Raw genomic sequence first — 288,358 nt, forward strand, 5'->3', positions numbered from 1 at the left:
GTGAAAAGGAGCTATTGGATTACTCAGTTATTGGTTAAAGGGAGAGGAATGCAATGCTACAGAGGACCTCTGAGAAATGGTTGGCTTAGATGTGTTTTTAGCATTTTATCGTTGCTAGGATGTGAATCCTGAATGGCTGCTCTCTTCAGTGCTTAATGGCATAAAAATATAATGATCACCTGTGAATCACATGAATGAAAGGTAAAGCTTTTTGATAGCTGCTGTGTGTAAGCATTGCTCTAAAAGCATTAAGAGATGTATCTGTTGCTAATGTAGATAGAGAGTGCATTTAACACTGCCAAAACAGGCAGGGATACCAGTTCTCCCATTTATTTTCTTGTGAATTCCTCAGCACCTCTATGTTACAATCATTGGGAGATGATTTAATGTTTTTTATTATGTAGGCATTATATAAGTAACACTTTCCCAAATAAATGGCTATTTTAATGGATATTTGGATATCACAAATGTATTAACGATGAAAAAAGAGAGATACTATTGTACTTTTGCTTAGATATTGCTAAACCTTTGATGACATACATACTTCCTGGGTTACCTACTCCTTGCCTATGCATATGGCAAGTGTGATCTTTTGGAAAGATTTGGAAGTTGCATCCAATAATCCATTACAGTCTCTGCACCTCACACTGTGATAGGAAAAAAGTCAATAATGTAATGATGAGACCTATTTAACCTTTGACAATATTTCTTCATTGGAGCAGTATCCTCCAAACCCGGTTAGGACTGTTACAGAAGGGAGTTTTCCAAGGCCTTCTGGGACTTCTTGTCTTGAGAATACTTTGATGTCTGACACCAGAATTACTGTTTAATTAGCTGTAGAAAGTGTGTACCTTTGGCCATGCATGAGTATTTTTTGGCAAAAAAAATAGGAGGCATTTTGCCATTGCCATAAAGCATTGTTTTGTCTTGATGGCACAATGCAGCCTGCATGTGGATGCAGGAGCTGTGCAGCTGCATGTCAGCCCTCGTCCCATGAGATGTGACTTGGATAAGAGATGATGGAGAGTGTTGCTTTCTTAACACTCTTGCTAAATCTGCTGCTGTTCCACTAAGTGGTATCTAATTCCACATTATCAGCCTCTTTGATTTTTTTAATTTCCCAGATGCAGATATCAGAGTGCACCTGGGGTTGCTGATTCTTTTTTTGTACTTAGCCTAAGCAGCCCTCCTCCTCATGTGAATTGTTTAAACAGCCTCTGCCAAGACATCTTTTATCACGGAGGTGGACCGGGCTTCTTCAATATGTCTCGAACCTAAGGATATACTGTCAATCCTTGTTTCTTAATAAAAATGTTTAATTATTTGGAAAAAAAAATCTACTTATATTTGGAATTAAACACAAATGTCCAACACTATTTCTCTGAGCCCATATAGTATTTTATCTGATCTTCACAGCTGTCTTGCTTTGAATAAATATTGGTGGTTTTTTTTTTTTTTCTTTTTTTTTCTGGTCATACTGCAGCAGTTGCCACATGTTAGTTTTAAATGTAGGATATAGTCTGTACAGCTCAACAGTGAATACTACTGTATGTTTTTTCCTGCATATTTTGTCCCTTGGAATGTGAAATCATCATGCGATGTACACTGATGACAGCAATGTTATCTCCAGATTCTCTGGGCAGCCTCCATGTTGTTAGGCAAGTACCTATTTTATGATACTTCCATCAGTTCTCCTCTCTGCTGTTCATAGTTTCCAGCAGCTCTACTGTTCTCTCTTATGAAGAGATATTGTTCTCCCTGTCCCTGCTCGTGCACTATTTTTGTATTATGAGAATGCTCCTGTTGCTATTTCAGTTCTGTTCAGCTCATCTTCTGTGTATCGAGGCCACCTGATACAGGACTTCTGCTTTGGGACTGGTAAGTAACATTGCCTGCGCTTGAAAACGAGTGCCAGTGTCTCTTCCCAGAAGTGGACTCCTTTTATATGTGTGACTATTCTCTTTTGTTAGTTCTCTTTTGAAGTCCACATATCTGCAGCATTCAGCAAACGTATCAACTGCTGTCATGAAAGTTTCATTCTTTACCTTTATTCATAGCAGTTGATTATAACAAGTGATCCTGTCTGAAACTGTTTCTTGAAGGAAGTCACAAGGAATAATAGACTACTCCAGCTTTTGAGACATGCTTTCCTATGACTATAAAATTAGGCACAATAACTAGGAAGGAACCAACAGTTACACCTTAAAACCAGTTTGATAACAGTTTTTTTCTTAATTAAATTGGAAGATCTCAGTCAGCAGCTTGCCACTGTCAGTTGTTCTACTTGAGCTGGTTTCCCTGACCCAATAATGAGAATCTGTCCCCTAAAAAGTTTGTCTAAGTTATTACCTTTTTCTAATTAGTCGAATAACATGTAACATAACATAACATAAAGGCAGGAAATTGTGACATTTATTGTACAAAACTGTATTCTCTGAAAGAAATATCTTAAAATCCAGGAGGGAAGATAACTTGTTCTGACACCAGCACACATGAGAACAGCACACTCTACAGCCCTGATGGTATGTAATCATATTATCTTACTTAAATCTGGATCATTAACATTCTTCACATTTTTATCAGCCTCAGAAGATAACCAGCTTATGTTGGTATAGAATGTTGTATCTGGAGGAAAATTGCTGTCCTGTGAAATGACAAAATTGATTAATATCCAATATTGTAGCTTCTGAAACCAAATACACTACCTAGCTACCTATTTTACCCATACCAAAAAAAGGTAGTGATACTTATTGAAAAGTAATCATGTAACTGAAAAATAAGTTTACGGAAAACTGACTTTTAATCTAAAATTTATTTTTAAGAAAGAAATTGTCAGTCTCACTCTCCAGCTTTTTTAGGAAAAATGGAAAAGGAAAGATTAAAATATCTGTATTTTTTAAAGGTTTTGGTGAATGGTATATATCAAAGCATTTATTTGAAAAAACATTTTTAACAATTACATTTTTCACAAAAAATTATTTTTCTAGGTTCATTTCCTGCTTCTGAATTAAAAAATAAAACCAGATCCATAATGAGATTTTTCAGAAATTACATTTCCCAGAATGACATTTTTGAATGGACCTAACATTCAAAATTTAAAAAAAAAGTTGTCTTTTGCAAGAAACACCAGTCCAGCCCAGTACCTACTAAACTCAAAGGCAGTATATGACTCATAGAGTCATATAATAACTTAAGATGCAAGGGATCTCTAAAGGTCATCCAGTCAAGATCTTCCTCAAAGTGGGACTAACTTCAAAATTAGATTAGTTTTTGCAGGGTACAGCTTTTCCAGGAAGACTTTGTACAGGATCTAGACACCTGTGATAGTCTGTATGTCTAAGTATGCTTTTTACATATAAGCTGGGGCTCAAAATATGACTTAGCACCAGGAAGGAATTTGTAGGTGACTCTCACAGTTTAGGATGGCTTCCTGCATGTTCCCCAGTTGTGAAAGAGCTTTCAGTTTGAATTTCTGAGAAAAGAAAGTTTTGTTCTTCAGTATCCAAATACACACTCATTTAAATGCAGTTCACATTCATAAAAATACAAATTTTTATTTTTTTCTTTGGGTTCAGTTATGAAGCTTGCTGCACATGTATTGATGAAAACCATAAATATAAGGATGTCCATTACATACTTGTCATGGTTTAGCCCCAGCCGGCAACTAAGCCTCACGTAGCTGCTTGCTCACTCCCCCATAGTGGGACGGGGGAGAGAACTGGGAGAGTAAAAGCAACGAAATACATAGTTTGAGGTAAAGACAGTTTAACAGGGAAAGCAAAAGCTGCACATGCAAGCAAAGAAAAACAAGGAATCCATTCACCACTCCCCATGGGCAGGCAGGTGTTCAGCCGTCTCCAGGGAAGCAGGGCTGCATCACGTGTGATGGTTTCTTGGGAAGGCAGATGCCATCACTCTGAATGTATCTCCACCCCCTCCTTCTTCATCCCACAACATTCTCCTGGAGAAACTGGTGGCTTGTGGCTTAGACAGATTTACTCTTCGCTGGGTAAAGAACTGGCTGGATGGCCGAGCCCAGAGAGTTGTGGTGAATGACGTTAAATCCGGCTGGCGGCCGGTCACAAGCGGTGTTCCCCAGGGCTTGGTTCTGGGGCCGGTCTTGTTCAATATCTTTATTGATGATTTGGATGAGGGGATCGAGTGCTCCCTCAGTAAGTTTGCAGATGACACCAAGTTGGGTGGGAGTGTTGATCTGCTGGAGGGTAGGAGGGCTCTGCAGAGGGATCTGGACAGGCTGGATCGATGGGCAGAGGTCAACTGTATGAGGTTTAATGAGGCCAGGTGCCGGGTCCTGCACTTCGGCCACAACAACCCCATGCAACGCTACAGGCTTGGGGAGGAGTGGCTGGAGAGCTGCCTGGTGGAAAGGGACCTGGGGATGCTGGTTGACAGCTGGCTTAATATGAGCCAGCAGTGTGCCCAGGTGGCCAAAAAGGCCAACAGCATCCTGGCCTGTATCAGGAATAGTGTGGCCAGCAGGAGTAGGGAAGTGATTGTGCCCCTGTACTCGGCACTGGTGAGGCTGCACCTTGAATCCTGTGTTCAGTGTTGGGCCCCTCAGTACAAGAAGGACGTTGAGGTGCTGGAGCGTGTCCAGAGAAGGGCAACGAAGCTGGTGAGGGGACTGGAGCACAAGTCTTATGAGGAGCGGCTGAGGGAACTGTGTTGTTCAGTCTGGAGAAGAGGAGGCTGAGGGGAGACCTTATTGCTCTCTACAACTACCTGAAAGGGGGTTGTGGTGAGGTGAGTGTTGGTCTCTTCTCCCAAGTAACTAGTGATAGGGCGAGAGGAAATGGCCTCCAGTTGTGCCAGGGGAGGTTTAGATTGGGTGTCAGGAAAAATTTCTTCACTGAGAGGGTTGTCAAGTATTGCAGTCTGTCCAGGGAGGAGGTGGAGTCACCATCTCTGGAAGTACTCAAAAAACCTGTGGATGTGGCTCTTCGGGACATGGTTTAGGGGGCATGGTGGTGCTGGGTTAATGGTTGGACTTGATGATCTTGAAGGTCCTTTCCAACCTTAGTGATTCTGTGATTCTGTGATATACTGGGCATGACGTCATTTGGTATGTAACATCCCTTTGGCCAGCCTGGGCCAGCTGTCCTGGCTGTGTCCCCTCCCAGCTCCCTGTGCACCCCCAGCCTTCTTGCTGGCAGGCCAGCACGAGAAGCTGGACTGTCCTTGACTGCTGAGCTACAACTGAAGACATCAGCAAGTTATCAACATTTTCTTATCCCAAATCCAAAACACAGGCTCACACTAGCTTATGTGAAGAAAATTAACTCTATCCTGGCTGAAGCCAGGACAATACTTCATTTTGTCAGTTTCTGCATGTGAACATGATGAAAAACGGAGAAGGTAAGAAGTAACAACTGTAGACCAACAATTTTGCTATTCACAGGGGTTGAATAAGAAGTAGGAGTATGGAGACAGGGTTGTGTGACTGTCAGGAGCACCAGCACAAAAGTGTGGAGGGAGTACAATTTGGTTCAGACCTGTGCAGTGAGAGATTGGAACTACGCAGTCTTACTCCGAGTGACTTCTGTGGGTGCACTCTGCCCCCAGCAATCAACTTTTGCACGCACTCTTGTGACTCAAGCCTGCCAAATAATCACAGAAAATGTATGCATATACATATAAATAAACAAATATGGTCTTGGACATACCTTATAGAAAGACAGGGTAGGATTTAAAGGTGTAACAGTCTGTGTCTTAATTAGATATTCTCTTTTGAATCTCATCTAAAGATGCAAAGCAGGTTCTAGAGCATGTCCTATTCATGTTGCAGTTCCTCAACTTATGTATTCTAAAAGTCTCTAATACCACTTGATTTGTCAGTTGATATACATGTGATTGAGGATTTACTTTGAGGCTTTGAGAACCTGCTCCTTGGTACATGTCTGAAGCTGTCTTTATACACATAAGTATTTTATTTATAATTTAATAACTTTTAAAATTAACAAATATATACATAACTTCAGAGATATTTCGTGAAATGACATGGGAAAGTAGTTACAACAAGAATGATAAAAATCCATACACTTAGGGTGCCTTATTTAGTTTGTCAAAAACACTTGAACTGTTGAGTGAATCTAATGGAATTCAATGAATCTGCAAGTACATTTACAGTCCATTGAAAATGACTGTCAATTCAAGGTTAGTTCATAAAACTAAATAGTGAGAAAAGATTACTTGGTGAAGGTGAAAAAGGAAAATAAATAAAACAAACAAGAAAATGAGTATTAACTAATTAGAAATTAGGACGATGGAAAAATGTTAACAGAGATTTGTACCAATAAAAAATATCTTTTTTTAATAGGGTTTTTGTTGACTGTCATTGGCATATTTATCTGTTCACTATGTAGAAAAAAAAATCTATTGCCTTCAGTAGCACTATTTCAGTTCATGCAGGCAACCATTTCTACTTGAAAAACTCATCAATATCATTCATAAGTATTTTCTTACACAAATGGAATTGCAAACCTATTCCTTTCTCAATACATTTTTCACCAAAATTCCATTTTAAAGTATTATTCTGAGCTGGCATTAAAATATGAATAAATTTAGTAATTCATAAGCTTGTGTGATTATATTTTCTTTTACATATAATCTTACGAAAGCAACATTTGTCATGTTAATTTTTCTTCATTTCTTGCCTTTAGTTGGCATGTGAAACACGAGATGCTTATAAGATTACAATTATCTACTCAGTAAGAAAGCTTATTTATCAAGTATAGGATTACTGAAAAAATAAAGATGTTTGTTAGTATCTTTCTCCCCTTTGTTTTTTATGCCTGCTTTTTCTGTTCCAGTTCTCTAGCTAGAACTGAGTTGCTGTCTAGACAACTGTAATGCCATCACGTCTTTCCTTTGCACAGATAGTAAGATTAACTATTGATTTGGCTATATACAAAACTCCAAACTATAAATGCAAACTGGGTTTTCCAAAAGGAAATGGTGCCAGATTAAGCTCGTATCTTTTAATATTAAACTAGATAATTTTCAAGATAAAGGAAATAAAGTAAATATATAGTAAGTTTACATACTATACTTACTTTATAACAAGTCTATTACCTAGCAATTCTGCTAAAATTTATATGCTCACGCTTCAGTAAATGATCTGAAACTGTGTCACTTGGAAAACTATTAGTTTAACAGCAGTGTGTAAATAGTAATGGAGGAATGATAAAGTGATCCGGTACTGGCTAAAGAGTAGACACAAACAGAGCAAGCGAGAGGGAGACTGCCAGTGGAAGTTTCTGGTATTGGTCATGGGAATAATGTCACTTAATATTTCCGTTTGTGACCTTGGGAAAATAAGTAGAAGTACAAAATTCACTGATAACAATGATTTTGAGAAGACATTGTCAATAGACGGAATGTCACATCCAGGGAAAAAAAAATAAATAGGTGACCATAATAAAAATATTTTTAAATGTAACAACATAAAATACATGGGACTATATGCATAATAAAAGCAACCAACAAACTCTCTGATACAAGGAAGAAACCTCATATTCATATAACCAAGCAGCAAGCTGAAATAACCAAGCAGAAACCTAAATTCCATCCTGAGAGGAATGATAACTCCATCTTCCCCTTTCCATCCAAATACCTTGTTAGACTACATCTCACCCTGCTCCTTGGCTTAGGACCCCCATGACTCTTGTGACCAGAGATCCCACTGTAGGGGTTATACAGGATATCCTTAGAGAAGATATTCTGAGTATGGTCAGATGCTCCTGGAAGTTGAAAAACAGATGAAATTTCCTTCATCTATGGAAGACCTAGAACATTGTTCTCTTTTCCTGTGTGTTTTGAGTGCCTACACGAAAATAGGCACTTTTGCTGGCCTTCGAAAACACTGAACCCTGTTCAGTGTATGTAAAGGAGGCCAAATTCTGGACTCTGATTCCAGACCTGAAAGACAGGTATTGTTCAGCATTTCCTGCTGGCCAGCATTATCTGTCCCCCTGCTCAAACAGGAGTTTTCAGGAAATGAAATTTGCTTTTAATGTGCCAGCATATGTTTCAGATATCTTCATTGTTACAGTGAGGTACTGTGCTTCAAATGAGGCAGTAGAAAATTGCTCAGACAGCACAGCTTCCTGAAGTGCCTTTCAGCAGCTATACAGGGTTGTGCAAGCGCTCCTAATCTGTTTCAAAGAAACTAGAGCGGGTGAGGGTGAAAAGAAGGAAGCATTTTAAGTTGGTGTTTTTCTCCTGTATGAGATGGACTCAAGAGCTCAGAAGGGCCAGTTTCATGATGCAGAAGCTTTGGCGGTAACTGAAGTTTACAGCATTTCTGCTGGCCACCCCCTGCCATTCGATCCCAGTCCTGCCCTATGGCTTGTTGCTCATTTGTATTGCAGGATTGTTTGTAACCCAAATAATTTCCCTGATCTAGTTCGCACTGCTATATTGATCTGGATTACAAGCGAACATGCAATACAAGTGAAATAAAAACTGTTTTTTTGTTTGTAATCTGGTCAAAGCAAAACCTCACAAGTAGTTGAGCTGACACGACAGGAAGGCTAGACGGCTATGACATGGAAGTGGGAACATTTTACAGAATCACAGGAAGCCTGAGGCTGGGAGAGGCATCTGGATGTCATCTGGTCCACCCCCTTCTTCAGCAGGGCCACTTAGAACCTGTTTTCCAGGACTGTGTCCATATGGATTTTGAGCATCACCAAGGACTGAGACTGGGCAACCAGTTCCAGTGCACAACCACCCTCACAGTTAAAAATTTTAAGCTTCACTATAATTAAATATTTTGTGTGATGACAGGATGCTCTAAATTAGAGCTATGGAGCACTTTTAGAACTCCATAACTGGCTCCCAGCTCAGGTCTTACAGTTAAAGATTTCAAGCCTCTGTGTCTGTGTAATGCTGTCGATGACAGTCTGCCTGGTTGCATCTATACTAGTCAGTTCCAGTATGCCTTGGAATTCTTCGGGCCATGGGAACAAGATTGTCCTTGCTAGGCAACTCTCTGAACACTCTCTAAAAAAATCTTGGCCTGTTTCAACTATTCATGTCCCCCAACAACCCCCTGGTATGGTCTGTCAGTCAGAGCAGCTCAGGAGAATACCCAATGGACAGTTTGCCTTCAGCCATCTAGTCTTGGCAATTTCTTAGTGTAGGTGCCAGCCGTTCTGTGAATGATCTCAGCGCCTTCGGTATTCTCAGGAATGTTTAATTTGCTGATATGTAAGTGGCCTGTGTCTTCTGAATGTGTGCTTAGCACTGTGACCTGAACTTTAATGCACTGAGCTTCCTTACATGCCCTCGACTCTAGGATCAGGATGCGATGTGTGTTAGGGTGATAGGGCAGGCAAAAACACCCAAACTGTCTCTGCTTCTAGTCTTGGTTTCCTTGGGTTCTGTTTGTGGATTTGCCTTTCTGAACGTTAGTCCTCTGGACATGAAAATAAATCTCATTTAATTTTTTTAATTACCTACATCAGAGCAGATAATGTTGTGACTCAGACACATGATAAATAAACAGATCAGCTCGCTTAATTTTAGCTGAAGTATAACTCTGCAATGTGTTTTTAGCCTTCAAAAATACTCTATAATTTAGGATGAAAAAAAGCTCTGAGCAGAGTTTTTTGATTGGAAACTGCAATTGCTATCTGTATATCCAATGGATCTGTTTCAGAGTGAGAATGAGAAAATGGACTTTTTGAAACTTCTGTATTTATTTTTAATTTCACTTGCATTTTGACACCTCCTGCTGGCCTACTTCTTTGTATTTTTCTCAATTTATATTCATTTTAAAACTGATTTTGGGAGAGACTCAATCACTAGCTTTGGAATGCTGATGAGTTTCTGAACCTTAGCTGAATGCCTCTTTAAGCACAGTTATCTTTAGGCTATGATTATATATAACTCAAGAATGTACATTAGTAAAATAAGGTATTTCTGTTTTAATAAAATAGGGACATCTTCATTTATTGCTCTCGTAAGATCTGCAGGACTGTACAAAGGGTTTGAAGTTATAACACCATAATATAAAAATGTTGTTTTATGAAGATCTAAATAACAAAAAACAAGAACTATATTAAAATAATGTTTATATTTAGAAAATTCTCTTTGTACTCCTGTTGGCATTATTGTTCGATTGAACATACAAGTGTTTAATTATATAAATCTGTTACATCATAACCTCCTGAAGCAAGAAATGGCAGCCCTCAGCTTCTTATTTTATTCATATCTTGCAGCTGTCTTTGTACCACAGATATTTTTGAAACTTTTTCTTGAGACCCTATATTATTTGACAGTCGGACTTGATGATCTTAAATGTCTTTTCCGACCTTAATGATTCCACGATTCTATGATTTTGCTGTATTTTTAAGCTTCTCTGAGTAAGTTGTATTATTTACACTTTCCATCACGTACGCTGAGTTCCAAAATAAATGAAATTCTCCCATACTTCTCTTTTCACTGATTTATTCTGTTCAGCTGATTGTTATATGATAACTTCCAATGTGGTGATTCATCCAAAGTGAGCACAATGCATAGACATACAGATACCAGACTACTGTCTATTCTTCTTACTGAAATTAGCTATTGATTGTGGTTGGCTTTGTCCTTTATTTCTCTTTCTTACAGCAGTAGCAAGGAAATGTAAGATGCATATTTATTGACTGGATGATTATAGCCTTGTGTGCAGCACTTTTATTTTAAAATATTAGCTTTTCTAAAAATGTTTGTGCTGTGGACTAACAACTACATTAGTAAAGTAGGAACTATGCTTTTAAAAACCAGGAATGACCATGTATACAGTATTTTTACAACTAAAACAGAAAATGCAGCATGATTTATGGAGCAAGGAATTGTACATGCATGAAAATTGAATGTAACAACCATATATTTTTCTTCAGATCATATTCAGATCAGGTTTTTTTCTATGGACAAATTCTTAGGAATTAGTTCCTTTTAAATGCATTTTATGCATAGCACAAAGAGTAGAGAGACAACACATTCTTTCTGAACAATTTTCAATACAAAATACAGTGTTCATGAAAGGCTTAGAATTAACATGTTTGAATGAAGATTTAAAATACTATAATAAAGATCATCCTTTGTGGTTCCATAAATGAACAACACACTTTCAAATTAATTTACTTCTTATGGAAAGTATGAAATTGACTGGTACAGAAATGAAACTCTTCTTTTTTGTAACTGACTATGTATAGAAAGGCAGAGGCAGAATAAGAGTCCCCCCTGAAACATCGATGTGACTTATGTGTGGTATGGAGAAAGACTTCCAGATATTTTATCTTTATACATCTGCAAAGTCAGCCAATGAAGCTATTGCTTGTGAGATAGGTAGTTAATATGAGCATGTAGCTATCAGAAATTCAAATGAGAACCGTGCCATGATATTAAGTCAATGGGTTTGTACACGCTGTCAAGCAAAACTTCATCAACTACTGACCTTTTCCTTTTGACCACTGCACAGTTCCTGAAGGAGAAAAGCTATGTGGTCACTACTCTGTTGCCCAAATGCTAGAGTCATGCTACACAGAGCAATAAAAACACATATTCAGATAGGAAAACGTGCTAAAATATCACTCTGACTTCTTCAGATCTCCTCAAAGCCACAAACCATTTCACTACTCAGCTGAAAATACAGCTTTTAATTCTGCAACTTTCAATTCTTTGAGATCTGGTTCATTTATACTATTTCCTTCTATTTCCAACATTGTAGATGGGTGAAGTAAAACATGCCTTCAAGTATTATTATTTATGCTTTCCGGAAATGTTGAAATTATTTACCTATTCGCTAAATAGATATGATTCCTGTGGCTGTTTAAACCTTAAAGGCCTAAGGAGAAGCAGAGAAGATATTCCCCTCCCTTCATCCAGACACATTCTTTTGTGACAATAAAAACATCTGCTTGCTTGTCAAGGATAGCACTAAAATATTTACACTATAAAAAAGAAAATTCAGCATGAAGAAGAAATGAACTACAGAGAAACATGTCTGGAAAAAAAGTGCAAAAGGACCGATGATATAACTAAACAAGTAAGCACTTGTTAAACCATGCTCACTCTCTTTTGCCATGCAAGATCAAACGACAGTGAAGAGAATAAATTGGCCTTGGATACTAAAACACTTTAATCACACATATATGCCATTTCACAAATTTCATTACTTCCCTGCACCACAAGAATGATGACACAGCCTCTCCGTGTCAGCTGTGTCCCACCAGCACTGGCACTCACACTCTGTTGTTCTCAACACCTTTGTGACTTTCCCATGTTTATACTTATGGTCCTCGACTCCCATAACTGAGATGCTCTCTTTCCCTATAGGGTTAGCAAAAACTCATATGCTAACACTATTGTCCACTAGCCCTAAATTATGCTAATTGCCACACTCTCATAGAAATATTTGGCTGAACTGAGGTGTTAGCTAAAGTTGTAGAAAGGTTATTTGGATGTGATATTCTAATATCACAGGTCTCTCTGGAGGTATTGGGGGAAAAATCTGATACCATATTCAGACAATATACAGAATAGGAGAATATGGGTAGGAAACACAGTAGTATACAGCAAAAGAGTATCTCAGTGTAATTATCAATCCTTTTTTGTTAACAGATCTCTTAAACATTTAGCATATATCATTAACAAAATATCACTTCAGAATAAATGTATCTATTAACTTCTTCTAAGGCTGCATCGAGTTCCCTGTTTTCACAGACCATATACTAATATTTCTGCACAGGATTTCCCGGGCAGAAGTCTATCAGCCCAGCTTTGAGATTAGAGCTTTTTCTTTACTGCTTCCTATTCTGTCTTCCTGTCTTAGGAAGGTCACACTACCCATAAAATTAATACGGTGAAGGGAGAGGAAGAGACTGTATGATCCATGTTTGTCAGTTGAACAAGAACAAGATACTAGTGAATGGGAACTTGTTAACAGAATAGTTAAAACTCACATACAGTTTAACTACTGAGGACACAGATATTTTTAGATTGTCCTCAGAAAAGGTAAAATGTGAGAAGTGGAACCACCATTTTTCCAATGCCAGTCTTTCAATTTGTCTCCTCTCATGATTTAGTGAGGACACAGGGCTTTTAAGTTTCCATGATTCAGAGTCTGGATTCTTTCCTGAGGATGACAAGACTGAGAACTGCAAAAGGCTATAAAGATAGCTTAGACTGTAGGACTTTTGACTGCTGGCAGATTTAAAATCCCTGGGGTGAAGAGCACATTAGTAGACCCCATAGTCCACTTTTTCACCGACTAAACTGAAATGTAAAAATATTGTATATATATTTTGCACATATATTTATATAATGTATCGTGCTATACACTGGAAACTTACACTTGAAACAAGGTAGGCAAAAATCTCACTACAGCAAATAGTCTTCAGCAGTTTTTATAGGCAACTCTCCAAATACCTTAAATTAATTACTTTCATTAAAAAAGTTTTAGTGGTATATGCTTTCAAAAGCTTTAAATACACTTAATCTGCACCATCACTGTTAAACCTTCATCTATCCAATGACATAAGCATCGAGCGCCAACATTTCCTAAATAAACAAGAAGATTTTTTAGGATGATAAAGCTGAAGTAGAGAAAGCCATTCCCTTGAGATATGACATGGAAGTCCTGAATTTCTGTTGCTAGTGTTATATTTATAGCCTTGACGACTTCTCCTTAGGCTAAATAAATGAATGGTCAGATTAAAACCATAGGTTGGCTTTCATTCTGAAGTATCTTAAAACGTTTAGAAATATACTATTTTACAACTTCAATTTCTTTCCCTACTTCATATCACAGCATTAGGAAACCTTATTTTAGATTACAAACATTAATTGCTATCTGAGTTTTCACCTGTTCCACAGGGACCCCCACAATATTTTCTTGATTTTGGTTAGACCAAAATTGTAAAATGTATTGAATTATTTTTTGGTTTTGATTTTTTGTATTTGATTGTTTATCAACAGTACCCACAAGACTATATGAATTTTATTTTATATTTTGATGTGATCAGATACCAGGTAACAATTCTGGAAGACATTGTAAGTTTCTTTTGTATTCAGATCATTTCTGTATTGCATGTAAAAGTAAAAACCCAGTGAAGTTTTAATAAAAACAAAATCAAAAGGTAAAAGGAGGAAGTTGATGTATTGATACATTTATACTGATATCACTTATGTGTTTTACTTATTTCTAGTTAGCTGGAACATTCTAACAGCATCCTGCCTCAGATTTGTATGTGCATTGCTGTATTTCAGGAAAGTGTATTGTCATATATAAACATATGAGACGAAGCCTTCTTACTCCAGCTACAGGAGGCATCGCGCTCGCAGGCTCTTGTCCTGCTGGGGGACTTCAACCACCCTGACATCTGCTGGAAAAGTAGCACGGCGAGCTGTAGGCAATCCAGGAGACTCCTGGAGTGCATGGAGGGTAACTTCCTGTGCCAGGTCATAGACAGCCCAACCAGAGGGGATGCCACACTGGACCTGTTGGTCATCAGTGCAAGTGAGCTAATTGGTGATGTCAAGATTGGAGGCAGCCAGGGCTGGAGTGATCATACACTGGAGGAGTTGGCAGTCCTGAGGGATAGGGGATGAGCAAAGAGTAAAGGCAGGATCTTGAATTTTAGGAAAGCGAAACTCCAGCTCTTCAGGGAGTTAGTCAATAGGACCCCCTGGGAAACTGCCCTCAGGGGCAAGGTAGCAGAATAGATCTGGCAGATCTTTAAGGACACTTTCCATAGAGCGCAAGAGCTCTCAGTCCCCAGGTGTAAGGAATCAGGAAAGAAAGGCAAGAGACCAGCATGGCTGAGTGGAGACCTGCTGGTCAAACTAAAGGGCAAGAAGGAAATGCCCAGGCAGTGGCAGCAGGGACATGTATCCTGGGATGAGTACAGGGACGCTGCCCAGTTCTATAGGTATGAGGTCAGGAGGGCCAAGGCACAGCTAGAGCTGAACTCGGCAAGGGATGCAAAGAATAATAAGAAGGGCTTCTACAGGTATGTCAGCCAGAAAAGGAAAGTCAAAGAAAGCGTACCCACCTTGATGAGCAAGACTGGCAAGTGGGCAACAATGGATGAGGAGAAGGCTGAGGTACTCAATCAATAACTTCTTTGTCTCAGTCTTCACCGGCAGTGTCTCTTCCCACACCTCTCGAGGGGATGGCCTGCAAGACAGGGACTTGGAAGAGCAAATTCCCTCCCACTGTAAGAGAAGATCAGGTTCAAGATCACTTGAGGAATCTGAACATGCACAACTGTATGGGACCTGACAAGATGCATCCCAGAGTCCTGAGGGCATTGGCTGATGTAGTTGACAAGCCACTTTCTGTGATATTTGAAAAGTCCTGACAGTCAGGTGAAGCCCCTGGAGACTGGAAAAAGGGAAGCATTGCACCCATTTTTTAGAAGGGTAGAAAGGAGGACCCTGGGAACTACCGACCTGTCAGCCTCACTTCTGTGCCTGGGAAGATCATGGAGCAGATCCTCCTTATGCTAAGACATATGGAGGACAGGGGAGGTGATTTGAGAGAGCCAGCATGGCTTCACCAAGGGCAAGTCCTGCCTGACCAACCTAGTGGCCTTCTGTGATGGAGTGACCACATCAGTGGACAAGGGAAGAGCAAGCTTGGCCAGCAGCTCTGCCCTCCCTGGAACTCCGCCAGCCACAGCATGCTCCAAGCAACACGATGGCACCAGGAAAATCCTACCTCCTCTTCTTCCTCATCTTCTCTTCTTCTGACAGCAGGATAATGCCATTATGCCTTTCAGAGTTTGGGTTTTGGGGTTTTTTTTTGCATTTTCACACTGGAAATGTTTTTTCTTAAGCCCTTATTAACTATTAATTAGCCATTAATTAATTTTAAGAAAATATTTGTGGCCTTAAACTAAGCATGTTCTTCAGAAAAAAGCCAAAGAAGTGAAAGATTTTAGCAACAATTGCTGCATGGGTAACATACAGAAAATGTGACACTGGCAGAGACCCTGTGATAACACAGAGCATGACTGGCAATAAAAATAAATGAAAATTTTATCTACTGCAGTGCAGGAAAGAGTATGCCTGTTCAACCACCTTACTCCTGAGTCTCTAGCACATCACTACATCCTTTTTACTTTCTCTGTATTTGCCAGTTATGATGGAGAACTGACATACATACAAGGTAAGAGCAGTGAAGAGTTTCACATGCTTTTTAAGTATGTGGTTGTTCAGACTATTTGTGTACTAACAACACAAGTGGCAATTGATCTCTTCGTAGTCACAGCCTAATGATCTTAGAGCAAGCAGATTCTAAAGCTGGTGTTTAACACTGAAGTCTGTAATATGGATTTTAGATTCACTGCAGTGACAATAAAAAGATAAATGGATATTTTAAAAAATATAAGCATACAATATACAAATCAAAATATTTACCTTAGATTCTCATTTGATATGTCTATATGAATTAGTTTCTACATAATTATTTTAAATAGAAAATAAAATCCAGATGTGAAATTATGTGAGCTGTTAGCAAGGAAACAAACAAAGCTTCTGCATGAAAGGAATGATTGTGTTCTGAATTTTATAGCAGCATTAACTTCTTCAATTATAGCAGAAAAAAAAAAGAAGGAAGAAAGAAAGAAAATGTAAAAACAACTTAGATAAATGACATTGTTCTATTTTGCAACAGTATTGGTTGTCCATTTTACTCGAAGTATAACTAAACATTTATTTCACTAAAATAAAAGTAATCAATAATGGCTGGTGACAGAATACACTCCTTTTTTATTATTTCTCAAATTGTTGTTGTTCTTTATATTTCTAATATAAAGAACATCTGTTTTGAATAATATCCCGTGGTGTTTGATTTCCTTAAACTGAAACAATTGAAGGGAGTGGATTTTCTCTTAACTGCAGCTAGATTCACACATTAGACACACCTGCCTGTACAAACAGAGAAGCATATCCACAAACTCAAATCTTTATCTTGAAAAAATAAATCTATTTTTTGGAAAAAGCAGCAAAAGATCCAGACAATGCATATAACATTGCCTGAGGGATGGGATGCCATTCAGAGGGACCAGGACAAGCTCAAAAACCCAGCCCATGTGAACCTCATGAGGTTCAACAAGGCCACGTGCAGGGTCCTGCACCTGGGTCAGGGCAACCCCCGGTATCAGTACAGGCTGGGGGATGAAGAGATTGAGAGCAGCCCTGCCGAGAAGGGTTTGGGGGTCCTGGTGGATGAAAAGCTGGACAGGAGCTGGCAATGTGCACTCGCAGCCCAGAAGGCCAACCATATCCTAGGCTGCATCCAAAGCAGGACGGCCAGCAGGTCAAAGGAGGGGATTCTGCCCCTCTACTCTGCTCTGCTGAGACCCCACCTGGAGTCTTGTATCCATCTCTGGAGCCCTCAGCGCAGGAAATACATGGACATGTTGGAGCAGGTCCAGAGGAGGGTCACACAAATGATCAGAGGGATAGAACACTGCTCCTATGGAGAAAGGCTGAGAGAGTTGGGGTTGTTCAGCCTGGAGAAGAGAAGGCTCTGGGGAGACCTTATTGCAGCCTTTCAACACTTAAAGGGGGCTTCTAAGGAAGATGAGGACAGAGTTTTGAGCAGGGCCTGTAGCAATAGGACAAGGGGTAATGGTTTTAAACTACAAGAGGGTAGGTTTAGACTAGATCTAAGATGGAAATTTTCCACAAGGAGGGTGGTGAAGCACTGGCACAGGTTTCCCAAAGAGGTGGTGGATGCTCCATCCCTGGAAACATTCCAGGTCAGGTTGGACAGGGCTCTGAGCAACCTGATCTAGTTGAAGATGTCCCTGCTCATTGCAGGGGGGTTGGACTAGATGACCTTTAAGGGTCCCTTCTAACACAAACTTCTATGATTCTTGTTTTGCTCTAAATTATACTCTTTCTTGGGAGCAGTAGTAATTTGGGATTAAATCCGTGAAAAGATTTCAGCATCGCAGTGGGTAACATCGTACTCACTCTTTAAAGCATTTTGCTGCCTAGTGGAATCTCCCATCCCAGGTCCAGAGCTTAGGCTTTCCATAAATGCCTGGTGAAAATTAGGTCCACAGAATTAAGGTCAATAATAGAAATTCTTCGTTGCTGAAGATAAGGTCCATAAAAGACAGTAGGTAGCAAAAGAAGACATTGAGGTGCCTAACACACAGTGAAAAAAGTGCTTAAACCCAGACAGTTAAGTCCCAAGTACAGGATACCATTCCTGTACACTGTCTCTGGACACTGGCTGCTTATTCCAGCCTCTCTGACAGAACATGGCTGTAGGAAGAAGAGAGTTTGGTTTTCTGTACTTCTTTTTCTCATCTGTTCCTTCAAAACTTCCATGCAATACAACAATAGCTCAAAAGGAAATAAGTTTCCATCACTACTTTCTGATGAGACTGTCTCTTTTTTCCCATTAAATAAATAAATTTTTTGTTGGTCCAGCAAACATAAACAACTTCCTTCCAAAGTGTAGCATACTCCTTTGAACAAAGAGACTACATGCCAGTAAATGATCACTACTATACATTAAGTATTCAGTAGATAAGATAATCAAAGATTCTGTCCCTATCCACTAGCATGTGAAGTCAAGCTTAAATATTAAATACTGAATATGTAATCATTTTCTACTGAGTTGTGCGGGTTTTGGCTGGGATAGAGTTGATTTTCTTCATAGTAGCTAGTATGGGCCGGTGTTTTGGATTTGTGCTAAAAACAGTGTTGATAACACAGGGATGTTTTCTTTATTGTCAAGCAGTGCTTACAGTCAAAGCCTTTTCTGCTTCTCACACCACTAGCGAGTAGGATGAAGGTGCACAAGATGCTGGGAGGGGACATAGCCAGGACAGCTGACCCTAACTGACCAAAGGGATATTCCATACCATATGATGTCATGGTCACCAGATAAAGCTGGGGGGAAGAAGAAGAAAGGGGAGGGGGGACATTTGGAGTGATGGTGTTTGTCTTCCCAAGTAATCATTACGTGTGATGAAGCCCTGCTTTCCTGGAGATGGCTGAACACCTGCCTGCCCATGGGACATGGTGAATGAATTCCTTATTTCTCTGCTTGCATGTGTGGCTTTTGCTTTACCTATTAAACTGTCTTTCAGCCCACGAGTTTTCTCACATTTACTCTTCTCATTCTCTCCTCCAACCTGCTGTGGGAGAGTGAGAGTGGCTGTGTGGTGCTTAGTTGCTGGCTGTGATTGAACAATGGCAATCCTTTTTGGTGCCCAGTGTGGGGCTTAAAGGGTTGGAGATAATGACAGGTTTGACTAGACTGTGCTAGATTGAATTTATTGCTGTTATTGCTGTTCAGCTATTAATTGGCAGGCTCCTGTGTTTGCCATGAGTTTGCTTTCCTTATGTATATTAGAGTCTAGTGCTCGTTAGTGGCTGCTCTTTGCTTTAACTACTTGCTGTCCTGCTGTACTGCTTATCATCTGACTCTGCTGTGCCTGGGAACATTTTGGTAACAGCAATGGCGATGTGCCTGGGCTGGCAGACGACCAGGGCATTGCTGCTGTTTCTGTGCTGCTGTACTGGCTGGAACTCCAGTGTGGACTTGAGTTGAAGGGACTGTGACCTGTCGATGAGTCCATGTGGGAACCGGACACCCCAGAGCATCTGTGGTTGTGGATAAGCCCATGCCAGAGCAGGTACATCTCAAAACATCTGTGGCCGTGGTCATGTCTGTCCTGCAGCAGGTATATCTCTGAAGGGATTGTGGCCCAGGGATAAGTCCATGCTGGAGAAGGAACACCTCAAAATATCTGTGGCTGTGGATAAGTCCATGCTGCAGCAGGTACATCTTGAAACATCAGTGGCTGTGCATGACATCATGCTGGAGCACCTCAAAGTGTGTGGCCATGGATAAGCCCACAACAGAGCGGGTACATGCCTGGAGGGACCAAAGCCATGGGTAAGGACATGTTGGAGAAGGTATATCTCTGAAGGTATTGTGGCCCATGGAGAAGGCCACAGCGGAACAGGTGCACCTCAAAGTGACAGTGGCTGTGGACAAGTCTGCTGCAGCAGGTATAGCCCTGAAGAGACTGTAGCTCATAATTAAGGCCCCACTTGGAGCAGGTATGACCTTAAGGGACTGCGGTCTGTGAATACCTGCAAGCCAAAGCAGGCTCGAGAGGAGGAGTCCATTGCAATGTTAAACCAGATGGTCTAGTCCAAAGGGACCAGGGTTAGAGACTGTAATGGAAATAACTTTAAATTGTTGTAACCCATTATGTGAATTGCATGTTATGGGAATTACTATAGCAGGAACCACCTAAACCAATGGAGGACAAGCCTTACAATAAGCAATACAAGTGCAGCAGTGACCCGAACTGAGCAGGTTTTGATGCTCATTAACTCAACGCAACACACCACCTCCCCTGTCCTGAGTGACCACCATAACAGATGGACCCCAAAGTCATGGACTAAATGATCTCAATGGACATGTTTTGGACACTTGTGGACATTAGAAAGACATTTTACAGGGGTGGGCCATAGGCTAGGGGAATGATATCTGTGTATTTTGTCAAATGATGTCTGTGTATTTTGGGAAGGAGGGTTGGGGTGGATTAATAAGGTTGTATTGAATAGTGTGGTCCTGGACCATGACATAAATGGTATGGAATAAGGGGTAGACAATGTGGTGGTTTTGGCTGGGATAGAGTTGATTTTCTTCAGCTAGTAGCTAGTATAGGGCGATGTTTTTGATTTGTGCTAAAAACAGTGTTCATAACACAGGGATGTTTTCTTTATTGCTGAGCAGTTCTTACACAGTCAAGGTCTTTTCTGCTTCTCACACCACGCAACCAGCGAGTAGGCTGGAGGTGCACAAGATGCTGGGAGGGGACACAGCTGGGACAGCTGACCCCAACTGACCAAAGGGATATTCCATACCATATGATGTCATGGTCACCATATTTTAAAGCTGGGGGAAGAAGAAGGAAGGGGGAGACATTTGGAGTGGTGGCATTTTGTCTTCCCAATTAAATGTTATACGCAATGGAGCCCTGCTTTCCTGGAGATGGCTGAACACCTGTCTGCCAATGGGAAATGGTGAATGAATTCCTTGTTTTGCTTTGCTTGTGTGCATGACTTTCGCTTTACCTATTAAACTGTCTTTCTCTCAGCCCACGAGTTTTCTCACATTTACTCTTCTGATTCTCTCCCCCAACTCATCGGGGTGGGGGGGAGTGAGCAAGCGACTGTGTCATGCCTAGTTGCTGGCTGGGCTTAAATTACGTCATAAGTGAAATACGTAAGCTAGAAGGAACTAGTGTTGCTCTTGCTTTACCAGGCTGCAGAAGAGAAACAAACCTGGTGTTAAGAACACTGGCATGTGTAGTGGGACACAAAGGTGGGATGGCTTTTTAGGTGTGATGTCCCAAAAGTCTGGGTAAGTGCCTTTCTTTACTGGTAAAGCTAGAGAAAACAATGTATCCTCTTGCGATAGTAACATACTTTATGTCAGCCAGTAAGTGTGTTACTTAGGCTAGCAGATAATGGAAAGAAAAGGAACAAATAACTTTTCATTGCTGTTCATATATAGCTAGTTCTAGTAATAGATAAAAGCTGTCCCTACTCAGGGAAATCTAAGGCATTCTGCAATTATGGCTGTTGAATGTGAGTTTTTAGAATCTAAATTTTAGATTACAGAATTACAGAATGGTTAAGGTTGGAAGTGACCTGTGGTGGTCATCTGGTCCAACCACCCTGCTCAAGCAGGGCCACCTAGAGCCAGTCACCTAGCAGGATGCTCTAGTCACCTAGAGCAGATTTAGGCACCTGAAGGAGTTTTCCAGATAGATTTAGGAACTTATGTTCTCTTGTGGGTTAGTCCCACTCTATTAATCTTTTAAACGTATGCCACATACCAGTTGAAATAACTGTCCTTCTATAAGAGGCTCATTGCATTGTTCTCAAAGGCAATATGTTAAAGTAATAAATATAAATGAATCAGATATCCATTCAGAAATAACAAATACAGAAATAACAAATACATAGAAATAAGTTATTACTATTCCTTCATTTTCTTTCCCAATTCCATTTGATTTCTCTCATCCAACAGATGACCTAGCAGTTTGAAGCTATTCTATTGAAACACACATGAATCATTGCTGAAAAACTGTTGTGACATGAATTAAGCATTCATTGATAATCTGAAGCTGGAATCTTTTGCTGTCGCCTCTGTAGCCTTCTGCAATTATATACTCTCTCCTCCAAACGTTAGGGTCAGAGTTTTGGACTGATTTCCTGCTCAATGGATGCAGCCAGTGCTTTTCTCAACAAGAGAATTATGTGCAGAGAGCTGTCCAGGTGATTGACATAAGAGCAGCACCCAACCTGCTGTGAGCCTTTGAAGAGATTTAATTACATGTTTTGTGCAGATGTTGAGGTTACCAGACAACGAAAAATGTGCTGAATGGTTACTATGTGTAAGACTGGAATAATGCTGACAAATCACAGCACAGCTTTTCTCCCCATTTTTTTTTTTGTATGCTTGGACTGTACCACAGCTGTCTCTGTTTCTTAGGTATTTCCACCTATTGGCAGCTTTGTAAACCTCCTGTCCCTGTCTCATGTCTGATCTCCATCACAGGCCAATCTGCTTGACAGTTCAGCTATTTCTTTATGATCAGTTCCAAGTGTTTATTCCTGCTATTCCTTGCTCTTCTACCCCTGAAAGGTCCTCTTGTTGCCTGCACTTTTTAGTATTCCTGATGAATGCCCCAGTTCAATACAGGGTTTCAAAGCTGAAAATTTGTCCTCAGCTGGCAGAATTAATGTAGTTTATTTTGCTATCTCCATTCAGCAGGATTCAGAGATCGTGTTGATACCATACTTCTCTACTGCTTTCAACTAGACCATGGGAGATGATGAATCCCTAAGCCTTTGGATTTATTCTTTTTTTTTCAGTCATCTGAAGGGGACAAGCAGATCGCAGAGGGTCTTTTCTCTCCTGCTAATGTAATTAGTGCATAAACTATGAGTATGGAACTCAAGGGGATAATGGTAAGCCAGGTCCCTTTCAAATAGTGGTATCTGGTGGTATTTGAGGTAACAGGGGAGTATAGTGTGGATGAGATGGGCATGGCTCAAATAATAAATAGCATTTCCAGATGTTAAGCAAAGGCTTGAGGTTAGGTGCTGTGCCCATGGCAACCCATGTAGTGTATATAGACCTGTCACACTGCCATAGTATCCTCATACCTTGGCGTGCAAAATCTGGCAGGGATCTTCAGGTTGGGGCAGCTTTACATGGTGGCTCTTAAAAGATTGTGAAAGTTGTAATCACAAGCAGGATGTCAAAATTTTCACATTGTTGGCTTAACCACTTTCCTTTTCATTTTTTGGCCTACTTAAGAGATGCAGATTGTAATAGGTAGAGGATGTTTTTACCTGAGCTCTGGAAAATACAGTATTCCTGTTTACTGAGTATGATAAATCTTGACACATTTTCAGATTATGTGGCTTTCCAGATTAGACCTTTGTGTTTAAAATGGGATTTGAATTTCAATTTAACTAATAAAACTCAATGAGGAATTTGCTAAAAATACAAGTTTTGTTTGTTCTGAAGTTGTACTTAGTACGGTATAGCAAAGTATCACTATTCTAGTGGTTTTCCCAATCTGTGAGGCAGCAAGGACTCTCGATCTGATATTTCTCTTTTCACCTGCTGCTTTGCTTTCCTTCCTTCCTTCCTTCCTTCCTTCCTTCCTTCCTTCCTTCCTTCCTTCCTTCCTTCCTTCCTTCCTTCCTTCCTTCCTTCCTTCCTTCCTTCCTTCCTTCCTTCCTGACCAATTCTTTCTCTACAGCTAGGGTTTTATTAGTGGACTGTGGGAAGAGCTAGGTAATAAAAATAGCAGATTTGAGACAGAATTATATTTGAGACAGCGAGAGGTTAGCACTATTTAAAGCATAGTAAAAAAATTCAGACTTGGTGGAGCCTTGGAAATTCCCATCATTTTTCTCTCTCTTCACAAGCTATGTTTCTCTCTATCAAATGTTGTGCTGTTTGTTTGTTTGTTTGTTTTCCTCTTCCCTGAAACAATGGAGTTTTCTTTTGAAGACAATAGCTCAGTAACTCATTAGGTACTATATAAACTAGAAACGAGAGTCAATATTAGGAGGGAAAAAAAAGGAAAGCCGTTTTACAGTGCAAACTACAAATAAAGGAGCTAGAATCATCATTAGAAGAAATATTTATATTGAGACTTATTATCAGTTTATCCCAGCTATTTAAAGAGATAAAGAAATATATAAGTCCACGATGTAGGACGAACTGGCATGTTCTCATTCAAGAATTTTCCACTGTTACTAGCCTGTAATTGTCAAGATCTACTAAATACGATCTGCTGGCTCAGCAAGCCCCTAAGCCCAATTTTTTGTCTTTCCATCTTTTAAATGCAGTAATTTGTTGGATATCTTTAGGAGACAGGTTTATTTTGTTTCATTTGGTGTGAGAACTGTAGGAGAAAGAAGCAGTTAAAATAGGTGAAAGAATATCCTGCAGTATTAATTCAAAATTGTCATTTGAAATTAAGTGAGAGTCCACTCAGACTGATACTCTCTCTTCATTTGTGGTCACTCCTGAAGAATGCAATTAAAGAGGTCATATTATGCTTAATTGTGTTATAGTACAGTATAAACATTTCACATCTGTTCTCATAGCAACAACAACACTGCAGAAACAAGGTTTTCAGGCTACAGTCTGTGTCACATTGGTATGGGGAAGCTCTCCCTGGCAGGGTAATAACTATAACTTTCTAGGTTTCAAAACACATTGTTTAAACCTGTGCTACTAAACAATGACATTAGTTAACAAGAGTTTTATGGTACCAAAGAAGGAAGAACTGCAGATGCAATATACATAGTTTTATTTGTAAAACTAGTTTAGTTTTTCTAGTGACATCACTTTAAAGAAAAATAAACTAATGTTTGCTGGCTATAGACACAGTAAAGGTTTTAAAATACTGTTGAATTCTGAGCACCATACTTTACCTGGAAAGCTGTAATAAATCAGAAACACTAGAAAATTACTAATCAGATCCAATTTTGGCTTTGTTAAAACAACATTATCACTTGTAGTATCGCTAGAACTATTTTTGGTATGTAGCTGAATGTTTAGTGGTGATTTGCTTTTAAAGAGTTCAGGTATTCGTAATGTACAAGAGAAGAGAATAATCACTTTCCCTTGTTAGATTCATTATGTGAACTGAGGTTCTATTGAATATTGAAATTCTTTCCTCAAAAATAGGCAGTTTATTATTGTCTTATCAAAAGTGTCCACTATGTTGTATTAGAACTGAACAGGAAAAGTGGTGTATGAGGGAAACAAAAAAAGATAAACCCAAGACTGAAAAGAATATGAAAATATTAGGACCTTTTCCTGCTTTCTTATTTGGAAATTCTTCACATTAAAACCGCAGGGATTAGTTGAACTACTTAATAGTTTAATAAAATGTACCAAATTAGACTAACTTATCTTAGCACATTTGTTCCATGGTAACAAACACAATAGTTAAGGATGCAAAATATAAGCTGTAATTTTCACACCTGCATAATAGTTTAAATTGTCTCTTTGAGGGGAAACTTTCCATATTCTGGAAAGTTCTATGTCCAAATTAGGGGGTATTTTTTTTTTTGCTTTTTCTTTAGGTTTAATGATACACCAGCCAGCTATCTTCAAGTCAAGGAAAAACACATTTGTAATTTTGAAAATATTAACTGTATTTTTCTTTAAAAGGCCTCTCTAGAAATAACTGAAATATGAAATAAGGAATTTAAGGCTAAGTCTAAGGTGGGAACTGAACTTATCGTCACAATGACTTGCTCCATCCAGCAGGACGCTTTCATTAGGGATACTGCCTTTCATAAGAAGATTAAAAAAATCAGAGAGACAGCCAGTTGCTGTGACAGCAAGCAGATGGGAGTTAAAGGTGTGTCTTTCAGAAAGCTGCATATTTCAGGGTTGTAGTTAGGCCAAATCAAGAAGAAAACCTCATTCTTAGGCAATTTTTTTTTTTTTTTTTAAGTTCCGGCTGATTGGTGTAAGCATCTTTCTCTTCGATCTAATGTGTACTGCAAATCCTGCTCGTAAGTGCTAAGTCACTAAGGGCCACATCTTCAGAAAAGGACACTTAATTATGAGCTTCTGTTTAAATTTAGCCAACATTTTCTGGGCTTGAAGACCAAAGAAGCTTTATGATTTATCATGCTGTAATTATTTTCACTCACATGATAAATTCTGATCAAACAGGGAGACCTTTTTTTTCATACATCACAAAAACATTTACAAAGAGTTCATATAAAGGTTATGAATAGATTGTCTGACCACTTTCAATGAAATCTGCCTTTCCTTCCTGCCATACCAAACAGGTGAACTTAAACCTATTGACCCCAGAACAAGCACTCTGTTCTGAATTTGTGGTAAATCCAGATTTGTCCTTTACAATACACTGACTTTCCAACTTGCCAGATGGTTACACTGATGTAGGTGATGTGAATACAGAAAAAGGAAAATAGACAGTTGTTCTGGTGGGAAGGTTGGAGAAAGATCATTACAAAGACTAATGTTTGAACGTCTTAATGACAAATGCAATCCACAGCTCTGAGGTAAATCTCTGGAGCCTCTATACAATATACAGGCATGATCAGATTCCGGAGGAAAGGAGTCTGTTCCAGCTGCTCCAGTATGCACGGAGCCACATAAGCTGCTTGGGTGTTCATGGTGCCCTGGTTTAGTCCTATTGCTTTTGCCCAGATATGTATTTACACATCATCCTTCAGGCTCCTCTTTCCGATGGCTTTAACAATACCATCATGGTAGTTACCATTGGTAACTACCAATGCATCAGCTAATCTCATTCACGAGTCTTTTGCTCATTGGTGTCTCTCTCTTATGGTCTTTTTCTCTTTTCTGCCCTCTTCCTCACAGAAGTTTATAACCCAGTTGTTTTGTTCAACCAACTCCAGCTCCCTGGCATTACCCTGTATGCTTTAACAAACTGTCTTCCCACCTTCATATCCTTGACCATTGAAAACCCATTTACTTCTCTGTTTATCTGCCCAAGGGTTTGCTGCCAAGCTCAGAACTGTTGCCTACAGTGTATCTCATTTTCTGGAGCTACAGTCTTGTAGGTAATGGACTTGCTAAGCCCATTTCTTTCCCCATATTCTGGCTTCTGTCCTTTTTACATCCCATTTTGTCAGCGCTCTCCTCCAGGAAGATCCTTTACACTGATCATGAAGGATGGTCACAAACGTGCCTAACTTGCTTCCCACTTCCTGGCTGTGGCTGGCAATAGCCAAAATGTGCTTCTTGCTGCTGTAACTCTATGATGGAAAAAACATGCCATTGGAGATGTTGCTTTATGGTTGGGTCAGGCTCTGTCCAGGAGAACAGCATCATTAAAGATTGCTTCTAATTATCACCAATGATTCTTGCACTGGCAATTTTTCAAAAGAGACAGCAAAACAGATTTTCATAACTAGTATAAAAAACACTCTTCTGACACACAGCAGCCCTCTGCCAATTCCAAGCCTTCTGACAAACCACAGAGTATTAAAGCTCTTAAGGACTATGATCTCCAGAATTTTTTAAGATGCATTACTTTTTGAAATGACTCAACTGCTGGGGCTAAGCTAAAAATACATAAAACAAAACTAATAAGTTTGATCTGAGGTAGGCACCAAGGACATTAAAAAGAAAACAGTCACTGAAAATGTGGCAGTCCTATGGGAATTCTCCAGAATTTATAAAAGTCTATTGCACGATGAGTTCCGTCTTTTACTCAGAAAACAAACAAACAAAAATCCCCAACAATTTGCTAAGAACTTTGAGACATTATTAATAGCAGATGGGGAGGTGGGGAGAAACACCAGCTAATAACAGGGAAAGGAGGAAAACCACTTTTCTTTCACAAGAATAGTAAAGGGCTTTTAATTCTTATTGAAAGTTCACGTTGTTAATCGTTAGTTGCAGGAGAAACTGTTGTTAGGGTCAAGAGAGAATAGTGACAGGAGAAAACTGAAAGATGTATATTCTTTGCAAGTCAATACAAGATAAAGCATTTGCAGAATAGGTGAGCCTGATAAAACAAATTATTATGAAGCTTCATTTTCTCTTGGTTCTCAGAGAAACCAGATACTTCAGTACTTCACCATTATCTGTGTAGTGAAGGCGAGATGAGATTCAGGAGAGTTTATGACTTAGTTTTTCAGCAGTAGTAGTCAAAGTAAAAGGCAAGTAAAGGGCAAGAATTGAGCTCAGCAGTTTCATTTGCCACATGGGACATTATATATTACATTTGCATTTTATATGTTGCATGCAATTTTCTGAGCGTTTCCCTTCTGACATTTATGCCATATGAGATGATCGAGTATTTGTTCACTTGCATTACTGTTATCACTTTTAAATTATGGTAGATTCTTGCTGACAGGAAGATACAGCCTTTAACATAAAGTGAGCACAGGCAAAAAAGAAAAAGGAGGAGAGGAAGGAATAGGGGAAAGAAAAGCAGAAGGAATAGAGGGAGAGATGGGGGGGAGGAGAGAGGAAGGGAGAGAACATTTTTTAACAAGCTTTCATTCCTTGTTTGTTCCCTAACTTTTTATGTAATGACAATCTACTTCAGAACTCTCAATCTTAGTTTCTTATCTTTAAATGGCAGACAATATTACTTAAATAACTTTCTCCAGTGCTTTGAAAATCTGAAATAAAAAGAAGCTTGTACAGGAAAAAGAAAGGAAAATATTTTGATATTTCTGCCAAAGAGCTTCTCTGTGTCTTTCCTTGGATACTTGGAAAAAACTGTTCCCTCTTCTCAAGAAACAGTGGAAGGTTGTTGCGAGAGAAGTCAGAGCCATCTGTCTAGGGCACTTAAGTTACCTCAGTTTTCTTTGCCTCATCTTTAGTCTCACAACCTCTGTTGTTTTTCTGACTCCATATTTCTATGGAACTGTTCCTACATAGATCTCTTCTGGATTTCTTTCTTTCAGATTTCTGTGCATAGAAAGGGATGTTGGTAATGTAATAAAACTGTAAATTCTAATATATTTTTGGTAATGCTGTTAGGAGGTATTAGAAAAAAAAGGAGGGAGAAAATGTACTAAACCGAGAATACCTCCAGGTTTTTATAAGTCTACAGACTGGAGATGGTGGTGTAGGTCACAGGGAGTGAACGGATGAGGAATGATGGTGCATGACGGTGGCTCAGCTCGGTGAGAAGTGTCCTTGCTCCAGCAAGAGGAAACGAGTTTCCACTCACACTGCTCAGGTACAGGAGGTTGTCAGAGAAATTCACAAGACGAACAACAGATCTTTTAGTGAACTTTCTTCTGTAGATTTTATTAGGAATAAAAACTTTACAGTTTAAAATTTTGTTTCATTGCATTTTCAGAAATATTTGATAGGTACATGCTGTGTTGATGCACTGGTTCTTGGGAATCCATTGAGTTTCTATATTTGTTGGTACACTGGCAAAGAAAAAAACCTCTTATTAAATATTAAGACAAGTGCTTAACTTTTGCTTTCACACTGTTTAAGATGAGTCTACATAATCTTCCAGAAAAGACAGGGAAACACATTCTGTGCTGTAAAGCTAAACTCTTAGCTAAATTCTTTTAAACATGAACAAACAAAAGCTGTCTGAGATTTCATTCTTAGGGTAACAAATGTATGTTAAAAATGTTTTCAATCTTTAAAATATTGCCCCCCTACTTCAGAACTAACAAACTTCATCTATCTAAGATTTGTTACTGATAATTCTTAATTCAAGCTCTTAAATGTCATGTGTCATGTCCATCCAAAATCTTGAAATTTAAATAATGAATGCATTTAGGATTCTTTTTAATTCTTTCAATGTTGTCTGTTTATTTTCAGTATATTGGCTTTCTGTTTAAGGCTTTTCTCCACAGATATGAGAACTTGCAAAGTTTCATTAAAGAGGCTAAATAGAACCTTGGGCTCACTGAGTGCAACACTCTGCTACTCCTGCTTTAGCAATACTTTTTTCTTATAGGAAAAAGTTAAATGAGAGGGTGGCTTTTCTAGAGATGATTGTAATTAATAAAGAGGAACTGTTTAAGCCTGTTATTGTGGAGGATAGCTTTGTTAAGACTTAGGTTGAAATACCAATCTTCATAACTTCTTGGGCAGGAAAAAATGTAAGGAGTAAAGAGTTCAATCAACTCAGAGAAGTAGAAGGGTATGTTTTTGGGGACAGTAACAAAAAGCAAAAGAATTAGAGAAAGCTGATGCCTTTAAAGAAATGAAGGCAAGAGCATAATTACAAATTATCTCATTGCAGAGGAAAAATAAGACTATCAAGAGATCAGTTTGATTAAATCATGCACCCTCCACGAACTCAGACATGAGAGTGAGGAATACAGGACCTAGGACTAAGGTCATAAGGGAAGAATTAAATGTGTAGCACAGAGGTGTAGGGACAAAATTATAAAGAAAAAAAGTCTGTAACAAGAGTAAGAGGCAACTATTAAAGGGCAAAAGAAGCGTAATTAAATCATCCTACAATGATCATAGTAGTCAGATGCAACAAAGGACGAAGGAAAGTCTTGGTCTGATACCAAAGCACTAACCAATGATAATTTTAAATGGCCTTTTGCTATCAGTCCTCACTAAAAAGAATTACTGGCATCATATACCAGCAACATCTTTCATATTAGTCACATTTTAGCGGAAAAAAAAATTGAAAGTGTCTCAGGAAGTGTGATATATTTGTAGTGATCTAGGTTTTGTTTAGGTGCATGAGGTGCCCTCAGAACTACTGGCATTATCTAAAGATGAGGAAGTCTGCAGAGAACTGGAGAAATGCAACCTAGTACTTGCATTTAATAGACGAAACAACTGAGTAAATTCCAGTTCTGCTAAGAAGGATATGGAATTAAAGAGGATCACATACTCCACAATCAGCAACGTCCCTCTGCTCTACACTGAAAGGTAAAACAAGAGTACGACCAGGAAAGTATGTAAAAGTATATATATAATCCTTCTGCTCTACTCAGCATCCTCCAGCCTATATTCCATTGTTAGACACAGATAAGTGTGAAAGTGCCCAGAAACAGTCTGCATAAAACAAAGCATGAAGGGCATAGAAGTAGTTACTCAATTTAAGTGCTATCAATGGTGTCATATTTAGTATTTGTACTTCTTTCATGCAAATAATATAGTCATGATCCATGTAAAAGCACTGTTGGATAGTTCCATGTCACAATATATACATGTTAACAATGTTTCTTCTGGTAACAAAACAGCTTAAAGGTGGGAAATTACTAATTAAATAATACAGTTTAATCCAAAGAAGAGGAGGGAGGGGAATTTGGGGTCAAATTTATCTGGTTAAATACAGATGTTTACTGTGTAAACATCTACATTTCAGCTTGCTTTTTTAGACCCCGTAGCTTATGCAGACAAACAGGTTCTTGTTGTGCAAATTAAACTCATCCAGATGCAGATGTCTAAAATAGAGCAGACAAACAGTGCCCTAGAAGTGTCTCTTTTTCTCCATTGACCAGAAGGGGAAGTTGGAATAAACATCTCAGATATATGTATACGTAGACATCGGAGATATCAAAAGAGAGATGAGAGTATTTCATCCTTGGGTGTCACAGTCCCAAAGCACAGGAAAACCAGCAACAATATAATGTGAAAGACAAATGGGGAAAGCTTTATAGTTCAGAATGGGATAAAAGTTGGGCTAAAGATTTTGCTTTGTGCTCTTCCTGTTTACCTGGAGAGGAAAAGAAAAAAGAGTGGCCCCATTATTCAGAGAAGAAGAGTGGCTTCTTCTTAAACTCAAAACAGATTATACCAAACTAATTCAGGTGAAGGAAACCTGGAGGCTAGTTTAGATAGTCGTGAAGGATCTTCACTCGTCAGTTCCCAATGTAATATGTGGTTTTACCATTTTCTTTTTTGTTTTTTTTTTTTCACTGCACTAAGAGCTAAGTTGAGTAGTAAGGGGAGAAAAAGGATACCTGATTCTTAAGGGGTTTTGAGGAATAGTGCAAGCTAAAAGCCAGGGCTTAGTGCCTTAGTGCCATACACTGTGCTATGGAAAGCACTTGCTTGCATATTGCAAATCCTAAAAATTCCCTGAGGTTCTCTGACTGCCTGTGTCTACAGTCAATCCCACAAGTGCATTAGGGAGTGCATTCCCTCCCTTTTCACTTCTCAGAAACCACAATTCACTGAGAACTTTTTTTTCCATGTGCTTGAAGGGATTGCATCAATACCATTTACTGTACCAGGATGCATGTTAAGAGAGTGCTTCTGACCTCTGCTTAAGAGGTGGCAAACAGTTAAAGGAAAAGGACAGACACTAAAACTTGCAAAATTCCCCACTACTCAGCAAACCTTTGCCTCCCTGACTTATGAAAAAGTAGACTGACCATCTAAATCATCACAGGAATTCCCTTACTTTCTAACTCAGCAGTCACAGAATGACTATTAAATACACCTCTGGGAAACTTCAGGTTTATTGATGCATGCTTGATGTGCATTTTAAGTCCAACTTGTGGTACATGTCCAGAATATCTAGTGACTGATGTGCTTTGCGAAAAATCTTCAAGACCAAAGTTTAATTCTTGGGTAAAGGCTGTTATGAGAGACAGAGATTTACTTTTCAGCATGATCAGCCAGGATCAACAGTAACATTTTGTTCATTAAGGGCCTGAAACCTACTCTGAGTAAAATGCATAGTTGCAGTTTCCTGTAGCCTTCTTTTGATGACTGCAACTAAAAAGGAAGAGTTTAGAAAGAATGAGAAGAGTCTTCTTCCTGTAATGCAGGTTTGTACCCACAAGTGACGTGTCACGCTAGCTAATTGTTTAGATAAACATAGATGTATATAGATTAAAAAGTGTTATAAAATTTATGTTTCATTTGAGTTTCAGGTCAATATACTGGTTTGAGAATTAGGCATTGCTTTAATTGTACTGATTCCTAAGTGAGAGTAAGCTTCCAATCTCTATTAAAAAGAACATTCATTAAGTGCTTTCTTACATTCAGAGGAGGATAAATTTATGCTTTGTGTGCCACATGATATCCCAACCGCAAGCGCCAAGTAGTGTCTGCCACTGCAAGCTTATTCTTCACACCAAAGTTATGCTTATACATTGTCAACATGACAAAAAGGTAACTGTTGCCCAAGACAAATATTGTTCCCTTTTTAATATATGTGATACAGAGACAATAACAACCAAAAAGGGCTGAAAAACAGCAGATAAGAAAAGTATTTTTTGGAAGAATGTTAACAAGTATCTCTCCTGTGTTTTGTAACACGCATAAACATGAAGGAGCCTGTGGTTGTTCCAAGGCATTCAGGTCTGGGAAGGCTAAAATCTCTTGGCCTCAAGTGCAGAAGCATTGGAAAAAAATTTCATAAGAAAAACATACTTGCATGCCAAAAACAGTGGCAATACTGATCCACATAGTTTTGGTCTAATGTGGGATGTTTTATATCAGCCACAAATAAATTCTGTTAGCAGATTTCATAGTTTTACACTGTCTGCAGACAAAATACAGACATCCAGAATCACAGTGAAACATATAAACATCAAAAAGTCAAATAGCACAGAGCCCTAGCTTTTCTTTAACAGATTTTTGCTAACCTCTAGCCTAACCTCTCGCCTAAACTCTCTTGTCTTTAGAGAAATATTTTAAAAAAGTATAAGGAGAAAAGAAATAAGTAATAAACATAAAAGGTGTTTAGAAGCAGAAGAGAGTATGTAGGCTTACCATCGTATTCTTTATTCCTGAAATTTCAAGTTGATGAACTGTATCACGATTTGGCACAGGCGATATATGAATGTTATCATTCTTCAACTCATACTAAAATTGGAACAGTTGTGACTTGTGTATTGGCTTTTTTGTGTCAGTTGAGAAAATAAGATTTGAGTCAAAACAGATGACACTGATGAGTGTTGCTATGGGCACATTTGACAATAAGCATGTCATAGTGGCTTAAGTTCTTGAATGCTGTCAGTGGCATTTAAAGTTACAGGAGTTTACTGATCTGCTGGAGTAACAAGCAGAAACATTTCTGGATTTCCTCACTGGAGCAGCGAAAATACAAACCTTAAGCATATGTGTCATTTTCACTGGTGTTCAGATAAAACCAGGGTAAATTTTTGAGAAGACAGTGAATGAGAAATAGCATGTTTAGTGAAATGTGGAAGCCATCATAATGCAAGAGCTTCAGGACATTGAGCTAACGGTGTACAATGCAAGGAGGGGAAAAAAAAAAGTGGTATTTGACAGTACGTAGAAGTGTTTTTCCATGTAAACTGTCTGAATGCAAGAACTGAACAAATTTTTTACGTCTGGCAAAAGATGGTATAAGGAAGTTCTGACATATAACAACATTTGGTGGTTGCTTCTGGCTATTGGCATATCTTGCACGGTTATAGTGCCCTGAAATCACACAATGACATTCTTTCAGGATTGAGATTCGAAGATCTTGTTGTAGTTACTACATCACCAGCTAATACTTCTAAATTAATTTTCAGGGGAATAAATAACTAAGGTACATAATTGCTGAGACTGAAGAGACTGAAGTTAGAAATACCAAAAACTGTCAGTACATGAAGTGTTGAAGGTGTTCATTGTGCTCAGGTCAAAAGAAATGCTGAAAAAAAATGTTTAACAAAGCTGTTGTGCATACCACACCTTCAAAAATGTTAGTATTTTATGATAATGGGTTACGTATTTGGGAAGATGATATTTCCTGAAGAATTATAGAGTTTTGTTCTGGCTGAATTTGTGCACTGTTCCAGAATGTATCTATGGGCTAAACCACTTCTTATTTCCCTTCTTACTTTGTAAATAAACCTCTTCCTCTGATGACATTTTTTTTCAGTGAGGTGCTATGGATTAAATACTTACCAGTTCCCTTTCCAGACTCCAAGAACAGCAATTAGACTGAACCAATGCCAAAACAGTTAGAGAATATGGTGATATCAAAAGGTGTGTTCTTGTGGGTTTTTTTGGTAGGTCCTTTTGTTTGTTTACTGCTTAGTTGTAGTCGGAAAAATGCTTGCTGTTAGCTCTGTGTATTTCCTTGTTTCATTGGGTTACTCCTATTGGCTAACACAGTAAAGAACAGAGGCTTTCCATGGCGTCTGTAAAAACCGTTTACTATTTTCTCCCAAAATGCAAGCAATATTAGACAAAAAATTGGCAGCTAACTGGTGTGAAACTGCACCATATTATCTCCCAATTATGACATAATTCAGAGTTACACATCAAAAAGGGGTCACTCTAAATACAAGTTTATGAAAAAGAAAAGTTCAATTTCATGCTTAAGTCTTTCATTAGACTCCCAATTTTTCTGCTTTTCTAATTTAATAATACCTTAATGAAAATAAATTTTAAAAGTGTTTTAGAGTAACCAGGTAGATTGTTTACAATGATTGTTTTCTAGTTGGGTGTTTGACTTGGAAAAAATAATTACTTTTGCAGTTCCCGACCATATTCCATTTCATAAGTGACTAGGAGTTAGGATGTGGGAGCAGAGAAAAACAAGGAACGGGCACAGAACTGGCTTCTTGGCTGAACATTGCGGCAACCAAGCACCACCATTTGTACTGACACAGGCAGTGCTAAATAACAACTGGAAAGCGGTGTCTCCCAGGAGCTTTTTGCAGTGCATGTCAACGTTAGCATTATTGACCCATCAGTCTTACAAACAGTGTTACGTTTTCTCACACCCAACAGTCTTCGCCCTCACAAGCAGCTGTAGCTGCCATAATAGCTGCTGGCATGGAGCAAGGGTGAAACAGAAAGAAACTTGAGCTTCAGAGACACTGTACCTCGCAGATCACATTTACCTGTGCATTTTACAGGACAGACTTTAGACTGACATTTGCAGTCATGCAGATGTGTTTCTGGCGTCTACAGGTTCTATAGAACCTTTGAAAAAGCCTCATTATTTCATTGCTGTGGTCTGGAGATCTGGGTACTGAAGGAGTGAAGGGAAACAGGTATGGACCTAGCAAAGGCATTTACAATAAGGCAGGTACATGATAAGACTGCAGATGAAGGCAGAGACTGTTTAAAAGCTTGACTGATGAAAGGGAGGGAAATCTGGAGAGCTAACACTGAGATGTGACACCAGAAGCCAAAAGATGCTAGAAAAACTGAAAAATGCGGTCAAGAATAGCTAAAAGATGTGGATGTGAGAAGTTAACAACCTCTGAGAATGGGTAGTCAGGGAATTCAGCAGAAATTTGAAGATAAAAAGAGAAGCTGAGGGAACAGAACCTATTGGGAATTTAAATATAGGCAGTACACTGAGGAGGGTGTGGAGAAATGTGAGTAATTAAAATGTTTTTTTAAATGGATTTTAAATAATTTTTAAAACAGTGTTTAAAATTAATTTACAGCTACAAAATTATTCAGCATAAAATATTAATGAGGGCACAATTCTGTGTCCTTAACCTGTGATTGCCTAGAAATCAGTTGTCACTTGCAGAAATCCTTTCATTACTCTTTTTCAAGCAACGAATAAATTTTTAAAAGGGAAATTTTACATGTGATTTGCATGTTATTTTCAGCTGTTAGTTGAATGTGATTCCAGTGACATCTGTGGGCGCTGTGCCAATAAAGATTCAGGGAAGCTTGTTGATCACTCACAGAAAGGGGACTGCACATTCATTACCTAGTACTCAGTCTGGCATGTTTACACCCGCGATACAATTATTGCAAATGACAGACGGGGCTCTTTGTGAGTTTTTTCACTTCAGTCATTGCTCTTAACATAAAGCAGTATTGTTAGCATGTCCACTTTTCGTCTTTCTACCAGGCCGTTGTCTCTGTTGCTTACTTTATTAATGTATGAGCTTTTAATACAAAAGTAACATCAAGATGGATAAAAAGGTCATTTTCAGCTAATGTACAATTACTTGACAAAAAAGATCTTTGTAAAAGCAGTAATTATTTAAATTGGAACTAATGCTGGTTACCCAGTATTTATGAACATTACCCCCATTAGCAGAATATTTGTAAAAGAGAATGTTTTTTTCAGTAAGGTACTGCTGACAGGGAGACAGATCATCCCTCTGTATTGCATCAAATCATAGACTCTCATGTGGTTGTGTGAATACAGCAAGTAGATCAATCCAATCATTGCACATCTTTTTTTTTTTTTCATAAACCAGGGCCAAAATTAATTAGATATCTTTTTTTTTAAAGCTCTACTGCAAATTTCTTGTTTCATGATGGTGATAATAGATTTAATTATTGTAGTTCCCAAACATGCTACCTGAAACCAGAGCTCTAATGTGCTAGTCATTACACAGGTAAGAAACACACAACAGAAAGTAAAGACTGTTTGCAGAAGAGGGCTGTATAAAAATTCACATTCACAACTGGAACTTCAAGCAGAGCTGTAGTTTTCTTATAACTTCACCTTCCTGGTATCATCAAACTGATCCTCTGAAGGTGGTCTCAGCAGCATGTCCTAAGAGCATCTATGTCTTGCAGACTTTCATTAAAAGTTAAAAAATGGGTCAGAGTATAAAAACTATCTTATAGTTTTGTACTGCATAACCCTGGATGACTAAAGTGTAGGTATACCTGGAATAATGAATGAGTCACCAGAATTCTTATTAAACATAATTTTACCATCATATTAAAGTCTGTATGATTATGCTTGACCAGGAAGATTAGGATAAGACAAAGAATCTCACTTTTGCCATTTTTTACCTTGTGAGTACTTGCTTTGTTTTGTTTAAAATCTTCTGTATGTCTTTTGGAAGAATTTTGCACATTTTCACAAGCAAGGTGCAAAAGTAGATATTCCACTATATGTTGTCATATTGGCATCAAAATACATAGTATCTTTAGGTCCTATACATGGACCTTCCTTGTTTGAGCTTATGAAGTAACTAGGTTGTCATACACTAGGAAAAGGAGGAAGCAGACTAGACAACCAATATATATATGTAACTTCAATACAGATTTGTGAAGAACAAACTGTGTCAGACTAATCTAATTACTTCTTTCTATTCCAGGCCAACAGACTTATATAGATGAGAAACTGTAGTCTTTTGGCAGTTTTCAATGATATTCTAGTAAACAACCAACGCAGACATTTTCTGGAAGAAACTGTTAAAGGGTGGAATGAAACTGATCAGAAAACTACATTTGGACAGATGTCAATTTTTTCAAGCTGTAGCTGCACATGTGCTATTAATGTGTTCTTATGAGTAATATCATACAGAGACATTTAAATGAAAACATGACTTCTAAAATACATAAAAATCAGTAAGCCCTTTTCAGAGTACCATGGGCACAGTACTTCAACAACTGGACCAGTTTGAGTTCAGAGAACAATAGTAAGTGTGGTAAAGGTCTTAAAAACATTACTTACTAAGATTAAACCCTTCTGTGTGCTTCCTCAGATCCTCCTCATCTCTTACCATTTTCCTGTCTTCTCTCCATCTTCCTTACTGGGATTGCAGTTCCCTTCAGTATCAATCTTTCCATCTTTCTATCAGTCTTTCTATGGCAGTTTCCATCATCTCTGCCCTTATCTTTTTTCCTCCAGGATCTTCTTTCAAAATATTTTATTTCCTATTCTCTGTTTTAGTTCTTGTCACATCTGTATTTGGTTATTATAATCACCCAGGCATATTATTCCTAAGTATCTGTAACTAAGCAGAGTTACTGAAAGCAGAAGAGAGATAGTGGGATGGTCAATACAAGGTACTGAGATGGGGAGAAAGAAAAATCTCCAGGCATATGAACAGTTTTAACAGTTAATAGACCACTATAAAATGTCTAGTAGGAATTTACCATGTAATTGGTAACACAATTTGGAAAGTGTTTATGAGAACAAAAAATGTCCACTTCCACATTCCCAGTCCCTGCTCTTATGGTATGTATATCTTACAGAAAAGGCTGGCCACATTTTTACATGTCAAAGAAAAATAAATAAAGGAAATTCAGCCTGAGGCAGATACCTAGCATGAAAAAAACAATTTTTTAGTAACCTTGTAAATAACTGAAAACAAAGCCTTATAATGGAAAGTGTTGAGCAATCTTAGTAAAAGGCACTCAATGTCATAAGCTTGACCTATAATAATTTTTCCTTATTGTAACTGTGTCCTATCCTGCAGCTCTCCAGCTGGAGGCTCATTTCACAGATAGCTTTGTCATTCTGAATACAGTTCAATGACAACAATTTTGTGAGGACAGTGGGTGTTTATAAACAAAAGCTCAGGGAATAACCCTAGTAAGAGTATTCCTTTTTCACCTCTCTGGTGTTGTATGAATATGATTTTTTTTTTTTTTTGAGGTCCCAAAAGACAAATGTTAGCTTTTTTTTTTTTTAATTGAAAAATGTACTATTTTTAAATGATGATCCACTGCTGCACTCATAAGAAAACAAAATTAACAATGAAATGCCACTCTAACACATGGGGGAAAAGAATTATTTCAGATATTATACAAATATTACAGATTAATATGGTGAAGGAAATAAGATGTCTTCTCTTGTGTATGAGAATGTGTGCAGGGACAATTAAAGTTGTGTGACTTTATTGCTCCATTCCACTGGTGTTGGAGCAATTGCTATGCAATTGAGAGTCTGTACAACTATGGAATGGTTTACTCCCCTTCTCTGGGTCGGGATTCAGGGGGAATTTTGAGCTTTGTGTTCTTCTGAGCAATGGAAATAAGATCCCAACATTTCTGGTAACATTTCTATCTTGGCTAACTTGTGTTATTTGCCTTCTTTGTTTGATGCTCTGAAAAAAGGTTTCATCTTGGTTGCAGTCTTGTTCTCACCTTGCTTTGAAAATTTTCACCTTTATAACCTGTACGTTATATAGTCCTAGTGACAACAGTATATGATCAACCTGTAAAATGTATTGTCGTCAACTTCCTGTTGAAACATAGTAAATACAGTCAGTTGTTCCCTGTAAATCAGCTGCAACTTTTACCAAGATCAATATTTAGTTTCTTGCTGTCACCTTCAGTAAATTGTGCAATACTCTCTTCCCTACATATTGACTGTCATTCTTTCTTTCTAGATTGTTGCTTTAAAGTTCAGCCCATGTAAATATACAGTCTTGCAACCACCAGAAATAGTTGTGTCTCATGTGGAAGGCATGCAGCTCTAAGTTGTACATGAATATAAGGAGTTTTAGCCCCTTTTTGGCACAAGGATGCCTACATCCAGCTCCAACATCTGTGGGAAGAGGTCAGAAACCCAGCCTTTTCCTCAGGAATGCCAAAGGCGATGTTCTCACCTTAAGACAAAAATTGACCTTAATAGACTCAGAATGGCACCCTCAGAAGTTCCTGAGTCCCGTTTCCAGGAGTGATCCATGGAGATATTTTATTGTCTGGAATACCAAGTTAGAGCTGATTAAAATTGTTCATGTACTTTAAGAAGGAATGCTTTACAGGAAGTCTACCTCTACCACTTAATCTTTCCTATGTGGATTCTGTGTCAACAGAGATCTATTTTCTTCCCACCTCTCTAAATTATCTACATGAAATCACTGTGAGAACTAAAAATACCTAAAATCATTATTAGCATATTTTCAGCAGTAAATTATGGCCACACTAATTTCACTATCTTTAATATCTGTAATATCTTATTATTTTTTAAAGAGCATAACCTCTACATTTTTAACATTCTGCCCCTTTCTCTTAAAATAGTAAACTTCCTTGAAAATAATGAGAAGGTTTAAGAAGATAATTTTGAGGTAGTGGTGCCTGTTTTAGTGAGACACTTTCTATTTAAAAAAGGCTGCAGAAATGATCCTGAAAATTATTGTCTGTTTATCATCATAGATGTGATTTTTAAAATTGTTTTTAAGATTTGCATCTTGGAGAGATTAGAAGATTAGACAGAGAATTATCATTTACATACTGATGAATAAAGAAGCTTTGGACTCAGGTGCCTCACCATTGAAAACTCTGACTCTTTTTGTTTGATTTTTAAACTTTTCTCATGTAAAAGGAGCAAAATTGTTGCACACATGAAAGATGTAAAAGGCACCTTGTCATTTGCCTTATCATTTGTATACACGTATGAACAGACTCACACATACATTTAGACTGATGTATCTTGGCTACATTTTGTGTAAGTAATATGCTATTCCAATGCTAATCCACTGAAATATTTTCTTAAAATACCTTTGCCAGGAGGAATACCTGATCACAAAACATGAGTAAACTGAAGTGATTTCCTTTAACTGAGTATTGAAAGTGTGTAAGTGGATTATTGGCTGTCAGGATATTTAATGAAGGATTTTTTTCCTCAGTTTAGATATTTGTTTTATGGACAGTGGAATGTGAGATAAGCATAAGAAGAGGCTAAGAAGATAAACATATAAAGAAGAAAGGAATAAGCGTTTATATTCCTGTAATTTTACGTGGGAAATAAATAGTTAACTGTAGACATCAATCAGGAAGCTTTCACCACACCAACATATGAATTCCAATACTTATTATGTAGTAAAAGTGTTACAATTATACAGATTAATTTCTCATTTTTTCCAAGCTGCTCAGAAAGCTAGGAAAAACTATGTGAAAGAAAAGGTCTTTAAAGTTAATGAAATGATGTGTTCACTTTTTTTTTCCATTTTACCTTAAATATTGCTTAAATTGTGCATTTTTTTTATTATCTTTATTTTTGTATCTTGTTTTTTCACTTTTAAATTGCATTAATTTCATAACTTGTTCTGGTTTTCAGAGGTTTGCTTATTATAACTCTACTGGATTGACATTGGTTTATAGCCAAGATGCTGGTCATCTTTCAACAGCAGAGCTCACCAGGTCACCTAAAACACAGTTCCTCTTGTACGTCATCACATATCATCACATATCATCACATCATTAAAACCATGAGAGATCAAATGCTTGGATGAAATCTACTCATATATCCCCCCCCCTTAAATTATTGATTAAATCTGAACAAGACAATAAATTTGTGAGCACTGGAAAGCATGTTGAAAAGTTTGAGGTTTTTTGAGGCTTTAGTTCAGTATGTGGGTCAGTGCACAGATTCCAAATGATCAGAACTACCTCACTTCTTCTCAGAAATATACCTACACTCGACCCTGAGGTATTTAGTCTTAATATACCTCGTTAGATACCTGAACTATGTATCCATTTGGACATAACATTCTTCCTAGACTGTCATACTCTTTTTCTCAAAGTACTGTTCTCAGTAAGTAAAGTAACTAACAAGAAGATGATACTAAGACAGCTGTATTTTTTCTAAACATGCTAGAATTTTGCCATATAAATTGATGCTCTCACAGAGCATCAGCAGAGATTCCTGGTTGTGCAGTATGCCTGGATATCATGAATTCATCAGAAGGATCTACAGCAATTTGTCATACTGCAGGAAATAGAACCAAGTTCTAAGTCTTGTACTCAATCTGCAAGAAACTTAATGAGCACATTGATAAGACCATTTACAGTTCTCTTTGACAGTGTTTCTCCTATAATATGAATAAACCATATGGAGAACACTAAAGTCTGACTGAAGGTTCTTGAAAACTTCTGAGACCACAGAATGAACTGTAACAAAGACAAAAAAACTCTATAAAATTCACCTTATCCAAACAGAAGACATTTTTCTATAAAGGGGTTTTTTTAGGGTTTTTGGTTTTGTTGTTGTTGTTGTTTCTTTTGTTTGTTTTTTTTTCCATTTGCTGAAAACGCATAGCAACAAACTTACATAAACCAATAATATTATTAGCCCGAATTAGCCATTTCTCCATCTGGAAAGAGAAAAAAAAAAAAGGTAAATTTCACATGATTTCTTAGTTATGTTGCAATCCTACTGGAGGGTGTTCAACTGTTCTGATGGGTACTATAAAGCCTGGGTACAACAGAATAACAACAGAACTTCACCACCTAGGAAAATAAGGTTAAATCCCATTGACTGCCACTAATATCTACTAAGTGTTGCAAATAACTCCCTTGTTACTCAGGTGTCAAGAAATTAACACATGTCTATTGGACTCATAAGTTATGTAAAAGCCTGTCCTTGACAGTTTTACCCATGGTAGAGCCCTTAGTATCATTTGTTCATTTATGGTCCTTTTTCTGTCCCCTATGGATCATTTATGAAGATGGCAAATAAAAGAAGAGCTCACATAGATGCACAGTGGAAGCAGCTTTTGAATATTTGATGCAGATAACCTTCTAGAGTGTTGAAATGAGTGCTAGAAATTTAAAACTATAGTGAGATCCAGAGAACAGAATAATGGTTGAGATGTGTATATGTTTTGCCATTATTTACATTTTCATCTGAGCTATAAAGTATATATTGTTCACAGGAACTCAAAGACTTTTGTATGGCTGTATATTTGTGAAATACTCTTCTTAATGGGCAGTGAGACATTACAGTCTGTAAGTTGATACAAGCAGCTATGATTCTTGGACTGGAGTTCAGAACCACTATTATTGAACAACAGCAGGAATAAAATGTCATTTTTTTTACCTTACAGTTCTGCAAATAAAAAAAAAAAAAGGGGGTTAATTTTTCAATATATACCAAGAGCGGTAGGGATGCAAAAAGACACTCATAAAATGGAATTAAAGAGAAATAAAGGAACTTTACAAAACTGTACAAGAACTGGGATTCCCACATGAAGTAATTCACAAATATTTTCACCTCTGGGGGAGGAAAGTAAAAGAAAACAGGGCTTGGTTATTCTACTGCTGACATTTCACTCTTCAGAAGAATGAACAATACTAAGGTTTGGGAACATGGGTAAATGACCATTTTGCCTTGTGACACATACAGTATGAAGAGAGTAGACTGTCAAAGGGACAAGAATTCTGGCTAATTGGTATATGTAATTTTGGAAAGGTCAAAAACTATTGTATGTTATTTCTATCTAAAAATACATAAAAGGCAAAATTGCAAATCAGCAACAATTTTTAAGAAAATTTACATAGCTCTGAAGCATTTATTCCATATTTGAAGTATTTGCTTTACTTCTTTGGAAACAAAATTATTGTTTCAGAGGGTTTTGTCTGAATATTTGTTTATCTTAACAAATTTGTCCTTGGTCCATTGTCTTTTCAGTTCAAACTGCACTCAGGATACATGGTTAGTCAATCTTTCTGACAGAAAGATTTGTTTGTACAGGAAATGCCACAGCATATATCTATTCTTAAACTTCTTGCTGATAGGAAAGAAGGTAAATTAATCGTATTTCTGTAATGCAGAAATTACGGAACTTTTCTTAAGGTGATCTTATTGCAAATAACCATCAGCTTCTTATTGTCAAAAGGCCAACTGACATTTATTGTAGTAAAATGGTCAAGTCATAATCACGGTGTTATAAACAAACTGATACATCAAAAGGAAAGAAACACTGCAGAAAATCATACTAATAACAGTCATTAAGGTTCTTACAAAACTGACTTTTGAAAGATACAAAACAGCTCTCAAATATTTGGAAAAGCTGGTGTAAAAAGTAAAAATGTGTATTTTTATAATCTTTGTGGTGGGTTGACCCTGGCTGGATGCCAGGTGCTCACCAAAGCTGCTCTATCACTCCCCTCGTCAACTGGACAGGGGAGAGAAAATATAACAAAAGGCTTGTGGGCTGAGATAAGGACAGGGAGAGATCATTCAGCAATTGCTGTCATGGGCAAAACGGACTCGACTTGGGAAAAAATTAATTTAATTTATTAGGAATCATAGACGAGTAGAATAATAAGAACTAAAACCAAGTCTTAAAATACCTTCTCCCCATCCCTCCCTTCTTCCCGGGCTCACCTTTACTCTCAATTTTCATTACCTCTTTCTCTCGAAGTGGCACAGGGGGACAGGGAATGGGGGTTGTGGTCAGTTCATCACACGCTGTCTCTGCCGCTCCTTCCTCCTCAGGGACAGGACTCCTCACACTCTTCCCCTGCTCCAACATGGGGTCCCTCCCACAGGAGACAGTCCTCCATGAACTTCTCCAATGTGAGTCCTTCTTATGGGCCGCAGTTCTTCACAAACTACTGCAGTCCCTTCCACGGGGTGCCGTCCTTCAGGAAGAGGCTGCTCCAGCCTGGGTTCCCCACAGGGTCACAAGTCCTGTCCGCAAACCTGCTCCAGCCTGGGCTCCTCTTCCCACAGGTCCTGCCAGGAGCCGGCTCCAGCGTGGGCTTCCCACGGGGTCACGGCCTCCTTTGGGCATCCCCCTGCTCCGGCGTGGGGCCCTCCCCAGGTGCGGGTGGAGATCTGCTCCCCTGTGGAGCTCCATGGCTGCAGGGGCACAGCCGGCCTCCCCGTGGGCTTCCCCAGGGGCTGCCGGGGACCCTCTGCTCCGGCGCCTGGAGCCCCTCCTGCCTCTCCTGCTGCTCTGACCTGGGGTCTGCAGGGCTGTTCCTCTCACATCTTCTCACTCCTCTCTCCAGCTGCAGTTGCTGTGTGTAGGGTTTTTTCCCGTTAACTCTGTTACTCCAGAGGTGCTACCACCAGCACTGATAGGCTTGGCCTCTGCCAGTGGTGGGTCTGTCTTGGAGCTGGCTGGCCTTGGCTCTATCAGACATAGTGGAAACTTCTAGCAGCTTCTCCCAGAAGCCACCCCTGTAGGCCCCCACACTACTGAAAACTTGCCACACAAACCCAATACAATGTTATAATTCTATGTTGAAATCCATAGCTACTACTGTTACCTAGTTTTATATCTAGCACTATTCTTGTCAGCTGTTAACTTATCCAGTGTTATGAATAAATAACGTGTGCATTTCCTCTATATATCATAGCAATTCTCTTCATACTATTTTTTACAAACATCTCTGGTTATAGCCATCCTAAATGTAGCCCTAATTTAATGTTTAGGTATTTAATTATTCTTGAAAAATTAGTATAAGATTCCCAATCTTCTGATAAGAAAAAATATACCCATTATGTTTAGCAAAGAGTTGCCTGAAGAGATTGGTTTTGAACCATGATTGACAAACTAGATTCTATTAAATTGTATGTTTTAGATTTGCTAAGGATATTGAACCCTACGACAAAAAAATTACCTTTATGATGTATATTCTGAATTAAGCAATAAGGCAAAATATTGCCCTTCCTCATATCACTACAGGCCCTGGTAGAAAGACTCTCCACCTTTCTTCTTTTCTTCTTTAAATATTGAAAGGCTGCAGTAAGGCATCCCCAGATCCTTCTCTAGGCTGAATAACCACAGCCTTTCTTCATAGGAGCGGTCTTAAAGCACTCTGATCATGTTTGTGGCCCTCCTCTGGACTCGCTCCAACAGGTCCATGTCTGTCTTCTCAAGATAAAGAAACAAGAACTTATTTGACTACTCACTATAAAAGATGTTACCTAATATCTAAAAAGGTACATTTCACATGATCATGAATATTATTAAAAAACACACAGCCATATTCAGTTTATCACACTTACTGGGCTCCATAGTATCAAAAAATATGTCTTTGACAAACTCACACTCCTATGTCTGACTGTTGCATGGGTTGGATTTATAATTGTAATAACTTCAGAAGCAACAACTTTAGCCATAAGGAGGCCATTTCTGCAAATTGTTCAGATGTGCAAATGTAATCACATTCAATAACACACACTTGAGGACTGCTCTACTAAGACCATAAAAATGACCAAATGTAGTAAAGTCACCATCTTAGAAGGCTTTAAGGAGGGTCTCTAGAACTTAGATTTATCTAGTCAAGGCAGCAGACTTCAAACTGCTTTGCAGGAATTTCTTATGTTCATGGCAAACAGAGTGTTTTATTGCTGAAACAGTCATGCCAGAATTATAAGGAGGAACAAAGACGGTATTTTTTGTCCTTGAAAAAACAAGAATGAAAAAGGATAAGGTCCCCCATGACATCCTTCTCTCTAAATTGCAGAGCTATAGATTTGATTGGTGGACTGTTGGGTGGATGAGCAAATGGTTGGATGGTCACATCCAGAGGGTAGTGGTCAATGGCTCAATGTCCAGATGGAGATCGGTGATGAGTGGTATCCCTCAAGGGTCCGTGTTGGGACCAATACACTTTAATATCTTCATCAGTGACATAGACAGTGGGATCAAGTGCACCCTCAGCAAGTTTGCAGACAACACCAAGCTGAGTGGTGCAGTTGACACACCTGAGGGATGGGATGCCATCCAGAGGAACCTGGACAAGCTCAGGGAAAGGGTCAGTGTGAACATACTGAGGTTCAACAAGGGCAAGTGCAGGGTCCTGCACCTGGGTCAGGGCAGCCCCTGGTACCAATACAGGCGGGGGGATGAAGGGATTGAGAGCAGCCCAATGAGGGTGGTGAAACACTGGCACAGGTTGTCTAGAGAGGTGGTAGATAGCCCATCCCTGGAAACATTCAAGGTCAGGTTGGACGGGGCTCTGAGCAACCTGATGTAGTTGAAGATGTCCCTGCTCACTGCATGGGAGTTGGACTAGATGAGCTTTGAAGGTTCCTTCCAAGCCAAACTATACTATGATTATCTGATTCTATGAATATTTCCAACAGCACAATCAGATTTCATAAATGAAAAACAATCACACTGTCAACCCATCAAAACATTAGGAAGCATATCCTATGGTTTAATTATTAAAATATGTTTTTATTTTCATAAATTAGTGAACTAGGATTCTCATTCTTTACTGTATTTTCTAAAATGCAACATACACGATAGAAACATAGATAATACAATAGAGATGTAGAAACTCTAGGCAATAAGCTATCAGTCTCTATAAGGAAAACTCTATTTACAACAGTAACTGCATATACTATGCATAGTCTAAGTTTATACTACTAAATAAGGAGGCAAAGGCCAAGTGTCACACCAAACGTTAGATGGGAACCATAGCAAGTGCATAGAGTGTGAGCTCACATAGTGCTTTCTGGAGGGAACTCATCTTAAGTAGTGCTTAAGCAGTGCTGCTTAAAATTTCTTCAATTTCCTCACTGTTGTGAATTAACACCATCTGGCAGCTCAGCACCACACAGCTGCTCGCTCCCTCTCCCACAACGGGGTGGGAGAGAGAATCGGAACGGTAGAAGTCAGAAAACTTGTGCATTGAGATAAAGACAGTTTAATAAGTAAACCAATGGAAAATAAGGAAATAATTTACTATTTCCTGTTGGCAGGCAGGTGTTTTGCTCTTTCCAGGAAAGCAGGGCTCCATCATGAATAACGGTTACTTGGGAAGACAAACATCATAACTCTGAACCTTCATCCTTCTTCCCTGTAGATTTTATTGCTGAGCATGACGTCATATGGTATGGAATACCCCTCTGGTCAGTTGGGGTCAGCTGTCCCAGCTGTGCCCCCTCCCAAATTCTTGCACATCCCCAGCCTCCGCTCTGACAGAGCACCGTGAGAAACAGAAAAAAAAGTCCTTGACGATGTGGAAGCACCATTCAGCAACACCTAAAATATCAGTGTGTTATCGACACCGTTTTGGTCACAAATCCAAAACATAGCTTCATACAAACTACTATGAAGAAAATTAACTCTACCCCAGCCAAAACCACTACACCTAGTAGTATAGTGAAAGAGCGTGTAAGAGTAGAGAACACTAGCCTAATAGTTTCCATAAACTGCTCCCTGACAATGTGCTTGTGGTAAATGTTCATCATGTTGTTACCACCTGCAGTTCCTTTTTCTTCATTAGTGTGGTAATATCACCTTTCCTTGCACTTTTTTGTACATATAGTAGCCTTTGCAGGCTCGTACCTTGTGCTTTAGGTACTCTGCATACATTTTTAATTATTATGCAATTATTAAATTATTAAATTGTATTTAATAGATATCTGTTATATTAAATATTATGCAATTATTAACCAATCATAATGTCATTTATCTTGAAACCATTCTGATGCCAAATACTGTGTGAAAAAACAAAAGATACTGTTTTCAGGGCCTTTACAGTATGTAGTTTAGTCTGGTTTTTCACCACCAATGTTCTAATTTACAGGTGCTACCACTACTTCTGCCAAGCACTATATTAGGTGTGCTTCACACCACTGGAATCTATAATTTTATATTTTTTGCCCTTTATATGCAAATTTCAGTTTGCCATCATATATACTTATAAGATGTATCAGGATCTTTCTCTAAACCACTAGTTAACTTTTACGTTATCAACATTACTTTCTCATATACTATAAATGCCATCATAGTTTGTGTCATTTTCTAGAATCTTAGCTATTACGTATATAATAGTGCCTTGAAATTTCAGCTGATGTTAACACTGTATAATTTGCAGTAATAGAGCCACATTTTAAAATATGAACTCTGATAGCTGCAAAATCTAGAATCCTAGATGTGGAAAATCTTCATAAGCAATTCACTAATACCTGTCTGAAAATGAACGTGCAAAGTCTTGGGTGATTATTTGCAGATAAATCAGCATAAGCTGGATGTAAATATTAAACATGGAACTCAATCTCAAAAAAAAATTATTGCTGACTGATGAGAAATAAGCTTGCAATTTTGAACAGTTTATGTGAATATCTTCCCCATGCAGAAGCATGGGGTGTCCGTGGCTTAGGATCAGAGCACAAAAAGAAACATCAGCTTCAAAGGACACTGGCAGAGACTGGATTAGCACATTAGGAAAATCAATACCACCCACCCCCACATATGCCAGATAATACAGCAGAACTGTGAAGAGAGAGATGGGACTCATCTGATGTGAGAAAACTATAAACTTCTGTGGTGGGTTGACCTCTGCTGACTGCCAGGTGCACACCTAGGTGCTCTCTCACTCCCCCTCCTCAGCAAGATGGGGGGAGAAAATTAGACCAAAAAGCTCCTGAGTTGAGATAAGGACAGGGAGATCACTCACTAGTCACCATCACAGGTAAAACAAACTTGACTTGCAGAGGTTAATTTAGTTTATTCCTAATTAAAAAAAAATATTAAAATTGGAGTAAGATAGAGAGAAACAAAGACAAAACTAAAAACACTTTCCCCAAACCCCACCCTTTCTTCCCAAGCTCAGCTTCACTCCTTTGTTCCCAACTCTTCTACCTCTTCCCTGCTCTACTAGCAGTGCAGGGGAGATGTGGAATGGGGGTTGTTGGTCAGTTCACAATATTTTGTCTCTGCCACTCCTTCCTACTCACACTCTTCCCCTGTTTCAGCATGAGGTCCCTCCCACGGGATACAGTCCTTCATGAACTGCTCCATTGTGGGTCACTCTCATGGGCTGTAGTTCTTCAAGAACTGCTCCAGCATGGGTCCTTTCCACGTGTTACAATCCTTCAGGAACAGACTGCTCCAGCGTGGGTACATGGGTCTGCCAGAAAATCTGCTCCATATCAGCTCCTCTCCATGGACCACAGCTATTTCCAGGAGCCTGCTCCTACATGTTCTCTTCATAAGTTGCAGCTTCCTTCAGGGAATGTCCGCTTGCTCCAATGCGGGGTCCTCCATCAGCTGCAGGGGGACAACCATGGTATCTCTATGTGTTGCAGGGGAATCTCTGCTCCAGTGCCTGGAGCACATCCTCCCCTGCTTCTTCACTGACTTTGGTGTCTGCAGGGCTGTTTCTCTCATGTTTTTCTCACTCTTTTTCTCTTACAGGTGCTATGCAGCATTTTTTACCCTTTTTCAAATACATTTTCCCCAAGGCACTGCCAGCAATTCTGATGGGTTCAGATTTGGGCAGCAGCAGGTCTGTTTTGGAGCCAAATAGAACTGGCACACTCTGACATGGGGGCTGTTCCTGGTGCCTTCTTACAGAGGTGACCCCTGAACACCCCAACTGCCAAAACCTTGTCTCATCTCCTCACTACATCAAACTGTGAAGTAAGGAATTATCTCATTTCTGGTCAGATTCATGACATCACAGAACCTTTATGAAATAAAAGCAAAGAGCAAACTCTCATTCTAACCCTTGATGAATGACCTCTATTTCCAAAGCATAATTTTATTATGTTTATTTACCTGTTGAAAGGTATAGTCCTCTATATCCTTATTCTTATGAGAAGTTTTTTCTCTTTGCATTTCATCTCTGCACTCTGTGTACTCAATAGGTATACTTGCATGCCCATAGATACTTGTAGAGTAAATTCTGGACAGTTTGAGCCCAGATACATTTCAGATATAAGATCACCATGAAATCCTCTTTTAAGCTTGGTGCAGTGAGAGCTTTGCCCATGAGAATAAACAATAGCTGAACACATCTTTCTACTCAACTTCTAACTCACAGTTTTCTGTGCAAACTTTTCTAATATAATTCTTAATTGCTGGAAGACCAGATAAGCTGGAATTAAGTATGACATAAATAAAAGCAGGAGGGGGGAGCAAGACAGTAGCCTAGAGCTTGTTCAGCTCTTGTAGAGAGAGCTGAAAACAATTTAACTTTGCTTCAGTACTGATGTGGAAACTGGTCTGGAATAGATGCTTCCCCAGACTCTAATTAGAAAGAAAAAATGGAAGCAATGAAGGTCATTGTTGAAAAGGCATGTTCTTATTGATAACAATATAATTTGTAGCCGCTTTCAAACTAAACTATGCTTAAATGGCTAATTAGAACATCCAAATAAACACTTTTAGAGTAAAAAGCATTTTCTTCCTGTAGACGCATTTCTCAGGGATGTCTTTAATGCTGACTGTTCTTCAGGGAATTAATGTTTAAACAGTTAGATAATTAACAATCTGTCTAAATATCCCTGATTTTTGTTATGCTTAGCTTTTGATTATCTTTAATCCTTATCTTTGCTTCATGTCTGTATTTTATACCCTGCAGAACTTTCCTGAAATGCAAATATTGCAACATAGTAAGTACAAATATTTCTTTGAATTTAAAAGAACTATTTTCTTCAACCACATTATGCTTTTAAAATAAATCTTCAAACAAATATATTTTCACTTGTGTACATTTTCATCCTGAATAGCTTTTTATACAAATAAGTATACTCTTATACAGATGTAAATGTGTACCTTTCTTACTTTTATCATTGGTTCTTCCATATGATCTGGTATTATAATTTTCCCCCATATTATTAGTCATCAGGAATAATACAAGAAAATATATATTGGAAATTAGACAGAACAAGGCATATGCAAGACCATTACTACAAAACAGACTATAAGTGGTAATATACTTCTTCAAATTATACAGATGTTGCTTAAACTACTTATGAAATAAACCAACGTATTTGTGAAAGCAGGACTGGTTTTATACAAACATGTCTAAATTTATTGGACAATTTATTAGTAGTGAGTAAATAACGGTTTCTCTACTACAATACTTGACATGTAGCTCTTTAAATCAAAAGAGCTGGCAAAACGGAGCTAATCGTCTAGGTATTTAAACAATTTGATTGCACTAATTTTTGCATTTTTCCTATCTTCAGTTATCTACTGCACTGATGGTTTTGCTAGGTGGGGATATTCACACAATGCAGTTTTAGCCATGCAAACTCCTTTTAGCACGACTCACAAAGGGGCACACTGAACAGCCAGTGGTCCCCTTATGAACAGATGGCAGAAACTGATGCTGTTAGCACCAGGCCACACATTAAACTCTGGTGAGACCGCAGGGGTTAATTCTGCATACATCCCTGTAGAATATTACTTCTCAGTGCACTGATTTAACTATGTATGAGAAAAGTGAAAGCAACTGCGGAAGGAGGTGGCTTTTTTTCCCCCTTTGATCATTTGAGCTTCAGATATGCTAAGAGACTGTACCATCCCCTGCCACAAGTGAAGAATTCAGTCTGATCTAAGAACTTAAGAAAGAGAGCTTGTACCTAGCATTCTGTTAAAGGCTTAAATAAACACATTATCCATGCAGAGAAGAAAAGTTTTGTTGTTAAACAGTATATTTGGAGATGAGCTCCTCTACCTATTTTCAAGTAGAGTAGACAGACATATGGCTTTAAGTGGGAACATAAAACTGTCTTGTAGACCCCAGTGCCAAGGCCTATGATTAGAAAATGTAGTTATTGCTTGTTCACATTTTCCAAATGTTTTTTTTTTTTTTAATTTCTGCATGCCTCTGCACTTTGAGTTACATGTTGTCTCTCAACAATTATTTATTTCTACAATATAGCCTGTGTAAAATCCTGCTGCCAAGGAACTGGTCCACAGTAAGTTAATCATGCATGTTACACTGCAGTTACACTATGACCCTGTCAGCTTTTGCACCTTGTCAAAGTGATTTAAAATTTCACCTTAGAACTACCAGTAGTTGGGCTTGATTTCCTTGTGAAAGTTTTATTCATGTCTGGTCATTCCCTGAAGTGAGTAGCTACGTATTTGTTTAATACTGTCTTGGCATATGGATTCACTCCTAAACTGACAAGCTCTTTAGCACTCATGGTCTGGAATTTAGAATTCATTGCCAAAAATATATCAAAACATTGACTCCTTCTTATCACAAGGAGGAAATTCTACTTCCTCAAGACAGATTTACATTGGTTTTAGCTGCATATTCTTGGTATATTTTGAAATAAGATGTTTTATCAAACAGTATATTGTCTAACTTAGTTTTGACAGCATCTATAATGAAAAGTTATGGCAGACACTGTAAAAGGAACAGACTGTATTGTAGAGAACTTTCACACAATATGTTGTGTACTACGGCATGCATCTCATTGAATTCTGAACAAGCTATAAGAATGTGACTGAAATAGCAAAGAATTATAAAAATTTCTTTAGAGAAGCAAGTGTGAATGAAGAGAATGAAAAACATTTTACCACATTGAACAGAGACCATGTTTCACATGCAGATTAAAATGGTTGTCAGTACTTAAAAGTACAGAGGAGTACTTGGTTCTGTAGCCATTTTTTAAGGAAATCTGCAGGAAGTCAGACAGGGAAATAGTTAGAATTTAAGATATGTATTACAGAAATGAATCTTTGGTGTTAACCTGCAAGTATATATTGAAGAAACTGTTTTCCACAGGCTTATTGCGGTCAAGTGGGGATAGCTTCCAGGAGAAGGCTTTATGTCAGTACTAAGTGCTTACAGAACTGCTTCTTACAGGGTAAACCACACTGCATTAACAAAAGTAGAGCTTCTTTCTGCAAGACTCTAAGATTTTCAGGGTGCATGTAACCTATAGGCCACCCAGGTTGCTAATGTCTTTACCAAGAAAGTTATTGGGCCATATTGCCACTTGTTCTAGACCTGTGTGCCTGGGTTTCCTTTGCATAGAAAAGAAGAAACGGGAGCAGGAAGCACAGAAAGGAAGAGTATGAGAATAGCGTATGCCTATTTCCTGTCCTGTTGTAGAACTGGGACACAACTGAGAAGTCTTCAAGTCAAAGGCCATCTCAGTATGGTCTTGTGGTTCTCTTAATGGTTCTCATTTTGCTTAGCTGAGCTTGTAAATATAACTTTAATTAACCAAAAAGTTAACATATTGCATGATCTTTTATTAACAAGACACAAATAGTTCTCTTTTGTGAGGGAATTCAGGAGAATCATATGATTTAAGAGGTGGCTGTTGGGATCACCCTGCAAGGGCTCGACCTTAAGGAGAAGGAGCTGTGGCATTGAGAAGCTGGTAAACAGCTGGACACCTGCAGGGCTCAGCCTTGAGGAGAAGGAGCTGTGGTAAACAACTAAGAGGAAGCAAAGGAGCACGTGGACACCTGCAGGCAGCGAATCCTGACTGTGGAGAAGTGCGTGGACTGTGTGTGGTAACCAACCAGGACGCATTTTGTGGCACGTGAAAGAGCTGTAATTGCATAAAAAGCGGACGCTTGTAGCAATAAAGGTCTTTGGCCTGAAACCCCACCAGAGTCCGTGCCCTGTTACTCCACAGGTGGCTCCAAATATCCCCTTCAGGCACCCGTGTTATTCACAGACTAGTGTTGCTGCTGAATGTGAAAAGCCCCTATGCCTCAAAACATCCACAAGTTTCCATGGACATGTAAAAAAGTTTTTGTTGGAAAAAAGTAATGCCATTTAGGTGTTATAGAATTTTCTGGGTAAGTGTTCCTTGGATTATATTGCCTTATGTACATGCTCAAAAAGTCTCAACCTGTGTAAAAGAATATAAAGTACAAAATATTTCACTGCTGAAGAGGCTTGAATGTGTAGAAATCATATTTATTTGTATTAGTGAGACAGCGCTTCCGGCTTCTAATGGGTAGGACATTTATGTGGCTATATTGAGTCTAAGTCCCTGTTTAAAAAAAAAAAAAAAGTATTTATTTGTACAAAACAGATAAGATTAAACATGAAATTACTACACATACCCTCTTGGAAGGCTTAATATAGTCAAAAAAATTTTGAAAGGTGTTATAAATCGTAGTGTTTCTCTTTGACATCTCCTCCTTATGAGTTTATAAGGTTCTTTGTCCATTTTGACAATCTTACTGAATTCCTGTCTTGGATACATTTCTCTTTCCCTTTTGGTGAAGAAATTTTTCCTAATATCCAATCTAAACCTCCTCTGGTACAACTTGAGGCCATTTCATCTTGTCCTATCGCTTGTTACTTGGGAAAAGAGACTGACACCCACCTTGCTGCAACCTCCTTTCAGGTAGTTGTAGAGAGCGATAAGGTCTCCACTCAGCCTCCTCTTCTCCAGACTAAACAACCACAGTTCCCTCAGCAACTCATAACACTTGTTCTCCAAACTAGTGTTTATATGTGCACTTAACTCATAGATCAGGCAGGTTTCAGTACTACAAATTCCTTTGCTCATCTAAGCTTAGTCCAGTCAAAGTCCACAGTTCTCAGCACTTTTGAAATCACATTGACAACACTCCAGTTTTAAATTCACTTTAAATATATAATTCTCTGTTCCTGGAATGTTTCTACTTTCACAGGATTGTATGACCAATCATTACTCCTGGACACAACTAAGCACACAACTTAGTACACACAACTTTCTTATTTGTTGAGAATGCTGTCATCAGGTAATTAATCACCAGTAAGTTTTTATTGCCTTATGAGCATGCATGTATGCATGCTCATCCCTCATCAATAGCCAAAGTGAATTTAGTCAATTCAAATTCACAAGTAAGAATGTAGAAATAAATCTGAGTGATAAGAAAACTTATGTTCCAACTTTTGAAGCTAGGATCCCTATCTGTAAGGCTTTTTGGTATATTAGTCATAATTCTGCATTGTATCCTTTTTCTTTTCATATACACTTTCTACCAGCTAGCCTGTAAACATCAACAGCCCAGACATTGTTTGGAAGTACAATATAATTTTACCATAGCATATGAGCGAGTTGATATAAAGCTGACATCATGAACAGAAGGATTTATTTACCTCTATTTACAGATTACAGGAGCATCCATCTACACTTGGTAGCCCTTTTTAAAGTTAAGCACGGTAATCACAGATTTCAAATTAAACTACTGAAATCCATTACCACACTCATAATGTCAAAAGCACATGAAATCTGAAATCTAAATACCCTATACAACAAAAAATTTCAGCCCAATTTTCATTTATTACCTCCCTAAATGCTCATGAAAACAATAGATGAGTTAACATATCTAGTCCCTCTCCCTCATCAAGGTGCACTGCAAAAGCATTTCTCTTCCAAATTGAATCCCTACACTATTAAAGCTCTTATTCATATAAAGTAAATGCATAGGAGGCAAGCAGCCTCAGTTTCATAACTGAACAGAAAAATCACAGAGTTGAACACATCTTTTGAGAAGAAAAATGAGACTCTACTTGAAACTACAAGCTACTGTTTCTGTGTCTTATTTGAGTGTTATTTGTGATGTCTAAATTTACCCCCAGAATATGGCTGGAATCAACAAACAGGTAACAGAGATGGGCTGCTCTTCAGAATTTTTGAGCTATTCTGTTAAAAACTGCCAGTCAAAAAGATGACAGAGATGTTTTCAGCATTTCAAAAAGAACAAGAGATATAGGAGGTGGTTGGGCATGTCACTAAATCTGAGGAAGTGAGATGCTGTTCTGTTAAATATTTACTGATCATTATAATATTATGGAAAAGGTTTCAATACAGCATTTGCCGAAAACAATTCTGTTATTCCCTGCTTCCACACCCCCCCCCTTGCCAAATGATCAAAGTACATATAAGGATATTAGTCTCTTCATAAACTTTTTTTAGTGGAAACTTTATGCCATTAGAGACAATGCCATCAACATCATTCAGTCTACGTGTGCACTCTACTTCTTTAGAGCTTCATCCAACGTGCACTGCTCTGTTACGTAATAGCAGAAGTGAGATATCAGATGCTCATGCACTGCCCCCGGTGTGGATGGCGTTTTGATGGAAATGAAAGGCAGCAGCCCATTTTAGATCAGGAGAGGAACAGTCACAAGTGGTGCATTTGCAAAGTGCTTCAGACACAACCCTACTAAGTCTGCCTTGCTTGTCTCCACTCTGTTAAGGTAGTCCTCTTGTTCTACTACCTCCTTTTACACGTAGCAGTCACATCTTCCAACGTTTAAACCTACATACGATTCACAGCCAGCCTCGCTTCTTTCATGCACTGACGCAGGCCCTCAAGCTAATTGAAAAATTGCGCTGTAAATAAACACTCGGAGACAAAACTACAAATGCAGTCTGGGATTGACATTTTGACCAGGTATGCCTTTCCGTTTCTAACAGAAAACAATTAATTAGTAATGGCACGTACCAATTCCAACTTGATTATATACTTACATATTGCAATAAGAAAACTTGGAGATTTGCATTTGAACACATTTGCTAGTTCATTACTACAACAGATTTCTTTTCTGGTCATGCAAAATTCAAATCGCTTCTTAGAATTGAAACAGGGATGAATTGCATCGGGGAAACACTGATCTTGCCAGACACCACCACTTCTGTAGAGTTGCCTTTGGATTTTCACCAGGAAGAGTGGCTTACCAGTACAAAGAAGAAGACTAAGGAGATTTCACAGAGTCATCTATCAATACATGGTTTTTAAATCTTAGTGTTTTAAAGTGTTTAGAAGACGTGAGAACTTCTCAGGTACAATTCATACAAAATACTGGACTGAGAGAAAACTGAGCTACAGTGGTAGTGAACTAAGAGAAGCAAAAGAGGATACAAACTTTTTTTTACCCCAGTTTTAGACAGGATTTTGCAGGCATATAGAACTAGTGTTGCCATATTAGCACTCAGCAGCAAGAGATGATTTCAGAGCAGAGTTGTCCTACTGTGGCATTAAATGATTGAGTCCAAAAGATATTGACAAAAGGAGTTGCATAAAATAAAATCTTCTCAATGAATCTGAGAGAGACTTTTATGTAGTTTCAAAAAGTTAAATTAACTTTCGTTTTAACCTGAAATATTATTTTGTGTTTGGATCAATAAATGGTGAAACAACTAAGAAAATGTAGGTGAAATATTTTTGGATTAGTTTGATTGTCTAAATGCTGGAAACTTTTCTAAAAGAAGATTATTCTTCTGTCATTTTTATACCAGTTTTAAAAGCAGGAAAGCTTGAGGTTTTGGATAAGTATTATAATATTTGGTTGAATATGAAAACTACAACCAAGCTCTTCAACTTTTTGAAGCTGACTCTTCAAAAAGTGATGAAATCAACAGAAAGAACAAGACATCCCAAGAGTAGAGGGAGAACACATTTTTTCCCCTCTATCTGCACATTTTCTCCAATTTAACCTTATGTAATTTTTAACTTTTTCCCATTCTTTACCATGTGTACTTATAGATACACTTACTTTCATCGTAACTTTATTTTCTAATATAAAACTATTCATTTTGCTGCACTGCAAGACTGTGTAATAGTCTAATATCTTTTTTCTCTTTTCTTTATTCTCTGATATGGATCCTATCTGCTGCATGCAATAATTATAATCCCTTAGTTTAACAATCTGCCTCCTTGCTCTGAAGAATATTTTTCCCCTGAACAGATATAAAAAGCTTGTGATGCCTCATGAAAATAAAAAGCAGCAGTCCATTTTTATTAGTAAAGCATCATCATCTGTACTATCTTCTTATAAAACATCATAAACCGGCCATTTCTTCACAGGAATTTTGCACCTTACTTTCAAATAGTGTTTTCCACAAACTATTTTCATATAGTGTTTGTTAATATCAATGAATAGGGAGAGAGTAGTGAGAGTTTATATGTGTTACTAATTTCTGTATAGCAAGTCTGCAGGAAAGCTAGGGTTGGGGACTGCAGACGGAGCTAGGTGTCATCATAATAAAACAAACCCCAGATGTTCACTTTGCACCTCTTTTGTCTTTCTTCTCAGCTTGAGTACTAAAGGACTTGTGTTCAGTCTGCAATTTTCAGCAAATCATTTGCACATCAACACTGTTAAGCACCAGATACACTATGACAATTGCTGAAGTCTTATTTTCAGCAAAACACATTTTGCTCCCCTCCTCATGCAAACATTTCCACATATGCTTCTGCTGTCACATTTACAAAAAGTATCAGTTAATGTAAAATTACCATATGTTCCTGACAGGATAGAATCCTTCCTAGTAAGTTTTCACCAGACTTTCAATTCCTGATATTGAAATCTAACTAATATATATTATAAAGAAAAGACATTGTTTTACCTGTGTTAGGTAGTTATTAAACTCGGAGGTCATCCCTTATAATATACAGCAACAGTGTTAATTTGAGAATTGGCCATTGCACTAAAATAGAGTATATCTGGACATTCCAACACATTGAACCATATGACTCCATTGCCTACATCCTAAATGCACTGAATCTGAATTTTCATTCTTTATTCTATGTATGCTCTACTTGAACCTGCATCCTGAAACAAGAAGGAAATTATATAGTAAAATGAGTGACTGAATCCATTGCATTGAGTCCTTAATTCTCCACAAGGAAATAAAAAAAGTGCTCAATATAAGGTAAAATAATCAATTTTCAGTTCATAAGAGCCATAAACTATTTAAAGGCAGTAGTGAATGTCATTACTCCATAAAATTGTCATTAAGAAAGAAGCGGAGCAGCTAAGAAGCTGCTGTCCTGTTAGAAAACTCTGATTCTTTTAAGAAACATTAAGAAGTCACAAATAGCACATTAATTAATGGTAAATGCCTGTTAGCATTCAAGTGTTCACCTGAAGTTTTGTCTGTACAGTTATGGTATTTATGGGTCAGATTCACACTCCAGCCCTCACCTAGTGGACAAGCTGAGACTCAGGGGTGGGGATGGTTTACATGCAAGTCCACGTTAATGAAGAGATGTTCAAAGCATGATACCTCCTTCCTCATGCAGTATCATGCCCAAGACTAATGCCCTGACAGTAATGGATTACAGTAACCATAGGTAGACTGAGTTTACGCAACAAGGCACACTACAATTTCCCGAATCTGTTAGAATCATAGAAACATTAAGGTCGGAAAAGACCCTTAAGATCATCAAGTCCAACCATCAACACAACACCACCATGCCCACTAAACCATGTCCCAAAGTGCCACATCCACACATTGTTTGAACACTTCGAGTGATGGTGACTCCACCACTTCCCTGGGCAGCCTGTTGCAATGTTTGACCACTCTCTCCGTAAAGAAATTTTTCCTGATATCCAATCTAAACCTCCCCTGGTGCAACTTGAGGCCATTTCCTCTGATTCTATCACTAGTTACTTGGGAGAAGAGACTGAGACCCACTTCACTACAACCCCCTTTCAGGTAGTTGTAGAGAGCAATAAAGTCTCTCCTCAGCCTCTTCTCCAGACTGAACAACTCCAGTTCCCTCAGCTGCTCCTCATAAGACTTGTGCTCCAGACACCTCACCAGTTTCTCTGGACATGGTCCAGCACTTCAACGTCCTTCTTGTAGTGAAGGGCCCAAAACTGAACACAGTATTCAAGGTGCGGCCTCACCAATGCCGAGTACAGGGGCACGATCTCTTCCCTCCTCCTGCTGGCCACACTATTTCTGATACAGACCAGGATGATGTTGGCCTTCTTGGCACACTGCTGGCTCATGTTCAGTCAGCTGTCGACCAACACCCCCTTTTACAGTGGTGTGTGGAAAAGGACCTGATGGTCCTTTTTCACTGGGCAGCTCTCCAGCCACTCCTCCCTAAGCCTGTAGCGTTGCATGGGGTTGTTGTGACCGAAGTGCAGGACCCAGCACTTGCCCTTTTTAAACCCGATACAATTGACTTCAGCCCACTGATCCAGCCAGAACTTACAGTTCCAGTACAAGTCGCTCTTTACTCTGGATGGAAAATATAAAATCCCACACTGTATTTTACTAATTTTGCAGCATATGCTTTGAAGAACTAAGATTAGCCATGCTTCCCCATCCCTGCTTCCTTCCTCCAGCCCTCCTTCCCCACTCCTCCCCCTCCAGATAACAAATTAAGGTTATGTCTTCCATAGCAATTTTTGTTAGTTGTTACTCCTGTGAAGCACTGTGTGAAAGCCTTTCCCACGTGCTGCTACCAAGCTGAATCTAATTATCAGGTCCTTCCTTCCTATAATATAGCAATAAATTTCAGCCTGGATTTTTACTGTTCTTTCCCAAACCACTGAGAAGAAGGTGGAAAGACAGAAGGAACAGAGAAGCAGCAGTTCTTCAGTGCTGAAAGTAAAGAAAAGGGGAAGAAAGGAGAAAAGTTAAAGTTGATGTCAAATGATAGTATGCTTGTTGTCTAGATGAACGCTGTGTTTTCCATCCCCCTGAAATCCTGGTGTCACTCATCACTTAGTAAAGTAAATGGTTTATTAATCAAGTAGACTAATTTTCTTTCTATTACTTGCTTTACTTTACTTGTTACAAGTAATCTTATATGAAGCTGTCCTGAAAACAATCAGCAGAACAATTTGTCATTTTGTAGCCACATACAAAAGGGAAAGGAAGCTAAAACAGAGGAAGATTTGATCAACTCAATCAGAATGGAAAAAAGTGTAGCTTTACTGAGGTCTCTGAAGATAGGCCTGCTTACAGCCAGCAAGGCTGAGTTGGGCACCTTTACTCTTGTTAATGAAAAAAGAATAACGGCTGCATTTCTGAATATAGGAATATTCAGGTATCATTTACCATTTCAAATCTCCTCTGAATTGCACCAACCTTTTCCCTCAAAACTCAAAATATTGCTGTGAAAAAATTTCTTCTGAACAACATTGCAACATAGCAGTTTGATATAACCCCGCTGAATCAAAAATTTAGATGAGAGCATTGATCAACTGCCTTCACTGTACTGGTTTTTTTATTAAAAACAACAATGGGAGATAAAACATGATTCTTGAGTAAGTAAAATAATATTATCATACCTTTGTAATTATTGATATGTGATTGCGAAATTCTAAGGTGTCATCAACAAATGTTAAAATGAGTGTTCTTCATACCAGAGAGAGCTTCCTGGTGCCCATTCTGTTCTCTCAGAATTAATTCCAGAAATAAGGCTTTCCTTTAATCACCTGTATCACTTGGGAATCTGCTCAGCTTCAAATACATTTCTGATCCCATAAAATGCAGCTGATCTTCCCTCCTTTTTGTTGATTCTTCTTTTATCTGGTTGTAAACCAACAGATCACAACCAAGGTTTCTGTATGGAGCAGTTCTGACTGGACCAAAATGAAGAGAGGGACAAAGTAGCCGCAGTCCACCATTAGGGTTACAGTAGCGTACAGGTGTGTGCAACAGCCTCCAAACCCCAGTCACGCCAGACTTTAACATTGCTTAAAGCCACAGAAAGTCTCACAGTCTACATTGCTATTGGCCTGCTCTGTTTTTTTGTCTAATTTTCAGTTTGTTATTGGCCAATAATGGCTGACAGGAGACAGTAATCTTTAAGTTACTTATTTTTCCTAAATTGTTAGCATATCTGAAATAGATGCCATGTCACGATTAATATAACAGTAATGACACCTCTCCAAGGCATTCCAAAACAGTATACTCAAAGTTCACATTGTTTAATGGAACAATTAATGCAATAATTTTGACTCTAATATATCTTCACTTGTAAATCATCAAGCCATTAACCTTGATAAAGCCAACCTGCTGTCATTTATCATGCTCATCTAAATTGCTGGATACTGCAATAACAGAATACTTCATAGTAAGAAATGTTTGAAAGCCCCAGTGAAACCTGATAAATAGAGCAATCTTTTAATGCACTGGGAGTATTTTGAAAAGAACAAAGGCAATCTGGAAAGAAACAAGAAAGAAAATAGGGCCAAAAAAGAGGTAACATTAAACATAACAAAATGGAAGGTGCTGATGACAAACACAGTCCTTGCATTATAACCAAAACCAGGCATGTAAAGCGCAGGGTAGGAAAACAGAACACTTTGGCACACAAAAATAAGCTAAATCAAATACTTACAGTGTAGACATACGAGTGTAGACATACGAGTGTAGACAATATGTATAAGTATGCCCTTGTGACTGAGCCAAACAGGCATGAAGCTTGAGTATGATTCATTAGCTGGAGTACATTGCATTAGTCATATTATAAAGAAATGTGAAGCAATGTTAGGGAATGTTCAGCAAGATAAGGGAGTAGATCAGAGGCTCAATTTTATGTATTCGTGAGAATCAATCCTATTGCAGTAATTTGTGAGAATGTTGCCCAGAAAATTTTGGTCAGAAAAACTACATTGCTTAATTATAATGCAGTTACCACATTAGCTCCTACCAGTCAAACTCTGCTCTCTGTTGAAAATGCTTGATCACAGTGCAGATTCTCTGTTTCAATTGCTTTCTTAATGATGAACTAATTCTTGACGTGTTTTGTTTGCCAATAATTATTGATTTATATATTCAAAAAGGACTAAATAGCTCCCAAATGAAATAAAAAAAAGCGTACCAACACAGAAGAAAAATCATTATAAGTTACCATAATACGTGGATAGGTGAAAGAGTAACTTGAATCCAGTAACAATTTACAGACTGCTTAACAGCATCATGAGGAATAATTTCATTACTGAATGACAAAAATAAGATTTAAAAAAAGTTCAAAGGGAATGAATAGATTATTACAATGATAGCTATCCATTACATACAAAAATGGCACAGGTGAAAATGACTGTACTCCAGACTCTTTTGAGGGGGAAAAAAGCTCTGAAAGTGAAAGAAAAACACCTTAATCATACTTTTTATTTTGCCTCCCCTAATCAACTGTCAGAATTAGCTCACTTCGTGCTTAAAAAGCTGTACTAGTTATGTACTGACCTGTAAGAAATTCTTGAGTAACAAGTTCTAGAGGACACAGAATACTATTTAAAGTTACTGGCCCAGATCAGCACCTGGGATATATCATTTTAGCTCTACTTAAATCAACCTAAGTATCTGACTCAGATTTCCAGAGGGAAATGGTCATATATCTATGAATATCAGCCTGATATTGTCTCCTGGTTTATAGGAAACGTCTATAATTGGGCACACTCCCAATTTAGATATTTTAAACTTTCTGAGATACTGGTTCAAGTTAAAAGTACAACTGTTACTATCTATAAGAGACATTTGACAAACTTATCTCAACAAAAATAGCAGATTTAATATTTCATATGATATGATGATTTGCAGTAGTACAAGGCAGGTTCACACCCATGGTATTCAATATTCAGAATAGTTTGTTCCAAACTAGCGTGTGACTTGCATTACAGGTAAATTACATGCAATAACCATAAACACTTCTCTATTTTAGACCACGCATTTCATGATACTTGGTGCTCTGCCAGCACTAATCTTCCAAACCAGCTGTGATTTCATTAGTCTATGTCTTAGTTAAGTAATGTATGAAAAAATAGCAATGTAATGAATAATGTATCCTCAACATCCATAGTCATTTAAGCAGACTGGATTTTTTTTTTCCCCCACATCTATTATCATCAACAGATTAGTAGAAATTGTTTTACCAAATGTACATATTGGGGGGGGGAAAGTTAAGGCAGAGTTTTATACATTGCCTCTTTTCTTGGTAGTTCCTTAACCTGTTACTGAAAACTTTGGTCTAGGTACTAACTCTGCATTGGAGGGTCCAGTGAAGTAACAGAATCAGAAAGAAGAGCCATTGGAGGGTTAAAGCCATAGGATTTTTGGTTGCATTAGCCAGCTGTACCACCAATTATGTAGTTCTGCTTTGGCAATGTAAATTAGCATGACCCCAACTATAAACAAATTGTTTCAGAAAAAGAGAACCGTTCCCAGTGTCTTTCAGTGCATTCACTGAATTTCAACCACAGACTCCGAAAGCATTCTCCAGCCCAGCATTGGCTTGGTAACAATATCATAATTATGTTTGTGCATTTGGCAAAGCTATGTCATTCTTACAAGTGATTTTCTACACTTTCAAGGGCCCATAAAATGAGATTAGAGGCATACTGCACACCTATGCTCTTCAATGGAGTAGGGTGCAAAACAACCTGCACGTCGATTTGACACACAGCAGCACCACGCAGGCAGTCCACCTCCGTCTGGAAAAAGAAACCATCAGGGGTATCTTGAAGCAGGATTGCCTGCTCTGCTAATGCAAACACTTTGCTTCTGGCTCTGTAGCCAACTTAGTGAGTCTCTCACCATTGTGTGGTATCAGCATGGCTGGGTCTGTGTCTGAAACTCCTGGAAGCACAACTTACTCCTGTTGGTTAGGGCCCTGGTCCTGGCAGGGCAGAATGAGTTCAGTCTGTGAGTCAGAGACATGCTGGGCTGGCGAGAGAACATCAAAACACTGAGAAACCTGGAGCCAAATAACAGACAAAGTGTTGCCAGTTTCCCTGGACAAGACAAATGGAGCTGGAAATCTCCATTTCCTGAAAAAGTATAAGATCTTCCAAGGGATTTCTAATTTGACAAGTGAAGTATTTCAGTAGATCTGTTGCAAAACCTGGTCAGAAGTATAACACAAAAACAAGTTTTACATACTTGAATAGAAAGTCTTGATCTGGAAATTCATGCTTTAGACATACATTCATCTTCTTTGCCTGTGATACACATACAATGTAACCACTCATAAATATGAGTTCAAAAGAAAAATGAGAGGAAAGTAGATGCAAAACAACTCTAAAATTAAATGTATAAAGGTGTTAAAATGGCAAGAAAAAATCAGAAGTTAAAGAACAAATATTCAAGGTTTATAAAACATAACAACTGTATATCATAAAAAACATTCATTCCACCACATTTTCTACTATTTCTGGTGTTTATGATGGCAATAAATATTACAGAATCACGGAATCGCTAGGTTGGAAAGGACCTTCAAGATCATCAAGTCCAACCATTAATCCAGCGCCACCATGTTCCCTAAACCATGTCTTGAAGTGCCACATGCACACGTTTTTTGAACACTTCCAGAGATGGTGACTCCACCACCTCCCTGGGCAGCCTGTTCCAATGCCTGACCACCCTCTCAGTGAAGAAATTTTTCCTAATATCCAATCTAAACCTCCCCTGGCGCAACTTGAGGCCATTTCCTCTTGTCCTATCGCTGGTTACTTGGGAGAAGAGACCAACACCCTCATCGCCACAACCCCCTTTCAGGTAGTTGTAGAGAGCGATAAGGTCTCCCCTCAGCCTCCTCTTCTCCAGACTGAACAACCCCAGTTCCCTCAGCTGCTCCCCATAAGACTTGTGCTCCAGCCCCCTCACCAGCTTCGTTGCCCTTCGCTGGACACGCTCCAGCACCTCAACGTCCTTCTTGTAGTGAGGGGCTCAAAACTGAACACAGTATCCAAGCTGCAGCCTCACCAGGGCTGAGTACAGGGGCACGATCACTTCCCTCCTCCTGCTGGCCACACTATTCCTGATACAGGCCAGGATGCTGTTGGCCTTCTTGGCCACCTGGGCACACTGCCGGCTCATATTCCGCCGGCTGTCAACCAGCACCCCCAGGTCCCTTTCTGCCAGGCTGCTCTCTAGCCACTCCTCCCCAAGCCTGTAGCGTTCCATGGGGTTGTTGTGACCCAAGTGCAGGACCCGGCACTTGGCCTTATTAAACCTCATACAGTTGGCCTCTGCCCATGGATCCAGCCTGTCCAGATCCCTCTGCAGAGCCCTCCTACCCTCCAGCAGATGAACACTCCCACCCAACTTGGTGTCATCTGCAAACTTACTGAGGGAGCACTCGATCTCCTCATCCAGATCATCTATAAAGATATTGAACAAGACCGGCCTCAGAACCGAGCCCTGGGGAACACCGCTTGTGACCGGCCACCAGCCGGATTTAACGCCGTTCACCACAACTCTCTGGGCTCGGCCGTCCAGCCAGTTCCTCACCCAGCAAAGAGTAAACCTTTCCAAGCCACGAGCCACCAGTTTCTCCAGGAGAATGCCATGGGAGACGCTGTGAAATGCTTCACTAAAGTCCAGGTAGACAACGTCCACAGCCTTTCCCTCATCCACTAGGTGGGTCACCTGGTCATAGAAGGAGATCAGGTTGGTCAAGCAGGACCTGCCTTTCATGAACCCATGCTGGCTGGGCCTGATCCTTTGGTTGTTCTGCATATGCCCTGTGAGCACTCTCAAGACCAACCGCTCCATGATCTTCCCCGGTACAGAGGTCAGACTGACAGGCCTGTAGTTCCCAGGATCCTCCTTCCGGCCTTTCTTGTAGACGGGCATCACATTGGCAAGCCTCCAGTCTTCTGGGACCTCCCCTGTTAACCAGGACTGCTGATAAATGATGGAGAGTGGCTTGGCAAGCTCCTCCGCCAGCGCTCTCAGTACTCTCGGGTGGATCCCATCAGGCCCCATAGACTTGTGGGTGTCCAGGTGGTTTAACATGTCCTTAACTGCTTCCTCCGGATTATGAGGAGTATATTGTGCTCTCCATCCCACAGCCGGTCACAAGCGGTGTTCCCCAGGGCTCAGTACTGGGGCTGGTTCTGCTCAATATCTTTATTGATGATCTGGATGAGGGAATCGAGTGCTCCCTCAGTAAGTTCACAGACAACACCAAGTTGGGCAGGAGCGTTGATATGCTTGAAGGGTAGGAAGGCTCTACAAAGGGATCTGGACAGGCTGGATCGATGGGCCGAGGCCAATTGTTTGAGGTTCAACAAGGCGAAGTGCTGGGTCACAACAACCCTATGCAACTCTACAGGCTTGGGGAGGAGTGGCTGGAGTGCTGCCCAGTGGAAAAGGACCTGGGGATGATGGTTGACAGCCGGCTGAATATGAGCCGGCAGTGTGCCCAGGTGGCCAAGAAGGCCAACAGCGTCCTGGCCTGTATCAGAAACAGTGTGGCCAGCAGGAGTAGGGAAGTGATTGTGCCCCTGTACTCGGCACTGGTGAGGCCGCACCTTGAATCCTGTGTTCAGTTTTGGGCCCCTCACTACAAGAAGGATGCTGAGGTGCTGGAGCGTGTCCAGAGAAGGGCAACGAAGCTGATGAGGGGTCTGGAGCACAAGTCTTATGAGGAGCGGCTGAGGGAACTGGGGTTGTTCAGGCTGGAGAAGAAGAGGCTGAGAGGAGACCTTATTGTTCTCTACAACTACCTGAAAGGAGGTTGTAAGAAGGTGGCTCTCAGCCTCTTCTCCCAAGTAACAAGTGATGGGATGAGAGGAAATGGCCTCAAGTTGCGCCAGGGGAGGTTTAGATTGGATATTAGGAAAAATTTCCTGAGAGGGAAAAATTGAGAGAGGATTCTCAAGCATTGGAACAGGCTGCCCAAGGAAGTGGTTGAGTCACCATCCCTGGAGGTATTTAAAACACCTTAAAAAGACACTTTAGGGACATAGTTTAGTGGTGGACTTAGCAGTGTTCAGTTTGTGGTTGGACTTGATGATCTTAAAGGTCTTTTCCAACCTAAATGATTCTATGATTCTGTGTAGCTGAGAGACAATCTGAGTTTACTGCAAGATTTCAGTGAAAATACCAGAAACGTAGACTAACAGGAAGGATGAGAGACTAGAATAACCCCATTTCTCTTAAGTTCCAAGTTTCTCTTGTTTGCTGGAAGAATTATTTCATGGATCATTTATTTGAATATTAGCCTTTTTACAAGGTTTTATTTCCTAGACATTCATGCTTGCTTCAGAGACAGGCTGTATTCAGAATGATAGCTCTGAAAGAAGTGCAGGATGGAATATTAGTTTCTGTCCATGGTCTTCTGCCTTTTATAAGGCAGAATAAATCATATGAGAGAGAAAAAAAAAAGGTGACTTTATGTGAACCTCAGTATTAAAGCAAACTGTTTTGTGATGGATGTTTGAACATGGCTAAGAACTATTTTTCCACATTATTTGAAACTTCCTTTCCCTAGACTTTACCAAGTGATTTAATAATATGATACTTTGATAAGTAGAACTGTTATGAAGCACACAGAAATAATGAGAGTAGTGACAGTTAGCATTCTTTTCAGCACATAAAACCACTTTGGATATTAATTCATTTTCCGGGGTAAAAAACCATAATCTGCAGAATATGTAAGTTGCTTTTTGCTGTGCAAATGAAAAATTATCAGCTTACAGAAAAGCTTGAAATTGTAATAGAATAATCCTGCATATAGAAATTTACAAGTTGAAAAGGATTAGTCTTTACAATTTAGTTTCAAAGAAATTGAATGAAATTCTCCTCAGGACATAAGATAGGAATTTCAGAGATTCGTAATGAATTTTCAGGATAGTTTGGTTGCTTCTAGATTTTTTACCTCAGAAAAATCTGATAATTGAGAAAGTAAAGTGACTCAACTATCTCACTTAAAATACATTTCATAAATACTATAAATATCTCCTGCTGGTTCATAATACATCAGAGTAAATGATAGAATTGATACTTAAACACATCTGAGCTCTGTTTTGATGTTTAAGCCTCTTATAACTGTGTTAATGTTTGGCACAGGAGCCTACCTTCCATGGGTCTACTAACTGTAACAAAAAGTGATTCATTTTCTCTGGCAAAATCTGATCTGCTCAAAGAGCCAAAATTCCAAGGGAGAGAGCACAGATTAAAATCCCATGGTGGCACGGGTCTTTAATTACTTGCAAAGAGCAGGGCCTGCTAACTACAGGAGAGGGACAGAAAATGAGTTGTATGTATTGCTTCTTGATTACATGTGCTGAGCTGAGTTTTGAGCAGATTGTTCTTCCAGAGCCTTGCTAACAAAACCCCATTTATTTTCCACTATCCCATGTAAATCTGTACCTTTTAGAGAACACAGAAGAGTTCCCTAATGACACAGAGCCAGGCTTACCACCTGCTGATACAATGGTAGGAGAGGTCTGTCAGCAGCCAGACTGACCCAGTCTTTTTTCTGTTATAAAGGCAAAGTTATACTTTGACTGACTCAGGGAATATAGAATAGTTTCTATATATAGCTATTAATGTTGATATCTATATCAATATAGAATTAGAGTTTCATAGAAAGCTGATAGACCCCCCTTTTTTTCTGTTTCATGCAGAGATTAAACAACCTAATCCCTAAAACACAGTTTTTAAGCAAAATAGGACAAAACCAAAATGGGACAAAACCACACACATTTCACAGGCCCTAAACAGAGTAAAAGTGACAGCATCTTCACTTGTGTCAGACTGATGCAGCAGTTTAAGCTATTGAAAATCAGGCAATTAAAGAGAGCTAGATTCTCTCAAAAAAATTTATCCTAGAATTTTCAAAGCAATAGAACCCCAAAATGTGTAATACTGTGATCAATTATCATGCACCACACTCAAAGTTATCCCCATATCCATCATTACACATTGCAATGGACAATGACATAATCTATCAACTACAAAAACAAACATCAAGGAGAGTTCAAAACAGCCTTATAGAAACTTTAAGAAAGTTGGCAGTTGGTATTTTCTACCAGCTTGCTCGTTTAATATTCTAGAACACCTACAACGTCCATGGTCATTTATATAAATTGACTAATTTCCATGGCATCTTTCTGAAGGAAATCATGTGATTCAGGGCAGTGATTAAATCACGTAGCAGGCACAAACAGATATTCATAATCAACACAAAATAAATGGTCCTGATGTTATATTCTGAGCTCTCGCAGATTGCAGAGGAAGCTGGCATGGAAATACCCTAGATACCTTAAGACTAACAATTTGCAGAAATTACTATATCATTAAGATTCTGGAGCATTAGTGACTATATCATTAAGATTCTGGAGCATTAGATCTCACCATAGATCTTTGGCCATCCAGATCTATGACTGCAATATGAATGCCTAAAGCGAGCGCAGATCTGGATATGTGTGCTCAAAGCAACCCATATCTTTCAAAAGGTTAGCAGCTTTATTCTGCATGAAAAGAAATCTCTGGTGGTATTCTAAGGTAGTTCTAATATAAGTGTAATCAGAAACCAGTTTAATATTTAAAACATAAACTGACAGCTGTAAAGTGTTCTCTTACAGAATCATAGAATCATTAAGGTTGGAAAAGACCTTTAAGATCATCCAGTGCAATCGTCAATGCAACACCATCATGCCCACTAAACCATGTCCTGAAGTGCCACATCTACAAGTTTCTTGAACACCTCCAGTGATGGATACTTCACCACTTCCCTGGGCAGCCTGTTCCAATGCTTGACCACTTTTTGAAATTAAAAGAAAAAAAAGAAAACTTCCAGTTGTAGCCATATGAAAATAAATCCAATAAGCTATGCTTAGTTTCTAGGATGAGCACACATTCAATTACATTAGTTGTCTCTTTTACTTAAAGGACATAAGACATTGAATTTGAAATTCATTAACAATTCATTAATCATTCAAAAATATTTCTTACATATTTGTGTGATAGAGAAAAATTTCAGGGACTTGCATGCTACCATTCATTTAGAATATGATGGTATACCTCCACTGGGCTTCCTTTATTTTTGTGATAAAAGCCACCACTGATGACATGAATTAAACAATTTTACCCTTTTCAGGTTTGATCAGATGTAGTGGAATAAATCCAATGCCTTAAAACAGTGAAATACAATACCTAGATAAAGTAGGATGAAGGTTGTTGCAAGGAATTGGTATCTTGAAACAACTGTCTGGGAGATTGAGATTTTTCTCTTTAATAACACTGGTAATTAATTGCATCAGTAGCCACAAGAATTCCACATTCTCTGCAGAATGTGAGGCAGCAGCTCAGCAGAGAAGTTGCTCTCTGAGACAAGTTGAATTCCTCAGGAGAACTTGGCTGAGACATGATTATATACAGCACTCCCAGGCTGGCTCGTGTTTTTGTTCTATTTAGTTCTGTCCCCAGTGACTCAGGATATTGTCACTGCAATTATAATTTCCATTATATTGACCAATGACTTATTAAAAGAACTTTTAAGTACATCTCTTAAAAACCATACTTAAAAAGAAAAGCAGTTTTCTTTAACAAAAGCAGGTGATTTTACTTGTCAGGCAGGACTCCTTCAGACTTGTACACCCAGATTTTCTCCCAGCCTTGTATCATCCCTGTTTATCCACATTATTTCCATACATTTTTGCATTGTAAATGTTTTGTGACTGTCTTGTTTTCTGTTACTGTTGTTAGATGTAACAGCAGTACAATAGTGGCAGTATTTTGGTCCATTTTGCTTGAGGTTATAAAAATAAATATATATGTATCTCAGTATATACCTATACATGTATGTATGTTACAGTTGTGAGAATTCAATCTCAAGATCTAGATGGGCTGAGAGTGGGATGTTATCTTCCCTCTTTTTTTGCTGAAGTTCTACAACCAATGACCTGAGTTCATCCCAACTTCTCTTAGGTATTTAATGGAGACAATTAAATTAGAAGCCTAGTTACTGAAAGCTTCTTTTATGGAGAGTTATAGGCATCTTGACAGAATGATTCATATCTTACACAAGCTGACTCATTTTTTGGAAATTAATATCTTTTTGCACTAATGATAGAGGGAGCTTAAGGTGAACAGACTCCCAACTTAGCCCAGCTAAAGACACAAAATTAGATGACTGAAGTTAAGTCCACCTAATTCATCTCTAGCTGTCTAAGAAAGTATCTGTCAAAATTGCCTCATACTTGTGTTACAACAGTGAGTGCATTTTTTATTTCGGGAAAGGTTTTAACACAATTTGAACAAAAACATGAACAAGGTATTTCCAGTTTGAGGAACATTTTTTAGCTTGAAAATTCCTGACTCTTTTAGTGATCAAAAAACATTCTTTTCTTCTTTTTTAAAAAACTTGGATGAGAAAAAACATGGTGCTTTAGTTGTTGAAGTACTATCATTGCCTCCAGCATACAGCTAGTCAATCAAAAGTCTTTGAGCTGTCAGAGTGATGAAGTGAAAGAAGAAAGAAGAGCTAAAAAGGGGGACAGCATCAGGGGACTGAGTGCTTTCTCATCTGGAACTGTAAAGTTGTGAGTAAGGTTTAAATACCTGAAAAGCAGCAAAAGAGGAACAGATCCCTGATCAGGCGTTTACATGTACAGGGAAAGATGAAAGGATAAACTCATAGGAAAGGGAACTTTTCTGAAAAGTTATTCTACAGTAGATTTGATGGACTAGCTCTCATTAATGGCGGTGCTGTAACTCTGACTCTAACATCACAGCCATTCTTGTTCAACTTTCCAGAGAAAGACCAGTTGACCACTAGAAATGTCAGGAAGATTGAAGGCCATTTTTGAGTTTCAAACTTATCTTGTGACCTTTGGATGCCAGACTCTGTATTCAATCAAAGCAACAAATGTTATCATGGATAGGAGCCAAGATACAGAGATATGCTGTTTAAGTTTTTCCGCTCATGCAGTCCAAACTTGAACTCCATTTCCATTGATTTGTGAGAGGACATAGTGCGACGTTAGTTTACATTCCATGGTTGCTCTAAGAGATGAGTGAATATAAAGAATTTAGGCAAGAACCTCCAGTTATTTGACTTTATATTCAAACCCACATTTTAAAGTCATTTTTGGAGCATTGTAAGAAGTTCCAAAACACTTTTTGCTTACATTTGCCCATAGCAATCTTTAGGACAGGATAAGTTTTCACACAAAACGACGGCCTTTAACACCAAACTGGCAAAGCAGTCACTCTGAAGCACATTTCAAAGAGATAATTTCATAACTTGATAGTCTTTTACAAGATGTTTTTGTAGAAAGTTCCTGGAAAAAAGAAAAACAAATAAAGAAAAACACTTGCAGGAGAAGAAGTTGGAAATACATGCTTCTATTCCTTACTCTATTATTCTGTAGGATAAGGGCAAAATCAAAACCAAATGAAACACAACAAATCAAGATTCAACTCACTTTTTTTTCACTACTTAAAAGTAAACACTCTCTTCATCTGTGCAGTAGTGTTTCATCTCTCAAATACATGTATGAGACTATTCTGGCTCGCTACTGAGTGGTTGGGGTTTTACAAAATAGCTGTACTATTTTATATTTCTCTTACAGATTCTGCTCACAAAATTATCATGTAAGACAAGAAATTCCCTTCTGTAAACATATTGCCTTAATCTCAGATGTTATATTCCCCCATCTCTTGGAATGTAGATGGTGTGGGCTATACAGAGCATACTTTTGGCTTCATGTCTTTACCTTAATAATCTAGAAATAGACTTGAACAGAATTAAAACTTTTCAACTGGGAACTTTCTGACACACTAAACTACTAACAGTACTGTACTTGCATTGGTCCCCATCAGCAATATGTACCATAAATTGATGAAAGCTAATTCTAGGGACACAAGCTAATTATACTGCCAGATTTAGCAGGCATCTGTGATTATGTAAGAATTTCAAATCTTATTTACTGTTTTTCTCACCTTTCCAAATTCCAAATCTCACATTCGCCTTATGGTATGGGAAAAGAAGGAACGCATTGTAAAGGCCAAGAAAACCTCCATAAATAGCATTTATGTGAATGACTTGAAAATAAGAAAGATGTTAAACTTGTATGCAAATTGGGATTTCATGTTCTACTCTTTCCTCTAGGACACAAGACACAATTCAAAACATGAATATTTGTACGCCAGGATAATGTTAGCCACGGTTGAAGCTATATAGAGCCATATACAATGAATATCCTTGCAGGAGAATCATCTGTGTGAGAACAAGCTAAATTTTACAAACTGTCAAGCTCATGACTTGGTGCTCCATAACTTCAGGTTCCAGTGAAGAAGTTAGGTGCTCAGGGAGCGGTAACAGGTCTCAAGCTTGGCAGGACTTTAAATAAGAAATGTTAGACCTGCTCCATAATGCAGGAGACCACTGCAGTGGTCTCTGAAGTTGTGATGAAAGAGCAAAGTAATCACTCTCAATGAGAAAACCCATACCTCCTGGGAAAGTCTATCTCCTGCCTGCTACAGCTGCAAAGTCAGGAGTTTTCTTCCAGTCTGACTTTCTAATTGGCAGCTTTCAGTACTTTCCTGAGTAAACTGAACTCTATTCGGTCCTCTCAGATCACTAAATCACTTAATTCCTTGACTATTGAGAGCAGTCTTGTAAGCCAGAACTCTCCTCCCTACCTGATGCTCTCCCAGCCAAGCAAACTCTGTCCCTCCCAAAAAGGGCACAGTTAACCCATTATGCATAAGGCAGGATATAACTATTCTTCTCTTCAGCTGCCCAAAATCTTTCTGAACCCACAATCTTTCTGAAAAAACAGAGTGGGTAGTAAACTGCAAGCAAGAAAATATAAAACATATATCCTCCTTCACCAGCTTTCCCTAGTCTCTATCTACAGAAAATGGTAAAAGCATTTTGCCAGATGACTCACAACACTTAAGTTAGACACCTTCCCTGAACTTTCTCCTGGAGGAATCTATCATTTTTTGTTGACCATGGAGAGCATCTAGACAAAACTTCCCTCCCTGGTAAACATTAGATTTGTGAATACACAGCTGTACACCTACCAGGCGCTGTCTATCCATGGACCTAAGCTCTTAGTGAGCCACTGTTGAGGTCTTTCTCCAGTAATGTTATACAGTGAAAACTATTCATACCTTCAGTAGGTGGGTGGGTCTGTGGGTCTCTCTGATACGTGGCAGCTGTTAAGCCAACTGCTTGCCTGTATCTAGAAATCATAAGTTCCTTTTCCTAGCTCTTTCTAGTTCCTTTATTGATGGCTGCACTGTGAGCATCTAATAGTGAAGTGGTTTCTTCTGTGGTACAAGTTTTTCTTCTGTTTTGCAGTATTTATTATAATACAAATCTCCAATTTGCATAATTACAGATTTTGTCTTTTATGCATTTTGTTGATACACTTAGCACTTTCGATTTACTATTTTCAACTTTTATATAGCCTAAATATTGAATAAATCTATTTTTTCTTCTCTGATTTGGATGTTATTTTGAACGAAAATATTGCCTGCAATGAATGTTCATTCACTGAATCACAAAAGAGAGTGTATTTGTTCTATCCATTGTCCTGCAGCTTTTTTCTGCAAAAAGGCTTTTATTTTCTTTTTTCTTCTTTCTTTTTCAGTTGAGATGAACCTTTGATAAATTAACACTTGTACTGCAGGCAATCTCAGGAAAAGAAACATAACAAACAGACATGATTAGACTTTTGAGATCAAGACTTGATAAATTAGATTACGTCAGTTTATTTTTAATATTTATGAAGAAGCAATCTGTTTGTTAGAGTGCTTACAATGTAGCAAAAATTAACAAAATGTGAGAGTGATTTGGAACTTAAATTACTAGCCATAATTAGAGTGGGATTTTGCATTCACATGAAAGGACTAGGAGAATGCAGAGCAGCCCATGGGGCCTTTTATTCCTTAGCTAAAAGCTGATGATGAACTTACTTTCTATTTCTTTAAGGGATGCTTTATCCCACTGTAGCAGTTTGCAAACAGTTATTGAACATGTGTTAGCTCAAGAATATGGTGCTCATATTTACTAGTCTCTTGGAAGAAGGATCCTGTCGTTCTCCTTTACAGATACTTTATGACAGAATTTATTACTTTTCATTCACAAATATAGCTTTCATTTTTTAAAAGCAGTAGTCACATACCATTATAGACTTCCTTGGACAGCAACAATCAAAAAGAGTTTTAAAAAAACACAAAACATCAGACCACCACTCAACTGTTTATAAACGAGCAAGCTATAAAATCATCTTGTCAGTATGTGTGTAGATTTCCTTGTGTACGTATGTATATATTTAACAGCACATGTATATCATTATGATTAAAATATGTATATGTGAAATATGTATTTAAATATCTAATGTATAGTCTAAAATGTGTGTCTTCTGCTGTCTTCAGTGGGGTGACAGGAGAAGGAAGGATGAATGCTCTGTTGGGGGAAAGAAACAAGGTATAGACGGGCAGGGGGAGGTGCAAGTGAAAAGCAAAAACATTTCTTGCTTGTGAACGCGGAGTACTCACAAAATCCAAGACGGGAAACAGTAGTGCTGAGAAAACAGGCAAGCAGACATTTTCTTAAAGCAGGTATGTTGTTTTCCCAATCCAGTAAATGATGTCTTTTGTATCTACTTCACAGAGGAAAGTACCTCACAGTCCACAAGGCATGGGTGTAAGGGCAGAGGAGCAGCCTCAGGAACCCTTCCAGCCATGCCCAGTATAAATAAAGGATGTTAACAAGCCATTTTACTTCCACTCATTCCTGCTGTAGGCCCTTCACTATACACACACCTATTTAACTCTATGTGTGCCCAAGATATTTTTTATATATATATTCCATATGTGTAGAATATATGTGTATGGAGCTATGGTACTAGAAGAAATGAAATGTGAAGAAATGAGGAACTAATGTTAGACCTCTATTAATGGATCTTCCCTTAAAAGAAGTTTAGGCAACTGCATAAATTAGTAAATATTAATACAGAAAAAACCCCAACTATCACAGAAAATCTGATAGTCTTTAGAAATATTGCATCAAATATTTAAATTAAATTTAAAATTTAAATTTTAGTATGAAAGACTGATGATGCTTTTCCAAGTCCAAGTCTCAGTGTACTCTGAACACTTGATCTCTTATCATTGCACTTATAATGTAGAAAACTATGAGACAGCAGGATTAACAGCTTTAATTAGCTATAAGCAAAAAGACCATAAAAGAAATATAGATAACATGTTGTAATTAAGCAGTAAGTAATACTAGTCTTAAAAAAATGCAACATGTTTCTCTAAGCAGTTAGATTTTCCACATGATATTGCTGACAGATCTCACCAAAAATGTTATTCTTGCTGCAAATCAACCAGCTTGGTGGCGTTATGCCAGCTGTGATTCTAGACGCTTTCTCTACACATCTGTAAAAGAAATATGATTTAGTCACAGAAGTACAGATAGCATAGTAAGGAAGAGTTTTATTATTTAATGGAAGATTTGCTATGGCTTGCTATACTTTGTAGTAGTAGTGATACTGCATTGTCATTTGAGATTACTTCCCAAGCACTCAGTGGTCACTACAAACATTTCTTACATGCTATTTGGGGTAGTCAGTGCTCCAGATTAGGTTCCCCTGTAACAGGAAGTTATATGTCAATGGACATATACATGTCATTGTAACAATATTGTATATTGTATATACAATACATGTCAATGTAACAATCAATGCCACTGGAAATGGCATTGATTGTTACTCAGAAAAAAACCCCACCAAAACCCAATCAACACAAAAAAAACCCCTTTAATTGGAATACACTGGGATACAGGTCTTCTTACTCTGTTACTGTCTCTTCTAGGAAAGCTTGGAAAAATGTTATAGACACAGTGAAAATCTGGAGTGAGCTCTTGCTAACATCACAAAGCTACCTTGCCTATGAAATCATGTAAGTTTACACACAGTCAAGTGCTGTGGGAATGGCAGGGAAGAATAATAAATAATTAACCAATGAAGTGTTTGGATATTAAAATGCCTGAAAAGGGAAAACAATAGAGAAGTGATTAACTGAGAGTAAGGCAATTTTGAGGCTGTATTTTGAGTTCAGTAATCCTAATATATATATAAATCCTAATATATTTTCTGTTCTTTTCTTCTCTGCCTTTACACACTTTGCAAATTCCCATGGTGTATATGTTTGGTATGGAAACGGCTGGCAGGAACAATCCTCAGATTAATGAAATTATTTTACAGGTTCCTGGATTTTTCCTGCAATTAGTAAAGGAGGTGACCTAGTGCTGGTTTTATAACATTTATTTAACTATTACAGCTACTTAAATGTGGTCATTTCATACTTGATCTTATTTAGACTCTTCCAGGCAACCAAATTGACCACATGATCTGAGTGGGTTTTTTTACCACTTCTATCCTTCCTGCACAGGCAGAATACTCTGAGAAAACAGCTGCCACTGTTTATCTCCATCTTCCATGGCGACCAAAGCAATATCTTCTATCATAAGTCCTATTATTGTATTTCCTTTAGATGTTTATTCTACCATTACACAGTAGAAGCTCTGAGTATCATCAAAGCTTACCAACCTTCATGAGATCATAACAGCACAAGGATGTAGGTTACATTCTCTAGTTATTTTAAGAATCACTTGACTTGCTGAAAGTACCTCTTTCATACATCCAGCATGGGATTTATCTAATCTGACGCAGGCATCTGCAATACAGATGTCTATGCCTGAGCCAGCAGTGTATATTCCCTTTATAGCCAATGGAGAGAAACAAGCATTTCTAGAATGCAGTTCATTGCCTCCTAATGCCAATTCCCAAATTAGGTCAGATGAATCACACCTTAAATATTGCTATACTTCTCTGTTATCTATAAAGCATGTTGGGTGACTGGTTCAGATATAGATAAATGATAAGCATTCCTCTCTTTCCAAACCTGCCAAAGCTTGTTTGCCTCATTCTTTTCAAGCAAAAAATCCTATGGGTCTTATTTTTGTTACTTTTAAAATTATTTTTTAATAGCTTAGCTTAGCTTTACTTTCCACAATAGCGGTAGTTAATTACATTAAATTTGTTGACTGACTGTTTAAGACTGGTCATTGTATTAGCTCCAGAGTTGATATAGAGGAAGAAAGAGTTTCAATAGCTAATTTCATAGCCTAATTAAAGACATAAATGGGTATAAATTAGAGTGTGAATTTATAAATGTTCTTTGACTGGCCCTCTCCTGAGACTACTCCATTCTGTGGGGTAACATCTTCTAGCTGTCCTTTAAAAGACTGGAATAAAGTTTGCTCTTTGAAAAGAGAGAGGAAGATATTACATCATGATGATATCACCTTTTTAAAAAAGGAGTCTAGCAGTTAGGTACATAACTGGTTAGATTGGATGAGTTCTTTGAAAACACCCAGATTAAAAACAAAATTGATTCCAGGTGTTCAAAGTATTTGGTCATTCTGTTACAGATGGGCATCACTTCTTCCTAGAAAGAAACAGAAGCAAATGGGCTGAGCTGTTTAGCACAACTTAGCCTGTTCTTATTCTGGACACATGTGACAGAGGAGCCAACAAGGACAGGATCTCTCCTGGACCTGATACATATGAAACAAGGAAGAACAGCTTAAAATATGAAAGTCAGAGACAGCCTTGGTTGCAGCAATGGTGTTCTAGACCCTAAAAGGAAGAAGTAGGGCAAAAAGCAGGACTGCAATCCTGGGCTTCAGAAGAGCCGACTTTGGTCTCTTCAGGGACCTGCTTGGAAGAATCCCATGGGTTGTAGACTGGGAGAGAAGACAAGTGCAGGAGAGCTGGTTGATATTCAAGGATTACTTCCTCCAACCTCAAGAAAGTACGTAACACTGACAAGTAGGAAATCAAGCAAAGGCAGCATGTGGACTGCATGGATAAGCAAGGAGCTCTTAACTGAACTTAGATATTAAAAAGGAAGTATATCAGAGGTGGACACAGAGGCAGGGGACCCAGAAGGAGCATATAGTTGTTGTCCAGTCTTGCAGGAGCAGGGTTAGGAAAGCCGAGGATGACCTGGAACTGAATCTGGCAAAGCATGTCAAAGCCAACAAGAAAGGATTTTACAAAAGGAAGACTAGGAAAAACATGCCCCCCCTGCTGAGTGGGGCAGGGCATTTGGTGACAAATGACATGGAAAATGCCAAAGTACTCAAGGCCTTTTTTTCATCAGTCTTTACTGGTAAGACCTGCATTCAGGAATCCCAGGCACCTGAGATAAGAGGGAAAGTGTGAAGCAAGTAAGAATCACCCTCAGTGGAAAAGGAGAAGATTAGGGAGTACGTGAACAAATTGGACATACATTAGAGGTTGTGGAGTCTCCATTTATGGAGATATGCAAAACTCAGCTGGACACGGTACTGGTCAATCAAGCCAGAGATGATACCTCTTGAGCAGGACCAGGTGATCTCAAGAGGTGCCTTCCAGCCTAAACAATTCTATGATTCCATAACTCTGGCTATAGACACCAGCTTTTAGAGGTGGTGGATAGAGCAAATTTACATTTGAACTAAAGCTGAACTGCCATGATGCAAAGAATTCAGGACGTGCACAGAGCCACGTCTTCTAGGCACAAAATCTAACCTCAGTTTGCTGGAAGTGACCTGTGTAGGTTTCTGACACAGTCAATGCAAAGAGAATTTCCTTCAGAGATAATTCAGGATGGAAAATTATCTGTAAGAGTTCTGACTCCTTTTTGGAAGGAGTCCCTTGATTCTGTGGCCAGAGGGACCCCTGAGAAAACACACCTGTATAACCTTGGGGGTTATACAGCAGCCAAACAGGGTTTTTCAGTTGCTGCTTTGGATTTCATTGTTAAATCTCACCAAGCCCCACTTCAGGTCCTTTTTTTGCATTTAACCCCCAAAATTTTCTTCAAAGCTTGAATGGTGAATGAGAAAAAATCTTTTGAGCATAGTTGTCTCATTAAGTACCAAGCTGCAAAGGTTTAAGTTCAGAAATATTAGTCTGATATTCTTTCATCTGCATGAATACATTTTTACAGGACATTTGGCCTTTTTCATTCCCCCAGGTTTCTAATAAAGATTGAACTTCACAGGGATGGAGAAGGGCAGAGAGTCTGATTGAGAGAAAAGAGTAACACTAGGAGAGTAACTTTTTCTCTATAAATTGAATCTCTGACTCAGATTGTTATATATATGATATCAAGAGAGGAATGATTGACATTGCAAAGAGAGAAAAAGTCAGAAACACCCCCAGAATACCATAGCATTCACTTGCTATTTTAAATTATATGAAGATTCTTGATTTAGTTAAGTAAGAAACATACATAGATTTAAAAGATATGCACTGAAAATGACCATAAATCATAAGTTACGTTTTACATTGCAATATTTCTTTTTCCTGTTTAAAAATATACGTTTCATTACTATTATAGCCAGGCATTTCTAATTGGGCAGAAAAATAGTCAAGGACTGCTTGGACCCATTCTTTGGATCTAAGTGTTTCCCATACAGATCTTCAGTGAAACATGTATCTGTCAACTGAATACTTCTGCAGTCATAATCATGCCACTAGTCCTACATTATGCTGCTGCCTTTATTTGGTAGGCAGCTGGATAATTTCAGTGTACATGCTCAAAACCTAAACCTTGAAGATTTTTGTTTTCACTTCCTTTAAACTTGTAACTTAAAAGAACTCAAATGTAATTCCCCCAATTTTTTTTTTCCTTTCCCTTTTTGTGGAGTAGGATTTACTGTCCCAGTGACAGCAGTAGAGCTCAATAGAAGGTTTAAGAAGTTCGAAATTGCAATAAGTTAGATGTGAGAGAAAAAATGGGGTTGAGGAAAGCATGAGCATTTTTAATTGACTTGTTTTTAACCTCTTCTATATAGTAGTCATGGATATTTTTAAAGAATGATGGTACTTAAAACTGACTTTTATAAATATAATGAACATAATTAAACCCAACAATGACTTAAGAGAAGAAAGCGTATCAGCATTCATAAAAGCATGATTTACTCGGTGGGTTGTTGCTGGCTGGCAGCCAAGAACCCACACAGCCGCTCGTTCTCTTCCCTCCAACTCCCCCTCATCCCCCCAGCCCCACATGGTGGGGAGAAAGTAGGAAGAACAGGAGCAAGAAAGCTCATGAATCAAGATGAAGACGGGGAAATCACTCACATATTACTGCCGCAGGCAAAAGAGACTTAGCTTGGGGAATTTAACTTAATTTAATGCCAAATAATGTAAACATTTAGTCACTGATTTAGGTAATAGAAACAAAAACGACAAACATTTAAAAACTTGTTTTCTCCCACTTTCCCAGCCTAAACTTCACTCATACACCTCTCCTTTCCCCTTTCTAGTCTTCACTACCCCTCTTATCATTGCAGGCTACACTCAGTCCTTTTGTTGATGTGAAAGGTGGTACAGAAGGCTGAGTCAGAGCATGGTTGTTTTTTTCTGTCACTCATCTTTTCTCATCCTGCTCTTCCACTGCTCCTTCCTTCTTATGTGTTACCTCTGCTCTGGCATGGGTCCTCTACAGGCTGTAGTTCCTTTGGGACTTATCCAAGGGACACAGTCTGTTTGGGGAGGTTACCAGTTCTACTGTGGATCACCTCCTACTACTCTGCCTGCGTTGTTCTTTTTCCTCAGTGTTTTCTCCCCTTTCCTAAATATGTCTTCATAGAGGTGACACTGGTTTGGCTGATGGGCTCACCTGTGTCCTTTGGTGTGTCCACTGGAACCAGCTGGAACCAGCTGTCTCTGGCATGGGGTAACCCCTGGCTTCTTCTCTCAAAGGCCACCCCTGCAGCCACCTTGCTGCCAACACCTTGCCATCTATGCCCAGTACATTACTGTAATATAAATAACTTTATATTATGTAAATATATATATAAAATAAATATCTTTTGTGGTAAAGCCTTTCTTTCACCATTACGTAAAAGCCCTTCTAACAGTCTTAAAATTATATGTAAAGGCAAATGCCCACTCAGTGAGTGATCATCAAGTAACACCCTCAGACTTTAGGAGTCATAAAGGGAGGGAACAGAACAAGATGAAGTAAGAGAGAGGAGGAGTAGGAAGGATGTGAGATAACAAAAACAGTGAAACCATAAAAATTTGAAACTGCGGGTGAACTGCTGCCTTTATTAAAAGTCTAACATGTGAAGAATCAACTTACAAATGGAGCTGACTTGTATTGCTTCAGTGAAATGCTTCAGAGTAGTGTTAAAGTAAATCCACAGCAAGATGCCTCAGTTCATGAGCCATGAAAACAGCCAGAATTTCGATGGCTTATAGACTAATATCTGCAGAATTCTCTTGTCCAGTGTCCATTTTCCAGGCCCTTGTCCATAGGGCCTATGAGTGAACAGGGATACAGGGAACCACAAGCACCATGAACTGCTGCCTTTCTGATAGAATTCACAGTTCTCTCATTTATGGCATTACAAAGACTTAAAATACTTTTTCTCAACATGGAAAAACATAAGCAATATCCCTTCACAGAATATTTATTGTCTGGCTCAGAAATGTGGCAGAAACAGGGTGGGGTTTGCTTCATTTTGGTTTGGTAGGGACATGAAAGTGCCTGAAGGATTTTGTCCTTGCGAAACTTAACTTTCTATTTTAAAATATGGCTGATTGCTTCTTCATTCAGATTTCACCAAGCAGAATACTGTCTCACTAGCTCAATCTAATTCCAAATGCTAAATACTAAACCAAGCCCTGCTCAACAATCAGTAAATTGCAATGCAACCATCAAAGGATATGGTCCCTACACTTAGTTTCCCTGATGCCTCTCAGTTGTATAGAGGCTGTCATTATATGTAGTGGGGATCTAATTGAACCAGCGCATAGTGGTGGAAAATTACAATCCTGTTAGTGAAATAAGAGCTGATACGATTTTGCAGCAGCACCAGCACTATTCAAATCTCATAATGTTACAGGAAGGTAATTGCCAGGATTGATGGATGATGCTCAAATGTATATTGAAGCCCCTTTAAGTTACCATGTTTGATATCTATTTTTAAAATGGAACTTTTATATTCCAAGCCTCTCAAAACTGCTCGTGCATTGCTCATACATAAAATTATTTTCTTCAGTGTCGTTGACAATCATCACAATAGGTCACTGAGCACTCAAAACTTTTCAGGATATTTTTCCAAATCTGAGGATTCTTCCAAAGTGTATTATCACTTCTTTTGTGTTTGTGGGCTTGTGCTTCCACATGTCTCTACAAATATAGAAGAGGAGAATTTTTTCTCAGATTATATGAATTTTGACATTTCGTACTTTGTCTAGTGGCCTTAAATAAAAAAAAGAAATAAATGCCTCTGTTTCAGAATCCTTAAGAGTTACTTTGAATTAATCTTCAGACTGGTAGTTCAGCAGATACTTTCAAAATTTCAGTGGGAAAAATAAACCTAGTTATACATCTCTACTCTTGCTGATAGATTTAGTAGTTGAGCATATTAATATACAGTAGTTTTGCATAATAATAACAACAAAATTATGTCTGGTGCCTATACCTGAAATGTTTTTTAGAATATGTTAAATTAAGCTCTGGGATTACAAACGTTAATGCTACAAATGTTACAAATATCTTGCAGGTAGAAACAGTGTCATAAAAAAGTCCAAGGATAGATGTGCATTGTAGCCGACGGCGTAAGCTTTTGTGCAGGACTTAAATGGGAGATGGAATTGAGAGAATGAAGTATCAGCAGCATTGCAAAGTTCTTTGCAAGCAAGAATGAGAAGTCCTGGGAATGCCAAGGTTCATATCTATTTGTTTACGGGAGGCTTCATGATACAGGTTTCGAGACCTATAAACACTGCTGAGCATAACTCTCACTCCTTTCAAGAGGACCTAGATGTATACAGTTTCCTAAATATTTGTATAACATGGCCAGAGAGCTTCTGAGGTAGACACCCAGAATGAAATATGGAGTAAGTACCAAATTTTCCTCTGTCTAGTGTATATGGAGAGTCAGAAGTCTCTGAATGATACTTCAGAGCACCCGCTCACTGGTGAGGAGCTGCCTAGGGATTCCCAGGAGGAAATGCTTAGAATTGAGGTTTATCTGAAAAGATGCTTCTATCCACTTGAGGTCCAATGTCCACAAATCCTCCTGAACTGTAAAAAATGGAAGAGGTTCTAAATGTGAGGAAAATACAATCTCACCTTTTGCATTATTACTGAGACAGGTCACATAGCTTCTCTGCTTTTTAGGTATTCAAACATCTATCTCATTTGTTGAGAATATGCACTCGCTATCAGACCACTCCTGCCGAATTTGTGTCACCCTGCAGCAGAGAACACATGCAGCACAGGGAGAGCTGGTGCCTTGCGAGGATGTCCCAGCATGTCGGCACATTGAAGAATGAGACATCAAGCAAGAAAGATATGCTGCATAGCCCAGACATAAAGGTACTAAGGGAGGTGTCCTGGGTTCTACTCCTGTGAATATAAATGCATTTTAGATCAAGTACTCAAGAACCAGTTATTGTCAGACATGAAGATGACTTCTGACTATTAACCCTTGTGTTGGCAAGCTTCATTTGCAGTGAAAAAAATGAAGTTTAAAACTTCTTAAAATACCATCTTTATTTAAAGAGTGTTTCAACCCTATCGAGGCCTTAATCCTCTCCCTTGTTTCCCCCTCATTTTAATTTATTGCTAGGCAATGTTCAGGACAGCCTTGGAATCATGGGATGGAATTGTGGGTTCTGACAGAGGTTTGTATTATTTAGAAGATGAACTCCACAAAATCAGTTGTGAACTCTTACATAAAATTCGACCCTGTTTTATATCAGAAACTACACAATAAAAACAACCAATTCCACATGATGATCATAAAAGCCTCTCAAAGGTAACCTTCAGCACAGAGTTGTGCAAAGCTGCTCAAAAAGGAAATTCATATAGCACAGAAAACACTTGAACTGCTCTTGAATCAAGTTGACAGGATGGCAAAAAAGTACTTTGCTTTGTTCCCATCACATCCCGAGCTGGTAATGTCTTTTGTGCACTTAAAAAAAACTAATAGAAATTATTGCTTCTCACTAAAATTTCCCCTCATTGTTCTGCCAGTGCTGGGCTAATCAGGTCACTGCACAGAATACTGCAACTGCTATGTACCAAGTTAATACGCGTGGAGTTGTAACAAAAACTCCAACATTTACCTCAAGCGAACCTATGAAAATGTTCCAGTGTTGTGTAACCATTTTAGACTGGCAAAAAAGAAACTAGGAGTTATGAAAATACATATTCTGCCTATTAGTGTTTAAGTACAGTAATGATGCTCCACAGATTCAATGGGCAAATGTTATGCTAAGCAGTTTCAACTGCATGTTAAAGAACTCTTTTGAAAACCTCTTGTACAGCTGCACAGCTTAGAAAAGCAATACAATTAAGAAGAGCAACTGAAGCTTTACAGTCTGTCTACTAAGTTTTGCTTTTCACAATTAAGATGCCATAAAATTGCTTGAAATCTCAAAAATTTAATGTTTTGCCAATTACTAAATCAAAGTGACAAATACCTAAATAGAGCTATTTAAATCTCCCCAACTGACAAGCTAAATTTCAGTCTCATGAGGTCTGAAGCTGCAGAAATATAACGTCATCCAAAAGATTATTAATAAAGAGAATGTCAGTAGAGTTTGAGCTAGAGTGCTGCTGCCGGTGGCAGAAATGTTTCAAGGTTTTTCTAGTGTGGCCATTTCAGAATTAATACTACTGTAATTTTAATTAATTTAGTTTTAAATTTGCTTTTAAAATTTATTTTAGTGAGCATGCTCAGCACTAGAAACTCCCTTAAAGCTATACCTTAATCTCTAAAATTTGTTTAAAGATGTTTCTAGGTCAGTTTTCTTCCTCAGTCTCTACTGCATGAAGTGTAAATTCGTTCATTGTTTCTTTTCCATTTTCACATGTGAAATGTCCATGTGCAGTGCTCTATTGATTTTAAGCAGTTTTGCACCTTTGATTGAATTTTCTTTTTGTTCAAAAGTCAATTTTCTTTCCTCCACTATTAAAGAACTGTTTTATGTTTCAGAGACAGAGAAGAGACAAAAGTTTGTATTTTAGGCCTGCCACAGAAAATGGTTAAATGATTGTATGATCAGACATAAGATATGTCCACCTTTTGAAAACACTGGTTATATGTAGTGATAGAAGAGCTGACTAGAGAAACTCACCCTTCTAAAAAAACAGGCAATCCTTTCCACATTATTTCTTGTGTTGGCCTTCAATGCAGTTGAAGGTCCTATCTGTCCTATACTAATAATATTCTGGGAGGATTACAGAATCACAGAATCACTAAGGTTGGAAAGGACCTTCGAGATCATCAAGTCCAACCGTTAACCTAACACCACCATGCCCACTAAACTATGTCCCAAAGCGCCACATCAACACATTTTTTGAACACTTCCAGTGATGGTGACTCCACCACCTCCCTGGGCAGCCTGTTCCAATGCTTGACCACTCTCTCTGTAAAGAAATGTCTAAGTCACGAGCCACCAGTTTCTCTAGGAGAATGCTGTGGGAGACACTGTCAAAGACTTTACTGAATTCCAGGTAGACAACATCCACAGCCTTTCCCTCATCCACTAGGCGGGTCACCTGGTCATAGAAGGAGATCAGGTTGGTCAAGCAGGACCTGCCTTTCATGAACCCATGCTGGCTGGACCTGATCCCTTGGTTGTCCTTCATATGCCCATGAGCACTCTCAAGATGAACTGCTCCATGATCTTCAGATTATTGCTTTTCTATAGCCTACAGAATATCTCCTCTCCATTATAGTTGCAAATATTCCTGATAGAGTTCAAAGCACACTCATTTCTGTGTAAATAATTTGTTAAGTGCTGTGCTGTAACTTTGGATGAATTTTATCATGTAAGCTTGTTATTTTCCTTTTCCTCTTCATTTTCTGCTCAGTATTTTTCTTCATGGCAATTCGTTTTGTAGCTTTTTACTGGACTGCTTTCATAGTGAAAGTAATGGAACTATACTGGGCTGGTTTCTAAAGCTTCTCATCTATCATACCCCTTCCTGCAACTTTGTCTGTTAAGTGTCTCTGTTGCTGAGTATACTAGCAGCTCATTGTCAGCTGCAGGAAAACTCTTAGCTTGAATGAACACATCTAGTGACATACACAAAACTTGGAGAGAAAAGAATGGATTGTACAAAGAAGAGACACAGGCAAGAACCAAGGAATCTACACAGTTGCAGCATCTTTCTAAACTGTATGCTTAATTTCCAAAACAGTTCATTTCTACAAGAGGATTTATATCAGGCTTGGTTTTGTTCAGCTAACAGGTCACAGCTAAGTATCTAACTGTCTGCCACAAGTTGCCAGCAGCCTTGTGATTCCCATTGCTGCTTCCTCATCTCTTGGCCAAGGTGTCTTTTTTCCTGTGGTCTGCTACGGATCTGGCCTTATCAAACATGGCATAGCAGGTGACTGACACCAGACCGCACTGGCTTGGGGCACACTTGTGCGCAGTGACAGTGACCTTTTAGGACAGAAGCTGGGGGGGAAAGGATTTAACTGTCTTCTCCATTGATAAAGTCCCACACGTGTTCATAGCAGTTTACTATGGTGAAAGCTTCAGGATTGGCTGATGGCGGCTGTTGAAAATTCCAGTTGTCTTCAGATGAAGTTTGCTCATACAGGCATCAGACCAGTGCATTTAACCCCCCAGCACTTTATTTCTAATTACCTATTTCTATGTTACCATACCTACTCAAGAAGAAATCTCACTTTTGGTAACTATTCAATAATAGTTTGGTTCTAGTAATCCTTCCTCTCTGCAGTGCTATTCTTACTTTTGCTATCCTGTTGTACCCTAACATAAACCAACAGTGAGCTTTGATGTATCTGTATTTGGGTATATATCTATTTTAGTACCTTCCACATCAAAGTACTTTTTGATTTCCGTGTCAGATTCTAGTGCAATGTGAATACATCATTGTAATGATTTTAACTTGCCTTTTGTGTAGTTTTATTCTTTTTCTTTAAAGGATTTATTTGAAATATCTTCCAAGTGTACTGATTTTTTACCTTTTCCCTCACTTTCCTTCAACAATGTTTTTATGCATCCTCTTTCCCTGTTTTGATAGTCTCCCTTGTCTTCTTTCCTCCAGATACGTTTGCATTATTCACACAGACTCACTACCTTAAATATCTTTTACTTATTTATTTAGGAATACTACATTTTGCTACTCTTTGCATTGCTCTTCTTTTCAGACACAGACATGAATTTCGTTTGTAGCTTCTGATATAATACCATTTTTAAATAATTCCATTTTAAAATATATCTTTCTCATCCATTTTTTTTTCTCGTAGTACTATCTTCCTTATCTTTCAATTTCTTTCAAAATTTGCTTTCCTAAAGAGAAATATTTGTCATTGGGGAATCCTTTAAGTAGTTCTTCATGTTGAAAACTGAAGGGTATATATCAGATATTAGAGGCGGTCATGTAATTGTTAGTTTATGTGATCAAAGGTTCATCTCCATGAACCCAAAGGAGCCCAGGGGAACAATGACAGCTGGGGTAACCCCAACAACCTCATCACAGCAAAGGGACCCCGAAGGCGGCTCCTTCCCTGGTGATCCCAGGGGAGCCTCAGCCCATGGCCCCAGGGTGGCACCCATCAACCTGATCCCTCAGTCAACAAATGGGAGGTGATTACTGCCTTTAGGGACATGGGAGTCATTATAGGATGTCAGGAATGGCCTTCTCCAATTGTGCAAGGTTTATTGTGGGATGTCCAGGACGAGGAAGGAGAGGGATCAAAGAGAGATCACAAGGTACAAGCAAGGGAAAACAAAGGAAAAAGGGGATAAAAAAGTCCAGTCATGTGTGCACAGTGGGTTGGTCAGCACAGTTGTCTGGCCATGCCGTGCACCTTATCACTGCAGGCTGTCCTGTCTTCTCATTGTACTCCATTCCTAACTATTTTCCCAGGTGTGGGGATCTCTATCTTGTGTGCACGTGTATGTCTGTGGGTCTGAGTGCAGCAGCTGGAGTGGAATCAGGGGTCTCAGGGGCCTCCGTGTCTGTGGTGGGAGGAACTGAAGAGACCAGAGAACACATGTGCATTGTGTGCAGGTGTGTATTTCAGTGTGTAATTGCTGGTGTGCATCAAGCTGGACTAGCTGACGAGTAGGACAAGAGCCTCAGCAGATGGGTATTGGAGTGACAATAAGTCTGGGCTGGATCCTGGAGAGACTTGGGTGTCTGAGAGTTGGCTACCTGAGGGATGAGAGGGTCCATCCCAGAGACCATCCCAGAGACCATGGGGGCTGGGAGTGGGCTACTGGGGGAGTCATAAATCTGAAGCAGTTAGTAGAGCATGTGTTGCATGTGTGCGTGTGTTATGTGTGAGGCAGCTGGGAGACCAGGGGCTCCAGGGCCTGCTACTGAACAAACTGAGTGTACAAGAATGGTTCCTGGGGGGATCTGTAGTGTGTGTGGGAATGTGTGTGCACATGTGTGCATGCAGGCTAGACTACCAGCAACTGGAGTGGGGCTGTGGCCTTGGGGGATCCTATGTCCCGGCGCTACCAACTGGGAAGGCTGGGATCCAGAGCCGCTACTGGGCAGCCTGGGTGCCTGAGCCCAGCTGCTGGTGGTATGCAAGTTATACATTTTCTACTAGCAGGCTTTGAACATGATTAGCCAGAAAAGAAAAAGGGATGAGTCCATTTGTGCTGTTTATGTTTGCATGAGTGTTGTGTTTTCTGTCTGTGTTGGTCTGTGTGGCCAGTGGCGTATACATGGGTGCATGTCCTGTGTGCACCTGTGCAGGTGTGCCTATTGGGAAGCTGGACGTGGGAGCATGGAGCTGTAGCAGCCCCTCTGTTGGGCTGATGGATTAGGCAGCTCCTCACGGTAACATCTGAGCGCAGTGTATTCCAAGTGAGATTTGCAAAAACTCTTAATGCACTGTTGACAGAATGGGGAATTTATCACTGGCTTCAGTAGGAGTAGATTCCAGCCAGGAAAGAGCATAAACCTTTTGAGAGTCAAGTAATTTTTCAAACTACTTTTTTTTTTAAAAAAAATCTTTCTTTGAAAATCTACCACATGTTCAAAGTGTGCAGTTTTTCACATTTACACCCTGTCTTGTTACATTGCTTTGGGCTTTACTCTCCTCTCACTTACACCTATTTTACAAGCGGTGTATAACAGAATAATTCTTGATTTATACCAGCATATCTGAGAAAAGAATCAGTTCCCAAATGTTCCCTATTAACTAACTGACAAAAAGTGTATAATAATTAAACAGGGAAAATTAAAAAAAGGCATTTTATTTATCTGTGCTTTTAACAAGAAAGTTGGTATTATTCACACTGCATTTATGCCACATAAATATGACTAGTGTTCTCAGATGATCCAAGCTATATAAGATACTTTCTTTTGCTTGATTTTATCAACACTAAAGACTAGATTGGGAAATGTGATCACCTTGTGTACAGCAATGATGAAAAAATAATTTCTGTCCCTTATCTGGAAAACCTGAAAATTCGTTACTGAATCATAGTGTCATAGAATCATGGAATATCTCAAGTTGGAAGGGACCCATAAGGATCATCAAGTCCAACTCCCTGTTCTTCTCATGACTACTTAAAACTAAACCGTATCACTAAGTGTGTTGTCCAGATGCTCCTTGAACTCTGGCAGGTTTGGTGCTGTGACCACTTCCCTGGGAAGCCTGTTCCAGTGATCGACCAATCCTCGAATGTGTTGGTGTTGTTCAATATATCTCTAGAGGGTAAATCTAAACATGGAAAATAAAATTATTTATTCATTTGATGTTTTCCGGTGTTGTATATTGCAACATTAATTTTCTCTTTACTGATAGTTTTAAGAGAAATTCCCTCTCTCTCTTTTCATGCAGATATATGTGTATGCCTCTTGATTATTATGGTAATTCTCATGATTAATTTAGTTCCTTATTTAACTATATAAAATGTCAGTTTAATTGCAGTCATTCCTGGAGGCTTCCATTTTCTGTCAATATGCAGAGTCTCAGAATGTCAAGAAAAATAATTCCTATTTATAGAACCTCAGACATACAGGTCCTGAACAACGGTTTTGTTTAAAGATTCTTTATAATTTCCAGTTATATCATGGTTGTAAATACATATATAAGTATATATATTAGTGTGCATATAAATACTTTTCCATGACTGGGAGTAACTTTGTATAGAACAGTAATAAATCTGCAGTTCTAACTTTGAAGTTCTTGAAGTACAGAATATAAGAATTAATAATTCCTCAGTGGAATCCCAGAAGCAATAGAGTCTTCCACTTTGAATTATCTTAGTTTAAATTCCTGCAAAAGATTTCGGGAATATTTTATTGAAAATAATTTATTATTCCAAAGTCTTTGTTTTTAAAGATAGCATGAGTAGATTGAAAATGTTTTGGTATGTCCAATGTGTTTGCATTTTATTTGCTTCTTACATTCTTAAGAAAATATTTTTGAATTCTACATTTGCAAGTTAGTAAGAAGTTTTGCATATTAATATAGCAAGGAGGGTTAATCTTTTCATTACTGTAGCAACTTAAGAATCCATATTTATTAAAAATTGATATTGATTGAGTAATTATTCATTAATGTTCAGAAAATTCTTCTCAAACTTTAAAAGTGTCACCTCTTCCAAAACTTTCTACTGTCTCTTGAGACTGAAGATATAAAGCATATTCATTACACAAGTCTCTGTCCTCAAAATAATTTTAAAAAAACAACGAAAAATTGAGTGCAAATTTCTGAGCTGAAGGAACAGCTGAAGGAGCTCTTCTTTAATTGCAACGGTAGCACTTCTTCCAACCCTCTCAAATGTTCAGCTAATTCCACAGCAGAGATGTTAACTGGGAAGATCAGATCACATTATCAGTAAGGCGCTTCCTATATGACACGCCTCACTTCCTCACATTTCATCTCTCTCTCTCACCAAAAGCAGCCTAACTGCAGCAGCACAGGTCTCAGCGGTGTGTACTTTAATCCTAGGAAGGCACACTGGGGCACATCTGGCACACAGAACGGGAAGAAGGAGCAGGAGGTGGACCCAGTCAGCTGCAACTGGGAACCAAAACACAATGTGGGAAGCTGCCTGCTGAGCAGCTGAGGAGGCCTAGAAGATTCGTGTCTGGCTTCCTATTTAACTCGTGCCCAGGGAGCACGGGTGATCAGGGGTGCTGCCATGAGGACATGCAAACTAATGCAAGGCAATTAATGTGGGGATTGACGTTGGAGGGGGTGCATAGGGGCCCAGAGCTGCTACTCAGCGTTGCTGAAGTCAGCGCGGGGCTGGTGGTGAGATGCCAAGGGATGGTGTCCCCTGCAGGTGGGGGATGCTGTCACCTTCAACCTATGGCATGTCAGAAGCCTGAACCCAGACTGCACTCCCAGGGAAGTGCCAGGGAGTGGCAGAGCATATAGGTATTTATTACTGAGGGCATATATATACATACTGTTAAAGGAAGTATATCAGGCACTGTATATACTTACTGTAAATTTAGATTTAAGATGAAGAATTTGGAACTCGAAGGGCTCTCCTGAAGCATGAAGACAAGCCCCAGCTACTGTAGCAGGCAATGGCTTCATCATAATTCTTTAACTAGCTTCAAGATAGAGCTTAATCAGCTTATTAGGTTTGAATTCCTCTCCCCCCCGCCCCTCCCCAAGTGTCACTCCTATGATGGTTAGAATTGTTATAATTTACAACCTAATTTAATTTATGGGTAGTTTAAGCCACCGAGGCGAAGGGCTACGGAGCGAAGGATCGCGCCGGGGGACCCTTCCCGAAGCGGCCAAACCGCGAAGGCGCAGCACAGGGAGCGAGAGAGTGCCCCAGCTTCCCCCCCCGACCCCCGGCCGGCGGAGCGGGCTCCTGACGAGCGGCAGCTCTGACTCAGCGTGGGCGGGGCCCAGGGCGGCGGCGGCCAAAGCCCCTCGGCTACAAGAGCAGCCCCCGGGAGCGCGAGCGACCCGGAGCGCGGCGAACAGGGCGTGGCACGTCAGGAGGGCATAGCGCGTCAGTTCGCGCGTGCGGGCGGGGTACAGTACAAGTGGCCATCGTCCTCCCAGAGGAGGCGCAGCCATGGTCGCCACTCGGCTGAAAACCGGGGCCAAAAAGACTGTGGCGACACAGACGGAGCTCCTGCTCAGGCACGCGGCTGTCCAAGTATCCGGCTGCAGAGAGTGCCTGAGCCTGTCGGTTGTTCCAGAGACCGACGGGGACACCACCTGCGTGCGGTGCGACCAGGTCAGCGACCTGCTCAGCCTGGTGGCAGAGCTGAAAGAGGAAGTGGAGAGGCTGAGGAGCATTAGGGAGTGTGAGAGGGAGATAGATTGGTGGAGCCACTCCCTGGCGGCCCTTAGGCAGGGGCAGCTGGTGGAGGCTCCACAAGCAGCAGGAGATCCCCTGTCCTCTTGCTGCCGGGCAGAAGGAGAGGACCTAAGAGATGAGGGGAAATGGAAGCAGGTCCCTCCTCGGAGAGGTCGGCGAATTCCCTCCCGGCCTCCCTCACAGTCCCAGCTGCCCTTACACAACAGGTATGGGGCTCTGGAACATGAGGGACAGGAACATGAGGACCCTGATGAAGGTCCGTCCGAGGGGGTGCCTCGGGTGAGTCAACGAGCCCCATGCATCAAGACGTCCTTAGTTAAGAAAAAGAGGAGGGTGATTGTTGTAGGTGATTCCCTCCTAAGGGGTACAGAGGGCCCAATATGTCGACCAGACCCAACTCACAGGGAAGTCTGCTGCCTCCCTGGGGCCTGGGTGAGAGACATCACCAGAAAACTCCCTGGTCTGGTTCGGCCCACTGATTACTACCCGCTGTTGGTCATGCAGGTTGGCAACGATGAGGTTGCGCTAAGAAGCCCAAAGGCAGTCAAAAAGGACTTGAGAGCACTGGGGCGACTGGTCAATGGAGCGGGAGCACAGGTAGTGTTTTCGTCAATCCCTTCAGTGACGGGGAAGAACGCTGAAAGGAACAGGAAAGCACACCTGATCAACACATGGCTCAGGGGCTGGTGCCGTCGTTAGAATTTTGGGTTTTTTGACCACGGGGCGGTTTACACGGCACCAGGTCTCCTCGCAAATGATGGAGTGCAACTGACGCCGAGGGGAAAAAGGATTCTTGCTCATGAGCTGGCAGGCCTCATTGAGAGGGCTTTAAACTAGAATTGGAGGGGGGAGGGGCTAAAACCGGGCTCACTAGAGTTGAACCTAGGGGTAGGTTCAACGTGCCAGAGTTGAAATCGATAGCCCAGCTCAGGTGCATCTACACCAATGCATGCAGCATGGGCACCAAACAGGAGGAGGTGGAAGCCATTGTGCAGCACGACAGCTATGACGTAGTTGCCATCACAGAAACATGGTGGGATGCTTCTCATGACTGGAGTGCTGCAATGGATGGCTATAAGCTCTTCCGAAGGGATAGGCAGGGAAGGAGAGGTGGTGGGGTGGCTCTGTATGTTAGGGAGTGTTTTGATTGCATAGAAATCGAAGATTGTGAAGACCAAGTAGAGTGCTTGTGGGTAAGGATGAGGGGGAAGGCCAATGAGGCAGACATCCTGCTGGGAGTCTGTTACAGGCCACCCAACCAGGATGAAGAGACGGATGAGACATTCTATAAGCGACTGGCGGAGGTCTCGCATTCGCTGGCCCTTGTTCTTGTGGGCGACTTCAACCTACCGGACATCTGCTGGAAGTATAACACGGCAGAGAGGAAACAGTCTAGGAGGTTCCTGGAGTGTGTGGAGGATAACTTCCTGATGCAGCTGGTGAGTGAGCCCACCAGGGGAGGTGCCTTGCTGGACCTGCTGTTTACAAACAGAGAAGGACTGGTGAGAGATGTGGTGGTCGGAGGCCGTCTTGGGCTTAGCGACCATGACATGATAGAATTCTCAGTTGTGAGCGAAGTAAGGAGAGGGGTCAGCAAAACTGCTATCATGGACTTCCGGAGGGCAGACTTTGGCCTGTTCAGGTCACTGGTTGAGAGAGTCCCTTGGGAGACAGTCCTGAAGGACAAAGGGGTCCAGGAAGGCTGGACAGTCTTCAAGAAGGAAATCTTAAAGGCACAGGAGCAGGCGGTCCCCATGTGCCCTAAGAAGAGCTGGCAGGGAAGGCGACTGGCCTGGCTGAACAGGGAGATTTTGCTGGGACTCAGGGAAAAGAGGAGAGTTTATCACCTCTGGAAGAAGGGGCAGGCAACTCATGAAGAGTACAAGGACCTCGTTAGGTCAAGCAGGGACAAAATTAGAAAGGCAAAAGCCCAGCTAGAGCTCAGTCTGGCCACAGTCGTAAAGGATAATAAAAAATGTTTTTACAAATATATTAACAACAAAAAGAGAGGCAAGGAGAATCTCCATCCCCTACTGGATATGGCGGGGAACATTGTCTCCAAGGACGAGGACAAGGCTGAGGTACTTAATGCCTTCTTCGCCTCAGTCTTTAATAGCCACTCCAGGTATCCACAGGATATTCAGCCCCCTGAGCTGGAAGACGGGGATGGAGAGCACAATGTACTGCTCATAATCCAGGAGGAAGCAGTCAAGGACATGCTAAGCCACCTGGACACCCACAAGTCTATGGGGCCTGATGGGATCCACCCGAGAGTACTGAGAGAGCTGGTGGAGGAGCTTGCCAAGCCACTCTCCATCGTTTATCAGCAGTCGTGGTTAACAGGGGAGGTCCCAGAAGACTGGAGGCTTGCCAATGTGACGCCCGTCTACAAGAAAGGCCGGAAGGAGGATCCTGGGAACTACAGGCCTGTCAGCCTGACCTCTGTTCCAGGGAAGATTATGGAGCGGTTGGTTTTGAGAGTGCTCACAGGGCATCTGCAGAACAGCCAAAGGATCAGGCCCAGCCAGCATGGGTTCATGAAAGGCAGGTCCTGCTTGACCAACCTGATCTCCTTCTATGACCAGGTGACCCACCTAGTGGATGAGGGAAAGGCTGTGGACGTTGTCTACCTGGACTTTAGTAAAGCCTTTGACAGCGTCTCCCACAGCATTCTCCTGGAGAAACTGGCGGCTCGTGGCTTAGACGGGTTTACTCTTCGCTGGGTGAGGAACTGGCTGGATGGCCGAGCCCAGAGAGTTGTGGTGAATGGCGTTAAATCCCACTGGCAGCCGATCACGAGTGGTTTTCCCCAGGGCTCGGTTCTGGGACCAGTCTTGTTCAATATCTTTATAGATGATCTGGATGAGGGAATTGAGTGCTCCCTCAGTAAGTTTGCAGATGACACGAAGCTGAGTGGGAGTGTTGATCTGCTGGAGGGTAGGAGGGCTCTGCAGAGGGATCTGGACAGGCTGGATCGATGGGCAGAGGCCAACTGTATGAGGTTTAATAAGGCCAAGTGCAGGGTCCTGCACTTTGGCCACAACAACCCCATGCAATGCTACAGGCTTGGGGAGGAGTGGCTGGAGAGCAGCCCGGCGGAAAGGGACCTGGGGGTGCTGGTTGACAGCCGGCTGAATATGAGCCGGCAGTGTGCCCAGGTGGCCAAGAAGGCCAACAGCGTCCTGGCCTGTATCAGGAATAGTGTGGCCAGCAGGAGTAGGGAAGTGATTGTGCCCCTGTACTCGGCACTGGTGAGGCCACACCTTGAATACTGTGTTCAGTTTTGGGCCCCTCACTACAAGAAGGATGTTGAGGTGCTGGAGCGTGTCCAGAGAAGGGCAACGAAGCTGGTGAGGGGTCTGGAGCACAAGTCTTATGAGGAGCGGCTGAGGGAACTGGGGTTGTTTAGTCTGGAGAAGAGGAGGCTGAGGGGAGACCTTATCGCTCTCTACAACTACCTGAAAGGGGGTTGTGGCGATGAGGGTGTTGGTCTCTTCTCCCAAGTAACTAGTGATAGGACAAGAGGAAATGGCCTCAAGTTGCGCCAGGGGAGATTTAGATTGGATATTAGGAAAAATTTCTTCACCGAGAGGGTGGTCAGGCATTGGAACAGGCTGCCCAGGGAGGTGGTGGAGTCGCCATCCCTGGAAGTGTTCAAAAAACGTGTGGATGTGGCGCTTCAGGACATGGTTTAGGGGACATGGTGGTTCTGGATTAATGGTTGGACTTGATGATCTTGAAGGTCCTTTCCAACCTAGTGATTCTGTGATTCTGTGATTTTGTGATATTCATCATGTTCTAGTGTCAACATTGTCCTTTACCTTATATAGGGCTCTTTTTTCCTCCCTGAACTCTATGTATGTAACGTAGGTTGTGGGAAAGTGATTTATCTCCTCAGCTGTATCTTCTCTTACACTTTGTTTTGCAGGTAAAATAAGGAAACCTATTTTTCTTCTTCAAAATAGGCATCCTGTTCCCCACATGTTCCTACAAGCATTACTGTGTCGAATCTACTTCAGTATGAATAAATCTTTTGCAAACATGAGTGGCCAGTACTGTGTACATCAGCAATGCTTTTTACATAAACATACTTTTTCACTTGTCTCTTCTGAAAATGCCTTTCCTGGATGTAGTCTGTGATGTCTTTTTCTTTTTCACATTCTGATCTACCAGCATACCCAGATTTGTTCTTTATTAATTGTAAATGATCTTGTGCTTGGCCTTATTTGAACAGCATCCAATATTTTTTTAGACCATATCTCCACTTTTTCAAATATATTTTGGATTCTAACCTATTCTCTAGCACTCTTTCTACCTTACTAGTATCCTGCAACATGCCTGCCACTCTTCTTAACTTCTTGTTATCTAAAACTTAGATTTTGAAAAACATTACTGAAAAGTAGAGCATAAAACCAGATTACTGTGGAGACCTGCCATTCTCATTGATACCACTGTCTGAATGTAGCTTTTTTTACCAGCTTTGCACCTATTCTTTGTGAAAACTAGACCCTGCTTCCTAAGTGTTTATGAAATGTCATGTGAAACAATGTCAAGAGCCTTACTGACACCAAGATATTTGACATCAGCTGTTCTTTCTGTATTCACAATGTCTGTTACCCTGTCATAAAAGCAAGTAAGATTGGTCTGACACTACCTGATTTTGGCAGATCCATGTATGCTCTTACTCACCACCTTGTGCTCTTGCTGATTGTTTAGGCCAGTGCTTTTTCCAGGAATTGAAGTTCAGCTATGGGTTTATAAATACCAAGATCCTTCTTTTTTTGGTTTTAACAGATGGGCACCACAGTTTTGCCTCTCATGTTACTGTTGAAAACTGCAAAGTCATTAAATACAGTCTCTATTTCATCTTTACTGCCGTTAAGGTAATAAACTAGCAGCCAGAACAGATACATTTAGAACTTGATGTAAAACTACCTCCCTGATAACAGTGGGTGGTGGGAGAGGGAATTTCAAAGAAAGCAAAAGATTTATTCAAGGACAGAGATTGCAGAAATGAGAGGAGTATGGCAAAATGTTCATTATTTTCCTCAAAATTACTATCCCGAAAAAGTTTGCAGCAGAACATTGCTTCAAAATGGGTGCCAGCATCTTATGTATACATGATGCAATCAGTGCACCTCTGAAAATGGTAACTATAAATGAAAATGTTAACAGTGTCAGGACAAGATTAATGTAACTTAAATGTTATTACTCAAAGAAATAACTTTTGAACAATACATCAGAGAGTGTAATATAAAAATATTCTTGTGTTCAAAATAAGAAAGAGTAGGCACAGGTACATGTAATAGATTGTTAATCACAAATTCTTGAGAAGAAGTAATAATAAATGGATAGGAAATCCAACACGGTCATACGGTTGTGGAGACTTATATGTTGCTTCACAGAGGTGAGAGGAGATTAGCTAGGCTTAGTGTAGTACGACACGTCGAGCCAGTCAACAACTGCTGTAATCACTAGAAAATAGACTACTAGAATACAGTGCAGATGAAAATTTAGAAACACAGACTGCAGGATCAAGAGTTTTCTGAAATGTCTCTGTGGAGTCATGTCTCAAAGCACTCCTTGGAAAGTGAATTGAGATATTATTTTATTAAAAGAACTAACAACTAGACAAAATGAAGAATTTTAGAGCAGCTAAAATACACCTTTCAACTCTCAGACCTAGGACTGTTATATTTTATGTTAACAAGTCATTGGATAACACCCACAAACAAGGTTAGGTAGGAATTAGCATCCACGATTCACTACCCCTTTGAGAGAATTTTAACTACTTGTTTACCAACTCATACTACCTTTGTCTCAGTGAATTTTAAATTAATTTCTTTTCTTATGGTATTGCAAAGGAGAAATCATGTTCAATCATTTTATCATAGCCATAGGACAAGACTGGACTTTGAATTTTCTTTCTTGGGAGGAAAACCTGAGTTTGGTGTTTCTCGGGGAGATGAACTAGCAACAGTCTTCTATGAAAGGCTGAGGTCATACAAACAATTTTTATGGAAAGCACTAGCTGCAATTGCATCCACATTTACTACTTGTGCTCAGAGAATGTTCAACAGGTCAATTCCCTCAAGAAACCTGTGGCATGAAACTCTAGTATGTGGATCTAATTCTGATCAGGTTTAGGTGTGAGGTAAATTGTTGTGCTGCGCACAGAGGGGCAATTCTGAGTATTGATGTGGGGAGCTTGGAGCTGATGGCAGCTAAACAGAGGTTTTCTGGCTTGCAGTTTGTGTTTAGCATTGCAATTACATTTAAAGTCATACTGTGTGTAACCTTTAGTGAAAATAATTCACCTTTCACTTACCTTCTCCTACACATAAAATGTTTAATATTGCCTGCAAGCAACAGAGTTCACCAGTCTTGATATAAGATTGTTGTTGCACTAATCAATTCATTTAGGCCAGCTGTGTTTGTGTGACTGTCTGCACCAGCAACTAGATTGGGGCAGCAGATTCGGGGGCCCATATGTCCAGGTTCCAGCAACTGGAGAGACTGGGATCCAAGGGCAGCTACTGGGCAGACTGAGTAAACACAGCTGCTGGAGGGACCCACATTGTACATATGTACAAGTATTTCTCACCACTGGACCTCCATCCTGTCCAGCCAGAGAAGGTGTTCCCTGTGTTCATGTGGGTGCTCTGCATATCTGGCTGATCTGTGGCTGACCGTGTATATGTGTATATGTGGGGGTATGTATGTATGTATATGTGGTATATATATGTGTTTTGTGTGTGTGCAGCTGCTGGGAACACATCTTCAGCCTTGACACTCTTTGGACCTGGGTACACAGAGTGGATGCAGCCTCACCTCTGAGGCTGTTGGGTACAATATGAAATATTTTCCTCTAACAGTTCTCAAAGCTGAAATTCCTCCTAAAAGCTCCCTGCAAAAAAAGACTTAAGAAAACATTGTAATGAAATAATGTTGTTTATTGCTCGTTTGTTTAAATTGTTTTTCTTTTTAATAAGTCAGTTAATTGTGGTTACATTGCTCATCTAACCATGGTGCCCCCTAAGGCAAAGAAAAGAACTTAATGTAGCTAAAATAATGGTGCCTCAACCCTGGATTTGCATTAACAGAGAGTTGTTAAAATTTATTTTGTTCCTTATTTTTCTAGACCAGTGACTTTTGGAACAGAATATTACTTGGCACCCAACAAAAACATATCATCTCTTTCTTTCAAACCCCTCTTAAAGACTGTCTGTGCCTTTGTAATGCAATGAGGGAGGGAAACAGTCCTTCATTTATTTTGTTTGTCAGCTGCATGTCAGTTTGACTTGTAGTGATTTTTTATTAAATGCGAAAACCAATAGCTTTTATTTCTTTGAATTGTGCTAATAAAAAATCAGATTTTGCTACATTTACAATTTTTTTTTATATGTTGAACAGGATTAATAGAATTCAAGTAAAAGTCAGATTATTTGCTAGTCTACTTCTACTATTTTTAAGTGTATTGTTGTTGAACCAATGTGTATCATTTGATTGAATTTTTTTTTCCCAGTGATGTGCTCCAAGAATGAAGGAAAATTCTTAATGATATATCACACTGCAACTGAAATATTGCAGGTCACTTTGATCATTCATACCACCATTTTAATTTGCAGATGCTATGATCACAATAGTTTATATTAGAAGAGCAGAGACTCCATGGAAACCTCTGAGTAAACTCAGATCTCAAGGATATCAGAAACAATTTGGGAGCCTGAGAAAACCAGTGCTGTAACAAGAGCCCAAGGAATAGTGTATTATTACAGTAGCAGGGGCATTCAAATGAAACTGGTATTTGGTACACCCAGACACTTTCACAGAGCTGCATGAACAAAGGCTGATGATGTTTCAACTGTTTGGAAGAACCGAGAACTTCCCTGGAAGGAAGTTCTTAAAACCATCCCACATATTTCATGTCTCCTTCTACAAACTATTGGCAAAGGCTTTTGGTGGATTCAGAAAGATACGGCCTTCAAGGATTTCTAGTTTCTTTTCTAACATAATCATTGAGGTAGGTTCATAATGCTTCCTTTATGAAGTTTATTTGGTGGACTAATTCCTAACTATAAAAGTGCTTTTAAGTATCTTTTCACATCACCTTATCAAATGCATTTTCTAAGGGAAATTTTCATGGTTCTCTACTGTTTTTTTTTCTGGTTGTATGTCATTATGATGGGTTGACCTTGGCTGGAGTGCTCTATCACTCCCCTCCTCAGCAGGACAAAAGGGGAGAAATTAAAATGGAAAAAATAACCAAACACGTAGGTCAAGATAAAAGCAGTTTAATAAAGCAAAAAAAGCAAAGCCTGCACACGGAAGCAAAGGAAAACAAAAGATTTATTCTCTACTTCCCATCAGCAGGCGATGTTCACCCACTTCCCAGGAAGCAGGGCTTTAGGACACATAGCAGTTACTCTGGAAGACAAACGTCTAAAAAACAAATGCCCCCTCTTCCTTTCTCCTAGCTTTTATTGCTGAGCTGACATCATATGGTATGGAATATCCCTCTGGCCAGTTTGGATCAGCAGTCCTGGCTGTGTCCCTTCCCAAGATCTTGCCCACCCCCAGCCTACTGGTGGGGAGTGGTGAATGTTGGAGATGCAGCCTTGATGCTGTGCGAGCACTGCTTAGCAGTGGCCAAAACACTGGTGTGTTATAAACACTTTCCTAGCTACCAGTACAAAGCACAGCACTATGAGGGCTGCTATGGGGAAAATTAACTCCATCTCAGCCAGACCCAATGCAATCATCTATACAGAAGGTGGGCCACTCAGAACAAGCTGGCTGCTCAGAACAAAGCTGGGACAAACAGCCACAGGAATTACTGAAAGCTCTTGTGTTACAGTAATTCAGATTGTTCAAACTAGTGAAATTGGTTGAGTAAGGGAAGAAAATCCAGAGGTCCACTATAATGCTGCAAGAGTAACACCAGCTCTAGATCTCTGGCTACCTCTGTTTTACTGAAGGCTAAAGGCCTGATTTTGCCCATTTTAAAGCAGTGGCAGGTCTGAAATTATTTCCTTCCCCCTTTCTGCAAATAGTTTCTGCAAATAGCTTTTTCTTTTTTTTTTTTCTGACTGGACATCACACAGTGTTTTTTATTCTTCACATTACTTAATATCATCTGGTGTAGCAGAGGATGAGCCTGTTGTGGGCATCAAATGCCGACGAAACAGGCATCATCACAAATATTTTAAGGAACAAATGAGTGACCAGAAGAAAAGAAATTAGGAGCAAAAAAATGAAAAGCAGAGCGGAAGGAAGACCTGAAAAAAGAAGAAAAAGGAGAAAACCAAGTACAGCTAAAAGGGTTTTTTTTCCTTTATAAAAAAAACCAGACCACATTTTTAAACAAGGTCTGTTCCCATCCATACTTTAAAGGCTGCCTTCTGAGAACTGTTGCTTCTGTGAATTTTTGCCACACCCTGAGCTCAGTATTTCATCCCATGTAGACCAGAGAACTGAAACAGCAAAATTTTTGTCTCTTTTTAGTGATGGCGTTAGGTGCACCTATGTAGTGATTTATGATGCTGGATGCATTCTTTTCAGTTGCATTGTTTTCTTATGTCTATATTGGGGTATTGCAACACTAACTGAGGGGCACCAGTGATGTGCTCCAAGTGGTTTCCCTCTTGGTGAAATTAGAAAGCAGATCACTCAGTTGGGTGCCATGTTGATCTAAGGTCCTCCAAAAATTAGGTGTCAACTCATGAATAAATGTAGTTGCTAGTAAAGATGCAGTGTGGATGAATGATCCTAAACTCATAACAGATTGTGCGAAATCAGCACCCAGTCCTCCTCACTATATTTCTAATCAGTCAGTAATCAGACTTACCAACTGATAGTCCAGTGTTGGCATGGTCCCTATTTATCTCTGTTTATTATCTCTGTATTATTATTAAATAGTAATTTTAGGTTCCTTGGGATCAAAAATTTTGCTACATCAAAAATTTTTTTTTCAGAGAAGAGAAGACTCCATCATCTTTGCAGTATCAATAACCTAGTGAAAAGACTTTATGAGGGATGTCATAGGTCCAGATTCAGTTATGGATTAAGTGGTGCTGGAACCTGATTGTAGATTTTCCATATTCCATAACCATTAAACTTCTGGGGGTCTGTTCTTTGAATTCCTTCAGAAACTGAGAAACTTTTGTTTGGGAAAATGTGACTGAAATTTAAATATCCCAATGAGAAATTTTACTACCAGGTATTTGACATATTCTTATTTTCCTCAGTAGCTGAAAACCCAAAACCTAAGCTTAATCTGAAAATGTATTTATTAATTCTTCATAATTGATGCAGAATTCAGTTAGTTTACATGTTACTTTTATCACATAAAAGTATTAGGATATTCTAATTTTTCAGAATAAATTCTTACGTAATTGTCCTTCCTTCATTAGAAAAATCTAATATTTTTATATACTGCATACATGTACTAATTTACTTTTTTGGCTCATCTGAGCAGTTCATGATCCCATTGTATCATAGCTTATTGTTCATAAACAAACCTTAATTGCCTCATTTTTCAAGGCATTACTCAGCATTGCATTTAAACCAGAGATACTAGTTAATATCAATCTTCTGTCTTTGTTCAGCTCCTCTCTCTGGAAAAAAAAATATAAATTGTTAACTTGGTTACATGTCAGATTTTATACAAATCTGAATAGGTATTTCTGCAAGAAAAATCTGTGGGTGTTTGAGTGTTTTCCTTACATAGTGAGAAAGAATTTTCTCAGTGAACACCATGACCTTTCTATAGTCTAATTTCAATGGGTGTGTCAAGAGTTGTTACAGCCATAATAAACTCATTTTTTATTGTCGATGGCAATACAGATATAGTGTATCTTATCTGCAAATAAAATACAGTAGATCTGTTTCAAAACTATTTTCTTTTATTCATATATATTTAAAGAAATCAAGCAGATAATTGGTTATTGACTTTTTAATCTCCCAGAACCCCAGAAGAGGCTCGGTGCACCGTCACGAGGGGGTTGTGTACCTGCTTGCACTGGGTGCAGGTGCCCAGGAGCTGGCGGGGGCTGCACTACAGCCTCCGTAAGGAGAGGCCGGGGCTGCCCCGTGCCAAACACAGTTGGTGCCAGCCGGCTCCAGCCCACCCACCACGGGGCACAGCTGAGCCCCGTGGCCAAGATGGTGACCTCTGGGGAAATGTATTTGAGAAAGCTCAAAACACCAGACAGAGAGGAGGAGGGAACAAAAGCAGCGCAAAACAACAGAAGAAACATCAAAGTCAGAGGAGGGAGAGGAGAAGTCACCCGATGGCAGAGCAGATATTCCCCGCTACCCATGGAAGACCTGTGCTAGAGAAGGTTTTCCTGAAGCACTGCATCCAATGGAAGAACTCACACCAGAGCAGAGGAAAGGTGTGAGAAGAAGGGAATGGCAGAGAGAAACTGCTAACTACTGACCATACAGTCCCCTTCCTCATTTTTTGCTCGATGAAGGGACTGAGGGTATCTTGCAGTGATAAACAGGAGTCTGGAGTGGAATGAAGTTAAGCGGTGGAACGGGAGGAGGAAAGGGTTTGTTTTAATGTTTGCCTTTTTATTTCCCACTACTTGAATCAGTAATTAAGTATTTACATTAACTGAGAATAAATTAAGTTAATTTTCCCAAGTCAAAACTTTTTTGCCCACAAGAGTAATTGGTAAACAGTTTCCTTGTATTCATCTTGACCTATGAACTTTCTGATTCTTGTTCTTCCTATTTCCCTATCTGGGGTAACTGAGTGGCTGGGTCGGAGTTTGGCTGCTCTAGCCCAGGCTAACCCACCACACTGGTTTGTCAAGTTCTATGCCTGAAGAAGAGCATACATGGTCAATAACTGCAAGTAAGTTGGTTTACGTCACGGGGGAGGTGAAAGCTTTAGGCTGGAGAATTTGCCTGCCTTCATGGCCCTGGAGGAACCCTATTCCAACACCTCCAGTCCCAACTGTCCCCATCAGAGCACTGAAGATTGTCTTCCCCGCAGTGACTGACTGTGGCTGCCTTTAGCATCAAAAAGTAGATGCTGCAGCTGTGGGAGGTGTTGTAGAGGGGAATCATGACATTTTGCAAAAATCATTTACGTATTCAACTTTTGGGACTGGACACATTTGAAAGCTTGTGTATCACCTGATCAACACGTGGCTTAGGGGCTGGTGCCATCGTCAGAATTTTGGGTTTTTTGACCACGGAGCGGTTTACACGGCACCGGGCCTGCTCGCAGCTGCTGGAGTGCAACTGACTCCAAGGGGCAAAAGGATTCTTGCTCATGAGCTGGCAGGCCTCATTGAGATGACTTTAAACTAGAATTGGAGGGGGGAGGGGCTAAAACCGGGCTTGAACCTAGGGGTAGGTTCAACGTGCCAGAGTTGAAATCGATAGCCCAGCTCAGGTGCATCTACACCAATGCACGCAGCATGGGCACCAAACAGGAGGAGCTGGAAGCCATTGTGCAGCGCGACAGCTATGACGTAGTTGCCATCACAGAAACATGGTGGGATGCTTCTCATGACTGGAGTGCTGCAATGGATGGCTATAAGCTCTTCCGAAGGGATAGGCAGGGAAGGAGAGGCGGTGGGGTGGCTCTGTATGTTAGGGAGTGTTTTGATTGCATAGAAATCGAAGATTGTGAAGACCAAGTAGAGTGTTTGTGGGTAAGGATGAGGGGGGAAGGCCAATGAGGCAGATATCCTGCTGGGAGTCTGTTACAGACCACCCAACCAGGATGAAGACACAGATGAGACATTCTATAAGCGACTGGCGGAGGTCTCGCATTCGCTGTCCCTTGTTCTTGTGGGCGACTTCAACCTACCGGACATCTGCTGGAAGTATAACACAGCAGAGAGGAAACAATCTGGGAGGTTTCTGGAGTGTGTGGAGGATAACTTCCTGACGCAGCTCGTGAGTGAGCCCACCAGGGGAGGTGCCTTACTGGACCTGCTGTTTACAAACAGAGAAGGACTGGTGAGAGATGTGGTGGTCGGAGGCCGTCTTGGGCTTAGCAACCACGACATGATAGAATTCTCGGTTGTGAGGGAAGTAAGGAGAGGGGTCAGCAAAACTGCTACCATGGTCTTCCGGAGGGCAGACTTTGGCCTGTTCAGGTCACTGGTTGAGAGAGTCCCTTGGGAGACAGTCCTGAAGGACAAAGGGGTCCAGGAAGGCTGGACAGTCTTCAAGAAGGAAATCTTAAAGGCGCAGGAGCAGGCGGTCCCCATGTGCCATAAGAAGAGCTGGCAGGGAAGGCGACCGGCCTGGCTGAACAGGGAGATTTTGCTGGGACTCAGGGAAAAGAGGAGAGTTTATCACCTCTGGAAGAAGGGGCAGGCAACTCACGAAGAGTACAAGGATCTCGTTAGGTCAAACAGGGACAAAATTAGAAAGGCAAAAGCCCAGCTAGAGCTCAGTCTGGCCACAGTCGTAAAGGATAATAAAAAATGTTTTTACAAATATATTAACAACAAAAAGAGAGGCAAGGAGAATCTCCATCCCTTACTGGATATGGCGGGGAACGTTGTCTCCAAGGACCAGGACAAGGCTGAGGTACTTAATGCCTTCTTTGCCTCAGTCTTTAATAGCCAGTCCAGGTATCCACAGGATATTCAGCCCCCCGAGCTGGAAGATGGGGATGGAGAGCACAATGTACTCCTCATAATCCAGGAGGAAACAGTCAAGGACATGCTAAACCACCTGGACACCCACAAGTCTATGGGGCCTGACGGGATGCACCCGAGAGTACTGAGAGAGCTGGCGGAGGAGCTTGCCAAGCCACTCTCCATCATTTATCAGCAGTCCTGGTTAACAGGGGAGGTCCCAGAAGACTGGAGGCTTGCCAATGTGACGCCCGTCTACAAGAAAGGCCGGAAGGAGGATCCTGGGAACTACAGGCCTGTCAGGCTGACCTCTGTACCGGGGAAGATTATGGAGCGGTTGGTTTTGAGAGTGCTCACAGGGCATATGCAGAACAACCAAAGGATCAGGCCCAGCCAGCATGGGTTCATGAAAGGCAGGTCCTGCTTGACCAACCTGATCTCCTTCTATGACCAGGTGACCCGCCTAGTGGGTGAGGGAAAGGCTGTGGACGTTGTCTACCTGGACTTTAGTAAAGCATTTGACAGCGTCTCCCATAGCATTCTCCTGGAGAAACTGGCAGCTCGTGGCTTAGACAGGTTTACTCTTCGCTGGGTGAGGAACTGGCTGGATGGCCGAGCCCAGAGAGTTGTGGTGAACGGCGTTAAATCCCGCTGGCAGCCGGTCACGAGTGGTTTTCCCCAGGGCTCGGTTCTGGGGCTGGTCTTATTCAATATCTTTATAGATGATCTGGATGAGGAGATCGAGTGCTCCCTCAGTAAGTTTGCAGATGACACCAAGCTGAGTGGGAGTGTTGATCTGCTGGAGGGTAGGAGGGCTCTGCAGAGGGATCTGGACAGGCTGGATCGATGGACAGAGGCCAACTGTATGAGGTTTAATAAGTCTAAGTGCAGGGTCCTGCACTTTGGCCACAACAACCCCATGCAATGCTACAGGCTTGGGGAGGACTGGCTGGAGAGCAGCCCAGCGGAAAGGGACCTGGGGGTGTTGGTTGACAGCCGGCTGAACATGAGCTGGCAGTGTGCCCAGGTGGCCAAGAAGGCCAACAGCGTCCTGGCCTGTATCAGGAATAGTGTGGCCAGCAGGAGTAGGGAAGTGATTGTGCCCCTGTACTCGGCACTGGTGAGGCCGTACCTTGAATCCTGTGTTCAGTTTTGGGCCCCTCACTACAAGAAGGATGTTGAGGTGCTGGAGCGTGTCCAGAGAAGGGCAACGAAGCTGGTGAGGGGTCTGGAGCACAAGTCTTATGAGGAGCGGCTGAGGGAACTGGGGTTGTTTAGTCTGGAGAAGAGGAGGCTGAGGGGAGACCTTATCGCTCTCTACAACTACCTGAAAGGGGGTTGTGGCGATGAGGGTGTTGGTCTCTTCTCCCAAGTAACTAGTGATAGGACAAGAGGAAATGGCCTCAAGTTGCGCCAGGGGAGATTTAGATTGTATATTAGGAAAAATTTCTTCACCGAGAGGGTGGTCAGGCATTGGAACAGGCTACCCAGGGAGGTGGTGGAGTCGTCATCTCTGGAAGTGTTCAAAAAACGTGTGGATGTGGCACTTCCGGACATGGTTTAGGGGACATGGTGGCGCTGGATTAATGGTTGGACTTGATGATCTTGAAGGTCCTTTCCAACCTAGTGATTCTGTGATTCTGTGATCTTCATTCAAAACGAAATATCCTCAACCCCCCCAACCACAATGGACTCATCAATTTATGTCAAAGTACCATACTGTAAGAGAAAATATGGCCCAAAACCTTACGTTTATTCTTTAAAAAAAATCACCAAAAAAAAATTTCATATTTATTGTTTTCAGAATTTTTGAAATACACATTTTTCTTTTTTCAGCCTCAATATAGCTTTTTTGCTGTTAGTGTCCTACCAAAATATTTCACATTTACATTTATTATTACTATTATTACTATATTTTTGCTCAGAGAGACACCTTGACTTACTTCATTGATTTTTACAGTTTGAGATCACCACAAGTGTCATAACACAGAGTGTAAGTTGTTGTGGTTTCAATGGTTATTTTATATGCCATGTAAACCAGTCCAAGGTAAATGCAAGTTCCTCATACATCCTATACAGTCCTCCTGAGTATTTTAGTATGTAAATCTTCAACAGCTTTCTCAAAACAGCTCACTAGAGGCTCAATGAAATAAAGGCAAATAAATGTTTTTGACAATGATGGAATTTAGAGCTGTGAAGGGATATAGTAATCTACCAGGTTTTTTGTACATCTATTTACAGTTCTATGAAGCTTTCACCTAACTTGATATTGACTTTAATCACATCTGAAAGACAATTTCTTTGGAAGCTGTGTTAAAGAAGAAAAGATAGATGATGTATGCAAGACCAAGTTCAGCAGTAACTTAAATAATTGAGTTAATATATGTACTCTAGTGAAATAACTTATCTTACACCAATACAACTGTGACTGGATTTGCTAAGCAAGTGTAATTCACCTAAACTTGGTGCTCTATGAGTAGTAAATATAGCTTTGTTGTAATGTAACTTCCATTGAATCTCATAGAGACTGCACTTGTTTGTAATGGTTATTGGTTTAAGATTGCAGGGTCATATTAAAGTTTTTTGCATTGATTTTTTTCCTCCTTTTTCCCAGTATAGTTGGGAAATTCTATGCTTTATCCTTGCAGTATGAAATTCATAGAAAAATCAGGTATTAAGTGATACAAATTAATTTAATGGGAAATTATACAAAGACACAGACATCAAAGAAATGATAGTTAGAATGATGATTGTTTTCCAGTTCAACCTCCCTGTTGAAGCAGATCAATCGTCACATTAGATCAGATTGGCTATGGCTTTTTGACTGGTTGATTTTTGTAAATCATTATAAAAGGTGATGACCCAGCCTTCCTAGGTGACTTATTCAGTTTCCATTGCTCTCCTAGTCAAACTTTTTCCCCTGTATGTGCAGTATGAACCTCCCAACTTGGCATTTATAGACATTTCTCCTTGTTACATCATCTGGTACTACCAAGAAGATTTTGGTTCCACCATCTATGTAACTTCCCCTCAAGTAATTGTAAGTTACCATTAGAACTTCTCTGAGCCTTTTTATTGGGAGACACTCAGTTGCCTTAGACTCTTCTCATAGCTCATGTGCCCTAGTCTCCTTACCATGTTGATAGCCCTCTGTACTGTCTCTGGTTTCTCCACACTCTTCTTGAACTGTCAGTTCAAACCTGGCAGACATAGCTCTTTCTGTACATCTATCTGTCTGTACCTCAGGCATAGCCTTATACATTGTAGGATGCTATCCTTGAAAGTTCATCTTCTCACTCCATCACACTTCCAAATTCCTATGTCCCTCATATCTATCTGCCTTTCTCCTCCTCCTCCTCCTCTACCTGTGTTTTCTCAAAGCAGGACCTCAGTTCAGTTTTCTCCGGTGTTTATATCAACCTAATATACTTCTTAAGATCATCAAGCTCCAGCCTTGACACCATGCTTTCATGCCCAGTCTTCTACTTCCCTATTCTGGCACTTCCTACAATTTTTTTTGTCCTTCCATCAGTCCTCTATCATAGATCTTCAACTCAAAGAACAAGCTCAGTCATGGGGCAGGGTTTTTGAACGCCCACAGTGTTTTATTGCTTCTCTCAGGAATTAAATTCCTGGAGTCCTGGGTCCTCATCCTCAATGATGCTTATGGGTCCCTTCCAACTTGAGGTATTCTGTGATTCTGTGAAATTCAGTGTATCAGCTGTTGTCCTCATGTACGTGTCCATGTGCATAGTTACTTATATGTGGGTGATCAATGCTGAGCAATTAGTATTCAGTTACTGCAGCCAGCTTGAAGGAAAAATAGAAGTGATAAGTAGCAAAGGACTTCCTGAAGTATGGGGACTTAAACAATTATATTGTCTGCTAGTGCTTAAGAACAACACAAAAAAAAGTAGTACCAACAATAATGTAGATTTTCCTCTACAATAAATATAAACATTCCATATTTAGAACAAAAATACATACTTTTTATTTGATGGCTCTCTCAACATCTTTCAATCTGGTTTTATTTATTCTCTTACTTGACAAGTATGGTGCCTTGCATTCAACAGTTTTACATAAGTGACTGAAAAGCCTCTACTCTGTTCTTGTGAGACTCCACCTTCAGTACTGCATCCAGCTCTGAGGTCCCCTATATAAGCAAGGCATGGACCTGTTAGAGTGTCCAGAGGAGGACAAAAATATGGTCAGAGGGCTGGAATACTGTTCTTATGAAGAAAAGCTGAGAGAGTTCATGAAATGCAGGTCCTGCTGGACCAACCTGATCTCCTTCTATGACCAGGTGACCTGCCTAGTGGATGAGGGAAAGGCTGTGGATGTTGTCTACCTGGACTTTAGTAAAGCATTTGACAGCGTCTCCCATGGCATTCTCCTGGACAAACTGGTGGCTCGTGGCTTAGACAGGTGTACTCTTGGCTGGGTAAAGAACCGGTTCGACGGCCGAGCCCAGAGAGTTGTGAACGGTGTTAAATCCAGTTGGCGGCCGGTCACAAGTGGTGTTCCCCAGGGCTCAGTTTTGGGGCCGGTCTTGTTCAGTATCTTTATTGATGACCTGGATGAGGGGATCGAGTGCTCCCTCAGTAAGTTTGCAGACGACACCAAGTTGGGTGGGAGTGTTGATCTGCTGGAGGGTAGGAGGGCTCTGCAGAGGGATCTGACCAGGCTGGATCTATGGGCCAAGGACAACTGTATGAGGTTTAACAAGGCCAAGTGCTGCGTCCTGCAGTTGGGTCACAACAACCCCATGCAATGCTACAGGCTTGGGGAAGAATGGCTGGAGAGCTGCCCAGCGGAAAAGGACTGTGTGGTCCTCAAAAAAAGGGAATGCTGTTTGACAGCTGGTTGAACATGAGCCAACAGTGTGCCCAGGTGGCCAAGAAGGCCAACAGCATCCTGGCCTGTATCAGAAATCCTGTGGCCAGCAGGAGTAGGGAAGTGATTGTGCCCCTGTACTCGGCACTGGTGAGGCCACACTTCGAATCCTGTGTTCAGTGTTGGGCCCCTCACTACAAGAAGGACGTTGAGCGTGTCCAAAGAAGGGCAAGGAAGCTGGTGAGGGGTCTGGAGCACAAGTCTTATGAGGAGCAGCTGAGGGAACTGGGGTTGTTTAGTCTGGAGAAGAAGAGGCTGAGGGGAGACCTTATCGCTCTCTATAACTACCTGAAAGAGGGTTGTAGTGAGGTGGGTGTTGGTCTCTTCTCCCAAGTATCTAGCGATAGGACAAGAGGAAATGGCCTCAATTTGTGCCAGGGGAGGTTTAGATTGGATATTAGGAAAAAATCTTTGCTGGGAGAGTGGTGAAACATTGGAACAGGCTGCCCAGGGAGGTGGGGAAGTGGAAGTGTTCAAAAAATGTGTGGACGTGGCACATGGTTTAGTGGGCATGGTGGTGCTGGGTTAATGGTTGGACTTGATGAACTTAAAGGTCTTTTTCAACCTTAATGATTCTGTGATTCTGTGAGTTGGGGTTGTTAGCCTGGAAACTAAGACACCTTATTGCAGTGTTTCAATATATAAAGGGGGCTTAGAAGAAAAATGGAGAAAGATTTTTAACAGGGCCTGTAGTGAGAGGACAAGGGGTAATGGTTTTAAACTGAGAGAGTGAAGTTGTAGACTGAACATAAGGAAGAAATTTTTTACGATGAGAATGGTAAGACACTGGAAAAAGTAGCTCAGAGAATTTGTGTGTGCAGCGTCCCTCAAAGTGTTCAAGGTCAGGTTGGATGGGGTTTTGAGCAAGCTGATCTAGTGAATGATGTCCCTGCCTGTTGCAGGAGGGTTGGACTAGATGATCTTCAAAGGCCCTTTCCAACCCAAACCATTCTACGATTCTATGATTTTAAGCCTGCTGGAGTAACTCAAATCCAGTGAAAAACTGAGAGAAGTAGAGAGATAGTAGCTAGTATGGGCTTTATTTTGTATTTGTACTGGGGACAGTGTTGATAATATAGAGATGCTTTCCTTATTGCTCAGCAGTGCTTACATAGAGTCAAGGCCTTTTCTGCTTCTCACCCCACCCCACCAGTGAGTAGGCTGGAGGTGCACAAGAAGTTGGGACTGGGCACAATTGGGACAGCTGACCCCAACAGATAGATATTCCATATGACGTCATGGTCACCATATAAAGCTGGGGCAAGAAGAAGGAAGGGGGAGATGTTTGGAGTGGTGGCGTTTTGTCTTCCCAAGTAAATGTTATATGCGATGGAACCCTGTTTTCCTGAAGATGGCTGAACACCTGCCTGCCGATGGGAAATGGTGCACAAATTCATTGTTCTGCTTTGCTTATGTGCATGACTTTCACTTTACTTATTAAACCGTCTTTATCTCAACTCACAAGTTTTCTCACATTTAGTCTTCCGATTCTCTCCCCTATCCCACTGTGGGTGGAGTGAGCAAGCAGCTGTGTGGTGCTTAGTTGCCAGCTGGGGTTAAACCATGACCATCCTTTTTGGGGCCCAATATAGGGCTTGAATGGTTTGAGATAATGACAGGTTTGACTGGAATGTGCTAGATCGAGTTTATCACTGTTACTGTTGGTTAGCTATTAATTGCCAGACTATTGTGCTTGCCATGGGGCTTGCTTTTCTTACTGTATATTAGAGTCTAGTGCTCATTACGGGCTGCTTTTTGGCTTTGCTGCTTGCTGTACTGCTGTACTGCTTGTCATCTTAGTCTGCTGTGCCTGGGAACATACTGGTAACAGCAATGGCGATGTGCCTTCGCTGGCAGATGTCCAGGGCATCGCTGTTTTTTCTGCATTGCTGTACAGGACAGGCTGGAACTCTAGTGTGAACTTGAGTCAAAGGGACTGTGACCTGTGAATGAGTCCATGTAGGAGCAGGGCACCCCGAAGCATCTGTAGCTGTGGGTAAATCCATACTAAATCAGGTGCACTTAGAAGTGTCTGTGGCCTTGGTTATGTCTATGCCACAGCAGGTATATCTCTGATTGGATTGTGGCCCAGGGATGTTGGGACCACCCTGCAAGGGCTCAACCTTGAGGAGAAGGAGCTATGGTATTGAGAGGGTGGTAAACAGCTGGACACCTGCAGGGCTCAACCTTGAGGAGAAGGAACTGTGGCATTGAGAAGATGGTAAACAACTAAGTGGATACCTGCAGGCAGCCAATCCTGACTGTGTGAGAAGCGCATGGACTGTGTGTGGTAACCAATCAGGATGCATTTTGTGGCGCATGAGAGAGTTGTAACTGTATAAAAAGCAGACACTTGTAGCAATAAGGGTCTTTGGCTTGAATCCCCCGCCAGAGTCCATGCCTTAATACTCCACACAGGGATAAGTCCATGCTAGAGAAGGCACACCTCAAACCAGCTGCAGCTGTAGATAAGTCTATGCTGCAGCAGGTATACCCCTGGAGATACTGTGGCTCACGGATAAGGCTCTACTTGGAGCATGTACTCCCCTAAGGGACTGCAGTCTGTAGATAATGCCAAGCCAGATGCATTGGGTTTGCATGGCAAGGTTTTGGTAGTGGTGGGTGTTGCAGGGGTGGCTTTTGTGAGAAGTTGCTAGAAGCTTCCCCTGTGTCTGATAGAGCCAGTGCCATCCGGCTACAAGATGGACCTGCTGCTAGCCAAGGCCAAGCCAATCAGAGGCGGTGGTGGAGCCTCTGTGATAACATTGTTAAGAAGGGGGAAAAAAATCTGGCACACAGCATTTGCAGCCAGAGAGAGGAGGGAGATGTGAAAGGAACAGCTCTCTGCAGACCCCCAGGTCAGAGCAGCAGGAGGGGCAGGAGGGGCTCCAGGCACCAGAGCAGAGGTTCCCCGGCAGCCCCTGGGGAAGCCCATGGGGAGGCCGGCTGTGCCCCTGCAGCCATGGAGCTCCACGCTGGGGAAGATCTCCACCTGCACCCAGGGAGGGCCCCACACCAGAGCAGGTGGATGCCCAAAGGAGGCTGTGAGCCCATGGGAAGCCCACATCAGAGCAGGGTCCTGGCAGGGCCTGTGGCCCCATGGAGAGACGATCCCAGGCTGGAGCAGGTTTGCTGGCAGGACTTGTGACCCCGTGGGGGACTGTAGCAATCCAATGTCGGGGGAGGTTCCGATATGATCCCAAGAGCGAGATTAAGACACAAACGAGGTCAAATGCCCTATATCCAAACCAACTTTTATTATAAAAAATAAAATAAAAAAATTAGTAGCAATAATTAAAAGTAAGAAATTAATAGCAATAGGACAGAATGGAATACAAAGACAGAAATCAAGCAAGCATTTGGAATAGAGTTGCAATGAAAGTCACCACCATGGATCTGCGGCGTCCCGGGGTCCAAGTTTCTTGATGTTTCGGTGGTGGGCGATCGCGGTGGCAGTGGCGCACACATGAGGGCTTGTCTTGGCAATCCCTTTTATTCTCATTCAAGGGGTGCAATTTACACGCACTTGCCCGGCTGTACATGCACATATGTTTCACGCGGTTCCAGCCCTGCTCCTCACATGACTATGTCCTGGTTTCAGCCAGGATAGAGCTGGTTTTCTTCACAGAAGCCAGTGTGACACTGTGTTTTGGATTTGGGATGAGAAACTGTTGATAATGTGCTGATGTTTTGGGTTGTTGCTGAGCAGTCAAGGACAGTCCAGCTTCTCGTGCTGGCCTGCTAGCAAGGAGGTTGGGGGTACACGGGGAGCTGGGAGGGGACACAGCCAGGACAGCTGACCCAGGCTGGCCAAAGAGATATTCCATACCACATGGCGTCATGCCCAGTACATAAACTGGAGTTGGCCGGGGGGTGGAAATCGCTGCTCGGGGACGGGCTGTCGATCGCCGGGTGGTGAGCAATTGCTGTATTGGGCATCACTTGTTCTTGTACATTCCTTTGTTGGTATTATCATTGTTGTTTCCTTCTTTCTTTCTGTCCTATTAAACCGTGTTTATCTCAACCCACAATGTTTTTTTCCTAATTCTCTCCCCCACCCTACTGTGGGAGGGGGAGTGAGCGAGCGGCTGCGTGGTGCTTAGTTGCCAGCTGGGGCTAAACCACGACAGTCCTTTTTGGCGCCCAACGTGGGGCACGAGGCTTGAGATAATAACGGTTGCAGGTCACAATATCAGTTTATTTGATTTGCATGATGCTCTCTTCTTTGTTGTACATGTTAAGGATCGGTGTTGGTTTCTGCGGGCTGCTGTACTCGCCTGTGAGTTTTGTTTTTAGAGCACTGACCTTGAGCTTAATGTGGTATCATCTGAGCTCTGTACTAAAGCCGTTACTGTATTTTGGCTACTGTCTTGTGGAGACGATTAGCAGTTATACTTCTGCCTCTGAAAGGCTTTCTATGGAGGAAATGCAGAATGGTACCTTTGCTACCCTCTATCATAACATTTCCTCCTTCATCACAGTAATTTTTCCGTATTTTGAACACCCTTGGGTAGTTAAAACACCTCTATTGCTACTTCTGGGGAACATTGTTTCGGTTTTGTCTAAGGTTGGCAAGCAATTTGAGAATATCACCCAGAGATCTGCCCCAAGGCTGGATAGTTATGAATGGCAGGGCGTGTGGAACAGCATGGGCAAATGCCTGGGGCGGTGGGCACCTCCGGTGTTTTGGAGCTTCACTCCTGAACAAGTGCAGAATCCTGATAAACTAGCAGAATATTTGGAAGAAGGATGCTGTCAGCCTGGCAGCTCCAAGGAGACACAAATCACTGCAGTGTGCTGGGGCCTGGCCCATGGCTACCAAGCTCTATTTAACACTATGCAAAGGGGAGAGAGGCTCTCTGGGTCTGATGGCAATGTGGCAGGCACTGTGACTACTTCAACCCCTGTGGCAGGCACTGTGACTACTCCAACCCCTGTGGCAGGCACTGTCACTACTCCAACCCCCACGGCGGGCACTGTAGCTACTCAGACTGTTGCAGCTGAACCAGAGAACCAGCCCATCCCGGTATCAGTTGCCCCTGTACAAAAGAAGAAATCTTGGAAGTGGAAGTCAGCTCGTTTAGTAAGGGAGGAGGAAGATTCTGCTACGAAGGAGGCAGAGGAAGCGAGTGAGGAGGCAGAGTGCTCTGAAGCAGGGCCATCACAAGGACTGGAGAGGGAAGAGAGTGGGTCATCACTTGAAGAGGAGGAAGAGGAAGAACTCATAAAAAAGACGGTAACTACGCGATCTCTATCCCTGAGTGAATTGCGAGATATGCAAAAGGATTTCAGCCGTTGTCCAGGTGAGCACATTGTCACCTGGCTGCTCCGATGCTGGGATAATGGGGCCAGTAGCCTGGAATTAGAGGGCAGGGAAGCCAAGCAGCTGGGATCCCTTTCTAGGGAAGGGGGCATTGACAAAGCAATTGGAAAAGGTGCACGAGTCCTCAGCCTCTGGAGACGACTCCTGTCGGGTGTGAAGGAAAGGTACCCCTTCAAGGAAGATGTTCTATGTCACCCAGGCAAGTGGACCACCATGGAGAAAGGTATCCAGTACCTGAGGGAGCTAGCTGTGCTGGAAGTGATTTATGGTGACTTGGACAATGGACAATCATCCAAAGATCCAGATAAAGTCAATTGCACGCGACCTATGTGGCGGAAGTTTGCACGGAGTGCACCATCATCATATGCCAACTCATTAGCAGTAATGGCCTGGAAAGATGGAAAGAGACCAACGGTGGATGAGTTGGCTGGCCAACTCCGGCAATACGAAGAAAGTCTCTCTTCCTCCCTACGGGCCTGCGTCTCTGCTATAGAGAAACTGTCCCGAGAGTTCCGGCAATTCAAAGAGGATATGCCCTACCCTCCACCCGTACGGACCAGTGTCTCAGCCATTAGGAGTAAGTGCTCTTCTGTTCAAGAGAGAGGGTATAGAAGATACACACTGCGAGCCACCCTGTGGTTTCAATTGCGTGACTACGGAGAGGACATGAGGAGGTGGGATGGAAAACTTACCTCGACCCTAGAGGCACGAGTACGCGAGCTGCAAGGAAAAACAATTACAAAAGGGGGTTCAGGTTCCTCCAGAAAATCGTCGCTCCACTTTCCAGTGGGCAGTTCCCCAGAAAGAAGAGCTGATCTCACCTCTGATCCTCTTGAGGGGACTTCTGATTCCTATTTACAAGAAGTGGGTAACGAGTACTATGAGCAGGATTAGAGGGGCCCTGCCTCCAGCTAGGCGGAGAAAAGGGAAAACTGAGTTTATTGGACTGCGTGGATTAGATGGCCTGACACATCAGACCCACAGGAATATAAGGCTTTAGTGGACACCGGTGCACAATGTACCCTGATGCCATCAAGCCATACAGGGGCAGAGCCCATCTGTATTTCTGGAGTGACAGGGGGATCCCAACAGCTGACTGTACTGGAGGCCGAAGTGAGCCTAACTGGGAATGAGTGGCAGAAGCACCCCATTGTGACTGGCCCAGAGGCTCCATGCATCCTGGGCATAGACTATCTCAGGAGAGGGTATTTCAGGGACCCAAAAGGGTACCGGTGGGCTTTTGGTATAGCTGCCTTGGAGACGGAAGAAATTAAACAGCTGTCCACCTTGCCTGGTCTCTCAGAGGATGCTTCTGTGGTGGGGTTGCTCAGGGTCAAAGAACATCAGGTGCCGATCGCTACCACAACAGTGCACCGGCGGCAATATCGCACCAACAGAGACTCCCTGATCCCCATCCATGAGCTGATTCGTCGGCTGGAGAGCCAAGGAGTGATCAGCAAGACTCGCTCACCCTTTAACAGCCCCATATGGCCAGTGCGAAAGTCTAATGGAGAGTGGAGACTGACAGTAGACTATTGTGGCCTGAATGAAGTCACGCCGCCACTGAGCACTGCCATGCCGGACATGCTAGAACTTCAATATGAACTGGAGTCAAAGGCAGCCAAGTGGTACGCCACCATTGATATTGCTAACGCGTTTTTCTCAATCCCTTTGGCGGCAGAGTGCAGGCCACAGTTTGCTTTCACTTGGAGGGGTGTCCAATACACCTGGAATCGACTGCCCCAGGGGTGGAAACACAGCCCTACCATTTGCCATGGGCTGATACAAACTGCACTGGAACAGGGTGAAGCTCCAGAGCATCTGCAATACATTGATGACATCATCGTATGGGGCAACACAGCAGAAGAAGTTTTTGAGAAAGGGAAGAAAATAATTCAAATCCTTCTGAAAGCTGGTTTTGCTATAAAACAAAGTAAGGTCAAAGGACCTGCACAAGAGGTTTTTAGGAATAAAATGGCAAGATGGACGTCGACAGATCCCAACGGATGTGGTCAACAAAATAACAGCTATGTCTCCACCAACTAGCAAAAAAGAAACACAAGCATTTCTGGGCGTTGTGGGTTTCTGGAGAATGCATATTCCAAATTACAGTCTGATTGTAAGCCCTCTTTATCAAGTGACCCGGAAGAAGAACGATTTTAAATGGGGCCCTGAGCAACGACAAGCCTTCGAGCAAATTAAGCAGGAGATAGTTCATGCTGTAGCCCTCGGGCCAGTCCGAGCAGGACAAGATGTTAAAAATGTGCTCTACATGGCAGCCGGGGAGAATGGCCCTACCTGGAGTCTCTGGCAGAAGGCACCAGGAGAGACTCGAGGTCGACCTCTAGGGTTTTGGAGTCGAGGATATAGGGGATCTGAGTCCCGCTATACTCCAACTGAAAAGGAGATACTGGCAGCATATGAAGGAGTTCGAGCTGCCTCAGAAGTGGTTGGTACTGAAGCACAGCTCCTCCTGGCACCCCGACTGCCGGTGCTGGGCTGGATGTTCAAAGGGAAGGTCCCCTCTACACATCATGCGACTGATGCTACGTGGAGTAAGTGGGTCGCGCTTATTACACAGTGGGCTCGAATAGGAAACCTTAATTGCCCGGGAATCTTGGAAGTGCTCATGGACTGGCCAGAAGGCAAAGATTTTGGAATATCACCAGAAGAGGAGGTGGCGCGTGCTGAAGAGGCTCCACCATATAATGAACTGCCAGAGAATGAAAGGCAATATGCCCTATTTTACTGATGGGTCCTGTCGTATTGTAGGCAAACATCGAAGGCGGAAAGCTGCTGTATGGAGCCCTATACGACGAGTTGCAGAAGTGGCTGAAGGACAAGGTGAATCAAGTCAGTTTGCGGAGGTGAAAGCCATCCAGCTGGCTTTAGATATTGCTGAACGAGAAAAATGGCCAATACTCTATCTTTATACTGACTCATGGATGGTGGCAAATGCTCTATGGAGGTGGCTACAGCAATGGAAGCAGAGCAACTGGCAACGCAGAAGCAAGCCCATCTGGGCTGCTGAATTGTGGCAAGATATTGCTGCCCGACTAGAGAATCTGGTCATAAAAGTACGCCATGTAGATGCTCACGTACCCAAGAGTCGGGCCACCGAAGAACATCAAAACAACCATCAGGTGGATCAGGCTGCTAAGATTGAAGTGGCTCAGGTGGATCTGGACTGGCAACATAAGGGTGAATTATTTATAGCTCGGTGGGCCCATGACACCTCAGGCCATCAGGGAAGAGATGCAACATATAGATGGGCTCGGGATCGAGGGGTGGACCTGACCATGGACGCTATTGCACAGGTTATCCATGAATGTGAAACGTGTGCTGCGATCAAACAAGCCAAGCAGTTAAAGCCCCTCTGGTATGAAGGACAATGGTTGAAATATAAATATGGCGAGGCCTGGCAGATTGACTATATCACACTTCCACAAACTCGCCAGGGCAAGTGCTATGTGCTTACCATGGTGGAAGCAACCACCGGATGGCTGGAAACATACCCTGTGCCCCATGCCACTGCCCGGAACACTATCCTGGGCCTTGAAAAGCAAGTCTTATGGCGACATGGCACCCCCGAAAGAATTGAGTCAGACAATGGGGCTCATTTCCGAAACAACCTCATAGACACCTGGGCCAAAGAGCACGGCATTGAGTGGGTGTATCACATCCCCTATCATGCACCAGCTTCCGGAAAAATTGAACGATACAACAGACTGTTAAAGACTACACTGAGAGCAATGGGTGACGGGACATTCAAACACTGGGATAAACATTTAGCCAAAGCCTCCTGGTTAGTCAACACTAGGGGATCTACTAATAGAGCCGGCCCTGCCCAATCAAAACTTTTACGTACTGTAGAAGGGGATAAAGTCCCTGTGGTGCATGTGAGGAATATGCTGGGGAAGACAGTCTGGGTTACTCCTGCCTCAGGCAAAGGCAAACCCGTTCGTGGGACTGCCTTTGCCCAGGGACCTGGGTGCACTTGGTGGGTAATGCGGAAGGATGGGGAAGTCCGATGTGTACCTCAAGGAGACTTGATTTTGGGTGAAAATAGTCAATGATTTGAATTGTATTATGTTAATTGTTACACAATACAGTATGTCATTACTACTATGGTTGCTATCTACCATATCGATGGTATTACAGTAAGAATCACCCAGACTGATGAAGAATGAGCTTCACCGAAACTAAGCAACATGCAGCAGTGATGGAACCAGAACTGGCTTCAGCAGCTTGCGCCCAACAATTCCCTCGAGACCGACATCTTCGACCTGCAGATCATGGACATGGACCGTGCCAGATAACGATCCAACACCACATACAATCTCCCCTGCCCTGAGAGACTGCTATGATGGATGAAGCCCAGAGTCATGGACTGAATGAACTACACAGACATTTTAAAGTGATGGCCCATGGACTAAGAAAGTGATATCTGTGTGTATATATTAAAAGACAGGAAGAGTAATACTGAATAATTGGAATGTATTGAAAAGTACAGGACCCGGGCATGACGTAAATGGTGTGGAATAAGGGGTGGATACTGTCCTGGTTTTAGCCAGGATAGAGCGGGTTTTCTTCACAGAAGCCAGTGTGACACTGTGTTTTGGATTTGGGATGAGAAACTGTTGATAATGTGCTGATGTTTTGGGTTGTTGCTGAGCAGTCAAGGACAGTCCAGCTTCTCGTGCTGGCCTGCTAGCAAGGAGGTTGGGGGTGCACGGGGAGCTGGGAGGGGACACAGCTGGGACAGCTGACCCAGACTGGCCAAAGAGATATTCCCTACCATACGATGTTATGCCCAGTACATAAACTGGAGTTGGCTGAGGGGCGGAAATCGCTGCTCGGGGACGGGCTGTCGATCGCCGGGTGGTGAGCAATTGCTGTATTGGGCATCACTTGTTCTTGTACATTCCTTTGTTGGTATTATCATTGTTGTTTCCTTCTTTCTTTCTGTCCTGTTAAACCGTGTTTATCTCAACCCACAATGTTTTTTTCCTAATTCTCTCCCCCACCCTACTGTGGGAGGGGGAGTGAGCGAGCGGCTGTGGGTGCTTAGTTGCCGGCTGGGGCTAAACCACGACAGACTATCACGCGGCTATCGCATGACTCCGTAGTGCATGATTGGGCCTTGTAGCACCAGTCGGAGGTCTCTGTGGCCCTGCAGCCACTCCCATCGCCAGCCAAAGGAATTCTCACCCAGACAAACACTCTTTCAGACAACTGCCCCATGGTTTACCCCATGGTTCAGTCTCTCACAGGGACCCATACTGGAGCAGTCTGTTCCTGAAGGACGGCACCCCATGGAATGGACCCAAGCTGGCACAGTTAGTGAAGAAGAAGGTCTATTTGTCTAATGTTTTGTGAGAAGAATAAGTCAAAAGGCTTGATTTGGATCTTACTTCTCTCAGCCTGTATCTGAAATTTTGCTGATATTCATTATCCGGAAGACGCAACTTACTCCTGCTATTCACTTTCATTTATCTTCATTTCTCTTCTCTGGTATGGTCACATTTACAGCCTGCTGAATCCAGTGACAAGATATCCAGTATATCCAGTCACAGTGATGGACTTTGATCTAGGCTTTTTTTTTGGTTCTTGCTAACTTTAAAGTTATTTACCAGCAGAATAGCTCATTTTTTTTCTTTCATTCCCCCAGTATATCTCTGTAGGTAGTATTCTTGAAAAGCTGCTTCCAGTAACCTATCAGGGAAGAAAGACTTTTTTTCAGTCAACATGTTGTTGCTTGCAATCCTGCAAGTCTATTACAGGGCAGTTGTAAATAATTTCTGTAACACTATCTCACCAAAACTAGAAATTGAAGGGAAGATACATAACCAAGTATGAAAAATACATTAGTTGTCTCAGTATCAAATGAAGGATTATTTCATCAGAATATCAAGTAGGTTAAAAATAATCATCAGCTGGATATATGCGTGCAACTTGAATATTAGCTTCTGATCCTAATCTTTCTTTACCTTTTCAACCCTCTATAAATTGGGAAAGGAAAATCTGTAAAAAATATTGCACTGAATAACTTCCACTCCAAACTTTGCTGGCAGGACAGTTGGCTTATTATATCATCTCAGGTCTGACACAGTTTCATGGTGCCAAGCAACTGTCTCAGCTGTTTTGTCTTCCTGAAAATTTTGTGTATTATTTTCATTTTTTTTCAAAATATTTAAATGAATGAGAGGGGAGGGGGCAAGAAAAAGAATGTGTGTAGCATGTACCTTCAAAAAATCATAAAATCATATTATCACAGATTAACCCAGGTTGAAGGGACCTTGAAAGGTCCTTTGGTCATTTGGTCAAATCTTTTGTGGGAAAGGAAGCCTAGATGAGATTATCTAGTACCCCGTCTTACTGTATGTTGAAATGAGGACTCTACCACATCCTCAGGGAGGTTGTTCCAGTGAATGATTGCTCTTACTGTAAAAAATATCTTTCTTATATTGAGATAAAATCTCTCCCAGCGCAACGTGTACCTGTTTTCCCTTGTTTTATCCATGTGGTGCCTTGCAAAGAGAGAGCCTCTCTCCTCTTTGTAGTCACCCTTTAAGTACTGGAATACCATGATGAGGTCTGCCCTGAGACATTTCTTCTCCAGGGAGAAAAGATTTCCTTCAGTTTTTCAGTCTTTCTTCATAGGGCAAGCTCCCCAGCCCTTTGATCGTTTTTGTGGTCCTCCTTTGGACCTTCTCCAACTCTATTTGCATCATTCTTGAATTGTGGGGAGCAGAACTGCACACAGTACCCTAGGCGTGGCTTGACAAGTGCTGAGTACAGAGGGACGATTACATGTCTATCTCTGTCACGGTTTAACTCCAGCCAGCAACTAAGCAGCACATGGCTGCTCGTTCACTTCCCCCTCCCGCAGTGGAACAGGGGAGAGAATAATAAAAACCTCGTAGGTTGAGATAAAAACAGTTCAATAGGACACCAAGAGAGAAGGAAACAGAAGTGATAACAACAATAATAATACCGACAAAGGAATGTACAAGAACAAGTGGTGCCCAATACAGCAATTGCTCACCACCCGGCGATCGACAGCCCATCCCTGAGAGTGATTCCCGCCCCCCGGCCAACTCCAGTTTATGTACTGGGCATGACATTATATGGTAGGGAATATCTCTTTGGCCAGTCTGGGTCAGCTGTCCTGTCTGTGCCCCCTCCCAGTGTCTTGTGCACCTCCTCAGTGGCAGAGCATGAGAATCTGAAATGTCCTTGACTTAGAATAAGCACAAAAACTACTTAGCCACAACTAAAACTTCAGTGTGTTATCAACATCATTCTCATACCAACTCCAAAGCACAGCACTATACCAGCTATCAGGAAGAAAAAAACCAACTCCATCCCAGCCAAAACCAAGACACCCTGTTTGTAATGCCCTGCAAGTACAGCCCAGAATCTGATTTTTCTTTGTTGCAATAGTGGTGCACTGCTGACTCATGTTCAGCTTGTTGTCCCCTTGCCTTTCAGCAAGGCTGCTCCTCAGCCACCCAAATCCTAGCCTGTACTGAACTCTTTGGTTATTCCTTCCCAGCTTCATGACTGCGCACTTGTTTTTGTTAAACTTCATAGCTGCTCTTGCTAGCCCGCTCTTCCAGCCTGTCCAGGTCTCTTTGTAAGATGTCCCTCCCTTCTGATGTATTTATCTCACCACCCAGTTTGGTGTTATCAGGAAACTTGGTGAGAGTGCTTTCAGTCCCATAGTCCAGGTAATTTATGAAAATGTTCAACAGCATGGCGCCAGTATCTATCTCTGGAGGACTCCACTTGTGACAGACTGCCACCCTGAGTAAAAACCATTGATCACCATCCTCTGAGAGTGACCTGCTGGCCAATATCCTACCCGTCTCACAGACCACCCATCCAATCTCTATCTTGCCAGATAAGATTTAGGCCAAATTGCTCTTCTGTAAAAGGAAAGAAAAAGGGAGGAGAATTATAGAAGATTACATGTAGTAAGAAATAACCTCCCCTTGTATTAGAACTACATTAATATTTCATAATCAAGCATGCTCAGATTAGGCAAAACTGAAATATGAGTTGGTCGTGCAACCTTAATTCTATTCCCTTGGAAATATGAATTATAATGGTTTATGTGATGAGACATAAGAAATGTATAGCAGAACCATTTGTGTGTGGCTTTAATGGAAAGGGGAAAATGGCTGTTTGTAAAGTGTGTGTGGAACCTCACACAGGATTTGCACCTGAGTTATCTGGAATTGGTTAGTTTTGTTAGATTTTGACATTTTTATTTAATTAAAATTTATATTTAATACTATTAAAAATTACAAAAATCATTACTCTTTTCATATACTTTCAAAATTATTGAAAGATGTATTTTTTTTTTACTTCAGAGACTGGGAAAAGATGTGAACTCCTTTCACTTTACCTCCCTCCCAATTACCTTTAGTTGGTATATAGCTCTCCAGGGAGTCACTCCTACACCTAAAATAGTTCAATGCCTTCCCTGAGAAATGGAAAAAATAGGATACTTGTCATCCTAGAAACTTTTTCTGTTCACAGCTGTGCTAGAAGTATCCTTACACAAACTTTTCATCCTCAATGTCAATATACTTAGTCACTCTTCTACCCACTATTGCAAGACCCAAGTTATTTTTAATGGATTATACATCTTACTTCTTAGAAGAGTCACTATTAAAAAATAATGTGCTATGAAGTACTTAGAATTACTAGCAGCAAGTGGAAGATCCAAGAATAGGACTTGCCTTAAACAATAATCTCAGACAATGCTGTTTCTAATTTTAATAATTCTTTTGATTTTGACAAACATATACCTTAGCATATATACATGTTACTGAAATGGTAATTAGCATGAGGTTAGCTCCTCTGTTTGAGAGATGAACTAAAAATCTTTGGAGTAAATGGAAATAATTTCATTAATTTCAATGGACAAAGAGCTAATTTTTATAGAGTAGAGGAAAAAAACCCAAGACTGACAAAGGTAATAAAATTTAAAGAAACCCTGCCTGGTTGTTATACTTTGTCTACTAGGCAGACAGAAGTAATTCCACCGCTGTCAATTTGGCACTTTGTAGTGTCGTTTTGTGCAATTCTGGGAAGGAAAATGAAGGAAATATGTTTTAATGAGTGTCTGTTATGCTGTAAAATTAGAGATAGTCATCTGAATATGGAATTTGTATTATTTTGGTAATGGTCATCATTTAAGTTCTGCTACTCACCACCTTTCTGCATGTTGCTTCTATAAGTATTTTTGAAATGTATCCAAGAGGAAAGTGTTCTGGGTATTCCCATAAAAAAAATCTAAGTTTAATTTCCGTTAAAGAGAATTAAATGCCAGTTGAAAAAGAAACAAAACCACTTTATCCCCTTCTAGCAGAACATGTAGTTATGATCCATCTGAAAAAGAAATAAGGATCTGACTGTCCAGATCATTGCTAAGGAATCCACACATACAGTGTCTCTATTACTGCAAGAAAAAGAAGTATGCACTGGAATTAATTTCTGCATAAAGCTATAACACTAAATTGAGGTCTGATGTTGTTTGAAGGAGTAGGAAGAAAACTAATACTTACAATATGTTCAGATAGTAAAGACAGAGGTATTTTATTCAAAAGATATTACTTATGCAAAATGTAAAGTAAAAGTTTTTGAAAACCTCTATGAAGAAAATTGATGGTACATATTTACTATGAAATTTTGACTATTATAATACTAAATAAGCTGTCTCAATACATACCTCATCAAGTTGGCCTGCACAAATTCAATCACAGAATCCCATGTGTTTTTACTTTGGCTAGAACTGGGCATCTGTAGGCACGTAGACATCATCCAGGGCTGCAGAGTCACTGTGAAGCACCCCTTCCCAAACGGGTGTGACTCTGTATGTTAACCATCTATATCCTGACCCCATGGTCATCTCATGCCAGCTCCCCCACAAAGTGTGAAGTAGTTCTTTCCTTCTTCCAGAGCTCCACCAAAATGGTGATTCTGAAATTTTTTTTTTTTTTAAATACTTTCAGGGCAAGACAACATGAGGTAAAGATAAGAACAGAGTAGTCAAAGGACTAAACAACCACAGATAACTCGCAGACAAGGCAAGGAAGTATATAGCCTTTTGGAAAAGCAACAAAAACTTCTACTCAAAACCCAATCTCAAAAAGTCTGCATTTCTTTAAGTTTTATCCAGTTTTTTCAAGATCTTAGGGCCTGTGCAGAGCCCTTCCTCTTGCTCCTGCCATCTTTTCTTTTCATTAGTGTGAAGGCTTTCCTTTTGTAAAGTTCTGGATTATTCAGTCAACTCACTATTTTTAAAGATTTGAAAGACTTTAAATCCTTCAGCAGGTGTTCTATTGCTTCTTTATAATCTTCCCCGAGACAACTCTGCCTTTAGCTTTCAGCTTAGTCATTGAGATAAGGGGCTGCCATTTCAAAGGTAACAATAATGTTCTGTTATTAGCTCTCTGTTAATAATCTCTGCCAATCTCAGAGAAAAATAACAAACAAGCAAAGAAATCCTTCTATATCCCATATGAAAACATTTTATACACAAAAAGCACCCACCAAACAAAATGAAATATAAAAATAGATGCATATATTAGAAACAGTCATGTGTAATCTAAGTAGAAAATTTATTAAAATATATGTTTTAAGTTACAACATAACACTTTTCCAGTACACCTCTAAAGGAGAGGTTAGAAATCAGAGAAATCTCTAAATCAGAGAAAATAGAGATATTAAGCATTCTACCACACTTGTTCTAAGAAAACTAAAATGTAAATCATAGAAGGAAAAAAGCTTTTAGTTTTTTAATACTTCTATCACATTGCTTACAGAGGATAATGCAAACTGACTTCATACTTCAACTGTCATATATGTGGTAGTTCTAAAATCTTAAATAAATCATTTTAACTTTAAGTAGTATAGTGATTTTGTAAACATATAAAACAGCCATGAATAGTAACAGACAAACAATCATAAACACTAGACATCTTTTCAGAAAAAGCTGGTAGTCAGTTTAGTGGAAGAATGATGACTTTTATTTTATAATTTCAAGGAGAAAAATTATTTAAAGCCAAGGTATTCCCATGAGCTGTTGAATGAGTGACAGCTGGTTTCCTACAGACTGTGTTTAGGTTTCCTTAATAAGTCCCTTGCTGCAATACTGGGCTAGCTTTGTCTTTTGTTTTTTAATGTTTCTGTGTCAAGATGTATTATCGATACCTCAGGGGTGTATATCTGTTGATTTTCTTTTTGGAATTATTCAGTGGGCCAAATTCATACCTGCTTTTCCTTATTTTGCTTTCCATTTTCTGCTCACCTCCAAATTTCCACAAAATATGTCAGAAATTTGTGTCTCTTGATTTGTTTAGAAATTGCCCAGTTAAATTATATGGGGAGGCGCATAGGCAGAACAATTTAACTTTCTCAATAAATCAAACACCAAGATTCCACTGCTAGTTCTTCCTCAAAATATTGTCTTGCATTGTGGGGCTCCAACTTTCAGCTGATCAGGAACAAGAACCTAAAAAGACGACCAAGAACAACTTGCTGCTTGAAAACTGTAACAAATAGTACTGCTCTTTTGCACTAATTTGTAGGTCAATGAATTTTACTTTTTTAAAACCCACCCATTCCCTGCACTTTGGCACAGTTTCAGTTAATTTCCTTGGAAAGTGACAAGATGTTCCAGAAACAGTTTTGATTTTTAGCAGGATGGTCTGGCATTCCTGATGGCTGTATTAGAAAGTGCGTGTGCTAATTTTAAAATACACAACCATCTCTTCACTGCTTTCAATTTGTTTTCTAAGAGTAGTTTGAGTGTACGAGGACAAGAACTCCACCCAGCTTAGTGCTAGCACATGATCTGTACTTCCTGTTTGTGCAATACTGATCCAAACTGCTTCAATAAATGTTGCAGTATGTTGGACAAATGAAAACCTTGCAAGATTTGGTTGTTAAATCACTTTTGGAAAAAAATTTGGAAATAACTTTAAAAAAGAAACAAATCATACTCTACAGAAATAGCGGTTTGTTGCTCTGTAGTAAGTGAATTGCCAAGATCTACTCCATGTGAAACAAAAGCAGGATCTGATCTCAAAGATCATAAATTGCAATAAGGAAAACTGGAAAAGCCAGAATTTTAAAGCAAGGGAGTATTTGGAATGCAGAGTTTCCACATCCATTTTTCTAAGCAAGCTTTTAACTTCTACCTGCTCTTTCATTTATATCTCTTCAATACAGGACACTTTTGAAAATGCAGCTGAATCTGCCATCTACAGATTAGCATATTTTGTATTAAGAAGCCTACTTAAAGTCCTTTTAGGCCATTCTCTCTGATTCATGTTCATCTTTACCATACTACTTTGAGGACAGATAGCAGAAAGACAGTTAATGCTATGTGTCTTTTCCCTTTTTTTTTTTTCAGTGTTTGAAAGGAAGAATTCTTGGCCTCTTATTTAGATACTTGCTTGTCATTTCACTGCATCTGTTTTCAGGAAATACTTTATGGACTTGTAATCTCTGTAATCTTAAGAATAATGAGGTTTTAAAGGATTGTTCTACATTTAAAGTCAAGATAACATGATCTTACTTTTTTCTTCTGGCAAAAAAGCAGCAAAGACATAGAAAATGAGGGAAGATTTTATCTGAGTAGTCCTTTAATCTTCTCCTTTATAGAGAAAAAAATCCTTAACTACTTTTTTCTCTTTTTTATCTCAGGAAGAAAGATTGACTAGAATATCTCACCATTTGAAAAGTATTGTCTCTCATTTAAGAAGCCATAAATGACATTCTATACAATATATTTTTATGGCAATTTATACTCGTAAATGAGGAGTAGGTTAAAAAAATTAAGCTTTTTTTTTTTTATTTGGAAAGATGATATGTTTGTTTCCACTCTTGTTAGACAGAGTAAAAATAGTTAGGCTGTGACTGATATAACTGTCCTGCTTAACTGTCCATGAATATCATTCTATTCCCATCATCTCTTGGTGATGCAGAAAATCCTGATCTATCTCACTACACTTGCTGGTATAAATCCTGCACTAAAAGTTTTCCTTGAATTGAGATTTGTGGGAATAGCAGAACAGGACAAAAAAACAGGATGGTTCCCATATTGCCATTATCATACTAAACAGTTTTTGTGTCTTGTCCCTGTGATATTTGAGTGTTTATACATGTGGGTGTCATTGCATTAAATAATATCTGGTCAAATATTTCAACAGCTGAACATTAGTAGGGAGAAAAAAAAATTCTAATTTTTTTTCCATATCTAAGGCCTGAGGACATACAACACACCCCACACTGATCCAGAATTGCATTTGGAACCTTCCTGTGATACACCTCCTGATGTTCATTGACCTGCTCAGAGATGACTCTATGATGAGCCAACTGTGGTAAGAAGGAATAATCAGGAGACTCACTTTAAAAGAATACTATTAAACTAAAAAAAATAGTTGCTTCTGAAAGAACCACAAGTACTGTATGTTGAATGATTTACCAGATTTAGGGAAAATAATATTTTTTTCCTTTTTTTTTTCTAGTTTCCTACTGTTGGAGTTATATAATTCAGAATTATAACAGTAAAATTTAAGACATGGTATCTCAACTAACCTTTGCCCACAATACTGTCATCACCACATAGCTTCACGCTTCTAAGCAGACTTTAACTGAATCATTGTTGGGAGCTGTAACAAATGTCAAAAGTGAATTAACTTTGCATTGATATGTAATGAATTTTGTTGTGGACTCATCTTAGTGCAACATAAGGTACTCACTGAAGTGGTGACCAGCTCTTTGGGAACAGTGAGAAGAAAACATTAACACAGTTGTCATTGTACTTAACACTCAGATTGTGCAGATTTATTGCATTGCCATAAATATAAAATACAGTTTATTATAGCTCACAATAATTGAGACTGTTTATTTGGCACACTGGGAAAGCTAGGTCTCATGATTTCTATATTTAGTAGGAATATATTTTTATTTTGTAATATGTATTTTGTAATACTTTTAGGTTCACTGAATTGTGAATCACTTTCTGTTTTGACGAAGGACAATGGATAAATGCACTAAACAACAGCTTCTAAAGAGTCATCAGTATGTTAATAAATCACTGCCTCTTCTCATTATAATGGCAATAATTTAGGATTTAAGTAAGTTAGTATGGAAACTAAATAAGATAGAAAAAATTTAAAATGTAGTATAATATGGCTTTATGCCTCATTATAGCAGCAGATATTGATAGAAGAATCAAAAAAGAAGTAATTATTTCATGTGCTGTCATCTAATCTAATCTAATCTAATCTAAAGTATTCATAATTATAGGCCCTGAATAACTTTTGTCACAGTAGGACCACTTGATAGACTCCTCCGTCACAGAATGCTTTCCTTCTTGAAAGGTGCAAGCCGTATATTTGTCATTCTTTGTTTTTTCTTTTTAAAGTGTATTGCCTTCTTTATTTTCATTCTGATATACTGATGCATTTTAGTACGAATAGGAATATTTATCACTTTTATATTTACATTTAAAGTAAAAAAAAAAATGCAAAATGTAAAAATAAAAAAATAAAATAAAAATTATGGCGATCATGAAATAAACTACTGTGGCAGTTTCCTTTCAGGTACATGTTAAGACAGAGCATTAAATGGAGTCTAAAATAAAAGAATAGTAGCTCACATATATTTAGACTTAACAGGAATCTGCAAAGACAGATGATCAAAATGGTATAAAACACATAATAGTCGTAATGAATAAGTTGTTTATTGAACCAGGAGATACAGAAGATAAAATTAATCACATTGATATCTGTTTTAGGGTACCACCCTTAGAGTTCCATCAGCTCAACAAGGAAGAAATTAATTATATGGATTAATATACAAAAAAAGTTAAATGAGGTCTCACTTGTAAATACTTGCACCAGTTGTTCTAATAACTTGCTTTCTGCAATTAAAGCAGGCAAATTATGGAATTTTATACATCAATCACAACTTGTGAGGAGGTATATTGCCCTCTGAAAATGACTAAGAGTAAAATTATCTTTAAATGTATAGGAAAGCCATACTTTTTGCAATTTCTGCAACTTCAACTCCTTTTGCATTGTATAACCTGTATAACCTGCATTAAAACTGACTAAGATGTTGCCTTTTGAATTCAGTTCTTTTGGAGCTTCACTTATGAGAAAACAAAGATCAGGGAGCTATAGAAAATGTACAGAAAATTATGTATTCCATATTCTCAACTATTCCAATATTGTTGCGGTAGAATGAGCATGTTCTACTGCTATGTACTTTTTTCTTATGTCATTCACAAACTATTAATTTAATACAGTTTCAGGTGTTTAATATTAATAAACAACTTTCATAGTTCTCTTTTACCCTGTGGTTTGACAATTTTTGGATAGAAAGCTAAGATAATGATTAAGAAAATTACTGCAAAAATTCTTCTGAAGTATGGAGTATGTTGCAATGAACTGAAGAGTTAATACAGAGGTTTTTTCTTCTGATTTAAAATCACAAATTACATCTGCTGGTGAAATTGAATTATCAACTTAAATGCAGTTCCAGTTCATATTCTCCTTAACACATTTATATTTTATGAGTGTGGAGTGGGAATGATCTTTCCAAGTTTAGTTCACCTAAAGGCAAGGGTCTAGCCTAAGGTAGCTGTCCTCAGATCTTTCTATGCTCACAGAAGAGAGGCAACCCAGCAGATAATTAATTCTGTCTTAAAACAGAGCACTAAGGTAAGAGGAATGACAGTGTGATCTATAGGTGTGCCCCAGGGGATATTCTGTAATGAGACTAATAACCCAGCAGATCTCAAAATACTCAATGAAGAGCTAGAGACGCCTCTAGAATATGACTCAGAGCATCCAAGTTAAGCTCTGGAGAAGCCTCTGCCTTTCCATTGGCTTCAGAGGGATTAAAGAGCCAGAAAATGAACTTTTGACAAATCCTCTCCTTTTCCATTGGTTTTATAAGGTAGTCTTGGTGAAGAGATAATAATAGATGCATTTTTTTTTTTTAAAGCTAAAATTAGGATACATGAATTTATACCGAAGTCTCTTCTCAGGGCAGGTTTGCATTCTAACTGTTGCTTTTTTCTGTGAATAAGGATTGCAGAGTTGAGCCCACAGCTGTAAATTCTAGTTTATATTTAAATGGAAAATCTGCCTTGAGTCTTGCTAAAAAAGAAGAATCCAGGAATTCAGCTTTCTGTTACTTAGGTAGATCAATGGCACTCCTGCATGTGCAAGAAAGGTTAATTTTGAAAACTGGTAACACTGTGGAGTGAAAAGCAACAGCTCAAAGTCAATGATAGGAAAATTATCTCCATAGAGCAAAAGAAGCACCATTCTCTCCTCCGCTGATTTAAGCATCAGAATCTTGCAACATCCTTTCAGTTGAATCCTATAAGCCCATTCCTTCAGGAATTGTCAATGCCCTCACTGATCTTCCTGTTTCTTTGAACTTTCTAACTACTATGAGGCAAGTTGAAGAATACCTTGGATATTTTAGGGATTTCAAAAGAAATTGCCTTTATCTCACTGTGTGATAACATCATTCTCTGAGGTTGTATTTTTTAATGTTATGGGAAAGGAATACAAGAAAACAATTTAAAAAAGACTACAAAGAAAGACAAAGAACAGAAAAGGAGAGGAAAAATAATTATCAATGGAAGGAAAAGGATCATGTAAAATCTTACTTAAAACATGCCTTGCAAATGTTCATAGTCGCTCAAAGAGCAAAGTGTTCTTTACTCCATTTAGAAAACAGGTCACCTGAGACAGACACTCTTCCTTGGTTGGTGGAAAGACAGGAATAGGTGTCTGCAATTCTGTAAATGTCAAAAAAGTGGCAACCTTGATAGAAGTCCAGAATAGTGCCATAAAGTTGAGCAAGGTGTGATCAACTAGTCATGCTAATATTCATTAATGTAACACGGTTATGTTATTTGTGTGATAGTTACATAACGCTTTACCTAGCAATAGTCATATTTCAGAACAAAAATGGACCAAAATCAACATGACAGCTGCCTTTACATCTTCCACAAATTTAGTATTTGTACTCTATTAAAAAATCGGAGAGTGGGAGTTGGACTGATCCCAATATGGCTTAATGAAATCAATGCATTCAGTTAATTACCTTATTTTATGATATTTTTTGAGTGTGTTTTTCAAATAACAGAAATTACAAATTACAGAACACCACAAATACTACAAAAATTTCCATTAGCAAGTAAACTACCACAAAGTTGCCACTACCAGTATATCTATGATTAATAAAGCAGATACATATAATATATTAAATTATACCTTATTTATTCTATATTAATAGATATAGCTTATTTGTAATAAACTATTACAAGTTACTATCAGCAACCAACAATATAATATTAATCAACGGTATGGCAGCAGTAAATAATACCAGCAACCAATTGTATAGCAACAACCAGTAACAACAGCCAAACAGGTATATATTATTACAGGTTACTACAAACTTATAATTAGTGAAGCAACTTGCCAACCATGTAACAGCAGATATACTTATGACAGATTACTTAAAGATAGTCTATATAATATATCTATATACTTCTATAGATATGTGATACAGTTATGAAGTGAATTAAACAGATTTCAGAAGTGGCCAAACCAAAAGGGAGGACAAACTAATCCCAGAGGAGGACTCAACTATTCCAGAGGTGGGAAGACCAACCAAACCAACCCCAAAGGGGGGATCAATGAGATAACAGAGTCTCACTTCAGAAATGATCCATGCCACAGAGACTGGAGTCAGCCAGGCATCCCCAGTGACTGTCCAAGATCTTGTGGAAAGTTTGTGCGGAGAGTTCAACCTGTTTTGGAAAGGAAAAGTATGTGCAACATGATAAATTCTCGGAGAGAGAGGGTCCATTTTGGATAAAACTTAAGTCTTTTTATATTCTGACATAAGAGGGTGTAGAACATCACAACTTTGAGCAGCTAATAGATACTGTTAATTTTGATTTTTCATGTCCAATATATTATGATTATTGTGGTTCTTTCAGAACAATTTTATTTTCCCAGACTGTTCCCACTTTTTCAGATGATAAGTGCCATTACAGTTTCTTGGTTTTGAGCTTATTGATGGTATCTCAGAATGTGTCTGGTTTCCAGGTACCCCAGCTGTACTTCAAAGAGGCCAGTTGCACTTTTCAGGGATGCTTTTGGTTCAAAGGCCTAGTTTCCAGGTTTACAGCTCCCAGGCTGGAAGGCAATTTCTCTGTCAGTATTTTTCAGCAGACATTTTTTCTATTCAGTAATTTTCCCTTTCTAACCAGGCCAACTTTATGGGTGCTCATATCACATGTTCACCAACTATTAATTTAAAAACTGAAGTCTCATTGCTTTCTCTTTCGTTGTCCATTTGTCTTCTGTTCCAATGTAGATGTGGTACTTAGGGACATGATTTATTGGTGTCCTTGGCAGTGTTAGGTTTACAGTGGGACTTGATGATCTTAAAGGTCTTCTCCAACCTAAATGATTCCATGATTCTGTGACTCTGTCTTTTGTTTCATGGGTGGGGAGGGCACATGAGGAAAAGAACAAGGTACCTTCCCCAGTGATACTGTTGTCATCTTCTTGATGACACAGAGTACACTATTCTGGAGCAGGAAATCTTAAGGAATTAGGTATCCATGACACTTAGAAGCTCACTTGTACACTGCAAATTACCTTGATTGTGCCATTTGTTAGAGTGAGTAGGATTCTTCTGACCTTAATTTAGCCATATGAATGTTTGATCTGAAATAGTAGGGTTGGCTCCTATGCAGTCAAATGAGAGACAGAAACCAGGAGAAAGCCTTGTCCCATCGTATGATGTATATCATTGCCTAAATGGAAGAGTTGGAAACCCTTTCTGGTGATGTGTGTCCTCTGATTGAATATAGATTAAATTTAGTGTGACTCTCAGACAGCTAGAATCTCCTGGTTCTGATATAACTTTGATTTTGGGCATTGTGGACCTTTTCTGTCTCCTTGGCTTTGTGTCATCTTTAAGGTTCTCTGCTCTGGTTTTTGGTATACTGCAACTCCCAATCAAATTCACCTTGCCAAATTACAGTGCTACTGTCCATTCTTTATCAGCTTCTTTTTGGCCATCATTCAACTGCTCAGAAAATTGTAATTTACTTGTTAAAAGATAAATTGAGGTCTTACTGAGTGTTTTTTTCACATGTCTATTATGGTTGGGTCTCCTATCAGACACTCAGATCTTTGTTGGGATATTTATCTCTAAGTTTGTCTCCTTACCTGCATGTGATTCCTCAGTAACAATGCAATCTGGCTGCAACCCAGATCAAAAAGTACAGAATTTTCTGCCCATCTGTCATGTGGAGCAAGGTTCAGTTTGCATCTGAGGTTTTTTTTTGAGAACTATCTATCTACTATCTAATACAAAAGTTGCGTATCTGAGCTAACATAGGCACCATAAAATCCATTGCCAGAAAAGTATAGAAAATAGACAAGTAGAAGGAATGTTGTGGAATTCTGGGAAGATAAAAAGAAATAATAAAATACATTGAAAAATGTACTACACAAATAGGCAACCTGGACAGAAAATTTGATATTATGATAAAAATCGATCAAGCCTTACCTAAGTATTAAACTATATGGTACAGAAAGAATTCACTGAATATGTGCCCTGAGGACATTGTATTAAAAGGTCTGCATTGCATCTAGAGTTTTTACAAATTTTTACTTCTATCTGTTAATGAGTCCAGATGGCTGCTGAAGCTAGTGGAATTAGTGAAAAAAATAGCCTATTTTTTCCTAAATATTTAGTTTAATTTTTTCATTGTATTATATCTCATAAAAATCTTATTAGAGTACATTTCATAGATTGAATTTGACTATCAAAGTATAGATGATATATATTTGAATTAGATTGTTTTTCTAAGTATTTTTTGAGAAAATACCTTGCCTGAAAGGTTTACCTGCTGTTAATTATACTTGAAAATCTTACTATTATTTATGATTGCCAAGTATTGAAAACCAAAATCCACTTTTTGGTGACTAGCAAACAACTTTCTAACCTAGAGTGTAATTGTGTAGGACAAGCTCTGGTAGTAACCTCCAAATGATAGTTCTGTCTTGAAGTCATTTAAGAGCTTGAATCCTCTGTGTAGACCATAAATAGTAGTACTAAATATTTTCTTGTGATGTGGCTGTGAAGGGGTCAGTTAGCACATCTATTCATTTCAAATTGCTTCCACTGACACCAGACCTGTCCTTTCGTCACCACTGAGGGAGATGAAGAAGAATAATGAATGAACTAAAAATAGAGGAGTGGATCTATTTGAGGATGACCTGACAGAAAGTCAGAGAAGAAAGGCAGAGGAAACCATCTGGATATTTTCTGAACAGTAACTTGGGATAACAGCTTGCCTCTGTTGAAGACATGGAGTCTTTCCACTGTCCTCACTGTCCTCAGAATTTCCCCTTTCTTTTCTCAGTTTTTGAATGCTTCTTCTTATTTTTCTCCCCATTGCTACTGACTTATCTTTACCCCTCAAAATGCAAAATTAAACAAATATAATTAAAGAGAATCTGATCTTTGCTAATAAGAAAAGAGACAAGATTTTAAGTTCATCGGGGTGCAAATACATGCTCCTATAAAGAATTAGGCAAAAGTAATGGTGGCACATCTAGAAATGAAATATTTTGTTACCCCACTGTTACTGAGATGTAGGCACTGTGGAAGGACAAAACAATCATGACAAAGGGGCAGGGACGCTTGAGTTCAAATATGATATATATTTGAAATTATAAATAAATCTAAAGCAAAGAAAGAAGCTTGAGAAGTTACAACCTGATTTATTTTTTACAGCATTATTTAATCCTCCTGAGAGTATCAAGAAAGGGGAAATTGAATTTTTATTTATGGTGTAAAGCACTCCAAAAAGTTAGTGAAAAAGGGACAAACCTCCTGCATAATTTCAGTTCAGAATAATTAAATATTGGAGAGGCTCTGATTTCCAACAGGAATTATAATGTAGCACTTTGAGCCTTTATTATATACAGATTTCTGGCAAGTATGTGAATAAGATGTGAAATTGAGAGGAAGCGCCGGAGGATGAGGGTAGGAACACCTGTTTCAGAATGTGTTTGCCTTCCTGCCAGAAATGATTTCTTAATCAGAGTTCATTTTGTCACTGGTAACATTAAACACTCTCAGGATGAATGTATGTTCTGAGTAGTGACCAAAATAAGGATTATTGCACCAAACCCCAAGAAACTGTTCATGAAATAGCATCTGAAAATTGTCAGGGGAATCATGCTGAATCTGGTAGCCCAGCAGAGGGGAGACTGCGTTGGCTCCCTGCCCTTGGGTCCATGCTGAGCAAAGGGGAAAGATCACCTCCTTCCACCTAGTGCAGCCCAGGGTACTGCTAGCCTAACCAGTCACGTAGGCGTGAATAGTCTTTTGATTTTAAATTTGAAATTGTGCACTTCTGTAATATGTCACATCCTTCAGCAAAATTAAAAGGCCAGAGAACTGATGTTGGGAAGGGGAGAAAGATGGAAAATAAATCTGAACATACTGCCTGAGACATCATTCTATCTCAGGACTCCTTTTTTAGCATTCCTTTTCAAGCAACATTATTTTTTCTAGCTCCACTTTTGCTCTATTCTCAAGAAATATTTGATGGCAAATTCATTCATGTATGTTACTGAAATCTGAGAATCAAATTGAGAATAATCTAAGAGCATACAAAGAGAAATTCCTCAAGGTTTAAAACATAGCCCAGTGCACAGCTCTCGTTTTGCACTAAGGTGTTCCAACATACTGCAAGTCTAGGCACTCATTGAGAAAAATGTGGGAGGAAAGCATTTATAATTGCTTGGAAGAATAGGGCAAGGTTTTCTAAAGTAATACTTTTAACTGTGCACATATTCTTGTGGTGACGGCAAGGCTATGAAGCAGCTCCAGTGCAACCAAGTTTTTCCTCCAAGCACTAATATTTCTCATGTGACATCCACAGGAATAAGTTGGACACGAAGTGTCAGTTTAAGTGTTTGTGACTAACATGAGAAATTTAAGAAACATAAAACCTCTCAAACCATGGAAAAGAAAGCCTGGCTCTCAGGCAGTGTATTTGATCTTAAATTTTGCTTTGCTGTGCATCTAAAACAAACACTACATTTTTTTCTCTCAGATCTGAAGATCTTTTCAACAGCAGTAAGCTGCTATTACTGCTTCTAAACACCTACATAATAATCATAATAATAAAAAAAAGAGCACAGGATCTGTTCTCCCTTCCTCTAGAGAACTTAATTTTTCTGACAGCAAGGAAGTGTAGAATCAGCTGTAGACTTAGAAAAAGTTTAACTGTCTGACTCAGAGCAAAAAGTTGCTCTTAGCTACTTGATAATAAAGAAAGAGAGAGAGCACCCCATCGGCACCCCAGCCCTTCCGTTTCTAGAAATTGGTCCCACTGGAAGCATGCACTTAATGTTAAAATATGACCTCTGCTCCATGTTCTGGGGGAATGAAAAAGAAAACAAAGCAACTGCTTGGGCAGCATACTTAGAGAAAAAAATATATTCTTGTCTAAAATGAGTTAACAAGCTTAATTGTGGAGACAAGCAAGGAATGATCTGAGCATGGCCTAAACTAGTGTAATTTTTCCATTCATTTGCACGTCAATATTTCTACAATTTTTTCTCAATTTTAATATGAATTGGTTTCCTTCTCATTTACAATGTCTTTAGCTTTGATAGTTTTATACAATTGGAGAGGAAAAAGACTTAGAAGCTAGGAAAGTAATTCAAACTGGCAGGGTTTGAGGTGAGATTTTGTCTCATTTTTGGAAAGCTGTGGAATAAAGAATGTCAGATATATACTAATTCATTAACAATTGTATACAAGATCATACTACATGTACACTTTTCAGTTAGAATAACAAAAAAATGTTTCCAAAAGAAGTGAAAAGACTGTCAGCTATAATTTTAAAAAGTATACTGGAAATTTGGGTTATAAATATACATTGATAAACATTTCAGAATTAGCAGAGATGAACTACATGATTTATTGGGGTTTTTTTCATCTTAATTTCACTGAGACGGTTTATTGTGGACTATTCATGAGCTGTATGAGCACAAGGAAGTAAGGGACTCTGAAGTATAATGCATTTAAACTCATGCATCCTGCCATGATGAATGAAGAAGGTGTGTTGAAAATTAAATCATGTGGTGGTGAAGTTCAGCAAAGCGCTCTAGGTGTCCTTCAGTTTGTACAGATATTAAAGCTGATGTTTCTCAGCAATGGGATTATCAAAACAGGTATCAAGGCTATGCAAATAGGTAAACATCCAGGTTTGCCCAAAATCCTGTTGAAGGCAATGAAAATAATTCTGTTTATTTACAAGAGCCTATTGAATCTTAAACTATTAGAAATCACAACTGCATATGGTTCCCTGCCTTCGGAAATTCCTACCTTGGTATCCTCAGGCAAACCTCTGACATCACAAAGAGTTTGCCTGAGTAAAGACTGTGTCACGCACTGTAAAGATGCAAAATTTTAAGTTCTATATTATCACTAAGAAGCTTAACATCCATGTTACTGACATTCACCCCCACTAAGAGGACTTAGCTTGCCTGTTTTCTGCATTAAAAAGAAAAGAATAAAAAATGCATCCTTAGTAAACACAGTCTTCTAAAACCACAGTACAATAAAGTAAATGTGAATACCAATAATGTCCAAGTATTGTCAAAAAGAAAAAATATCCTTGCCCAATACTAAACCCAATCATATCTTGAACAAAGAAGCAACTATGAAGCAGTGCAATTATTATGATGTTGTCCTTATTATTTACTGTTAAAGGCTGTGCATCTTTTTAATCACAAATACAGTCTCTGGATCAGCAAAACTAGAATATATTGGTTATTTTTCTTTCTTGTGGATAAATTGTTGATAAACATTGGTAATCTAACAGCCATATTTTTAGATTTCTAATAACATCATAAATGAGGGAAAATTTTGAGTTAAATAAATTTTGAAAAACCAGGACAAATAAAAGTACAAGTGACAATCCGTTCAGTATCCAGGGATCTGTGTTTGGCTTGTCAATTTAACTGTAATGAATCTTTGGGGTTTTTATTTAGATTTTTAAAGGCTTCTTTTTTCCTTGTCTTTTTTTCCCAATGTTGTAATCATTTACATTAAGCACTTCAAGGGTTAGAGTAAGGATTAATCAGTGGGATTTTTTCCCTCTGTCCATATGATACAACAAAGAGGGAATGGTAGGGCCATGCACTCTTTAACCAGTGCAGGTTTTAAACGTGCTGAGACAGAAACAGTTTGACTGTTGGCATCACTGCTTGGCTTAGCAATTACACAGTCATAATTCTCAGGATGATACTGGTGGGCTTTGGCAGAGCTGTGCAGTACTGAGACCTGCAGTCGTTGCAGAGGACATGACCTTGCCATGGATCACCTCATCTTTCATTGTAGGAGCTAATGTATACAAGCAGAGGTGATAGCCTACATGTTAGATGTGTAATTGTTTAGCTGAATGATGGCACTGTGATGTCCACAGTTCTCCTATGACACATATGGTTAAAATAAATAGCAACACAACAAATAGGTACTATAGAGCATGGAGTGAAGAAAAGGTTTTTTTGGTTCCAGTCAGTAGCAGCGTTTATTTTACTGGTTAGATATGAGATATAAAGCAGAGAATATAAGCCATGTGTTAAAGGTTGAAGGGAACGTGATAAGATGAAAGTCAGTGGTAGACAATTTGAGATGGATAGCACAACATCTCTAAGAATTTAGTGTCTATTTTCTCCCTTTTCAGGTGGGAACTATGTGAAACTAAATCAACAGCAAAAAGAGACCATTCAATTACAGAAGAAAGTGAGACTAAAAAGTGTATATGGAGACATAATCCTGAAGATATGGAGTGTGTAAAGGGAGTAAAAAGGACAGAGAGGAAATATCTTACCAGTATGCTTGTACATGTAGTGCTGCATTCTGAACTCAGATATTTTTGGTACATGTGACAGGAAGGCTGAGGAAAGTCACAGTAATAGCAATTCACAGTGACTGAAACAGAAAAAATTCAGGAAACAGAGCTTGCAAGTAAAAATTACATTGTGAGAATAACTGAATGAGGAGTTGCAAACCATCGAATTGTGAAGGAAGAATAATATTAATTTCAGTATCTTTGTGTTTCTAACAGTTTCCATTATGGACTTTTTAAAGCTTCATATTTACAACCAAATTACAATCTGTATTACTTTTCACATTTACAAAAAATTTGTGGGATACTTTTTCTTTGCTTATTTCTTTTTATTTCCACAAGTTTGGAAACTACAACTGGATAAGAAAATGTCACTATTTAGTCCATGTTATTTTTGGATTCTCATGACCGTTTTATCTGGTGATGGGTTCGTAACACAAAGGGTGTTTCTTTTTAGCCAAAAACATGCTGTTTAAAGTAACTTTTTTAGCGTAGATATGTAAAACATTTTCGTGTTTAGAAGCTTGTATCATTGTCTAAGCTGTTGATCTTACTAATAAAAATACATTGATCCTCAAGCAAATGTATTTTAGCACACAAATAGTTTTACTTTGATTCTAATATGTTTACAATGTACAGAACATTCCTCTTATAGCAGTGTCCACTTATCTGTAACCATCCATCTTTCAGCTATCATTTCATTATTTTTCTACCCCAGTTCCATGTACATCATTCCCTTATTTTGCTCAAACAGAACTTCTTTTTTGTCAGTCTTTTTATTTAATAATTTCTTAATATTTTCTTTTTTTTTTTTTCTTTCTTTAATGACATATAACTTTATCATGCTACAGAGTACCTAGGAGACCAGGAGAGACAAAAATGGAGCTTTAATCACAAATGGGCCTTTTAGATGTCTAGTTACTTATATATTAACATGTATACACATGAATAGATAAATCCATACAGACAGGTATAAATATTTGTCTCCCTGGGGTCTTTGGTTTAACAAACTATACACTGCTTTCAGGAACTCAGGTTACAGACTTTAAATGGGTTTATAGGATGCCTGAGTATCCCCATATACAAGGTTCCATGTATAATATAATATTGCAGGTAATCAGGTTTTACACATAAGGATTTTCATAGTTTTAATTTTGATCTTTTTGTTAATATCTCAATGAAATGTACTGTTTCCTCTGTTCATATCAGATTTCATTGGCACATAATAATGCAAGTCATTTATATTCCCCCTTACCAGCAGAATGCAGTTTGACTAAGTTGGAAAGACATTTCTTCCAATAGGAGACTGAAGAAAAAATAAAACAAAACCATGACTTTTGGTTCAACTCACAGATTATATAAGCAAAATATCTAAATTGTGATTGTGCCATCCAGAAGGACCAGAACAAGCTCAAGGAATGGGCCCGTGTGAAACTCATGAGATTCAAGAAGGCCAAGTGCAGGGTCCTGCACCTGGGTTGTGGCAGCCCCTGGTATCAGCACAGGTTGAGGGATGAAGGGATTGAGAGCCTCCTTGCTGAGAAGGACTTAGGGGTACTGGTGGATGAAAAGCTGGACATGAGCTGGCAATGTGTGCTCGCAGCCCAGAAGGCCAACTCTCTCCTGGGCTGCATACAAAGAAGCGTGGCCAGCAGGTTGAGGGAGGTGAATCATAGAATAGTTTGAATTGGAGGGGACCTTTAAAGGTCATCTAGTCCAGCCCCCCAACCAGTGAGCAGGGACATTATCGACTAGATCAGGTTGTCCAGAGCCTCATCCAACCTGACCTTGAATGTTTCCAAGGATGAGACATCTACCACCTCTCTGGGAAACCTGTGCCTCCTACGGATCCCTGAGGGACACCACTCATCGCCAATCTCCATCTAGACATTGAGCCGATGACCACTAACCTCTAGATGATGTGCCCATCCAACCAATTCCTCATCCACCCAACAGTCCACCCATCAAATTTATATTGCTCCAATTTAGCAAGAAGGATGTTGTGGGGGACCGTGTCAAAGGCATTACAAAACTCCAGAGAGACAACATCTGTAGCTCTTCCCTCGTCCACTGATGTGGTCACTCCATTATAGAAGGCCACTAGGTTGGCTGTCTTATCTATTTTCTTTAAAGTGAAACAAACAAAAACTAAATTTGAAAGGAGAGATTGTGGGGTTTCAATTTAAATGACCGGGACTGTGATGTTTGACATAAAAGTATTTTTCAAATGTTTAAAAAATAAATTTTCTAAATTTAAATAAGGAACCATATAAACTAAGGTTCAGATTCTCAGATCTGCCTTAGAGGTGTAGAAATTTTTAAAGGTTGCTTTGAAATTTAAGTCTAATTTACATTATCCTGATATTTCTAATATTTGATAAAATTATCAGTATTCTAATCTATAAACACATATTTATTAATAGCAAACAATAGTGAAGAGCATTGGGCGGCCACTAAAAAATCACTTCCTGAGTTATAACAATGAGGAAATGTGTCTGGATGAAAATCAAATCTATGCAAAGAAAACCAAAAAGCCCGTTAATATTATGTTATCACTCCACTACAAGGGTCACACATGAGAAGGTAATGAGGTTTCGTCTTAAAAAGAAAACCTCTGTCTCCCTGCTCATTATTTACCAGTAAATGAAAATGAAGACTTTACTCCAAAATTAGTGAAACTAGTGAAAGTTTAGTGACTTAGTCAATTAGTGAAAGTTTGAGGAAAAAGGGAAATTTATAAATATGTTAAAATATTAATATAAATTATATAAATATATACATATAAATATATTTAAAACGGATCATAAAAATATTAAAAATCATTTTCAATATCATCTTTGCACTGCTTACAAATCTATTGGGTTTGTGTGGCAAGGTTTTGGTATGTAGTGGAGGGACTATGTGGTGGTTTCTGGGAGAAGCTGCCAGAAGCTTCCCCGTGTCTGACAGAGCCAGTGCAGCCGGCTACAGGACAGACCTGCCACTGGCCAAGGCCGAGCCCATCAGTGATGGTGGCAGCACCTCTGGGGTAACAGAGTTATGGAGAAGGGAGGTAAAATAACTGCACAACTGCAGCCGGAGAGAGGAGTGAGAAGAGGTGAGAGGAGCAGCCCTGCAGACCCCAGGTCAGAGCAGCAGGAGTGGCAGGAGGGCTCCAGGCACCTGAGCAGAGGTTCCCCGGCAGCCCCTGGGGAAGCCCATGGGGAGGCCGGTTGTGCCCCTGCAGCCATGGAGCTCCACGGGGGAGCAGATCTGCACCCGCACCCGGAGAGGGCCCCACGCCGGAGCAGGGGGATGCCCAAAGGAGGCCGTGACACCATGTGAAGCCCATCTTGTAGCAAGCTCCTGGCAGGACCTGTGACCCTGTGGGGGACCCAGGCTGGAGCAGCTTGTGAAGAACTGCAGCCTGTGGGAAGGACTCACATTGGAGAAGCTCATGGAGGACTGTCTCCCATGGGAGGGACCCCATGCTGGAGCAGGAGAAGAGTATGAGGAGTCCTGCCCCTGAAGAGGAAGGAGCAGCAGAGACAGCGTGTGATGATGTTGTGGTTTAGCCCCAGCCGGCAACTAAGCACCACACAGCCGCGTGCTCACTTCCCCCTCCCCCAGTGGGACTGGGGAGAGAATTGGGAAAAAAACCTCATGGCTTGAGATAAAAACAGTTTAATAGGACAGCAAGAGAGAAGGAAACAACAATGATGACAACAATGATAAAACCAACAAAGGAATGTACAAGAACAAGTGATGCCCAATACAGCAATTGCTCACCACCCGGCGATCGACAGCCCGTCCCCGAGCAGTGATTTCCACCCCCCGGCCAACTCCAGTTTACTGGGCATGACGTCATATGGTAGGGAATATCTCTTTGGCCAGCCTGGGTCAGCTGTCCTGGCTGTGTCCCCTCCCAGTTCCCTGGGCACCCCCAGCCTCCTTGCTAGCAGGCCAGCACGAGAAGCTGGACTGTCCTTGACTACTTAGCAGCAACCCAAAACATCGGCAAGTTATCAACAGTTTCTCATCCCAAATCCAAAACACAGCCTCACACTAGCTTCTGTGAAGAAAACCAGCTCTATCCTGGCTGAAACCATAACCCCCATTCCCTGTCCCCCTGTAACACTTGAGGTGACGAGGTACAGAAAATTGGGAGTAAGTTGAGCCCCAGGAAGAAGGGAAGGGTGTGGGGAAGGTGGTTTAAGTTTTGGTTTTCTCATTATCCTACTCTGATTTGATTTGTAATAAAGTAAATTAATTTTCCCCAAGTCAAGTTTGTTTTGCCCATGGCCGTAATTGCTGAATGATCTCTCCCTGTTCTTATCTCACCCCACAAGCCTTTTGTTATATTTTCTCTCACCCGTCCGTTTGAAGAGGGGAGTGATAGAGCACCTTTGGTGGACACCTGTTGTCCAGTCAAGGGTGAACCCACCATGACCAAAGAAGATTGTGCCACTGAAAGACAAAATTAAGGGGTTTTAAAGACATTACTTTCTGTAAGGAAAATTTAGATCTACTGCAGCAATTATTATGGGGTAATATATGAGTTTTATTTAAAAATCTTGATAAAGAATTTTTTTTTTGTAATAATATAGGAAAGACATACAGGAAAAAACCTTATGAAGAGGAATGGAAATAAGTATGGAGAGCATGTGTCTCATTTCAGGCAGGTGTTAGAAAATGAAATTATTAAAAATTACTGGTGTGTAAGGGAAGATATAAAAAGATATATGGTAAAGAATAATGATTCATGGAGGAAATATTGACTATCATATTTAAATACTTAAGATCCTAAACCAGAAACAAATATGTAAGGTATTCTGTTCTTTCCTGCTCTAGTGAAAACAGTCATGGAACAGTAAAATGAATTGGTACTACTCTTACTAAGTTTAGCTAGTGGTTTTGCTTTTACTGTATGAAGAAAAGTGGTTACCCAGGAGACACTTAATTTAATGAAGTCAAGGAAAAATTATCATTTAAGAAAACCTTGTTCTGTCCAGAAAACTAGGAAAACAGTCCAGACTTCTGAGAACATCATACGGTACAAGCTGGCATAAACATTTTGACAGCAACTGATTTGCTGGGAAAATAAATTGTAGCAGCCGTCACCATAAATTCAATTGTAGTACAGAAACCAGAAAAAGACAGTAAGGTACCAAAACCGGACAATATTTATTGGTCCTTCCTGTGTTCACTTTTAGAATGTCAAAGTCAGTGTACAAATTGGGAGTACGACAAAGTTACTCTCTTAAGGAGTTTACAGTCCAACTAAATAAGGTAGCAAAGTACTATATCTACCCCTACTTTACTTTAGGAACTGCAGGTGCAGCACTGTTAAAGTTATGATCCAGACAACCTGAACCCTGAGCCTTAGCAGTATCAAAACATACAACTGAGAGCATGATCTACACAGCTCATTCTCCAACAGTGTCTAAATCCAAAAGAGTTCCAATATCCCTACTCCAACAGTGTGAGGTGCTGAACATAAGGCAAAAGCTTTCTTGTCTGGAAAGATAGGCTCCTATGATCCATTTATCCTGTGTGGCAATCCAGAATCCAGGCACTTTTCTACCAAAATTGCCCCCGAGGCAGTGCACTCCTAAGCAGAGTGACAAAACCAGACTCATTCAACACCTCAGGAAGAGAGAATAATAGCTGCTCTTCACAGCCCACCTAGTAATTTGGCAAGTGACAACCTAGGAGGTAAGGGTTTCCTCACCTCCCTGTGAAGCCAGAGTTGTTGCATCTGAGATGACACCTCCAGTGGTGGAGAAGCCTCTTCCAGAGGAGGAATGCTGTCGCTTTCCACTCTCCCTGAGAAAGCTGTCCTGCTGCCTGGCAGAAAGCCACATTGCCAACAATGAGTGACCAGGCTGAGTGGACAGATGCTGTCCTAAACTTCAGATCTTGGTCCATTTCAGTTTCACACTCCACGTCTTTTAATACTTGCATGACATGAAATGTTTAAATGAATAATAGACATTCAAAGAATAGAACTCCTATTAAAAAAACAAAAACCAAAACTAAGTCTAAACAAACACAAAAAACAAACAGGAGCTTTGTTTTTCACTACAATAATAAACCAAAATCCCCTTCAAAGTATATTTTTCACAAAAACCTCTGGCTTCTCCCATGAAGTTACTGCTTCTTGACTTTCTCACTGAGAAAGAATTAAGTCAAGGCAGGTAAGAAGTATAAGAACATAACATATAACAGCTACAAAAGGTTAAATCTCCCTTCCATACCATTGACAAAACCACTGTGCTGAAATATTTTCAGAATAGGCATTGTGCTTGTTTCTATAAATTGCTAATATTAGTTAAAAAAAGCCCAAACTTTTTATGTCTTGATTTGAAAATATGTTGCCTCCAGAGGTCCAGATATAATGGAAAAAGATTAATTTGGGGCAATTGCTTTCTCTGTGAGTGTTGATCCTGAATAGCTTTACCCTGTGATGCATTGTGCGAGATGATACGGCTCAGCATGATCTCATGGGTGATCAAGAGTATTTAATCACACAGAACAGGATACTCAAAGATAAACTGGAGCAAATGAAAAAGAGTATTAAGTACAGCAATCAAAATCTGTGATTTGAGTCTGCCTTGATTGTGACGGCTCAATGTTTCAAAAGTAAAGGTTTTTTTAATTTCAGGTGAAGCAAGTAAATGCATACATTGATTTGCTAGAAAGTCTGTGAATTCCAGAAAGTCTGCGAACCCTACTCATGTGACATATGTCAAGATTTCATGTTCACTTCCAAACAACCTTGCACAACGTTAACAATTATATTTGAAACTTCTGGTTTCTGCCCTTGCAATTAAATAGATCTGCGTGTCTCTCAGATTTACATAGGATTGAAGTTCCTATTAGTTCCAAATGGCAAAAAAATGTCTAGCAAATTAACTGGAAAGAAAACAACACTTGGGAAGTTTCAGAATAATCTCCATCTTAGTCCTTTATGAACAATGATGGAAGGAGGAGGGAGAGGGGAATGGCTCAGTTGTACACCTGGGCCTAAAAGGGAAGAAGTTGTTTCGTGCCCAGGACTGCTGTGGGGATTCCCAGTCATGAAAACTTCATTATGCAATGAAACAGAGTGGCATTTCTTTTCTTTTGTTCCAAAAGCAAATTAACTCAAACTGACCCACGAGAGTTTTTTTCAACACTTCACAAATTGATAATTTTACAAATCAAATTTTTAAAATTATTTAAATTTTAAAAATATATTACATAGAAAATGCAATCAGGAAACTGATGGAAGAATATTTTGGAGGAAAAAAAAGAAAGCAGAATTTGAATTTGAAGTAATTATTAAATTGCACTTCAAAATACTTAATTTCTAATATTTTTCATGTCTATATTTGTAATCTGTTGAGATGGTGAGGTATACAGAGGCATAGAAATGTAAATATTATTTTTTCAGCAATCCTATATAAATCTGAATGATTAATAATACTTTTCCTCTTCACAAAATTCCACCACAAATTATCAGGCACTGCTATATATTATCATCCTTATTCATATTTCTTGAAGCAATGGATAATTCCCCATCAGCCAACCTAAATATGCAAGTAATTGATTTCCAGCACATGATTACTGATAGGGAGCTTGAGGGCAGGGGTTTAAGGTTTGTGGCCCTGTATGGTGAAGGTGGAGAATCTTGCACGTAGACACAGTAGGATCTATGACTTTCTCTAGTACACCATATACACAGCTCCCTCTGCAAAAAGAAGGTGCCAGCAGCTTTGATCCAAGCTGTAAATATGACATCAGCCTTCTATTTGAAATTAATATTATGCCAAATAAGCTGAAACCCTTCAATTTATTGTAATGTTTTAATATATTTTTATTATTATTTATTATTGCATATAGTGGTTGTTCTTTAGATGGACAAATGGGGATAGTCCCCCTTATAAGAAATAAGCATGATCCATGAAGCAGATGAACTGACAAAATTAAGGTAAAGGAAGAGATCTAGAAACAGAGAGGTTGATTTGATGCCTAGCTAGTTGGTACACTATATTCAAACTTGGGTTTACTGAGGGGTCTTGTCTAAGGCACCTACAAAGTGGGACATATGACACAGGTCCTCCAGCTGCAGCTGGAGGCCAGGAGCATACTTTATGGCATATAAACCAGTACTATGTTCACGCAACTGCACCACTCTCTTCTCCTCAAATTTCTGTGTACTATAATCAGCACTTAGACTTCTGTTAAAGATGTAGATACTTCGTTTCAGATGTTTTTCTCTGAAGAGAAATCCTACCATTTGTGTTCAAGGCTATGTTTTGATTATAAAGAGCTACCCTTTTACAGTTCATTATGCTAACCTGAATTAAGAAATGCTATTTCTTCCACTAGTATCATGAAAGTAAATTGTTCAGCTGATTTTTGAACACATTTGGTGTTATCTCAAAATGTTGTGGCTAAAAAGCGTCAGCACATGACATAAGTTGCAAAGAACAGCATTGTCAAGCTAGTTGTATATTAGCTCTTCAAAAAATGAGTTTTGATTAAAGGTTGATAGCTTTACTGGAGGGAGCTGAGTAAGACTGTAACAGCTAGCCAGTAGTTTAATCAATTAGTCAGATATCTAAAAACACCCTGACCTTTTCCTTTTAATTGGGAAGATAATCCTCTGATATAAGAAATATAATTGGTCTGTGTCATAGATTTGAGCCTAGGCTTATAAAGGCTTTAAAACCACTTGTATAAAGATAGAAATATGTTGGAATTTGATTTTTCTATTTGGCTTAGCAGTAGGAAGATGTTGTTTTGCAATTACAAGAGAACATATGTCACATGGCTGCATTGCAGTAGCTCAGAATTTTGGAAGTCTTTGCACAGTCTTCATTCACGCCCTAATGTTATTCACTCAGCTACCTCATATAATCATGTATTTGAATCTCTGACAACACAACCTCTAAAACAGTTACCTCAAACTTTTTTAAAGCATAATTTAGTATGCCATACAAAAATATCCTGTCTTTATCATCAGGCTGAGACAATTACCATGTAGAACATTTCAGAAACTGACTGCACCAGAAATTAAATGGTAAATGTAGCAACAAATGGCTGATGTGTAGAAAGGGTATAGGTGAAACGCTTTTTAAAAATTCTGTGTAATTATTTCTGTGTAATTCTATAATTATTATTTAACAAAGAGATTCTCTGCTTTTCTGTGTTGAAGACTGTTCTTTAAATATTGTATCTCTGCAGTAAACAGCCACTAATGAAATGTTAGCAATGCCATAAAATATATTGCATAAACACACCTGATGCAGTTTATTGTATTCTAGATATAAATGTACTCCACTCATGCTAACACCAAAGGGAAGCAAAATTGTACAACAGTAACATTAGAAGTGATTTTGAAAAATCACCTAGGTAATCATCTTACAGTGAAGCCATCTTAACAAATACTTTTCTAAACTGCTCTTGAGAACAACTGTGGAAGCGGTTTTAGAACATCCCACAGTAGTCTGGTCCACTGCTTCATAACATTAAAAAAAATACTAATATCTGTATCCTTTTGTTAAAAATTGAACTGATTTCTACTTGTCCTTCCCTACTGTCTTCATCACTTCTTCATAGCAACCCTTTATAATTAGAAGACTATGTCTTCACACTTCCTGCTGCCAGCAAAGACAGCTTGGTTATTTTTTCTTCACGCACTCTCTAACATGCTTTGCCATACATGTTGTTCTCTTGTATACTCTTACGGTTTTGTTCTTTCTTGAAGTGTGGTGCCTAAAACTGAATGGGGTATTGCAACAAAGGATCATCAGTGCTAAGTAGAGCTGAATAATTGTATTCCCTTTTGTAGAAGGTTGAAAGAAAAGTTCTGTCAAACAGTGTTTGGCATTCAGTTGTCTGCTTTGCTCCACTGCCCCATTATGGTCAACAGTAGAGTACATTGTGTCCACATCTTAGCCTTTCGCACATACAGACTTTTTTGGTTTAGTTTAAACATACTTTTATTGATAATTTAAGTTATAACTTTAATATTTAAATATTTCTCTTACGCATTCTTTAGTGATCTGGATGTAGCAACTAGTTAATGATATATTCTAGAACTTTTCTGGGAACAAAGCTGACTAGTTTACAGCTCTCGTCCCTCCTTTTTTTGCACTTCTTCAAAGATAGATTTGTGATTTTCTTTCCATTTCTAATCTTCTAAGGTTTTTCTTACTCATCACACTTACTAAAAGTACCATTAATATTCTAAATTCTTCACACAGTGCTATAAACACTGTAAGGCAATTTTGATAAGCATTTGTAAGTTAAATACAACTATCTCGCCAAAGTATTCTTTGATTACTTCTTTCCAGAATGAGACCTGCATCACCATCTTCTTTTTAAACATAATTTTTGCAATCTAGTTTCTACTTAAACTTCAAAAAAGAAAGAACTGAAAGCTTCAGCTGTTATTTGTTTTTGTTTTCCACTTAGTTTTGGACCTGTATTTCTTTTCGTTTTCCTTTTATGCAGTTTTAGGACTTGAAGTTTTTTTCTTTTATTTCTCTAGCTAATTGAAACTCATATGCCCTGTAGCATTTCCTTACAAGTATGGGCTGTTCCTTTCTAATCTTGCTCCAGTATATGACCCACAACCAAAGGACCCTTTTATATGATTTCTTTTTGTTTTTCAGGTCAGTGGGGATACCCTGATGTAGTTAAAATGGTCTCTAACAATGTTTTCCATCTTCTTTTTGCATTAGCTACTTTGCTATTGTGCATGAGTATGGTTTCTTTCAGTAACTGCCGGATTTTCTGCATTCCTTTATCTCTCAGATTATCTTCCCAAATGACATAGCAGATGAGTCTCCTGTGTTCCCTATCAAAGCTTGACTTGTTAAAGTACATTATTTCCAATTCTGTCACATTTATTTCCCTTAGGATTGTTCACTTTATCATTTGGTGATTACTTTCACCCCATACTACAATGAACTTTGGCATCTCAATCAATTCTCCTTTTTAGACAGAACAAAATCTAAATTAGCTGGTCCCCTTCTAACCTCCTAAAAAAAAATTGTTCCCAGCACATTTCATGAGCATGATTGTCAGTCTACAGCTTTTCATAATATTTCTCCAGCAAATATTTGGTTAAAATTCTCTGCTGCCACTACATTCTAACTTTTGAATAGGCTAAGAAATGCTTCATTGAACTCTTCAACAAAGACTTATATGGATTACTGCCATTATTCCATCCTTCTTGTTTTCTCTTTTACCAGGACAAAGAATATTAGCCTCTCAACTCTTAATAAACTCCAGACATAAACATGATGAATATGCACAGTATTTCTTTCCTTACCTGTCTTTACTGGACTATCAATGCTCCAAATGAAAAATTTTTCCCCAGAATTTCTGTGATACTAACCATGTCATACAAAGAGTTTTACCAAGATTTCTAGATCTTCCAATCAATTTCATGTTCTTTTGTTGTATTTCCAAGATATGGCACCTTAGTGGTTTACAATTGGGCTCAAGATTTCTCTACAATTCTCTAAACTATGTATTATAGTAGCACTTGATATACTGCCAAACTCACATTAGTAATCTGAGTTAAAGGCTGGTGTTATTGTTAAGTCTAGATGACTTGCAGGGATTCTACAAAAGGTGACTAAGAAAAGCAAGTTCGCTTAGGCTATTTTGCTATTTACACAGGTGACATTCTTAATGGAGTCACCACCACCCCTGGAAATTCTTCTGTTGAGAACCACTTCAACATTTCTACAAGTCTTTTATCTTGGATGGAGTTTATCCACTAATAAAAAGGCCAGGTGGGTAGATGCTTAACTCTCAGAGCACAAGGATGCTTTCTGGGGAAGTTGGTTAGAGGAGGTGACCTGAACTGTCAGACAACATTTCTGGCATTTTGTGATAAATATACAAATAATTCCTTAATGCATAGTTATTGAAGAACAATTTGGGTCATATTCTTAGCTTATGTAAATTATCATTCCTCAGTTTACTTCACAGATGATATTACATAATTTCAAAACCTGTTACAGGTTTTTCATATTATAGGTAAAGGTTTGCAGTGGTGTTGCATGGTAGTTGCTTATCTAAATGAAAATTATTTGTTTGCATACAAGGTAATGCTGGACAGCAGTGACTAGGACTGCTGTTTACAGATTTGAATCAACTCAAATTAAATCTGACAGATGCCCATTAAGTGTAATGGGAGTTGGATCAACTCTCTATCACAAACAGGAAAGGAAAATACTCTTCAATAACGTGCTGGGAGCTACGTCTAGTGATAAAATTTGACTGTAACGTAAGAAATGAGCTCAAAATATTTTACAACTAAAATGTTCCCAAGAATTCTTTAACATCAATGCTTTAGAAGAAGAACATATCATTTCTATTTTGTACCAAAGTGAAATACAGAAATTACTGCTTCAACAAACAATAACTCAGCATCATCTTTGTGGGCACTCATAGGATACTCTTAAGTGAGTGTTCACTGATGTGAGAAAAAGGTCATCCTAGATGTGTCATCTCAGATATATCACAAATCAAAGGAACTGGTGTTTCCACACACTAAGGACCTAATTCTGACTCTGTCAGAAATCTTGGGTGTACATAGCTGTGTGTCCTGAAGTGGAAAACAAGAAGCAGATTATAATCCTTACACACAAAATCTATTTTCTCTTTGCTGCAGAAAGAGGGGAGAAATAATCTGTGCTTGCATTATACTTGGCTCAATAATATTACTCAAAAGGGTATCACAGAACCTGTGCTGGTGTTCATACTCAGTACTATCCATTTCTGTCCCTTTTCCTAATCTCTCTAACCACTTGCATGTATACAGAAGTCATGGTTTCAGAATGACTACATTTCCTTCACTTGGTTGCTCGTGTTGTAAGCAGCAGGTGCTGGGGAGGAAAGGAAGTATACACAATCTCTTGCATCCCTTAGTAGGTAAAAAATGTGGACATGAAATGTGTCTGAGCTAGAATTGGTTAAGGAACCTGAATCTCAGGTACAGGAGGAGAGAAATTTATTAGTGTAATTACACTATCATGTTCTCAAAGAGAAAAGGTAACAATCTGTGATATGAACAATGAAATAATTTCAAGCACTGACAACAGATCAAACCATAACAGGAAATATGTGAGTGCTAGATACAGAAAAAAACAAACTAAAACAAAACAACAAAACCCACTACAAAGAATCTTTTTCTGTAATCAGGAACATTTTGAAACAGTAGCTAAGAAACAAGCTAAAACCAGATTGCAAAATCAGTTCTGAGAAACACACAGCCAGTTCAAGTCTTTAATAATGGCAGCAATTACAGTTTGCTGTGTTCACGTAGCTATGGTTAAGATTGCATCAGCATTTCTATTGTAACTCCGTACTTCCATGGGTTTATAACTCATCTGAACATGCTGGGAGTTTTTGTTGGTTGTGTTTTGCTCTGAAAGCTTAGCTTTCTTATGCCATTTCACGAGCAAAATATTTAACCTTATTAAATGCAGAGGTTTAGAAACAAGCTATAATACAGTCAGTGTGGTCTGGCTCTTTCTAGCCAAAGTGTGCTTTAAGCAATATGGTGAGGTGTGAAACGTTGGTTTTAGACAATGGTAACTGAGTGAAACTTTGTGTATGTATCAGTGCATCTGTACCTGTCGGTAAAGCATGTGCGATTCCACTTTAAGTGCATTTTAAAGTAAACTGAAGTAAGACTAAAAGACTGGGCTGAGTCAAGCCTTTATACTGGTGTACAGACAGCTAAAACAGAACCATGGACATCTGTCTATAGTGCTTCTATTTGAGGAACAATGTATAGAAATGAAGGACTGGTTGAGGTAGAGGTTTTCCAGATGGAGGTAGACAATAGTTGTTTAAGAAAACTGAAATGCGTATCTCACCGCGCTCACTTCAGTAGCCCTGGCTGGCACTGAGAAAGCCTTCTCCATTACATGACACAGCAGCAGCTGTGGGGCTGTTCTCATGTTGTGCCTGTAGAGAGTCCTACAATGAACTGCAAGATATAATGGATCGTTTATTGGAAGATTTATCATGTATTCTAAAATACATATTTTAGGATACAGGTAGTAGTTGTTTTGTCCAAAATCCACATTGACTGTGTGTATGATAATTTTTTTTTAAAAAAGGTATTATAGCTGTATTAAAGATGCCTTAGTAATTGCATTCTGTACAGTATTTATGTTGGCCAGAACTGTGATAAGCATAAGAATTTACAATTGTATAATGGCTTTTATCCCATGGGATCTCCGAGTTGTTTACAAGTATTAATCCTATTTGGTTTAGTGGTTGTTTATTTTAGTTTAAAAAGAAACTAATCACATGTTTACATTGCATTAATTTTGCATGTTGAGAAATTTCTGGTTTGCCTTGCCATTGCCAAAAATAACCAGTATAATTGAATTTAATTTTTTTGCTGTTATTTCTGATAAGTAACTATTGCAAAAACAGTTTAAGTCAAATACTTCCAGCTCTACGATTTGTTTTATACTTTGGCTCCGTGCTAGCAGCAGCAGCTGTGGCAACAGCAGCAGCAGTGGCAACAGTGGCAAGCAGCAGTTGCTGCTGCATGCTAAGAGCGCAAGGATTGTGAGGTCTGCGGAGTCTGGCTGTCCCCGTCACCAGTTCAAACCATGACAAGCTGTGTATAACTGGCTGTGCTCTGCAGCAGCCGGGAGCCATCTACCTAGCTAGGCTAGCCTAGGACAAGTGGAGGTGGCCGCCTGGGACAAGTGGAGGTGTCCACCTGGAAAAAGCTTCCTGTCAGGTAAGCTAAGCTGCTGCCCAGGTGGAGGACTGCAAACTACCCCATGCTCCTGGGTGGAAGAGAATACAAGCTCCACCTGCGCAAGGTGTGCTCTGGTGGAGTCAGGCAGAGGCTGGAGGAGACCACATCAGTTGCACAAACTAAAAGATGCAAAAGGAAGTGGAGAGTGCTAGTAGTGGGTGACTCTCTGCTGAGACACACCGAGGCACCTGTCTGCCGGCCTGATATACAGTCAAGGGAAGTTTTCTACTTGGCCAGGAGCTGAGATCTAGGATGTCACAGAGAGACTGTCACAGCTGGTTAAAAGCACAGACCACTATCCCCTACTTCTTTTCTATGTGGGCACCAATGGCATTGTAAAACATAACCTGGGCAAGACCAGCCAGGGCTTCAGAGCCCAGGTGGCACAAGTGAAGGGAGCAGGGGCTCAAGTGATCTCGTTTATCTTGCCAGTCAGAGATACAAGCACAGGCAGAAGTCAACACATCATGTAGATCAACACCTGGCTTTATGGCTGGTGTCATCACCATGGCTTTGGCTTCTATGATCATGGGATGTTCTTTAACAAATACAAATTACTGGAGAGAGATGGGATCTGCTTATCTAGAAGAGAAAGGAGAATCTTTGCTGGAAGATTGGCTGACAGTGAATTGCATTTTAAACTAATGATCTTGGGGAATGGGGTCCAAAGTCATAACATTTATGTACTCGGAAGCAACAGAGTGGATGAGCACACCTACCAGAGTAGTAATGAATGCCTCCCAACCCTCCAAAAAGGTTCCACCAAAAAGGTGAGACAGTCAACAGTCCAACAAACTGCATCTCTATACCAATGCATACAGCATGGGCGACAAAAAGGAGGAGCTGGAAGCCACTGTGCAGCTGGAAAGCTATGATCTGATCACTATCACTGAAACTTGGTGGGATGAATCACATGACTAGTGCTGCGATCGATGGCTATAGACTGTTCAGGAGGAACAGACAAGAAAGGGAAGGTGGGGGGGCTGCCCTCTACGTAAAAAAATGTATTGATTGCACAGAGCTGTCTTTGAAAAAGCAACACACAGGTCAGAAGTTTATGAATGAAAAATAGAGACACAGACAACAAAAGAAACCTCGTGGATGGCATTTAGTAAAGGCTGCCTGATCAAGGGGATGTTGTCAATTAAGTGTTCTTACTTCAACTACAGGAAGAAGCATCACACTTGCAGACCCTGATCCTACTAGGAGACTTCTGACTGACATCTGCTGGAAAAGCAGCACAGCAAGCTGCAAGCAGTCTAGGTGACTCTTGGAATGCATTGAGGATAACATTCTAATCCAGGTGATAGAAAGCCCAACTAGAGGAGATGTGTTACTGGTTCTGTTGCTCACCAATGCAAAGGAACTTATTGGAGAGGTCGATTGGTGGTATCCTGGGCTGCAATGATCATGCCCTGGTGCAATTCATGATCTCAAGGGAAACAGGCCAGATGAATAATATAGTCAAGACCCTAAGCTTTGGGAAAGTGAACTTCCAGTTTTTTAAAGGATCTGGTGGATGGCACTCCCTGGGAAACTGCCCTCAGGGATAAAGGAGCAGAAGAAAGCTGACAGATGTTTAAAGACATTTTTCTTAGACCACAAGAAGTATTGATTCTCATGTGCAAGAAATCAGGGAAGGAAGGCAGGAGACAAGCATGGCTGAGTAAGGACCTCCTAGTCAAACTGGAACACAAAAGGGAAATGCCTAGGCAGTGGAAGCAGGGCACACATCCTGGGAAGAATGTAGAGATAGTGCCCAGGAGTGTAGGGATAGGATCAGGAAAGCTAAGGCACAGCTAGAAACAGATTTGGGAAGGGATGTGAAGAAAAAGGGCTTCTACAGGTACGTTAGTCAGAAAAGGAAGAAAAAAGAAATGGCACACCTCCCCCATCCCTCACCCAATTAATAAGACAGAGGATCTGGTGACAACTGGCATGGGGAAGGCTGAGGTACTCAAGAACTTTTTTGCCTCAGTTTTCACTGGCAATTTCTAGTCCCACATCTCTTGTGTCCCTGAATCTCAAGGCTGGAACTGGGGAAATTAAGTCCCACCCATCATAGAAGAAGTTCAGGTTTGAGGCCATGTGAGGAACCTGACTATACACAAGTCCAACGGACCTGATGAGATGCATCCTAGAGTCCAGAAGGAACTTGGCTGATGTAGTTGCTAAGCTGTTCTCCATCATATTTGAAAAGTAATCACAATCAGGTGAAGCCCCCAGTGACTAGAAAAAAGGAAAACTTCATACTGATTTTTAAAAAGGGTAAAGAGAAGGACCCTGGGAACCAGTGACCAGTCAGCCTTGCCCCTGTGCCCAGTAAGTTCATGGAACAGATCCTCCTGGAAGCCCTGTCAAGGCATATGGAGGACAGGGAGGTGATTAGAGACAGTCAACATGGCTTCACTAAGTGCAAATGGTGCCTGACCTATCTAGTGGCCTTCTACAATGGAGTGACTGCATTGATGAATAAAGAAAGAGCAACTGCTATCATCTGTCTTGACTTATGTGAGGCCTGATGTGGTCCCACACAATATTCTTGTTGCTAAATTGGACAGATGTGGGTTTGATGGACAGACTATTCAGTGGATAAAGAATTGGCTGGATGGTTGCATCCAAAGAGTTGCAGTCAACAACTCAATGTCCAACTGGAGGTCAGTAACAACTGGTGTCCCTCGGGGGTCTGTATTGGGACTGGTACTGCTCAGTATCTTGATTAATGACAGAGGCAATGGCATTCAGTGCACCCTCAGTAAGCTTGCTCCAAGCTGAGTGGTGTAGTTGATTTGCTGGAGTGAAGGGATGCCATCCAGAGGGACCTGGACAAGCTTGAGAAATGGGTCCGTATGAACCTCATGAGGTTCAACAAGGCTAAGTGCAGGGTCCTGCACCTGGATCGGGGCAACCCCTGGTATCAGCACAGGCTGGGTGATGAAGGGATTGAGAGATGTCCTGTTGAGAAGGACTTGGACGTATCGGTAGATGAAAAATTAGATATGAACTAGCAATGGGCACTTAAAAGATATGTGGCCAGCAGGTCGAAGGAGGTGGTTCTCCCCTTTTACTCTGCTCTGGTGAGACCCCACCTGCAGTACTGTATCCTCCTTTGGGGTCTCCAGTGTAAGACAGACAGGGACCTGTTAAAGCAGGTCCAGAGGAGGGCCATAAAAATGGTCGGGGGCAAGAACACCTCTCCTATGAAGAAAGGCTGAGAGAGTTGGGGTTGTTCATCCTGGAGAAGAAAAGGCTCTGGGGAGAACTTATTGTGGCCTTTCAATATATAAAAGGGGCTTATAAGAAAGATGGAAAAAGATCTCTTACTAAGGCCTGTAGTGACATGACGAGGGGCAATGGTTTTAAACTGAGAGGGTCAACTTAGATTGGACATAAGGAAGAAATTCTTTATGATGAGGGTGGTGAGACACTGGAACAGGTTGCCCAGAGAAGTTGTGACTGCCCCCTCACCTTGCTCACACAAGGGGCTCTGGAACTAGGTGATTTTTAAAGGTCCCTTCCAGGCCAACCCATTATATGATTATATAATTCTATGGTTCTATGTTTACAAGAATCTTAGCACTAATATTTCTAAAAAATACCTGTATATACTGACACATCTAAAAATGATTAGCAAGAATTTCTTTGGGCTTAAGCAGGAACTTTAATTTTTTGCAGAATCCTACTGTGTTTTAAGGTTGGTACTGTTCCTATTGAAATAACAGTGTTTCACAGCTGACTCTCATGGGAAAAAAATTGCATGTGTAATTGCATGCACCACTTATGCAAAAAAGGAACTGAAACAGCACATTCTCCACAACACTGATTTCTACCAGTGCCCTTCATATTGAAGTCTACTTTCTGTTCCTACTGTATCCCATTTTGATTGTCTTAAATGTTAAGTGAACTCCTGAGATTTTAAGTTTTGCCTAATTTGGATGATTAGTCGTCAGCTGTTTCATGTGATTTTTGTCTTGTCTTTCTTCTATCACTGTGGAATAATTCAAACACATCATATATGCAAAGAATATACTTTTTTATTCTGTAAAGAAGTTTATCTCAGTCACAATATTCTGCTGAGATTAGACTGGAGAGATTTGCTGTACTGTTTATGATGTTGTTTACAAGGTTTACAAGATAAGTGTCAATGCTGTAGTAAAGAGGCAGGAAAGAAAGTTGCCTACCAAATACGCCCCTAGAGTGGTTACTCACAAGAGCAGTACCATGCATACTCAATCCTTTGGGAGTTTCAGGGATTGATTCTTCATAGTTTCCACATGAGGAAGATAATCTTGTATACAACCACAGTATCCTTCTCCTGCCCATCTTCACAGTAAAGCTTTTTACCTTTCCTATCCTCACTCAGTTCTTGGATCTTTAGGAGTCACATGTCTCATGTCACTAAGAGCTGCTGTCCCCTTTGCTAACACTCTTCAGTGTTGCCAGTCTGAGAAAACTGGATAATAATGTATGACCCCAAAATCTAAATCCACAGCAGCCCTTTGGACTACCTGACATAGGCCGAGAGACCTGGTTGTTGACTGTTCCTTCCATAACTTATGTCAGGATGGAAGCTTGACAAAACCATCTATGAGTAAAATCATTATATACGGTCTAATCATTGGCAAAATGTTATAAGTTACCTGAGGTAGATAGCAGGTGCCACTAATCCATCAGATGGTGAAAGAAATTGAATAGATATTTGAATATCTAAAGGTTAATGAATATTTTCTTATTTTAGCTATACAATCTTGTAAATATATTAAAATAAGTTAATATTGTTCAGTGCAAATTTGACTAAGCTTCTAGTATGACTTTCACTAATCTTCCTTATGAGAATTCCTTCTAGTGAATGTCACAAGATCTTTAAACAAGTTCTTTTAAGAGAGCATCTTTGTCAGGGTCAAGTTAATTGCCCTAAGATGTGATGTAACTCTTTGGTTTGCTGTCTGGATTCTTCTTCATTTTCTCCTCAATGAAATACTCCTCCTTCCTTCAGAAATGTGTCATTATAATTTACATATTTGCCTTGATGTGACAAAGAAATACATTCTGAAACAATTTATTTGTTAGACATTTCCTTCTCAGATGATGCTTTCTTTCTAGAGCATTGTTGTATAGTATTTTGTTCATGATATTATCTTTCATTAATGTCAGATGCTCTAAGGACCACAATGTATTTACTTCATTTTTTTGCAAACTATCATGGCTATCACCAAAGCAGAACAAGAAAGTTGTTCTGCATTAAAAACAGGTTGGAACACAGATAACAAAAATCAAAGAAATTTGGGTGTAAAACCTTGGATTTACTGTTAAACTGACCCCTAATACAGCTATTATGTTTACTATGGGTCCCAGTAACAAAGTAGAATATAAGTGCCACTTAGCCAAGGTATCTGATTAATTGGTATGAGTTGGATGATGACTTGATTTCTCATGGATTTAGTAGCTGCCATTGCAGGAAAGATTGGCTTGTTGTCAGCCAACAGCATTAGCTTTCCCTGAACAGTGGTTAAAGGTCATAAAACAGCACTTAGTTTGATTTATTTTATTAATCATAACCATACTTGTTTTATAAAGGTCTCATGATCTTGCATCTGATATCTGCAGTCTAGTATGAATCCATCAGACTTTAAAACCTTCAACACCTTGAGGCACTCTTCTTGGACACTGCTGGCATTCTCTTCAGAGAACACACCTTAAACTTACCCTTGAAATTTTGCAAGCAGAAGCAAATCTCACTTAATTTCTAATAAAAGCAGAAATTATAAACATTGGTGAAGTCAGTAAAGCTTTACAGGGACATGGGGGGTGGCTGCAAAATGGGAGACATGGGCCTAAAGGCCCAGTCTTCTATTTCAACTAACTAATTGCATCACTGTTAAAATTCCATTGACCTATGGAGAACACTTTGTATCATTAAAGATCTCAATTAACTTCAGGTCCATTTTATTAAGAGAAAAGGCATTTTTACTGAATTATAAAGAACATAAAGTTTGTCCTGTACTTTTGTCCTGTACTTTTCCCTAAAGTTCCACTAACATTTCTCAAAAAAATATTGAAAGTAATTAAAAAACTTCTGTTCCATGACTTAACAACAGAGATAATTGAGTAATAAGCCTATGGTTAGATAATACTGCTGAATTACAAAGCTTTTTTTTTTTTTAAAGAATGGAACAATAGCTGAAGTTCTGAATTCAATAGGCAGCTGTTCTCAGGAAATGAGAAATTTACATGAAATAATAAGAATTTAAAACAAAACCCCCAAAACTCACAGAAAGGAAGGAATAATTATGTCTAGCTGTCTAGCCTGTTATCTATGAGGAAATCTTCAATATGAAAATTAATAATTTTTAAACATTCTTTTGCCTTTTACTATAACAGTACATATTGTTTTTCCTCAACCTGAAATGTAAGATATTAATTTAACCACGATGATCTAGGGCAAGATTCTAAATGGAACATGGTCAAGAAAGAATTCTCATTCTGACTTTGTAATTTAATTTCTTAAGCAAGAATCCTGTATCTGTATGGAGTTCTCAGATTTTAATGAAGTTACGCATGGATTGAGTGATTTGCTTTATAGACAAAGCTGTGGAACTGGAGCTTGCAGTAGGGAAAATACTGCAGATACTCCCAGCTGCAGTATCCAAGAGAATAAAGAATATGTTTGGTGAGACATTTCAATTCTAATATTAAGTTAATAATACCATTTCAAAACATTGAACATTAATTACCTAGTGCATTGCACTGAGAGAAAGTAATAGTAATAAAAGCTATGTATTGTCTAAATATATTACCTACATGTCAGTTCTTACTCAGAAAGTATATGATTGTCAGGAACCATTTATACAACTATGTTATACCTTAGCCCTTGCTTAAAAAAAATGCAGTGACATATGTTTATGTATGATTTTTCTAACAAGGATATGATGTTCCTGAATTTGAACAAGTTATTGGGGGGGGGTGGAATATTTTGAAAATTACAGTGCAAATATTAACAGTAAATTTACTGGAAGTATTAGATTCAGTGCTAATAAGAGTAGTGTTAGTACAATTTCCAAGCCACTTGCTCAGAAAATAGTTTGTTACGTGATGTCAGTTATGTCACTTTTAGTTTCAGTAGTTAGGCAGACAAAATGCAAAGAAGAAAAGCAATTTCCTTTACAATTTTTGAATTTGTAAGAATTTTTGTTTCCAGAAGGTAAGTGTAGCTGACAAGAGGTATCAAGTATCTGAGTTCTAAGAAAATTGTTGCTGAAATAATTACATTATATTTTTGAGCAATAAATTCCTTTTTGTAAGACTGTAATTTGTCTAGGCAGGGGGAGCTTAATGATCCTTTTGAATATGTGTTCAGTTTGTCTTACCTACCTATTCGCCTGTTTGACCTGTAAGCACTCTATAAAAATTTTGATGGTGTCTGAAGTTTTACATTCAAATTTATCCTAAATTAAATCGATATAGAAAAATGAATGATGAGATGTGAGGAACAGATTATATGAAAAGAGGAAAAGTTCTAGCTCCAAATTAGTCATGGGTATAGAATGCTGTATCACTGCACCATATATTTATCTTGCCAGAACAATAACTAAGATGGGAATAAATGCAAGTGAAAAAAATCCAGCAAATTGAAGGGTATGAACACCAAATGTACTGTGTTTGTCTGGGATGGAGTTAATTTTCTTCACATCAGTCCATATGGTGCTGTTTAGACTGGTGACCAAAAGAGGGTTGATAACATAACAATGTTTTACTTATTGCTGAACAGTACTTGCACAGTGTCAAGGCTGTCTGTGTCTCACTCTGACCCCAGTGAGCAGGCTGGGAGTGGGCAACAGGTTGGAAGTAGACACAGTGGGGTAAAACTGACCAAAACTGACCAAAAAGATACTCTATGCCATATAATGTCATGCTCAGAAATAAAACTGGGGGGATTTTTGTAAAAAGAGATCCGTTGCTTGGGGACTGGTTGGGCATTGGTCTGCTGATGGTGATTGATTGCTTTTGCATCACTTGGGAGGTTTTTCTCCCCTCCCCGCCCTTACTAAATTGTGTTTATCTTGACCCATGAGTTTTCTTGGTTTTTGTTCTCCTCTTCTTTGAGTGAGTGGGTGGGAGCCTAGCTGCCAGCTGGGGTTAGCCCACGACACCAATGTAAGAGTAATTGCAAAACAAGAGTAGGCAACCATTAATGTAATTTCTCCTCCTCTGTCTTTTAAAGGGGGTGGAAAATCAATGCAAGATAACCACGAATGAATCCCAGAACTCTTGTTCAACAACTGCTTATGCTATTAGATCTTACCCTTTAATTTCTTCAAGACTTCAATGGGAATTTTACCTGACAAAAGACTGAAGGACTTGGCTGCAAATATAGGGCAACATTATAGATGACATTTTAAAAATGTAGATGTGATGGAAATTAGATTTCTAGCAATTTCATTATGCTTAATTCCACTGACAGATAAATATTAAACCCATGGTTTCAATGACCAAATCTATATGGCTAAAAAAAAAAAAAGAACATGCTTCAGCTTTGGGGCATTGGTTGTCCATACTAATTGATTTTTAAATGTGTTTGGTTTACTGGCACTTTCCAAGAAGATTCCCAAGCATAATTTTCAGAATAGCACATGCCAAAAATTATTTACAACAGCCAGCGTGAACAGGTCTACAGTGGTATTTTTCCCTCTATTTTAAATAGTCCTTCAGTTACTATCCATTTCCACACTCAAGTAGAAAAACAGAAGCAAAATAATATTAGTGTGTGAGAGCCATCCAAAACTGAGGCGAAATCCAGGGTCAAGTGTTGTGCAAATTAGCCATAGCCAGGCTATGCCACTTGGCTTCTGGGCTTGTGGTCCCTGATCCTATGTTAATCAGCAGTAGATGGAGCCAGTTTCCAAAGGTTATTTTACCCCAAACAAAGTTATTGTGTATTGCAATGTATAAATAGCAATATGAAGTTTTATCAGGTTAAGAGACATGTTTGCAGAAAGAACAGAAAAACTCTGATGACAGCATGACAACTTCTAATTTCCAAACTGTGCTTTCCATAGGAATGAATACCATATTTTTTTATACTGAATGCACAACATAGTGTGGACTCTTACATTAATTTATTTGTCAGGTAACCTTAAACAATACTTAGGTATTTACTGTTTTCTTCCTTTCTTCATGTTATTACAGTTTCATTCATCTTTGTATATACCAGTCTTAAAAGTAAATTTTAATCGTTCTTACTGGCTACAGCCATAATGCTACCAGTGTCTATATTCGGGTTCCCAAAGTCATGTGGCTCAAGTTGGTTTCATTTGTGCTGCCAGTAGAGATATAACACTGAGTGTGAGCCAGTCTCCTTTGATAAGGGGGACTAAACTACCTGTCGGCTTGTGTAAAACGGCTGCAGATAAGATGGAGACACACTGCAGTGATCCTAGGTCACACATCTGAGTGTCATCACTCCATTTCCTTGGGTGCTCAATTGGTCTGTGATGTGCTGGTTCTGTTTTAGTAATGCAGATGTTTGAAAATTTCACTGTTTATGTTGCTACTGTACTGATTTGTAAAAGAGCATTCATACACCTGACTTAAATGTCAATTGCTTCAGTAACAGAGTAAAAGTGTTTTCTTACAAGAAACTCCTTGAGAGCTGAGTACTTTAAATACTAATATATTATTATGATGGTGATTATTATTATTATTGTTTCAAGTGGTTGTTTACTTAAATGTCTTTATTCCAATTGATATCCTGCTGACATTTTTTTTTGCACAATGTTTTTTTGTAGTAGTAAATGCTTCCAATTATATTTGGAGGCATTTAATGCAACCAGTAGGAAATTTCTAGGGGAGGATCGAACTGTCAGACCTATATCAACCTGGAGAGACATGCTTGTCTCCACTCAAGTTCAACAGAGATGTGAACTCTATTCTTAAGTTCAGTGCCTGCGTTTGCAGCAAATAGAAAGGAGGAAGCAGTGATTTCCCAGCTTTCCTGATACCAAAATGCTCTGGGAGTGTCTGAAGTATGGGTGACCCTTGCACACATCTTTCTTTTACTGAATTTGAGCAGGAAGTAGGCTCCAGTAGCCTTCCAGTCTCCTACAAAACTGCAGCCATTCTCATTCTCTTGTGCTGAACAATATCAACCATGTACAATAATTTAAATACTGATTTGGAGCATGGACTTCAATTTAATTATTTCACATGAATGCATAATCACTACTGAATTGCAGTATTAAGGTACGGAAAATGGAGTAACATCAACTGGAAATACTGAGAGCAAGCTGTTCCACAAGCTCTTATGAAGCAATATTTAGGGCACTCATTATAAAAGACTGTATTTCAAAGACCTGCTTTAAATTAGATAGGAGACAGATAGACATAAAGATGAGTCTAGGATGGACATGAAAACAAGTGTTTCACAGCTTCAGCGGAATGCAGGAACCAGTGGGCTACTCGAATAACTGGCGAGAGTTTGGATGACAGATATTCTTAGAAAGAAGAATAGGTAAAGGGATTGTCAAATGTGGAAATCTGGAAGGACCCGAGTTACGTAAATGCTTTGGTGCCTTCAGGACTCTGTAAAATTGATGCAGAACAGCACAAATGAAAGGATACAGGACATTTTATTGGTGGAAAGCGAAATGTCTATAGAGGTGGGACACTGTTGAGCTCAGCATTATTTGAGGTAAAGATAAAGTGGGCTTGGACTGCCCAACATCTTGCTTTCCAGCACAGCCCTGCTGCCAGGCATAGGGCACTGCTTTGGCATGGGAACTGCAGCTGAACAACCTGTAAGCCTCAAGCAGACTCATACTGTATTCCCCACACTGATCTCAGGTGAGTAAAGGTGAACATTGGGATCCAAAGGCTAGAGTGTTTCTGAAGAACCTGGAGCTTCAAGATCTGAAGAGCTTGAAGCCATTGTGCTGTAACACCATATTGCTTGCTAATCTCTGTGGCTTGCCTTGGCATACAGTGGGAGGAAGTTGTGCTATATTAACATCATGATGACGTTGAAGTAATTAACTTGTAGTCAGTGCCTTGTGCTGAGATCAGAAATCAGGTATACTGCTATCAAAGTGAATACCAGTTCTGCCTTCAATGTGAGAAACCAACAAATAAAAGAGACGGATTGATGGAGATATCAGAATTGATAGAATCATAGAATCTTTGGGTTAGAAGGGACCTTTAAAGGTCATCTAGTCCAACCCTTCTGCAATGAGCAGGGAAATCTTCAAGTAGATCAGGTTGCCCAGAGCCCCGTCCAACCTGACCTTGAATGTTTCTGGAGATGGGGCATCTACCACTCCTCTGGGAAACCTGTGCCAGTGTTTCACCACCCTCATTGAATTATATTTCAGCTGCAATCTTCAGGAGACAAAACCTGTTCACTAACACCAAATAAATGCCTTATATTCAGGGATAGAATCTCTGTCATTAAACTTTAGAACTGGTAAAATCAGAGTCTTCCACTTTTATCTGACAAAAACATTACAAATATCTAAATGGGAAGGAAAGGGAAAAACTGTTCAAAAGTGATCAGATGATTAGGGCAATTAGACAGGAACATTCAAATTCAAATCCCTGATCTAAATCTGAAAGAAACAGCATTTGAACTTCTGTCTCTTACATCCAACCATATTTACTGGTTAGGCTGGACTTGCTTATTATTTCAACTGTAACTGTCTGAGGTACGTTATTTCTTACACGCTGTGTGCATCTGTTTATACTCTTCTTCATCCAGTGATATGGCTGTATAAACACTACTCACTCCATTATTAACGTAATATTTAAAATAGCAAATAAAATTAGGTAAGTTGTCTTTTTCTTGAAGGCAAAGTAGAGTAGAATGTCCTATTGAGCAAAATATGCCGCAAGCGTTTATATCCTAACGTGGTCAAACCTGAGAAAAGCAGATTTATGAACTGTGCTGCTTGCATTCCTTGATTCTGCTACAGGATGTCAGCTTATGCTTCAATTCACAAACAAGCACAATGGAAACTGTAACATGGCCCTTTTTGCCTTCTTCCGATGTGGGCTGAATACTAATGTCATAATACAATCAAACAAGGCAAAACAGTTGTCTTGAAAACCCTCAGAAGCATGTTACACTGTTAGCTTGGTGGTATTACAGATAAGTCTTGCTATTCATTTGCTTGTACTCTTCTGTAAATTGAATCTCTCTACTCCAAAAAGGAAGAAAATAAAATAAAAAGGACACAAAGAAAATAAATCTGTTGTCTGACATTTTTTTAGAAGCTTGAAAAAGATATTAAAATATCATTCTCTTTCTTCTCCACAGTGAAATGTTTTGAGGAGGTTTGGAAAATCAATTTACACATTTTGTTTGTGAGTAGGTTATCTTTTTTATTAAAGATTCTCATTTCCTCCTGGCTCTTCAGTGACAATTCTGTAAGTCAGGGGCTGCATTTGGACTATGTGGAGGGCATACTGAAAATTGGCATTTGCTGCCTAATCAGGATTTGTGAATGCATGACACTACGTCATCACTGGACAGCAGGTTAAGAGATTCATCTCTGAAATAGGTAAAAAAATATCAGAAGGGAGAGGGAGAAGAGTAGTGTAAAATGGTTTTGGTGTATGTTTTTGGTGATAAGGTTTGTCAGTTATTTTCATTTTTACTGTAAGGTGGAAACTGCAGGAGGGCAAGTGGCTCAGGTCTATTCAACTTCCTGCTCAAAACAGGACAGGCCAGGGTCTTGATCAGTTGAATTTTGGAAATCACCAGGGAGGGACATTCCACTACCTCTCTGTGCAGCCTCTTCCAGTGCTTGACCCCTGTCACAGTGAATAATATATCTAACGAGAATTTTTCTTCCTGCTGACTGTGGCTACTAGCTCTTAATCTTTTGCTGTCACATCCAAGAGGGAAATCTGGCTCTGTCTTCTCTGTAACTCCCCCCGAGGTAACTCCTCCTCAGTTACCCTCGTTTTCTCCATGCTAAGCAAACAATGTTTCTTCAGCCTCTCCTGATATGTCATGTTCTTCAGCCTCTCTAACCATCTTGGTGATTCTCCACTAGACTCTTTGTTGAAATCTCTCTTTTGCCAGGGGTCCAAAACCAGGCACAGTACTCCAGATGCACACACTGAATTCAGAGTCACTTAGTGGAGACAAATAACCATTTGCCTCAATTAGCTAACTATACTCTTGCTAATACAGCCCAGTAGGCGTTTAGTCTTCATTGCTGCAAAGGTATCTTGTGGTCCTGTAGGATCCCAGGTCCTTTATCAAAGACATGCTACCCAGCCAGTCTGTCCCCATCCAGGACTGATGATGGACTTGTTGCAAACCAAGCACAAGACTTTGTGTTTCTATTTATTGAACTTTATGAGATTCTTATTAGCCCATTTTTCCAGCTTGTTGAGGTTCCTCAACAAGAACAGTCCAGCTCTCCAATATATCAATCACAAACCCCAGTTTGAAGTCATCCAGGAACCTGATAACGGTGAATCCTCATTGAGGCCATTGCCAAAGTTGTTAAATAGTATCAGGTCCTTTATCAATTCCTGAGGAACGTGACATAATTTATCACCAAGTACACTTTCAGTCGTTGACTGATACCCTTTGAGTCTGACTGTCCAGAGAGTTTTTTCACCCAGCTTGCGGTTCATCCATCTAATCTTTACCTCTTCAGTTTGTCTACCAGGACTCTGTGGAAGACTATATGGAAACCTTGATATAATCAAGGTAAATGCAGTCCACAGCACTCCCTTCAGCCACAGAGCCAGTCATTTATTAAGAGTGAGGAAAACACAATTTCCCCTTGAAAAATCGATGCTGGCTATACCCAGACAAGTTTTTTTTTTTCCTTCATGTGCCTAGAAATAGCTTCCATGAGGAATAGCTCTATATATTCTTCCAGGCAGTGAGAGTAACTCTTCTGTCTGCCTAATAAAAAGATTTTGAAATTGCTTACTGTCTGGGGCCTCTAGAATAGGAGGTTAAGTAGTCAAGATTAAATAACGTAAATTTGTGTGTCTGTATGTGTATGTCAGCTAGCTAGCTTTCCTATTATAGTTAATGGAGGAAGGCTGCAGGTACCTAACTGGGAATCTAGTGTCATTGTAGAAGCCTTAGGATACTTGAGACATTTCCACAGGACTAGAAGATACGACTCACGACCTGCAGAATAATCATGCTTTCCCACATACCAGAAGCTGGAGACCAGGGAAGATGTTTCAAAGAATCTCAAATGGCAAGAAATACATGTGCTTAGCTAACTGAATCATGCCGTGCACAAGTGCTTTTGGTTCTGAATCACCCTCTTGGCTCCACTAGTGGTATTAACTTGATCTCTATGGCTTGTGATGGAAGCTTAGGTTAGGTTTATAGCATAAATGTAAACAATGTATTTTGAGCTGAATCTTATACTTAATTGTCTGTACCTATTCTTCATTTCCATAGTATCTATTAATAGGATGCCCAAAGCAAGATGAGTGCATAAAGTCTCACTGCTTCTGTATTACAAAGAATTGTATAGGATGATAAAAAAATTGAATATTTGCCCTACTTCATGTGAATTTTTCAGATTGACAAGGACTCAAATAGACATGAATTGCATGGGGAGATCTTTTCAGAGTTTCCAGTTTCCCAGCAAATATTGTCAACTACTTGTATTTTTATTATTCGGACCTCCAAAGTACAGTTAGTTTTTGCTAAGAATGACTGGGAAAACTTTGTCAGCAAGGACCACTTAACTAATTAATTTCATTCTTTAGTGACAACTCTATGAAAAAGGAAAAAAAAGTTTTCTAAAGTTTCCCCTTTTTTAACGACATGACTACTGTACCTTTCAAAGTTTGTTTTTCATGATTGCTGTTTTGTTTTGTGTCTTTTTCCCCCTTTCCTTATGTTTCTTTACCTTCTATGAAATCTACATTTTGGAATTAAAAAAAAAAACCAAACATTTATAAACATAGGACAGACCTGAAGAATGTCCTTGAAAATGCAAGCATGGGAAAGTTCTGTGCAACTAAATGGAAAAACACAAGTACGACAATCATTCCTGCATCTGCTAGAATATACCAAAGTTTGCAAATTCCCTAAGTTACTCTAGGGCAATGGCTAATGTTTCCAAAGTCTGCATTGTGTCTGTACAATTGTACTGTAAAAAATAGATGGTGAAGGAAGTTTATTATTAAAAAATTACTTTACATTGACACAGTTCTGCAACAAATCTAATTTGGGTTATAACTATGATAACTAATTGTTGGACTATAGCACACTATTCTTAATAATCAACCCCTTTTCTTACAACAGATAAGAGCAACTATCATGATAACTTGTATTATACAACTTAGATCATTCTTAATGATGAACTCCCTTTCTTAGAGCAAATAAGAATTTGCATCACGTTTTATAAAATCAAAGTAGGGATTAAATAAATTATCACCACTGTCTAGAAGTCACCATTTACTTTGGGAAGTGCTTCTGTTAGAAAAGAAATGTGACTTCTAGCCTAAATGAAAGTCTTTGATTTCCTCCGAGAAGAATACACAAGTTGTTATTCAATATACTAAGAAAATAATAGCAAGAAAATAATAACATGAAAATTATTTTGAAACTTTCTTCAATTTCTGGGAGGACAAAAATTTCCAGCAGTCATAGAATCATTAAGGTTGGAGAGCAATAAGGTCTCCCCTCAGCCTCCTCTTCTCCAGTCTGAACAACCCAGTTCCCTCAGCCGCTCCTCATAAGACTTGTGCTCCAGACCCCTCACCAGCTTCATTGCCCTTCTATTGCTCCAGCAACTCCATGTCCTTGTAGTGCGGGGCCCAACACTAAACACGGGATTCGAGGTGCGGCCTCACCAGTGCCAAGTACAGGGACACGATCGCTTCCCTACTCCTGCTGGCCACAGGATTTCTGACACAGGCCAGGATGCTGTTGGCTTTCTTGGCCACCTGGGCACACTGTTGGCTCATGTTCAGCCAGCTGTCAGCCAGCACCCCCAGGTCCTTTTCTGCCGGGCAGCTCTGCAGCCACTCCTCCCCAAGCCTGTAGCGTTGCATGGGGTTGTTATGACCCAAATGCAGGACCTGGCACTTGGCCTTGTTAAACTTCATACAGTTGTCCTTGGCCCATAGATCCAGCCTGTTCAGATCCTCTGCAGAGCCCTCCTACCCTTGAACAGATCAACACACCCACCTAACCTGGTGTCCTCTGCAAACTTACTGAGGGTGTACTCGATCCCCTCATCAAGGTCATCAATAAAGATATTGAACAAGACCAGCCCCAGAACCGAGCCCTGGGGAACACTGCACATGACCAGCCACCAGCTGAATTTAACGCCATTCACCACAACTCTGAGCTTGGCCGTCCAGCCAGCTCTTTATCCAGCGAAGAGTACACCTGTCTAAGCCACGAGCCACCAGTTTCTCCAGGAGAATGCTGTGGGAGATGCTGTCAAAAGCTTTACTAAAGTCCAGGCAGACAATATCCACAGCCTTTCCCTCATCCACTAAGTGGGTCACCTGGTCATAGAAGGAGATCAGGTTGGTCAAGCAGGACCTGCCTTTCATGAACCCATGCTAGCTGCACCTGCTCCCTTCGTTGTTCTGTACATGCCCTGTGAACACCCTTAAGATGAACCACTCCATAATCTTCCCCGATACCGAGGTCAGGCTGACAGGCCTGTAGTTCCTCAGATCCTCCTTTGGGCCCTTCTTGTAGACGAGCGTCACATTGGCAAGCCTCCAGTTGTCTGGGACCTTCCCTGTTAACCAGGACTGCTGATAAATGGTGGAGAGTGGCTTGGCAAGCTCCTCCGCCAACTCCCTCAGTACTCTTGGGTGGATCCCATTGGGCCCCATAATCTTGTGGGTGTCCAGGTGGCTTAGCAGGTCATTAACTGCTTCCTCCTGGATTATGGGGAGTTTATTCTGCTCTCCATCCCTGTCTCCCAGCTCAGGGGGCTGAATACCCTGTGGATACCTGGACTGGCTATTAAAGACTGAGGCAAAGAAGGCATTAAGTACCTCAGCCTTTTCCTCATCCTTGGAGACAATGTTCCCCCTCACATTCAGTAAGGGATGGAGATTCCCCTTGGCTCTCTTTTTATTGTTAATATGTTTGTAAAAACATTTTTTGTTTTCCCTTACCACCATGGCCAGATTGAGCTCTAGCTGGGCTTTTACCTTTCTAATTTTTTCTCTGCATGACCTAACGAGATCCTTGTACTCTTCTTGAATTGCCTGCCCCTTCTTCCAAAGGTGATAAATTCTCCTTTTCTTCCTGAGTCCCAGCAAAAGCTCCCTGTTCAGCCAGGCCAGTCATATTCCCCACCATCTTTGAAATGCTAATAATTTATCAAACAAAGTAAAATGTCTCCAGAATAATAACAAAAGGGGAAATTAAAAAAAAAAAAAATCCTGAATGTCAGCTCTTAAGATTTTATTCAAATTACTGAATAATGAGGAACTCTTCAAGCAAGCACAACTAACAATACTTATGAATTAAGTTGAGAAAAAAGAAAAAAAAAGTACATTTCTGAATCATGTAAAATCATGTAAAATTTTGTTGAGCTGGTTGTGATAACAAATAAGGAAATGCCAGTTTTGTGATGATTAGCAGCTAAACAGAAAACTTCATATTCATTCCATTTTGTATGAAGATGATATAGTGTGATGAATAGGTCTATATATCATGAGTCACCCCTCCGAACTCAACATACCTCCTTGCACGATTAATGTTGACTATAGCAGACCAAGTATCAAAATTTTGTTTTGAGAATCTAAGTATTCTTGGTTCACTTGATTCACTAAACTTAGGTTTACTCAAATTATGTTTATGCATATTCCCTACGTCAAGAAAAAATACAATTGTTTGCATAGAAAAAAATCAATCAGCAGACTAACTTTAAAAGGAAGAAGATGGTTATTATTTTGCACTGTTTTTCAGCTAAAATCTGTCTTAGTGCTTTCCCAATGTAACACTTTATATTTTGCAGACTTCTAAGAATAATAGTCATAAAAATCTCAAACGAAATACGAAAACAACTACAACTAACACCTCAGCAATTCAGTGAGATTGTTCTAACTCAGTTGGTGGAGATGGAGGAACAGGAATAAAGAAATTAGGTCAATATTTTCAGACGTAAAAGATTTAATCTAACCAGTGTTTCCTATATAATAGACACCTGTTATAACGTGATTTTTTGGAGATGCTGAGAAAACTGTAATGACTTTTAAGCACTCAGTTCAGTCAGGTTGTTACCTTTACCAGAGACATCCCATATGCTATAGAGCAAGGAAAACAAGACCAATAATTTTTCTAAGTTAGGAAAAGAACAGAAAAGAAAACAAGCCACCAAAGGTCTGCCATATTCTTTTTGTCAAACATGGTATAAGGTTCCTATGTTAATGTGATGATAGAATTTATCCATGTTTTTCATCCAGTACAGATCCAGCTTATATCACTTAGTCCAGTTGTTCTCTTTTTGCTCTCTCTATATGTAATTCCATCTTTTCAAAGCTGCATTTAGTCCCATTAAGAGCAAGGGAAGAACGGAAAAAAGGTTTTGTTCTTAGCATGAAGCAAACATATTTCAAGAGTCTTATTTTTGGAAACTTTCCACATATAACTGAGATTCTATGACACTGACAAAATTCATTTTTTTCCTCTGTTAATCTCAAATATGTATAAACTGGGAATTGAACCAGTATGCCAGTGTTTTACTGCACAGTGAAATAATGCAGCACAGGTGATAAGCTGAAGTCCTGGGCCATAGTGGAGAACATTTGAATCAGAGATTACACATTTCTTCCAAAATAGAACATCAAATAAACTCTCAAACTATGAATAGGCAGCAGACATGATATTTCTCTCACTAATGACTCATGTAAGGAAGGATTTTTTATGTGTGCGCATGAGAATTTATTATAGATTTATGAATTACTGAGTGCAATTACTAGTAGCCATTGTTTCTAAATACACTCTTCAGGCATTAAAAATTTTGGAAAACAATTTTGCTTGAGTGCTCACTTACTAGAAGCTTACTTAGTTTAACTTCTGGGATTTAACCTTCAGAGGCTTGAAAACACATACGATTTTAGTAAAACACTAAGATTCACCCACTGACTTACCATGTGGAAAACTAGTGAGCAGTGCATTTTAGACAGATAATTGTCACTCGTACTTAGCGGTGCAAACTGTTGAAGGTAGCTCTAGATTTCCAAGAAATGACTCTCAGCTTCTCAGACATCCATCAAAATCTCATCAGTAGAATCATTTTTTTAAAAAATCTGTACATTCACTCAGGTGATTGGCAAGCAGTTCTACTACAATAAGAATCATTAGTAATTGCACTTAATTTTAGTTAATTTTTTCAAGTTTAATTAAGCTTATAGTTCCACATTAAACTACATAACTCACAGTATTAAAAAAACCCAACTTTTATATTTCATCAGTCTCATAGAAAGAGACTCTTTCATAGAAAATCCTCTTTGGAAATTAAAGAGCTTTTTTACATTATCTTTATAGTTAACTCAGTATTAAATTAATAATGGAGACATAGTAAAACTTTAAATTGAAGCTTTGAAATACCATAATCTAAATAAAAATACATATGAAAGAAAAAGGAGAGGTGGGCCCACTTCAAGGGAAAGTATCATGAAACTAAGTCAGTAACTTCTACATATATATATATGTTGGTGTGTATAGAAATGTATCTCCAAAGAGACTCCAAGTTGTTGATATTTCTCAGTTCAGACCATGAATATATTGTGCTGTACTTGCAAGCTGTATTGCCTAAGAAATTAGGAATATTGTATTTTACTTGTAACCCAGTTCTGCTCTAGAGGAGCAGATGGACTTCTACTGTCTCGTAACAGGCATCTTCTAATACTTTCTGTTCAGGCAGAATAAAGGTTTAGTCTCCAGATAGTCTCAACTATCTCAGCATGGCTGTGTGCCATAGAGCACTCCACAGTTCTAGTCCCTCAAGCAACAAGACTGGGGAACAGTTGGAGCCCCTTCTGAGCCTCTCATAGGGATTTTGCTCCAGTTGAGAACAGGGCATGAGGCTGGAGAAAGAGGGAATGATACATTCCCTGGATTTGTTGCACCACAGAGCTGGAGCATGATGGCTGTTGTGTGTATCCAGAGAGGGGAACTAAGAAGCCTTGTTCTTCAAAATAGACCTCATCTCCAATTCTGTCCCTTCCTCTACTTTTGCTATAGAAGGACTCTTTATATTAGGGACTCTTTATATTATATGGGATTAATGACCCAAAAGATAGAGGACTTTTCTAATGCTGAAACATATAAATAGTATTTCACATTCCTCTCACAGCAGCATTTACAATATTGGCTCAATGTTGTTAAACTGTCAGTCCATTCTAAATGTAATTTTTACAATGAACCTTCTCTTAACCTTTGTTTGCCAGTACTGCAATACTTGTGATACTGAGATGTCATCTAGGTTTCAAATGATCGTGTTCAATTTTATATTTCTTCTTCTGTATGTCAATAAAGCTGGAACAATTTTCAGATCTTGTCTAGGCAGAATGCTAATTCAAACTTTAAAAGGAGCCCTGTTACATAAGAGGCAAACCTGCAACATATGCCAGAGAGAATTATTTTTCTTCTTTCCAAATAGAATAAACAAATCTGTACATGAATAAAAATGCATTATATTTCAAAGTGAAAAGTCAAAAACCAAAAGCACAACCTATCAGAAACAATTCATCAGAAAAACTCAATTGTGAATGTAAATTACATTCGTAGTAGCAACATTTTCCAAATCTATATCACCATCTATTTCTTTTTAATTCATATCAGTCTTATTTTTTCTCTCTTACTAACTGATGTGGGTCATATAAATTTCACTTTTAAAAGGCAAGAATTTAAAAGTGAAAGGAAAGCACAATTTGAATGAAAATGAGAAGATTTAAATACATTTCTGAGGGATGCTTCTGATACTTGAAAGACTTTACAAAATGAGATATATGTAAGTTGATATAAACAACATGTGAATGGAATGTAAAAGTTTAAGGATGTGCATTTGCCGTTGATAGGATATCAGAAATAGGCCCAGAATAAACTGCTTAAAGGCTTAGGGTTTAAATTATGATTAACAATAATAACTGTTATTATAATTACTGTGGCCGTTACTATGAGAGACCATGAAATAAAGATTCAGTGAGGAAATTAAAACATTAGATTATTTTATAATGGGCTTTAAAGAAGCTGATAGCAATTGAACATCACCCCAATTGACTTTCTGCACCTAGGTCCTTTGATCATTCCTTCCTGAGTCACGGTTATTCCCATAGAAACTTCTCATTCTTCAAGGAGTATTTTACAATGCAAAAATACCTGAAAGCCACAGAAGGTCCTGTCCTTTAATGTATAGTCCCTCTTGCAAAGGACTTAAAACCTAAGACAAGAGACCATTGTTGAGGGAAGAAGGTGGTCAGATAGAGGAGGATGTCCTGCATATGCTGGTCTAGCTTAGCCTTACCTAGCTTTTTCTTAATGTGCCCGTGGTCAGAGAGAAATTGTCACAAGCTCCCTCCATTTCCAGTGGGAAGAGACAGGCATCTGCTTCTGATCTTGGGTTGCTGCACCCTCAGTTGCCAACAGACTACACAGGGAGCGTGGGGAGATTATTTCCCTAGTGGGATTCTTAATTAGGACCAACATGTTTAATTTTTACTTATTTTACATTGTGTGTACGCACAAATAAATGTAACTTTGGCATTATTTATGATAATTATTCCAGCGCAAGGAAGTCTGAAGAAGGAGAAACTAACCATTTTGATCATCACTGTCTTAAGTGAAGGGTACCTTGTACACCCCAAGTCATTCATGGGAAACAAAATGAAACTCACACACCTCTTGCAGAATGATGATGAAAAAGGTGCTATAATAAAATTGGAAAAGTAAGTAGGAACAGAAGAAATATAGGAAACTATGAAGGTTGAGTGGGTGGATTTAAAATACAGGGCATAATGTAGTTCAAATGTCAAGCAGAAGAGACAATCTTGTTATATCTCATACTTTTTCTCCAAACAAAAAAACCAGACAGGAATAAAATGTCTTAGCTGAAAATAAAAAGTTTACATGACATAATTTTATAAATATACTTAAAAATGTTGGTGAAGTCATTATTATCCCATTAATTTGGTGTTGTCAGGCAGTCATTAGAGAGCTACTGTATTGTAATTCACCTTTTTTTTTTAACTTTACTAGCACAACTTTTTTTTTTTAAGATTCAGTGTTGACTGTGCTGTTCTCCCTCAAGGGAAAATACTAGTTTCAGCAAACCACAAAGAGGATCAGAGAATACCAAAATTATGAAGAATATGCTATATACAGATTAAAATTCTGAAGTTGATAAATGCTTTATATGACAGAACCATACAGAAAATTAAATGTACGTAATAAAACTAATGTCACTGCAGGGGGACTGGATTAGATGACCTTTAACGGTCCCTTCCAACCAAAACTATTCTATGATTCTATCATAACATCATGATATTAGCAAAGAGTACAAAACCAGAATGTTTTCTTTGGGAAACAGATATAGAAAGCTCTTTATAAAAGTTAATGCTTCATTTTGACAAGAGAAAAAAACCCCAACAAAACAACTTTGATTGAACTGGGTATAATGTCTTCTGTTTTGGAAATCTAACTTATTTACTGTGAAGCCATACAGCTGACATTCATATTGAAAGTGTCTGATAACTCCTGGAAATAAAATAGGTGAAAGGGGTGTATCACATTCAGTGTAATATTAGTAACAAGTTTCCTCATTATGGAAAAGCTCCCCCAAACAGGTTCATACCTTAACTTTTATGAACACAATAACTTTTGCCCTATCCTCCTATCCTCTTCTTTTTTTTTTTTTTAATCCAGAAAGGTTTCATATATTTTCCCTTCTAATTTCCTCAGTGGACAATGTCAAATACTAGAAAATAGGGTGCAAGTTATGAAATATGCGTGATATTTTTGGGCATGATAGTAGCAATTAAAGAAATTCCTTCTAGATAGCTAGCAAAGTTTAGTTTATCCTTCAAATACTTTATAGATTCAAGGAAAAATCTCCTTTAAAAATTGAAGATTAAACATATTGATTCTGTAGAAGTCATAGTACTGGAGTCAGTGCTGTAACATTGGTAAGGGTCATCATTAGGTAGTTAAGGCCTGTGCATTTTAACTTGCATTCAAAGTGCTTTACTCAACAGAACATATAGAGAGAGCAGAACCGATGTAATCAAAGATAAAGAGCTAATATTTCTTCTTTCCTCATAGAAGACTTAAATGCAGGCTGTTTTCTTTCAAGAACTTTCCAATCCTGCTAAATCAAACTACAGAAAAAAATTGTATACTTAAAGTGGGAAAAAAATTACATATTTTTCTTAAAAATGCTAGTGCCTAAAAAAATTTCATAAGAGTAGACAAGTTGCATAGCTCGGTTGCTGTGCTATTTTGTATTTGATTAAATATCATAAATTATAACATTAAAATAATTACATAAACTTGATATATATTTGTGTAGTGGGTTGAACCTTGGCTGGACACCAGGTGTCCACCAAAGCCACTCTATCACTCCCCTCTGCAGCTGGACAGGTGGAGAAAATTACCACACAAGGTTTGTGGGTTGAGATAAGGACAGGGAGAGATCACTCGCTAATTACTGTTATGGGCAAAACTTGACTTTGGGAAATTAATTTAATTTATTACCAATCAAAATCAGAGTAAGGTGATGAGAAATAAAACCAAATCTTAAAAAACCTTGCCCCCACTCCTCCCTTCTTCCTGGGCTCAACTTCACTCCCAGTTTTCCCTACCTCCTCCCCTGAACCAGCACAGAGGGTCAGGGAATGGGGGTTGTGGTCAGTTCATCACACGTTGTCTCTGCTGCTCCTTCTTCCTCAAGGGGAGGATTCCTCACTTCCCCTGCTCCAGTGTGGGGTCCCTCCCACAGGAGACAGTCCTCCACAAACTTCTCCAATGTCAGCCCTTCCCACAGGCTGCAGTTCTTCATGAACTGCTCCAGCCTGGGTCCCCCCACGGGTGCTGTCCTTCAGGAACAGGCTGCTCCAGCCTGGGTCCCCCACAGGGTCACAAGTCCTGCCAGCAACCCTGCTCCAGCCGGGGCTCCTCTTTCTCCCCACGGGGCCACAGATCCTGCCAGGAGCCTGCTCCAGCGTGGGCTTCCCACGGGGTCATGGCCTCCTTCGGGCATCCCCCTGCTCCAGCGTGGGGCCCTCCCCGGGTGCGGGTGGAGATCTGCTCCCCCGTGGAGCTCCATGGCTGCAGGGGCACAGCCGGCCTCCCCATGGGCTTCCCCAGGGGCTGCCGGGGAACCTCTGCTCTGGTGCCTGGAGCCCTCCTGCCCCTCCTGCTGCTCTGACCTGGGGTCTGCAGGGCTGTTCCTCTCATGTCTTCTCTCTGGCTGTAATTGCTGTGCCATTTTTTTTTCTCCTTCTTAACTATATTACCCCGTGTTACCACCGTCACTGATGGGCTTGGCCTTGGCCAGCAGCAGGTCCATCTTGGAGCCAACTGGTATTGACTCCATCAGACATAAAGGAAGTTTCTACCAGCTTCTCACAAAAGTCACCCCTGCAGCCCGCTCCCTGTCGCTACCAAAACCTTGCCACACCAACCCAATACAACTTGAATTAAAAAATGTAAACCAGATGTTCATTATATCTGTTTAAACTGTTTGCTGTATATATGAATTTAGAATATTCTTCAAGGTCTGAAGGGTGATATCATGGTCTTCCTGGTGACCACAAACTGAAAAATGCTGCAACTTCAAAGATTCTTGATGCTGTTGGCTGGAATGAAGCAAAGCATTTACCCTCCTGAAGCTTCATTTCACCCAAATTGGAAATTAATATAAAGGATGAACCTGTGTTCCTGCAACAAAACTGCTCTGTGTCCTTTTTATAATGTTTCAGGAGAGCAACCTGAGCTTTACAAAGTGTACCTTATTGAGTGAAATATCTGAGCATTTATGGAGTTTTCTTGAGTTTCCTAAAGATTCCATTAATTAGTCTCATGCATAAAGGGAATATAGTTTAACCATTGTGTGCCTTCAGAGAGCTTATTTTGTTTATCCAAATATAATCAAAGTTGGAATAAAGACCAATATTTTAATGAGGAGTATATTAGATATGTGCTTGAAAATTGTATTTTTGATAGTAAACTGTTTCATTGTGGAAATTCAGTTTTCTTTTATATTGGAATTTAAGATAATGCTTTTAAACTATGTAGCAGAGAATATATGATGTAATGGAGGTGAGCTCCATTGCAGAAGAGACAGAAGTTAGACTCATAGTATTAAGGTTTCATTATGAAATTTATCTAACCAATCTTCAGACATCTGCCAGAGCGGCATCTGTGCTTGCCATCATCACACTATGATCTACCTCCTTATGCCCAATAGAAGGGCACCGATACTTTTATCATGTTACTCACATAAGCTGTTTGAAGTCACTCCTTTAGAGCAACATGAATCACACATATTGAAGGGCTTTTTCTCTTCAGAACTTAAAAAAATTTCATGGGGTATCCGAGAAGTGTTTCTGTGGCTTGCAAAATTTTGGAAGGTGGAGTCCTTTTGGAAGATTGGTAGATTCTTCTTAAATAAATATCAATGACAAAGCTATCTGTGACTACAAGAGATTGAACTGGATGACTCATGCTGTTTCACTGGGAATGTCTATATAGTAAATAAAACTATATAGACATCATATAGTTCCAGAGTGTGAGCTTGTAATAGCCTGTGATTGTCCAAACTGTTTAAATTTTAGCACAGTCCCTGACATGGTTTGTGCCAAACAACAATCTCCCAGATAATTGCTGCTTTGTCTAGGTAATTGCATGTGCCATGGGACCATTCTCAGTTTGCATTTGGCCATCCTATTTTGAGGGAAAAGAGTGCTTGGTGATACGCCATGCCATTTAACCTCAAGGCCAGAGGATGTTCCCAGCATGTTTAAATTTCTACTGTAGGCATTTGCTTTCAATCCTACGTGATTATGGGATTTGGGGCCATAAAAAACCAAAAAGGTTCAATTTCCTCTAAACCATTTTGGTACAGATCTTCCTAGAAACTTCTAGAAATCTGTCTTGTGTAATGTCACATGAACTTTACAGAAACTTCTCTACCAGTTTCATGGGGTTTCTGTGTGGTCTCTGAAGAGGAAGTATGTACTTTTTATGCAGGTAAAACTCATATAGACTCCACTGAGAGTTCTACCCACAGAGGTGAGGTAGAATTAGTTCACCAGTGATTTTCTGTGACATAATTAAACTTTATATAATCAGAACTCTGTAGCTCTAAGCAAATTCTGACTCTAAAGCTGTCTTTGAAACACTGAAAGGAACTGAGACATGTAAACAACATCTCAGGGGAACACATTTAAAAAGGAATGGGGATTATGAAGATACAGTCTAAAATGTGACTGTGTTAGTTTTTTTTTTCCCAAATTGCAAAACACATCAAACAGCAAAGGAGAAAGACAGAAGAGGAAAAGAATTTCAAGCTTACACATGAGGAACTAAAACAGCACTTTGAGATTTATAAATAATTTTTTCCACCAGGGAAGAAGGACAATATTGTAAGAAACCTGGAAATTTCTCTAGCTGGCATTGTAAAAAACAAAACTAATAACAAATTTTTATCATACATACACAAACTGAAAAAAAATGGTGATCTTTTAAGAGGGAAAGAAAGTGAATACACAGAAGTTGTTAAAATTATTAAGCAAAGTATTATGCTATTTTATGAAGGTAAACTCTACACATATTTACTGTGTTACCTATGAAATATACCATAAAGAAATAAATAAAATACCCCAGTAGAAAATATGGCCTACCCTGGTACTGGTTAACAGTCTGAAACCATGATTTGCATCCAAGAAAGTCTAAACTGCATGAGATAAGCTAGGTCTGTACTTGACTATGTCATTCCCTACATTGTTTTTATTATTACTTAGTATATATCAGAATCTCAAGGATTAGTGTTTCAGTTTGAGAATTGACAATCTTTTGCCTTAATATACAACCAGCCAAATACATAGAGATCAAGGTGCTGTTGCAATAAATAAGATTTCTTCAGAGAGGCTAATATTTACCAAGGCTTTTTAGGTAGTGGTATGATAGCAATGAGGAGGAGAATGAACACAGAATTGTCAGAATCATCACAAGCATTTCCCTGATCACAGCAAGCTCCAGAATGATCTTAGTCCACTTTCTTTCTTTTGTCCATGTAATTCCTTGTGGAAAGGTTCTGATACGTTTCCCCTAGCAGTGACATATATTGTTTAATTTCCAAAATAAGTTAATGGTCAGTGTGAAGCCATATCTTCTTTCAAGTCTCTTTCATTTCGATAATACTCTGTAGCTTAAGCACCCGTCTCTGTCCCCTGTGTTGTACCCTACAATTAACATATTTATATTATTTTCTTGAGATTACCAAAATAGTAATGAAGATGCTTGAGGTAGCTTGAACTTGGCTGGCTTCCTCAACAGGATGGGGGAAGAAAATAAAATGAGAAACCACATGGGTTGAGATAAAGACAAGAAAATCACTTGCCAATTACTGCCACAGGCAAAACAGATTTGGAAAAAATGAAAACACATTACACCCACCAATGGCCCTTTTTATGAGGCTCAACTTCACTCCTTCAGTCCCATCTCCTCTACACCCTTCCCTTCTAGTCCCTGGCAACATGGGGGAGGTGGAGAATCATAAAATTATAGAATCTTTGGGTTAGAAAGGACCTTTTAAGGTCATCCAGTCCAACTCCCCTCCCATAAGCAAGGACATCGTCAACTAGATCAGGTTGCTCAGAGCACAACCCAACCTGACCTTGAATGTTTCCAGGGATGAGGTATCTACCACCTCTCTGGGCAACCTGTGCCAGTGGTTCACCAAACTCATTGTGAAAAATTTCTGCCTTACATCTCATCTAAATCTGCTCTCTTTTAGTTTAAACCATTACCCCTTGTCCTATCACTACAGGCCCTGCTAAAAAGTCTACTCCCAACTTTCTTAGCAGCCTTCTTTAAGTCCTGGAAGGCTGCAATAAGGTATCCCCAGAGCCTTCTCTTCTCCAGGCTGAACAACCCCAACTCTCTCAGCTTGTCCTCAGAGAAGAGGTGTTCTGTACTTCCAAACATTTTTGTGGCCTCATCTGGACCGTCTCCAACAGGTCCATGTGCTAAGGGCTCCAGAGCTGGATGCAGGACTGCAGGTGGGGTCTCACCAGAGCAGAGTAGAGGGGCAGAATCACCTCCCTCGACCTGCTGGCCATGCTGCTTTGGATGCAGCCCAGGAGACGGCTGGCCTTCTGGGCTGCGAGTGCACATTGCTGGCTCATGTACAGCTTTTCATCTGCCAGGACCCCCAAGTCCTTCTTGGCAGGGCTGGTCTCAATCTCTTCATCCCGCAGCCTGTACTGATACTGAGGGTTGTCTCAATCCAGGTGCAGGACCCAGCACTTGGCCTTGTTGAACCTCATGAGGTTCACACAGGCCTATTCCTCGAGCTTGTCCAGGTCCCTCTGGATGGCATCCTGTCCCTCAGGCATGTCAACTGCACTATTCAGCTTCATGTCATCTGCAAACTTGCTGAGGGTACACTAAGTCACTGATGAAGATATTAAACTGGTCACAGTACAGACCCCTGAGTGACACCACTCATTACCGATCTCCATCTGGACATTGAGCCATTGACTATTACCCTTTAGATGTGACAATTCAACCAGTTCCTCATCTACCCAACAGTCCACCCATCAATGGGGAGTTGCAGTCAGTTAATAACAGCTCTCTGCCTCTCCTTCCTCCTCACACTTCTCTTCTGCTCCAGCTTGGGTCCTTCAATGGACTGCAATTCTTCTGGATAAACCTGCTCCAGTGTGGCCTCTCTATGGGTGTTAAGTCTTTCAGGGAATATCCACCTGCTCTGGCATGAGGTAGTCCATGGGCTGCAGTGTGGATATCTGCTCTGGTGTGGTCCTCAATGGGTTGCAGGGAAATAACTGCTCCACCAGGTTCTCTTCCATGGGCTGCAGGGGAATCTCTGCTCCAGTTCCTGGGACACCTCCTCCACTCCTGCTTCTCTGACCTTGGTGTTCCCTCTGTTTTTTCTCAGTCTTTTTGTACCCTTTTTCTCCAATCTCTCTCTGTGATTATTTTGCCCTTTCTCAAATAAATTGTTACAAAGGTGCCACCATCTTAGCCGAGAGGTTCAGCTGAGCCCTGCAATGGGTCTATTGGAACCAGTTGGAACTAGTTATGTCTGGCACAGGGCAGCCCTGGCCTCTTCTCACAGAGACCACCTGGCACCCCCTTCACTACCAAACCTCGCCATGGACACCCAATGCATTGGTGCAGGCCAAAATCAAGACTGGAGCAATTGTCATAGACTCTGTACAAATGCAATGCAGTAGATGATAACTTTGTGCCATGAGGACTTTATAGTATGTCGTTCATTATAAACACAAACTCCTTTAGTCTGTTCTATGTTACTCATCAAGGGAAGAATAACCGTGTACAGATGCTAAAATAAAGAATCAAAACACTAAAAACTTCATCTAGGCCTTTCCCCCAGACTGAGGTGTTATGACAGGGAGAGGCCAATGATGGCAGACTGCCCAAGGCAGAGGTTAGAGGGATCTTGCCAAAGGTCACAAAGTATTAATTCCTTGAAAAGCTTATCTAGAGGCAGTACTCAAACATTATGAAAATGGCCATGGACCTGTATAAACCTGTATAAACAGTGAAGAACAGAAACATGGAGTTATATTATTTACTGAGATTGTCCCTTTTGAAAAAATTGGATCCGATCTTATTCATGTTTGCAGATAAAATCTTGACTATACAAAGCGAAAATCTGAATCTCAAAAAGCTGTAAGCAATAGAAAAAACCCAAATGTATTCTTGATATTCTAAAAAATTAATTTCCTTTAGCAATGGTAAATTTGGCACTGGTAGCATATTCACAAATATGCACAAAGAGGAGAACTTCCATTTAAGTATTAGCCCAGTATTACTTGGGCTATTATAGCAGATAGACTAATGTAAACAAACCAAACACCACCACTACCCAAAAAAGAGAGAAAACTCCTAAAAATATTGCTTGCAAAATCTAATTTTTTAGGGTCTGTGGACCATATGTCAGCCTTTGAGAAATTTAATTGTTGCAGGAGATAGTTAATGTTGAGTGTAAGTGATGATGATGTTGTAGAGAAAATCTGTTAAGTGGAGGAAGAATCCTATTTGGAGTGACTTCTCTCCTCTTACTTTCCATAAGACACAGTTCAGCACTCTGGTTTTGTTCAGCAAAGCAATTAAGCACATGCTTAATTCACAGTGATTACATCTGTAAGTAGTTAAAGTGCTTATAATTAAACATGAACTCTAACCCTTTGCGGAACATGGACAGATTCAAGTATGTGCTTATTCAGCTGGAGCACAAATCCAGAGCTGCTGCAGAGGCATCTGTATCCCTGATAAAGGCAGGGGATATAGCCCATCTGATTGACATCTCTCCTACCACTTTTTGACCATGTATTATAAGTTTTGCTCCCTTCAGGTTTTATATTTTGATATACATGTATATTTCCAGACTCTCTACTAAGGATGACAGAGCAGTAATTCAATACTGTTTTTTACAAGAAAATATTATGACTTTCAATCCTTTGAGTTTTGTCTTGACTGTCAAAGATTTTGCTTACCAGAAAATTGATGCTTGTATATACACCATTTGGTCTCCATCATCCCAGACCCCTATGGGCCTGGTGTATTCCAGGGGGTGGATCTGAGCTGGTGCCCATGGAGCCAGGCTGGGAAGCTTTGCACCACATTCCCCACTGCATCTGGTTCCTGAAGAGGTTATGAGATTTGTCAGAGTACCACAAAACCGGATAGATGAAGACTGCCATGACCAAGTGGTGCTCTGCCTAAACAAGTGAGTCTTCCCAGAACTGATGGTGCCAAGATATCTGGGCTGGTTTCTCTGGTGCCAAATCAAGTTTGACAGGGTTTATTAGCTTAGGATCAAGGCCATGGTAATACAGCTATTTTGTTTTAGCTTGAATTTTCAGCTTGAGTATTGTGCCTGATCTAATAAATCTTATAGAATTGAGCTGCTTCCTCGTAATGTCTTTCCCCATTGTACATTGCTTTGTTATGCTCAGTTTTGAAGCTTGATAATCCACCATTTTAAAGGGACAATTAAATCTCTTTGACTATAGCTCACACAGTTTCTTATCAGGCAGAAACAAGAATCTGCTTATAAGAAAACAAATGCTTTCTGGTAGCAAAGGTCTCTAATCTACTTCATTTCGCCTTTTTTTTTTCCCTCTTTCAATGAATCAGGCTGAGAGAAGCTGATATTCTAAAACATGAAGTAAATAGACAGTTCCTTTCCCTTGCACAGTCAAAGGTGCACATAGCAGTTTTGGTTCTTACCTTTAATCTACCATTATATATACAGACTCTGAATTATCTAAATCAGTAATTCAGTCAATGTGCCTTCTGTTACTGCTTACTACTACATACTTGAGGGAGAACATTACCATAAGTTAGTATGGAAAGCCAAGAGTTAAATAATCATATTTCACAGTTAATAAATTACTTTATTTTTGTTACATTTCTATGTAAAAACAAATCTCCCTCCACGATCACTACTTTGTCAAACATGCTTATTATACTAATAAGATTTCCTAGAACATTTGTGGAAATAATTCTTTGTTAGAACAGTTTGTTGTAAAGTGTTTTCTTTAAATATAAAAAGTTTTAAATAGATGCACAGAAACAGGGTATTATCTAGTTCTATGAATGTATCTCTAAGAATTGGAGATTTGTGGCATTAACAGGAATGACTAAAAACATAAAATTTGTCTGCATTTCATATCTTGCAATGTCAGCTTAAAATGCCCTTTCAGCAAATAATCATGACAGTAAACTCATCTGTAAGAAAGATAAAGAACACAATGAACAGATGTAAAAAACTAATGTTTTTTAATCCATGAAAGACAGAGTGAATTTGTCTAAAACGACTGTTCATAAAAACCTGGTGCTTTCTGTCCCTTGGTCTGGGAAGAAGGAAGCAAGACACTGAACACTAATAGTGACATTCCCATGGTCAGATACCAAACAACTAAAATCACACAATCATGTTGTCATTAATTTCAGCAGGTACAATATTTCACATTTGAGCTGATCTATATAAGCAAGAAGTCAAACAGTGAGGTGCCATTTACACAGAAATTGATTCCTCCTATGATGAAAATACGTATATAAATATTGCTTGTTTATTTGCTTTAGAGTGCTTTATTTCCACCAGGTACTGATTTTTCACCTGATTTACACTTACAAAATGTACTGAGTGTCATTTGACATCTGACAATCTGAGAACTCTACACCTGCATATCTTCTTAAGGTTTTCACACACTAAATGTACAGAGTCCACAGAAATTAAGAGAACTTGAAAAATAACAATAACAGCTCCTACAATGTGTGGATGTAAAATACACTTTTCAAAACTGAAAAAAATCATTTGAATCTCTCGCATATGGTCTTGGCAAAAGAAATATTAATGATTTATCTACTTGACCTCTTTACATAAATGCCAATAAAATAATTGTTGAATTTTGCTTGAATATTATTTTGCTTTGGTAAATAATAATTCTAATGGGTTGTAATGCTCTTTTCCTACATGTATGTTTTATTAAAAAGTGTGAAACCAGGTATTTTACACCTCTATGAATATATATGTGTTGTCCTAGATATATAATTGTATGTCTCACAGCAATTACTGTGAAAATATTATAAACATAGCTCAAAACTGAAGCTTGATTGTTAAGATTAAACTAAATATTTAGTAGTTGGTGTCCTCTTATCTGGGAAGTTTTTACTAAAATTTGTAATCACGAGATCTTGTTATACCTGTGCTAAGCAAAAATGAAATAACTATTTGCCAGAATGTAAAGACCTCACAGATGTAGATATGAATGGCTTTTGATAACCAATGATATTTTCATTAAAATAATTAGTAAAACGATTATACAGTTGGTTGCAAGTTACAGAATTAACTGAACACTTCAGCAGTCATCTTTAACTTCTTATTTATAGTTAACACTTCTGTATCGGGCACTTGAAGATGATGACTTAGATAAGAAGGCAAACAAATGACTCCAGCTGTTCCATTTTAATTCTTTATTTAAAGTAGGTTTTGATTGTAGGTTTTTAAAATTATATAATGTCACAAAATAGATTCCCTTTAACTGATTATTTTTTTTTTTTCCCATGTGGAAACTAATGTGTGTTAACAATTAACTACATGACTTACTTTTCTTGTCTGGGTCTACAGAATGTCCCATGAGCATTCCGGAGATGGAAAAAGTAGGGTGAAAGGTAGTGCAATTGTGCAAAATCATTGTATCATAGGATCTGGTATTTACATGCTACAATGTGCTAATAAGGAGGTTTCAGACTTGCCTGAGCTTCCACTAGTAAACTCTGAGCTGTTTAATAAAGACTGACTTCCAATGGGACACCTCAGAAAGCCCTGACAATTTCACCTCTAACCCAAGCAGCAGTGACCCCCAAAAGTTAAGAAAGGCATGATTAGAAATCAGCTGAGGTTTAGCTAGTGTCCTCATGCCCAGCAGCAATTTTTGCTTCAGTTGACCCTACAAAACTTATTTGTGCCGTTCATCCACTTGGCAGGTACATTTCTTTAGCCCTCTTATTCTCATATTGCTGCAAACAGTATTGAAAAAAAAGGGAGTTTTGTAGGTGTTTTATTAGTCTTTTTTCCTACAGAAAAGAGATAAGAGATCACATGACCCATGACTTGTGTTCATCTTCCTCTAATAATCCATAGTTTATTTCTAAGAAATTGGTTGGAGGTCTGAATGTCTTCCAGATAATTGCTCCCAATAAGTGTTAATAAAAAAGAGGAAAAACCCCACCAAAACACTTACAAGGCTAGAGGGAGTTTTGAGTAGGAGTATCCACAGTTTTTCCTTAACAAATTTTGATGACAATCTAAAGCTTACAATTCACCATCAAATTGTTATGCTGGAACAGGTAATAGGTGTATGGCAGACAGAAAAGAAAATTTTACTGTAAGTCAGTTAAAAAGTCAAACAAGCTAAAAGTATGCAAAAACCCAGCTCTATTAGTACCAGGGTCCATTAGCCTACTGACTTTAAAAGGTATTATTTCTCTGGAGGAATACAGAGACGTAGAGGACTTAGAAGTAATTTGCAGAAGGAAATGCAATAAGGACCAATTTGTTCAGCCCTCAAGCTCCTAAAATGCCTTCCATGTTTTGGTCTCTAGTTAGGCACCTGAAAAGCTTCCTCCTTTATTCTGCACATTAGATTGAGGGTCTCTCCTCTGAGTTTTTACTTAATAGTACAGTAGAAGTGTATCAATAACAGATACTTTTGCAGGCAAAAACACAGCTCATATTTCTCATTTGACAGCTTATGAATAACAATAATTATAATAGTATTAGGCACTTGAAGCCATTTTCTGTACATTGTGATATGGCCACATGCTTATAACTTAGAACCAATAATAAAAAATAGATCTCTTGTGTTTTATTAATAAAAAACAGTCCTTCCATTTATTATACATTAAAACTCTGCTGGAATATTTAGTTAGGGCAGACACTGATTTGCTGCAGCCTGCTACAGGAAATTTACTTGATGGAGAGCCTGTTTCTGAAAGCTGTGCAGAACCATGAACTTACTGAACTACTCCAAATGTATAGGTATTACAAACCCTAGGACTGTGCCAGAGTTATTTCTCTGAATGAATGGCAATTCAGCTGAATGTATCAGATTGAGTGTAATGGTCTTATCAGCTTTGTATTTTCACTAGAAACAGCCTCAACAGCCTGCATTAGGTCAACACTATCAAAATTATCTCTATTTAAAAGTACACAACTCTACTTTGTCCTTAAAAGTCAGATCAATTGATGGAAAGAGGAAAGTCAAATGAAAAAACAGTAAGGAATCTATCTTCGGAAAGCAACTCTGGAGTGTGCCTTTTATTTCTGAGCTATACCCTTAATGTAAAATTCTGTGACCATTTCAGTCTAGCTGGCCTACGATGAGAGAGAATAAGTGCTGTTATACTAATCCATGTGAAAAACCTGGAGACAAGAAAGCTTTCCAAGTTGTTGCACTTTTTATATTGTGCAAATACAGGCAGAGCTTCTGTAACATGCTTCTTTGAACATATGGAATTTTTAAATGACAGGAATGTCTTTAATTTAAATATAGGCACTGGGCCTTAATCAGTCCTTGGATATGTCCAGTAAAATCAGTTCAAATTATGTAAGTGGTGAATTTAACTGTGACCAAGGAACACCTGGCCTTACTCTTAAGGAGTGTTCAAACTGGGACACACAGAGAAAGGGCATGGAGAGAAGAAAAAGCAAATGCAAATTGTTTAGAAAATAGATACAAGTAGTAAAATAATTCATAGCTCGTGCAGCACACTTTGTCAGTATCTTACAATTATGATATCTTATTCATTATTAGGAGAGGCAGGATGGGAATATTTGTTGCTGTTCTAAGTTGCCTGATGTCTAAGAGTCCTGGCTTACAAGTCACTGTCTAGCATAGCTCTGAACCTCCTGCTCCCCATGCAGTATGCCAAGGTGAGCAAAAACCTCTTGTCCCAGTTCAGCTTCCCTAGTCAGTCCAGTTCACCAGAAGTCACGGTTGCAAGAGGACTCCGGTGCCTTATCATTTCCTAAAGCTGAACAGAAAATGTGTATTGCCACTCATTTATCTCCTTTCAATCGGGAGACCTGAAGACAAAAGGTCACCTGCAAGTTCATCCTAGTAGAGCAGTAAGACAGAAAATGAGATATTAAATGCTTACTTATAGTCAAATAGTAGTTATAGTAAAATCTGATGCAAAAAACGGTAGATTTTTGGCACTTTAGAAAAGTTCTGAGTTTCTCAGATGTATTATTGAGCAGCAGTTTGAATCCTAAAAGGGGCAGTTCACCATGTTAAAAAGATGGTTTCATGATGCTTTATTCACATTTGATATAGATTTTCATAGTTTTTTCTTGTATATATAAATGCTGGAAAATCTATGAAAGCAATCTAGAACACAAAATGGTGGCACAAGATTCTGAACTCTGACAAAAATAACTTATTCCAGTGTACATTATCCGAATTTAAGTGTGTCTTATCCTACTGATTTAGAACAGATATGAAGTCTTGTTGTTGCTATATCTTTCCCACTGATTTATGTCACTTTTTTCATGGGTTAGTTTGAGAGGGTCTTTTCTGCATCTCCTATAACTCATTTAGCAGTCAGACAAAAATTACAATGACAGAGAAAATCAGTAAGATATAATGTTTAGATCTGAGTCGTTGCCTGTGAGTGTCCTGATCAAATGCTCTAAATTTAATATTTAATGAATATTGGCTAAAAAAAGAAACTAAATGACCTGGAAAAGGAGCAAATGAAAACCACACAGGAGAGCTTTCATGTTGGAAGGAAAAATGGAGTAGAGATTACTTTAAAATCTTACTTGTTTTCACTTCCTGAGTTGCTTTAAACATTGATCTCTTCATGACACCAAGCACAGCACCTGCCCACCAGGGTGGTAACTGAAGAGCTGACATTGCTAACCCTGGAGTTAGCAGACTAACCTGCCTCTATTGTCGTCTGTCCCCGCCCCCTAAAAACCCATCCCTTTGAATTAAAATATGGCAACCCTTGAAAAACGTTGTCCAGCTCTGGAGCCCTCAGCACAGGAAAGATATGGACCTGTTGGAGCAGGTCTAGAGGAGGGCCGCAAAAATGATTGCGGGGGATGGATCACCTCTCCTATGAGGACAGGCTGAGAGAGTTGGGGTTGTTCAGCTTGGAGAACAGAAGGCTCTGGGGAGACTTATTGCAGCCTTCCAGTACTTAAAGGGGGCTTCTAAGAAAGATGGGGACAGACTTGGTAGCAGGGCCTATTGCAACAGTACAAGGGGTAATGGTTTTAAACTACAAGAGGGTAGATTTAGACTCAATATAAGGAAGAAATGTTTCACAATGAAGGTGATGAAACTCTGGCAAAGGTTGCCCAGAGAGGTGTTGGATGCCCCATCCCTGGAAACATTCCAGGTCAGGTTGGGCAGTGCTCTGAGCAACCTGATCTGGTTGAAGATGTCCCTGCTTACTGCAAGGAGGTTGGACTAGCTGACCTTTAAAGGTCCCTTCCAACCCAAACTATTCTATGATTCTATGAAAAGTAAAAAAGCACCATCATTAGAGTTTCTTTCATCATGCAAAATTGGTGAATGAGTCATTTCACTGCATTCTCTTTATGAGTATTAAAGAAATTAAACATGTCACTTTCACAGAGTCACAGAATCATTAAGGTTGGAAAAGACCTTTAAGATCATCAAGTCCAACCATCAACCCAACACCACCATGCCCACTAAACCATGTCCTGAAGTGCCATGTCCATACTTGTTTTGAATATTTCCAGTGATAGTGACTCCACAACCTCCATTGCAGGATTTATTTGTGTTATATCAACATGACATCATCAGCCTTTAGGCCTAACAACTTTGGTTTTTAGTGTTTTGGAATTCCGTACCTTTCCACTTACATTTATTCTTCACTGAAATGCAATGCTTCTTTGTGGTAATGGATATTTCCCTACGTGCTACATGACAGTTACAGTCTTTCAAGGACTTTAATGGTGGTGGTTTCCATTGGAGTTCTATTTCAAGGCAGGTAATCCTTCACCATCCTAGGGAATTTTGCTTGTACCTCCATCCACATAACTTGAGCATACATAATATTGCGACTTTATATTTCAGTCTTGAGATGGCACTGATGTATAATAATTTGACATTGTTGACCTGGATTCTGCTTTCATTTTGGCTCATCATGAGTTGATGTAGATTAAGTGGTTTCACAGTGTGACAGAATTAGATACAGCCCAGCAGGATAATTCACAGCACCACAAACAGGCACATTCATTCCCTATCAATTTGATAGAGAAGTTAAGTTCCTTAGAAAGGTAATCCACAAAATCTGTGTGTGATGATGGAAAGCCACTCAGAGAAGGTACAAAATATAGTGATGATTGAGAACTCCAGAATCTCCTGCCCGCTTTTATGACTGACTCAGGACTTGAAGTTTAAGCTCTTGGATCACTTGGCAGCCAAGATGGGCAGGCACCTAACTGAGCAAAGCTCAGTCTTTTTAAAACCAGAAAAGTAGCCTTAGGGTCCTTATTTTGTAAAAAACCCTTGGAATGAAAGCAGTCTTCCCAAGCGTAGGAAATTAAGTTTCACCTCCAGTGTTAGCCAGAAATTATTCAGATGCACCCTGTTACTTTCCAAAGGACTTTTACAACTTCCAGATGGGGTGTGTCATCACTGCAGTCAGGAATCTAGAGTGCATCTGGCTGGTGTCTGTAATGTACCAGTCCCATCCACAATGAGGTGTAGAAGCATTCTAATGTGAATTCTATTGACCATACAAATACTAACCTATTTAGAGAATCCAAAGGTTTCAGAAATGAGCTGGCTCTGACAGGTGTCTTTCAAGTAACATCTTGCAATTCCAAGTGCAGCTACTTAGGAAGGTACTTCCATGGCTGCCCATCCAGGCTATCTACAGGACACTATCAATTCTGAAGAAGATGAAACAGAAAGCAATGTGTTGTTCCTCAGCTGCACCATTCACAGCTTAGAGTTTGCTAAAGCAATAATGTCCATCTGCCAGTTTGTTACCCACTGTTCTCTGCTGCTCAGTATCTACAAACCTTCTGCCATTTCTGACAAGAAAAAGGCAGGACTTCTTAGTCTAAGACAATGAAAAGTTTTGTATAGCACCACCTTTTAGGAACCAGAGGAGGACATTAGGAACTCAGATTTACAGAATGAAAGTTGGTGTTAAGGTTACTTCCATAGATGTCACAGTTCCTATTTAAAATACCTGAAGTATTCAACTGCTTGATATAAAGAAAGTGACCTAGGTTCTCCTCTGTCCTGTACAAATGATGCAACGTCATAACAGAGGAAGGCTCAAAGATTCAATGCCAGACATAGAACTTGTCCGGATCTCATGTTTACATTGAAATTGTAATTGAACAAAGTTGGAGGCTACAGCTCATTATGATATGTTACCTCACTTTGCTGTGAGAGTGCTCATTTTCCATTACAACTGTTTTGTTGTTCTGTTTACAGATGAAAACTGTTGGAAGTCAGGAAAAATGCTGCTTAGCTGACAACCCACTCTGTCAGTGGTCTGACACAAATAGTAAAGTACTTCTCTGTCCTTGACTTCTCAGCACAATGACAATCTTTTCGTCATTTTCCTCAATGAGTGTCACATGGAGCTGTGACACCTGTTGCCCGAAGTCAGAATTTAGAGAACTGTAAACTGCAGTGAAGACTATGACATAGAAAATTTCTAAATAATGCAGACAGAGCCTATGTGAACAGTGCAGTAACATAAAGTTGCCAACCTCTGTAAATCTAGGCTCTCTTCTAAATATTTTACCCTCTTGATGTATTTTCGCAGCTAGATATTCTATAGAAGTAACCAAATATGTACTACTTCATACATATTTGAAAAGGCATAGAATATTAATAATAACATTTCAGACTGGTACACATGAATCTTCAGAATTATCCTGTCACAAACCACCACATTAAAAAAGCATATTATGAAAATACATTGACTGGATGTTTTTCTCATTGGCTTGCATACATTTTTAGTTAAGGAAAACAGTAAACTGCTGAGGTTAAATTTTATTTCAATTTTCAGTGTAAGCATGGGAAATTCTAATACCAGGTGCTTCTTCTCAGATGGATTTATTTCATCAACATGCCCAGTGCATAAAGGAAATACTTAACAATATTAGCTGCAACAGGACAGTACCCAGAAATGTCATAGAACAGCAGGACAGAGCCACCCCACTGATCTTAGGAAGATGACTTTTAGCTAGCAGCTGCCAAGGAGAGGAAACTGCGTTGGCACCAGTGCAATACTATTTAGCCATTCACTTGCCATATGAATATGCTTACGAGTGTAGCTGACTAACCCCAAATACACTGCGGTGTTTGGGACCTTTTCATCAATTGTGCTTTTGATAAAGAAGTGAAATGGATGCCTGGTATGTGTTTCTTCCACAAAGGTCCTCATAGCAGAGCTAATATTACAGAGTCATGGATGAACTTTGTAAGAGACAGATCTGAAAGCTACAGGCCCATTGAATAAATCAAGTGTTTCAGTACCTAGTAGTACACAAAAAGAGAGAGCACTACTGGAACATTCATTCTTTCCCTGTTTTTTATTCTGGTTTAGATGACAGAAAAATCATATGGCCCTGTGACTTGTGAGGAGAGTTAGAAGCATAACTGCAAAAATCAGATTTTTTTGCTAGCCATAAGGCTGATTGAAACAACAAAAAAGTAAACCAAGGACACTTTTTTACATTTTTAATGCTTTTTCAAGATGATATAGAGCATGCTGACAAAAAACTTAAATTAACAAACAATAAAAAAGACACTTCAAATCACACTATACCTATAATACATACAAAAATATAACCACTGAATATCTTTCCATGTGAATTACTCCCAGTAGCCATTAAATATATATTATTTTATTCTGAGCCCTTTTCTTGAAAATTTCTCTTGGAAAGCTTTAAATCTATTAGATTAACTGACTTGATGCAATAACAAGTGTGTAAGTTTTATACCAAATTATTAGCTTATGTATTAGAAACTAAATTGTTTTGCCCTTTATCTTCTGCTAAGTAAGGCTGGAAGCACTGGTTCTTGACTGTTCAGGGCAAGATTGGGAAGACAGAGTATTATATTCTAATATTATAGATGTATAATATATGTATTATATATATGTATATTCTCAAGTAATTTAAATTTGAATAAATGTGGCAATATTTTACACAGTACAGGGTACAGAGGGAGTGAACTCTGAAGAAAAGTTAACGCAGTCTGTGGTGGGCTGAGCCTGGCCAGACAACAGGCGCCCACCAAAGCCGCTCTATCACTCCCCTCCTCAGCAGCACAGGGGAGAGAAAATATAACAAAAAGCTCGTGGGTCAAGATAAGGACAGGGAGATCACTCAACAGTTACTGTCACAGGCAAAAGAGACTTGACTTGGGAAAGAATTCATTTATTTTATTACAAATCAAATCAGAGTAAGGTAATGAGAAATAAAACCAAATCTTAAAACACCTTCCCCACACCCCTCCCTTCTTCCTGGGATCAGCTTCATTCCCAGTTGCTCTCCCTCCTCCCACCGAGTGGCTCAGGGGTGCGGGGAATGGGGGTTGTGGTCAGTTCATCACACTCTGTCTCTGCCGCTCCTTCCTCCTCCTCCCACTCTTTCACTGCTCCAGCGTGGGGTCCCTCCCGCAGGAGACCGTCCTCCACAAATGTTTAAGTCCTGCCAGCAACCCTGCTCCGGCCTGGGCTCCCCTCCCCACGGGGCCACAGGTCCTGCCAGGAGCCTGCTCCAGTGTGGGCTTCCCATGGGGTCACGGCCTCCTTCGGGCATCCCCCTGCTCCGGCGTGGGGCCCTCCCTGGGTGCGGGTGGAGATCTGCTCCCCCGTGGAGCTCCATGGCTGCAGGGGCACAGCCGGCCTCCCCATGGGCTTCCCCAGGGGCTGCCGGGGACCCTCTGCTCAGGTGCCTGGAGCCCCTCCTGCCACTCCTGCTGCTCTGACCTGGGGTCTGCAGGGCTGCTCCTCTCACACCTTCTCAGTCCTCCCTCCAGCTGCAATTGCTGTGCCTTTTTTTTTTTTTTCCCTTTCTTAACTGTATTACACCAGAGGCACTACCACCATCGCTGATGGGCTCAGCCTCGGCCAGCGGTGGGTCCATCCTGGAGCCGCTGACACTGGCTCTGTCAGACACAGGGGAAGCTTCTGGCAGCTTCTCACAGAAACCAACCTTGCAGCTCCCCTCCCTACCAGAATCTTGCCACACAAACCTAACACACAGTCAAATTCCAGTAACGTCAAAGATCTAACTCGGGATAGAAAACCTCCCAAAGTACTGCTCTGACGCATTACATCCTATAGAAACATTACTAAACTCTCAGGATCTTTTTCTTTCCCTCTCTTTCTCTACTTCTTTGCCTGGTCATTGTCAAGTGAGAAAGTCTTTGGTTTTGTTTGTTAAAAAAAAGTTGGATAAAACAGGGTCAGACATATACGACATGGCCTTTACTATATACATTCAGTATATGACATGGATTTTGGACCAAAAAATTAAATCAAGTTTAACTTCACCTAATTCCTACATCTAATATGATTGATAGAACACTGCCCTGGGATAGGTAATTTCTTTTCTAAAAGTGATTTTAACTGAAAAAAGAAGAAAATTTTTCTAGTACCTTGTGTTCACTGTTTCAATTTGTTAAATAACATATGGTGTGTTAAATTATGGTAATAATCAATTGGCATCATAAAATGAATGTTCTTAAGAACAACAATATGTACGTTAACCTACCCACATATAAGGTAAGTTCTGAAGTTTCCTCAAAGAATCTGCAATTAATAAGGAACTTTGATATTGCAGAGTTAAACAGATGGCTCATCTTTTAAGATACTCGTTAAGGAACTTTTGGAACTAATATTAGGTTACCGTGTTGTCACAGTTTAACCCCAGGCAGCAACTAAGCACCACACAGTCGCTCGTTCACTCCCCCACAGTGGTATAAGGGAGAGAATGGAAAGAGTAAAAAGGGGAAAACTCGTGGGCTGAGATAAAGACAGTTTAACAGGGAAAGCGAAAGCCACGCACACAAGCAAAGCAAAGCAAGGAATCCATTCACCACTCCCCATGGGCAGGCAGGAGTTCAGCCATCTCAAGGGAAGCAGGGCTGCATCATGCGTAATGGTTTCTTGGGAAGGCAGATGCCATCACTCTGAACATCCCTCCACCCCTTCCTTCTTCTTTGTCCTGGCTTTATATACCGAGCATGACGCCATATGGTATGGAATATCCCTTTGGCCAGCCTGGGTCAGCTGTCCTGGCTGTGTCCCCTCCCAGCTCCCCGTGCACCCCCAGCCTGCTCGCTGGCAGCCCAGCATGAGAAGCTGGACTGTCCTTGACTGCTCAGCAACAACCCAAAACATCAGCACATTATCAACATTTTCTCATCCCAAATCCAAAACACAGCCTCACACTAGCTTCTGTGAAGAAAATTAACTGTATCCCAGCTGAAACCAGGACACATGTTAACAGGTTCTGACAGGAATACATGTCCCTGCATATTCACGAGAGACATTTCTTTTTTCTTAAAACAAATGAGACGTGTACAGGAATCCAAATCTCAGTACAGCCCAGAAAAAAGCATATCTTAATAAAATATAACTTACTAAATACAACCTCAAAACTGTCAGATGGAAATAACCTGTTTTTATTTTATATGGATTTGAAATCTGGGTGATTTGCTAGTGTGATTCTCTACTATAAATTACCTAAATTATTTCTTTTCAGAAGACTAACTGCCCTCTAATATCCACTTTTTTTGTATTTAAACTTTGTCTATTAAAGAAATATACAATGTGAAATATACCATATAATTTACTTTTAAGAGTCAGCTTCAGAATATTTGAGTAGATGCATAAATACAGGAAACTTAACTAAGTTAAAAGTACTGAGCATAAATATACCATATAAATATTTTCCACATTCTCATAAACATTATTATCAATGTAAAATGGTTTAGTATCTAATATTTTTTTAAGGTTTATCAATTTTGCAACATAATGGTTCTAAGAAGGTCAGCAGAATTTCTCCAGATTAAACACCCTGATTTATGAGGAAAAAAGTTGTTGTTACAATATTTTCACCCTTCAGAGATTAACAGATGTGAATTTCTTAATCTTCTGGGAAATGCTTCTTCAGCAGAGGGGATTGCATTAGCTATAATAGGTTTGGATTAAGTCATTATTCAATTATCTAAGTATTTGTTTAATTATTGGAATAGTTGTCTTCTTTTACAAGTCTGTTTATAACCTTATAATTTTGTGCAAAATATTGTCAAATTCCATGGGTATTCTTTTAGCTAGAAGAAGACATCTACTTTTACGTCTCAGCAGGTGACACATTATAGTCAATGAGAGCAGTTTGGAATAAATCTGACCAAAGGTCAGATATACGGCATCTTATTACCCCTTACTGTACTTATTTTTCTTCATTAACTACAAAAGACGCCTAACATGATCTACTCACTTTACAATATGGAACTTATGTGGGAGGAATCCCATTCCTGGAATCCTGTAGAGGTATTGAAAGACTCCATCAAGGACTAGTATGCTTCTGTCCTGTACGTGCCCAGAGGTAGGAAAGGCAATCAACAGAAGGCTGAGGAAAGAAAAAGGTGAGCAACAACTGCTTTCAGGTTAAGTATCGAACAAAGTTACAAATCTCCACGTGCAGCCTACTTTCTCAACTTTAAGCAGTTTAACTTTTTCGTGTATGACCAGGTTATTAACTGAAGTTACAGGTAAGCATCTTCATGGTACAGACTACAACCTTACAACTTAATTAAAGATAATGGACTTAAATTTGTTTGTGCTACCTCAAGATCACATGCTTTCATTCTTTTCTTAGGTAAATGGGACATGCAATTAAATGATAAATATCCACTTTCCCCAATACTGTCATAACTGATTATAGTGACAACAACTCAAGCAGGCATGACAGAGCAACTCTGGAGTGGAGACTCCAGGAATGCCACAGCTATTATTGACATTATCAGGCAGTTAAAATTAACATCTCAGATCCAGAATTGAATCATCTGTCCTCAAAATCTTTTTTTAGTAAAAAACTAAACAGTCAGTGCAGACTGTCGTTTCTTACTTAGAACCACTCTGATAGTGCTTGTTAGTAAGAAGTATGGTGTCAATAAATACTGTCATAAAGTGGAAAAATATATGGCTTTTTCTACTTTTTGATTTAGGGTGAATTTACTGGTCCTCATTACTTGGAATGCAACAAATCCACAAAGGTTTGTTGTTTGTGGTGTCTGATGTGTTTGTGATGAATTTTGCATTTTACTGAATGGGCTCTCTCTTCCATTGTCATGTTTTGGAATCATAATAGTAGGAACAATAACAACAGTGCTAAAAGCAGCATAACTCTTTTGAAAGTAAAAAATATATATTTGACCAAAATTAGATTTGATAGGGAGAGGAGAAAAATTAAAGTTATTCCAGCATATAATGTATTCAAGGGAGATCAAACTGAGATAGAACTTGCTGAAATGTACATACGCATTCACACAGCTACGAACCCTTTCACTTTAACCAGTGGTACTTCAGTTGATGGCAGAAAATACAGTAGCGTGAGGCTTGATCACAACAATATTCTCTGAATTATTATTGCTGCCATTGAGAGAGATAGATTTTCCATTGACTGCTATCATTTTGAGTCCTGTATCTCATCTTAATTTGAGTGGCTGCCTGATGGAAGTCATGTGTAGACTGAAAAATTAGCCCTTTCCATTACAGTGTTAGGATGAAAGAGGGATTGCTTCTGTTTAGTGTCACATGTCTAGAGTCTAGACAGGACAAACACTTTGTAACAATACTAATATTAAAAAATCATTATTTTTAGAGAATTACCATAGCTCTTTATGACAAATGAATGTTTTGTGTGTGTGTGCATGTGTGAAAGATATGTGATAAACTGTGAAGAAAGGCTGCCTGAAGAGGTGAGGCTTGGAGGAGGTTATTCACAGTGATAACTAAAATCAACTGACTTAAGTGCGCAAGCTTCCAGTGTGATAGGTGTCCTAGAAAGACTTGTCTGGAAGACACTGAAGTCTCCTAATTCAGGCAGAAGTTAGACTAGTAGTTAGTCTCTAAATAGTCCTCTGAAGGTGTGGATTCATTTCACCTAAGTTTAAGTATTTAATTAAGATTCCTAAGTTAGTAAGAGCAAAGAGTTGGATCTGGTCTAAACTAGATCTTTGAACAACTGAACTGAATTAGTCAGGTAGCCGGAATTAACAAACCCTGGCTTTCGTACAGACAGGGATAAATGAGGAATTTTGGAATACAAATCACCTGACCTAGGAAGACCGGCACATCAGAAAGTGCCTACTTTCTATATTGACTATATAGAATCTAGATGGTTGGATGATTTCATCGGGTCAGAAATATAACTCCCTGTAAGATTGAACCATTATTATTAAACAGACCAATTTGGAAGTTAATACTGCCTGGAATAGAGACGGTGCAGAACTAACAAATGCAGATACCAAGCCTGGTCAATCCAGATCCTTCCCATTTATCATGGTGCAAAGGGAAATGAGAAAAAGTGGCTGCAAATTCCATAGCCCTAGCTGGAACACCATCTCTCGAGAAAGTGCATTAATGACTAACACTGAGGGCGAGCTGTTGATGAGCGGATAATGACTTCTGTGTGCTTGTGGACCAAATCATTGCCTGCTTCTTAAATAATGACTTCAGAATGCTGTGCATGGCATATATAGTCTACATTACTGCTTGACGACTCAGTCTACTTTGTGTTGTGGTTTTTATCTATTGTTTCAGGCCTTAACTGAGAATAACAGGCATAAGAGAGTTCCTAAAAGTATTTACAATAAAATCTGGCACAACCTGAAATGTTTTCTTCCTACAGCAGATTGCAGTTACATAAACCCCTAGGGTGAGTGAATATTCTGCTAATGGGAACGTAACAGTAATGAATCTCTAGAATCTATGTCTTTGTCACAGAACAAAGATGAATCAGCTGAAATACTATCCAGAAGATTATAAGTCTAGAGTGATGGTTATCATTAGCAAAGTTAAAGGTTCCACTGTCTGATTTGTATACTGTAACTCTCAAACCTCGCAAAACTGCTTACAATTGAGTTCTCTGGGGTCCAGTTAATAATTCTGACTACCTCACTATCTTGTTGACAACTTCTTGCTGAAGGTCATATTCTGATGAAGCAGATCATTTTAAATACTTCTTTGCCTTTTGAAACTTTATCTGAAATACTTCTGGGGAAAAAAAGAAAGATGCTGTAATGTTCACTTTTCTTGATATATGCATTTGAGATGTTATATGTAAGAAGTAATGATATTTCTTCACTGAAAATTTACCCCAGGTATCTGACAACCTGAGGGAAATAGCTGCATGAATCTGGGCCAGGTGAACTTCACTGGACTTGACAGAGAAGTGCATCAGTGTGTCCTTGCAGATTTTGTCATCCCTTCTATTTGACTACTGCCATGTCTTATGTTTTTTGATCCAAGAAATCACACAGTGCTTTCTTGCTCTTTTGTGTCATTTGTAAGAAGAAATGGTTCCTTATTTTCCTTTTGGGAAAGTCACTGAAGAATTATGAGCCCACCAAGGATTTAATACCTACCCTTGCTATAAAATTTGAATAAAAATCAAACCTTAGCTCTAACCTACATTTCTAGGCAGACATACTAGTACAGGTTTATGGCAGGTTGACCTTGGCTGGTTGGCAGATGACCACCCACCCTCTCACACCCCTCTTCAGCAGAGCAGGGAGAGAAAATAAGATAGAAAAGCTTGTGAATAGGGATAAGGACAGGGAGATTGCTCATCAATCACCGTCACTGGAAAAATAGACTTGACTTGGGGAAAATTAATTTAATTTATTAAAAAAAAAAAAACTAGGATAGTAATGAACAAAATCTAAAACACCTTTCCCCCCACTACCTTCTTCCAACATCAACTTCATTCCTTCATTCCCAACTCTTCTACCTTCCTACAGGCTGCAGGTCTTCAAGAACTGCTGCAGCGTGGGTCCTCTCCCTGGGGTAGGGTGCTTTCAGAAACAGATTGCTCCAGCATGGGCCCCCAGAGGCTGAAGTTCCTGTCAGCAAACCTGCTCCTGCGTGGGCTTTTCTCCATGGACCACAGCTACTCTCAGGAGCTTGCTCCAGTGTGGAACCTCTACAGGCTGCAGTTTCCTTCAAGGCATCTCCACCTGCTCCGGCGTGGGGCCCTCCCTGGGTGCGGGTGGAGATCTGCTCCCCTGTGGAGCTCCATGGCCACAGGGGCACAGCCGGCCTCCCCATGGGCTTCCCCAGGGGCTGCCGGGGAACCTCTGCTCCGGCGCCTGGAGCCCCTCCTGCTGCTCTGACCTGGGGGTCTGCAGGGCTGTTCCTCTCACATTTTTGTCACATTTTTTGTTATACTATCACTATTGTCATTATTTTTGTAATAATATCACAAAAGCATATCCTGAGAGGCAAATCTAGTCCTCAGTAACTAGCTTTATTCTGACAGAAAAAAGCCCTTGCCTTTTCCCTCTCCATGTGTGCAAGGACAGTCCCTTCAGCTTCCGCTTCAGCTTCAGCGTTTGGGTTATAGAGCTTATCCTGCCGCACCTGCTTCTGCATTGTGCAATTGTAAGTCTTATTTTACATTCTACAAATTCAGCAGCTGGAACCACTGTATCTTTAGATCATAATTATTATCCCTCAAAACTGATCTGAACATCAAATCTGCTCATAGGGATAAGATGGAAAACAGCCGAGCACTTTGTAAAAATGGGTAACACCTGACATTTCAATGGATTTGCCCACTCTGAGAGAATCAGAAAATGATGGTTAGTAGGACTATACAAAGAGAGACTATCCAAAACTTTCCTCATGACCAAGAGCTTAGAATCTGGATACCGTTGGATGGCAAATGACTGTATGGGAGTTATTTCCACTCAGCATCATCTGACCAAGAAGTAACATAGAGCAATATGGTGAAAATAATTGACAGTAAGCACAAAATCAACTATGTAATTTTGAGGACTATCAGCTGTACAAAAATGAGCGCAACGTATCTTGAGTAGAACAGAGTTACTTATTATCTTACAATTAAGTCTGCTGTGATGTCAGTTGTGCTATATATCTTTTCATTGTTTAATTACAGAAGAACATCATTAAAGCTCCTTACAGGGTTCATATATTGGGAGTGTGTGTTATCACACCTAGGTACTTTTGTTTCAATATTCCAGATCCTGTGTATTTTCTTAAGAGACCAGATAAAAATGACTGAGAAGGTATCTGACAAGTTAGCTAAAGCACTGTAAGGTTTATCTTTTATAAGTTTGTTTATTGCTCGCTGGGTGTATTGAATCTTTCAGAAAAGAAAAATTTGTTACTTTTAATGTTATTTAAAACTCACGAAAACAGTGACTTTGAATACTGAATATGGAAATGAAGTGTGTGTTCTTTTCACCTACTTACTTTCTTTTAAGGAATTGCTACTTAAATATTTACAGAGAATAGTTCTAAAGTTAAATGAAAAGCAATGAACTGATGTCAACTAAACCGTCAAAATATTTAGAGCTCTGGAGACAGATGGGATGAATATATTGATCTGAGAGACAGCAGGCTTGGATTTCATGGATGCCAAAAAAGTAAATTAATTAAAAAAAAATAATTTATGAACGATTATTTTAATTATTGAAAAACCTACATGAAGAGTTTTTTGAAGCGATGTTTATTTTTAAATTTCTTATCCTTATGTTGGAGTTAGATTTTGTAATTTAAAGTATACAGCCAAGTTTCAGATTTAAATTTAAGGAAATATTTTTTAAAAATGTGAATGCCAGTAAAAACTGCTTATATTTGACCTGTGCCCTAGACTGTGTGGGTATCCACAGATGCAATAGTCTCAAGGGAGTCACTTTGGGAAATTGTTGTTGCTTTCAAGCTCTCAAACAGTACATAGTGGGAGGTTGGAAGACTGGGGTTTTGTGCAACCCCTCCCCTCTGAATGAGTGTATCATAACATTTCCCATGCTTGTGTTTGCTGGAGTTGTGGTAGAGATTATACTTCCTGAGCTGAAAAATCACTCTATATTTTGCAGTAGTCTGTTAAGCAGGTAGCATACTTTTAACTATGCTTACACTGTATATTAAGCCTGATTAGAGTTTGGAATCATGCATTAATTTGTTTTCTTGCCCAGAAGCATCCACCATATCTCAAAGGTGTAGACGAATCATCCTTCCCCATCAAAGTTTTTGTTTGAACAGATGCCATTTTAAACTTAAAAGGTAGTTTAGCAGGTTGTTCCTGAAATATTTAAGCTGTTAAATTCTATCTCCCTGCTGAGTCTGGAGCCAGTTTACTTTCAGGCATCAAGTGCTCTTCTCTGCTATGTTCCCTGGAGCAGCAAACCAGATTATTCCCAGGTAGGTACTCAGACAACTACAGATAATAATTATCTGTTCATGTTACAGAATGGAAATTATTTTCCCACTACCATTCTATGGAGGGAGGTTCTGCCATAACTTGAATGACAATTTTCATTTTCCACTGCTCAAACCTTCCCTAGCCCTATCTGCTGCAGTCTTGAGGCAGGGTGTGATAAGCGTGCCTTTTCAGCTGATACCAATGACTGGAGATTGGAGCGCAATTAGTCCATACATTCACTAGCCATCACTAAATCTCTCAGCTTTCAGGTGTTCTCCCCAGCATCTTCCACTACTGATTTAAGATAGAGTTTACTTGTCTCATGTGGCTACTGGCTCTCAAAGGCATAGATAAAAAGCTAAAACCCTTCTCACAGGATGGCCTCATCTTACTTCTATCTGTGACTTAAGAAAAGTTCCTTGCTTGTTTATTGTGATAAGATTTTTATATCATGTGGCACTCTGAGGGGATTATGGTCCTTTTTCCACTTCCTACCTGAGGTTCTTTGATTAAATTTTCCATGCTATGTCTTAATACATTCTAGGTTCTAGTCCACATGTCTCTGTTACAGACTTCTGTGAGTATAACGGTAAAATTTTATATATACAATGAGAAATAATAAATGCACAGTTTTCTTACTTGATTTGTGACTAGTTTTCTATTGAAAGTGTTAACACATAATATGACATCATGAATGTTTACACTATTAATCACTAAATGGCATCACATTCCTTTTTGTACATACTCCTAGTTTTACAGATTGTAATGGTTAGCTGTTGGCTACCTTGGCAGTGAAAGAAGGATTTCCAAAGCATGGCTAAAAAGTGTAGTGTATTACGTTTATAAAAGCACATGAAACAAGTATTGCAGCCATTTGAGGCTGAATACCTATGGCCTCTGTTGCCTGAATACAGATAGGACAGGAAATGTTTGATTTTTCTTCTCCCTACCCTATGTTTAAAGCAATAGAACAGAGCTTAATAATTCCATTTAGTTAGCCAGGTTCTTCTCCTTCATTCAGATTTCCTTTATGTCACTAGAAGTCTCTGTCTTAAGTTCATGTCTCATATTGCTCCTTGCTTCATTAGTTGTCTGTATCAGTTATTGTTCCTCCATTTCTCACCAGCAGACCCCTTAGTAAATGTTGCAGATCCACAATAATGTAGATTAGAACAGTATGTGAGCCCGTAAAACCCTTGTTGACTGTTAAGATCAGATATCACAACAGTTAGAAGAGGAAGAAGTGTCTTCTAGGGTTGGTTGCCAACCTGAGGACTTTGGTGATGCAGCAGTGTTCTGGACATCACACTAAAATGTCCCAAAGGAGACTCTGATACCCAGACTACAAACCCAGACCTAGCACACAGTCTAAACATAGCCTGTACAAGTTTCTTCTTTCAACTATTGGAGAGAAAGAACATGCATATTACAAGAAGTTAAGGGATGTTATAGGACAGAGTGAATATCGATTGACTTTCAGTTTAGTGATTTAGTGAAGGAGGCAGCCTTTCTTGTTAATTTGGCAATGGGTATTGTAGAATGTAAGAGGGAGAAGATTTATATTTCAATAATAAAATGTTTCAATTTATTACAGATGATTAAGAAACTTTTTTTCACTCATCACTAGGGACTGCATTCAACCAGAAGTAGGATGATTGAGAGATTCTTTATACCGGATTGTCTCACTGCTCTTGTTCAGAGTACTTTCCAGAACACAAGAGATTAAATTCAAATTGCTGTATCAGATCAGACAAGGGAGTTGAACCTAGTTTCTCACTTACGTAATATATACCTTAACAACTGAGGCACATATTTTTTTAGTAACGGCTCTTTGTTTCTGGCATGATGTTTTGAAAGTGATGCAGGGCACTCCAAAATATGGAAAAACATTTCATTTCTGATTAACTGAAATGTTTACACAAGTCCAACCACTTTTCCTGATTTAATACATTTTTGAAAAATGCTGGTGTCATGCTGGTCAGAATCAGTCTTTCCTGCAGTTTTTTTTAATTTCATTGCCGAATCAAATATATATACTACACAGCTCTGCTATTAGATCCTCCGCAATATGGTGCCTGATATGACTTGCTGTGATTTCTTTACAATGGTGTTTTTCTATTGGGGGAATTTTTTTGTAAGTCTGGGGCTGAAGACAGTAGCATGTTTTCCATCACAGCTTAGAAAATTAGACAAAATTCATGTCAGCTTTCTGTCAGCATCACATTAAATGCCGTCATTGGACCTATGATTATGCAGCTTTAACAGTTAACCATGAAAAGTGATATACAACTTTACTAAGAAAAAGAGAAACATTAAATTGTCCAACTGATTAAAAAGGAACTTCAATTCATGTAATTAACAACGAGAAAAACAATCAGCTAAGGTGAAGAGATAGACAGTAGCAGTGAGGAAATAATGGCCTCTAATTAGATACCAGAATGCTTGTTGAATAAATTATGACAACACTGTTCTTTTGATCATTCCTAGCCCACCTTACAAAGAAAATATGCAAGCAATAAGAAACAAACTAACATTGTATGTAAATATCACAAGTTATTCTAGAGGAGAAAAATCTTTACGGAAAACATATTTTTTTGTGTTCTTCATTTTAGTATTGTTTTAACCTCTCATTGCTTTGACTAGTTTCTTAAATTTCAGTCAATTGCTTTGTAACTTAACTGTGGTATACATCTTCTACTGGCTTATGAGTATAGTTCTCAGCTTTAACAGCCTTTTTTACTATTCTTCAACATATTTCAGTAAAGTTCTGTCACGTAAACAGCACCTATTTTGCTTTTCCTTACTAATACATATATCTTCATATTTTCTAGGTTGTTTTTTTCATATATTCCTGTTCCAAAAATACTTACTATTATATTCAATATCATCACATCAAACAGTCTTAATTAACTTCTTTGCTATTATTAGTCTTTTTTGTCCCATGCTGAAAGATATCTTTTCATAATCTTTTAAACATGATAACATGATTTCATCTTCTGCCTTTTAGGGGGAAAGAAGATTCTCTGTCCAGCCAAGAAAGGACTATAATGGGTTCTTTACTCAATTTACACACTCAAACACTTTTTTTTTTTTTTTTTTATCTTCAGAGCATGTGATAAAGCTCATCTTTCTCTTAAGGTTTTGATGAAAATCTGAGTTGAAGAGCAATTAATGATACAAATCTTGAAGTTCAAAGGAATAATGCGTTTACATATGTAGGCAAAGACTAGTGAAGAGATGGAGTTCATTACTATGAATAACCAGAAAAGTGGTAGGTAAAGAAAAGCTGGGGTTAGATGGAGATATATTTATATTTCCAAAAGATTCTTTAAAATGTCCAAAAAGTAATAAAGAAGTTAAGCAGCCATGGAATGATCAGTAAATAATTTGCATTAATAAAAATCCTAGGAGACACAACAGAAAAGTTAGAATTAAATACACGTCATGCTGTCTCAGTGGGGCAGTAGCAAAACAAGCTTTTCAAGAAAAAGTGATATATTTTATCATACCAATCAGTGTTGCTGAGGAGGAGAAAAATCAGATATAGATGTTGTTCAGTACCATTTTTCAGTAGAATAGAGTAAAAAAGCATATGTGCTCCATACAGCTGTTTCAGATCTGGCTTTTGTGCTAGAAAGTACGACTGTTTTCCAGTTGGACTTATAATGGATTTTAACTCTCTCTGTAGGTCTTGTTTCAGTTTTTAGCATGGCATAATGCAAATCCCTGGGTAACTTAAGTTGCCATAAAAGATCCCAGATTATTTCTTCTATTTATAGATGATATGGATGAGGAAGCAGGCTAAGATGTGGTAAAATACTTCAGTTGAACAGAAGAAGTAAATCCTGAAAAACCAGCAGCAACTTTAAAAACATTAGGAAAATGAACTTCATTTGACCAATGAAAAGGAGTGCAAGAAGAAAAATATACTTGCTCAAAAAAATATTCTACAGTGAAGCAACATTTACTAACATATTTGTTCAGAGAATAGGAAGTTTAAAACATTAACTAGGGAAAAGAACAGGAACGTCAAGGATATCCCAGTTGTCAGAAATTACTTCTTCCCCTGTTTCATAATGCAGGAAAAGTGAACATTCAAAGAGATTTGAAGGATTGTACCTGTAAAGAAACTCCTTTTCACACAGTGTATGGTTTGGCTTTGAAACTTATTGCCACAGTTATTGAGGTCAAGAACTTTCCAAACTCAATGTATATAAATTGTACATTGTGAAATTTTTTCCTATGCTATTACTGTGGAAATAAAAACATCTTAAGAATGCATGTTAACTCCTGTGCTTCAGGGCTTATACAAAACTCTAATAATTGAGAAGAGACCTAAGACAAAAGGCAGACTATGCTACCTCTGTCTACTGTGCATATACTTTTCTCAGAAGAGGTGGTATGTTAACTTTTAGAATAGACTAGTCTAACTTTTAGACAAGATACCCAGCCAAACAAATATGAGGTCTGATATAGCATGGGAATTCTTACAAACTGAGAAATGCAATAAGGTTCAAAGCTCTCAATATCACTTTTGTCGTTGCTGTCTTGCTGAGTGCAAATGCTTTCCTGCATTCAGATGCATGCAAGCAACATTACTTTCCCTTTTCTATCTCCAATTCCTTACAATACACATTGCCTGTCTTTTTATTTTCCAAATCCTTTTGTACTTCAATCCCTTATGAAAATATTTCACTCTTCTTATCATGATATTTCTTTCTTTCTCAAGAAAGACCTAATTATCATAAGAAAGAAAGAGAAAGACTTGTCTGTCTCTTTCAAATTGACATTGAAACATTCTGAGAGTAGAGGGATACACATGCAAAGCAAAGTATAATCAGATAAGAGTACATGGACATATACAAAACTAGAAAGAGACAGACAAGGAGACATACTCAGTAATAATTCGAGGTTATGATATGTACACTGTAGTGTCAGCAGTTAGAATTCTCTATTGGAAAATATTTAAATACGCTATTCACTGCGTAATAGAAGACTTCAAGGGGATCAGGAAACCAGATGACTCCATAATTATGATGTGATTGAAATACTCTGTTTCTCTGTAGTGAATTTCTATTCATATATAAGGTTGTACGCTGACCATTGTATTTCTAACTGCATACCCTTCTTATTTCTGTTAGCTTCTAGAAAACATATAAGATTTATTTGTCTACAAAAATAGCACTGGAAGCTGAGAGTTCAAAATCACTGGTTTAGTCGTCTGTCATATGATAGAGGGGCATAACTCCACAGTAACAGCATGGAACAACATCTATTGGAAAACCACTTTATTTTTCCTGTACTTCAACTGAATTCTCAAGTCAGTCAGCTACACATAGTGCATCAAACTGCCTGCTAAAGGCAGCCAAGAAATACTTGACATGACATTTTTCCACTGGAAAAAGCAGATTTCTTTATGTCAAAACAAGCAGTTGTGTATGCTGTAAAGTTGCGTACCTGTTAGAGTTACAAGACATTTTAGGAACTAAGGAGCTTTGTCTTAAGCAAGTGTCCATTTCAAGGAAAAAGTTATCTGAGACTTGGGAACTGTAAGGGCTTTCAGATTTCTTGTGCCTCTAACTCATTAGACCAGCAAACAGAGACCTGGGCAGTCAGGGCAATTAATGATGTTTATTTAAGGAATAAAAGTTAAAAATTACTGTAGTTTCATTTTTGGCAATAAAAAAATTGAATGCCTCTGAATATTCAAGATAGTTCAAAATAACAAATTTTCATTTTAGTGCCTAAAGATGTTTGGTTATGTCTATAAATAGAGAAAGATTTTCCTAAAAGTGAAAATTCCAGTTTTCATGCAGCCCTAGTTTCCCTTTTTCAGACCACAATTTCTCACTCAAATTAGGTTCACAATACTGACATAGTGGAAAAGTGGTGGTGGTCAGCCTGGAGAAGAGCAGGCTCCAGAGAGACTTTATTGCAGCCTTCCAGTACTTAAAGGGGACTTCTAAGAAAGATGAGGACAGACATATTAGCAGGGCCTGTAGCGACAGGACAAGGGGTAATGGTTTTAAACTAAAAGAGGGTAGGCTTAGACTTGATCTGAGGCAGAAATATTTCACAGTGAGGATGGTGACATACTGCCACAGGTTGCCCAGAGAGGTGGTAGATGTCCCATTCCTGGAAACATTGAAGATCAGGTTGGACAGGGCTCTGAGCAACCTGATCTAGTTGAAGATGTCCCTGCTCATTGCAGGGGGGTTGGACTAGATGGCCTTAAAATGTTGCTTTCAACCCAAAGTTCCTATGATTCTACTATTCTAACTGCTGACTCTGCTAACAGTTTGTGTTCTCTTCTCCTAATCCCTGTTTTTATAGGGATTTTATAGGTTTTATTATTTTCACAATGTACATGACTTAGGACTGAAAGTTAACTGATTTTGATTACATCCAGTATCTATTTACATGCTGAATAGGAAACAGTTAATAGAGATATATTTTAGAATTCACATACAATTTTTTTTTCCAAACTATGAGACTATGTAGGCATTTTAATTTTTTTTAAGAAACCAGTTAAATAAATAAAATGCCCTACCACATAAAGAATAACCCCTGACTTACAGAAATATTTCAGTCACCAGCTATTTTTGTTGTAGAACAAATGCAGTTTGAGAGCGGCTCGCCAGAATGATGTAGGTAGAGATCTAAACAGATATCACACTTTGACAAAGTTCAAAAAGGTGTCTATCTTCAGAAATAGCATCACACTAACTTTAAATTTCACTAATATGACTGATCATGAATGAGGATATTCTCCCATGCTACAGATCTTGTTTGCTTGAGTTTTCAAAGTAACATTTATTTGTTAATACTCTAAATTATCATTGAGCTCAGCACACTCATACTTTGAAGATTTACTTATAGCATTCTGGAAGCCTGTGTAACATATTGCTGTGTACGTTTATCTCTTAAGTACATCTATCTACAACTTACACATTAACATCACGGACATCAGATCATTTTTAGCTAAGCAGACAAGTGCATGGAAATAAAAAAAAAAAATCTGGTCAGGTGAGTAATGCAATAAATTCTGAAGAATTTTCAGGTAGAACAACGTAAACTAATTTACGGCTTTGGTCCGGGGTAAAAAGCTGCACAAAGTAGATACTAATGCAAGAGATCTTAATATTCTACAGGAATGTTGAAAAGTATCTATAACCAAGATATATACTAAGTGTTTTGCCTGCAAATATATAAACACATGTGTATCTCATGTTCTGTAAAAAGAAAAAGAAACTTTACAGTAGGAATACTGGCCAAGGCACAAAGAGATTTTTTAGGGTTTAATGATATTATGGGTCCATTTTTTCCTTGGCAATGCCTGGTATCTCAGTTCTCAGCAGTCAGGCCAGCAATAGTATCACCATATCTCACATATCTCCCAAAGGTTATTATGTGTTTTCTTCCCCCTATTCCACACTGAAGGCAAATAAGTGAAAAGAATTAATTTTTTTGTTGGATTTTCTATGGTGTAACACATCATACAGAAGAAAACTAAAAGGAAAACGAGCAATGCCAGATTCTCATTATGTTAACAATGGTCTCTTGAAGATTTTCACCACACAATTGAATGTGAGAGTCTCTCTACTGGCTAATTACAGCATTCATTTCAAATATGAACACTTGATAGACACGTCACTATTTAGTCTTTTAACTTGCTTTTGTCCTTGACCTTCTCCAGTATCAAAATGTTGCCTGTGTTGCACTGTCAGCTGCAAGATGAACAAAATTATGAATGAAGTATGATGCCACTGGAGCAGCTTGTATGAATATTCCTTTGCAAAATGAGACATGATCAATGCCTCACATCTCGATCAGTATCCCAGTATAAGACCACACTATTGTAGAGTGTATAAGCTTTTTCTAAGCCAAATGCAACTCTAAGTCACTCCGAATCTAGAATAACTTTATTAAATTCAGTAGAATTGAATTTCTCCAGATAACTACCTGGTATAACTACGAGCAAAAATGAACTATATTTGATATATCTATCCTATATAGATCTGCCTGGTCCTCCTGTTTATTGCTTGATAGTTAACAGAAAGAAATACATTTTCAAGAAGTTTCAGTATGTTAGACTTTTTAGGATATCTCTGCAAGACAAATACATCTATTGAGAAAGGTGTTTTCCATTTCAAAGGTACTACAGCCTCTCACTTTTATGTCCTATCGAGAGCATCTAATGGCTTCCAGTGGGAAACAATATTCATTCCACTATAAATGAAAAGAGCCTTTGGTATTTGAATGTATTTATGAAACTGTGAATATAGAGCTGTGCTTACCATTTCACAGTAATCCACTGAAGGATTATACTGAGGCACAAGATAAGTACAAGAGCCTGATGTAATCTGGGCACATGCAATAAAAACAGAGAGAGGAAAATGAAAATACTAATAAGTAGTTCCTATTTTTTTCTTCCTTTTAATTTTGATTAACTGCACAATTTGACTAACAAATCATCTCTCAGTTTTGGTAAGAAATGTTTTGATCAAAAAATAAAACATAAAACTTGATACATTCTTACTTATTATTATTTTTGAGCACTGAAAGACTGTAGCTATATTTATTTTTTCTTGGTAGTTCTACCTATTCTCATTTTCATACAAAAGCACTGAATAATTTGAAACCAAACCAACTGGCTATAAGGAAAACATCCAAGCAGAATTTTGGATTCCTCTATTATATTTCCTCTTGGAAACCTTACAAATTAAGAATTTTGTCACTTTCCTGTTATTTGAAGACAGGCTTAAATTCTTATTTATGTACTGATTTTAAGTTGTGCTCCCTCAAGAGTGCATGTGAATTTCTCACTAGGTGTTTGTAGCAATTATAGAATGGAAGTACAGATGTAAGTGATCATTTGTGTTGTACAGTACAGGATTACTGTGTTTCTTGAATTACAGAAGTAATAACTGTTTAAGAGTGTTCCAAAAGAAGAAATTGTCAAGAGCACGTGTTTAGATTCAATCAACAGTTCAAACCATTCACGTATTTATAAGACCGCAGTGTTCTGCAAATATGCATTCAAACAGAAACAGTCTTTATTGTATTAAGAACTGGATATCATGGACTGAACGATGTTATTGAAAAAGACATTTTCACATGTGAAGTCAGCAGAGCAGTGGTCCATACAGTTACTGAAGGATAGCCACATTAGTTGTCCACCTCCAACTAGTTTTATAATATCTGCTTGATCATGTATTGCTGAGTCCTATTCTTCATTAGTCATTTCCAACACTGGAAAAAACAAATGAAGGGATAAAAGCACCTTTTTATCAATGTTTCTACTTTTTCTTCTTTCCATTATGCAGCTGCCCATAAAAGAAGAGACGGCCAATATTCCCATACCTGGCATGAGAGGTGATTCATCATAAGCTGAAGTGACGAAAGCTGCTATCTGTGATGGAAACAGCACATTTGAAAACTGTGATGGCTGTGTGAGCACCAAGTATCAGAGCAGTCAGGCCAGGAGACACAAAGGGAGAGACGGAAGACAAAAACAATCATGACACTCATTTGAAACAGAGAAGGCATCCCAGCAGCTTGCAACCCAGAGGATGGAATCTACACGAGCTACCTGATTAGCCCAGAAAAGAGGTAATAAGAATATAAGATTATGCACTTTTGATCTGTAATTCATTTGGCATTCTCCCTGTGGACATGGTCTAGAATCCATTCCTGTGAAAACAAGGAGCAGTCTCTGAAAGAAGCTGTTACTTGAAATTCAGAGCTTACTGAAAGAAACTCAAGAAAATTCAGAGAAAGGAATCTGAGTTTGGCTGAATTCATGCAAAAGTGTTTTCAGGTATTAACAATGTTGATGCTTGTAAAAGGGTGAGTTTGGATCATTCCAGGTAATGTTTTACTGATTTAAAATTTTGTGTTACAGACTAGGAACATGTGCATATGTTCCTTAGATCACAAAGGTGAAAAAATAAAAATCCTCACACTGGATCTGCACCAGAGAAAAACAACCCCAAAGCACAGCTGAAGTAGTGATTTTCAGGGTCTGAGTTAAAAGGAAAAGAGCTAACCTGCCCAGTAGCTACACTATGTTGGATTGCCCAGGTGATTCAGGTGGCAGTCACCTGGGGCTCTGCCTACCTGTGCAATCTGTTGGCTGGGCAGTCTCATGAGTGTACCAAGTGTGCAGGTTCAGTTCTGCAATGACAGTCCAGGACAGCTGTGCAGTGTAAATGTTACCAAATTCATCCTGCAGTGCTCAGTGTAAACCCCATGGTCATAAAGCTTGGCTGCTAATACTGAAATGGTCCCACACAGGAGCAAAGGAGTGTTGCTGTTCTCCCTTACCAAGGTAATACATTATACCTTCAATCTCACATACTGTGACTCGATGCAAAACTCGGAGCTCTCTGCTCATAGTGCTGGCAAAGGAATGGTTTTCCACATCTGCAGCTGGAAGACAGAAACCATGAGACAAAAGAAAAACAAAATTCTATCAACTTTTCGTATAGGACATGGGAATTAAGTCTGTAGTGAGAGTTGAGGGTTTACAGCCTTTTATGATACCATTCCCATTTTCAGTTATTGGCTTATCCTTCCCTCTCATTCATACTGCATACCACTGAGACCTTTGAAGAATTACAAACATACATTTGAGTATCCCAAGAGAAGGAAAGGGGGAGACTGTGAGGAGGACCAGGTGGCTAGATTACTTGCTGGAGAAGTATAGAAACTGAGCCCTGCCCTTTACTGTGGAGAGATGTTATGTTGCTTCTGATCATTCATCAACATCAAACATTGATCAGCATCAACATCAACCACTATTTATCAACACCAAAGTACTTGGGAAGTAGATGACACAGGTTCTATCGTAAGCAAAATAGGTGAAATGGTGGAAAATTCTAGAAGATATCTCCAAGAGTAAAGGTTTATATTTTTGCATCATTCACTATCAATGTGATATCATTAAATATTATTTCAAAGTTATTTAATCTTGTTGCATTTTAATTTCTTCTTATTTACCTTAATAAACTGTTCATTGATGATCTTGTAATCCACAATGCTAAAATAGATTGAAAGTTACTCACCAGGCAACAAACTGTGGTTGCAAATTCTCAAGTTGTATTACTCATGCATGTGGAATCTTCTTGTCTGGTATCAAATGAACTCTCACATATATAAATATATACATGGGCATCTATATAAATACATGTCTGCAAGAGATGATTTGGATATATTTGTGTACATATCTATATTTAATTTTTAGTTAAATGCAACTCAGTTACTCCTGAAAGTATCATTGCTGACTTCAGGGAACAGCTGAACGTACCAGCGTAGTCTAGACATTCAAGACAGTACATACCTTATGGTTATGTCATAGTTTTTCTCTCTGGTCACATACAGAAAGTAGAGGAGAGGAAGCACAGGAAAGGAAGCACTTTTTTGCCTCCATACAATAGTGACAGTGTCAGAGGGAAGGATGGTCATCTGGAAAAATATTTTTCCCTAGAGCAACAGGGAAACAATTAAACCTGTTTTACTGCTAAAACAGCACCATTTTCTAACTATCGCCATGCAACATGGAGTATGGCATGAAAAATACCGAATTTGCTGGTCTTTTTCAAGTGCTTTATTTTATGATGGACAACTACAAAATAAAGCCCCCATGAATGTTGCAAGAAATCTTTAGGATTACTGATTGATTTGCTACTTCATTTGCTAATCTGAAAGCTGGGGTACAACACACGTAAGTTACAATGATGACTGAACTGCTCTGTCAAAGAGAGAGAGAAGACGACAATATGCTTGGAGTCATTGGTATAAATACGATAGAGATACAAACCTCCTTGATCGGGGACTCACCCCGAAAAGTAGCAGAGACTAGATACATGATCCCAGACATGAGGAATAAACATTTCAGATGTATGTACTAATGAAAATCTCACTGAAGAAAAATGAGTGATGTGGAGGCTTTCTCGGGGGTCCAGGTGTCTTCCAAAATTAATGTCATACAAATAACTTCTACAAAGGAAAAGGTAATACAATACATGTTTTACCTCTTGGTATTTTCTTTAGAGATCACACAACTTCCCTTTACACATCCTTTTCATAACACCTTCCCCTCTAAAGATATGGTGGATGCCTGTAGGCTGAGAGAAAGGAATTGTCATTTAAAGTAGAATTTTATTTTACCAATGTTCACTATCTGTCAAAGGCACATTCATAAAAAGGAGAAAAATATAAGCAAGTAAATAATATTCCCAAATGCATGCTTTTTGCAGTGCAGATAGAATTTATAGCAACTTAAATTTGTGCATTACAAAGAGAAATTATACACAGTGTACCAACTATCAAAGCTTTTAAAGAAGATACATAGAAAATTTGAAGTGTACCATCTAGTCATCCAAAACTGGTCATCCAAAACTTTGGTCATCCAAACTATATAAGTTTTAGGAAAAAAAAAGGTGCATCTACTGTAATCAGAAGTAATACGCCTTGATTTTCCAGACCAAGATCCTGTCTCAGAAAATGTTGTTTTCATAGCTGGATTTCTGTACTTAAATGCAGTAATGGAAAGGTATAAAAGTGATCTAAGGATGCTTTGGGTTTGTGGGTTTTTTTGGTTTGTAACTGGACAGAAGTGATAGTACAGATTGTGGCTGATCTTGGTATGGACTTCAATTTGTTGTCTGACATACTCTTGATCAAAGTTTTATTGTAAGTGTTCTTCGTAATACTTTGTACAATATTACAGACAATTAATTATTTGACTCATATCCATAGGCACTGAAAGGTGGTGGCTCTGCTTATTCTTTGATCTGCAGTTTAAAAAATAAAGAAAAATCTGAAACCAAATCAGATATCCTGAAAGGAAACATCTGAATGAAGCCTTATCTTCTTCATTTTCACAAAATAATTTATTTTAATAACTTAGAAAAAAAGCTGTATTCTTTTTGTTTGCAAATGATCTAAAGCAAAAAAATATACCAAAATATCTGTTTGTTGGTTTGCATAGCTTTATGCAGAAAAAAAATAATGTATTGATTACTCAGTGTGTATTCGCTGTAATAATTAAATGTTTTGAGTATTTTCTTTTCACAATGCTTTTCATTGTATTCATTACTCCTGAATAAATTTTTATTTTGTGAACGTAACGATTTGTTTACTTTGCCTCTCAAAGCAGACGCACACTGCCAAATAAGTATCAGCCTTAAGAACTGTTTGTTTAAGATTTCCATCACTTCATTTATAACACAACAGATTAACACAGAGAAATTCATTGTGTGATTATGGCAAACTATCCAGATGTGCTTCTTTGAGCTGCACCTCAGCACAGATTCTTTTATGATTGTGTGTTGCCTCTACCCTCTCACTAACAGCTTTTGCTTTTTGACGGTTGCAGAAAATAAAATGTCCTTAAAAAAATTTGGATGACTGAGATCTGTTCGAGTCATAAGACATCTTTAATGCTTATTTGCATTACTCAAACAGTATTTAAAAGTGCTCCTGCAACTGCTCAATCAACAGGTAAATAATTTCTGTTGTCTAGGGGGGCAGTGACGGCCCTCATGAACCAATAAAACAAGGTGCCTATATGGCAGTGCAAAGAGATCAGCATGACCATATGTTCAGCCAAACTTCCCACATTCCCATAGTACACAGACAGGCTTCCCCATCCTTCCAAACCACACACTTTGCATACCTTCTTTTTGTAAGTTCAGAGACAAATCCTAACTTAAAAATATACTACTAAATTAACAGATTATCAATGTCCAACAGACTAGAAAATGTTAATTCAACAGAGTTATTAAAAGAAGTATTAAGTTTTCTTATTTGTTAACATGCAATAAACATTTCAACACCTGTAAATATTTAGTGAACTTGTCACATATTATCAAAGAATGAAATATGAGTTTTAAGCTGGGAAGAAGTATTACATATTGAGTAAAAAACCACTCATGGGTGAACTGGGAAGCAGTTTAGAAAGAAGATAAATTGTTGCTAAGGAAAATAGGTGGCCTAGGAGAATAAATACAAATTTTATGAAGTAAAAGCTATGCTTTTTTTTTTTTTTAAATAAGCTGTAGACTCTGATGAGGTCAACCCACAGCCTTCTCTTCTCCAAGCTGAACAAACCAAGTGACCTCAGGCAGTCCTCATAATTCTTGTCCTTGAGACATCTCACCATCTTTGTCGCCCTCCTTTGGACACACTTTAATGGTTTGATGTCCTTATATTGAGGCGCCCAAAACTGCACACAGTACTTGAGGTGGGGCTGCACCAGTGCGGTGTAGAGTGAGACAATCACCTCCCTCGGCTGGCTAGCTATGCTGTGCTTGATACACCCCAGGACATGGTTGGTCCTTTTGGCTGCCAGGGCACTCTGTTGACATATATTCAACTTTCCATCAACCCAAATCTCCACATCTCTTTCCACAGGGCTGCTCTCCAGCCTCTTGTCCCAAGATTTTACATGTAATGAGGATTACCTTGTCCCAGATGGAGAATCCAGCACCTGCTCTTGTTAAATTTCAAAGTTGATTCCCTCTTACCATGTAACAATTAACAGTGACCTTTTTCCAATCTCTTCCTGAATTTTAGTACATGTCCAAAATAAAAAAAAAGAAAAAAAAAAAAAAGCAAAAGAGGTATGGAACCTGAAAAATGCCCAGTGTTTTAGCAATAGTACAAAGAAAAGGTGTACTAAATCTGAAATTTACTGTGAAAAATTAAACACTATGGGGAATGTTCTGCTCTTGGATGTGAAAAGCAGAGCTTGATCACTGAAGTTTTCTTTTTCTGTATGCACAAGGCTTTCTTTAATATCTTATGTGATTGTATATCTTTTGTATTTTAAAATAAAGCCTTTAAAAAGGAGAACTAAGCAGCAGGAAAAAAAGCATATTACAGAAAATATGATGCAAAAAAGCAATGTTAATTTATAGAAAGCACTGAATAGTTTAAAAAAAGAACTGTTTTTCATGAAAAAATAGGAAAGAGATGCAGGAAAAATGTCAGGGAGAAACAAAAATAGATAAGCAGATATCTCATATTCAACAGATTCTATATAAAAGCAAATCTACAGCACATTGTTGTAGGTCAAATTTAGACATATATACTGAGAGCTCGCCTATATGACAAAGCTACGTCAAACCTGGTTGCAAATCTACCACTTATTTTTTTTCCCCACAATAAGTAGATTAAAGCTAGTTCGGGTACATATACAGCGATTAAAACCATAAGCATGCCACTGTTAAACGCAGGCCATCTTTCTCCCTTCCGTTTGTACCGGTGAGCAAAAGACACCTCTTCCCATAACATGTCCTTCTGAACCGCATTCTTTTGGGTTGCACTGTTGGAAACACACTGGGCTTTCTCATGAGTGTAATTCATCCTGTGGTGCGCTTGGCTTCAGAAAAGATTGAATGAGGTGCTTTTGCACTGCTAAGTCAGACAAACTTGCCAAAACCATAGATTTCCTCAGGGACTACAAGATTTTCTCATCACACTTTGTTTCCAGAGAAATCCCAGTTACCTTGCTTCGTGAGGCCAGGCAGTTAGTAATACCTAGACTTCTGGTGCTGCCGCTTCTTCTCGGATACAGACATTTAGATGCTACTGAACGACATAAATCCTCAGCCTCTGTACTTGTTGGGGACCTCCAGTCTTCATGCTCTCTCATGACTGGAATAGAAGGCTGGAGAAGAGAAAAAGCCTTTGACTACAGGGGTGGAGCAGAGCACTGCCTGCACATGGGAACAGAGCAGAAACAAGAAGGCAGGATGGGCCATCGCAAGGGGTTACTTTGGGACAAACATGGGTGAGGTGGCCTTTGCAGTCTAGTGACACAAGGCACACAATCACTTAGCAATTGCAATCTGACCCTTCTATATCTGAGAAAAATTCTTTATCAGTTTAAGCAACACTATAATATGTGAATGGTATTTAAATATTTATCTTTTTTATTCTCAAATACTGACAGGCAGCTTAGCTCAAGCTAAAATTTCCTATCCTGGAAGTGCTGAAGTACTGAGTGAATATTTTTGGAAGTTTACAAAAACAGCCATGTGAACTGAAATTTTTGTTTGCCTCGTACTACAGTGATACTAATAATGAAAAAGAAAACAAACTCCTAATTATATTATATTACTTGTGCTTATGAATTTTTTATTTGCCTCAGGTGGCTGGGGAAGTAGAATTTTACAGACCTTTGTGAGATTTATTCTTTCAGTACTTCATTTGCAACTAGGCCTATAAACAGAATTGCTACAAAACCCTGTAAGAAAGATGTTCTGTGTGAGATTGCCAACTGAATTTTTCATATGAAAAATTTAATTTGACTGGATAAAATCTTTGGTGTTCATCTGAACCCTAAACATTTTGATGATCTCATCCTTTTTTTCAGAGAACATCAGTAACATGTTCCATAAAGTACTAGATATTAGTTACTAAGTTTTGTTTATATTTGTTCTTTCTTTTTCCCCCCACTATCTGTATTAAAAAAAAACAAACAACCCACCTCAAAATAAACCATGTTACATTGGGCCAAGTAGTTATGTCAAAGTTTGTTTAGACATTACAAGTTTTAAGAAGTGATTTAGAAAAGTGTTTCTGGGCTTTGTTATTTGGACAAGAGAAGAGCTCCCCTGAGCTTATCATCAAACATGGGCAGACAGAAGGACCTTATCCTTATACTATATTCTAGTAAGTACTGTCATTTAAGCATCTCTAAAGGAACAAGGACGTTCTTCTTCTGACAAGGTGAGTCAGACAAAGTTGTTCCCCATTTCTTTATTATCTGAAAAAACTTCATTTTCCTCAGCCACCTAAAAAAAATTAAGTGCCAGCTGTAATTTCCTTTTAAGCTATCAAAATCACCACAGACTATCTGCTGAAAGTAATTAATACAAACATTTTTTACTGTCATTCCAAACTTGATATTTTTAACCTATGTGGATGCTTATCTAGCTTTTTATTTACCTGCATACATATCACTACATCTTTTTTTTCTTCTATTTGTATTTCAACCAACTGTTTCAGGATGGGGATAACAAAGAATTTATCAGAGGGTTAAAAGAACTTTGATGTCTCCCTGACGTTTGTTAGTTGGGTACAGTGTGGTATGCAGAATCCTTGTCATGTAATGCCGTAGCAACCTTACCACTGTGCAGTTTCTTCTTTCCTCCCACATCTTCAACACAGCCGATTTGGTAAGACATGCCAGATCTCAGTGTCAGAATCAGCCTCCAGTGAGTAGACTTTGAGGAGCCAGTCATTTTGGCTGAACAAATATAACTGTGTCCAAATCCTGACAAAATGTTAGGTAAGGCCCAAGTCAGGAGCCAGCTCATCCCTTAGAACTGCTGACACAGTTAAATTAATGCATGATTTAATTGACTATAAAAACGGCAAAGAGATTATTATCATGATTTGTCCCTCAAAAATTTCAAAAGCAAAAGTATTCAAAGCCAGATCTATAAAATGAGTTAGACAAAGTGTAGAATAGAAGACCTACTCAATGGGTTTCTGCACTCAGTTATGTACTGAAAGAATTTCTAGGTACCTTCAGCATTGTTTCCTTATCTTGCCCCAGAATCACTTTATTGTAGGCAAATATGTACCTAAAAGCTGCCTAATCACTGCTAGAATCAGAAACCTGGAAAAGCACAATCTGTGTCCTTTAAGAGACCTATGCAAAATGTATGCCCAGAGCAGAGTTAAGATAAATTAAAGTATGACGTTGTAAGAATTGTATAAAAAAATACAGTTAGACACCATCTACAAAACAGAATTATAGTATCATACTCACGCATAAAGTGAGAAACTCAAGCTTAGCGGTCTTCTCAACTTCAGAAACTCAAACCTACATCTTTCTAATTGGAATGCCTTTCAAATATTTGTATGTAGTGGGGAAGGAAGGTATACAGTGCTGCTTGTTACCCACCCTTCTTTTGGTGAAGTTGTGCAAAGTTCATAAAGTCAAAGCTTAGGAAGTCATTCTTCTAATAGAAGAATCCTGTTTCTGTCATCTAACATTTTTTAGTTAAAAATACTGCATTCTGCTTCCACGACTGTTTCTGGGTTGGGTAATAAACACTCACTCATTAAAAGATAATTGTTGGGCACTGATAGAGGACAGAGACAGATTCACCTGCTCTGTCTGACCCATTTTTTCATACGAGGTTCATCAGGAACCACAGGGTATCTTAAAAGAAAATCCTGTTCAACAACACAAAAAAAAATTGTGTCTCCTAAGTGGACAGGCATTCCCTTGAGTCTAGGCACTACAAGTTTGGAGATGACATACTACATTTAGCATTTCTTATCAGTTAGCACTGACCTTTTAAAAAGTGTTTCTGCACACTAGGATTCAGGCTGAAAGCCAAGTTTGCACAACTTCAGCACTGTAATGTCTAGCACTTCTACACTGCAATGTCTAGCACTTCTACACTGCAATCCTCTGTCAATTCTCAACAGGTAAATAAAAAAATCTGTAAATACCAATCTCACAAACTTGCCTAGTACTCTAAGAGACAAACAGCTTTCTCTATACCATAAAAAAAGTTTTGCAAATTGTATGAGAAGCTCAGTGACACTGATCAAACACCATTACCTGTAAATGATACACTTGAAGCCTATGCTAGCCTTTTACACATCAGCACATAGATGTAAGATTCAAGCATATAGATTTGTATCTGAAGTTTTGGAGGTTTAGCCATGGTTGCCGGAAGGGACATGTGCACAGATATGGAAAATACTCAATAGCCCAAAATCGAAGGAAATTTTCATTTTAATGTCTAGGTTAAATCTAATTTTTAGCTTTTAATTTTGGCTATTGGATGATCTAAAGAAAGACTTCTGCCCATCTAGCCTTCAAAATGGATGTATTTTGAGATGAGGAGCAAAAATTTGGATTTGGGTCTATTATTAACTTCTACTAGTGAAAAGTCATTTAGGAAAGAAAATGAGCTGTTTAAAAGCTCAGTAAATATATAACCCAGTTATTCTAATAGCTGCTGGTGAGATGACAAAATGTTACCTCATTGCTGTTGGAGCTTTTGGAAACAATAGGAGAAACTGTTACTCAGAGTTCATTACAGCTGACTTCCAAGAAAATTTCATATCATATCTTATTTTCTTTTCCTAAGTTAATAAAATGAATTCTGCAGAAGATGAGCTCCAGCGAAAAAAAATTTTGATAACAGAGCTGGTCAAGTTTAATTAATATCTGCCATAATCATTCTCTGTTATCAAACTGACTGTGACATGACAGTGATGTTCATTTGAAAATTGTTGGGTTTAGTTATTCCTTGAATAGTGTCAATAAATAGTTTTACATGACAGGTTGGCTGTGAATGGCTAGCTATGTTTTGTATGTAGCCATGCAAAGTCTACTACAATAATTCTGCTCTTTGACTGATGGTTGAAGCATTTTAAATAGGAGAATAAGAGACATTGAGTGATGTATTTCATCAGTGTAAGTTTTCAAAAAAACAATTATTTCAGCTGTAATCTGGTTCATCTTCACAGCTTGTAAACATTTTTGCTAGTATCTGTCACTTCTCTGCATACTCTTAGATGAGTGTAGGGGAAACCCCTACACCTAAACCAGAAGAATTCAGTATATATACATTAGCAGTAATATTATCAACAATTTTTACTATTTCATTACCTCTTGTGAAGAAAAATAATAAGGGTCTAATGTTAACAGTAAAGACAAATCATAGAATGACAAATCTTGTGAACTCAAGAGAGTCTCCATAAGTCTGTTCAACTGATGATCAAACAGGAGCTTAGCAGGATGTAAAAAGGATCAACTTTCCAAGACAGGTTTTAAAACCTAACCTGTAATGCACTTTGTCTATTAAAAGTTAGAGTTTATGCCACTAGTTTTGTCCTTTGCCTAGCAAGCATAATGATTGTACTGAAGTGAGGATAAAGACCAAAACATTCAATCTCACTTTTGCTTTCTGAAGACTTGAGCTTTGATCCAAAGATAATGCAAATAAATGGGAGTCTTTTATTGTTTTTCAAGGACTTTTGAGCATCCCTATATGTACCTACAGTAGAAATCAACCTCATAGAAGAAATACTTCAATCCAAACATCAGATTTTTGAGAAGTGATTTTATGAAGCAATAATTTTGCAAATTTTTATGAAGAGGCAGGGAAAGTATATGGAAGCAGTTCAAAGAAAATTTTAATAGTAGCTGACTTTGCTGTAAAAATAGACACAGGATTTTATGACCAGAAAGTATGAAGAAGAGGAGCATTATGGGGTTAATTGTGATGTTTATTTATCTTGTGAACTGTTTGCATCTTTAAAAGATTTGCAATGATAAACACAGGAAAATATACTCTTGATCTGAGGATCATATTGCAATGTTTGAGAATGCATGACATTCTAAATCAGTTTAAAAGAAAGGGAAATCATCCATTATTCAAAGAAAGACATTTCTGCCCTGTCTGAATATAGAATTGCGCTGTTAACATCAGTACAAGAACTCTAGATAAGGAACAAGGCAGAAATATAGCCTGTTTTTTTTTTCTGTTGTACTACGCAATTTCTGTTACAGAGTTTTTTCGCACAGACTTTGAAACAGTGCATTAAGTCAAGTAAAATAGAACCCCTCTAGGAATCTTCCTGTTCTGAACTATTTTGAACACTTTTAATCGTGTAGTACATAAATAAAGGGATATTAATTTAGAATGATAACATGTTTTTATTAAACAGAGACCTAAAAGACTTATTTCAATTTTCAGTTTAATCAATGTGACCTTTTTAACATAAAACAAAATAAATATGCAGAAACAAATTATAAGGTTTTTTAGAAATGTGATAGTCTAAACCAAATCAATATAATTTTGCTATTTTTTCCTTATGGACATGGGAAAACTATTTTTTAACATTAATTCTCATGTCAGACTATGCATTTTTAATATTGTTGGAGCTTGGTGAACACAGAGTGAGGTTGGCTGGTTCACACTATGTGATACAAAAAGAATTCCGCGATAAATCATTAACATATTTTGTCTGAAGTCATTTTTCAGCACAAGATCATTTACCTTCAATCTGTCCATGATTTCTTGGAAGATCCCATCTTCAGAGAAATCCCAAAGCTCCAATCTACAACTCCTCTCTATACTTAACAACAGTAGTAATATGATTGGTATTGCTTATGATCAATAACTGAGCATAGATCCTCTGATTAGGTTTTTTTGCATCAATTTTGAGATAGAATCTCCTATTATCTAAAAGCGTTTATTAGAAACTAATTCAGTGTATTTCATTTTCATAGGAACATTGTACTATAAAAACATCAAATAAGAAAGGTAAGTTAGAAGCAGCATTTAACAAAATTTTTACAGTAATGAGCTTTTATGTATGGTTGGTAAAGAGCAATTTTTGCTCCATTGATCACTGGTATTTCATTCATAATCATTCATTCATAGTTGCATATAACTTGTGCAAAGTGACCTAGTGATTCTGTGATTCTGTGATTCTGAACTAAAATGAAGTTTCACTTCGAAGAGTGATGTAGAAAATGGAATAAAGCTATCTGACAATTCCCACATTAAATGCTTCAGCTACAGAAATGAAACATATTTTTACCTTCAGAACTGTAGTAACCAATAATTAAAACCCTATCGCAAGGGAAAATTAGGTTTGTGTCATACGTACACATCTTTTCTGAGTGCTATCCTTCATAGCTGTCCTGTAGATGAATGAAATAAACTTATTAAACATTACAGTTTTTTAACATTGGTAATCTGAAACCCTAAGAAAGCTGGGACCTAATTATTCACCCTTTTTAGCAAATAGGGATGAAAATAATCCAGATCTGCTTGGACACGTATGTCTGGCAGAAATAACTTACAAAAGATAAGTGTCTTCTGACATTTTTCAATCAGGGAGAGAAATAGTGGATAGACAGACACGTTAGCTGGTGGTCACGCGCCAGTGTTTACATTTTCACTGAAACAGAATACAAGTACAATAAAACTTCATCAGCTCTGACACCTGGATGACTGAATGGCACTGAATGTGCCTGAACTGAAGACACTTTAACTATTACTGCAGTCTAAATATGTGAGCTAAGAGAGTCCTGCCTAAGGCAAAACAAAATTGGTGTAAGGTGAGAGCTCTCTTCTGGATTTCTCCTTTCCACTTGCTATGTGGTTTGGCTCTGACGCTCACACCTTCTTCCCTGAAGACTGAGATGATACAAAAAGGAGATTCTGTGACAGCAACAAATCTAAAAGGAATGGCTTTAGAAGTTGAACCAAAGAGTCTTCTTGACCAGCATCCTGCATCCAGTACTTGCTAATAAAACATGCACAGAGAAAGAATAAAGGAAAACTCAAGCACATACTCCCTTACTTCCACCTATTCTTGGGTCAATAATTCCTGAGACAAAGTGCACATTGCTACAGGAATACATCTTCAGTATGTGTCTTGGAGGCACTGAGCAGAGCTGACACTTCTGGGAATGAAGCTTCAAAGTTCAGAAGTCTATCCGTGGGTCTCTCTTACCAGCATCAGAACAATAATTTCTTTATCTTGAGTGGATGGAATATTTGATCAAAAAAAGTTCAAAGTGATGATTCCAGTAACTTTTTCCAGACACAGAAATCTCACAGCTGGCTGGATCCAGCTCTGTGCATCATGGGGGCAGCTTCTGGTGTCTTTTCACAGAAGTAACCCTTGCAGACACTTCCACTACCAAAACCTTTCCATCTAAACCCAATACATTCCATTCCTCACGTCTATGAACCACATATTTAAGTATTATCATTAAAATATACATTCATTGCACAATCTACAATCTTCACAAACTTAATTACATCGACAAAATAATTCCCAACACCAAAATCATCCAACACACCAACATCCTCACAACACCAACAAAGGAGGACAATTTATGCACACTCCTTCTCTTATCCTTTCACCACAATTACAACAACAACAATATTCAGTCCATGTTTTGCCAGTTACTTCTACCAATTCCTATACATATCTCAAATCCTTGAAAATGCTACATGGGGTGCCAAAACCAACTGTAGTGTGTTGACCTTAGCTGGCTGCCAGATGGTCACCAAGCCAGTCTCTCACTCTCCCTCCTCAACAGGACAGGGGGAGAAAATAATATGAAAAACTTGTGGGTTGAGATAAGGGTAGTTTAATAAAACAAAGCAAAGACCATTCATGGAAACAAAGGAAAACAAAAGATTTTTTCTCTGCTTCCCATCAGGAGGTAATGTCCAGCCACTTTCTGGAAGTGAGGCCTCAGTACGTGTAGCTGTTGCTTCAGAAGACAAATGCCTAAATAACAAATGTCCCCCCTCCTCCTTCTTTTTCTTGCCTTTTATTGCTGAGCACAACATCATATGGTATGGAATATCCCTTCGGTCTGTTTAGGTCATCTGTCCTGTCTATGTACTCTCCCAACCTCTTGACCACCCCCAGCCTTTTGACTGTGGGGGAGGTTTGGAGAGACATCCTTGATGCTTGCGAGCAGTGCTCAGCAGTAGTCAAAACACTGGTGTGTTTTCAGCACTAATACAAAGTACAGCACTGTGAGGTCTGCTATGGAGAAAGTTAAGTCCATCCCAGCCAGCCCCAATATAACAAAGGAAAACTTCTGTGAAACAAGTAATTCCAAGGGCTGCATATGAAGCTGTTGGCAGAGCTGTTGGCTAGCAGTCAGATTTTTTTTTTTTACAAATCTGCACAATGTTGAGAAGATATTGTCCTCAGATATTGAACATAACCTTTGAAAAATATTTAGACTGTCATGCCATTCTTAGTTATATGTTCTTAATTTACTGAAAACTATGTTTGGATTCCCATTGCAGTTCTTACCATTAGTAATGCATGGAAGTCAAATCCTGATATCAAACTATTATCTGTATTTTTGAATACAAGAGAAAAAAAAAGTCATTAAATGAACTCAAACTATAAGGTTTGGTGGCTGTGTAGAGATCTCTCCCTTCCTAGGTAGTGGCTAATTTTGTGCAGGAATCAAGAATATAGATGTTTTAGATGTCCTGTTGACAGGTGCATCATGAGTGCAATTCTTATCTATGAAGGATAAACCAGCTTTCTTGGAGTATTCCTTCTGAGCTCTCATTTGTTCTTTCATCCCTTTTGTAATGGTCAGAATGCGAAGTAGTGGACTGAGGTATCAAAAATAAAACTGTTACAGAGACAGCTGTGTTCCAGATGGCAGGGGGAGTCTAAGGTGCCATATGTAAGAACCTTCAACATCCATACACTTTTCACTTTCTCTTATACTTTCAATTCATATTCTATCAGATTAATGCATCACATAAAAACACGTGCTTTTGAACCTTAAGCTTATGAATCTCCTCTTCTTTATGAAACCTGATGATCACTTAGTCACACGTCTGGCAGGGTCCTCCAAAGCTTATATATAAAATTCCCCTGCTCACAGACAGGATTCCCTACAAAAGAGTTATTGCTAACAAATATTTGCCTGTACTTGGTTATCAGTGGTCCAGTAGTAGGTTTGGGGAAACTTCTAGACCTTTTTCTTTCACTTGCCTTTTCTCATGCCTGCTCTATGGTGGATACAGCCTCTCTTGGGTATTTTCCCATCATGACAGAATTTTTTTTTTATTCTGAGACAGCAAGAATCAAATGGCAGATTGATACATTATGATACAGGTCTCCATCAGACCAACTTGTCTATATCTCTTCTCTTCCTATTAGGAATTGCAGCATGCAATCCCACTACAGTGGGACTGCAGCAGTCTAAGGCCTCGCACTATACTTGTACAGTGTATTTTGCTTCTCCCTACTGCATGAACTGGGACTTCTTGTTACCTTCCAGAACATGCTGCCTTAATCGCAGACCAGGAGAGACTTTCCAAGCAATCTGTTCTTCAGCTTCACAGTTCCATTCCTCTTTGCAGAAGACTTTCATGCATTTGAAGGCTGTGATCACATCGCCTCTTGATTTTTGTTTCTCTCTCTGAACAACTAGAGTGCATTCAATCTTCCCGTAAAGTTCATGTTTATTTGGTCTTGGACCATGTTTTTTGCTCTCCACCAGACATTCTCCAGTTATTCAATGGATTCAGGGACTCAAAATTGGATTTAGGCCTTCAGCTGGATTTCCCTTTTGTTTATCTGTTTGCCAAGTTGATGAATTTTAGGTCAAGTGATGATGTCAGTTTTTAATAGCTGACACTTAAAACATCATCAAACAAACTTGTGCTTTGACAGACATTTATGTATGTGTTTATATATATATAGTCACATTTTGTCTAATGGAAAGAAACTCTTCAGTTTTACTCTATCTTCTTTTACTCTCTCTTTAGTTTTACTCTAACACAACATCCAACCCATCTGTTCAGTGCATTCTCCCTAACATCACTATTAAATGGCCTTAAACAATCCATTTGTGGCAGAAGGCTGGTGGTCAGCCATTCTTTTACCCTAAGGACCAGCAGTTTGACAAGTGACCCTGAATTTCTTCCAGTAACATATACAGCAAAAAAAGAACTGGCCGTAACCCAGCTGTCAGGCTTTGATTCAGGAACGAAGAGTTTCCAAGGCAGGAGTTATCTATCAAAAAGGCAGTCCCCTACTCAGGGAAATATATCTGATCTAAAGCTGATAGAGTGTGAAATCAAAGGTTGCGAACGGCTGCTCAAGGGAAACCAAATACATTTCTATGGGGTTGCAATACAAATGGTGTTGGTAATGGTTTGTGGCAGGACAAAGGGCAGCTGAATTAAATACAAGTTAGCATTACATGATCAAAGAAGTGTAAGATGGCACACTGACATCATCAAAATTACCCCTATAACTTTTCTGTATTAAGTCACTGATTATCACTTTATTTTGTCTTCATCTCATCAATTTGCATGATAGAAAGAGTTCATCCAAAAAAATACCAGGAGGATGCTCTGGTTATATAATTATTCTGGCTGAAGACTTTTCTAACACATTCACACTGCGAAGGACTAATTCCTAATAGGAGATGCTGTCATCCACGAAGCAGGTTAAGTATTGACAACTGCTCACTTTACCTATGTTTTTTGAAGGTGGAGTATTTCAAATATAATATAGTCTGTTCAGTGCTATCTTCAAAACATTGAATGTAATGGAAGACAATAACTTATAGCAGATGTATGATTATTAATCAGTCTTTTTCATATGAACATTGAAAATGTGGATTTAAAGGTACATTAATCTGTCTTTCTAGGTTAATGTTGAGTAAGGTTCAAAGTGATTATGTATTGGTTTTCTTTGTTTTTATGAGTACCCAGATCACTATTCACAAAATCCTGGACCAGAAATAGTAATTTCAAAAGCAATTATCTTAGGTAAGCATATTAATAACTAAACATATGTGCATGCAATTAAAGTATCTGCTATATAAGAGTCAGAGTGGAGAAAAAGATTTCTAGTCATACTCTCTCTTACCATTTTTGTTAAACTGACATATTTTTACACTTAGGATAAATAGATTGAAATATTTCTGTAGATCTCTCAGGTGTAAAAGTCAGTACTTCTTTACACTATCATTCATTTAAATATTCAGGAAAGAATTTTCTGAAATGTTTGAGTTCCTGTTTGAAATTGTTTGATATGTTTTAATTTAATGCACTATGAATTAATTATGTTGAAATATTTAAAACAATGCATATGTGTATTTATTTTTCTTTAATATGTTCAAATGTAATTAAATAGTGTCATATGACAAGTAGGTTTTTATGTTTTATTATAGCAATATGACCATTGTTTTAATAGATATATTTCAATTGGACAGTAAAGTGAAATGTCTTATCAAAATAGTTTCAGTACTAGTATCCTGACTGTGAAGAACCAGAGATAGAAGTACTGAATTAATACATAATGTTCTTGCTATATAATATCTTAGAGAAAGATAAACATACTAATGGATGGTTGGATTTTTACTGTATATGTTTCACTGAGTGCAGCATTGTTAATATGCAAAAGCACTGCCAGAAAATGACCTCTATAATGGTGGAATAGAAGCTCTTACAACAATGTTGATATAAGATCCATTATTGTTCCATTTTTTCTCTTTTTCACACTATCATTTGAAATCAATATTACAAAATTAAAACAGCATTAGGAGACTCACATAAACTGATAATACGAAAATTCCTGGATGACATTTGATTGTGCTTCCATTAAAGAAAATGGTAACATTTTTATTATCCTTCCTGTAGTCATCTTTGCAATTTTGAGTAGGTACAACAGCACATTGTTTGCTGGTGAGGTGTTAGACCCTAATCTCTGCAAGATTTTATGGTATTGTTCATTGGGTTATGATCCAGTATTCCGATACAAATACACCATAAATTAAAAGGTACCAAGGGAGAGATGAGATAGTGGCCATGATACTTTTTTTAACTAAAACATATTTTGGGCAAATAAATAAATTAATAATGATGTATTGAATTAATTAGATTCCTTTTTCCATTGACTGCAGTAAAGTAATACCATCTGCAAAATCATGTCATTTAATACCACCCAACTTAAAATCTTTGAATGTCCACCTTAAATGGAAATATAATTTTAGAATTAACTTACTTAATTTTTCAGTTATCTCAGCTCTTAAGTAGTAAAATAAAATATTTTGGGTCTGACCAAGCAAAATATTCTAGTCACCACCCAAATACCTTAGTTATTCTATTTATCATCCACTGCTCATTGTTCTCCCACCTCCCCTTTTATCAGTAAAATAAATTAATTAAAAAAAGCTTTAGGAACACTCCAATTTATTTTCTTAGTCCAAGAAACCAAGGAAACATTTAGTCATGGAAAAATTCTGATGATATCTCTAAACCTGAATAGCACAGTGTCCACTGCACAACTTGCTAAGCAGAACTTCACAAGGATTGTCTTCTAGCCCTGAATGGCCTATTTGCCTGAGGTAATGTAGTACATAAGTTATTTCACGTCTTTACTTATTCTGCCTTTTGATAGACTTTTTACTCCTCTGGGATGTGTTTTGAACAGATCTTTTGGACATTCTAGAGAAAAATTTGGCCCTAATATCTGGTTCTCTGGGAGCCATCCTTTTAAGAAATAGTAGTAATAGTCTCATTACTTAATAGGTACTATGAGTAGTAGTAACAATTACGTATATGACGTATTCCTGCTGTAACCTTCTTTATTCTTCTAGTCTTCCTTCTTCATAATAACATTTTAAAGGGTGTTTTCTGTAACATCTGTATTAGTCTTTGTAAGGGTGACATGGAGATAAATGTTCGAAATAACACTTTCCTTGGTACTACTGCATGAAGAGTAGTTTCTTTCCTGAATGCCCAAACTCTTGTTTTGTTGGTCTTCCAATTTTTGACTTTGCCCAGAGGTTTAATGGAAAGGGTTATTGCTTTCTACAAATCAGTCAGGATAGTAATACCATGTTTCCTATAGAATGCCTGAATATTTTACCTGCTTTTTGGGATTTAGTCACAAATTTTCTTCACTCCATTCCAGAATTTTTGGTACTATTGTCATATTCTGGTATAGTAGTAAATGGTAATCATTCCTTGTACACTGTTTAGCATCTGAAATGCAATAACTGCTGCTTATTCTTTGGTGGATACTTTCCATTGCCACATTCTTTAGGACATCCATGACAAAACGAGGTAAAAGCTCATTCTTCACCCCACACACATGCCACCACACAAACATTTCAGAAATATTTGACTGGTCTTGTCAAGGTATCCCTATTAAGTTAAAGTATTTGTCTTCTGAAGCTACTCCTTACTGAACAAAACTAGTGAGATTTCTAGACACAATGAAGTATCACTATGCAGTGGTTCTGCTAGCAGCATATTTTGAAGATAAACCTAAGACAAAAAAGAAAAGTGCATAAAATTTAATCTCTAGAAATGTCATAAACTGCATAACACTGAAAAATATCCCTAGGAAAATAGCTAAAGAGAGTTTCAGAGTTGCTTGGGAACACAGATTCTAGGAGTGATTCCCCAATGTTACAGCTGAATTATATTTCAAAACCTGAAAATTTTATTTAATATAATAAAAAAGCTAATTTTTAATCATGTCATTATGGTATGCCTTCTGAATAAAGACATTTTCCAAAATAAAAACTATTTTATATTGTTAATGAAGACAGGAGATCGATAATTATTGTGAAATGGAGAGTGTGATAAACCTGCACAAAGACATAACTGTAATGATATAAAATGTGTCAAGATTATTGAATGTTTTTCAAGATTTTAGTTATCCCTTTTAAGATATGCACTGATCCCAGAAAAACTCTGAATCACCACAGTTACTTTTCAATATACCACCATTGTTTAAAATCAGTACTGTGGAAGTTTATTCACAAATCAATTTTAAAACAAAATGCAAGGTTTACTCAATTAATTTGTTTTAATGATTTGAGACACTGAATTTTATTACACTAAAACTGGATGGTTGGAGTATCAATTTTCATGCCAGAACAGGAGTATTTTGGGATAAAGAGAGGTTTATTTTATTTTGAGCATGTAAAAATACATTTATACATATATTAGTCATAGATAAGTTTTCTAATTAAACACATGTAATTTCCACAGCATAAGAAAATGTCTTGTGAGACTACTACCCTGTTAACATAAAACATTTTTTTGAGAACACCTGATGGCACAGAATGACTGCAAATGTGCATTTTTAAGGTAATTTCAGAAAAGAAATAATATTCTGCTACACTTACATTATGACTATCTAGGTGTTAATATCGAAATTCATGAGTTTAATACTCAAAAAACATTTTAGAAATCTTTTCTTAGAAAAAATGGGATTTTGGGTATCCAAAATGGAGACTCTAGATTAAGAAAGTTTTAAAACTGGAAAGTGAAATTCATGTTTAATTATGCTATTTATGATACCACGTGCTGTCTGGAGACAGATTCTGGCCCCCCTCTCTCTCTCTTTTTTTTTTTTTTTTTTTAATTGCATTATCATTCTCGGACATATGGCTCTGGTCCTATACTACACTCAACTACTAGAAATTAGATTTCAGCCATCAAGTCATTGATTTGCCTTGCCTTGAAATATGTTTCTGGGAATCACCACTGTCCACACACAGTAGTTCTGGGAATTAAATTTCAAAGCAGCAGGTCAAATAGGTACATATGAGTAGGCGTAGAGTACATATCCAGAGCTATGAATGTTTCTCTCTTGCTATGTAGAGAACATCTAATCTGAAGGTCCTAGCACAGTCAAGATGTAGAAGATCAGCTTGCAAATAAGTATGTGGCAAAAACTCAAGCTTCTTCTAAAGTATAAATAAGCCAATCTATAAAGTAATTTAATGAAGATTGTACATCAGCAGCGGAAAATACAGCACTTAGGACAAATGTATTTTAAATAAAGATGCCAGAGTCTCTAAGCCCATGACCAGAGACAGGAAGGATGCACAGACTGCCTGTTTCTAATCACTAACATGTCTGACTCTTTGTATAAGGATATTTTTCTTTGATTATTACAGAGTGACTCAGACACACGGAAGGAGAAATGCTTTGGGCTTCAACTGGAAATACTAAGGACATACCCACTTCCATATGGGGAAGAAAGACATTAAGATTAATTTTCTTGTGGCCAGGGTAAATTCTGTTCTTTTCTGTATTCATTTCATGTCATTTGGGTTCAGTATTTTTTCCTTCCAAAATTTTTGAAGATGTATCTTATTTTATTTTCATGTGCAATTATCTATAACATTAGTTTTTTTGATAATATGGTTCATGTATTCTTTCTTTGCACTATGTTCATCTTTATGAAATCATAATTCTGGCTTGGTTGCTATGTGATCATCACGGAATCTGAATCACAGAATCATTACCATTGGAAAAGACCTTTAAGATCATCAAGTCCAACCATCCACCCAACACCACCATGCCCGCTAAACCATGTCCTGAAGTGCCACATCCACGTTTTTTGAATACTTCCAGTGCTGGTGACTTCACCACTTCCTTGGCAGCCTGTTCCAATGTTTGACCACTCAGTAAAGAATTTTTTCCTAATATCTAGTCTAAACCTCCTCTGGTGCAACTTGAGGCCATTTTCTCTTATTCTATCACTAGTTAATTGGAAGAAGAGACCAACACCCACCTCGCCACAACCCCCTTTCAGGTAGTTGTAGAGAGCGATAAGGTCTCCCCTCAGCCTCCTCTTCTCCAGACTAAACAACCCCAGTTCCCTCAGCTGCTCCTCATAAGACTTGTGCTCCAGACCTCTCACCAGCTTCGTTGCTCTTCTCTGGATACACTCAAGCACCTCAACGTCCTTCTTGTAGTGAGGGGCCCAACACTGAACACAGGATTTGAGGTACGGCCTCACCAGTGCCGAGTACAGGGGCACAATCACTTCCTTCCTCCTGCTGGCCACACTATTTCTGATACAGGCCAGGATGTTGTTGGCCTTCTTGGCCACCTGGGCACACTGCCGGCTCATGTTCAGCCATCTGTCAACCAACACCCCCAGGTCCCTTTCCGCCAGGCTGCTCTCCAGCCACTCCTCCCCAAGCCTGTAGCGTTGCATGGGGTTGTTGTGACCCAAGTGCAGGACCCTGCACTTGGCCTTATTAAACCTTGTACAGTTGACCTCTGCCCATCGATCCAGCCTGTCCAGATCCCTCTGCAGAGCCCTCCTACTCTCCAGCAGATCAACACTCCCACCCAACTTGGTGTCATCTGCAAACTTACTGAGGGAGCACTCGATCCCCTCATCCAGATCATCAATAAAGATATTAAAAAAGATCGGCCCCAGTACTGACCCTGGGGAACAGCGCTCGTGACCAGCTGCCAACTGAATTTAGCTCCATTCACCACAAGTCTCTGGGCTTGGCCATCCAGACAGTTCTTTACCCAGCGAAGACTAAACCTGTCTAAGCCACGAACTGCCAGTTTCTCCAGGAGAATGCTGTGGGAGATGGTAACAAAGGCTTTACTAAAGTCCGGGCAGACAACATGCACAGCCTTTCCCTCATCCACTAAGTGGGTCACCTGGTCATAGAAGGAGATCGGGTTGGTCAAACAGGACCTGCCTTTCATGAACGCATGCTGGCTGGGCCTGATCCCTTGGTTTTTCTACACATGCCCTGTGAGCGCCCTGAAGACGAACCGCTCCATATTCTTCTCCAGTACCGAGGTCAGGCTGACAGGCCTGTAGTTCCCCAGATCATCCTTCCTGCCTTTCTTGTAGATGGGCATCACATGGGCAAGCCTCCAGTCATCTGGGACCTCCCCTGTTAACCAGGACTTCTGATAAATGATGGACATTGGCTTGGCCAAGCTCCTCTGCCAACTCCCTCAGTACTCTGGGGTGGATCCCATCAGGCCCCATAGTCTTGTGGGTGTCCAGGTGGCTTAGCACGTCATTAACTGTTTCCTCCTGGATTATGGGGAGTTTATTGTGCTCTCTATCCCTGTCTTCCAGCTCAGGGAGCTGAATACTTGGTCTGGCTATTAAAGACCAAGGCAAAGAAGGCATTAAGTACCTCAGCCTTTTCCTCATCCTTGGTGACAATGTTCCTCCCCACACCCAATAAGGGATGGAGATTCTCCTTCGCTCTCTTCTGTTGTTAATATATTTGTAAAAACATTTTTTGTTATCCCTTACAACCGTGGCTATATTGAGTTCTAGCTGGGATTTTGCCTTTCTAATTTTGTCTCTGCATGACCTAATGAGATCCTTGTACTCTTCTTGAGTTGCCCGCCCAACATCATGCTGTATTATGCCTATATTCTGTATCTCACATTATTTCTACAACCTTTTAACTGTAATACTCTGCCACAATGCTTTATCCTGATATCAAATTTCAAGAAAAACCTGGGAAAAAAATATCTCTCATTCTCCTTGAAGATTCTGTTTGGTGCTTTGTCTTATAATGTGTACCAGTTTATTAATATAGCATATAGATTTGATAGCTTAGCTGTGTTTCTTATAAATAAAACAGAAGAAATCCTGCATCAATGCAATAGTCTGATTATCTATTTCAAGAAACACAAGTTAAGAATCCAAGAGATAAGGTTCTTATAGGAAAAGTGGTTAACTTACTGTCCACTTCTATGATAGTTGTGATTTTACAGATAAATAAATAAATAAGACTAAATGCTTTTATAGTATTTAGGATATCAAATAATTTTATGGCACACTCGTTAAGAAGTTCATCACAAATTCAGTTCCCATTAAAGACTCGAAGTTTTAACATTGGCACTGAAATTAGTATGAAAGTCTCACAATACATCTGCCAGGTAGCAAGTATTATCTTTATCTTGAATGGTAGGCTGTGGTATAAGAGATGTTACATGAGATAAAGTTTGCACATGGAAACAAAGAAAAGTTAGAACAATATTAGAGAGCAAGTAGAATACGTATAATGCTTTATGTCCGTATTACATATACTCATATAAGCCCTTAAATATATAATAAAACATAACATAAAATATATGTGTGTATATGTGTATATTTATAGATATATGTATTTTCTTCAATGTTTTGCAAAAATATTAGATGATTCAGGATATATGTTAATATGAGACAATGTGGGATCTTCAGTTATTTTGAGTATATTATTTTTGTCCTGTATCTTTTATTTAGGCAGGCTTTGTGCAGGATTTTCTTCTGTGCGTTTCAAATGCAAATTCAGATGTAAATAGTCTCAACAACATGCCAAGATTAGCAGCACCCCCAGATAGATTTTACAGAGAGAATGTGCAATTTTCCCAAATTCACAAACCACAAGAAAAGCAAGCTTTCACTTGGCTGAATTTGAACCCCAGCAGAGAATGCTCAAGTCATTTGCAGTAGCTGATCAAAATATTTTTCTGATTTCTGTTCTCTCTTTCGACTCCACCACACAAACTCTGAAGCTCTTGCTCAGTGATACAGACGATAGCATGAAGTTATTCAAACTTCCATTACAAGTTACACCATCTTTTTTCTTGGCTCCCATGAATGATACTTATCATTCTGCTACCCAGTTTTGAAATCCCTCATACTACATAAAACTGTAATGGATTTTTGATAATATGCAGGAGCAGAGGGGGACACACACAAAACTGCTACCATTCTTTTGCTTTCATGTTACTGTCCTCTAAGCCACAGTTCCAGATGTGCTGCTAGAGGCTCCATTACTGCACTGCAGCGATTCAGACCACAGACAATAGCCACATACAAGTCACTGTTTCTTTTGGTTAACAAAACAAAGTTGTCAAATTAGGGACATCTCACATCATGATCTTGCCCATAACTTCATTTTTGTTGTTTTTAATGTACCCACATGTGTCCAATCAATGGCTCTTTGGTATCCGGAAGAAGGCTTCTGAATGATTAAACGAAGGCAGAATGCCAGAACATCAAAACCGTTTTGCATTTCTTTGGCCAAACCCCTGATTTTTTTTCTCCAGGCTGCATACGATGCAGACAGCAAGGGGAACAAGAGCTCTTAGTCAGATGGAGTCTTATGGAATGCTAGCTCCATTCTATGCAGTTTTTAGTTACTCATAAAAAAAAAAAAAATCCTTTTCTTTAAGATACTATTTTGCTTTATTCTTCTTTGTTCTCCCACAACTCAAAAACTGTTGCTGAAAATTTCTGAAAGTCTTGGGAGGTAAGAAATTTTGAAAATATAAATTCTTAAGCAGAACTTCAGAGCACAACATAGCAGCGTTAGAGGTTATAGAGCAATTTAAAACAAAACAGAAACTGTTGCCAACAAGAGTTAAAACACCGAGAGTCATTAGCATGATTTCCTATAGAAAACTAAAAAATGTGGTAACAGTTGGGGGCCAACAATGAATGATTTTCCGTTTGAACTACAATGATGATTTCCCCAATGTTTGCACATACATGAGTGCCACAGTAGGTGATTTGTGCTAATATGGATTTAGTTTTGTACATATAATAAATGCATAATTACTACAAGCCAAACATTTGTTCATTGCTGTGGAAATGCAATAATTTAAATGTAATTGTATTGCGAAGACCCTACTCCCTCCCTAAAGTCAATAGAGATAGTAGTAGTTAGTTAACTATGACAGCTGGATCTAATTCAGTGATGCGAAGCTAATAAGGATGAAAGTAACTTCTGCATTTTGGAAAGGTTGAGAACCTCAGCTCCCAGTACTTTCAATCCCTGTGTTGGAGACTCCACAGTTCTGAATAACAAGCTCTTGATAATTCATTTAGTCAGTGGCAATGTCTAATGTGAACTAGGCAGTGATGTAAGCTTGCCTTGGGTAACTTTTGTGACTGCCTTGCAGTTACAAAACAAATCTTGCCTGAGTGAGACAAAGTGCTGCTCTTTACATAATAGTATTCACCTATGCAATCAGCAAGATCATTCTTCTTACAGATCAAAAATATTTTCTTCTTTTTTTAAGATTATAATTCTATTAAATTTTTTCTTTCCTGTTCTCTCTCGTTCTTCTCTTTTTTTAGGTTCAGCTTTGTACCATTTGAGTTCTCTAATTCCTATAACTCTGTCCCCACTTGGAAAGTTGAGTAAATGCATGGGAAATGTATTACGAATGCCAAGCAAATTCAGAAAAGATTACCGGGATGAAACAGCCCAATGGTTTTGATTCAGATATTGACTTTTTCACCCTTTTAGGTTCTGAATATATCATAACCTTTTACAAAAAAGATTCACTCTTAACATTTCAAATGAGCATGAGTTCAACTCCATCCTTGATAATCTGTTCCAGTTTTGATTGCTCACTTATTTACATACTGTTATGGTAGTTACTTTGCATCAGTTCAATTTCATGTCACTGCATTTTTTATGCCTTTGTCAGCAATACTGAAAAAGCCTCACTGCCCATCAGATAACCTGTAAGTACTAAAAATTAATCATCGAGTCATCTCTCAGCCTTACAACGAGTTGGAAAACAACTGAGCTTCTTAAACTTCAAGGTGAATGACTCAATTTGTAATTCCTTAATCATTTTATGGCAATTCTTATAACTAGGTTTACTAATTCATCTCTCATGAAATGAGGACACAAAATCTAAGAAGTCTGCTCTACAAAGTAGCAAGATCATTCCGTGGCTTCTACTGGATATTCCTGTTACATATCTTCAAAAACCTCACTAGTCCTTTTTGCCACAGCACTGCAATAGGAACTTTTATTTAGGACAGTAAACAACTGTGCTCACTAATTCCTTGTCCAGGTCAATGGTCTCCTAGAATCTCCCACTCTGTATTTCTAAACATTTATTCTTTGTTTGTGGGTGTATTTTTTCTGCATTTGACTATATTATAGAACAATTTCCCAGGTTGAGTTATGTGCTTTCGTCCAACATTATATGAATGGAGGCTAGATCTTACACCTTTATTTCAAATACAGAACAGAAATATTTACTGGAATATCTGAGGAGTTAATCATGCCCATCTGTACTGTTTTCTACATATAATTAAGAGGCCACCCTGGTAGGTTCAGGGGCATGAGTTTCAATCTCTCTGTTTATTAAATGAGATAAAATACATATTTGGAATAAATAGTTCTGTTTTAATTATGAAAATGTACAGTGCTTTCTGTGTTTTGAAAGCAGAAGCAAAAATGCTCTAGTCATAGTATAATATAATCATAGAATCATAGAACTGTTTGGGTTGGAAGGCACCTTTAAAGATCGTCTAGTCCCACCCCCCTGCAATGAGCAGGGACATCTTCAACTAGATCAGGTTGCTCAGAGCCTCGTCCAACCTGACCTGGAATGTTTCCAGGGATGGGGCATCTACCACCTCTCTGGGAAACCCCTGCCAGTGTTTCACCACCCTCACTGTAAAACATTTCTTCCTTAGGTCTAGTCTAAGTCTACTCTCTTGTAGTTTAAAACCATTACCCCTTGTCCTATTGCAATAGGCGCTGCTAAAAAAACTGTCCCCATCTTTCTTAGAAGCTCCCCTTAAGTACTGGAAGGCTGCAACAAGCTGTCCCTGGAGCCTTCTCTTCTTCAGGCCAAATAACCACAATTCTCTCAGCCTGTCCTCACATGAGAGGTGTTCCATCCCTCTGATCATTTTTGTGGCCCTCCTCTGGACCTGTTCCTGTCTTTCCTGTGCTGAGGGCTCCAGAGCTGGATGCAGTACACCAGATGGGGTCTCACCAGAGCGGAGCAGAGGGGCAGAATCACCTCCCTCGACCTGCTGGTTACTCTTCTTCGGATGCAGCCCAGGATACAGTTGGCCTTCTGGGCTGTGAGCGCACACTGCTGGCTTACGTCCAGCTTTTCATCCACCAGGACCCTCAAGTCCTTCTTGGCAGGGCTGATCTTAATCCTTTCATCCCCCAGCCTGTATCAATATCAGGGTTGCCCCAACCCAGGTGCAGGACCCTGCACTTGGACTTGTTTAATCTTATGAGGTCACTTTACTAAATGTCCCTCTGTAATCATTATCCCCGCAGGGTGCACAGTAAAGTCTAAGGGTTACCCCAAAGGTGTAAAACTGCCCACTAGAAGATTCTGAAGGAGAAGACAGGTCTCCTGACTTGTATTTTTTATGGAATATGTATAAACTACACAATATAAATAATTATGCTGCTGTTAAAAAGACACAAGGTGAATACATGTATATATGTTCTTTGAAACTATAATCAAACTGCTCTTACCTACAGTCCTAGAAATTAAATACATTCTTAGAAGAGAAATCCCATCACACAGTTCAATATTATCTTTGATGTCTAACACATTAACAGGGATTTTAGAAGAACACTTGTATTACCCTTAGACTTTTGTGTTATCTTCATGCAATTTATTCAGCTTGACACAGTTTTCCTTTTTTTCCTTAGAATTTATCTCCTGTTTTAAATGTCATAGAAATAGAGAAATGTAGATGGAAACTTGAGGAAGGAGAGAAATCCTTTCTCTGTTCCATTTCTTGTTATTACTTAACCTGAAGGGACAGCTGCAAACTGGAGCTAAACAGGGTTGGATGACCTAATTGTGTAGTCATAGTACTATCTTGTAACACTGAACATTTTCTGTCATACTAAACAGTGTCATCAGGGGTTTGACCCTACTTCCCCACCAAATCCACCCCTCTATCATGTATATATCTGTATTGAAATTGCAAAATAATCACACAACAGTGTAGCCCAGGCCAGATTTGGGAAAGTTAGAGGAGGATGTGCGCTGAAGGAGACAACAAAGCTGACTGAGTTAATTCTCCAAGGCTTCTAGGAAGACCCTTTATGCAGACTATATATATTGTCCAGCAGGCAGACAGGATAACTTGCTGGAGCTGTCAATGCCGGTAGACCTGCTGACTGCAGCAAGTATGTTCCTCATCCTCCAGCACTGTTAGAAATATCCCTTCCTCTCCATGTTTTCTGACATATAAGGGCACAGTTACAAGAGGATGTAAGTAGAAGGGAGAAACAGGGGCAGCATCCTTCCTCTGACCTTCTAGTGAGGAGGTTTTCCACTGAGTATTTTGCTGATTTTAGTACCATTGCAGATAAAGCAAGGAAAGTATTAGTCATCTGGCAATTTAATAATTTCGTTCGTCAGGTAAACTGTTAAGATAGTGAGGGAAGTCACTGGAATGTGTCATGATAAATTAGAAAATTATCTGTTTCTTAAGAACAAACAATATGCATTTTGCATTTCAGCTGCTTGATTATCCTTCACCATTCAAAGAAAGTACAAATGTATCAAATGTCCTGCTGGTTATGAACTGTCAAAATATTGCTGCAGACCATTATAGCTTCTGCAGAATCCATGGAAACCTTGTCATAAAGAAAAATCCTTCTGAGATTTTCTTTTCTTCAGGCAAATATATAATTAATTTTTAAAGAGTTTAGAGAAAAATTACTAAAAATACTTCTTGTTTCCAAATGAACGCAGCATGTTTGACTGATAGAAATATACTCTTGAATAAGGAAATAAAACTTATTTAAGCAGCTTGCAAAGATGATATTAGTCATGCTTCAATAAAATCTACATTTAATGCTTATTCATTTCCCAGTTCACTTTGGGGTCTTAATGAAAATCTTTGGTATTTAATTTTAATTTGGGAACTGAATTTTCAGAATTATGCAGAATATTATGAATGAAAAAGTTGGCTTTGTAAAGCATTCACTCTAGTTTTAAAATTTCAAGCAAGTTCCACTTTTGGCATAGTTTTAGTTAGTGTTTATTGATATGCTTGAATTTGCAAATGCTGGCTTATACCGGAGAAAGGGCCATTGTAAGATATTTTTGCCATGCTGAGATGTCATACTTCAACATACTAATTGCAGAATGTAATTTATTTTGAGGAATGCTATAAAATTCTTGACCATTAATTATAAGTAGAGGCAAATTTTTATCATTTGAGAAGGCAACTGAAATCATTTGCGGCAAAAATAATTTCTTTGCCATATACTGCAAAAAGGAGTACATGGTTTAGCATGCCTGAGAATCTATGAAGGACTATAATGCCTGTAGTCTTGTGACACTGTACAAAAAATTGTTCTGTTTATACACAGCTGTTACGTGGCATAGCTGAGAAATGAAGCACTGCTGTTCTTTAAAAGTTTTTGTTGGATAAAAAAGATGATATATATAAGTAAAAAAAAATCACAAAAATATGTTCTTTTACTGGAAATTTTTCAGTATTGCTAGTGAGAGCTCCGCTTGCTGTCCAACAGGCCTGCCACTTGGTTTGAAACTCAGGACTGATAAAGTGTCTACTTTCATCTCTCCCTGCATGCATTGTATGCCACTCACTAGAGGTTGGTGAATACAACAAATAATTTCTATGAGTGTTTTACTGAGCTTGAATGAGTTTCTTTTCCTCTCATGCTCTTTCTTATGTTTCCTTCCCATAGAGGTTTGTGTGCCTTGGATTGATATTTACAGAAAGTACTTCTTAAGTTAGGTTATTGCAAGCTTTTATGTGAGTACATTTTATATACTGGAATGGTAAACCACTTCAGAAAACAGAGGACAGGTTTCCATACAATACGAACATAGGAGTGATGAAATGAAACAAGATGGATAGTATGGTGAAAGTATGTGCAGTTACACTTCATGAACATGAAGAGTGGAAATGAAATATACACTCTTCCTGCACCCAGGAAAAATGAATCAGGTCATTTTAGGCATGTTACTTTAGGTACGTCTAGTAGTAGGATTCCCAGTAGCTTTTCAGCCTGACACCACTTCCCATGTTAATTTTTCTCTATGACAGACATAAATCCTTAGTGGTTTCCTGTACACTTTTCTCCTAATTAGAGAGTCATGCTTCTGTAATCAGAGGTCGGAGATCATGTGTGATTGCAGCGGCCAGTCACAACTAAGCAACTTAGCTCAACTTCCTAATACCTACTGTTGAAGAACCCTAATAAGCCATACATATTATTTCAGAAGAAATACTAGAAGTTGCAGAGACAAATCTTTCCCATCTGATTTCCAATCATCTGTCCAGCTGAATACTCTAAACAAAGAAGAACCTACCCCGCCCTTGTTGTAAAAGAAATCATGGGGTCTGTCCTTGTTCCAGCTGGGATAGAGTTAATTTTCTTCACAGAAGCTAGTGTGAGGCTGTGTTTTGGATTTGGGATGAGAAACTGTTGATAATGTACTGATGTTTTGAGTTGTTGTTAAATGTTTATCCCAATGTTTGAATGTCCCACCACCCAGGTCACAGAAATCACCTTTAACTAGATGAAGGAGGGAGGGTAGTAGGAACAGATGCCAGATGGAGATTAGAAATGAGTGGCGACAAGTGAGATAACGAAAGTGATCTTAAGAGAAAGAAATATACAATGTAGGCTCACCAGAACAGATTTGAACTAGAAAAAAACAAATTGTTAAGGTAAAGAGGATCATAGAGGGAGATTGGAAATTAACAAGTAGCAATAGGACATTTGTTTTCATAAGAGAATATATTAAACCGCATATCAAAAGATCAGTGTGTTCAAGCGATATCTGATCAGGGATGATGTGACGTAGAGAAGAGAGTGTAAATTGCTCTCTACTGTTCAATAAATCTGGTAATATAGGTTTTGTCCTATTTATAAATAAAACGTCAGCCTTATTTAAAGAGTAGTGAGACTTTATTCCTACAACCTGTAATTTCATTTCCTCTCAGATATCTTTCCCTAGAAATCCTTCTCTAAAATCCATTTTAAGCTTTCCTAAATACAACAATTTTCCCCTAGTCTTCTTCATACTTCTCCCTAATCCATGTCTCTGCTGTCTGTGTATGATATTCCTGGATGAAGCTTTACCTGGCACAGTACAGATCTGCATGTTCTCCAGTATTGTGGAGAATAAATCATCTGAACTAAAATATCAACTCTATTCACATTGATCAGACAAACAAGAAATACACGAGGTGAAGGGGTGGGGTTTACTTTTTGTCAACACATTTGCACATTGCATTAGTGATGTCGTCTTTAATATAGTTCAAATCCCTCCTTTGTTTATACCTATGAAAATAAAATAAATGGTTGTTTATTTCTCTACTTATTATTCAGAGGTCTATGATAAAAGTCAGAGTGTTCCTTTTTTGTGGGATGTACTGATTGATTTGGGGCTGGTTGGCTTTCTAATTCTACCCAAAAGAATGTGATAAGTCTGCTAGATTAATGCTGAAGTGCTACAGAAAGAAAGCAGTTGAACACAGTTCCTTTATGTATTGTCTGTTTTATTAAATAAGTTTTCCATCACTCAGAATTTCCATCTAATTCATATCTTCTTTGATTTCCTTTCTAATATTCACATACCTATTAAAATACCCCTAAATCTGTCTCAGAATTTTGAAATCAGCTCCCAAAGTATGAGCTGCAAACCTAAGCATTTCTTCTTCACATTTGCTTTTCTTATCTCCACATGTAGGACAATCACACCACTGAGTGCATTGAATAAACAGAAAAGGAATAAAACTTTCAAGAATGTAAAGGTCATAATTCTGTAAGACTACTGCATAATTTCTTTGTAGACCAGAAGACATTTAACATTAACATATAATCACAGTCTATTTGTATACTTTTCTGTATTTTTACAAAACAAAAATTTGGAGATAGGTGCCAGTTGTCGTTTCATTTCCCAATCTGTGAAGCCAGGCTTTTGAGCCCCACATAACTTTGAAAGGTCGTTTTTATCACACTGTAACATAAAAATACTTTGGCTTTTATTCATGTCTGTCATTAGAAGTAGCCTGCATTAGCCTTAATGTCTATGCTACTTTAATGAGTCTGAGAACTTCAGGAAAACAGCTAAAATCTTTATAGGTCTTCCCCAAGACAACTGCCAGCACAGTGACAGCAGAAGTGGAGGGGAAGGGAAATGCCAGAACAGGGGGGTGCACCCTCCCTTGCTGTCCTCCTTTACCCGGACTATTCTCATAAGAACTACTCCTGTCACATTGTAGTGTCTGTCACACTTAATTCATACAGGCCCAAACCTTTACCAGAGGTCTAGAGCAGTATGGGTCTACTGTAAGGGATGACTTTTAGTAGCCCAGAAAAGGCACGACACCGACTTAATTTAATTGGTAAATTTTGCTGTGTGGAGTTCCAGTGTCCAAAGATTTCACTCAAATACTTGGAGCCAAATCACTCTTCCTTTCAAAAAAGTAAATTATGAGGTACTTTTTAATTTTTTTTTTCCACATGACACCAGAAGCAAAGATTTAGAAGAGAAAGATTTAGAAAGAGAAAATATAAGAAGGGGAGATTAAGAGTAAAACTCTGTGCATTGGCTACACTGCTAGAGGACTTTGACCTCCCTGGCTAAGAAGGTTAGGGAGACCTGAGTAAGTTTCAGATCCACTGTCCATCACTGTTTATTACTATAGTCACTTTAAAAGTGCAAATCTACATGTTTGTTTTGGGTTTCCTATTCCTCAAATGCATGTTCCAGCTAGGATTACAGTTTTACTGTAATGGCTTTATATGACAGATTAATCAGAAGAGCAGTCTTGAATAACTGTAGCTCTGGAGACTAAACTAATTTGTGGAATTTCTGGCAACACAGATCAAGGTGAGAACACAGACTATTGCTTGGGTACAGAGGAGTATGTGCTTTGGAACTGCAAAAGGAAGTTACCTTGCTCTCTGCATTCTTGAGTTCAAAAGAGCTAATCTCTCTTCTGTTCTCTCATGAGTTTATTTTCATCCATAAAAGCAAGGAGGATCACCCGTGTCAAATGGTTAAAACCAAAAATGCACTGGAACAGCTGTTCTTTTTTAATGCTGAACAAGAAATAATAAGCAAAATAGGCTTCCCCTGGAACTTGCTCTTTTTGTTTTCTGAAGTCTCTGTATCAATGAAGAGGCTTTTTTTCCCTCAAAACTTACTGAGTCTGCCTTTCTCTGGCTTCCTGCTATAATTGTTAAGAAAAAAGAGAGGAAGACAGAAAAAGAGACTAACAATCAGTGATGTATTCTTTCATCAGGCTAATGATAATAAGCCAAAAAAACCCACCCAAACATCTGCTCAGAAGAGACTGCCACTACTACAATGAACTACACAGTATTATTTTTTTACATTGTGGTGTATTTAGAAGTTGCAACAGAGATCAGAGTGGGGCCGCACACCATGAGCTCAGGGTACAATTGCTTTAAGAAGCTTACAATATAAGTTTGAAAAAAGGAAGGAAAATGATTGATGTAGCAGTTGGCAAATGCTATGCTTATTAGCTGAGGTACCATGCACAGGGGACCCTACTTGGGCTAGGGAGAGGCATCTCGGTAGAGCACAGTGGCACGTGTGACCTACTGCCACATACTTTTGTTTTCACTGGGAGGGTACTGCTTTTATTTTTTCTACTCCCTTATCAGCCACCACTTCCTTCTAAGCAATAAATTAAGAAGAGAGTACTGCTCCTGGACCTCATGGAGCTTTCCCTTCTTTGAGTGGTAGGAGTGTTATTGGGTTGGGATCAATTCTTCTTATTTAAGGGAGATAAAATGTCTGAGGATTGCACCAGTTTGCTGTATAAACAGCACAAAAGACTGCTGAAGACAAAATTTGGGAGCCACAGTAGACTGTACATATGCAGAAAAATGGACAAACCGCTTGCATGAGTGATTTCAACTGTCTTCTAATATCAGAGGTGTCTGCTAAGAACAATATACAGTATAATTGTCCTAAAATTAGTAAATCCAAACTTTATGATCAGTTGAAAAATGTGGATTTGGTGCTTTGGCATGCCATTGTGACGGAAATTCGTACTGTGATTCTTACACAGCTTGTGGTTCTCCTATCTTAAGCAGCAAGGAGGGGAGCAGCTGAGGAATTGTCATCTGAATGGACAGGTTAGGGACAAGAGGAACAGCTCTTTCATATTCATCAGGCTTTGCTGCATCATGGCCTAAGATGAACTGCGAAACCAAACCAGTGCTTATAGCCAGTTAACAGTACTTTTATTTCATTGCCTGTCTGCTAAAATAAATATTGGTTTAATGCTTTTATATGTTGATTTTATTTGGAGAACAAGGGACAATAGTAACCAACTTAACTTAACCTTAGGATCATATTTGCACATGCTTCTTTAGCTGTCAGCCTTTCTTTATATACATACATCCTCCCTTTCCAATCTTTTCATGCCCTAAGACTCCTAAACAACTTCGCTTCATGAATGTTGATACTAGATCGTAATGAAATAGTTACCAGGCTGAGTAAAAGGTTGGAATAATGCTTTTCAGACAATTGGCCTTCTTCAGGGGGATGAATTGACTTCTCTAGTTCCAGTGTAAAATAGCTGGTTATCATACAGATTCATGATTTTGAAGTGCTCAGAGCACATGATTTTGCAGACTGCTGTGTATTAAGAACTCCCAGTGAAGGCAATAGGAACTGAAATACATTAGACAGCTCAGAAATGCACCATTTAGAATAGGTTAAGTTCTGAATATTGAAATATGCGACCTGATTGCAGGTGAATTTTTAATACTCTACAGCTGGCTGCACCCTTTGTGAGTGGGGATACACCCTCCTGTGAATCAGCTATGTTTTTGTTATGTATCACATATGAAAACACATGATCCCATACATCTCAGGGAAGAACAGACTCATTCCTTGCCCTTACCTATTTTACATTAAATTTAGCTCTACTGCCAATAGCCTATAAAAATCTCTTTCACAGATCCTGATTTACTGCAGTTTGAAAATTTGAACCTTTTTCAGACCAAGGTAATACAACAGTTTTTAACATTCCATGGTTTCCTGGGTTAGATTTCTGAGAAATGTGGAAATGTGTTTTTCAAATGCAATTAAATCTCCAGAAATTATATAACCTTCAGTTTATTAACAAATCAAGTAGAGAGCACACAGATGCAACATTACTTTTCTCAAATTCTTTTCTAACATTTTTCTTTTCCTAATGCTTTTCCCCTGTCCTGCAAAAGTTACCTGTACTGTTAGAGAAGGATAATTTATTATTGATACTTATTTCTGAAATTGTCCTAGAAGAAAGCAACAGTTTATCCACAAGAAAAGAACCCAGATCTTAGACACAAGGTCAGTCTTGCATTCTATGTTGGCAGTAGCTGACAAATTCTGTGGAATCCATAGCTGAAGAAAGGGAAGAACAATCTTCAAACTTAGTACATGCCAGGCTTCCTTATGGAGGTTTGAGAATGGAGAAATAATCAAGATGGCTGCCTTATGCTGAACCTTTCAAAAATGTTCTCTTTTTCAACTGAACCTTTTCCCAGTGTTCTGCATGCTCTGAAATGGGTTCAGCTAATGCAAAAGGAAAATGCTGTTGAATGGATATGCTAGTTTGTGCCTGTGAGTAGTTATTTCAACAGAATTTCACCAGACCTCCATTAACCACCTTTCAAAATTCATACAGCAGACATCTGAAAAAAGTCACTTGTCCAAGTTTCAACTGTAAAAATAAATACATTCAATACAGACCGTAGGCAGAAAATAACAATAAAAAGGTGAACTGCCTCTGTCCCAGATGTGTAGTTCATGCCGTGTATTTGCATTGCAGCCAAAGTTTAGGCAAACAATGCCTCTTTTCAGGGACTAAGTGACTTTTTTGATATTAGTTTGGCCTGAGTATTTCTGCTGGCCTTCATTCCTTCATGCTTATCTCTTCATATACTTTACCCATCTGCTGTGGTTTAGCCCCAGCCGGCAACTAAGCACCACACAGCTGCTCACTCACTCCCCCCACAGTGGGATGGAGGAGAGAATCAGTAGAGTAAACGTGAGGTACACATATACATTCTAGCCCAATAGCCATTTCTTGCTTCTGTCATACACACATGTCCTCAGGTAGTCCTGTGGCTGGCTGGCAGGGCTAGCTGACCCTAGCAGTGTGCCCAGAAGCACATAACAAAAGGAAGCCCCCAACCAGTGTCTACAGGAAGGTGACCACTTTAAATTTTATGTCTATATATCTATAAAAATATAAATGTATATACAATATATTCAAGAAATGAACATCGGCCAATCACAGAGCAGTATGAAAACATGTGCGTTATGTTGCTTAACAAAATGGCAGCTCCCTGTCATAAAAGGGTGGCCCAAAAAAATGGTGCCCCCTTGTGTAGGTAGGGGAAGGGCCTTCCAGGTCTGACGTTCTGGGTAAAGCGGTAGGGGTGGCTGGTCCTGCCAGGCAGTCACAACAGATGAGGTGACTGGGAGAGACGGAATGAACTGGCAAATGGCCCATGAGGCTGCTGGGAGGAAGGTAGGACTTCTGCCTGAAGCTGGGGACAGGACACCATCGCTTCTTGCCTGATTTATCAATGGTACCTGTACTATTATCTACCATACAGAGAAAAATACCAAAATATTCAGAACGGTGAAAAGATTTTGAAGGATTTTCCCCTTTCTAAAAACACATACATTTTGGTTGAGGCTTGCAAGGTCTGCTTTACCATGACAGAGATTACTCTCTTCTCTCCACCACAACTGAGTTTTCTTTTTCCGTGTTTTGATAGCTATATAGGCTGTTCAGTGTTGAATATTGTTTAACTGTGTACAGGGTTAAAACAGAATAAGTCTCTTAAAGTAGTCATTTATGGTGTTTGCTCCAGATATGAAATATCAGATCATGATATGATCAGATGATGATGATCAGATGATGGGACATTTTTTGAAGTCTGCAATAACAGACATTTCTGACATTTCTTTTGGAAGCAGAAATATTTTTAAAATAATTCCTATTCTTTTACACCATTTACAATCAGTGATGCATGAAAGTAATGACATTATCAAGAAATAAAATGCATTTACATAGTTTGATCTCCCAAGGCTGTCACACATTCACTTTAATGTTCAGTAAAGGGGTACGTTGTGTATAATTTTATGGTTAGATTTCATGCTATATTATGTTAACCATCTCTCTCTCTCTAGAAACAAATGTTCTAGAATTCTAAGATACAAATCCCATTTCTGACTGCCATTTGTGATGCCATTAAAATTTACTCACATTAAGCCATCTGCACAATCAGGGTTTATTAATCATCTAAATAACTTCAGGCTTAGGGGAAAAAAAGAGTTTTTAAGACAGCCCCCTCTGCAAATCCTATAATAATAGCGCTCTTTATAACTCCCCTTCTCCATCCATCTGACCAAAATTTGAAGCCTATCTAGCAAACTCCATCCAACAGCTCCTATTACACAGCTTATTCCCTCACTGCAATAAAGACATTAAGGACAATAGAGATTAAGTAGCTAGTACAAAGTTTAGCACCTGGGCCCTTTCCATTACAGAGGAATGCTTATCAAATTTTTAGGATCTCTCTTTTTATATGTAAAATGGATGTGCTAAGACTTCTCTGATATTTAGTGTATTTATTTTGAAGAATAACAATGCCTAGTTTTCAGTTGAATTTTAAAATCCCAGAAAAGATAAACGTAGTTTGTGAATGTTGTTTTCTTTAGAAAAATAAGAAACTCTGAAATTTAAATCCCAGATTCATTATATTTTATTCCAATATCAGTGTTTCCCAACATTTATATCAGTAGGTCACAAGTGGTATTCCCTAGGATACAGTATTTGGGCCAATTCTGTTTAATATCTTTATCAATGAGCTGCAAAAAGGGACCTAGTGCTCCCTCAGTAAGTTTGCAGATGACACCAAGCTGGGTGGGAGTGTTGATCTACTGGAGGGTAGGTGGGCTCTGCAGAGGGATCTGGACAGGCTGGATCGATGGGCAGAGGCCAACTGTATGAGGTTTAATAAGGCCAAGTGCAGAGTCCTGCACCTAGGTCACAACAACCCCATGCATCGCTAAGGGCTTGGGGAGGAGTGGCTGGAGAGCAGCCCGGCGGAAAGGGACCTGGGGGTGCTGGTTGACAGCCGGCTGAACATGAGCCAGCAGTGTCCCAGGTGGCCAAGAAGGCCAACAGTGTCCTGGCCTGTATCAGAAATAGTGTGGCCAGCAGGAGCAGGGAAGTGATTGTGCCCCTGTGATGCCACACCTTGAATCCTGTGTTCAGTGTTGGGCCCCTCACTACAAGAAGGATGTTGAGGTGCTGGAGCATGTCCAGAGAAGCTGGTGAGGGGTCTGGAGCACAAGTCTTATGAGGAGCAGCTGAGGGAACTGGAGTTGTTTAGTCCGGAGAAGAGGAGGCTGAGGGGAGACCTTATCACTCTCTACAACTACCTGAAAGGGGGTTGTGGTGAGGTGGGTGTTGGTCTATTCTCCAAAATAACAAGTGACAGAATGAGAGGAAATGGCTTCATGTTGCACCAGAGGGGTTTTAGATTGGACATTAGGAAAAATTTCTTCACTGAAAGGGTGGTTAAGCATTGGAGCAGGCTGTCCAAGGAAGTGGTGGAGTCACTGTCCCTGGAGATATTAAAAAAATGTGTAGATGTGGCACTTTGGGACCTGGTTTAGTGGTGGACTTGGCAGTCTTAGGTTAATGGTTGGACTTGATGATCTTAAAGGTCTTTTCCAACCTAAATGACTCGATGATTCTATAATTCACAGCATGTCTGAAATAGTTTGCAAAATTATGTCAGGCATGCACTAATACAGCTCAAATTATTAGTTACTCATTGTTTATTGCTTGTTTGTTATCTGTTATAACAAACAGTGCTTGTTATCTGTTACTCAATTTTATAATTTTATAATCTATTGTATGTCATTCTACCTCCTACAGTGTGTTGGTTTGGTCTAATTTTACCATGTATTAAAAACAACTGCTGCCAAAATTAGTACCGAGTGCTTGTTTTATCTTCTCAGTTAAACTAAGCAATCTGCAAGATCAAGTGTCAATGAGAAAGGGATATATAATATAATATAATACTGTCAATATATCATCTTTCTCTGGTAGTATTTTGCCACTGGGGTGTTTCTGTTCTAAAGACAAATACAAACCTCATTCATGCCAGTGGTGCACCAACAACCATAATGAACTCTCAGGAGTGTGTTAAAAGCCAGTTTTATGGAAAAGATGTAAGAAAACCCGAAGAAATACAGGCTGACACCCAGGTCTATTCAGCATGTCTGATCAGACCTAAATCACAGAGATTGAGGCATTTCCTCCTATGCACATATTGGGAAGAGAACTGCCTCAGACACACATCCTTTCAGGTTCTAGTTATGGGGGTGTGGGAGGTCTTGGGGCAGCACCATCTTGCCCAAACCTGAATGGAGAGGTGCAACCTTTCTGAGCCTCCAGAAGTGTTCCTTTCTCTATTGTTATGAATAGCACAGCTGGGGGTCATACAGCTTCGTGCACAACTTGGACAGTCCACAGGAGTCAAAGTTGCTGGCTTTAGAGAAGTTTCTAACTACAGTGAAAACAATCTCTTGATTCTTAGGGACAAAAAAAAAAAAAAAATCCACACACCTGAAAACTTACAGATGAGGGAGAGAAAGGAAAGAGAAACAGGCTTCTCAGTAGAGAGCTTCTCGGGGTGACACATCTGGGATTATATTGCTTAGAATATAATAGAATCATAGAACAGTTTGGTTTGGAGGGACCTTTTAAGGTCATCTAGTCCAACCCCCCTGCAATGAGCAGGGATATCTTCAATGAGATCAGATTGCTCAGAGCGCTGTCCAACCTGTACTGTAACATTAAGACAAAAAGCACTGTATCTACCAATCTGGTGTAATAAGTAATTTACCTGTTACTTCAATTCCAATAAACAAATCTCAAGAGAAAAAACAAGTGTGCCACTGACTTAACTCTGACCTCTTCATGTTTTTTTAGCTTCTCCATCTCGCATGAAAATAACAGAACTTTTTTTAAACCCTTTATCATAATTAAATATTTTTAATTTTTTTTATACACAGCACATAAAGAAAGGTATTCAGCAGAAAATTACATGGAAAACAGAATGTTAAGTTATTAACAAAAATAATTAATAAACTTTTTAAAATCCAGTCAGCAACTTTTTATCTATTTTCCAAATCTGAAAATTAATGTAGTTTCTAATTTCAAAGATTCTCATGTGAGAATGTGCAGCTGGGCATTGATTTCCACAAGCAATATTTGTTTTATGATAAGGTTGTAAATAAACAAGAAGTATAAATTTCCAACAAGCATATATATGACATTTTAAACAGGCATTGAATAGCACCTGCTGAGAATAATCACATTCCTTAAACAATTAGATATAAAAAGCAGTGCATTTTGGGCCAGTTTTAGTACACCTTGGGTAGTGGAATAAAACATTAGACTGAAGACCCAAGTGATTCTAACCTACTGTGAAGTATAATAAGGGACTTGAAATGCGCAATGCCTAGAGCAGTTTATTGTCATTATAATTTAGAATTCGTACAGAAAAACAATGGATCCTCAGTAGACTTCTTTGATAAAGGTTTGACATTACAATCAGAAAGCCCTAGTTAAATCTGGAAATCTACATTAATTTTGCAATAAACTGTAAAGGCTTCATTCATTGTCAGATCTCCCTTTGTCTTTCTCTTGATAACAGCTTAGTTGTGATTTTTGTTAAACAGAAAACTTCTGTTCTGGGCAATCACACAGCAGTTTGTTGAAAACTGGAGCAGAATCTTAAGTTTTACACAGCCCTTTATGGAAGAATACCTCGGATATGTTTGTCTTGTCACTGTTTATTTGTTCAAAAATAATGTTTTAATCAACGCAAATACAGTTAGCAAGTTCTTCTAGGGCAGAATGCTTTGTGGGTCATACTGTTTATTACCTTTGGCCAAAATTCTGGATGAAAACCCTGAAGGTACCGCCTTCAATATAATGCAAAAAGTAGTGACAGTCAGCTAATGCTGTTCAGCTCTTCTCTGCAGGCCTACGAATAACATCTATGAGATTTTACAGTGTTACTGCAAGTGAATCCCAAGACTCGGTCTAAGAAAGTGAGTACCTCTTTACATATGCCATAAAAGATAGCATAAAGCCCATTGTGAAATACTGAGAAAAGTAAGAAAAGATTTACATAGCTGTCATCTGTGCTTCATAGCAACCATAGCAATTTGCACATACATAGTTTTACAAAGGAGGGAAGCATATAGATTACCATTCTGAACTACTGATAGAATTAAGCAGCCATTTATTCCTTACATAAGAAATAATCTAAAAGTTTGTGAGACTGGACTTGCTGAAAGAAAACCTTTTCTGCAATTGGATAAATGGGATCTTAAGAATGGGTCATAGACATATTGCCTCTGTAGAAATATTAAGCTGGGTGACTACAGATACATAGTAATTAAAAATAAATTTTGTTTTGCATCATGCAGTCTTGCAACAATGCTTTGGGATTCCATATGTCTTACTGAGGAAAATGAATGGTGTCTTTAGAAACAGCTATTATCCTTTCGCATTTTTGTATCTTTAAAATGGTCTTTTGACACCATTTGTTTCCAAAAGACAGAAATGCAATTTGCAAGGAAGACTTGTGTATGAGCAAGCAGTGAAAATTATTAGAAAGGGGATGAACATGTTGCTGACTGAGCTGATAAGAATTTTCAACTATCGGAAGAATTAGAGATACATTGTGAAGGGAAAATGAATATAAATGTGTGTTCCTTGTATTTGTATAAAAACGCAGTCTATTGCATATCTCCAAAGACTGCAGCAAGAAATTAATGTCAGGTTTTCTGACTGTAGCATCTGAATCATATAGATTTCCCTAGCTTAACTTGATGAAAATGTACCTCCATTCATCCATGTCAAATGAACATCTGTCAGCATTTCTGTTGCTTTGGTTAGAGAATGATGTTGCCACACTACTAAATTATCTTTTATTTATTAATGAGAGAATTTCCAGAAAGGTAATCTGTGTATGTGTGTGTTTGTAGTCATCATTTCAGCTAGATCATATCTACAGAGCTTGAAAAGCACAGCTTTCGTTCAAATGACAAGTGAATTCAGGTAGTCTGTCTGAGCTTTGGTACAGATACATAAATAGTGAAAATGCCTGCATAGTAACAATGTTGTCCTGCATTTTTTACTTGGAGGGAGAGGGGTCTTGCAAGTTGAAGTTTTGCAATCTAAAGAAATGATCTTTCACTTTGTAAAAAGCATTAGGTAAATTAATCGTGCAAGAAATCGTTCAAGAAGAAAATATTTGATTCTGTTAGTTGCTAGCATTTATAGGATCAAGTCTATGATCAAGTACCAGAAATGTGCTTTGGAAATTTGCATTTTGTAATTATTTATTAAGAAATTATCAGCAACCAGAGTTTCTGATTTCATTACCACTGTTGTTTTATATATATGCTCAAAAATCAAAAATATAAATAAAAGATAAGCAGAGAGGAACAGTGTTTGAACTAGCAAAGTTCCATAATTCTTAATGTTATGTGCTGATTGTGCTCTATCACATTAATGTTGGAAGTTGGAAGAGTCCATTTCAATCTACATTGTCTTGAAATGCCGTAGAGACATAGCTGTCTTGCACACCAGAAACAAAATGCAACCACCTTCAGCACAGTGTATCAAGCAAAGTAATCAAGGATTTTTGGAACTTACCCAAAAGGTTCAGTTTTGGTAAGTTGTGAGGACCACCTCTAAAAAGGCAAAAGGAAAAATTGCCCCTGAAGCTATAAATCAAACCTTAGCCTTCCACATTTCTCCAATTCCAGAACATGTGCTTAGTTTACTTCTGAAGCTAGAGAATTCAAAACTTATCAGTCCTTTAGGACTTTCAGGAGTACTGTCAGAATTTAGCCTGTTAGTATTCAGTCATGACACACTCCCTGCTGGGAGGAACATGTATATATAAATCACTACTATTCAGAAAAAGAATAATTTCCAGGGCAGACATTGGAAACTGGAATATACTGGAAACTGGAGACTTTTCACTGTAGTATGTGAGTACTAGTCAGAAAGTTTTGAAGCAGAATGAGCTTGGGACCAGTAAAAAGACCTCTAAGGAAGCCTGTGAACTGAGGGGCATTCATTCTCTGTGATCAACTCTACCAAGTCTCTATAGTCAAGGTGCTCCTGATGAGCTTCAGCCTTTTCCTGCAGGCCCAGTTTCATTTCAAGGTAAGCAGAAGCTTGGAGGAAATATTGCCTATCTCAGCCTGACATGCAGTTTGGATTCAGTGAGAATCTGCAATTGAGCCCTGGAACTAGGAGACAGTACTATGAAGTAGCCTGTCAAAAACAGTACCCTCTCCATGTGATTGGTATCTGTGTGTCAGCTGATTTTAAAAAGTCTGAGCACACGTTACCATACTGATAGGTATTTCTGCCAACATTTCCAAATTCACTTGTACTTCAGCCCACTAAAAGAGTAGGTTCTGCTGCAATGTTCAGAACAGGATCCAATGTATCGGAGAAGACAGAAAGCAGCCAGATGTGGACTTTGCCTGTTTCTGGTACAAGCAAATCACTGCCAGTATTGCACAGCTGTTACCTCAAAGGTTATGAAAGCAAGCTGTGGTTGATTTAGCTTTCTTTCTGCAGTAAAATTGCAAACAGAGTTCAGTATTTGTGCTGATTTTGGCTGGGATAGAGTTAATTTTCTTCCTTTCTCCCACATGCTTCGTGGCAGGGGGGAGTGAGAGAGCAGCTGTGTGGTGCTTAGGTGCTGCCTGGGGTTAAATGACAACAGTCCTTTTTGGTGCCCAATGTGGAGCTCGAAGGGTTCAAGATAATGGCAGGTTTGACCGGAATTTGTTACATTGAATTTATTGTTGTTATTGCTGTTTAGCTATTAATTGGCAGGCTCCTGTGCTTGCCATGGGGCTTTCTTTCCTTACTCTGTATTAGAGTCTAGTGCTCGTTAGTGGCTGCTTTTTGCTTTCGCTGCTTGCTGTACTGCTGTACTGCTTATTGTCTAACTCTGCTGCGCCTGGGAACATTTTGATAAGAGTAATGGTGATGTGCCTGGGCTGGCAGATGGCCAGGGCATTGCTGTTGTTTCTGTGCTGCTGTACTGGACAGGCTGGAACTCCAGTGTGAACTTGAGTCGAAGGAACTATGACCCATGGATGAGTGCACTTGGGAGCAGACCCCCTGAAACATTTGTGGCTCTGGATAAGTCCACACCAGAGCAAGTACACCTCGAAGTGTCTCTGGCCATGGTGATGTCTGTGTCACAGCAGGTATACCTCTGAAGGGATTGTGGCCCAAGGATAAGTCCACGCTGGAGAAGATACACCTTGAAGATACACATTGGTGGCTGTGGCTGGAGCCTCTCAAAGCACATGGCCACGGATAAGCCCACGACAGAACAGCTACATCCCTGGAGGCACAGAAGCCATGGCTAAGGCCATGTTGGAGCAGGTTTACTTCTGAAGGGACTGTGGGTGTAGGCAAGGCCACACTGAAAAGTCTGAAAGCAATTGTGGTCCATGGAGAAGGCCACACTGGAACAGGTGTACCTCAAGGTTACTGTGGCTGTGGATATGACTATGTGGATACATCTACCTACCTCACAGCAGGTATATCCCTGAAGAGACTGTGGCGCATAGATGAGACTTGACATGGAGCAGGTACAACCTTAAGGGACTGCAGTCTGTGGATAAGTTCAAGCTGGAGCAGGGGCAAAGAGAGGAGTTTATTGCAGTGTTAAACCAGATGGTCTAGTCCAAAAGGACCAGGGGTGAAAACTGTAATGGAAATACCTTCAACTTGCATGTTATGTGAATTACTATAGCAGGAACCACCTGAATCAAAAGAGGACAAGCCTTACAATAAACAATGCAAGTGCAGCAGTGACCCGACCTGAGCTGGTTTTGGTGCCCAGTCTTTCCACGCCACACACCACCTCTCCTGTCCTGAGTGACCACCATAACAGATGTAGCTCAAAGTCACGGACTAAATGAACTCAACGGACACTGCATGGACATTTGTGGACATTTTACAGATGTTTTACAGTTCATAGACTAAGAGAATAATATCTGTGTATTGTATCAAAGTATAGGAAGGGGGGTGGTGTTTAATGAGGTTGTATTGGATAGTGTAGTACCTGAGCATGACGTAAATGGTATGGAATAAGGGGTAGAGAATGTGCTGGTTTTGGCTGGGAGAGAGTTAATTTTCTTCACAGTAGCTTGTACGGGGCTATGTTCTGTATTTGTGCTGAAAACAGTGTTGATAACACAGGGATGTTTTGTTATTGCTGAGCAGTGCTTACACAGAATCAAGGTCTTTTCTGCTTCTCACACCACCCTACCAGTGAGTAGGCTGGGGGTGCACAAGAAGTTTGGAGGAGACACAGCCGGGACAGCTGACCCAGGCTGGCCAAAGGCATATTCCATACCATATGACAACATGCTCAGCATATAAAGCTGGGGGAAGAAGAAGGAAGGGATGGACGTTCAGAGTTATGGTGTTTGTCTTCCCAAGTCACCGTTACACATGATGAAGCCCTGTTTTCCTGGAGATGGCTGAACACCTGCCTGCTGATGGGAAGTGGTGAATGGATTCCCTTTTGCTTTGCCTGTGTGCATGGCTTTGGTTTTCTCTATTAAACTGTCTTTTTCTCAGACCACGAGTTTTCTCACATTTACTCTTCTGATTCTCTCCCCCATCCCACTGTGGAGGGAGTGAGAGAGCAGCTGTGTGGTGCTTAGTTGCTGGCTGGGGTTAAACGATGACAGTATTCTGAAATAATATCCTTGGTAACAAGTGGGTTGGTATATGAATCAAGAGGCAAAGCTTGATTTTTTCTAGTATTGGTGGAACAGAAGGGGCTGGAAATACTTTGGTTTTTACATGTAACTTTAGCAAATTAAGAATAACTGATGAAGGATAAAAGTATATAGCAAGTATATAATTCTACAGTGACCTTTCCTATCATACGTTCATGTTAATTATGGTCAATAAATACAAACTTAAAGTGGACTTGCACAAGGAAGAATTTGCAGAAGTGTTGTAGTTTTGATTTTCATTGGCAAATAGAGCTAGTCAAATCTTCACCAAGATAAATTTCTAGTATTTCACTTGCATGTGAAGACTTAAACAGAATACATGCCTGATTCTTAAGAACTCAATTAAACTAAAGGATTTTGTTTCCTTGAAAGAAAGGGATCTCAGCTGATATTCTAATACTGCTTTTATTCTTTGCTAAAGAAATGCAGCTTCCTGAATTTGTGAAATTGTTATTTATTTATTTATTTATTTCACGTTCCAGTTGAGTGAGAAAGCTTCATTTATCCCAGGAAGATGAAGAGCTGAACCAACATGCATTTCATTGCTAGCATAGTATTTGCTTTCCTTCAGTGATCTATATCAGCCCTTCTGTTCATTCTTTCTTACTTAGTATTGCAGTAATGGTTGCTATTAACACGGACATGTGATTTTCTGAGATCATTCGCCTGAGATAACAAAGCAGACATCTTAATAAATGCACTAGAAGCCTTTGTTCCAATTTTCTTTTGCAGCATAGAAATATTCTGTAGGGTCTTCTGTTTGAAGATTTGGTGTCTAGCTGTGCCTTCTGCTGCTGTGGTGGATGTCTCTGCTCCTGCAGCTGAGTTATCAGATAGGAGATCTTAAAGATTATACAGTCATCTACAATATTGCCAGCACCCAGCTTAGTATGTCTCAGGTTTAACAAGGTCTGCAAAAATCTCTCTACGCCTAGGTTCCCTTCTGAAAATTCCAGCCATAAAGTACCACACAGGAAAGCTGACCTCAGATCAGATCTCAAACTCTGTTCTTCTCCTTCAGAATATTTCTTTTTTCTGCTACCTTCCAATTTGGTGTCCAATCAGGGACAGTCTATATCTGTTAAATTAATGTCTTTGATAATTTACACCATAAAATCCTTTTGAATTTCTTCAGCTGACATAAAAAAGAACCTTGAGGATAAGGAGTAGAGCACAAGATGGAAAATGTCGGCATGATGGTGATAGTTCATCACAGAACAATGCTGTGCAGAAACACTCCTCTCTTACCCTTCCCCAAAAAGACATAAAGAGAACTAGTAAGTTCACAGAGGATTGTGATGGATGACCAAAGGTGTGGAATCACAAGCAAAAACATCATGACCATCAGCCTGGAATGACCCATCAGCCTTAGAAAAACAAAATCTGAATGAATGTATGAAGTAGCATTGTATGTGACTACACTGTTGTCTTAGTTCCAATTTACAGACTTGTGTAAAGTACTCCTGAAGTCAGACTCCTGATTATCGCCATTTCCCACATTTTACCACATTTACGAAAGCTGCTGCTGTTCCTGTTTGCCTGTGTCAGGACTGAACATGTATTTCAGAGAGGCAGATACGCATGCATGCAAACACACCTGCACACAGAGGACTGAAGTTCCCTAGGTAGGTATACACACAACCCAGTCTCCAGTTGCTGTCGCTTAGACTTTCCAACACACACACACAGGAAAGAGAGTGACATGATAAAGCAAAGAGTGCGAGGCTCAGACAGACAACTGTACTGCCAGCCAGTGCTTACATACAACAGGCCTCCTCCCTTCCTCTTCATTTTCCTATAGTTGTACTTCTCCCCCATCCACCTTGATTCTTCCTTTCTCCACCCTTGCCTCCTCCCAAATAAACAACCCACGTGTAACTATTTTTTCTCCAGTGGTCTCAGTTTTGTTACACCTTTACTCAAATTTGGTATTTCTGATGCTGTTACCTAGGTCATCTCAGTCTTACCTCATGGTTGCCTAGGTGCTTCTCCCTCAAAGATCCCAAATACTCCCCACAACTATCTGAATCTTGGCCATTTCTCACATAACTCCCCCTTAGCCATCTGTGCAATCCAGCCATTCCTCACAGGACTTGCTGTAACTTCTGCCAGCTTCTCACTGTGTTATTTGTTGTGTTCAGCAATTTCTCACGTCACGTTCTGTAGTTTCTCAGGATCTGTTCAGATAGCTAAACCTCATGACAGGGCTGCATATCTTAACACTCAGCACCAACAATTTCACTTTACGGTTCTGCTCCTACTGAATGACATTGCTTAGTAACATTGATGCAGCTTGTACAATTATTGTGTCAAAGTGCCATGGTAAAAGCAGAAAGAGAATGATTATTCTCATAGTACACTCATGCACCTATATCCATTGAGGGTGGTAAGTACCATGTTTAACAATTCACCTGATAGTAAACCAACTTTTTCTATAAAAATTAATTGAATGGAGGCGTAATTGTGCAGGGAGTTAAAAAATGCACACAAGGACTGTATGTATGTCTTTAGGGTGGGAAATAGTTTAAATTGTGAGTGTTAATAGGCAGCAGACAGTTGGGGGTATGTTTGTCTATGTGTGTGTGAGTCCAAAACTGAACTCTTGAACTCCCAAGCAGAAGCCTACTACATGCTGGCTGCAACTGGTACTGACTGGCTGGTTGTAAATTTTGGTAACAACTTGACTAAGCAAAAGTAACTTGTCTTGAATCCTCCAGTTAATAAAGAGACACGAGACAGAATTACCTGTTAGATGGCTGATCATGTGTTGTGCTTCTGCACATACACGGTTTAGATTGGAAGAAAAACATGGGGTTTACACCCAGAAAGAGGAGCTAATGCATTAAAGAGATGTTCTCAAAATTAAGAAGTGGTCCCAGAAAGAAGGAGGGGGCCTGGAAAGGAGAAAGTGAAGGTCCTGAGTGGAGGAAAGATCCTGGAAGTGGGAGATCCAGGAGATAGGGATCTGAGTGGAGACTAATGCTGGAGGGTGCCCAGAAACCATGACCACTAATGCCCAAGACTGGTAAGTTTAAAGAGATGCACAGCATGAACTGACATGGCTTACTGCCAAACCTTCCTGGGCCAGGTGCAGTCTGCTTGTGGGGAAAGGGAGTCAAGAGCAAGCACTGGGGGTTGGGAGGACATGAACAAATGAGGGTGTGAAATAATCAAGTAAGTTAAAAGCTCTTATCCAGTTGGTTCTTAAGTCCTAGTGTCCAAATCCACTATAGGCCGTCATGTACTGTGTCTCACCCATAACAGTATGATGAGGAGGATGGAGAGGCAGGAGTAAGTTCACCAACTGGAAGAGATTCCTTTTGGACGCTGAATTTCAGTGGCTTTTTGGAAAGGATCACTGTTCTGGAAAATCTTAACCAATTCATCTGTGAAACTTAACACTGGACAACTACCCCAGTGAAATTGTGAAAAACTTTCACCCCAGTAGTGAAAGTTTTCTGCCTTTCACTACTGACTGCCTTGATAGATCTTGATTCATCAGAGAAAGGTGACAAGTACAATGAAAATGTGACCATTCAGAAAGAGGCAGAAACAATACACATGATAAAATATTTATGTCAGTACAAGAGCTAGTGATACAACATTTAATGGTCAGGCATAAAGTCAAAACAAAGCAATGTGTATTTTCAGGTGACACAGAGTTAATGAAATGTGTTAGCACATGGTATTGCGGTAGACAAAGTTTTACACACAAAAATGTATACACAAATTCGTGGAAGGAAAATCTGCCTAGAGCTGTTAGAAAATAAAGCCAGCCCAGTGCCTCCAGCTCTCAAAGAAGGTAGGTGCCTACTTCTGCAACTTCAGATAAGATGTAGAAGAAATGCAGTGTACTTCTCCTGCCTCATACAATATATGTGTCCATGGACAGTATCAAGAAAAGGTCTATAAGTTAGATACAGTAAGGCCATTCCTGTTGAACTCTTTCAATTCCATTAAGCTATGTAATTTTTAACTGTGAAAGTGATCATCCTGACTAAATTGCTATACATATGTGTTTTCCTATCAATAAAAAATCAGCAATAATTAGGCAAGCTCTTTAAGAGCTTGTGAACATGTGTTTTAAATGGAAAAGGGGAAGGGAGGTATAAACACACTGAATTCTTCATTAACATTCTCGAGTAGAGATTCTAAGGTACTGTGTCATTACAGGTGTGATTCACTGCATATTAAGACACCTATGTATAACTACATGTGAGCTAGAAGCTCTACTGAATTGCCTAAATGGTAATATCTAGTGATATTTAGATCCTTCAGAATACTCTGTATGTTCTCCAACTGCCACCCCAGAGAGAAACAGGTCTTCACTGGAAATTATGTGATATCTGACAGATCTTGTAGAAGTCTCAGATGTCCTAAGGTGAATGAAATGGCATTCAAGCTTTATATGTAGGAAATTTAATGCTGTCCTGTCTGTAATGGCAGCTTGTTCAATGGACATCTAGTCAGTACAGTCAGTGGAGTCCAAATATTGACCTTCATTACAGGTGAGCTGAAAAGCTCTCTGTACTCTGAATCAGGTCTGACACAGCTTTTGTGTAGATGTCCAAATTTAGGTATCTGAATCTGTTAAACAAGTTTAATAAATAACTTTAAATAAAGGTTTTGTGTATCCTGGATATAATCTTTCTGACAGAATTAGTTTCATAGAGCATTCATGTTAACACTTTAACCTTTTTAATAAGAAAATACTGGTGAAAAAAACAGTAAATATAAAAATATTCTTGCTCTATGCCATGAAAAATGTATTATTTGGGTTAGTTGTGCCATTCAGCCCAACTATACAACCAATATCTGATAACAATAATCTGCCTCACTAAGTGCAGACTATTATATTTTACTGCTTAAATCTATAATGAATATAGATCCTCTGTGTCTCTTATTTTGTGCCAGTTAGTATTCTCCTTCCATTTGGGAAAATCCCTGTCACTGTATATATAATATAAAGCAAGAACATGGATGAATATATTACTATGTAAAATTAAGCATGTTAATTCAATTTTTCATAGAGCACAGAGCATTTTTATTATTAATTAATAGCATGGTTTCTGAGCTAAAGATTTTGTGACAAGTTCTTCTCTTGTATTACTGAAGTCAATAGAGTTACAATAGGAAAGGGTTTGATTGATGAATATATGAATGCCACATTTCCAACAGATGTATTTGATCTATTCTGAAAAGAGAAAATAGAGCAGGAAAAATTCCCAGCGATAGAAAAAATTTTGACATTTATCGTTAAACTAAACTATAGATTTTTTTCTTGAATTACGTTTCTCATGGAGTTGCTTAGTAACTATCTTTAAAGCTGACAGTTATTGGGGAACAAGTCTGATCATTGCTTGGGAATATTTTATGTAGCAGCTTTTCTCTACCCGCTACTAACCTATGGAGGCTTACAGGAGACTGGTACTATAACTTCTCTTACAATGCCTGAGCTTTCAGGGCCTTTTAACTTTGTCCCTAAGTATACATTGTCATCTACCATTTCTAAATTTCTGAGGAGATGAAGAAACCAATTAATATTTTAATGATTTTCTAATATTCAGTGCCTAAAACTACCCTTGTTGTTGGTCACAAATGTAACAAATTATATCCACTATTTTCATAAATAATGATAAGCATTAAAGAATATTCTCATATTACAAGAATATAAAATGAGATGGTAACATGGGAAGCTGTGAAAGATTTTGGTACCTCCGCAGCAATTTCCAACTCAAACTAAAATAAAAACATTAAAACTGGAAAAAGAAGGGCAGACTTAACTTAAAGCTTTCCATAGTTTCTCTTAACAAAAATGAAAAATTCAAAGATGCCTAAGGGTGGAACATGAGAAAGGGATGATGAAAAACTGATGGTTTATTGACAGGGTTACAATACAATTATGTTTTTACATAGCATATTGTAACCCCACAGAAAACACACACTGAAAATCTTAACAGCATTACAGCATTTGTTCTTTTCTGGAGATGTGAAGGTGTATTTTAAGGCCTTCTGTCCTTTTTTAATTATGAAAAACCTAATAAGGAAAAACTCTTAATAAGAAAAGCATCCACATGAAAATTAGGCAAGGGAATCAGGGCTGTACATTTGAATAAGAATTCTGCAATTCGCCTTCCTGAAATTGGACTAAATGTGTTCTCTCCAGTAGTGTGAATTAGGAAGAGGGCTGGGGGAAGAAGATGAAAATCCAGACAAAGCAAACATGAAACTGGTAATATGCCTCATCTTCAGACTGCATCATGGAATTTCTAAGAAGATGGCAATTAACATGGTAATAAAGAGAAATTAAGTTTATGGAGAACTCTAGATTGAACCCACCATTTCTCCCAATCAATAGAGATCCCTTGTAAATTAACATCAACAGTGGTGTATTACCTAGACAACTGTGGCTGTTGACTCTGACAGGTGAGGTTATGTACAGCAGAAGAATCCCAGGTGAGGTTCCAGCCCCATGAAACCAATGTGTGGATGAAAGAAGGCATGTAAAGACATCTGGGATGCAAGGAGGTAGGGAACTAGCCTCTTTCTTGTCTTTTTTTTTCAGTTCACAGAAACAGCTGACTCCCTTGATATGTTAATAATCATGACTGAGATTATTGTCTCTAGAACAATACTATGAAACTCAGAAGTGGATAAATGTGTAAGTACATGACACTTATTTGTTAATGTTAAAAAAAAATCTACCAATTTTCCTTTGATGAATCAAGCACAATAGCCTATTACTGCATAGAAGTGAACATGCTACTGTATCTAAGAACAGATTATAAATTTACTTTTGCCTTATTATACACATCGTTATACTTTTAAGTCATTTTGTTTACAGAATTTCAAGATTTTAGTACTTTACAGTGCCATCTTCATCCTTACAGTGTTGTAAATGACATACGGACATTTCCTTCAACTCATTAGGTGTGGGACTTTTCAGCTAAAGTAAACAAGGGAATTGCGTAATGAGTGCCTTCTTTCTCACAGAAACTGCATTACATCAGTATTTAAATTCATTAAGCCCTGGCTTCTTTAATTTGAATAAAGAGAAAATACTACATAACTCCTCATACCAACCCTAACAATAGCAATTCACTTGGGCTTAATTTCAAAATGTTGAAGACCCATTAATTCATTTTGGTTCCCTTAGAAAAAATGTCTTACAGTGGTTTTCTTCCCATTGTTCCTATTTAATTCCCTGAAGAAGCATTTAATTGTCTACAGAGTAATTTATAACTTAGCTTCATAACCTCAGTACTCAAACCAGCACTTAAAAACTTCTTGAAGAAAAAAACTACATGCATAGTACTAAGACCTGTTTCCTACAGCATTTTTTTGTTATATTTTTCTGCTTTCCCTAGAATTAAAATTATCCAACTGTCACGTTCAGTGGTCATTTTTGGTTTGCTAATAGTCTTCTTACTGAAAAACAGTCATGGTGTACTCTGTCCTGCATTATATTTTTTTTTACCTTTTTGATTTACAGATAATTACGATATACCAAAACACACCTCCTCTAGAAAAGCCAAGGTGTGTTAAAATCAGAAAAGTCCTGTCCATGTCTGTATTCACAGAAGCTAAATCATGCAGAGAAGTGTTTTTTCCTCTACAGGATCTTTTGTAATGATAAGCCAACTTGTTAGTTATCTAGTCAACAAGCTTAAGGTGTTCTACATAGTCCTTTACCAATAATGTTGACTAAGAAACCTGAAGACTTTTGCTAATGATATTGTTTATGAACAATAAAATTATAGTACTTAATTTAGTCTCTCTCTCTGCGAGAACAGGGGGTTCTTAATGGGGTGAACACAGTGTCAAAAAGTTTCATATTTTATGTCCTGATATTAAAAAAAATAACCTCTAGTGCAAGGTGTGTTATGGTTGCTTCGAAGAACGCATTTTCTGGCCACCCAACTCAAGTGTTTCTAGAATTGAAGTAGTGTTGTTGAAGTCAGAAAAAAGCCCAGTGAGAGTAGAATGGTTCTTGGACTAAAATAACCAGTAGGGTCTGAGGGGTTTATGACACTGTGGAAATAGGAGTTGCCAACCAGTTTGATAAGGATGACTTTGTTCATGTCATTATCTCAACAGTAATCATCTATAGAGCTTCTTCAGAAATCCTTCAGGAACTTGAAGCTGCTGGGTTTTTATCATTCCTTCACTTATTAAACTGTCTTTGTCACAATCCATGAGTCGTCTTGTTTTTCCGCTTCCTATTCTCTCCCCTGTCCTTCTGGTGTGCGGCAGGGTAATTGAGAGGCTGTGTGGGGGCTTAGCTGCTAGCTCAGGTCAACCCACCACACCAAATCGATAATAACACCATGACCCTGCAGTTTCCCACTTATGCCTCTGCAAGTCCATGCATGTAGACACAATCTTATCTCTAGTAGCAGAACTCCATTCTTGAGCAGGAAATCTGTACCAGAATGAACAGACCTGACTTTAGATCTACCTTTGCAGGAAAAATGGGAGTTTACATTCCAGCTTAATCTAAAGCTAAAAGCTGATTAAAAATGTATTTATGAGGAGCAGAAAGAGAAAAATTACATGATGTGCATCATTTCCTGTGTTTCCATTTATAGCCTAATAGTGCATCACAAAGTCATTAATAAGGAAAATTAATTCATGCTAAAAATAAATCTTTCTTTTTCCTATAAATTTAGCAATAGAGTGCTAAATAGTGCTGCAGGCCAGTGATAGCTCTCAGGCTAGTATGCTTGATTTGAGCTTATGGAGAAATAGATATCAAAATCCCCCTATATACCTGTCAAATAGGAAATAAGAGAAAGAAAAATTAAAAACCTGAAATAAAATATTCCGTGTTTACAAAGAAAAAAATAACATTGTCTGCTTTTGCCTGCCTGCTTGCTCCTGTCCAGCTATGTGCTGTGTGTTTTCTTTACCTTATAAACATCAAAGTCAAGGTCAACCTTCATCTAATTATTAGAAAGGTGTGATCAAGTGTGACTGAACTGCAGTATATGATATTGCCCTTCTTTTTCCCCTAAATAGTCTGGGGTTCTGGGACTGAAACCTAAAAAAATGCAGCAAAGTAGATCGTTTATAGCTTAGAGGTTCATTACTGGATTTGGATTGCTACGAAGCACTATGGTTACATGCCCCTGAGGAGGTTGGCTGCTCAGACTGTCAGTCATTCACTGTCTAGCAGTGCTGCTTCAGTAAGTTGTTTTGTCTAGGAATCATGCTGCACCTAATACAATTTTTAGGGACAAAAAGCTGGTTTTTAATCTCATTTCTTTTTTGAAATTAAATTGTTGTTGGGAGAGGATATAAGCCAGCTACATTCTCAGTGAAATTTTCCCCCTTTTAACCTATTCCATCCATGTAACTCCTCTGTGGTGCTTTGAATACACCCTGCTTTTCAATTATCTAGGTATGTCATTGCTTGGTAGCACTTGTCAACAGGAAATAAATATGTTTTTCTGCAGCTTCTGGGAAATTGAAGCAGGACTGCTAGTAAGTCCCTTACAGAAGTGCAAGTAGTGAACACAAAAGCTAGCAAACAGGAAAAGCTGCTTTAAAAAAACACTGAGTTTTGTTTCTGTGAGGGCAACAAGCACTGAGGAACAGTCTCCTTCAGCTATATGGATACTGCCCCAGAAACCCAAAATGTAAATGAAGATTGCTCAGTCCTTACTGAAGTCGCAAAATTGATCTTTCCTATCTGACTTAACAGAAAGTCAGTAAACCATTAATTTTCACAGATGAACTACAGTTTTCTATACTGTGATTGTCTTCTGCTTATTAAGTAGATGGTGGAAACTAGGAATTGGGAATCTTGTTCAGATAAGAGAAAATGGGAAGTATACATTCTTGCTAACATATGTATTCATGAAGTTTCTATAAGTCTGTGGAAAAAGGCAAAACTTCTGCCTCAAGATGGTCAAAAATATCCTTATGCAAAGGTCATCTGAACTGTCAACAAAATATAAGCAAGCAGGTCACTTTACTGCTTGTCATGTATGTATGGGACAGATGAGGTAAGAGACTACCTAGATGAACACAGTCTGGAAGAAAACATGATTTTTATTATCTCAAAATAAGATTTTTTTAAAAAAAACTTACTTTTGTGAAAGATTTCCCTTTTTTCATATAAAGGTGCTACCTTTTCAGAGAACAGATTAACATAGTTCATTTCTTTGTATATGCAAATAATCAATGCATATGTGGTTACCTGCACAAATGTTTCTTCAGTTTGGTTTGCTGAATTACACCCTAAATGACATGGAGTAAACCATTGAGACACGGATAAAGAAGCTGAGAATGACATGAAAGTGAGAATGAAGGACATAACCAAAGTTAAGAGGGAACTGAAGACTTTGGGGGTACTGGAGGAATGTAAGAATTAGCACTCCGGTGTTTCAGAGAAGCTGTTTTATTCAGCTGAACAAAGAGAACCTTTTATGATTTATTAATCTCTAGTGAGTGCCCATTTTTAATTAATTTAACACTGTTTTATAGAAAAGGTAAGGCTATTGTTTCTTTTTGTTCTCTTTTAATGAATAAAAGAAGTAAATTCAATTGAAGGTGTACATATTTAAATTAATAAGAAGGAAGGAGGAATTGAGACGAATCAAGTGTACAAATTCATCATGGAATACCTTGTCATGGGTACGACAGGGAATTCCAGGGATCACATTTTTAAGAGAACTCAGAGAGAGCTAGTGACAATACTGTTAATGAAATAAATCAACAGTTACATTAGGAATGATAGTTCTGTTTACAAAACCAGAAGAAATTTATATCCTTATATTGCAGAAAATAAGACAACCATTTGCTAAGTAGGATTTATAAAGAAAGAAAATGCTCCCCTACTCTGATTTTTCAAATCTTTTTCACTGTAGAAGGCTTTTTGCTTCTTCTGAGGCATCTGGTACTGACCCCTGTTAGAGATGGGTTGGCTGGAAAGGACAAATTAACTAAATTGAGCTGGCAGTTCTTACATTCCTATGACATCTGGTGTTTCTGCCATGTTACTGATATGTCATTTTGACAAATTATGTTACATCGTGTGATAATAACTAGTAACATCATAAAATGTAAGCGATAGAATCTGAAGTGACTCCACCAATTTAAAACAATCTGTTATTTTGTATCATCTGTCTGTTAGCAATTTAGAAAGCTGTGAGGAATAAAAAAAGAGGTTAATTTAAGTACAGATCTAACCTTTAAAATATATTATTGTTCCTACTCAGACAGGTTTACTTCTATGGATACAGATGTGAGCTACAAGCCATGAACAATGATTTAAGAACATCTAAACAGAATGCAAAATCCTTTATGGAGCAAAGAACTGTGAGAAATTAATTTCCTGGCAGCATAAGATTACCAAGACTATATTCACTAAATCCAGCTCAGTTCACGATCTGATTCAAAGCAGAGAATGAAATCGTAAGTTTCTATGAATGCAAATCGTATGATTTGAACTGATTCAAAACTGATTATGCTGAAGAATTTTGAGTACTAGTAACCTAATTCCTGAGATGTATAAATGTTTATACACCAAAGTTATTACACCAAAGAACTGGTATTTGAATTACAAAGGTGCAATATGATATTTAAAGAGAAGCTAATTGACCTTTGTTTGCCAAAGTGTTTTTTTGCCATGAGCTATTTGAAGTACGTTTGAAGATACAGATTCCTTTAATTTACTTGCCTAGCTGTGGATTTTTAAGTAGCTGATTGATTTGGAACTGAGTTTCATAGTAAAATGCATCCAGAGCTGTCAAAGTACGTAGTTATAGATGAAGATGACTGTGGAAATGTCTAGAGCCCCTGATTCAGCTGCCTTTCTAATAACAGATTTAGGGGTGGGTTTTTTGGAAGGACGTAGGTGAAATGGAAAGGAAGGGCTCTAGCTCTTACAGTGAGTGGGCAAAAATTGAGCTGTAAAATAAGCCTACTTTCATCACAATTGTATCTAAACCTGAGTTTAATATGAATACTTAGAGAACAGTGAGTAAACAAACACCTCTATCAAATGCATTTAATGAAATAAATTAAAATATGGGCAAACCTCAAATATTCTCCTTTTTAGACTTTAAAACAACAGCTAACCAATACTTTTTAGAGACCATTATCATTGATGGCTTTTTTTCTCCAAACAATTTTCTAAATATGAGGCATGGGAAAATCCACCCCTATTATTACATTAGAAATCTGTGATATTATCTGATATTTGAAACAGGCTGACTGGAGAATAGGAATTCACTTTTCTGAGAAATGTAGAAGTTCTCACAATTACACAGTTGTTCATTGACTAAAACAAAATCTAGATAATGTTTGCATGTTAATGGAATTATACAGATACTTCATAATTTGGCAGTCACTGAGAATTAGAAACCATTATATTTGGAGACAAATCATGCATTCCTTAAAACACTATTTTGTAGTAGCCTTGCATATCTTGAGTGAATATTTTAACCAGTGAACTCCTGGGTAGATAAAACATTATTTCCAGAAATGTTTTGAACTTTGCTCTCCATTTTCTTGTCTTTTACACCAATTCATTATATATATTAAATAATATTAATCTATTGGACACCTTGTTTTTTCTTTGTGCAAAGTTAGAGTGGGTAGGAGAATGGAAAGAAATGGCAAGAAAAAAAGCAAAAAATTACTAGGGTCAATCCAAAGGGCAAAAATTTCAGTGAAACAGTTAATGAGTTATTTGAATGGAATTTGCATGTGTTTGGGATGTGGATGTGAGAGAGGAAACAGCAGAGGAAGAGATCTGTGTTATCTCCCAGCCCTTTCTGAAGGCAGTGAGTTAACCGTGGTATCCTAAATCAGAAATCCATGTGCTAGTTTCAAGGGTTAAAAGGTAATTCTTGCCAGAGTCTCACTAGGCACCATTAAATATTCAGAAAACAAGGCTTATTCCACAGAGTACACATCTAAGGGATGGTGAAAGAGGGAACTGAAATTTCGTTTTCCCATATTTAATAAGCACTATGTTAACTTACACATATTCTATCTCCTTTTTTTCTCAGAGATTAGTTTTGGGTAAAATTATGTTATTAAGAAAGGAAATGAGTCATCAGAAATTTTCTAACCAGACAAGCATACTGGGGGCAATTGTTAAATAACTGGCTGCTCATGCACTGCACAACTTAGACAAATAGTTTAGTTAGGTGTATTCTTTCAGTTGCTTTCTTCAACTTTCATTTACTGGAGGATGTACAAAGAACCTTACTCTTTATCAGGAGATTTCAGAATTCAATGAAAAAAGACTCTGTACCAGAAAACTTTAAATAAAGTTAAATGGACTGTCTACACAATAATCTAGTCATATACTTTTTTTTTTTTTCCTTCTAGAAATCTGGAGAATGTCAGTGAGGTCTGCCGTAGGTCACCAGTGTCTTACATGTACAAGTAACATGGGATTTGTCCCATCTAAACAAGACAGTTCACACTCCTTTTATGGTAAATGAAGAAAACCAGACCACCCTTGAAGGTGAGTTACATTGCAGAGGCACCTATCTTAGCAGGAATTGGATCATCACTCCTTCAGGTGTCTATTTCTCTCCACCGACTTGAAAGCTCATATAAGGCAACCAAGTGGGCATCTCATTAATTTACCAGTAGTGCTAACTTTCCTGGATTTTTAACAACATTTAACTATTATCCACTTCATGTTATATAAAGCTGTATGCCTATTTCTGTATTTACTGTACAAAAAATAATGTCAATCTAAACCAGTGTTTTACTAAAATGAATCTTCTGGAGCATGTTTCAGGGCCATATATTTCCCTACATAAATCAGAAAGCTAAATTCTTCACTTCTAGAGTCTTCCAAAGAAATTTAAATTATAGAGTCCACTTCTAGAGTTGTCATTTAAGTAATATTTATATCGGCTGTAAGATGAGTTTTATTAATGTCACAACTGATCTGGAACTGTAGGATTTATCTGTAAATTACAATAAAATTATAAATTTCTATGTATATGTTATAGTGTAATGAAATACAAAAGGAAGTAAAATAGATTCTGTTCCTGCCCTGTGTGTCTCTGAAGAGATATTGGGTCAAATACTTCAAGTCAAAACACTGTAAAAAAATGTAAAATATCAAGAATGTTCATTGTCATCAAATGAGATTGCTCTGCATTGTGTAAGTAACTTTCAGAAAGATGGAAGTATTGCAACCTGTTGGGGTTTTTTGACTAAAAGAAGTCTGCAGGCATGTTAAGTAATGAGAATTTCAGGTATTATAGTGCAAGGACATTTAAAGGTATGTTTCAGGCATTTCTTCGTGAACACAGAAGCAAAATTCTTGTCTCATTGAAATAATAGATCCAAGATTTCACCTGAAATATTTCTGAGTATGTCCATCTGAAATAGATGCAAAGGAGGGAAAGAGTACTGAAGCCAAAAAAGAGGTTGGAAAAGAGTTGAAAAAAACCCAACAAACATGTTCTTTGTGTTCTTTGAAAAATATGGTTCTTGCAGTTTCTGCAGACTGACGATTCTTCTGGTACAACAGTATCAGTGAAAGCTGCAGAAGCCATCTGAGGACTCACAAGAGCTCTAGAACTTTGTAAGGTTCAAGGTTCATGATTTATAAGTTCATATATAATTAGTTGCTTAGCTGTTTGGATTCACATGACTGAGTTTTATTACAAAGGTCTGGAGAAGGCAGCTTGGTGATTTTACCCTGCAGCTGATTCATAGTGGAGCAGAGTATTTCCAGTAAATTATGGTTATCTTTATTATTTCTGAAATTATATCTGCACAGTTATAAACAGTGCATTACAGAGATTGTAAATATATATTATAATGATAAAATAATTAATATTTTAATAAGAAGTAATTTTCCCGCATAAATAATTTTAAGAGAAAATAATAACTTTTTTAGTTTCTTATAATGAATAACTTTCATCCATCACATTATTATAGATATAAAAATAATATTTTTTGCTTTGTTTATCTCTCAGTTTCTCATACCATTTGGAACCCTCTGTAGAACTGCAGTACCTTCTAGGATGTATTTAAATCTTGGTCTCCTTTCGTTTCACAAGTGTCTATAAGGATTGCGATAATGACCTGCAGTTCTCCATTACAGCTTTAATATGGATGAACTCCATTGTCTCCATCTTGCCAAAAATGTTGATTTTCTCTGAAAGTAAGAAAGTTAAGATAGACCAAAGTGTTATGAGGTCTATTGAATACTACAAATTATACCCCTATTAGTGAACACTTATTTGAACTACACTTTATGTGAAGGAATGTGTCCCAACTTGTACTTCAAAAATAAGTATGCTAAATGGAAATTTTGCTCGAATGGTTTTAAGCCCCTATATGCTTTTGTTTTGATATTTTGGAAAGCAAGGTCTTGTTTTATTAGGGGGAAATGTTTTCACCCATTTTCCCCTTCCCTGAAACATCTATAATTTCATTTAGGATATCTCAGATACCAGGAGATCAAGAGTCAAAACTAGCTTTCTTTTCCTCACCTCTTCAAGATGTGTGTGTGATACCTATGTAAAAATATTACTTAATATATATTAACAACACATATATGTCTTGTTCTCTGACATGTGTGGCAAAGAAAATTAAATCTTTTTATAATGGTCATCATCAGATATCAAGAAAAATTACATTATCATAAAAACAGAAAAAAAGTAGAAATAATGATGAAAATGTACTTGTAAAAAACAATAAATCTCTATTAAATATTCATTTCCACATTTGCCTGCACAGAAATGGTTACACTTTTATTAGAACTGTCTATGCATAAAAAATATTCCTTAAAAAACAGAGGTACACTGTTAAGTTACTGTAATCATGGAGGACTTAAACAAGGACTTAATACAACAAAATTGTACCTTTGCCTATCAAAATCAGTGAAAAAAGTATTCTGATGTTATGGGGCTTTGCATACATTGCTGAGAGGTAGGATAGTTTTAGCATAGAAACATTTTGTCAGCAAGTAAGTTTCAAGGATTCCACCTTGTGAATGTGATTTGGTATCAGACTGTAACTAATGTTTACTCTTGAGTTTTAAGTTTGTCTTTGTTTTCTAGCATACTGGTGCTAATAGTGTTTTAAAAATACAGTATGTGTGTCCTCCAAAAACATATCTTAAGGGAGTCTATATTGCAAAGATATCTAGACATATATAGGCATCCCAAATACCTAAAAAGGCTTGAGGTCCATTATCTATTTACATGATTGACACTGAGAAGATGGACATTGAACTACTCAGAATTGCAATTTATTAGAATGTAGAAATACCTAGAAAACATAAGCATGAAATGTAAATTATTTTATTCCACCATTTATATTTAATGAGTGTGGTAATGATTCATTACTCAGTGCAAAATTATGTGCAAAGACATGTAACTAAACTGCCTACTAAGCCTGCTAAGAACTACTTCTACAAATCTGAAGCAGAACTTGAGCCAATATTAATTCAATATATAAAATTATTATGTTGTAATTGTAAGTTAAATCTAAAAGCAACACAGTTATACTGGACTGTCTCCTATGTGTGAGCAGATAATTTAAGTCAAAAGGGAAAAAACCAACCATTCCACCATGCTAATCTCATATTAACAATAGTTGATAATTGAGTCCTACTTGCTGAGAGGACTCATAGTCACCAAGACCGTTAATCTGAGAAAGCATACAGAGTAGAAGGCAGCTTTCACTCTAATTTAATAAAGGAAAAGAAAGCAATGAAGAAAAAAGACAAATTCCTGGTTTGAATCTGAGTTGCATCTAAATAGGTTCATGTTTCCTCTGTGGCTGAACAGAAATTCTCATTTGCTGTTGATGTCACTATAAACAGTAATTCCTTCCAGATTTTGCTAGGAACTGACTGGCTGACACACATGGAAAAGACAACGTATTCTTACCCTCTTCTTTATAATCCCAGGCTTAATCTCAAGTCTCAAAGTCGGAGTTCCGGGAATACAAAATACCCTTCATTTACCATCTAAATTCCACCTGCATATGGGGAGGCCTATCTGCACTGCGTATGGAAGTAAGCAGAGGATTAGCTTGGGTGCTTGAAGTGCTTGTTACTACAAATTATCTGCTTTTAGCTTTGAGATAAAGTATCCCTCTGAAACACTCATGCATATGGATTCCATTTACCTATGTACTCTCCAAGAGCTACTGTGCTTACATGTGTGACTGGCTCTGAGGTTCAGTTGCCTGTACCCTGATCACAAGGAGCTTTATAAGAACAGATGTTCACACTTTGGAAGATTCATCATATAAATGCCTTACCATCCTAGGGAATCAGCATGATGTCTGCATAAATAAATCAATAATAATAACAAATAGGAAGTTCCCAGTGTGTTGTGCAGCCATCTTGAATAAATATCTTTCACAGACAGCAGCCTGAGGAAAAACCATGACAGTATTGATGAGTACAGGCAGACCTACATTAGTCTGGGAAATTTTGGGGTGTTGGAGGTTAGTAAATGTGCCTACCTACAGTGTCAGATATATATAATAAATTGTTCATGAATTAACAGCAGCCTGAGTATAGATCAGTCATTATGTGATTTCACTGTGTAATTTCAAACAATTAAAAAAGTTGAGAGAAATGTGATATGTTCAAGAACCATGACCAAACAGAATAAAGGGTGAAATCCATCAAATGAATTATTTGTTCCAAGCTGTCAGATTACAATGATCATTTTTCCAACTGTATATTCTTTCAGATTTTTGTATTTTAACATTTAACATACATTTTAACACAAGTCACTCTCTAGCATGTGTTTTTTTAATTTAAGAATAAATCCACAAACCAAAATGAGGTGGCTGATAAAGATTCTAAGTACAAACACAGTGAATCAGGTAGAGAGTAGAAATAACTTTCAGATACTCCTGCTTTACTTGTTTGCTGCTGTAAGTATGGAACTTACATGTTTTTTCTATTTGATATCATTGAGCTCTTTAATCATTTGTGTTGTTCTCTGGACACTAGGAATACAAGAAATCTATGTCTTGCATATGTCAAATTTCTCTGTAAAATGACAAACTTTAAAAGAATTGCTGGAGGGCTTCTGCCTTCCAGCGCAATGCCTACAGAAGGAAGTAGTACAGTGGGAAGGAAGAAGTTTGCTAAGCTACTTCAAAGAAACTCAGACAGGATTTTATCCATGTAGACATTGTGCACAATGAAATAATGGGATTACAGGGGATGTATTCTATCATTCTTGATTCTGGGGAAAAAAATCGCATTAAACATTATTTGAATCGTTATAATGAATATGTTACTCATTTAGCAAAATATTCACATGGTTCAATTTACGTTGAGGACACTTTTAAGGTGTTAAAAATAAAAATATTGGAACATAAAAGTGCTGTGAGAAATAATGACATAAAAGCCACAGTATCACATCACTTTAATAGTTTGAAACATTTGGTGTCCTTAATGTAGCTCCATTTGCAATAGATCATGCACTGTAATTAAAAAGAGATGAGGTAATAGATAAAGAAGACCCGGACAGAAATAGGATTTTTGGATTTATAATTTTGTAATCAGTTCCTCAATTTGAAATGAATGAAGAAATGAAATTATACAAGCGTTTGGAGAATAGATGAAAAGGGAAAAGTTGGAGCTTCTTGAAGAAAGACGGAATTCTGCTGGAGCTTAAAAACGAACAGTTATTTCAGGTCATACCAAGAGACCACCATCTCCAGCCTGTGGTCTCCCAGAAGTGGACAGCAGGGGATGCCTGCTGAAGAGGGATGGGACAGAGTCAGCAGGACATTGTGGTACTTTGCAGAGCCCTCCCGTAGCTCCCTGACATTGCTATACCAAGAACTTCCTGGTTCAGAGCTTGTATTTATTAGTCTCAGTGATCTTTATTTTCCCTGTTTGTCCAGCTGTTTTTTTGCATCCCTGTAAATGATTCTCTCCCTATAGCACGGAGTCCTAAAACATACATAAATGAGTGAAGAAGCATCTCCTTTTGCTTGTTTTAAATGTCAACTGCCATTTTGATATGAACACTTTCAGACATTTTATTAGATGGAGAGCAAGAACAATAACTTTCTATTCACCTCCTTTCTGTCATACTTGCTTTTTATCATACTGTTGTTCAGTTGCCTTTTTCTCAGCCTGGAGAGTCCTGGTTTGGTCATTCCTCACAAAGAATGTGCGAGAAATGACCCTCTTCTACCAATCTCAGGTTTTGTGAATACGTCTAAGAATGATAAGGCAGCTTCACCTCCCTCCTGATTATCAGATTTATCCTTCATTAGTTATGAGTCTTACATAAGAGTGAAATGTGTGATTTTATGGACTTCAGATTATAAAGTCATTTTCCAGGAAATTTGTCTCAGAGATAAAATATCCTCTATTTTCTATTCACCAATTAACTTCACTATTTTCTTCTCTTAAACATTTCAGTCATACAATCAGGGAACAGCAGATAGGACTATTTAAGTAGTCACCTGTCACTCACTCATCAATGGCAGATGTCAAAATGAGCATTCAGAAGCTGGCAATTCCTTCTACTAGGCTATTTGATAAAGGCTAGCAAAACATTGAGGCTGAGAAATTTGTCTTTGTGAACAATGGTGAATGAGAAAGAACAGAGATATTTTTCTTTCGTTACTTATGCGGAGTAATTTAATGAGTTCTTGGCAAGCATGTAGTAAGCCTGGGCGAACATTTCATTCTCACTGTTGAACTCCTTAACAATCAATATCCCCTTATATGTTGCAGACTTTCCCACACATCTTGCAGAAAAACCGTACTACAACAGCAATGTCAAAAGGACTGTTGTGATTTCCCTTTCTTCTCTTGTTTTGAGGGTTTTTTTGTGTAAATATATCTATATTAGTATATATATTGCATAAAAATTGTATCTATATTGCATGCAAATTGTATATAATTGCATATATATTATGTACAGACATTATTTACCAAGTTACCTACTCTGGTAACACAAGAATATTTTGAAGCCAAATAGTATGTTAATAAAATAGACCTGTGTTTTTAAATTTAGTTGCTCTCTCCATGGCTATGGACCTTATTTCTTACAGCACTGACATTTCTTCCCAAATCTTCCTGGCTTTCTATACAAACATTATTATCAGGAACTGGCTACTGAATTCACTGAAAATTGAACTTCAGGTCATGTTTCCCTTTTTCACCGTAACACCCCAAATAAACATGCTCCTTTCCAAGGCTGTCTGTCATTTGTGCTGTCTATGCTTAGAGTTTACTTTGACTGGAAAAGTCACCTTGAAGCTCATTCAGCTCACCCTAAAAGAAGCACGGCGTGCTTAATTCCATAATTCATTCTTAACATGAATTGTGCTTTATATCCAATATGACTCATGCACAGATCAGCTGTCACCAGCTGCTAGAGACTATTATGTTTGGTGGAAAGTAAAGGAATTTTTACCTTTCTAACCTAAGTTAGAAAAAAACCAAATTATTTTACAGTCTAACATTTATAAGTGCTCATTTATGAAATAAAAAACTTGTCTAACCTTGATTAAGCTGATTTAACTACAGTCTGAAAATAAAAGCAAATTTTGTTTTCTTCATGATATGGCTATTTATAGTCATGTGGACCTCCTGTTGTATGAGATGTTATTGTCAGTTGTGGTGAAATTCTACATTCCAAGAATAGTCTATGTTGGAAATACTTCAGATATTAATGTGAAGATGTTTAATGTAAAGGTAAATTGTTCGCACATTGTGGGATAATGCCATTAAGAGAAGCAGGAAGCCAAAACAGACAAATGCCTCTCAAATGTCTGAAGGTGTCATAAAGCACCCCCAAGGCTCTGAGGTACTGGTTGGTCCTGTATTTTAATTAAGAAAAAACAACTGTAAGACTGGCAAACTGAAAGAAGGAATTTTTTATAGTCTTTGACTGTGAGCAGTTCTGATGTTTTCCTACATAAATTCTGCCATCTCCTCAGTTTGTCAGTGTCCTGTTGATAGTGATAAATCTTGGACAAGAGGATATAAAAAAGAGAAGGTTCACTGGTACTATAAAGAATAAGCATGCCTAACTTGACTACCCTGTGTGTTGACTACATTTAGAAAACCCAAATCTTACTGTCGCCTTTTACTACCATATCACTTGGCAAATGTATGAACTATTGCTTTCTTTTAGCACCTTAGTTTTACCATTACTTCCTTCCAGCTAATTTTATGCAAAGTAGTATTTGTATTGTAAGATAAAATTTTACATATGTTTTTGCATAGTTTTATTTTGAGTCAGTATGCATGACATTCTTTTTAGCATTTGTAAGTCCCTTTATGTGAGTCTTGCTCTCTTTAGCGTCTCTTATGCCTTACAAAGACAAGCACTTGCAGCCTAATACCAGCATTGGTATCTTATTTGGATGAAGTTAGTATCAAGGTCCTGTGTCTATCTTGTTTCTTAAAAGTCAAGCTGAGAGGATCTAAGATTCTGCTATTGTAAATCCCTAAATTTTTGCCTGCATTTTGTGATAACATCTTGAAGAGTCACCAAAGGATTGTTAAAATTGGACAGTATCAGAAGAGCTCAATGATTTAGTTACTCACCATGTAAGTTTGGTAAGTTCACCACTGATATAGCTTCTCAAAAAAAGATATAGGGAATAAAATCTGTATATTTGTATTATGCATTAATCAACCTTTGCGTGACTATTCACTTTCTCTATTAAAAGCTATTTTTATACCATATTCATTATTTTTAGAGTGTAACCAAAAGAGTTTAATTTTTCCCTCATTTGTCAAATAGAATTTCTCACCTAATGTAAAAGAGTTAGACCAAAGTTAAAGTTAAAAAAGTTTCTGGTGCCAGAGTTATGCTTTTCCAAAGAATCTACTTAGCATTCAAAGGAGCATCACTTTCTTTTAGCTTCACCATTCTATTTCAAACGACGTACCTAAGAATGATCACAAGTGTTTGACTCTCCTTCCAAAACAAAGTTTTATCAATACAATACCGAGGCTTTTGGTATTACTTGACAATTAGTTCTGGTCTAAGATTTCTTTCACTTGCTGCAACTTTTTTCATGTCATTATGCTGCAGAAAACAGTAAGAATTTTTACGGTTCATCTTGCAGGGAACAAGCAGATCAGACAGTACTAATTTCTTATGTTTAATTATTCCTAAAAAGATCTGTCATGAAACAAAGTTGGATCAACTGTAGGTTATATGCACGACATACTGATAGAAATGTTTATTTTCAGTCTTGGCAGCCCAACTGCCACTATGCATGCTAATGTCATAGATATACTTCCAAAATAATAACTCATGCTGTTGTAATGACATCACATTTTCAGCAGCTTAGAATGGGTAAAATATAGATGGTTGGCAACTCTTTCCCTGCTTTTGAAAGGAAAAAGTACCTGCCCATTAAAATAGATATTTGTTTTCACACCAAATAAATTTAGGTAAAATAGCAATTGTAATACAACTATTTGTTCTTACCTACGTGAATCCGCATGAAGAAGTTGGTGGATATTTGCAGGGATAAAAAAGATAAACATGTTGGGGTGTTTATATATGGATTTAACAAGTGATACTTTACTTAGCTGAATTAGTTATTTTTTTGTTAATCATTACATGGGCATTTTCCAGAAAAAAATGCTAATCGGTTATCTTCACATAGGTAAGTGTGATATAGGGGGATAGACACAATCTACTACTTATACTTTTTGTTTTCTCAGAACTAAGAAACACTGAGATTCAACAGGTCAAAGGTCTAAATAAACCTGGACGCTTGCATGATTAGCTAAACCCAATGGTTAAGCCTAAAATATTTACAATTAAATCAGATTCTGCCCTACTATTCCTACGCATATAAGTTAGAATGAGAAAATCCATGCCTTCCCACAAATAATTCTCTATGACATAAAAACTTTGTTTGCTGTTCTGCTGACAGTCATGAAGCTAGCCATATCCTCATTTAACTTTGATCTATGTATCACAGGCAACCAGCAAAACAAACTATGCAGATTATTTTGATATGACAGAAACTGATGAAAAAACATGGGACAAAAAAATTATATGGAAATCTTATATTGAATTTATAGACCTTATATAGAAAAGCAGGTGACCAGATCCATTAAAACATTTTTATTTAATGCTGTGACAAATACCAAATTCTTCTGATATGCTCTTTTTCATATTTTTGCAATAAGAATAACTTTATAAGTATTTTTAAAATCTCCTAGTTTTCCGTATTATGAAAAAAGGGAGATTGTTTTACTTTTCCATTTAAGCAAGAGTTGCACAAAGAAAACAATCCGAAACCAAAGGAAAAGTGGACTTTCTTTTAAATTTAAGGCAAATTCTTACTGATAAAAAATGTGTTATTGTTAGCATTGGTAAATGATGACCTTCCTCTGTTAACCACATTCAATAGACTGGTGTCAGGTGTAATTTATCTGTACTGTATTGGTGGTTTCCAGTCCTAAACAAGGCAAATAACTAATTCCAGTCAGACACTAATTTGTTTTGGATATTATCAAATGTTAGCAATGAAAGACATTTGTAGGTTGCATTTCCAGTAGAAAGTGTAGTGATACTTTTAAAGCACTTCCCATAGGATAGAATTTGAACAGAG

The sequence above is a fragment of the Phaethon aethereus genome, assembly GCF_964289735.1.
Source record: "Phaethon aethereus genome assembly, chromosome: 1".
NCBI lineage: Eukaryota > Metazoa > Chordata > Aves > Phaethontiformes > Phaethontidae > Phaethon > Phaethon aethereus.